Raw genomic sequence first — 288,358 nt, 5'->3', positions numbered from 1 at the left:
ATACCCGTTCTATTTTTAACAAATCAAACAAGACTAACAATAGTTATGCGTCAAAAATAATCTATGAAATTTTTGTTGCTCAGTGACATTTGACATATTTGACAGACCCCGTTAGGCAATCGGGCAAAGAAGCAAAGTGATTTCAGCTTGTAATCAATGACAGTTCGGCCAATTACACATACATTTTACTTAAATAAAATAAAACGGAATGAAATATTTCGAAATTTTGAATGAAATTTGCAAAATTTTGCAATATGCGTTCAACTGCTTGCGGCATGAACAGCGAAAACTGTGAGCTGTCAGAATCCCTTACCAAAGCGATGACACAAAGCGTTGATAGGAATTATTGAAAATTCCGCAGCTAATAAATTAATTGAAACTAATGACACACCATCGATATCTACCAAAACGATAATTGAGCATACGTACATAGAAGCTGGTAATGGTATGAGTTTACATAGGATAATCCTAAACCTTTGATAGTGAAAATTGACATGCACTAATGGGTATTAACACTTTTGTAGTGTCAATGGGAATGTTATAGAGTGTTGTAATAAAACTTGCACAATATTAAATTATATATGTAAAATTGATTAGGATCAAAATTAAAGTAACTTAATTTTAGAAAAATAAAAAATTAATTATGAAGATATCAAAATATGTCTCCCAGAAAGTTGACGCATCTTACTGAAAGAGCTTGTGAAAACAAACTTTAAATTTACATTAAAATGAACATCAAAATCATATTTTTTATCAGTTAACAGCTTCAGATATATTAGGGATATGCATTTCTGATTTTCAAAAATTTTATAGTAACCAGGTATTTTAGATTCGATTTTATTTAATATGTATTAATTCAAAAATTTTATTTTCAAATCAAAAAATTTATTATGTGACATATTTTTGCAGACCACTTAATATTTTCCAAATTTATTTGTTAGTAACATTTGCATCATTTAAATTAATCTATTAATATGAGTCAGCTTGATATAGCCAGTATGTCGCTGGAGGAACTGGAAGCAGAGTTCTTTAGTCACAATTTTGGAAAGATGTTGGAATCTATTCCTCATCATATTTTGGTTCAGGGCTTGATCATCATCATTAGTGCTGCAACCGAACCACAGTTGATTAAGGTTCATGCTTTCAACAATTCCGGCCAGTTTCCAAATCTCCTCGGCACTACATATTGCAGGGAGGTTGACGTTCAAATATTTTTTCGCCTACCACAGATGCAATACACCACTGTCTTCGAAAGCAATAAATGTCTTACTAATAATGGAATTACCGATATTTGGACCGCACTCAAACCACAGGAATAAAACTGTTGCCAATTCAAAATAAATTTTTACTGTTGTAAGATTTTATCCAGTTGTATTTTAATAAAGATTTATTAAACTTGTAAAATAACACAATAATGAGAAGGGCTTAATATTTTCAAATATATTTAAAAGAATATTGCAATAATTTTTTCTGAAAAAAAAGTTCTGTTGATTCAACATAAAAAGTATTGAATACGTATTTGATCTATGTTATCTATTCTGAAACTATAGTATTAAGTATAAATAAGTATTAAAAGTGCAATAGCCCAATTTTGATTTCTTATATACATTAAGACCGAAAAGTTTTCGGAAATTCTCATTTAAAATTCGCGCGCTGTATATTTTCCGATATTTTAAGTTTATGTAGTTTGGCAGCACTGTCCTTAATTACTATGCCAAAAATGAGCGCGATCTGTCAGACAGTTCGTTTACGGCAGCTGTTGAAACCAGTTCACCTCAGTAGGGCGTTGCGAAAAAAACAATGGAAAAAAATATTGAACAAAGAGTTTGCATCAAATTTTGTGTTTCGAACGAAATTTCGTGTGCAGAATCGTTGCGAATGCTACAAAAGGCTTATGGGGAATCAGTTTTATCGAAAACTCAAGTTTATGAGTGGTACAAAGCCTTCCAGGACGGTCGTACGACCGTCGAAGACATTTCGCAACGCACTACTGAGGTGAACTGGTTTCAACAGCTGCCGTAAACGAACTGTCTGACAGATCGAGCTCATTTTTGGCATAGTAATTAAGGACAGTGCTGCCAAACTACATAAACTTAAAATATCGAAAAATATACAGCGCGCGAATTTTAAATGAGAATTTCCGAAAACTTTTCAGTCTTAATGTATTATAGTATTAAAGCGAGAAAATAATATGCTTGCTAGTAATGATTTAAGTTTACGGATCTTTTAGTATGTTTTTTTTATTATATGTTCTATAACGAACAAAGTAAGTACTCTCACTGCCAAGAACAGACTCTAGGTTGGTAATAAGGCGTCTTTATGGTCTTGTCTGCTATTCTTAGATGCTCTACAAAGGCGATTGATCGACAGCAATATATGCAGTGAGTATAGAATACCGAACTCAAGGGAACCGTGAAGCATATTATATGCTAATGTGCAGTTCTGATAGGACTAGGTAAAAATATCTAGGCTCATAGATTTAAATGGCGCAATTCGTTACAATTCATTAAAACCGTGACAATCTTCTTTAAATTGATAAGCAAATGATTGCCTATCTACCTGGTATCACTAAGGATCAATGTTGGTCAATGCAAGACACTATCAAACCAGCCTGACAAGCGTTACCCAATCGAACAGTGTTTTATTAAACAATCCAATACTTTTTGCTGAACTCTGACGTAAAACAGGATGATTCTCTGTCGACAATTATATGGTATTTAATATTGATCATAAATTGTAGGTGTATTTACAGACTTTGTAAGTAAAATACATTTCTGAATTTTATTACTAAAATTAAAAAAAAACTAACACAAAAAGATGTATTAAACATATATTTTTAAATAAGAACGTTATTTCTATAATGGAAATAATAGCTTCAAGCACCTAATAATGCAGATATAATACTAATTAGAGACTTATTATTATTAAAAATGCCAATAGTACACTGCGAGCTATAAAATCAATTGTGCTCTCCCTAAAGAAAAGGGAGAAACCGCTTTTATTTTATGTTTCCTAACTCTGATTTAATCTGACAAGTTTTACAGTTAGTCTGACCACCTGTAATGTGTGTGAAATTGGCATCTAAATCCTCTGGCAGTACGTTATATTATATTGAGTAAATATTTGCATTTGTTAATAAAAAAAGAGGTTGAGTATAGCAAAGAAAGGATAGTGCTGTGAGTGGATGATGCAGAACAGTTTCAGTCACTTGTCGCATTCATGTATTGCTAAGTTGTCGATGCAAAGATCTCTTTGTTGTCGGAGATGTCTTTCGTTCCAATTCTCTGCCGAGCTCTTATGATATTTTAAAACATTTGGAGTCACTATTGATTAGTACTCACTATTTGTTAAGAAATGTTTATTTATCAGTTTATTTTTAATGTTAAGCTGTCTATTATTTATTGCCTAAACGGCTTGATAAGCCGTTATAACTCTAGATAAGCTCAACCCCCCATTTTGAAGGATAACTTCTTCAAAAATGTTTTGGTAGAATTATTTTTATTAAATAAGTTGAATGGTTTTCAACTTATTTTTATTATATTATAACACATAATGTTACCTTTATTACAAATTATTATTACAAGCTTTGCTTAAAGTTAAAGCGAAATATGTTTCGAGTATCAGAACCAATAGGCTTTTTGTAAAATTTTAAGAAAAAAATATTTTGCAATAGCTTTATAAAACTAAGTTGCTGATTTAAAACAATATAATATAAAATTATATGAAACTATTTTATTATATATTCATATATACTACGCACCAATATAATATTTATTTACTCTGTTTAAACAAAATTTTCTACGGAAATTGTCATTATAAAAAATATAGATCTTGTCTTTGGAAAAGTTTGTCTGTCAACTACTGCTATTAATGTAACTAGATGTATTCAGAATATATCTAAATTATATTACTGAAATTTCTGTCTATTATCAGTTGAGCAAATGAAACGTATAGAATCATTTAAATTGCGACTTTGCAGTAAATGTTTATTAACAGTAAATAAATGTGAGCATTATAAAAAATAGCTCTCCTTAAATACAATAATGTCAATTGAATTATATATTTTTTTTACTCAAATCTCCTGCAGAGTTTTCCTTTGTGACATGAACATTTTGTACCGGAAGGAGATTACTTGCAATCGACGTTGACATTTGAGTCGTTTTGCGTTTTGATAAATTCGTATTCATTACATTTAGGCCACAAATTTATTTGCTATTGTCATTTAAGCAATTTTTTTCTTTCCCTACTAACTTGGTTCCCGCTACATGTACGATCACATATCATTTAAGATAATGAGTCCTTAAGCCATACCGCCACCTGCCTTGCTCGCTCGGTTGGTGGTGTTCGCATGTTCTGTGCAACTAAATTAATTGCTGCCTTTTAAATATCCGAACTAATGTGATGTGCTGTGGCGTGTGCCGGCTTGGCAATATTAACAGTTGCAAAGTTCATGTATTTCATTACTTTTACTTGGGAGTATCTTGATTAATCAACCTGATTAACCACACGCAGTTTCTGTTATGCTTATTCATTATGCAATTATTTTGAATGACTCTTGTAAGTGATATATCCGTTGCTAGTTGAATGTGATGGAGTGCAATTTTGTTAGACATTAAGCATAGAGACAAAATTAATTTACAACTTATTAGCTGAATGTAATAATACACAATGCTCATTGCAATAAGTTATTGATATACATTATAATGCATCCATTAACATATTTAACATTCTGTTATAAACATTTGTGGAATATTTTTTGAATCTACGGCGTAGTATACTTAGGCTTTGCATAATGCTACGATTATAATATAACTCTAAAAATATTGATTACATAGTATGATGAGTTTATGAGTTTGTATTACACACTTGCCATTCGAGATAACACCTTTGGGAAGACACGACTGAATGTTATTTCTCATGTTCTTTTTACATGAACTATGGTAAGTTGTGAACAGAAACATCACATTCTTAACCAAGGAACTCCTTATGCAAACCAATGATGTATATTTAAGAATTTCAAAAATAAATGACTTGAAGAGTATGACTCACGACTAAGTTAGTCTCAAAATAGAGGAATATATGAAGATTAAGTTAAATAAAATCAAAACAAGCAGCAAATATGACAACCAAGTTAAACAAGAAATTTGTATCGAAAGTCAAAGTATTGATTAACCTGACATCATTTTGGCAAGAGACCAGATTGTTCCAAAGGGGGAATCCACCTAACCCCCACTTATCAAGAACAGCTTGGAAGAGAGAGATACTAGGATATTGAGGACATCGGGGTTAATGACTCTTTTATATGATCACTAAAGTAAATGCAAAAGAGAATTAAGTCGTGATAAAAGAAAGTAACTGGAGGAAGTAAAGCATAGAAATAAAGATTCAGAAGTTTATATTTGTAACCCCCAATATCTAATGAATTCCTAATGTTAAGCTGCGTTTCTGTCACAAAGATGATGTCAGTTTTTTTGCACCTGACTAAAATCCAAAATGAAATATAGTATGCTTGCAAGGGAGTGTATAAAGTTAACATTGATAAGAATAATATTTAAACCATTCATCTCAAGATAAACTCATGAAACTCCGCACGAGTGAGGGCTCCATATAAAGAAGCAAGATAAGGCTATACTAGCTGTTGTTTAATGCTAGCAGCGAAGGGAAATTTAGTTTATTACAGACGAAAGATATACCCAGTATAACAAAATTAGGGTGACATTTGAGGTCAACTGACATAAGTAGCGGAACTTTTTGTGATCGAGCTTTACTGACGCGAAATGAGAGCACAGCACCTTGAATTTGAAGCAGCAACAGTTAGCCGGATAATCCGTTTGGACACAGATACAATAATTGGAGAAAGTCGAAAAATGCTGTTTCAGAATGATAGCGTTAAATGTTGTGGGAAAAGTTTACATACGGCGTAAGGGTAATACTCTCCGTAATGAACATACAAATGGCACTATAGAAGTACAGTTCGCAATTGTGCCGAAATAATATTATCTTAATAATATTATTAAGAGTCGAAAGTCGCTTAACATCAAATAATGATTTTACGTCCATGAACGAGGTAGGGTGAAGTTCCCTATAACTCTACTAGCAGTGATAAACACTATTAGGCGTTTAATAAGAATCCATTCAGAGAGTTTGTTGAGATTGTTGTGTGCTTCTCTAAGAGTTAAGAATGGGAATAATTAAATAAGTAATATTTATATTGTTATTCGTTTAAATAATGAAGCACTATCTTGAAGGAATTGGCACTGAATAATTCGAATAATTCCAGCAAATTTATTATATATTTCTTGAATCCTTACAATCTATAATTACCACTTCTAAAAATTACCTAAAAATATTCGAATACATCTTTAATTTCTTTTCAATCATATATAGTTTAATTTGGTGAATGGTCTCCGATCACATTCACTAAAAGGAATATGTGGAAAGCATGTGAAAAACTCATTAATAAAATAGCCGAAAACTTTAATAGAAAATGCGCCCGCTGACAGTCACATTGAGATATGCAGCAATACCGTCGTCATATACTATATAAAAATAAACAACAACTACAACAACAACATTGAACACACAAGTGACCAAAATGAAAGCTAAACTTTTCCCTTCCAAATGTCAAACGTGCGGCATTGCCACTGTCAAACGAAATTTATGCACAACAACAAAGAAAAGTGTTTTGTGGTAGCCCTCGTAGATTCACTTACTCAGCCTTTGTTGCTGTTAATGTTTGTGTATGTGCTTGTGTTTTGTTGTTGTTCATGTGACTTCAACTAATTTCAATATCATCAAAAATTAATTTCACTAATTCGATTAGTGGCAAAATGTAAAATATTGAGTAGGCGGGGGAGTTCCACATATTGTGTTGGGCTTTTTTCTTCTGCAATGTGTGCTGTGCTGTGGTGTGTACGGTGTGTGTGCCACACAAAATTCATTAATTTTAGGAAATACCAAAATAATTTCTATTGGAACAAATGTAATTTTTGTTTATCGACGTTTTCTTTTGTAATTTGTTAGAATTCTGTTGTTCACCGGGACTTGACTACATGTAAACTGGGGGGCGTCTGGTATTCTCAACAACTGCTTAAGTCGTTTGCACTTGCACGCAGAAGATTAGGTGAAATATTGAGGTACCTGACTTAGGTCACTTAAGTATGCCGATGCCATAATTTATGACTTTCTTGGTTCGTATTGTTTCTTGGTCATTATAGATATATTCCGAAATAGTTTCAAGGCCACTTCATATGCGGTTAATAGCTAATCTCCGCCATATTTTACTGTTAAATTCTTAAGTACATACAAAATTAAAAATTTAATGCCAACCAATTTCAATTTAATTAGCCTTAAAATATTTAAATGCATGTGAATTGTTTGCTGTCATATTTAATATATATGCTTTTATTTGCATAATACATATAGGTTTTTCTTATCCTTGAAATAGTCGTTCAGTTGCTCCTTTCAAGTGTGTTTGAATTGGTGTGGCACTTTCACGCTTTCGTTCATGAAAAAGTACTTTAAAAATTCATTTATTCTTGCATTAAACGCTACATTTTAAAATAGCATTATTAGTTTAAAAATTTTTAAATATTATAAAAAGAAATTATTATCTTATTGGCTATAATAATAATAATACATTATTGCAATGTGAATTGTGAAGTTTCTGTGTGTGCATTCTTATACAACATTTGACTGATATAACGGCAAGAAGTCGAGCAAGATTGATTTCCACTAATTCCACTAACTTCCACTAATTTTTAACCAATTAAAAAAACTGACTGATCTTTTGCTTATTTTCAGGCGAACACAAACTAGCACATTAAAAAATAAGTCTATAAAAATACTAAGGCAAGTACTGACTGCTTTATATTGTTTCTATTCCTATTAACAGCAACCCAGATGAAAGCAATGCCAGAATGTTAATTATGGAACGAATATAAAATGAAAACCCATGGTGTTTGATTCTATACTATTTACTTGATTCTAGATATTTTCCCTAATTAAATGGAGAAAATTTGAAAAGAATTATCCTTCGTTTGCTCGTCATTGACAATGGCAACTATTCTTGATGTAGTTTTCAGTTAACCTATATGCTTTTATCATTGCTAAGACTTTAGCTTGAAATAGGATCTTTCAAAAATTGTTTAATTTTGAAATACAATCTGTTATTTTATAAAAATGGAGTTAAAAGTTGCTGATCTCTAAACATATTTTTAATAACTTTTGTAATAATTTTTAATAAAACGTCATTTATTCCAATTTTTCGCATACAGTTCGGATTTATTATATACGGTTTTCCTGAAATAGGTTTCTAAAAAGAACAAGTTTCAATTTAAATGTGCTTTAAAAAAATAAAATCTTTTAAAAACTACAAAAAAGTAGTGTGAACTTACCCACAGTAAAATAATAAACCATGAAATCACATGGCCGGCGAACGTTGTTTCCCCTTGCAATTAATTTTCCTGGCTCAGCTGAGTTATAATATTTGTTGTTATTCAACTTAACCTTTAGCATTTTAATGCGAAAATTATTTTGAATTGATTTTTTCTTTTGATCTACAAAAAGTCCACATGCATTACTTATGTTACAAATATTTTCATGTTACTTCAAATCCTTATAAGCACTACATTTGAAATGCAAAAAGGTTATTGTTTATCACTTCATCAGACTAAGCAATTATTGACCTCAGATCTGCATACCTCCCCGAGGAGCCTGGAACCATTCAGAGATTTGATAACGCGGTGTTGGTAAGTCTGTCAGATTTCGCAAATAATTTCACCGCTGCATGATTATAGGTGAGCCAATTTTTAATCTTAAGTTATATGGTAGCATTCCTGGTTTGTATAGTTGTCGTTTAGCAGTCTGTTTGAAACGGTATTGAACAACTGGACCAACTGGTTGTGATTTTTTAAAAACGGTTCTAAAATAACTACAATTTCTTGCTCCTCCATCTGCTCGATATGATTGTACTGGCAACGTGCGTTTATATGCTGCTTCTCATCACCCATGAAGTAGATTTGCAGAAATTTGGGGTTCGTTATTGGGCATCGGCATTAAAGAACCAATTTGGTAATACGATTTTTGTTGTTCCAAATGATGTCACTTGAAAGCACGAATTGAATTTGCGAATTTTACAAAAAAACAATTTAGATTGAGATGTAAGTCCAGCCAATAGTGCTTTCAATGGTTCTGGCGGCGAATTCAATGGTTGCAATACAACTTTTCCAGATGCGCCGCAGAAATCGGCCGATTCACCTTTGTATTTGAGTGCATGACAGTGTTGGCACTTTTTGTTCATAGCACCGATTACAATTCGTAAATTGTAATGGGTGCTGAATTTTTGAATTCGCTGGAGTTTCCAGAAATACCACCACATAACTTAAGATTAAAAATTGGCTCACCTATAATTATACTGCGGAATTTAAATGCATTTAAGCTATGCAACGGCAGTTTTACGATTCATTTTAGAGATTTTAAACTTTTAACAAATCAAAGTAAGCATGAAATTTCTAATATAAATGTACATGGATACCAAAAAATAAAAAATTAATTAAAAAGACATTATCCAGTGGGCCAAATTGTGAATCTAAACCTTCCTTCAATCCACTTGAACTCACACAAAAAATTTCATCAAAATCGGTTCAGCCGTTTAGGAGGAGTTCACTGTCAACACACGTACAGAAGAAATATATATATAAGATATATAACTGATCTTACAGAATCGGTATACCAGCTAATCATAATCACATACGACTATTGCTTTTCATGATTTTGACTTCAATTCTCTTTTTTAATATAGCGCAGTTTAAGGAATTCTAAAGTAAAATATCCATTTATCTGTCATTATAATTTTTTTAAAAATTTTAATAAAGAACTATGTGCTTAATCTACTTCCATACCGATTTGTAAAAGTCAGTGCAACCTTATATATATTTTTATCTCATTATGTTATTCTTACTCTTAAATTAAATGCATAAAAGTGTTATTCACTGTTAAGCGCCTGGGATTGTGTTTACCATTTTTATTTAATTTAATTTTACGAGCTGCCATGCTATATTCCACTAAGAAACGCGCTTGAGATGCCAAATGCTGGTGGGGTAGTTCTTTTTTACGGAATAAAAATAAAACTGAAGGCGTTGGAAGTCACACCACAAAGGTAAACTCTCTAATTGTCTTTTATGTATGTGCTTCGCAGTCTTTTGTCGGAACGAATATGTGAAAAATTACTCATCTTATACTTTTTGGGGAATAGGGAAAATCTTCCGCACAAATCCACAAATTTATTTAATGTGAGTTGAATTTTTATTAAGAATTTAAAATCTTAAAAATGAAATTAAATGAAGCTAAAAGTATTTGCTTTGAATGGGAATTTAAAATTAATGATTAAAGAAATTTAACTAAATCTTATTAAAGTAAATAAAGATTACTGATATAAATCTATTTTAATATAAATTTTAAAACTTATTTTTCATTATAGTGAGCTCAATCGGACTAATTTAAAAACTCTAAGTTAACATTCAACATACCCATTTACACAATATATGAGAACATACGTACATACATACGTGAGAACATACGTCACTGTACCTGAAGAAATTCTTAAAAAATTCACTGAGATTCACCTTCTGCTTAAAAATTATCCGGATTTTGTTCTTTGTTAACTACTCCTTAAGTAATACACCTTTTTCAAAAAATTTTTGTTATGTTGGTACACCCTTTCTTGACACAAATTTGAGCGCCATCTGTCAATTCGTTTGTTTATAGCAGCAGTTAATGTGAGACAACCTCAAGTGCATTTAGCGATTTTTACTATTCAAAATTCTTGTAGTACGCGATTTTTTGACCAAACACGGCACCACTGTCATCGCTCGGACACCATATTCACCAGATCTGGATCCGTGCGACTTTTTCCTGTTCCCGAAACTCAAATTATCTCTTCGTGGTAAGCGTTTTGAGTCGATTAAATCGGTAAAAGAGAATTCGCTGAAGGAACTAAAAGCCATACCTTCACGGGCCTACGAAAAGTGTATGGAAGATTGGGTTAAGCGTTGGCATGTGTGTATCGCTTTAGAAGGAGCATATTTTGAAGGAGATAAAATAAATTTGGAATAAAATTTAAATTTGTGTGTTTTATTTACAAAATCCGAGTACTTTTTGAGCAGTACTAAATTGTTATCTATGGTTAAAACAAAGTTAAAAGAGAATCAACCAGGCTGAAATTCAAAATCTTGTAGTCGTTAGATTAGTTTTTGTTCTTATTTATTAAAAGTTTATAAAACGATTCAAAGACTGTTTGCGAGTTAGGATAATTTTGTGCTGAACTATGGGAAATGCTAATTTGTTTCAAAGAAGCAGTGAAAACTTGCTTATTTAAACTAAATTAAATAAATTGCTCTTTCTATATTGGTATTCTCATAAGCTACTTAATAAATCATAATTTATAAACTACTTATTAATTACTATGGAATAAAATATGAATATATTCATTTAACTTTTCAACTTTGCCTGAGCGAATGGTGGACTAACATTAGCATGACTTTCTCCAAATACGTTCCTAGAGTAGGTTTTATACACAAGAAAGGCAAATAAAATCATGCAATAAATAATACCTCTACAAAAGGAATAGTATTGAAATTTAACAATTAAAATTAAAAATACTTATAATTACTTAATTCAATTCTACTTTACTTTGTGTAATGAAACCAACAGCTTTATGGTTTTATTCTAATATAACACAGCGAGTAAATTTGTTAATGAATATTCGTAGTAAATTAACAAAACTCATAGTTCGAACATACAAATCCAGTACGAAATTAAGTCAGTTGGCTAATAAACACTGACTCTGAGCTTTAAATTTGGCAGGGCAGGAGTTCAATAATTAAATATAAGAAATAATTCCAAGATTACTGATAATGGGTATTTGGCAATACACTTGAAGCAACTAAATGGTCAGTCAAAAACTCCATTAATAAAATAATATAATTTTATTGTTGTAATTCACTACTATTCAAAATACGTCTCTATTGAAAACAATAAGAATTTATTTAATAATTAAGAATTTAGATTCATTCTTTTTTTAGTTTATTTCACACTAATTTTTATTCAATTTAAACTAAAAGTTTCCAGAGGGTGACTTTCGATAAATTCGAAATATCGAAAATGAAATTAAAATTAGAGTAGAATAAAATGCATTATTGTCATAAAATTTGAAAAGGTTAAAAATGGTAAATTTAAATTTAAACTATGGATGATCAAAAAAAAAAATATCACAACTGGATAATATTAACTAAATATACTCGTATGTATAAATTTTTGTAAATTTGAACGCATCTAAATTATGGGTTCTGGTAAACATTACTATTCCAGTCAATTTCTTCCACCACACTATATACTAATATAGCTTGATTCACGATATATCGGACAACCATACACAATTACATTTTCAAAAACGAAAATTAATAGTGGCTAAATATTGGTAAGCAACTTTTAACTCCAATATCTTTTAAATCGACATATTGGACATATAGGGACAGTTAGTATGGTCGAAAAATTGCTCAAAATGGGCAATTTCACACAAAGCCCGTCTACAAATTGCGACGCTCCTTAAACTATAATCATGTCTGACTTTATTTTTGAGTCGTGTAAACTTTTTATATACTTTAGTTTATGTACTATATTCCAAATAAACTCCGTTTCAATGTGAGTCAACAAAAATAACGTATTCTTCGATTCTTATTAAACTTTTTAAAACCCATAAACGATCTTTCATATACCATTTTAACTAAGACTAAGAGGATATTCTTACTCTTCCACAATGCAGTCAAACTCATATTTTTGGCACTAAAATATTTACTTAAAAAATTCCAACTAAAGAATTTTACATAAAACCTAATTGCGTGTTTTCAACAAATTAAATACAATTTTTATTCTCATGCATAGACAAATTTTATACAAGAATTTAATGGGCAAAGATGCTACCAAAACATTAATTTGTTAATGTGAAACATAAAAGTCGAAAAGTTCAAAAATATCCTTGCTGTCAGAATCACAAGAACTGAAACCAGTGTTCAAAACAGTTAAACGGAATGATAGGAAATATAAAGCTAAACTACAAGGCAACACCCTACATTTTTTTGCCCTCTTTTATTCAATGAATGATAATCACTATCGCGTGCGAATGAAATTAAGGAGTGGATGTGATTTTATCATAGAGAGCATAAAAATGCACGGAAATGACCATTGCTGACCCTGCCACCCATCAAAGTAACGTTGTATGTTGTGTGTCCTGGAACACAAAAATGAAAACGGTATGATAAAATTAAAAAAAAAAATAAATCGAACGGTGAAAGTGCTAAATGAGAAGCGCAAACGAAACGAGAACCACTCCCAGAGGTGAGAGGCATGACATCAAGTTTAGGTAATACATAGAATTTTATTAAGTTCCGGAAATTACAATTTGTCCGGGCGCAAATTAAAAAGTAAATGCATTAAAAGGGATTTGTGTGTGTTACAGTGTGTGTATTTTACGAAATAAATAATCACAGGCTAAAGTGTGATATATATTTTTTTAAGTTTTCAGAGTTTAGCAAATTTTGTATAATGTCAGCATTTATGCAAATTCCTCTGGAAATAAAAGTAATTTAACTTCAAGCTGCAACTTCAACTAAATACATTGCAATGCAATGCAATGCATTTGTTGCTAAATGCCAACATTTGCATTATTTATGGCAATTTCAAGTAAAATTTTTTGAAGAAGTAACAATTTTTAATATTCTTGAAGAAAATTGAAACTTTTCTTGTCTCCGCTTAAACGTCGCCGTTAACGAGTTCAAAATTGCAAGAAAATTACCCGCTAATGTTCGCATTTACGACTTTGCGGATCTGGCCCGTGGAGGGTGAGAGAGGCGCATCATTTTGCATAATTTAATATTGCATTTTTGCTGAAAAGTGAATATATTTCAGTGAAATAAGCTAAGGCCTAATGTTGCAGCCATATACGGCGAGAGGTCCTTAAGTACCGCTCACTTCGCAATTCGCTTCCAAAATGCCAAAGCCATTAAAAGCTGCTCGGTTATTATTCGGTAACATGCAAACACGTCTGTTGTTGATTTTTATGTCTGCATTATTATTTTGGTATTTTGCTGTTTTACTTTTATGACACGGAGATAAAATTGTTGTGGTTGTTGCACCAAGGACAAGGACAATGAACGAATACTTCAAGGGTCCAAAAAAATTAGCGAAAACCTTAAATTTCAAATTATGTAAATATAAAGATTTTAAAATTTTTTGGAATATTTCAACTTAAATATTTCGGTGTGAACTGACTCGTAAATGTAATTGAATTCTTTAAATTTTATATTCATTGCTCTTAAAAAAAAATGTATGACCATGGTTGTGACTATGAAAGCCATTCCATAATTTGCTTAAAATAAGAAAGCGAAAAAGGCCTTTGATGTATAATTGGTTTTTAAACTTATCTTACTAATTTTTTATGATTAGATATTATAATAAATATTATTAGAAATTTTCTTTGAACTGCTATTCTCAGCTTCAGGAAAACAAAACAGTTAAACGTTAGTTCACCGCCAAGTTAGGTCATATGGTGATTGCTCGATCATATTTGTTAGAATTTTTTCCAAAAACTTTTGGTTTACTCTGCTAAGACTATTTCGATATCACCATCAAAACTCATAATCGAAAAAAGTGTTGAAGAGCGCTTTCATACATTTAAATGTACTGAAAGTGCTGTCAGATACAATGACATCAAATTTACAGCTTGGTCGTACTCTTCATATCTTGATCCAGGATTATCGCAACTGGGGTTATCACTTGATAACATATGATAAATCGTATCGTTAAAACTAGTGCATAAATGCAAATATAGGTTAAACCTTGTCGATGGATACAACGATTTAACCCTTCAATGGGTTCCTGGTCATTCCAACATATCATGAAACATAATTGTAGGTGAACTTAGAACATCCATATATAATATGGTATCTTGTGAGCTGCAATCACTTCTTAGTTTGCCTTAATCTGTTGTGAGACTAACTATTGATAATTTAATAAAATTTGAATCCAAAAATAAATGACAGCAATCACATGATACTTATGGATTCCACATGAATTACAAAAAGAAGTTTGATTAACCAATCTACCATCAATGAAACACTTCTGAAACGCCAGAAAATCGAACCATTTGTGAAGTGAATCATCAAACGCATGGAAGAATGGATTAAAAACCATAATGTTCAACGCATGCAATCACAGTCAAAACACAATGAACATCCACAAAAGACGTCAAAGCCTAGATTTTCGGATAACTCAAGAAGTAATCTTAAGGGTTTGGTGGGATTGAAAAAGATTTAAAAAAAAGTTGTTTATTACAAGTAAATTCATCCTCTACTTCTCACAATATTATCACTTATTCGATCTCAGCAAAACTTTCTTAATGGTAAAAAATTAAAGGAACAAAATTCCGCTGCAAATCACTTGTCCAAGCTATTCACCGATGAACCACAAAGTTCTGCACCAATGGAAACATTAAGCTAGGTAAAGAATGACAATAATAATTCAAACAAAAAATTATTTTTAAATAAAATTTAGTTTTACAATGTAACGAAAAACTGCTCAAACTTATTATATAATTTAATATTGTTAATATATTGTAATTAGCCATATTTTTACAAAATAAGAAAACTATTAGCAGCTTACAAACTATTTAATATGATACTACATAACATGTGACTATTTACAATGTGACTATTTAACATGTTACTTTTCAACACCAAACTATTGAACATGTGACTATTGAACATGATTTTATTCAGAACAACAATATTGAGCATGTTTTTAACTTAAATATTACCATTTAACATGGAAATAGTTAATATACTGCTATTTAACAAATCACTATTAAACATGTGACTAATTAACATGTTACTATTTAACATAATATTTATCACGTTACTATTTAATATGTTACTATATAATATATTACTATTTAATATGTTACTATTTAATATGATATTATTTAACACGGCATTATTTACCATGGTGATATAAAATATGTTGCCATTTAACATATCACTATTAAATATGTGACTAATTAACATATTACTTTTTAACATATCATTGTTAAACATATGACTAATTAACATTTTATTATTTAACATATCACTGTTAAACATGAGACTATTAAACAAGTGTTTATTTATATTTGTATGTTATATGTGACTATTTGTAACATGTTATGTCAGAGTATGCACCTTTAGGAATATTACAAGTTAAGACACATACAACTTAGTATATTTTTTGCTATTGCCTAAATGTTAATCTCTATAGAAAAACACCAAAAATTTTAATGTTATCAAAAATAGTTTATAAAAATTAAGACTAACTATATAAATAAAAGTATTTTTATAACAAATTCAATTTAACTTATCTACTCATACATTTCAAATATCTTATCTAATTTTCGAAATTTTCCTTTACACTTTTGCAAAATAAATTAAATTTCATTTACCGATGACATTCCTTTGCAATACCATCAACACTACACATTTATCACCTTCCAGCTGACAATCATAATCTTGACCCCTGATGAATAAATTATTAAACACACAAAATTCATATTTTAATAAAAATGAACACAGTATGCCATGCCCACACAATCACACACACACACACAACTCAAAACCCTGATCCTTATATTAGACGCATAAACAAAAATCAACGTTGACTTAAAATGCTTAACTGCCAGATTCTTTGCTAACACTCAGTGCAGCAAACCCTTTCTGGAATCTCGTTCCTGGCACACGTCACGTTCCTGTCTGGGAATTCACTTTGGAGATAGTTTAATTTACATTTATCCCTTTATTCTAACCCCAAATCGTAATAGCTCTGGCAGTAGTGTTAGTTTAAGTGTATATTTGTGTGAGTGCGGTCCCTCGGGTGTAGAAAATATAAAACTACATTTTAAAGGAGCAAAAGTCTTTTGCAAGCGGAAACGGAAGTTACTGACACTGAACAAAATGTTTAACATTTGCCATGTACTGTTGCTGGCGGTAAGTTTGTTGTCGTTGCCACTACCAATGCCAACAGCATTGCTACAACTGGTTGCCGGTGTTTGTGGTAGCAAACGCAATGCAACAAAAGTTAAAAAGGACAACAGAGCCAGCCGTGTGCCAGAGCATAAAAATTATACTGGCAAAAAAATGTTTAAATAAGAACGTAAGGCATTTGCCGCATACTTAGGGTCACCATGGTGAATCCGCAGGTGTTTTTAAGTTGGTTTAGTTTGGTTTTGTGTTACCAGTTCAAAGTGGATATATTCTAGTGTTGTATTGTCAGAATATTCTTGCTGCTTACTTACACTTATAATCATGTGCTGTTTGCTGTTTGGTTTTCGGTTGTATGTGTGTTGGCATAATTAAAAATTCACATAAATTTCCGTTAAGAATAACAACTCTTCTAATTGGGTTAATTACGTGTCGCATGGACCTTAAAGTTCTGTGCTACCATTTTTGTGGTCAACTACTGAATGTAATACAGCAAAGCCATAGGTAAAAATATGTGTGGAGTACATTAACAGTGATTTAAGTTGTTGAACTGTATCACTTTTCACTTTCCTATGAGCGCATATGTTACTTCTCAACCCGTGTGAAGTATATTTTTATGTTTCATGTCATGTACTACAATGACCGTAGGACTTCTTTGGAATTTTTTGAAATTTGCTTGCAGCGACCACAACACTTGCTGATTACACTTCATACGCCCTTTCTGCTTAAAACATTATGGATTAAAATAATTTAGAACTTTTTAATCTTACTTTCTTATTTTAATTAAAACTAAGATAGGTAAAATTAAAGTTATACCTCTTACTTGTAATACAAGTTATTTTTAATATTATAAATTATTACAAATATAATCAAAAAGTTTTTCATTAACACTATATCATAAATAGTTTTCTAGAAAACATAAAGGAAGTGAATAAAATTGATGTCAATACACACAAGTTTGCAAACAAACATAAAAGAAATCATAATTCCCATGATTAATTACTAAATATATCATTAATTAAAAGTATGATAGTAACCGCATAACCCATTTAAGTACCACATATTGTGGCAACCTTTTAATTCCAATAAAATTACCCAAAAAAACGATTCAACAAAAAGCGCATTAAGTACTGACCACCATAATCACAATGTTAAACATGCTCAAGTTACCACAAAACCTTCCTCAAATAACACTTCAGAAAGAAAGAATCCCCATGTAATGTCAATAGATACTCCTCCCACCACTTAGAACCACCAGGCAGCAACAAAAATAAAAACAACAATAATAATGAAAGTGGAAAAACTTTGGCATTTTTGTGCTCCTTCATCGTTTGACAAATAGTATTTTCGGGTAAATATTTTCGTAATTACATTTCCACGGAGAGTAATTAATTTTGTCTCGCTTACGGCTGGTGCTGACATTTGCCATTCCATGAATGAAAGGGAAGGAGAATGTCATAAAATGTCACAAAAATTGTGGAAGTAATTAAACAATAACGAAAAAATGAAAATTAAATAATATTAGTCAGTATCACAAATGGTTTGCAATGAAAGAGTAAATATTTGATCAGATTAAATTTCACTTCTATTTTAGGAATAAAAATGTAGTTATGTATTCTATATAATTAAACACTTATTTACTTAAAGTTGTTAGTTGCTTAACAAAATAATTTGTTAACACTCAATAACGATTTGTTTAGTTATTGTTCTGATTATTTTGACAATCGTTGACAAAACTTGTATACCCAAGGAAACAAAAACAATATCATTTTGGTACATAATATATTAACATTAACTGCTAACAATCAACAGCCACTTTACGACTCATCATCAAACTTGACCAACATGTCACTGACGCAAACTATTCGGACAACTCACAACTTATCAACAAGTTTTTTCCAGACCTTCTTGTTTATTTGTTATAGCCCTCGGGTGAAATACTTGAGTATTCGACATATAAATTCTTTAGTGCTCATGTTATTAATTATTAATTTTGATTAAATAGTATCAAAGCATCTAAGTTGGCTTCAGTATAGGTTACTTATTTTCAAAAACATTAAGATAGTGTACTCTGCATTATTAATTGCCTCTGACTTTAATGTAATGAACAACTTAAAGAATATTTTCTTTAATAACTTTTGTTCGTTTTTATATACTCAATCTGTATATAAGTATAATATGTATATATAAATATACCAAATACGTGAACTTATCTAAAAATATCTCTAACCTTACATTTGAAATCAAGTACTCAAATTGCATCCAAAATATATTTTGTGATATCAACAGTGTTGTGTAAAACAATTACAATGTATCAATTTTTTACTTTTAATGAGTTTAAAAAAAATAATAGTCCAGGTTTTGCAAAGCTGTAGATTGTGTCGGGCATAAATCAGTGTTAAAACTGCTTTTGCAGGCCCCCAACCCTTTTGTTGGTGTTTGTTGGGTCAGTCAAAACAATTTATCAATAAGAGGGAAAATCATATGTGGCAGGAGTACTGGAAAGACTTCCCTGGACTTAGACAAAGCAAAGCACTGATAAAACCGTACTCCTGAAAAAACATTCTTAAATGCTTAAAATAGAATTCAAGGTTGATAACGGGTTTCGTTACTGGTCATTATGGTCTGAAATATCACCTTCATAAGCTACAATTATCTGCTAATTCGGAATGCAAATTATGCCTCGAAGAAAAAGAAACTACTATTCATATTCAGAAGAAACTTGTTTTATATGGAATTTTTGTCACAGCTGTTATCTAGTTCTTCTCTTATATCTAGATTTTATATCTAGAATTCAAATTTTTTTGTTTGGCTTATTTTGTTTTAAACATTAGAGTGTTTTAAACAAAAATTAGCTCTGAATGTTTTCGCTTTTGAATGAAACAAAAACTTTCAAACAACCTATCGAAAAAATAAAAAAATAAAGTAATATCAAGAATAGTACAAGCACTATCCAAAATGAGTTTTAAACTTTATTTTAAATGAATCAAGAAAGACGAAATTCATTAGATTCAGCATTTTGTAAATTCAGTCTTATGACTCTATTAGGAAAATACTAATAGAATGAAAAAAAGTGTCTTTTAGGCTCGATAAAGTAATCATATACGAACAAAAACTGAGATTTATGAAAGAATTACTATAATAGTAAAGTCTTTATGTAGACTTTTGCTTGGTTCGAAAGATATTTAATTAAACAAGGATTAAGTTGGTACAAGGAATAAAAGTTGGCCAATAAATATTATTGAAATTAAAAAAAAATTTATATTATTAAAAAAAAGATTAAATAAAATATTAATCAACTGTTTTGACTTTTTAATATAATAAGATATTATACAAAAATTTAAAAGAAAACTTACCCATGAGTTAGTAAAGACTTTCAGGTATTATATACACATAGATTACATATACATTCGCTACTGATTGTATGAATATATAAATATTACTCTGAAAACATTTTGTTATTATTAACAAAACAAAAAAACACTTCATTTTTATTTATTAAAAATCAAACTCATGACAAAAACACATTCTTTTCATATACCCGTATGTCTTAACTAAAGCAACAACACAATATTAAATAAAAAATGCATAGAAAAATTGCTTATTAAAAACTGATAAGAAATATTAATCACTTTTTACACTTTTATTATACGAATCTATGTACTATATATTGAGTTAATGTATCAGCACTTAACAGATTTATATTATACAAATAAAAATATTTTTTAAAAATTTCAAAACACAACAAATTGCTTATTTTATTATTAATACACAAATGAATTAAATAAGACCACACTTAGAATTTTTATTAATTTTGTTTTGTTATCCGCGACTGGGTATAGTTTTTCTTTAGACCACCCCGCGCACTACTAAATTGTATTATTTTCACCACAAACTTCTTTGCCACTTGCGAAAACAATAAAATCGCTTACGGTTTCTCAAGATAAAAACTCATCAAAGCTGGTCTTGCAATGCAAAACAGTTACCTCTGCAGTTACTTGCATTTTTGCTCAAATAAAACTACTCAAAATTATGTAGAAAATTTTAATACAAAAACAACTGTTAATCAATTTAAAAAAAAAAGACTTTATGTTTTGTTTTTTTAAATGAAAATAAGTACGGAAAAATATGATTCTCTTTAAAAATGAGAAGTTTGAAATAATGTACATAGGTACATAAAATATTTAACAATACTATTTACATATTATTGATTTGGTTTTCATTTTCTTTTTTTATTCAACATAACATAACTACACAAACACAATATATTATATTTATATATACATATGCATACATATATACATTTACCTATGAAAGTATTAATACAATCAGCTAACTTACAAGCTAAGTACCAATTTTTTTTTTGTTATAAAACAAATCACATAGTAATATTTTGAATAAATCACTGCAATAGCAACTAAGACCCTCAGCTAAAACAAGCTTAAATAATTTATAAAAATAATTTTTATTTTTCAAACAATTTTTCTTTATTTTTAAAAGGCATCGGGATCAATACATTATAACATATCAGTTATGTTCACAAATCCTTGGGCCTAAATATTAATATACATTATAAGGGGTTCTGCATAAGTTGATAATACTACGCATTTACTACAAATCTTAGATTTTTATTTTGAAATTTTAAAAAAATTATTAATTTGCTAGAAGTATATTGATTACGTTGACTTGGCTCCTTTACTAAAATTTGGCTACAGACGATTCAAATCGATTGCTTAGAAGAGTTATTGATTGATATTCAGATGTCTGAGTTGGTGAATCAGCACCTTTACTCTATTTTATCTGTGGACAGTTTTAAGTCACACTAAATACGGGGCTTTACGGGGCTTTATAATATGATGGATCGGATGTCCTTGTATCTGCCTGTGTTTATCAAATTTCGCTGTATTTTTAGGATACTGAGAGTTGAATTATTGTGACTGTCAATTGTATTGAATAGTTTCAGAGCACGATCTTTAATGTATTTTTCAACTGAATCCACTCTCAGATCTCTGTGGATATCAGCTCCTCTTACATACCATGGGGCGTTGACCAGTTTTCTTAAGGCAATATTTTGCCCTCTTTGAAGAATTTTTAAAGTTGAGCTTGGCGCTTGGCAAAACGCTATACTGCCATATAGTAGTCCTGGTTTAATAATTTGCTTAAATATGCTAACTCTATTCTTTATGTTGAGCTTTTTGCTGCTGATGAGCGGGTGAAGGGAGTGTAATATTCGGGCAGCTTGAGCTCGTTTGGACTTGAAATGAGCTTTCCAGGAGTGCTTGTTATCAAAGGTTATGCCTAAGTATTTGAGAGTATCGGCCCATTCTATTTCTTGTTCTTCTACCTTTAATTTTCTGGGAGCTTGGCGGCGCTTCCTGGTAATAAAAATTGCCCGAGTCTTTTCTGCGTTCAGTTTTATTTCCCACTTTTTAAAATACTGAACAAGCACGTCAATGTGACCTTGTATGGTATTGGAGACATTGCAGGCTATTTTGTCTGAGTACACAATACAAGTGTCGTCAGCATAAAGTGATAGCATAGAAGGCTCGAGATTCGGTATGTCTGCAGTGAACAGGCTATAGAGCAGTGGAGATAACGGCGACCCCTGTGGTACTCCAGCCTGTATCGATTTTACTGAAGAGGTTGAATTGTTCACTTTGACTTGGAACGACCTTTTATTTAAGAAACTGCCTATGAGCTTGATAATAGATGGCGGAAAGTTCTGAGCAGCCATTTTCACAATTAGGCCCGAGTGCCAGACTTTGTCAAAGGCTTTAGCGACATCAAAAGAGATAAGACCAGTCGACATCCTTCTTCTAAGTGCATATTGTATATGTTGTGCTATTTTGGCCAATTGTAATTCCGTTGAGTGGTTGTCTCTGAAGCCAAATTGCTCATCAGGGATTATATTATTCGAGCTTAGGTAGTCTTTCAATTTTGCCAGAATGACTCTTTCTGCTACTTTCCCCAGAGTAGGAAGCAAGCTGATGGGACGCCAATTCTGTGGGAACTTCAGGTCTTTGTTTGGTTTAGGAAGCATAATGACCTTCGCTTTTTTCCAACAAATAGGGAAGTACCCAAATTTAAGAATTGCATTGGTTATTTCCGCTACTTTGGTGAGGACGTTTTCTGGAAGGTTTTGAAGACAGATGTTGCCGATACCATCATAACCCGGGGCAGATCGTTTGTTGAGATTACTTATTATTAATGCTATTTCACAGTGATTAGTGGAAGGGATAGTAGAAGAGTTGCTAGAGTTCAGGATCCTATTGGCCTGCTCAACAACATTTTCCTCGTAATTAATGTCATCATCTTCGTCACAGTTCACTTGGAATTGGAGTTCCAAGGAGTGGGCGAATTCTTCAGCTTTCTCATAGTCTGTAAATTTTAGCCCTCCAGCACCAAGTATTGGAGGAAACAAGCTGGACGGTGGTATATTCTCTAAGAAACTCAGTACAAAACTTTTCTTCCGATTAGTGCATTACTGTAGTGTTCTTCAGGCACAATTAATTGACTTTATCACAATGGAATATTTGATAAAAATATTTATATATTTTTTATGTACTGTAAACCTCTTTACAACCAAGAGGATATTATACCCCTTACTGGTAACTTCAGAGCATATAATCTTGTACCGGAATATCGGTTTTATATCTATGCGAAATGTCGGTGCATCCAGATCACAGAGATACTCTTAGTAACTATAAAACCAATGAATAAGCGAAATTGATATAATTGTAAACGGTTTCACATTATATTAATTATTATAAGATGTTGAAACCTTTGGTTGCTATAAAACTGGCTGTGCCTGTAAAATATTTTAAAATGGCGAACCAAAGAAAGCATATACAATGAGCAAACTAATCTAATTAACATGGTCCCCATATGACCACAAAAATTCAGAAGACACACTCTTTCTAAAATATCTGCTCCATATCACTAGTATGGGCACTAAAGATAATATTATAGCAACAATGTGAATTCCTGAATCAATAGAGAATATGGAATTTTCTTAAAACAATTAACAAGCCCATATATAAACTTTGTTATCACATTTTTGCCAATTTTTGAGATTTAAAAATTTGGACAAAAAAATTGGTCTTTTTGCAACATAGGTTGCCACTTGTAATCAATTCTACATTCTGCTGATACAGTTCAGAACTGAATTTCATTGGTCTTATATGTATGTCTGAGAATTTTCTATTAATATAATATTATGTTACATATTGGAGGACATGAGCTTCTACGAACAAGTCAATACATTTGTTTGCTTTTAAATTCAATATAACCAAGGTTCATACCTTTACTAAATTTGCATGTGGTATTCAAACATCATTTATATTGAATTCAATATCTTGAGTTTTTTGAATAAATAAAATCAATATATATTGTATTGATACTCTTAAATTTAATGCGCATAGATTTATAAAGATCTGGTGTTATTTATCGCTGTTTGAAAACACATAGCCGATTTTCTGCTGCATTATCACTTGCAGTTAATGCCGTATTATTATCGAATTATGGTGTAACTAGTACATCCTTTATATATAGTAGAAATAAGACTGTGTCCAGGTTGCTATATCGAAGTATTCCTGTCTTTATTCTTTTTATAGTAGCATAAGAAACCTCTTATTTTATACAAAAGTGTTTATCACATAATTAGTAATTAGTAATGTATTAAATAGAAGTACTGTAGTATTAACATATCTAATGTAAGTGTTTATCGTTTTGTGTGCAACATTATGAAGAAATCATTTGACATCATGTGGGTATAAAGAATACAGCAGTTAGGATGACAAATGTCTATTACTTTGACAATACGCGTTTATTTGTCTGTCTAACCATTTGTGTGCTTGTTATTAGAACAACTATACTACAGTTATTAAACTAACCGAATGAAGTTCATAGTAAGTGTTTTTGAAGTCCAGAAAGATTACGTCCACACTATAACACGTCTGTCCCTCCTAGAATTATTACCGATATAGTGTGACATCTTAACGTACAACCAACTATTTAAAAACAAATTAAATTAAAACCCCAGCAAAATTTCTGTTTTGTAGGAACTTTAAATATAAAGATTATATAGCAAAGGTCGATTAACAGATAAAAATCGCAAGTATTTACTCTATACCTTTCCAATATTTTATTTGTTTTTTTCTCTTTTAAAATAAATATCGAAGCAATGTTCAACTATAAGCAACTAGTACTTCAAATCTGAAACCATTATTTTTGTACGTTCGAAATTATCCTTTTCATTATTCGCTTTATAAAAGTCGGTCAAGTACCTGAAACAAAATTTTCTCGCATGTATATATGAATACAAATACATATAAAATTAAAAATGTTACATTCTGTTATATTATTTATATTAAAAAAAAATGCTATAAAGTAACGTGTCATAAGCAAATGTTGTTCCATTCTACTCCCATCCTTTACGGGCTTCTTTTATGCTTTAACATAACCATTATTTTCTACTTGTTTGAAGGCATTATGTATAAGTCCGTCATTAACTTGACTTTAAATAAATGTGAATCCATTAACTAGCAACAAAGAAAACTTATACAATATATGATTAAAAGATCCTTCAGATAACTACAAGCTCGTTTTTACTTGCTATTTCAAGGATACGGTTATCTTCTGCAGTTTGTTCTTCTTTATAGAAATCAGTTTTATTGCTTGTGACCACCAAACAAATGAAACATGATATAAATTTAATGCAATGTAGGGTTACAGTCCTTAGGGAACATCCTCGCACGCTCACATTTTGCATGTGCGAAAGCAATAAAAATAACTATTAAAGCATAAGTTAAGGAACTTTACAGTTACTCAGTGCAAGTAAATGATTACACCGAACTACTATATACTCGTCTGTGTGGAAGACATCCTTCATAAGATGTATGTTAATATATTTACATACTATATGTTATAAAATGAATTAAATGCTTATTAGATTCATTAAATTTCCAAATTAAATCATTTGAAAAGTATAAATAAAGCACACAGAAAAATGGTGGTAACTTTTTAGATATGAATTAAAATTCATAATATTTTTAGTTGAATAAAAAACTTGAAAATTAAAATAAAATTAAAAAATTAAATTCAAATTAATACATTATATTTGAGCTCTATTCTTCTTACATTGTATTTTCGTGCTTCTATATGTGCCAGAATGTGTATATAAACTGCATATTATTATATAAAAAAGTTAAGTTTAATTTTTACATAATCCCTTGAATTACCTTCACAAACGGTACAATAATTACAATTACCCATTTCCGTGGATGTATCAACACTTTACAACTTTACGCATAATTTTGCAATAAAGTACGGCAGGATAGCAAAACGCCTAAACATATGCAATGCATTTTGCAATTTAAATTAAGTGCGTGCTATAGGCACATAAATAAAATCAAATAGAAAACGTTTGAGGAGTAATTCACTTCGGTTAATTTTTTTTATTTTTTGCTACTTTTGCAATGAACGGCAACCTCAAGTTTTATTTTTAAGTCATAGGCACCAGCAAATGTAATTACCGCAAAGTGGCTTTTTAAGGCAAGTTACTGGGCAACAGAACAGACAATACCCGTACGAGCACTGGTATCAGTCGGAACAACACAGTTCCGTTGAGGTAAACGGATATAAGGATATGCAAATGTTAAAAGGGTTTTGCTTTAGTAAATACGCCAAAATAAGGCAAATGTTATTAAGAAAAAAAAAAAAGTCGAAAAAAACAGACAGAAATGAAATTTAAAAACTTTTTGCGGTAAATAAACAGCAATTAAAGTTTTTCGTTAACTATAAATTTCAAGAAATGAGGCCATAATACAAACTTTTCACTCACTGAGTAAGCGATTAAATAAAATTTTAATTACTTCTTGTTTTCTGTATGAAACTCATTTGATAAATTGATACAACTTCAAATTTATGTTACGAAATATACTGCACTTAACATTGAAGACCGAAAAATATACACCGAAAAATATAAATAATTACTTTTCATTAAGGTTGTGTTAAGTTAAAAGCTTTATCTGTGATAGACTCCACGTAAATCGCATATAGCTCCATTGCGTTACTCTAGAGTTTGTAGCTGTTGTTCAAAAATGTCACCCTTTCTAGTTATTTGGCTTTTCTAGAATATTTCTGTTAAGTGTAATTGATTGTGGATCGACCTATATCACTTCTACCAATTGATTTCTTTTAACAGTTTTGTATGACTAACGATAACCGATTATGTTTCAAAATCCTCTAAACAGATTTTTTGAGAAATTTTAGCATTTATTAACTTTAATGCAAAGCATTTGAAAAAAGTTGAGAACTTGATATATCTTTTTCCTCTTAACAGAAACTAAAATTAAATTATCCATGGATGCACTATATGTCTCTGTGCAGTCTTTTCTACTGAGCAATAACCGAATACTATTGCCAATTTCGGAATTACTAAAGTTAATTCGTTTCCTAGTTCCACACATTTAGTTGTGAGTGAACTGCCGAATATTAGACATTAATAATACTTTTTTTCGTGACAACTTTAAGTGTTATCACGACCACTTGTTCAATTTCTACGTAAGAAGAAAATACTATACAAATCAGCACTATTATCTACTATAGTTTAGTACCATCTGTGTGGTGTTAAATTTACCATAAACGTAAGGAGTTTTTTATCAGTTTTCTTTTTTCGCATAAATTGTTGGAAGAATTTTATTGGATTTAGTTAATATATGTAATAGTCGATTTCTAGTGCAAAATTTTTTGACTTTTCTTACGAATACGGAGTGCTTTGAGTGTGTTTCGCATTAATCTTGCTACGCTTTTGAAAGTAACTGAATTATTCTTCCTATTTTGCACTATCCGCTCAAGTTAATTTTTTTGATAGAAACAAAATTCTATAATATCTATAACAACAATAAATATTATAAAATTTGTTTCTATTAATTTGTTTCTTTAAACACATAATTTTTGCGTCTTCTTATTGTTTTCTGCGTCTAAAATCAGCCAACCCTCAACTCAACCTAAATGTATACATACATTATAGATAGAAATAATAACAATTGTACTGTAAAAACAACGCAATGGAGCTATATGCGATTGACTAGTGGTAGTACATCACTTAGTGGTTTTTTTTTTGGCTGTCTGATAAAATTATATTACATTTGTTATATAATGTCAAGAATTTATTATGTTATATTATATCAAAATCTACACACGTGTATTTTTAAAAAACTAATACAGACATAACATATATTTGCATTTTCATATTGTTCCCTAAACATTCTCCCTAAATATCTCCCTAACATCAAAAAACAAAACATCATATTTATTTAGACTAATTCTTTGGCTATAGAAAGAAACAAAAATCCTGGAAGAAGTATTAAAATCTTTAGTGATTCTAGTAACATAAATATTAATACCATAAATCGATTAACAAATTTAGTACACGTTTAATTAGAACTTATGGAATACTTTTCAAATACAAACAAATTAGTATTTCTTACTTGAAAAAAACTATACACACTACGATACATAATGTGCATATGGTTTTTTTTAAGAACACGTAAGTAAATATATTTGTAAAAGAATATGGCAATTATTCAATTTATAAAGCAACATTTTATTATCTATTAAAAATATAGATAGAAAAACCAACACACATTTATCTTTCAAACCATAAGTTTTTGTGGTGACAAGTTCTTGACTCATTAAGAAGCCTGGAAATTTTAAAACAAATGTAAAAACAAGTATCATCCAACTGTTTTGACTAGTATAATTTATATACTATAAATTAAATAATTAACAAAAACCAGCTGTTTATAAGATAATAGATCAAGAACATTTCAATATGCGGGTCATCTTGGATAACCCCTTGTATTCGCACAAAAAAATTATGATTTAATCAAAACATTAATTAGTTTATTGTGTATATTATTTATTATTTTAAATTAGTTACTATTAGTGGTTATTGTTATTAATTCTTTTAATTAGTATTTAACTAATTAGTATTAATTAATAATTAAACACAATAGACGCTAAATGTACCAATATACGAATGTGTATAAAGAATTTATACAAATCTATATGGTAAGGTAATTTCACATGAATATAATTATTTCTTTAAAACACATCAAAATACTAAATAAATTCCACATTATCTGTAATTTCTTTATATTGTATTCATTTATATCTCAATTAATTGGATTACTCACTTAATGGAACATAGCAACTGTAATGAACCGGACTAACTTTGTAAAAAGCGTTTAACGATGAGCATTCGTAAGTTGTGCTAAGTGTTTAATTAATTACTTAATTCACAAGTCAGTTGGAAAAATGTAAAGTTTACATTAAAATATTTATTAATAAATTTTATAATTTTATTACAGAAACGCTTAAATTATTAAGTCACTCAAATTGATAGGTAAGTACAATATTTAATTCTTCTAAGAATAATAAAGTATATTACTTACCAATGAGAACCTTTGAATGTCATTCATACATTTTAGCAGTAGATATAACTATATGTAATGATAATATTAAAATAAAATAGAATAATTCAATAAAAGGTAGAATAATAAATATACTGTATTTATAACTGAATTAAAGTTAACCCATAACACCATTATTTCAGTCTCAATCACAATTTTACTTACGATACTAGTTCGAGAACTCTAGTACTAAACTCTTAACAAATTTTATATACTTAGAAATCCATATTTTAAATTATATAGAAATCTGTTATACTGGGTTATTACTTTACAATAGTTAAAAAAATTTTAAATCTACGACAACCTAAATCGTAATCATACAGATCATAAACTGGTTCTCTAGATAGAAACATTTCTTGGAAAACTATACACAGAATATGTTACTGAAAATTGCTACACTCAGAGAAATATGTTCTAACTACGCACAGGTTACTACGACCTGATTATTTTTATAAAAAAATTTTAGTTCATCTGTTAAGGAAGATATATAAACCAAGATGTAATATGGTTGTACCAACCTGATGCGTCGAGTAAGAATATTTTGGTTAAACCAACCAAATTATTTTTCTGAGTTTCGGAAATAACACCAATCCTAAACCTAAAAAAAGTATATTTAACCTCTAAAATAGAACACATAAAATTTAAACAAAAACAATATGAAGTAATATTAAACAAAATAAAATAGAATAAGGCAATATAAAAAAATAAATAGCATATAATTACACAAAATGAAATAAAAAAACAAAAAGAAATACAAAGAAGCAAATAAAAATAAAAAAAAAATTAAAATATTGTGTAAAATAATAAATAATACGTAATACAAAAAAAAATTAGAGTTTGCAAATAACTGTAATATCGGCAATTTGATGTCTTTAAGAGCTTTATAATGAACTTAGTTAAACAGTCTATTTTCTCTCATTGAGCTACCATTTGACACATGTGCAACTATTATTAGATTCCTAAAACAGTGAAGCAATAAAATAAAAATCGTATCAAGTTAGACTGAAAGACCATATCCAAATTATCCATACTATTATGTATGATATTACTGTTAGTAATATACATACTAACAAAAATAGAGTCAAACGTGAATGGATCTATTCATGTCCTCACGATAAGCAACTTTATCGCAATATTAATATACTGAGACTACAAGATTTTTATAAAGAACTATCATAAAAATGTTGATATATCTTGAAATACCACAGACTATTTTACTTTAAGTATCTGGTGTTTTGATAATATACAGCCGTAATTAAAAGATATATTATAAGTTTTAAAAAACATATTCAAGAAAAGATGGTAAACTAAAAATATAATATTAAAAAATAAAGATATAAAAACATTTAAAAGTTATGTATCGCATATATAAGATATTGATAGCTATAAAACTGTAGGTAAAACATTAAGGTAATCTATTACAAACATCATCAAACAATGCATTTGTAGGGGTATACCGATATCTCTTCAATCATCTTTGAGTGTTCTTTAGTCCAAATGTAAACATTTGGAAGCAAATTGACTCTTAAAAATATCAGTGTCACAGACAAATACTTTAAAGTTCCATAAACCATTTTAATGTGACATTTATGTACTAACCATGTTAATGTATATATATACCAAAATGTACATAAAATATATATAACATATATAAAAAATATGTAAATGATATATACATAAGCATTTGTACTTGTTTCTCTATCATTATTTTTTTCACCTAATGATTTAGGTGAATAAAGAGAGGGTATCAGTTGATATATTAGTTATCAGCTCTATATTAGTTATATCAGTTATCAGCTGTTGGATTCATATAAAAATCAATGGTAATAGAAAATAGAAAAAATATATACTGAAACAGTCAAAGATCTACTTTTTTAAAAATTATTAATTTAAATTATTAAAAAATATCTTAAACTCAGAAATTTTGCTTCACGTCAAGCACACAATTCTATATTTTCTTAAAAACCTTTTAAGTCTCTAAAATTCGGTGTAAACTGAATAATTTCCACATAACAACAATAGGTGGAAAGTTTTTAGGAAAAAATTGTTATTAAAATATTTCCCTTCAATTAACTGCCTTGTTTTACTCAGGAACCAGTTGTGAATTTATCTTCTTCCATCTTAATGTATAAAGCAATTTAAATTATAAATGTGAATTTATTGTATATATTAATTAAATTATAAAAAAAAATTTTAACTGAACACTAATTTATTTTTTTATAAGTCTTATTACGACTTATACAGCTTTCTTTAAATGTAAAATTTAATTAAGTCAAGTTTCATCCGCGTCTTCCGTATTTCTTGATGCAATTATATTGAAATTAAAACAATAAACGTATAATAAAATAATAAACAGCATGAAAAGAAACTCCCAGTAACCAGCACAAGTCGTATTAAATTTAATTGGATTTGAGTGTTTACCTGGGAGATGACTGAGTAGCTAAAAGAGAATATTGCGAAATGAAATCCAAACCGCACCTTCCAAATCCACCAAATCTACCACCCACACAATAGTTCACGCACATAAACAGATCCGTAATACCCATACGAGCAAAACATATCAGCACCACAGACCGAACAATGTTTCAGCAGTTATCATGCCTGAAACCTTAATCCGGATTTTATAGTACATGTAACGAGAAAGAAAAAAACTTTAAAAACAAATAAACCTTAACAACGAAATGAACAAATTGCGGACAACAGAACATTTCCGCTTTTAAACTGAAAATGGGAAAAAGTAAGTAACGTGTATCTGTCGCCAATGATGAACTTACAAATTCTAATGGATTTAAAAGAATTCATGACGTCCAACAGCAACTAACGTTAGTGGGATTCTTCAGGCTGAAACGATTTCTGGAAATAAAAAACAATTAAATTAAGTGATATAAATTCGCATTTTTATTAATTTATTTCTCAGTAAACGATTCTCTATAAAATGATTAATTAATATAAATATTGTTGTTTAAAATTGTTGATTTTTAACTTATAACTATCATATGATAATTTAAGAAATTAATTATCTTCATTTAGAATGTGTTTACATATACCGAAGATTTCTTAAGTAATTTTCAATCAATACGGTAAATTTATTTCTTTTATCTCGTCCGCTTTTGAACTTATAACAACCACTAGTAAGTGTCAGTTGTAATTGTGTTTATTGAAATATTTTTCTATATGTCTTTATTTTTCCTTTTATTAATTTTCAGTATTATTAACTAACACTTATATTTTTACTTATTTTACTATAAAATAAGCATTTTTCCTAACTTGAACATAGAATAATGGTGATATAAACTTAGTCTTACTATGCATAGGCATAGAAGATAGTCTCAGTACGGACTTACTTCGCAATTGATATAAATTTATAGTAATATTCTCAATGTTTGACCTAATTTATGTACCACCTATCATTTTTAATAAATGTATTAACAGAATAATGAAAACCTAAATAGCAGTCAGCAATCTACATTATATTTGGAAAACCCATTTATAAAAATCCTAGTACCCGCTTATGGATCAGGAAATCTAGTTTTCACATAATAATATCAAATGGAACGGTATTGGCTTGACAAATAGCGGATTGTAGTTAGATAGCCAAAGAAATATTAACATTAGTCCGTCTCATAGAAAAAGCGACCGAAAAAGTAGATCAGTTCTGACATAAGAGATAAGTTGTGAGGCCAATCTGAAATTGTCTCAAAGGCAATCTTGGATAAAACATCCCTATTGTGAATCTGGAGACTATTGTATTAGAACCTATAGTCTATATAAGCTCTCTGACCTGTGTCTAAAAAATAGTCCCAAATCTGATAAGTTGATGGCAGATTATGCAACATTTTAAAAATATTGTGAAGAATAATGATTTCAAATGAAAGACTATTTCAAATAATAAAACAGTAAAGTGTTAAAGTGGATTTATGAAGGCGCAAATATATATATTGCACCAGATACACCATACTTTATTAAAATGCAATATTTCATATTCCTTATAAGGTAAAAAAACAGACAACAATTAAATATCTTAGAGACCTCAAAAAATTAAATAGAAATTCTACAGAGCTATCTAGTTTGTGGCGCTGAAAGTAAAAGTAAATAAAACCCACTATAGATTGAGGTTTTGACCAAATTGTATTTTAATATTATACTTCTTAAGATTACCTGTGGACTATAATATAAATCAAATATATCATTTGAGTTTTCTTCAGTATTGGGTCAGTTTGATATTCGTTTTCAAACATGTTTCTCGAAAGTAACAGGGTTTCAGGGTTTCGAGATTAAGCAATCTGAGAGTATTGGCATTTTTGGAGCTTACGAAAGGAATTGTGCTATTTACGTAAGCTCGAAAAAATTCCAATACTCTCAGATTGCTTAACCTTGGTAGTCAGTTCACAATATCATAAATTTCTCTTGCAATAAAACCAATGCTGGATGTGTCGTGTAACTTGAAATTTGTCACACCGTGTCTTGTGAATATCTCCAATCTTATGCAAAAAAAAAAATTTAGTGCTATACTTTGCTGTCAGAATTGACGATTTGTGTTAAGCTTTCTTAATTTTCACAAAGAACAGACCGAGACTAAGTTCTTCTATTTAAATGGCACATTATATAGTGAAACGTTGTGAACGCATTCAGGTGTAGATATGTTAGTTACTTGTAGATTTTCACTCTCCCAAATAAGACAGACTCACTATCAAAAAGTATCCGGATTTTGTTGTTTGTTAACTACTCCTTAAGTGATAGACCCTTTTCAAAAAAATTTTTTTTTGGTGTGTTGGTACACCCTTTCTTGACATATGGTACAAATTTGAGCGCCATCTGTCAATTAGTTTGTTTACAGCAGCTGTTAATGTGAGACTACCTTAAGTTCATTTAGCGATTTTTACCACTGTCATCGCTCAGGCACCATATTTGCCAGATCTGGATCCGTACGACTTTTTTCTGTTCCCGAATCTCAAATTGCTCCTTCGTGGTAAGCGTTTTGAGTCGATTGAATCGGTAAAAGAGAGTTCGCTAAAGGAACTAAAAGCCATACCTTCACAGGACTACGAAAAGTGTATGGAAGATTGGGTTAAGCGTTGACATATGTGTATCGCTTCAGAAAAAGCATATTTTGAAGGAGATAAAATAAATTTGAAATATAATTTAAATTTGTGTTTTATTTACAAAATCCGAGTACTTTTTGAGCAGAAGGTATTTATAGTGCATTTTCACAATCGCAACACATTTAATGTAGACAAATGCTGAATAAAATATTAAATAGTGCAAAATGGCAAACTTTAAACTGAACATATGATGCATTAAGTACGATGCATTAAGTACTATGTGACAATACTATTTGTCATATGTTACGAATACAGTGCTGCCAAATCAAGATAACGAAATGGATGAGCTTATACTTACAGTACATGTTCTTTATGAAATACGGTCACAAGCAACTTTACCAGAGACGTTCCTTTCACCCATCAAGTCTTCAAATAATACATTGTCTGTGATATAAGTTTCGAATATCATTTAAAATATTAAAATAGACCAAAATATTCGTTGCTGTAAGCAAAAAGCATTAAATCTTAAATTTAAAAACTTCATGCTTGTTTCTCAGTACCCACAAACAGAAAATACAGATTATATGCAAATATGATAAATCACCACAATTAAGAAGCCATCAATCAAAATTATGTCATTGTAGGCAAAAGATCTAATTGAATAACGGAGCTGGTCCTCAAACCAAAACAACAAAAACAACAATAACAACAATGTCTGTGACAATGACAGTGACAATGAGTAGCTGCTGCTATTTTCACTGTTATCGCTGCTACTACTACAACAGATGAACCTTGAAAATGTGGATTCATAATACACAAAAATAGCAGAAAGGGTTAAAGGATTTTGCATTCGTTATATACATAACAGGATTTGGGACATGGAGTCGTATGAGTGATATGCGTCGCGTCGCGATGCTTGCCTGCGGTTAACGACTATTTTGTGGTACGTCAATTTTAATCTGCGTGAAATCTGAATCGATACAAATATCTTACTTTTTTTGTTGTGCTTGTTATCACACAAAAAAAGAGAAAAATAACATAATAAATTTATAAGAGTTGTCAAAAACTATAACATTTTCCTAATTATTTTCCAAAGATATTTTAAAACAAAATTAAATTAAATTAAGTTAAACTCCGTTTTGATTGGCTGCACGTTTATGCGTTCTTTGGTTCTTTGTGCACCGGCCATAATACCGATTTACATTACTACTCGTATTTGCAAGCTATAATCCTATTTCTGTTGTTATCCTTGATAACATGCGAGTATCCTTTGCATTCATTTCAAAATACTTCTGCAAATAAGATGCAAAAAAAGGTAGCAAAGAAAACCGAAAAAAAAGTATGAAATGCAAACCTAAACCGCAACAACACTCGTGGTTTTTAATCCTTTGCATTTGATTGTATTTTTACAACATTTATAATTTACTACTTTTTGGTACTTACTTTGTACGTACAAGGATATGCGAATATTTATGTACTAATATGCATATCTATGCAGATGTGAAGCGAGTTGAGAAGGAAGGAAACGTTCGCAATTGTTTTGAAATACTTTCAACGAACTTTTTGTCTTAATGCATAGATTCTAATTATTTTGCTTGAATTTTCCGCTTTTCTACCAATAGTAGAATTTTCTTTTAATATGGCACTTTTCACAGCTTTATACATTCCGTAAGCATTTTTTAATGATTTCAACTAAAATATTTTATGTGTGCAGTGTGTTTGTCTAAATTATTTGCACGTTCTTCCTGCTATTCTTTTGCATATTTATTTATATATTTTTACATTATTCAACTTTTTACAATTTCACATCTCTGTACATATTCCTATATAGTACATATAGAGAAATACTAGATAGTATATGTTGAGTAAATTTTTTCAAGCGATAGCTTCTAGTTCTAATGGTATTACACAAACCCCATGGAACGCCGCTTTTCACATAATGAATGCAATTTTCAAGTTTTCTGCACTCATTATCGCCACATCAGAAAATGTAATCCTGTGTATTTTACATTTACTTTGGAATGTTGAAATAAGTAAATTTTGAAAATTTCGCACACATCACACCATTGACAACAGTAGTAGAAATAATGAATATATTGTAAATTATTTAAATTCTAGCATTTTATTGTATAGATTCCCATTCTGATCCACTGTGCCTTTAACTCATGTATGTAAATTAGACACAGTGGCATAATATTCAAAACGGAAAACTACTGCTGACTTCTACAGTTGAAGGGTTTCGCTTACAAATTTCACTATTTTTTCACATGGTTTTTGTGCTAAAGGCGCTAAATTTATATTGTAGATTGCGATTGTTGTTTTTATTGTGGTTTTTACAAATACAAAAGTTTCCTGAGCTATTCCACACAAAAGTTGAACTAAAAAAAAACAACATCAATAAGTACAATGGCAACACTTTAATTTAACTGTCGGAAATATAAGAAACAATGCTCGGAAAACTAAAAAACTGCAAAACACAATATTCAAAAGACCAGTACAAAGGCAACATCACTTACTAAAATCCTTTGAGTACTACAACCGGTCTTAATTGCTGATAGAGTATATATGCGAGTATAAGTATTATAACCTCACTTTATAAGTATATTATGAATAGATTCTAAATATATAGATAGATTCATTATACATATCATGTTTCAACGATATAATTGTTACGGTAAAACTAGCATAGAACTTCTAATTCAGGTACTACCACTAAAGCGCGATGCAGACTTGAAGTTTTGAATGTCAGTCAGGAGAGAAAATACCATGACTGTGATATAATGATTTCTTAAAAGCAACGTTAAAACTAGCATAGAACTTTCAATTCAGGTACTACCACTAAAACGCGGTGCAGACATGCATTTTTACTGTCAGTCAAGAGAGAACAGAATGACAAGAATGACATTTAACCACAATTTTGGCATGCTCATTCAAATTTTGGCGGGCACAACAATCAGCTTCTCGCCAACATGTTGTGACTGATGGTCTGTCACTAAAACTTTGCATTCCATCAGTTAAGAGCATATTTTTGCATGGTTACTGTCGTAGTGTCAGTGTTCACAAACACCCTTATTCTTCAAAAATTTTATTTGACTGAAATATCTTAAATATGAGCACGTTCAAGTTCGGTCGCTAGAATAAATTAAACCAAGAGAGAGCGCAACTTGACTGACAGTCGAAACTGCAAGTCCGCAAAGCGCTTAAGACCCAAGCTATATATGAAAACAGTTGAGATGAAAATAAAAATATATTATTATATCACAAAGCGCAAAACAATATTCGATTAAGAGAATGTTGATGTTATGGAGTTTCGCTAGTATTCACCAGACCTTATTTTACGCTTTGATATATTTAATAACCTATAAAATGTTTTGAAGGAATGTTTTAAAGGAAGTTAAACTGAAGCTTAACTAGTCTTAATAAATTAACGTTTTTCAAGAACTTTTAAATATTTTTCTAAAATATACAATGAAATAAATAAATTTTCATTCTCAACTCTTTATTAAGATATGTCTAATCGCTCAACTGGTATAAATCAGAATTGTTAAAAAAAATAATTTAATTAGTTTCATACGTATACGTATAATATTCTATACGTAAGATGTAACAAAATGTCTATGATCTTCGAAATACTTTTTAATAGGATAAGTATTTGTCCTTGAAAAAAAATAAATTAAGATCCTATAAGTTGAATATACATATTACCGGTTCTTAAGGCCTTAGGATGCTGTCAGTGATCATTGTAATTCTATTAAATTTTAAGCCAGGAGTGAATTAACCAATCCTGATTCCTATACCTTCATGACATGATATTATTTATTCTCTGGCATATATTAGAATTGCAAATAAAATTTGTTTTATTTGATTTGAAATTTCTTTTAATTACTATTCACAACATCTGAACTGGTAGTAAAACACACGCATTAGACATTCATACCACACAATATATCAATAATACAAATCTATAAAAAATAGTTTTAAACCAAGATCTATATAAATGTTGACATTTTTATACCAAATTCTGTCAATAAGTCATAGTGCTAATAAAATGCATTGAATTTCTACTTGAAAATACTATCAAACCTTTCTCAGGTTATTTTCTTTCAAGATCGATATTTTCGTAAAAATCCTTTTATATAGGTAATAATTAAGAACTTTACAAAAAGTAAAGTACATAAAAAGTACGTAAAAAATTATATTAAGTGTATTTGTACTGAAGTCATTATTTTTAATAATTGTTGATTCCTATATGTCCAACACGTTATCTTATTAAAATATGTATAAAAAATCAAACTAATTTTCACCAACAAGAAATATCATTCTTGTGATTTTTCAGGTGATATCATTTCTTTTGAAAAAGATTACCCATCCAAATTTCAACATTACTTGTACTTAACGTATACAAAATCTAACTTTACGGTCTACGCCCAATAGTTCTATAAGTTGTTAATAGTTCTTTAGATATATTAATAATTCCAAACTCCAAAGAAAAAACTACAATATAAATTATATTTATTTAATTATTTACTTGCGAGTTAACATTAAAATTAATTTTAAAGTTAACTAAGAATATGGAACTGGACTGCTAGGTCCAGTTCTTGCTTGCAGGCTTTTATCAACTGAAAACTTTCCACTTCCTAAAATTAACTATTATTCAAACCTTTAGTACCACACACATTTAAAGCAATCTCTACAGATACGCACAAGGCCGTCACTTCAATCAAACCTAATCTAACCCGTATAAATAAATCTAGATCTGTCAAATTGAGTTACAGTAATTAAACTGATCTTTTGTCATTCTTTTTGAGTAATTTGAGAAATAGTTAAAAAGTACTTTTCTAAAAATGCGTTGCTTTTGTTAGTCAAAGTTGAGCAACTATATTGACACTGTGTAATTATTATTTTTTAATCCAATCTTCAACTTTTGCAATAATTACTGGGAAGATAGCGCAGTCATCCTCTTATTTCAATCACCTGAAGTAATAAAAATTAATCTGGTAAAATTGAAAAAATATGAATATTACTAACATGAAAGTCAGTAGATAGAAGATATATCATATTTAAGATATGCTCAAAGCTTCTACGATAACAATATTAATCTGCTTTTATAAATTCTGCTTAGTTTTTGAATCTAATAGGTTTTACCCAAAAGTTTTTGGTTCTACCTAATAACTAAACATTAGTAAATTGTATTGTTTTTTAACTTTTTTCATCCAGAAGTATTTATTTATTGCTAATTCTCTATTATCGTTTTTAGATATTTTGTTTTATTTCAAACGATACGTCTATGCTATACTCAGATATATGTGCTCTCAACATAACCAACACACTTCAAGAGCATATAAACCTGATTCTGGAGTATTTCCAAAAATGGAAAATAAAATTTAATGATGAAAAAACTAATGCTCTATTTATAACGCGTAAGTGATGATAGAATCCGTCGAGAGTGAGAGTGGGTGATACGGTTATAAACTGGGAGGATAGCGTTAAATATCTGGGTATCACGCTGGACAAACGATTCACATGGCTTAAACATGTTCAACTAAAAAGAATTAGATGTGCCAAAATTTTTCATCACCTCCAACCGCTATTCAGAAATGAAAATCTCAATGCTAAGAACAGGAAGCAGGAAGTTGTGTAGCGTTTAGTACAGCTTCAAACACTACTATTCGCCAGCTAGAAATTGCACAAAGCCAGGTTCTGAGAAGACTTTTCAAAGTTCCATGGTACATTAGGACGAATGACATCCTCATGGACATCAAGATTGATCACATCAAAAAATACATAAAAGATAGAGACCTGAAATTATTTACGAAATCTGACATACTTATCAACACCGCGTTATCAAATCTCTGAATGGTTACAGGCTCCTCGGGGACGTATGCAGATCTGAGCTCAATTATTGCTTAGTCTGATGAAGTGATAAACAATAATCCTTCAAGGCGTAAAGAGGGGTTTTAAAAATACTTCGAGTTAAGAAAGAGTAAAAGTGCTTAAGAGCACTGGCTTAAATATCTTCAACATAATATAGGTTTATTGTAGTTCTAAATAAAAAGTCTGTAGCTTAAGGATATAATTATATTTATTGAATAATAAATAAATAAGTCTTTATCAAAGTAAATTTAAAAAAATGAACGATTAATAGGAGCATTTTGTTTCCAAGAAATTTTATTTTATACATCATACACAATATTAATTAACTATTAATTAATTAATTATATTTATATTATTAATGATATTAATTATATTATATTATCATATTCAATGTTCTATATTTCATGTTTGTTGAAGTTCATAAAAAGGCTAAGATCTGTTAGATCTGTTGATGGTGTACACAAAATTTAATGAAATTTAAATTACATAGCAGCTAAAGATTTCATATGTTAAATTTTTTTGCCTTTATAATTCCAAATATTGACTTAATTTGAATATTTATATATTTGGATAAATAAATACTACTAACACTACGTATACAATTATTAGAAATATTTACGTTATATTATTAAATTAAAAAATATATATTCACTTAAATTTCATGTACGAACATGTTATTGCATTTTTTAGGTATATTTATTAAATACTAGTATATAAACAACTAAAACAGATAAATATTATTTTTAGGTTAAAGCTCAAGTTAATAATTCAATCTCCCAATACTGATTTCTTTAAACCAATTACAATAAAAATGTGTCAAACTGGTTCAGTGGCACGATCAATTTTCAGCAGATAACAGCTAATGATTCATCAAGTGGAATTCTAGAATCTAAACTCACTTAGTGCGTGTAGCATTCAGTAAAGATAGAAAATTGAACTTACAAGTAAAAACCGCAAGTTTATGTTCCAGAAAATTATGGTTTTTTACGTGTTACTCAATCAAATCTTAATTAACAACTTAATTTAATCTTCAAAATTTATATATAAAATAATGAGTATATTTTATTTCAGTATTATAAAGAATATTTCATAATTTTGGTAATCATTTTAATTTTGGGAAATTTTTATGCTAAGTTAAAAGATAAGAAAAATGTTAAGTATGATTTGAAGAATAATTAATTTAATATATTATGAAATAATTTGATAACATATGCCACTCATTTATTTAAAATAAAGCACTACAATAGAAAAAAATCTTTTTACTTAATTATAATTATTCATAAAATGTCAGAATTAAAATTAAAACCAGAATCTATTTTAAACGAAGTATTTTATTAATTTCTTCAATAAACATTAAATAAAAATAAGCATTTATTATTTTGAATATAACATACAATTTAATTGCACTTCACGTCTTACCGAAAAATATCTTATTTTAGTTAGTCATAAAAATTTTATGAATATACCTATAATATATGAAGTCAAGTACATTCATGGGATTTAATCATATAACATAAATGTACTTAATGGTAAGGTTAATAACGTTCATTCAAGGCTATATTTTTCGAGTAACTCGATGAAAGCTTAGATCTTAATTATTCTATTATATTATTACTTAACAAAATAACTTTTAATATTAGTTATTACTCAAATTTTATTTTATTAGTTAAATACTAGGAATTATAATTAACATAATAAGTAAAATATAACATTTCTAATTTTTCCCCGAGCACTTAATAATAGCAGAGAAGCAAATATCTCTAGAAGTACAACTAAAGCTGTGCTCCTATAACTACAGTTATTTGTGCGCAGGTTGATAATATTATATAGAAGTTTTCGAAAATCCTTAGTATTCTTATCAATGCTTTTGAAAATTAAGCAGAATCTTGATCTGTAGATTTATGACATAATTAATCGTTAGTTTATAGTAATTGTTTAACACTTATCTGTTTAGGGTTTATCGTTAGTTAATACTAACTAATTTTTAATATTCTATCCGTTGACAAAATTTTTGTAAAAAGCAGGTGACTGTTCAGTAAAAATACTCCTAATTAATTAGTTACCCACCATATTTAAATTTACTATGAAAATATCGATCAGAATAATAAAAATGTATACATTACTATATATATAAAAAAAGTTTGCTACTAAAAATTTTAATTAAAAATTTAATATATTACAATTAAACAAGAACTAAAATATACTTAATAAGATTTTGTTAAATGAAAGAACCCGATCAAATCCATGATGTAACACTTAATAACTCTTAACCTATTATTGCCATGTTCAATATTATGTACTTATGGATAATATTGTTTATTGAATTAAACAGTGCGTTTACATCCAGTTTTATTTTTGACATTAGGTATTCAAAAATCTACATTAACTACAAGAAGAAATTCATCGCGCTTTAATTTGAGATCATGATGTTCAGCATTGAAATCTGAGTTTTAATGAAGGTTCTAAAAGGTTATAAAAGCGTTGAAATTTTCTATTCAATGCTTTTTATTTTCTGTTATAAGTGGACTCAGACAATAAATGAATCAGATTTTTGTTCCCTTAATCCTACTTAATGCTAGATAAAAACGTTTTACAATCGCAACTAAAGATATATTAACAAGGCTTTTCTTTAATATACTTACAAAAGAACTTACGAAAGAAAATTACATATGCTAAATATATATATATATATATATATATATATATATATATAGATAGATTTTTGCGCAGCTTTCTATATAAGAATATATTATATGTATAATATAAAATACATGATACAATAATATTAAATACAAAAAAATTGAAATTAAATATATAATAGTTATACGTGTTGGAGATCTTTATTGTGCAGTCCTTTGCAGAAGAGAAGATGCTTCAGTGTTGACAAAATGTGGAAGTCACTCTTCGCAAACCTTAGTATATTCTTACTTTGATAATAGATGCTAAGATCACTATGAAAAGTGCATTAACTTTACACAGTAAATTTTTTTTTGAATGGATACAATGAATAAGATAATTAATGCAACTAAAAATTAATGAAATTAAGTAACTGCATAATATGTCCTATTCTGTGTATTAAAATTGTTATAATCTTCTGAAGCACTTTATCATGTGATAAAAGCACTAAATTACTCATCCAATGAATCTGATTCTTTCCTTCGTAATTCGTTAATTGCGTGAAGCCAGTTTTCTCATCACATGACATCACAATCGACAATGTTCTATTTGATTCTCCATTTATATTAGCAACAACCTTCTGTAAAAGTTGAAAAACTTAATTAAAATTTTTTGTACTATTATAATATAACTCAAAATATTAAAACCATTAAAATATTTTTCAATAAATTAAAAAATTTTAAACTTGCCGATCAGACTTACTTGTGAAGAAGTTTACTCCATATATTGGAAGTGATTTTCAAGTATTATTTTTCAAGGACAACTTGACATTTAACTATCAATTAAATTACAAAAATTTTAAATTAACTTAAATAAGATAAAGTCAAACTAGTTATAAATTATTGCCTTGTATATTGCAAGGAGTGTTTCTTAGCAAACAGAGCTTCTTAGAAATAGGCATTGTAGATGAAGCCATATATTGACAATTACATACGTTTCACACGTAAGGTACATCCTTCATTGATGTGACGTTAGTATAAATAGAAGCAAGACTATTGTCTTGTTTTAATTTTAATTTTAAATTAAAATGAAAAAAAGAAAATAAAAATAAAATAAAATAAAAACCAAACGAAAAATTAAACTAAAATAAAATAAAATAATAAATTTTGGTATCAAACTTTTAAATCTTAATAATGTTTAAAATCCCTGAACTGTTTAGTACTTTCTTCCTTTTCTTATTTGGCACTACAGTTCAGTGTGAAGCTTGCCCTCCTTTACGATCTGCCTCCATCTCTCCCTACCTTCTGCTACTCTTTTCCAGTACAGTACTCAATCGTTCTTGCATCACCACACATGTTCTCATCCCATCTTGTTATTGACCTATTTCTGTGCCTAGTTGTCATCGGCTTTGCGTTGTATATGCTGGTCGGCTTTCTCACTGGTCCCATTCTTATTATATGAGCATCCCATTGTAGTCTTTAGACTTAATGTATCTCACTTGAAATTCAGATTCAGTTTCATCTATTTAATTTAACTTTTAATTTTAAATTTTTATTATAGTTATTATAGACGTCCATACTTTTCTTTATAGTATTCGACAATTAGGAAGAATGTTTCGTGCGGATTGTAGTGTATGGCATAAAAATTCAACAACTAAAAGAAAAACATTGATGCAATTTGTTGTTGATGAAAATAAATTCACGCCACCAACATTTCCTTTTCCAAAGGAACAAAGGCCAAGCTGGCACTTGCTTACGCACACAATCCTTTCTTTAAAGTCTGGTATGTTCATTATTTTTATCTTTTGCCATAAATGAAAAACAAAATCTACTAACAAAGCAACAAATAAGAAATAAAAAAAAAACTCTTACAAATCTAGGAAAATCTAGGCGCATATCAGCCATAAGAAGGATAGCAGAGAAATACGAGCGAAGTGTGAATTATGCCGGCGCAAAGGAATGCAATCAGCGGAATTGTAATTTAGCGGAAAAGGATATACGAGTACTAGACATGGTTTTTTTTTATTGCTGAGCTTACAATGCTGAATCCTTTATATATGTGGCAAAATCCAATTAGTTTTTGTTGTTTTATTTTTTCACTTGAGCTCTTTGAAAACAAAATTAACAAAGTCCAAATGATAGTAACGTCCATCAAACATAATCAAAAACCAAATAAACAATTTTTTTTTAATATTTAATTTTTTGCTCAACAATTTGTTTATTTGAGCTTAAAACTGGCTTATTTTAATAACAAAATTTTTTTAATCAAAAAAGTTATTGTTTATATGCCAAAGTTAAAAAACAATACGTTTTATGGCATTATTAAGCTGTAGACTTGCTGTCATTCGTACACTTGAAAAAATTTATTATTGCTTTAAGGCACACGTTTGAGTATTTAACCGATTCGCTCTTTAAATGTTTATTAAATGCAATAAATGATAATTTATGAGATTTGTCACCTTTTGTATTGGGTTTGGAAAAACGAGTAAATTTCCGGTTTTAGTGTAAAAATAAAATAAAGTAAATCCATCAATATTAACACGTCGAAGCTGAGTGACACGAATTTTTCACCAACAAAGTTTTCAAATGCAAATACCCAACCAACCAACCAACACATCAAAAATCGTATAATAAAAGCCATTTCATTATTATTTTTTTACACTATTTATTTTTATATATAAAATTAGGAAAACATATATTTCATTCAACACTTAAAAGTAAAAAAATTAAATATTTTAACTGCACAGCATCATAAAAAAAATTTTTCTCTTAAATAGATCTCTTAACCTAATCCTCTAAGGTTTCTAGGATTATGTTTTATCTCATTGTCGGCGACATTAAGTGGTTGCACATTTGCCTGTTCTACTGACTGCGAATCTGTTTGTTGTTGTGAGGAATCTGCAATATCTTGACCTTCCGCGCTTGGCTGTGAGGCGTCATCATCAGCCGGAATTCCAAATGTGATTTGCAGAATTAAAAATAACAAAAATAATGCAAAAGTTAAACGCATTTTTACTGAATCCACGCGTTCTAAATTCGTTAAACCTTCTCACTTTGTTGCCGATTAAAGTTTAAATATTTGTTTGCCGGAACCAGTGTCTTTTATATTGTATATGGTGAGTCAACCGGTATTTGACTTATTCCACACAGAGTTAAATATATTTTTTTATTGTCTCGCCTCTGCGTTGCGGTCTGTCGCTTTTTGTTGCTTAAAAAAAAAAAATATTTTAGTTTTACTTAAGCAAAATTTTCATAGAATTTTAAATATTAATCATATTTTAAGTGTTCTTACAGTTTTATTGCTTGATTTTATATAGATTACGTCAAGTTAATACTACTAATTATGCAAAATACACTGAAATCTCCACTAAGGTATAGTACCACTGAGTGAGAGCAAATCATTTCAGATTCTGATTATTTTGCTCACTTATTGATTATATAAAATACTAGAATTTTTATTGATAATCTCTTAGCACTGTAGGATTGATTATGACAAGCATTTCAAGCTCTAGAAATCAGTTAGAGAACGAACTGAACGACAACTGAGCGTGAAGTGGCAATAATTAGATAGAGACAAATGCAAATTATAAACAAAATTTTAATAAAAAAAATAACAAATATAAATAAACAAATGAGTTCGAACAGAATTGTTTACAATAATTTATTGTAGATTTAAAATTGAGTACCACAATAATCTGGTTTAGTAACCAATAGTAAAAAAAGCTTTTCTGCTCTTTCAAAATTGTATACTAATTCATTCATATAAATTAAAATTGAAAGCTTTAATAATCGAAAGATACACTTTTTATACTAATGTTTTTTAGACAGACGACTAAGAAAAATACTAGAAAGAAACTATATAATACACAATTAATGATTGGTGTATAATCAGTCGAGCATTATTTCAAATACTGATATACATTACAGTAATATTCTTGAGTAACGTCCTTGACAAAAAACCACTAAAATTATAACCAACGAATTAGTGATTGAGTTTGGTTTAATATTCTTTATAATTTTTATATGTAATAAACTATAACTCTTAATAATTCACAAACAAGAATATTTTTTAGTTTAAATATGAATTTTAAAAATAAGAAATGTGGTATGATATTGAAAACATTATTATAATCAAATAAGAAAATCAACATAATGTGTAATAAAAAAGGCTTAAAGGAAAAAAAAAGCCTTTTCGTTTTATATTTTTTCAATCTAGGCCATAAGGTTCTAGCAACCTCACAGTCTTCACGTTTAGCCCATAAATTGTTAGTCACCATATTGGTAAATTCCTCTATCATTCCTCTAAACAGTTCGCATATCGGTGTTTATACTGAGAGGTTGGTTTCTCTTGTATACAGTTTAGAACTTCTTCTGGCAAGCTCATCTAATTCATTCCCGTCAATATTGCTATATCCAGGAACCCAGCAAAGAGAGACCTTATGATGTTTGATGCTCGTCAGTGAGACGCGAAATCTTAATACAATCTTTGATTTAACTGTTTTGGATTCAAGTCGTGTAGATGTAGCCACAAAATTTACTAGATCTAATCGACTAAATCTAATGTACTAGATTTAAAAAGGATTGTGAACTATGTCACCACGTCACGGATAATCGTGACAAGCCAGGTACTAGGTCTAAGCTAAACATATTAAACATATTTTCAAAAAAAAATGTTAATAATTTCATATTATCGCCTTCAAAAAACAATGTAAATTCGACAATCACGGTATTCTAAAATGAGTTCACCATATCATGTAAGCAATATAGCTGCGTAATTAAACTCATTAAATTTTTAATATATTCATGTAATGAATTTCAAATCAAGAAACAATTTTTTTACATTTAGTATAGATAAGAATTTATTAATAAACAGTAAATAATAGAATTACAACGTATCCAATTATATGAACAATATTCAAACAGATATGTATATACAATTTTTTGAAAGCTGTATGTATACTTTTAGATTGCAAATTTGTTAAAATGTTATCAGTAAAAATAATATACATAATTATATATAAATTTTTTTTAAAGTATATAATCATAGTAGAGTGGAAAATGTATTCTAAACAATTTAATTTATATTTAATTCATTTAACACCGAATATTATTAATATTCTTCCAATATACATAACGTTTTAATGATATATATGCATCGTGAGAAAATAACACAATTATTAATAAAATATTAAATAACCAAAACAATTATATAAAACGTATAAATAAATATTTTTATTGAGTTAAAAACTATTTTTTCTCATACAATAAAGATTAGACAATTTCTCTGTTCTTGAACCAAGGTACACCTCATTACCTAAAAATTCAAATATCTATAATTATAAATATCTATAAAAAGGTAGCTATTGTTTTTAACAAATAATTGTGTATTTATAATTTCAGCGGAATTTATTTAAATTATATCTCACATTAAAACTAAGAACTTTTATTACTGCCCTAAGTTTCAATAGTGCCTCGCCTCAGGTATATGATTTTAGCAAATGAATAAAATCTATAAAATCGGTAAGTATTGAGTATAAAATAAGAGTTAATATCATTTATTTTGTTTGTTTTGTTTTTTGTATCTATTAAAAAAAAATAATTTGCTTAAGTATTTTGACTGCACACATCAATTATTTAATTAGTTGTGTAAATTATCTGGTCATTTAAAAAAGTTTAGATTGCTAAACTCAGTTTTTTTATAAATATTAACAAATTCTACATTTGGTTACTTGCTTTAACAAATATACAGTCACAAATAATGCAGAATTTTTAATTATTAGTATATATATATATATATCGTGCTATATATATATAGTATATATTATCGTGCTTCAATTTTTCATTTTAATATCAATGAAATATTTATGAAAGTTTATTTCAATAAAAGCTAATATAAATTAAATTTTAAATATAGTCATAAATATTTTTATTTTGAAATAACTTTAAAAATTGTTCACTAAATATAGATTTTTTTTAGAATTTTTTTAAGATAGTCTGATTTATTAGTCTTATTTATAAGACTAACTATATACAATAAAGTCCCTCATGACAGTGCATATGAAATGCTATGGTACAGATTCCAAAGAATCTGTTTAAAAATAAATTTTATTAACTTGTATCTTTTAATGTCTTTTGAATATTTTTTAATATCTGATGAAGAAGAAATGTAAACACTTATTTTATATATAATTACTTCTTTATAAAGCTAAGGTAGAAAGTAAAACAGCATTACTCTTTGCTATCTAAAAAATAACTGAAATAATCAAATTGCATGATAAAAAAAATATAAAATTTGCATGTTATTTACTAAAATTTAAGAAGAAAATCACATGATTCTGATAACCACCTGAACCTGATCCAGTGTATAATATTGAATATTTAATGATAAACGTAAGTCATTTCAAAGGAAAATAAGCAATTTCCAATCGATGTTCTTTTCAAAAAACAAGAAAATATACAACTTTCTACCGTCACTGCATATTTAAGGAAAATGTATATGCAAATTTGTTCTGAGATAAAATAAAAATAAATATTTCTTTCCATTATTATATAATTTCGATATAGCATTTTATCGGACGACGATGATTCAACAAAATTTTAATATTCATAAATACAAATAAAGCAAGATTTTACAAATTTTTGAAAATACTTATGAAATAAATAATGATATAAGGCGATCATTTAAGTTCGAATGCAATTTTGAATTTAACATTTGATTGATACTCGTATTTCGTCACTTTGCATATTAATCATCTTAAGTATAAACGAACGGTTATTCATCTCGAGTTTATACCCTACACACTACCATCGATAGCGGTTACATTAAGTTTAACAAAATGTTTGTAACGATATGTGCGTAGCCTAGGGGTATATGGGGCAATTGCCCTCCAAAAATGTAATCGAAGTATTATTATATTCTATAGGAAACAGAAAACCCGTGTAATATTTGAAACCCACCACGTCTTATAAATGTGATGTATGGATGACAAAGGTGTAATAATTATCATTATTTTTATTGCTATTATTTTGAATGTTATAATAATTAACTAATAGAAGAATGCTATTTATTATTTAATTTAAAAACATTTGTATAGTTTTTATAAAGAAAAAATCTTTTCGATCATAACCCATGTTACTTATTCTGACTCACATCCATACTTATACCAATATGTTACTCATAAATGAAGATTTAAAAAAGTTTATAAACACACTATATATTCTTGACGACCGTGATGAGACGAATTGTTGAAATGATGTTGATTTGATTCTTTAACTGTCTGTATGTCGACAAAGAACCTGCTAATTAACAGAAATAATGGAATGATGCTTTCCACGGTTACTTCTTTTAACTTTATTATTGGATTGTTGACTTAATATGCAAGATTTTTCTGCATATTTAGTCAACATTTTAAATTTTTTTATTTAATTATTTTTATTTTTATTGATTATTGATTATTGACAAATCTTTATTTGAGCTTAATGCACGAGCTAAGAGTTATTACAAAGCACAGTTATTTTAAATTTCGGATGATATTGAAGCATACAACGAAATGCAAAAAATTTAGACAAATATATTACCGTAGACAGGGTTGTACAAAACTGATATACAACAGAGGGAGAGTTTTACAAATAAGGGCAGTTGGGAGATTAATAAATAGAATGATTTTACTGAAACATTTTATTCCGTAGGCCTGATATTGCATCACCAGGTTATTAGTATATGTTGTATTGTTTGCAACACTATTGCAGTATGTATTTAATCTTAAAAGAAGGCTGGAAGAAAAGCATGTTTTAATTTTTTTATGATATAATTTACAAATTTTAAAGCATAGGAAACGATGAACATGCCAGAAGTCAGTCAACCCACAACATTATTTGAATTAATAATTTTTATTTAAATGAAAAGAATTATCTCCTGTAATTCTTCAAAAATTCAAATTGCTTTTAAACACATTTTTGAATAAATACCAAAATATAATAGTGAGTGGTAGTCCAGTATGACAGTTGTTTCCGATTTTGATAAATATCAATCTACATACAGTACATCGGTTTTCTTCAGAAAAACATAAATTTTGCTCTAATTTTATATTAACTATTAATCGTGCGATTTTAAAAACGCTAGAATCTAGAATCAAAATACAAAAAAATGTATTGAAAATGTATTGAAAATGTATTGAAATCCCTCGTCTCTCTAAGCAACAAATTAATGATACACAACCAAGTCTCAGCTCCGGTGTGAACGTATGGAATACAGTTATGAGGATGTGCACCAAAATCGTACATTCAAACATTCCAAATTTCAAAATCAAACTTTCAAGAAATTTAGTCAACGCTTTATGATTCATAACGAATGCTGACCTCCATCGGAGCTTAAAGATCGAATGTGTAGATGCAGTAAAACAAAAGCTTACGGTAAAGCACAAAAAACGATTACAACAGCACCCAAACGAGACTGCACACCATCTGACCTGCTGAGGAGACTTAAACTTAAAAGCTAGTAGCAAATATCAGTTTTCATACCGTTTGAATCATATCGTCTTGATCAACCCAAGGAATGCCATAAAATCGAATCTAGCTATAACTTAGTGATTTTGCCCGTGAACCTATTTTAACATTATTGCAAATATGTGTTCCAAATTTGGAAATATCAGTGGCAAGTTCAAGCAACCGATTTAGACTTTAAAATAGTTTTTATATAAATATAACATGTTAGTCACAATAGGCCCAGATAAATGACGTTAATGTGCGGCGCCTGCTTGTAAGTTGAGCTGCCACTGATATACATTTTCTATATACAGTATCAACCTAAATAATAATACGAAATGAGTATTAAAATTAATACTCATTACTACTGTATTAATATACAATCAAATTTTTTATCAAAATTAAAATTCTCTTTTTAAACTTTTTTATAAATTTATTTAATCACATTTTGTAAATCCTGTTGTATTAATTATCATATTAAATTATAATAAGTATATATTTAACTATCTTAACCTAAACCTCTCATATTATCATGGTTCTGATACTCCTTGTAAACTTCTGTTGGTTGATTCATTCGGTTTTTATGATTCGAACGTGGCTGCAATTTGGATATATAGTTGTTGACATCACCACTATTGTTGGATAATCCACAATTAAGACTTATTATAAAAATTAAAAGTGAAAAGATGAAAATAAAACGCATTTTGAAGATAACTGAATATTGATCCTTTATTAACTGCCGAATGATGTCTGAAATGTTTGCTACCAATAGGTCTTTTATATACAAAATTCGAAAGTGTTAAACAATTTGCATTTCTGAATAATTAATGTTCCTTTACGTTAATGCTAATGTAATTTTAATCGCAGACACATGCCTTTTACGTATTTCTTAAACAAAGAAATTAAGAATATATATGTAAATTTAAGGAATGTAAGGGTATGTAAGGAAAAAAATATTTAGGCATTTCATATAGTATTAGTAATTACGTCACAAATTGTTATTAAAATACTAAATACTATATATCATAAAATTTATTTAGAAATTATATAATATATTAATTAAATAATATTAAATGTCTATATAATTTTTTACGTATGATTATACCAAGAGCCTACTCAAATATTGCTACAGATCAAATATCTCAGCTCTTTAAATAGATCTAATATTCCATGATTCAATGTACATAGTTAGTACAATTTATAAAGAATGTAGAATTTTTTTTAATACACTGCTAATCCGCTAACTGTTAGTCTATAAGAATTGACTGAACCATCAATTGTTAAATAAAAATCATATGTATTGTGTGATTTAATTTTGAATGTTTAATATATTAATTTTAATTATTATTTAATTAATAAATTTTTTTCTGCTTATATAAAATATTTTTTTTTATTTTTGCATATTAGAAAACGCTTCTTTTTTGAAATTAAATTTTACATCTCATTTATTTTAATGATATAATTATCATGATCTTTAAAGAATATGTTTACATAATATTAAATATATATATATATATTTATAAATATATATATATAATGTTAAACAATGCAGCTAAATTCAAATGCAAATTAAAATATAAATTCTGAGTTAAGTAATATCAAATTAAAGGTAATTGTTCTTCATTCATAATATGAATTAATTTTATGGTCAGTAGCATACCCCAATGAAACATTTAAAACAAAATTAAATTAATATGCTAACGCATATATTATTCAATAATTTTGCATATATAATAATAATACTTATTATTTAATGTCAAGAATTACATACATCAAAACCAGGTGTGAAAATCTGATATAATACTTTACTTTATTACACGTTCTTTTTTTAAAAAAAGTGTGACATTTTATTATTTTGTTATATATATTTAATATTTCTAAAGAGGTTGTTCTAACTGTAGTGAATTACAACAACAAAAATTCATTTTATATTATTTTAATTAATTAAATTTTTGACCATAAGCTGACCATACAGCTGTTTCGAGTATTGCCAAATACCCATCATCTGTGGTCTTGGAAATAATTGTATTAATGTTTCTATTTAAAAAAATTGTTAATATTAATATATAAATATTATTATTATTATGAAATTTATAAATTATTTCTTAATAATTTATTTATATTTCTTAATATTTATTTTCTTCAGTTCTCACTATTTCTTAAAAACCTTTAAAACGTTAAACTTTAAACATTTAATCACAAAAAAAAATATTTTTTATGATATTTCTATATAAGTTGAATATTAAAATATTGATTTCAATTAAAACTTTTTACTTTTGCCTAAAAGCAGTCATTACCTTCTAACATCGCACCACTTAACCCAAATCAACACCTTTTGAGTAGCATGACATTGCGGTAATCCGCGATAATAAAAACAACAACAGCAATAGAATTTCCACTCAAAATGATAGAAACAAAATACACAATTCCACTATATCGTAAAGTACCAGTAAATAAACAGACCTGTGAGAATACGAAACACAACAATACAAACCACCAACAAAACGTTCAACTCAAAGAGGGCAACATGGGTTGGGACTGGGTAAGCTACATACTATCATTTACGAACATTTACTGCTGTTGTTATGCCGAATACTACCATAAATGCTGTGGCACTTTCAATTAATGCCGATTTGATTTTACACTTAACGATTTTTCGCACTTAATTAGAAGCGAAAGCCATGAAACCATGATTTGATTAAATGTATTCCACTCGTAAAGATGAATTTTAATTAAAATCCTTTCGATTCAATGCCACTACAGCAGCAAAGGGTTGGGTTAAAGTTGAATTTCTTAGACATACTTGAAATAATCCAGAAGGCCATGTTGTAAGGATTTGCAAGCACGACTACTATAACAGTGTGGAATGAAATGAGGTGGTGTAAGCTGATGATTGACGATATTTACCAGATACTTTTTCCTCTTGCTATTCTGTGTGCGCCTTGAGAGACACTCGAGTATTGCTGTAAGTGACTTAATAAAGTATCAAACGCTAACGCAAGTTTATTACAAAAATTCGCTGTTTCATTGTTTTAATTTATGCAAAATGGAAATTAAAAACATCACAAAAGAAAATTAAAGAAAAGTAAAATGAAGCCCCTTATGAAAAGGATCTTAATAAAACAATGATAATAAAAAAATTTTAATTGTTTTTTTAGGAGCTTTAGGAATATTAAATATTTTATTAATATTGTTAAAAATTTTAACTTATATAAGGTATTTAAATTGGCTGCTTTACATACATTAATTATCTCACACATCTATCTCTGTATAAGCTGTAAATCTATACACAGAATCGATATAAATAGATGTATATGTTTTTATATATATATAGTATATAATTTTTACATTATACAAATATTTTAATTTATAATAACTTATATACATTTTAATGTCAGGAATCTTGCGATATTACATACCTTTATTCAAATTTAAATTATCACACACCTTTCTCCATAAAAACCCAATCTCCAACGAAACTGACTTTTACCCATATATTTCTTCTTATTTACTGTCAAACCAAAATGTTGCTAGATTGCTTTTAAAATGACATTAGAAATTATATTACAACATATTATTATTATTATTATGAAAAAGATAGTACACTGCAACCTAAAATATATATTATGCCCCATAGTCTGATTAAAGTGTATCTCCAAATCTAATTTCCAAAATAAAAGTTTGTAATACTTATATCTTTCCTAGTCCTGTTCCATGAAATACCCACCTGGGTGTTTCTTCCGCTTGTGTATCAGTGCCGGGCACTCCCCTAGCACATTGTATGCGGTTATGCTCTCCTCCCTACAGTATCTGCAATCTGAGTTGGATTGGATTCCTAACTTTATTAAGTGATTTTTCAATCTACCGTGACTGGTTAGTAATCCCGTAATAATTCTTAGATTATCTTTTATTTGTTCTTTGCAATCTTTGAGGTTGTAATCCTTGAGGACGTAAGTCTCTAAACACATTATAAATTGTAATAGTCTGATTAGCCTTTCCCTGTATAGGTCTCTTTCTTTTTCCTATGCGCCGTTCAAAGGAATGGATAGAGTTCGTTTGCCTACCCCTCAGAACAATTATGGACCTACCATTAAAGAAACGCCTGTATTGCAAAATGCTTTTTACTTGGAAATATATTGCATTTTTTACTGGTAAGATTGGATATTATGGGAAATATAAATTAAATAATTTAAAATGGATTAGAGTAATGGCGTTTTTGATAACTTTTTTAATCGAGAAGCTTTTTTAATGCATTTTTACTGCAATTTTATTTTCGATTGGTGAATTTTTACCCCATATTCATGCATAACTTTCAAATTATTTTATAACACTCTAGTTATTTTGATAGAGTAGCAAGATTATACTGAAATTAACAACTATTTTAGAAGATATGAAGTCATCAATAAAGAATGATTTAATTCAATAAATGCATTTATGAACAATATAAATGTATACTAACACTATTACAAAAATGTTCGATTGGGCAACAACGATATTTACCAGGATGGATGGAATGGATGGAATTCAGATTAACCAATTGAAAACGGTATTAGTGACATGATCTTCCCTCCCAACGCAAGATAAAAAAAAGATATCTTAAGTTATAAATACGCCATTATTATACAGTAACCCAATAAGGGAGGGAGTACCGACTTCCCTAAATCGCATTTTTTCCAAACATTTAGTGCTTATTGCAGTATTTATAATATCATTAATAAAAATCTAAGAGCTGATGGTTGTAACTAAATAATATTTAAGTAGTTTTTTGTTTATTTGTTTTATATATCAATTTTCTTAAAGTTTTTTGTTTAATTTGATTAATTAAAAGATAATAAGTGATTTAAAATCTACTTCTACTTTTTTTTACCGAAAGTATGCTATGTTAGTATAGTATAAAATAGTATATTGGTGCTATAGGTGCTCATGAGGTCTAATACAGTAGTTCATATAAAGCATTATAATCTCAACGATCCCTTCAAGCTTATCATTTACATGCCAAATAATTCATTGTATATAAGCTGTAACAAATTGTTTTTTCTATGCGATTTGGTGATAGTTAAAATACCTAGGCAATATTTTAGGTCACTAATTTCAAGTGTTTTGCTATTAAATTCTCACACCTGTATTAATTATCTTGTCATAGATTTGTAGATTCGTATATATGTATGCCAAGAGTTTGTATTGTGTTTATAGAGTCGAGTGTTATAGCTTATATTAACATCAAGTTGTGTGTTTGTATACATAATATTAGCTTGTATTGTGTATGTAAGGTGGAGAGCTTACTGATAAGAAAATCTACTTTGTCTGACAGCGAATCAAGTTGTGATCGAGTTGAGCGAAATCCTATTTAATACCAGTACATATGATAATAAGGGTAACCATCGTGCTTTAAAATAATATTCGCCGTTTTAGTAATATCGTTTACAATTTCTGCATCAGTCCCTAGCTGAAACTCTAAAACTTATCCAAAAAATAGGTGATGACAATTTTTCTATTTTCACAGCTTTTACGAAAACTAAATTGAAAAGCAGGGATAAAATTTTATATCAGCTTGTAACTAACGGATTTCCAGCTGTTTTAGTTTAGGAAGCAAAGAAATTGGTCTGTGTGACTAATGTTCATGTAACTATTAACCAGCTTTCATAATCATTATAACCTCCTCATTTTTCGAATACAAATATCTAAACACCAAGAAGAGTTGAGTTTGAAAAGAAAGAAGACGCAGTATCGATTTACACAACTAAATGAGATAGTCATTGGAATAATACTATGTACTATCCCACACACAAACAAAGTATGTGGAATAACAATTCTTTAACATTAAGTATTAAGTTTGACATTGCAAAATTCGGAGATCGTAGCAAAATATAATTTTTTCCTCAGTTATACTGATCTAAATCCAAGGCAAGTTTTATTAAGAATTAACAGAAAAAAGGATATAAAAACTTAATACAAACTATTCACATATCAATTGTTGGAACAAACTAATTTTAATGGAACTTGAGTACTCTCTCTCCAAAACTTTTAACTTCTTCGAACTTATGAAAAAATTGTGTTCTTATTTAGCTGTTAGGAAAATGCATAACATATACATATAAAAGAAACTTTAATATAATAAATTATAAACAAATATAATAAAACTTGACATGTTTCTGAAATTTACATAAAAATCAGTAATTTATCTATATTGAAATACACAAATTCGCAAATTCGCGTCTTCATTTGTTTTGGTTATTGTCTTTAGTTAGAAAATTTTTGTCATAAATAAATGCACAATAAATATTATTTTTAATATAAATGAAGAACAATAAAAAAATTTTTTGCCTCTTAAAAAGTACCAACGCATACAATATTGAAAAATAGGGAAAACTATGAAAAACTTTTTCAAAAAAATAAAAAATAAAAAAACACCTCAAAAAAATCATTAAATGTTTGCAGTCACGTGCAGCCGAAAACCATTCATAAAAAAGTTTTGTTGCCTAGTGCCTCCGTCATCCTTTGAAGAGTGAAACCCACTTTTTTCAAGCCATTATATTTTGGACTAAAAACTCATATGCCATTGTCTCCGGGTTTTTTGGTTTGGTTTTCATAAAATAGTTTTGCATATAAAGCCGTAAAAGCCAACAATTGGTAAACACAGCCTCGGCTAGGCTGATGCGGTTGTTGTCCCATCCAATACTGTACAGGATCATTTAAGGCAAAAAGCTCTGACTACAACGGCAAATGCTATAAGTGAAGCAAATGAGTCAGGACGACAAAGTGTGGAAAATTGCTGGTCGGCACTGTTAGTATATTTTTCCATTCTTCCTTTTTTCGAAACAAAACAAAAACTTAAAACAATACAAACTTATTGTCAGGAAAGTTACCATAATTTTTTGTTTTATTTTTTATTTACTATACTATTTCAGTTTCTTCTTTATTTTGAATAGTTACTGAAAATAATTTCATGAGTTCCACATAAACACAGCACACGCTCCGAGACTGGGGACAAGTAAATAAAGTTTTTGTTTATTTATAAATGACGGACAGTATGTGGACACATTTCTCTATATATGATATGTAGAACGAATATTTTTTATTTCAAATTCATACAGACTTTATCTAAAATTTATTTGACATTCAACGATATCAAAAAGTTGCAATAGAGACATGAAAGATGTCTGTTATTTTATAAAAATTGGAATATCTAACTGACACTTACAGTGGCTCACAGCTTATTTCGTGCAAGCAATATTTTTGTATATTTAGTCGTGAAAATCCAAAATTTTGTTCCAAATAAAAAATTTTAAATATGCAACTTTAAAGATTGTTTAGTTTTTATTATAAAACAAAAAAAAATTTAGCAAAAATATCAATATTCAAGAAGTTAAGTGAACAAAAACAAACGTACACCAAATTCTGACCTCACAGCTTATTTCGTGCAATACATTTTTTTGTAGAAAATTAATAATTTTTGGCATAAAAAAGTGAATTTTAGTATTTAGTGGGATAGTCCTTTTGTTTAATTACTGCCTCCAACCTTGAACGCATTGAAATAACTAATTTTTGAGTATATTCCACTGACATTTTTTGCCATTCCAATTTTAAAGCAGCTTTCATACTTTCCTTGCTATAAATGTTATGTTTTCTTATGTTAGTTTCCAGAATATGCCATAAATTTGCTATGACACTAAAGTCAGGTGATTGTGGAGGTGTTTGGATGATGTGTGGATAATTCCCAACAAGCCAAGTCTGCACAAGACCCGACTTGTGCTTCAGATCGTTATCCTGGTAAAAACAGAAATTGTTAATTATGCCTAAATATTCGGCACTTTTATGCCTATTTTGCTTTAAAATATTAAGATACACTTCTTTATCCATTGTTGATTCTATAAATTGTAGATTACCTACTCCTGCCGCTGATTTACACCCCAATACTATCACATGCTTGCCACCGTGTTTAACTGTGCCATATAAATTTTCTTTTTGGAGCTTAGTATGTGATATATTTGGCGTATGTTTAATAGTATTTCACATATGATTTACCATCTGAAGCGTAGAGATTAAATTTACTCTAATTGACAAAAAATACTGCGTTTCAGAAAGAACTATTCTTGTACAGGTGGTGTTTGGTAAACTGCATGCGAAACCGTCGGCAGGCATGTGATAGTATTGGGGTGTAAATCAGCGGCAGGAGTAGGTAATCTACAATTTATAGAATCAACAATGGATAAAGAAGTGTATCTTAATATTTTAAAGCAAAATTTGCATAAAAGTGCCGAATATTTAGGCATAATTAACAATTTCTGTTTTTACCAGGATAACGATCTGAAGCACAAGACGGGTCTTGTGCAGACTTGGCTTGTTGGGAATTGTCCACAGATCATCCAAACACCTCCCCAATCACCTGACTTTAGTGTCATAGCAAATTTATGGCATATTCTGGAAACTAACATAAGAAAACATAACATTTATAGCAAGGAAAGTATGAAAGCTGCTTTAAAATTGGAATGGCAAAAAATGTCAGTGGAATATACTCAAAAATTAGTTATTTCAATGCGTTCAAGGTTGGAGGCAGTAATTAAACAAAAGGACTATCCCACTAAATACTAAAATTCACTTTTTTATGCCAAAAATTATTAATTTTCTACAAAAAAATGTATTGCACGAAATAAGCTGTGAGGTCAGAATTTGGTGTACGTTTGTTTTTGTTCACTTAACTTCTTGAATATTGATATTTTTGCTAAATTTTTTTTTGTTTTATAATAAAAACTAAACAATCTTTAAAGTTGCATATTTAAAATTTTTTATTTGGAACAAAATTTTGGATTTTCACGACTAAATATACAAAAATATTGCTTGCACGAAATAAGCTGTGAGCCACTGTATCTCCTTTCACTGAAATATCCATACAATATATATATACATATTTAAAATATATAGATTTTGATCTTAAAACTTTGTTTGTCTCATGTTATTACGACTACTAGTCTAATATTAATACCACTAAAACTGCTTTCTAAAATGTATACTATTTTTACCTAAAATTCTGTTATCTTCTATTATTATTAGTCGTCTCGATATAAAATTTAATCTATGACAAATTTACAACTTTACTGCAATCAAACCCTTGAACTCTTTTATTGTTTAGTCGTGATTTATTTTTACTGCAATGCGTCAATAATAATATGGAATTTCTTAAGAGGCTTCCAAAATGTAATAAATAACCTACAGTATCTCATAAATCGTAAGAATACAGTAAACGATTGAGAAACGAATATCAAGAAAATAATGGTAAAAATTGTATAGCTTTTATAACTCATATGGTATGGTATTACCCATTCACACTTCTATTACTATCTCTTTCTATTAAAGAATATTACTAATAATCAATTATTATATTTAAGAAAAAACATTTTGAAAATACTAAAATAAAAAATTAACAATTCCAAGGTTTTATTGAACTTTGTATTCAATCAAACCTTTGATTTTTTTAAAAACATACTCTTCATTTATCTAACTTGATATACTTCTTCGAAATACTGCAAAATACTATTTAATAGTATTGAAATGTTTACTCATAAGTTATACATTTATTTAGATATACCTTTATTCGCAAATTAAAATGAAATAACTTAATATCGCATTTTATAGCAAAAAAGACAATATAGAAGACAACTCATATTGTTGGTCTACTTCACGGATCACTTAAAAACGGATCGCAGGACAAGTTTTGAAATATTTTCGCCATTCACAGATATAAATTACTCTCTTCAGTTGCTTAATGAAGCTACAGTTGTTCAGGCTAAAGTCCTGTTGATTAAAGAGGCTTGTCACTTATTTGAAGGATAATAATTATTTGAGGATTATATTAGAAATATAAGAAATATTGCCATGTTTATGGACAGTCAAACGGGTATTAAAATACTTCTAGCTTTCATCATTATCACAAAACTAATAAGAGAACTAAGTTTCTAGCCATGGGAACATTGAAGAATATGAAAGACAAGAAAGTTTAGTCCGCATTAATGCTTTTGCAGACATTTTCCTAATGGTGCCAGTATATGTTTCCTTAGAACCAGTTAGACAAAGAAAAAATAAGTGTTTCATTCAACCTTTATATTAGAAGTTGCAGAAAGTTAGACGAACATAAGACACATATTTATCGTTTCTTTTTACATAGTTTCTCTGTATCTGTCCAGCTTTTGTTTATCGATAGAAGAGAAGTACTTAGCAGCTTTTTATACAGCTCATTAATAAACATGGAAGATTTGTAAACTACATAAACTCAACTGAATAGTTCAAATCGAGAATTTGATCAAGGATTGTATGTTTAAAACGACAATCAATGACTCCTTATATGAAATGAGATGGAATACTATCTGCCGATTAGCCACTGCAACCAACAAGCCAACTAAACACCATATTAAATGCACTATTCTACAACAAAATTCAAATAAGTAAAAGAAATAATTCCATTTAGTATATATTCGGTCAAAAGCTGAAGGAGCGAACCCACATACCAATGTACAAGGTGAGATGAAAAAACTGCAACCAACTTCAGACTGCTGTCATTTCTAAACCGCTCGTCCCACAGCTGTCAGATTTATTCTAGTGACAGCTCATTATATTGTTTACAAGCGCACAAAAGCATTTTGGTGGGAATTTTTCAAAAAAAAAGTTATTTGTGATGGAATTCAAGCGTGATAGTGTGATTGCTTTGCATTTGGCTGGAAAACCACAAGTGGCTATCGTTAGAGCCCTCCAGCATTTAGAAGTGAATAAATGTTTTGTGTCTCGTACCATCGCTCGTTACCATGATACTGGTAGCGTAGCCCGACGTCAAGGAAGTGGACGAAAAAAAACAGCAACATCGGCAGAAATGGTTCGAAAAGTGAAAAAGCGAATTGAACGAAATCCGCGTCGCAGTGGACGAAAAATGGCTCGTGAGCTGAACATATCGCAATATGCCATTCGGCAAATATTGAAAAATGAGCTTGGACTAAAGCCATTCAAGTTCCAAAAAGTGCAAGATCTTACTGATGCGCAAAAAAAAGTTAGACTCGAAAAAGCTAAAGAGTTGTTTCGCTTGGCCGAAAGTGGTGAACTGCCGAATTTGGTTTTCTCCGATGAGAAACCATTCGTTATCCAGCAGTTTGTAAACAAACAAAATGATCGTGTTTACTTGCCAGAGAGGTCAGCTGAAAATTTGCAACTTCGGTTGGCCATCACAACTCAAAAGCCGGCCATGGTGATGGTGTGGGCCGCCATAACAGCCGATGGTCGCTCGCCGCTCGTATTCATCGACCGTGGTGTCAAATTAAATGCGCAAATCTATCGCGAAAATATTTTGGAGGGAGTTCTGAAGCCCTGGGCACGCAAACATTTCGGCCGCAGACCTTGGACATTCCAACAGGACTCAGCACCATCGCACTCAGCACGCGCCATCCAAGAATGGTTAAGAAATGAGGTTCCTCGCTTCATTTCCACCGCACAATGGCCACCAAAATCTCCGGATGCCAATCCGTTGGACTATTGTGCCTGGGGTATTTTGGAAAGCAAGGTTGGCACTAAAAAATACCAAAGTGTCGATTATCTCAAGCAAGCGCTTCGCCGAGAATGGGACAAAATACCGCAGAGCCACTTTCGGGCAGCGTGTGATGGTTTCATTGGCCGTTTGAAGGCCATAGTTCGTGCCAATTCGAACAAATCTAAACCGATTCTCAAATTTGATGTTATTTCCGACATTTTTTGCTTTCATTCAATAAAATTTAAAAAAAATGAAAAAATTATGGCGTTTTACTTTATTGCAGTTTTTTCATCTCACCTTGTATATGGTCGAAACTGATAAACACGGAGAAAGGGCACGGTTGGGGGAGATAAAGCCCCACGTCTCTCAATATTGATGAAACAACTATATTTATCCATATAAATGTTTATTATTAAATCATAATAACTGTTTATTGAAATAAATTTTTTTTCTAAATTACTAAAATTATTAGAAATAAATAATATATAGTATTTGAATTTTGAAATACATTCAAAAACACATCCAAAAAAGGAATAAAATAAAATTGTAAAATCTGCATCTATTATACTTACAAGCAAAGTATAAAAATATGGTAAGATTGCAGTTTATATTGAACTTTAGACAAACGTCTAAAACGGTACTATGTATATTTTTAAAATGTTGTTTAATTAAGTATATATAATTAAAAAGGAGGCTATTACTTAATCAGTTAATAACATTGTCATGCTTTTACTTCTCATGAACAGGTAGGTGTTCATACTAACACCTAGCTTAATTCATTTCAATAAAAGGCACCAATGATAATTCCATATTAATGTTCTTTAGGGTATGACGCATCTATCTTCCTTCATTTATTTTAAGTCTTTGTATATAATAAATATATTTATAATCTTTCTTTTCTGTCAGATACATATTTGATATATGTATATATATGGCAATTGATAATATGTATATACATTTTAAAAAGGTTTTATAGTTTTGGAACAGTGTAGGAAACAAATATATGTATTTTCAATATCTACAGCCTTCATTTTATTTCTATTCTGATCTTCAAATTTAGAATTGCAAGAACCAATTTTTACAGAAAATAATAATCAACTGGTTTTCGGTGGTCTTCTTCTTCCTAGTGTAAATTTCCATAAGTGAGAAATAGAGCCACGTTTCCGGTGGTACTATTCATTTCTTTGAATTAATGAACTTCATAAATATCATTTAAAAAACTTTTATATAGACTTTTATGATGATTTATTTGGGTCATTAATAAATTATATTTCAATATATCACTACATCAAATAAAAGCCATTAAAAAACCTTTAACAATGTGTAGTAAAATTATTGTTTTTACAAGAGGTAGACAAGTCTAAAACATGTTTGAATAAAATAAAAATTAGTCATCAAAATATTTCCTAATTTTTATACCCTTCACACTATTGTAAATGAAGAGTCATTAAGTTTATTATTTTATTTCTAATACGCTGAATATAGGGACATGTTGGGGATTATAATAACCATAAATGCTCATAACTTGCACAACAGCTATTCGATTATGATATCCACCGGACTCTTAGTCCTCTCCTCCATATTATGAAAATACAAATCTAAGGTATTAAACAGTATTTCGCATTTATAATGTTCTTACATCTTACCTTCTGATCAAAAAAGAACGAGAAGCCTATTTTTGAATTCCCGCGCTTATCCTGGCAACACTATTATATACATTTTATCAAAGTTTAACGCATATCGTAGGATTAGTTTTTGTTTGGCGTCTATACAAAGAAGTCGAAAAGTTTTCAGGAATCACAGTTCCCGTGAATAAGTTCTTTTTTGATCACAAGGTATATACATTTCTATTTAATGAACGTAACATAGTATCATAACTTATCATAGTGTATGAGCTTAGAAATTTTTGAAAGGGACCAATAGCAACCCGTTTTATAACACCTCACATAGTAACTCATTTTTGTTCTAGACCTTTTTGTGAATATGGTAGTTTAAGTGGAAGAATGGATGAAATGGGTTAACTGCTGTATGTAATGCCTTTACAAAATTATTGTCGAGAATAAACTTATATTTTTATATATTTAAAATGCTTTAATTTGATGTCAGAACAAAACTAGTGGTTAGTATCTGCATGAAAAAAAAGTCATTTTGAAAATGGTAAATAACTGAAATGAGTGGTATGTAGGGTATAAAAGATCTAGCAAACCCAAAATTTTTTTACTTTTTTATTTAAGTGACTCTAGATTATTACTACGATATTTCTATATTATTTACTTTTTAAATCAGTGATATAGTTGTAGATTTACGACCACAACTCGCATTTGAAAGCAAATTGAAATCTGAGGATTTTCAATATTTTTGTATATTTTTGAATACTCATAAATTTCAGGGAATTTCAATAGTCGTTCATGTTGTACTTGCCGTGCTTACTCGTACCTGATAAGGATTTAGATTAATAAAACAAAATATATATGATAGTTTCTCTTTCAAAGAAGGAGGAGTTATTGCAATTTTCAAGATAACACATAAACAACCGTCGATTCTTGAAGGTATAAAAGTGTTAAGCATAGAACAAACAAGCGTAAAAGACTGTTTACTTTGGCACCGTCAAAGTCAACACAAACTCGTCACAATGAATTTCAAACTACTCATAGGCTTGCTGTTTTGCGGCATTGCGTTCGCCAGTGCAGAGAGCTACGAAGGGTGAGTATATCATGTGAAATACATTTCATTAAATTTAAAATATCTCATAATTTTTAGCTACAAGGTTTACGATATCAATGCCAAGAATGTGTTTGAAAAGGAATTCCTTTTCCAACTTTCCAAGGATGAAAAATATGATTTCTTCCATTTGCCCAAGCAAATTGGTACACCATCTCGTGTGCTGGTAGAACCAAATGATCAATATGAATTGGAAAACCTCTTAAATAAATTTGGCATACAATATATTGTCATTGATGAAAATTTCGGCGAATCCGTACAAGCGGAGCGCATGCAAAACGCACTTATGCGTTCACTGAGTTCTGGACAACGCATTTCATTCAATAGCTTCCAAAGATTCGATGATATCAATGCTTACTTGGATCAATTAGCTAAAAGCTATCCCTCTCGAGTAAGTGTGAAGACAGTTGGCAAATCGTACGAGGGTCGCAACATGAAAACAATTACCATAACAAATGGTGATGGTGTACAAAATAAGAAAGTCATCTTTGTTGATGCCGGCATACATGCACGCGAATGGATTGCTCCAGCAGGCGCATTATATATTATAAATCAATTGGTTGAAAATTATGCAGCCAATGCTAACTTATTGAAAACTTATGATTGGGTAGTATTACCCGTTGTCAATCCTGATGGGTATGAATATTCACATGTTGCTTCACGTAATTGGCGTAAAACCAGAAAACCAGTCACCTCTTCTTGCGCTGGTACTGATGGTAATCGTAACTTTGATTTCCACTGGGGTGAGGTTGGTGCTTCAACACTTTCTTGCGCAGATACATTTAGAGGACAAGCTGCTTTCTCTGAGCCAGAAACTCAAATTGTACGCGATATTATGCACTCATTGACTGGACGTGCTAAGATGTACTTGACATTGCACTCTTATGGTAACTACTTGCTATACCCATGGGGCTATACTAGGTGAGTAGAAATTCTTAATAATTCAATAATTGATAACTATATTTAATTTTATAATATAATTTTATTTTATAAATTTGCATTTATTTATAACGTTTATTTTATACAATGTAGTGCTTTGCCTGCTACTTGGCGCGATATGGATGAAGTTGCCCAAGCTGGTGCCAACGCTATTAAAGCCGCCACCGGTACTAAATACACTGTTGGAAGTTCAACAAATGTTCTCTATGCTGCAGCAGGTGGCAGTGATGATTATGCACATGCTAGTGCTGGTATTCCTATTTCTATTACAATGGAATTGCCTGCTGGTGGTTCTGGTTTCAATCCATCTACTTCACAAATCACACCATTCTGTTCTGAAACCTGGATTGGTATCAAAGCAATGGCTGAAAAGGTTATTGAGAAATACTAAATGAATTTATGTGATACGATTCTAATGTTTTTAATAAATATCGATTAATAATGTACTCAAAAATAATAATTTTTTAAAATTTCAAACATTTTCAAAATATGCATTTTTACCTGGATATGTTCTATATTTTAATCAGATGCAATTGTGATTAATAATTATTTTACTATGCTATACTTCTATAAGTTTTATCAATATTTTCATTAGTAGTGTTGGTTTCAATCCATCTCCTTTACAAATCTAATCATCTCCATCTCCTTCACAAATCTAATCATTTTGTTCTGAAACCTGGGTTAGCAGGACAGCTATGTCAGAAAAAGGTATTGAAAAGTAGGAAATAAATTAATGCAATACCAATGTTATATTTTTAATAAATATCTGTAAATAATATGTTCAAAAATAATATTTTTAGAAAACTTCAAAAATTTTGCGAATATTTTCTCAAGGTTAGCAATTTTTAACTATATTCACGTATTACATTTAAGTGAAATATACATACATATAGAACTTGTTACCTTCAAAGTAATAACTAATAAAATTATATATAATATGCTAATCCATCAGTTATGAGCTAAATTTTTTAAATTATTCACTAGTAGTATTTATTTCAATGTTAATATCAAAACAATAACAAAACTAACAATTTGTATAAAAAACCTTAACATATTACTATATGCCATGAATTGCTTATCAACTTTAGGACCACCCACAAGGGTTGTGAGCTAAAATAAATTAATTTAATTTCCATATAACATTGAAAATATTTAAGTTATTTTTGATAAAAAACAAACTCTTCAATTGATAGTTTAACCTTGTTTTACTTAAATATTAATAAACTTTATACATAAATAACATTAAATTTATTTAGTGGAAGAAAGCCTTATATATAATCAGAATTCAAGAAAAAGCCATCAATATCAAATTCGACAATATATTAATCAATATGTTTAAACACAACTCTTGTAATTTTTAAAGTTGTAGATAGAAAAACATCATCGGGAAAAACACCCATTAGGGAATGTGAGTGGTTTGATAAGTATTACTGGGTCTCCAACGCAGAAAAATAAATCATCATTTATTGATATGCAGACTTTAAACACTATGCCCAAGGTTTTTATAATCCAAATCATATATATAGCGTAAAATATATCTTCAATTTTTTTTATGGAGAAACTAAGTTGCATTGAAAAAAAAATATTCAACAATATAATTTTAAAATTAACATATAAAAAAATTTATATGATTTCTATAAAAATAATACAAATTACAACAAAATTATTATTATAAAAAATTCAGTATACAATTTTAAGACCTGATACTGTATAATGAATAATTATTTCAAAACTTTGCTTCCAATAGTTATCAAATACTTCATTCATATTAATCTATAATCGACACAGAAATATAATTTTTTAATACTAAATCTTATCTATATTTTTTGAATTACATTATTAAGATATAAGTTGTATTAAATCACGATTTTTTGTTTTTTGATAAAAAGATTTTAATCTAGTTTTTATTTTAAATGTGTTTAATATATTAATACTACAGATAATATTTTTTGATATACAATAATGAATTCAACTAAAGGAAACCAGTTTTCTCCAATGGATACTTTTCAACTACTTTCTTAGCCATAGCATTAATACCAATCCAAGTTTCTTTAACATATTCGTCAATTTTCGAAGCAGGTGGATCAAAACCAGTAAGACCACCGCCTGATAGTTCCATAGTAATCGAAATTGGGAAACCAGCATAGAAACCATAGTCGTCACTAGCACCAGCAGCAATGTAGAGCACATTAGTTGACGAGCCTACTGAATATTCAGTACCAGTTGCTTCTTTGATAGCATCACCACCAGCACGTGCAACTTCATCCAAGTCCTCCCAAGTATCTGGCAGATCACTAAAAATAGAAACATTAATTTTGGAAGAAATTAAATTAATTAAAATTACCTAGTCCAGCCCCATGGATATAACAAATAATTGCCATAAGAATGTATGGTTAAATACATAATACCACGTCCTTTCAATGTGTGCATTATATCGCGTACAATTATTGTTTCTGGTTCGGAGAAGGGTTTTGGTCCAGCATAGGTATCAACGCATGGATTCGAAGATGCACCTTCTTCATTCCAATGAAAATCAAAATTACGATTAGGATCAGCTCCATAACAAGTTACTCCCAAAAGAGAATATGGCTGGCGTGTTTTGCGCCACATACGAGACAATGTTGATTTCTGTGTGTGTTCATAACCATCAGGATTAACAACTGGCAAAATAACCCAATCATAATCCAATAATAAATTAGCATTTTCAGCAAAATTTTCAACTAATTGATCGATCACATACAATACAGCAGCAGGGGATATCCATTCACGTGCATGGAAACCACCGTCCATGAAGACAACATTTTTATTTTCACGTCCATCGCCATTAGTAATAGTTATTGTTTTTACATGCCGTCTCTCGTACGAGTAACCAACAGTTTTAATAAAAACTCGTGTTGGATAACGTTTAGCAAGATCTTCAATATAGGTGTTAATTTCCTCATGATTATAGTAACGTTCAGTGCTGAGACGTCCTTTTCCAGTAATGGGAGAAATACTTCTGAATAGTTGATTTATATTGAACTCACGTTCAATAGTTCTACCAATATTTTTATTTAACACTTTAAATTGCAATTTATTGTTTTGTAGAAATTTCTCGAATGTGTTAACGTCATTTGGACTAACCATCACACGTGCAGGATGCAAGGGTTGTCTACTTAGTGAGAAGAAATCATATGCATCTGTACGTTTTGATAAATCCTTTAACAGGTCACATTGCGCTTTTGTCAATGGTGTGACTTCATAGATTTTGTAACTATATGATTGATATTTAATGTTTGTATTTTTCAAATTTATTATATATTCTCAATGTGTGAAATTTTTTACATACCCATCATATCCTTCAGCACTGACTTGAGCCACAGCCACTATCAGCAGAAAGAGCGCACCTATAGACCGCAACATTTTAGTACTCTCTTCAAAACGACCTATTAAGAACTGAATTTTTTCGAAACCTTTAATACGCAACAAGTGATTTCGAAGAAGTTAAGCAGGTAAAATACATAATCAACAGTCCCATATCCGGCAATAATCTTATCGGAATCTTAACATACGCGCACTTATAATACACAATAAATTAATTTCTAATCGAAAATGATCCAGCGACGTAACTATTAGCTAAACCTACTTAAATAGTGTAGAATTATTTAATTGCTTTGTACACACAAGCCAATACTTCTCATATGAATTCCTATATTTATCACTTCAACCAAATGTAAATTAAAGCATTGGCATGCGTATAGGTAAATAATATAGAACTCGCACTACACATACAGTGGTGGCTAAAAATATTGCAGTATGAAATTCTAAAAGTTAGCTTTAATAAAAAGAAAACTTCATGTTAGTATAAACGTAGTATTTTTATATCACTTTATTTAATTAATTTAATTTTTAAATATACAAATTATAAAAAATATTTTAAATTTATTAATATTCATAATAATAATAAATAATATTAATGAAAAATATTATCTTACATGCAAATTTAATTTAATTTCTTGAACGATATTTTAAAGTTAAGTACAGTAAAGTTTCAATGACCACAAAAACAATAAATATCAATATATAGGCATAGAAACGGGCACCATATTAAAATCTTTAACTTATATATTATTTATATGTTACAATTCAAATAAAATTTCTTGTAGCTACCAATTTTAATGGGCTGCACTTTACTCTTGATTTTGAAGAAAACTATCTCTGAATATATACAAATGATACAAACCTTTTTAGTTCTCTGTATTATCATCAACTGTCTTTAAGGACTCTAATCTAGTATCGCTATAGAAGTATCAGATCTATGCGTGGTGGCCCAGCAAACTACTATCTAAATTCAATATTTTTAATTACACACATGGGTCACAGCTTTTTTGATCACATCTGCATAAAAACTAATTAATATAAAATTTTTCCCCCATCAATACCTTATTATCTTGTGTACTTTATCTTCAGTAGTACCATTGCTATCGATAAACCAATAAGACAATGAACCCTTAAACTTTCTTATAACCCTAAAGTTATAATTTTAATTGTTCAAAATTCAATTGATCCGAAACTCACACCAGATTGCTATTTATTATGTATAAATTTTGCAGATTGGGTTCTATAACTTAAAACGGATCCATTACTTTTTGTAAAAATCATGCTTAGCAATTGATTAACTTGGTTTATAAATAAGCAAAATAGTCGCAATTAAAGTAACCAACAGTCATAAACTGAATAGTATTCACATCCCCAAAAATTAACAATTTGATCAATGGTATGGTCTGGACATGTATAGGTTTATATTTTTTTAAAATGGATATATTATTGCTCTTTCCTTTAATAGAGAAACATGACTGTTGATTTCTTCGTCATTGATAAGATGTTTTAATTTGGGCGATATATGATTTTAACAAAATAGCGTTATATGTTACGTTGAACTTTTTTTTACAAATGATTAATTTATAAATTTTGAATCAAAATACTAACACTTATCAACACAGACCATTAATTCATGAAATAAAGATAATTTTTGTTTTTACTATCACAATTCCACTGCCAATATATAACCACCTGGTATATGTATAAATTCCCAGTTATATATATAACAACTTTCTATATATAACACTCTAATAATTTTCAGTGTTGTTAAATGACGTCAGATAACCTTGAATTTGATGGTGATCTGTAATCAATTTGTAAATGATTTTATCTTATCTCTTAAACTTTTTCCAATTTTATATACAACAATTTCGGTAACTCTTATTCGGTTTCTTTATAAAGGAAAAAAATAATCGCTCATTTCTAAAAGAACAAAAACAAATAAGCAAATCATTAAGAAAGGTTAATTAATAATTAATTGATTGAGTAATTTTTTTTATTATTGTCTATTTTGTTAACCTTTAACCAGTATTACTAAAGTGGTTAAGGTGTCAACATTGAAAATTGTCTTTCTATATAAAATTTTTGGGAAATTATATTTTCATTTCTCTAGTGCTGTTAGCTGACATATTTTTCTTATTTTATTTTGGTTTTTTTATTTGTTTAGATTAGATTATTAGTGCTAATAACGTAGCAGTATTGCGCTTCTTCCTTGATTTTATTGCTGTTAGTTAACATTTTAATTTTTTTTTATATTTACATTTGCGGTAAGTGGAACACTGATTGCAAGAACTTCATTTGTAATTGATTTAAGTTAAATTAAGATTTAATGTTTAAGGAAAGTTTTTTCAATTATAAATTGTCGAAACATAAAAATATTTATAGGTAAGAATACTTTGTAATGAAAGCATTTTTAATAACAGATATAATTGCTCAAACGTACTCGGTAACTAAAAAAAGTGATCACATTCAATGAGAATTTATTTTTTGTGAAGCTGCTTTAGTTATTTAGTTTTACAACTTTAATAAAAAAGTAATTAAAAAAGGCTTTCAAACTTTTGTCATTTAATTTTCTTTGCAGATCACCGAGTTAGTGAGCAACGTCTCAATACCCTCAACGTTTAATGTTTTGCAGTACCGAAGTGGGACTACACTTTTAAACTACCACTACTACAACTACTACTTTAATATTTTATTCATACAATTTTTATTTTCTTAATGCGTATTTAATTTTTTGATTTATGTACTTAATTTTTGATTAATTTATTTATTTAATTACAAATGTGTTCTAATATAAACACAACAAATGAATTGGTTAATTAAACGTTCACATGAAAGTATCAAAACTCCAAAAAAATGTGCGAACATAAAAAAGTCCAGTACGGCTTTGGGTCAGTTCGTTAAGGCACCTGCACTGACTCTGAGCTTCAAGTTTGACAGGGCACGAATTCAATCCTTGGCACTTTCAATCTCAAAAAATTATTTAGGAAATATTAAATACAATAATTATTTCCAAGACCACTGCTGATATGTATTTGACAATACTTGAACAGCTTTATGGACAGCCAAAAATTAAATTAATTAAAATAATATAAAATTAATTTTTGTTGTTATAATTTACTACTGTTCGAAAAACCTTTTTATGTATATAATTTTGTATAATTTATAATTATGATAAGAATTTATATAATTTATATATAATTATATTATATTTACTAATATTGAAATTTAAGTAAGCAATTATTAATTTATTATTATAAGAGCACTAACTGCTAGAACTATGCACTCATTTTTTTTATCTTTTCTTTTTACGTTTTAAATAAATATAATTTAATATTTTTTTCAAATAAAATGCTTAAAATTTTCATTTGTACTATTTAACATTTATTTTCATTTTAATCACAATTTTATTTTAAATTATTAAATTAAATAAAAAATATTTAGTACTACTTAAAATTAACAACGATGCATTTAAAACACACAACCAATAAACATAAAAAGGACCTATAAAAATTAGTACAAGCTGACGTGCCTGATAAATTCGATCAAACCCGCAAATGTCTCCTTGCAAATGTGTATTATATCTGATTGGGCCACTTGGAAATTTTCACCGGGCAACTCAAGCGTGAAGGACATCGGTATACCCAAATTGCCATAAGCATAATCATCTAAGCCACCAGAAGCCTATTTAATGAAAAAAAAATCCATTAAATGTCCTTTTCCATAATGCATTTTATCTTACCTCATAAAGGATACCCGCAGACGTGCCAACGGAATAACGCGTGCCACGATATTTGGCAATTTGTGTGGCGGCACGTTGAGCTACTGAATGCAGTAAATTACGTGTGGGCGCAAGGGCATTTCTTTAAAAATAAATTAAAATTTAATTTAAAATATCTATCTAAAAAGTTTTTGGTTTATAATTGATTTTGTTAATTGATTTTTCTAAACGAAAAATAAATTAGTTTTCTCACATGTTGCGACAACATCTGAATTCAGATATGAAAGTGAAATTCTTTCGTTTTTGAATGTCTCACCTCGAATAACCGTAAGGATAGAAGATGTACTTTCCAAATGAGTGCACATCCAAACTAAGTTTAACACGATGACGATTGGCGCTCAAATAGCGAGCCACAGCAGATGTTTCTGCCTCAGAACCAGGCGATGTACCAGAATAAACTTCAGAACATAACTGAAACGGAGATGAAAATAAATATTTTAATAGTAAAGGATGATTGATTTCAAATCCAAAAAAAATAGCTCAATTGACGAGAAAGTAATATTGGTTTATTAAGGAATAATTGAAAGTTTAATTTCTTAAATGAAATTGAAAACTTCATGATTTTTTAATTGATATTAATTCTATCTAACGAAGTTACAACTTGTGATCTAAATATGAACTTAATAATTTATTTAGTATTTCAGCTTCTGCATCCAGTATATCATTGTACAATCCTGTACTATGAAAAAATAATTCTATAAAACTATCTTGACTGGACTGAACGCTATCGAGTATTATCTCTCATATGTTTTCACCCTTATCTATAATCTGGCAACTCAATTAATTTATCGCAGAATCTCTAAATAAGTAATTTTCAGAATCTGTAATAGCTATGTTACTTGAGTATTCACTAAGCCAACAGCGGCCACGCAAAAGCTCAAGCAACACTCTTAATCTGATTTGCGACAAGCTAAAACAAAATTTTAATATATCACTATATGCTTTACCAATTAATATTGTGTTAAACAAATACAATTTCCAGAGAGTTGACCCTTCATCCGTATTTTGCAATTCCTTAATGCTATCTCCCATACTTCACTTCTCTACCCATATGACAATACGGTTCAGGACCTGTAATTGCTTTTATTATCCGGAATCTCTACAAACTTAATAGCAAAATCTAAACTCATTTCATTGTCCCTTCTTAACTAATTTAATGACTATAGATAGCCCTACACTAAAAAGCTCAAACGAACATAATTGGAATATAAACGAACATTATCCAATAGTATGCCTATGTCCCGTCTTCTAAATCCACTGTATAAAAAACTATTTATTCAATAACTAATATAACTAATAGCTTTCAAAAATTATAATATTTATTCAAAAATTATAATATGACTAATAGCTTTCAAAAATTATAATATTTATTGATTTTAATAAAATTTAAAATTAAATTTTTACACTAAATTTAATCTATCCTCAAAATATTATTCCATGAGAAACATATAGTACATCACATTTAATATTAATGCTTACATTTTGACTTGCTCCACGATAATTCCAATTGTTAGCAAAGTTCCGATTAATATCAACACCCACACATGATCTACCACCATAATGATGACGATTTTTACGCCAAAAACGATCCTTAAAACAAAAAATATTTAATACATATTAAATAATTTTTAAACATTTATAATAATACTAACAAATATAAAATTAAGTTCTACCCCATTATAGGGCCACAGAGTTTTAACTTACTCGTGTATGTGTATATTCATAACCATCTGGATTGACTAAAGGTACCACATATATCTCAGTATCTTGTAAAACGCTCTGAAAAGCACGCAAATTATTTAACAACTCATTGGCCAAGTAAAGTACAGCTAAAGGTGTAATCCATTCACGACCATGTGTACCACCTTGAACATAAGCAACACGTCTGGGACGAAGTTGACTGTTCAAAGATATAGACAATCCAGCTACGTGGCGTCCTTCATGTGTACGACCCAAAGACTCATAACGACAATATTGTGGATTTCTTGAAGCAAGAGCGCTCATATAATTTAAAATCTATTCAAATGTCAACATAGAATAAAAATAAAAACATTAATTAAAATAAGACTATAACATATTAACAAAAAAAAATTATCAAATCACTATTCCATATAATCACACCTCACTGTAACGTGGAAAATGTCCAAAAACACCACGAGCCTGTCTCTTAGAACGACTTAATGTGCATTCTGAATTATCACATTCGGTATCAGTCACATTTTGAGTGAAGGCAGACCTGAAATAAATTATATTTATATTTAACACATTTATAACTAATATACGTTTTGAAATAGACTTACATTTCTTCCATTAATGGTTTGGCTACATATGGTACACGTAATTTCTTCAATCTCGTTTCTAGGAATGGTTGCACTGTAGGGCTTACAGATATTATAGACATATTACGTGTCAGTAACCAAAAGTCCAAATTTTCATCCACTGTTTGCAATTGCACCATATGATTGAAAACATCTTCACCATTATGAAATACAGTATATTTGTAGTAACTAAAAATATTAAATAATATTATTTTATATAATACACATATCTGTAAAATGCTGAACTAGAATATATATTTAAGAGCTTCGCGTGAAAAGATTTAAGAACTTATATTTATGCAGCAAGTTGTTAGCATACAGTTTATTTAGCTCTAGTTGATGTTTCAGACATGAGATGTGTGCCTGGAAGACTTCTTTCAGAAGATCTAAATCTTTTGCAGAACTTAACTTGTGATAATACTTTATTATCTATTTTGATGACTATGGATTTGCTTGTATGTTGTATTGGTACACCAATGCCTCATCCGTAGTTCTAATATATTGCATGAATGTGTGACTAAAGAATTTTAGAATTTAGAAATTTAGAATAAAGAATTATTTAAATCTGGGAGGACCAGGTACGAAATACAAATAAATCAATAATCATCAAAATGGATAACAAAAATTTTTCTGAAACCTAACAAAACAGCTTTAAGTCAAGATTTTGATCACTTTCTTTCATTAATTCTCGTGGTGCAGCATATTTTGAATTATTACTGGAATGTCAAGCAGTCATAAGGCATTATGGGGTGTTCAAAATAAAATATTCATCGTAAAAACCCAGATTTGTGTGATGACTACAATTAGATATAGCACTTCCACACAAAGTTGTAATTGTCAACAAATTGTTATTCAAAAATTTGAGAAGTATTCATCGAAAATTCATTATATGAGCAAATATGACTCCCTATGTCCTTTTCCTCTTTCCCTTAGCTATACCTTTCACTACAAAAAATAGGCTAAAAATCGGTTAAAGTAACATAATCAAATTGACAAAAGAAATTAAAGACCATTCTGAAATCTGTTTTTTGTATTATGAATATATATTATATATTATGTATTCTGGATGTCTTACCACAAAAAACAAAATTTTAAATATATTTTTAAAAATAAAATCAGAGTAAACAATATACAGAATGATTTAAGGGAATTATGGATCAAATTTTCAATTTGAGATATAACCAAGCACACTTGCCAGTACTATTAAATATATAGAAATTATATATTAAAAATTTTATATGATATTTCTTTTCAAAATATATCGTTAATCATAATACTCGTAAGATAATAAATTCTCAATTATTTTTTATTTTAAAAAATTTAGTTGATTAGTTGCTTAATTAAGTAAGAAAACATCATTGCGTATGATGTGATTTATATTATTTAATAACACAAAAAATTATTAAGAAACTTAACCGTATTACCAATTCTCAAAACCACCTTAATCGGATTAGAAATTAGTAATCAGAACCAATATAAGAACTATTCATCTGTATCAGATTAACGGATGTAAAATAAAAGTTTGGTAAATTTTTTTTCCCTTAATTTTAACTTTCTCATAATTTAGAATCATATTGTTGAAAGTGATCATTTACCGTACTGATACTGACACCATTTAATGATATTCATTACTTAAGCGCTTTTTTGACAATATTAAGTTATTACTGATATATACTTAAGATAAAAGATATGAATCTTAAAGATTTATTAACTCCTATATATACTTGAATACTTAGTTATTAATATGAATTTAGTACTACTTAGTTCTCTTCATTAAAAAGTTTTATGAGTTGAAGTCAAAAATTCTGTTGTGCTTATTATATTAATTTATTTATATTTTATTAATACCTAATAAGAATTGTTATCTGAATACATTCAAACAGCTTAAAAATATCAAAATTTTAACAAGACAGCTCAAATTATATTACTCATCATCAAAAGTCTTACTCATTAGCCTAAATAAATCCTCTTGAAAGCCAATCTCAGCCAGGAGATAATGAAATTTTCAATATCGAAGAATTTAGTCTCTATTGTTATATTAATTATAATCGATCAAGAACTTCAAGATAATAATTATTTTTATTTTTGTAACAACAATAAATGATCTGAATAGAATTAATAATGATTAATTATTATTTAAAAAAAAATTAAAAACAAATATTTTAAGAAGATTAAACCAATCACACGCGAATACTACAAATTAATCATTTATAAGAGCATTTATTCAGCTCAGACGATATTATATCTAATGTACCGAACAATGGCAATAATGATATTGAAGCAATAATATCTTTTCTTTTTAATTATCTAAAATTATCTAAAATTTAAATATTAGCAAAACATAACTTAATTTGAAAACTTATTGCACTTCGCAGAGTGCAGAGTTTGCTCTACTTCGCAGAGTTTAATAATATTAAACGTATCTTTTTAATTATTTTACCAACTAAAAAAGTTTCATATATGTGTATCTTTATACGCTATACTTCTATAACGTTCTCAACTTAAAAAATTTACGTTTAAAGCTATATATTTAAATAAATCTCTTGAGAACTATGAAATACTGCAACTACTAATTTCCGTAATGAAACAAATTTTCTTATGAAACCGTTCAATAATTTCATTTTCTAAAACCTTATGGTAAAGAAATACAATATAATGCAAAAAGTATTTCCTGAAGATATTTTCGAACAGTAGTGAACTACAACAACAAAAATTTATTTTATATTATTTTAATTAATTGAGTTTTTGGCAAACTACACAACTGTTTCGAGTAATGCCAAATACACATCATCAGTGATCTTGAAAATAATTCTTGTATTCAATTATTCGCAAATAATTTTTTGAAACTACAAGTACCAGAAATCGAACACGTATTTCCAAAAAAAAAATTAAATTAAACTGTGCAATTCAAGCTCAGATTTAACGGAATAATTGTGAATATATAAAATTTTTCTTAATTGTTGCAATATGCACCAATCATGTATAATTACATATATACTATAAATATATATAGATCAATTTTTCATTTCTTGTAACCCTCTATAATAACAAGGTGTTAATATAAATTATTGTGATCCTATTAAAAACGGCCTCTCAAAAAACCTCTTCCAGAAAAGCTTCCTTTTATTAAAACAAATTTCTTATTAAACGCCAAAACAATGTTTATGATCACTATAGTGCAAAGAAACATTATTTTTTATAATATCTGCTCACAAACAGCACTAAAAATAATGGTTTTATGCACAAAAAAAAAACTTTTTTATACTTTTATTAAATAAAATGTGTGAGTACCTTTTAATAATTACTTATGGACGACCATTGCTTCACACATTGCATACGATAGTTTCATTGCCTTCACACATTTAGAAGAACACCTTATATGTATTAGCTTTCGCTTGTACGAAGTCGTTATAACAAAGGATATTACAAAAAAAGGGTATGAAAATTGCTACTAGCTAGGCATCTCTAGGTTAGATCCATGAAGAGCTAAATTTCTTTGAGCAATAAAAAATTCCAACAATTTTTGAAAACAGTAGTTTCTCTGCTCTATACTCCTATAGGCCATGGACTTTGAAAGTTGTTATTAACAAGTTTAAAGCATTTAAGTTATGGATTCTTCGGAGAATTCTATCTATCTAGAATCAAAATTCTATGGACGGATCATGTTAAAAATAATGAAGTCTTACGAAGAATGAACTGAGATCGTGAATTGTTAGCAACTATAAAAAACAAGGAAAACAGCTTACATAGGGCATGTAATAAGATATTCAAAATATTAGCTACTCCAAATGATTATTCAGAGAAAAATCGAAGTGAAACGACATATTATTGGGAAACAATTTGTATGGTTGTGAAATATACGTCAATGGATACGAGAAGTTGGCAACCTTATCAATATAGCTAGATACAGAAAACAATATGCAGAAATCATAAAAAATTTGTAATTATGTTAAAGTTTATTTAAACAATGTGATTTTATGTTATATGATTACCAATATTCGAATTTGAATCGCCAAATAAAGAAGAAGTTTCTCAGCGATATTGTAATCAATCCTATGGTTCTGTATGAACCATCTGTATGAACAATTGGATTTCAATTGGTTTAGAAGGTAAAAAAACTTCAATAAGTTTTTAAGACTTTACTAGAATGCCAATATTCGGGATTAAAATTTATTGTAGTTTATTTATTTTTATATTGTATATTTATAATCAAAAATTCTATTTTATATTTTAAAAAACCTATTTTGAATAGGATGGGATGGTAATAGTGCGAAAATTTCCAAACCGTAAAGAAACATCTTTAATGAAGTAAACTCTTGAGCTGATCATAGAGATATTTCAAATAACCATTATCAGTATTTTTTGGAAAAATCTGTTGGTTTAATAATACATAATACATAATAATAATAATACATAATTTTTGGACCAAAAGTATCAGGTAATTGAGCGCTATCAACTTTGAATCAGGACCTTTGTGTTAACACATTGAGTTAATGTACAATTAATTTATATTATTAAAGAGTTTTTTCAATTTTTATTGTTTATCCATTTTCTCACTATAACCACACCGATAACCTATCATACTCAGGTTCCTTGTATTTCAGTTATACTAAATATGCTTTGTTTTTATTAAACTTTTTTTTTTGAGTTTAATTGTTTAGCTCAAGTTTTAGGATAAATTGATTTTCAAGAATGCAATTATTTTAAAAAATTATTTCTTTATATTTTTAAGAATTGCCTCCATTTTGCGAAACCTCTTTGCAACGACTAAAACAATGTATTACAGATATTCTTACATGTCTCTAATTACAGTGATTAATTCAGAAACATTAAATATGGTTTATTTTATTCGAAAATAATTTTTCATAAATATTAACAAATAATAAAACGGTTACCACCTCACAAATTATTCACAATTAAATTTAAAACTTTTAACATCTGTGCTTTATAAACAAATGTTTTGTAAATAATTTATAAAAATTTATGAATATGTTAAACAGAATATAATTTGTTTAAAACGACGTTTATGCAAATTGCAACGAAACAAGACACAAACAAAAAAAACAACATAAATGTGCGATATGCAGTCAAAAATAGTATCTGTGGCCAATTTATTATTTAATACAGAAACCATTTAAATGATAAATATGCATAATGGCTTATTGAGAAAAATTTCCATTACAACGAAAAACTACAAAACGAAAATTATTTATGGCTTAATAAGTAGCAACCGCCGCGGTAGTAAAGTGTCAGGGCGCTCGATCAAACGCTCCAACTGGCGCTACTCATTCACGTGATTTTATGCATGCATTTTAAACTGGAATAAACCGCGCTGGACCAGCGCAGCATCGCAGCATCGCTACCGCAAGGTATGAGATACATATAATCAAGTAGCAGAATTTTACAACTGTTAACTTCATCGTCGTTCATTAACATAAACATTTTATGAATTCTAGATATTTATCTTATATTTAATTTTTGTGAATTTTTATTGCTTTTCATTATCAATAGCATCATCTGTTCAAAGATGAGGCTAGTTTTTTTTTCTTTATTTTGCTCAATGAAGCTGCTATTCTGTGACTTTATTTTTATTAAAGTGACCTCGATTGCAGAAAATGCTAAACAGAAAAAGACAGGAAGGAAGTGTGTTGCTTGGGGCTAATTTGTACCATAAACTATTTTTGATTATTTAAATAAAAACTAGAATATCGAAAATTATTCTAAAACATATAATCTATATACGTTGTATAATGTCTTTTTAGTTTTTTGAGTAAATATTGTATCTATGGATTAAACGCAGTTGAAATATACTGAATGTGAATGAATATAAACATAACATAAAAGTATTTTTTGTTATGCGATTAATTGTAAACAATCGTAAAAAATAGTAAAATAGTAAAAATTTTATATCTTAGCAACACCTTTGAAAATTTTTAATTTAAAAATCATTAACTACAATATTTTACTAAAAATTATACCTGCAAATCGTTAAAAATGTCAGCGCCCTTGACTGATTTAAAAATCCAAGACCAAAACGTTAATCGCAAATTTAAAAAAAAAACTTAAAATAAATATTATATTACTTAGTTTACTTAAAAGCAATATCATTAAATATTAGTAAATATCACCAACCGTTAAAAATTTGTAAAGATAGACATGGAGACTGACGGCTACCGATCTATAGTGAATACGAGATGTGTAAGAAATACTCCCACCAAATTTATGTTAGTAGCTCAAACTGCAATTATAAATTCATTAAGAATGTCACAAAATTGTGAAGTATTTTTAATTTGAATATATTTTGTCTCTTGAAATTTGGCATTTTATCTTCAAATAGACCTAAGTTCAAGTTTCAGCAAAATTACTCAGAGTGTCATTAAAATTGTTAAACGAATTAACTGAGTTTAACTGTTAAAAAGCTTTTGTTAGGATTTTTTGTTTTTTTTTTTTGTATTTAGATACTTAATTTGTATGTGGAATACATTTATTTTCAATGATTTTATTTTAATACATAATTAAGTTTGACATTTGCTTAAAGCATTTGAAAACGCGCTTAAGATTTTTTGCTAAAAGTCAATGTTGTGTGTTTAATGAAGCACACTAAGTAATTATTAAATAGACTAGAGCCAATAACCTTAGCCATTAGTGCATAAATTATATTATTATAATTTAAATTATAATGCAGTTAAAAAATAAAAGTCACAATAAGTTATTGTTATTATTTTTGAACAAATGATTCAGTTAATATCAGTCACTAACTTTTGTTTTATTTTAATATAAAATTTAATTATTATAATTAATTAAATTTATTAAAAATAAATTAATCTTAATTTAATTAATGTTGAATATTTGCCTAACCATTCCATTGAAACTGCAGTGTGTTACTTCTCCTGTAATCTCAAGAATACAAATAGCAACATACAAATGACTTTCAATGGTGATGTTATATCAAGAAAATATCTTGATATCTTGAGAATATCTTTTGTGTCCAAAATACAAAAAACAAGAAACAGCATCATTCAAATAAGACAGAAGTTTAGTGTTGTACTGCGTCAAATTGCGTCCGCACTCCCGTGTTCTATCTGACTTACTCAGCAACTAAATACAGTGCGCCTGTGTGGATCAATAGTTACAACGTTTAACAAAACTATGCTTACAGTGAGAACAATCTCATCGACTCTGAAAACACTCCACTGTAATGACTAGTTAAACTAAATTATATGGCTCGCCCAAAACTAAAAAGGAAATAAACCTTTCATATCGAGTATAACAATATCGCCATCAAAATAGATATTTCTTACCATGTTTAAAGCAAAATTATCGAAGACCCCTATTATCTCTAGCTTAAAATCTATGCAAGTCTATGCAAGCAGTGTCCGCAACAAACCCAAAGCAATCATGAAGAACAATAACCTATTAATTTATTCTGCTAAGACCTAATTATTAACCAAAATTACATACCTAGTCTTCGATCACAACAAAACAAAGTTGTAAACGAACTGAACGTTAAAGTGGAACACTGCAATTCTCTTAAAAAATAGACATATCTTATGAACTATGCAGCCTAATCAATACCTTCAATACTAATCAATCGTAAAACTGACCGAAATAGCGAAGCACTAGACAGAATTTAGATTGAATTGCAAAACTTGATCAAGCTCAATACCACTAATCCAGGCAGTATTTTTACTGAAATTTTCAAGATCGACGTATCTCTAGACGTATCCAGAATTCTTCATATTTTTCAACATTTCAAATCACAGAGAATTTTATCTGACTCTAAAATACCACGCTATAGTATATATGCTGAAAAATTGAAATCGTATGGGTTGTAAGAACTGGAAAAGTACAATTTTGTTCAGTATGATTAACAAAGTAATTGCACAGATTTTTCATATCCGACTACAGAAATCAGTTTTTCTTCATTACTACTGAAATCAGTTCTTCTACAGTACTACTGAAATCACTAGCATACGCAAAAGAAAGTAAGATTCAGAATCGATCAAATATGCATATATAACAATTAATTAACACTTTCTGAATTATCATCGAGCAATCTAACGAGTTACTCTTTCTTCTTTTATATCAACTTTCTGCAAGATTTCCACATACTCTCGCTTAGCGGTATATAATTCAACAGCTGTTGAATACAAAAGTATTCTATATAAATTGAACAGCGATCCACATGTCTTCTTTGCCTTATCTTACTATATAACACCAAAATTTTTTATATTTCGATCACAAACAAAATAATTTTGTTATAGAAATATATTGATTTAGATTAGAGATGATATACTTTAATCTATTATCATCATCGACACTCTCAACGGCCCCTCAACTTGCGTCAGATTTTAATAAATCACTAACAGATCTCTCCAGCGGTTGAGTCTCCCCACCACTGTGATGACAATGGCCATCAGTCCTATTAGGGACCCGTTTAAACTTTGAATATCCCTAAATTAAGTAAAGTTTCTAGATTAACATTCATATGCTTGAATCTAGTGGAACTCATTCAATGCTTAAACTTCCTTTTAAACCAAGAATTCACTGCTCGTTTTGTCTAATATGTAAAAGATGAGATGTAAACATATGTAATGTAAAAAATAATATTTAAAAAAAAAGATAATTCAATTTGTATAAAAATAGTAAAAATCAATAAAATATTTTATAATGTTTATAAACAATTTTGTTTACATTTTCTGAGAAATTGTTTTGCTTAAAGTTTTTGTCATGACTTGCGAATTAATGTTTTTCAACAGCTCTTCAGTAGTTAAGTACAGAGCATGTGGGAATTAATTTTTAATTCACTTTTTTATATGAAATATTTTTTTTTAATTATTTATTATATCACAGAAATAAATTATATGTTAAATAAAATTTTATGCATTTTATTGTGATAATATTATTAAATAATTGCATATTTTCCTATACTACTGATTCACTTAATTTGCATCAAAACAATTCAATTTTTTTCGATTTCTTCAAATTAATGTTGCTAATGAGGTTTTATATTAAGATTGTTGTCTTATTTTGTTAATAATATTTTGCAATACTTCACAAAATCACACGTTACCTAAACTCGTTTGAGTTAAAAGTCTTGTGATTAAATGAATGGCTTTAAAAAATTAGTAATTTCAAAGACGGATTTTTATTGCTACTGAATGTGAATTTTAATAAATAAAATATCATGCATATAATATTGTCATTAAAATGAACATAAATGAAATTAACAAAAAAAATATTAAATATGATGTGGATATAAAACCTTTTATATTAAACAAAATATTTGCATTACTTTAAAAAGTGCATTGAAATAAATAATTCCTTGTAATTATTTTATAAAGGTCATGGCATGATATTCCTTATTTCAGGTTTTAATTAATGAATTAATTAAGTTGAGAACAGATACTTAGTATGTAAGCACGAACCAATTTAATTTCTTGATGCAAAAAAAAAATTGTACTTAATAATCTAATATGCGACATAACGAAACATTATACTAAACAATAGTTTAAAGTTAATATTTAAACAGTGATTTCTCTCTTAATTACGAGTATCTTAATCGAAAATCTCTCTTAATTAATATTTTAATGCAATTGTTGGTGTTCTGAAAGACCAAAAATTACTCAAACCAAACCAAACTTAAAAGAATAAATTTTTCTGATGAAACTACCCAACATAAACGGGGATGACGACATTTAACTGGGATAACGCAAACGTCTAATGGAACGAAATTCGAATGAGTTGATAAATAAAATAGTTAAATCGGCGCAAGATCAATATGGTATAGATTTGATAAGAATAATTAACAATAGTTATAAATGTTGACAAGATAATTTCTAACATTAAATGAAATTTGTAGAAGCTGTCATGATGAGAAGTATAAATCCAGCATATACTATAACACTCCTTTCCTCTGTGTGCGATAAGATTTAGATCAGTGTTTCTCAAAGAAAATATCCAATATTTTTTGCAAGGATCGTTACCGATATTCTCCCAAAAAATTATATCACAAAACACGAAAATTAATTTATTACTTTAAATGCTCACGAAAAGATAATTTAAAATATGTTAAAAGATCTAAGATTTTTTGAAATTACTCTTGCAGACCAACATCAATCTGTGGAACAGTGGTTAAGTTACCTTAGTTTGGATTATTAGCCAACAAATGTTATATTCATAAATCATATTTAAACTCTTTAAGATTTTTATTAAGAGAGTTTAATGATTTTTATTAAAAAAAATTATGAGAGTACAGCGCAAACTGTCAATTCTGATAACCACTGCCATATTATCACCAATTTTATTGGCATGCAATTAAAGACATGGATATGGAAGATATAAGGCTTAAAATATAATTTTGAATGAGCAAATTATAGCTAAACTATTGCCAGCTAAACAACAACAGGTCAGCGAAAATCACGTTAAAAGCATCTAATACTGTAAAGTAATCTATGGGAACATTTAACTGATTATTCACACCTAATAGCAAAGCTGCCAACACTACTATCCAGAAGCCGCAAAAAGTTGCTCAAAGTCAAGCTTTGAGGGACAGAGCCCTGAACCTATTCACGAAAACCGACAGACTGCTCTATTTAGCACTATCTAATCTGAGAATTATCTCTAGCCGCAAGGGGCGATACGCAGATCTTAGATCAGTCATCGAATAATCACAAAGCTTTTAAAAAATGCATAAATTAGTCAATAAGTACGGTAGGACTCTGCAGAAACGCCCCAGCTATCAAAAGTGCCCAGATGCACTAACTCGGAAAAGGCTCAACATGAACCTAATAGCAATATCTAAACAATATATTGAAATAAATTCGAATAGAGAATTTCTACTCGAATTTCAATCACCAGAAAGTTTGATTTAGGTTTGTTTGCGGAATATATAGCCGCATATATATATATACTATATATAGTATAGTAATATCCTGAAGTGTTTGTTGTAACTTTAATAAATAATAATTGTAATAAAACTTATTTATATAATTGTATATATGATTTTGTTCTGGCAAACAGCTGTTGGTTTAAGATCGTAGCTAAAATATATGTAGAATGTGAATGAATTCTAGTACTTTTAATAAAAATAAAAAAAACTACTACTACTACAATTTGTTTTATTTATTATTAATAGAGGATGTGGCACTGCGAACATCGGTTCTTTTTCGCCCCACATTTTATTTTATTAAGTAATATATTTTATTTTAATTTAGTTTTTTATGTAATTTTAAATATTTTGTGCAATTATTTTACATTACTTTGTGCATTTTCATTTTAAGTGCTGTTAGCGAGCAGTTTTTTAATATATATATATATAATATACATATATTTTTAATATATATCAATGATTACATTCGAACAAAGTTGATTACAGGCTAAATGTGCGAGTGAAGTGAAATGGAAATTCAATAAATGCAGTTATTTCATTTTCAATATATAACTTAATTTTAATAAATAATATGAAAACTGATTATTGATGTTATTAATCATTGCATGTCAAATAAAAGAACATGATAAATATAAGTGACAGTAAATGAGTTGATATACATTAAATTTATTTACTACTATTAAATTTATTTATTACTTTATTTTATTTTAAATTTATTTTATTTTATTATATTTTATTTTATTGTAAGTTTATTTTATTTTCTATTTTATTTATTATTTATTTTCTATTATTGTCTATTTTATTTTATTTGATTTTATTTTATTTTAAGTTTATTTTATTTTATATTATTTTATTTGATTTCATTTTAAGTTTATTTTATTTTCTATTTTATTTATTATTTATTTTCTATTATTATATCTTTTATTTTATTTAATTTTATTTGATTTTATTTTATTTTAAGTTTATTTTATTTTATATTATATTATTTTATTTGATTTTATTTTAAGTTTATTTTATTTTTTTTATTTTGTTTTATTTTATTTTATTTTAATTTTATTTTATTTTGTTTTATTTTATTTTATTTTATTTTATTTTAATTTATTTTATTTTATTTTATTTTATTTTGTTTTGTTTCATTTTATTTTATTTTATTTTATTTTATTTTATTTTATTTTATATTATATTTTATTATATTATTTTATTTTATTTTATTTTATTTTCTTTTTATTTTATTTTATTTTATTTTAATTATTTTATTTTATTTTATTTTATTTTATTTTATTTTATTTTAATTTTATTTTATTTTATTTTATTTTATTTTATTTTATTTTATTTTATTTTTTTTATATTATTTTATTTTATTTTATTTTATTTATTTTATTTTATTTTATTTTATTTTATTTTATTTTATTTTATTTTATTTTATTTTACTTTTTTTTATTTTATTTTATTTTATTTTATTTTATATTATTTTATTTTATTTTATTTTATTTTATTCTATTTTATGTACACATCACTTTTGAAAAACAATTTGCATAATCGTGTTTGAAAATAATGTACTTTTCATTAACATTTTTAATCATTAATTAGCATTATACTAACTTAAACATATTTGCTAAATACTAAAAGGTATTTCGTTTCAGTTTTCATGCATTTATTCATACTCTATACTCTCATTAATTAAACGCCTACTGAGCATTTTCATTCCATAAAATTCTTAGTTGATTAAAGTAAATTACCCTTCATATTTATCCAAATTTGTGGCCATTGTTAGCCCACAAAAGACCAATATTAGCAGCATTGTACCGAGTTTAAACCACATTTCAAAATTTTTTTTTTTTTTTGTATTTAAATACAATATAGAAAATGAATGTATCTTATGCAATTATAAAAAAAAAGATAAAAAAAATTGTATATGCTTATGTGCAATATTCGTTCTAATAAACACTGTTGCTTTTAGCACATTTGTAATAAATATTTAACACTTTAAAATATTTAAATTCAACCAAAATGACAATGAAAAATATTTTACAATTGTATTTTTATTAGAAATAAAAAAATTTAAAACCACAAAGAACAATTTTTGCCACACTTTACTGTTGCAATCTTTCAAGATTCTTCAGACGCTTCTGGTGGCGAGAAAAACTTCATTGTTTCTCATCGATGATTGCATGAGGCGGAACACAATTCTTACAAAAAAAAAAAAATTGCACTGCACGACTTTACTAACTTTAATCAGATTTTTCTTTTATTTTTTATTATATTAGCAACAAACTCCCAAATAAAATTGTTTTACCAATTAAATTTATTCGAAAACACAAACGTATGGAGGAGCGATTTTTCGGAATGCTTGATTGATTCCGTCCGTAACGTTTTCGGTTTTGTTGCAGACTGACAAGCTGCTTGAATCTTGGCTTAGCAAGAAGACGATACCCGAAATGAAGAAATGAACAGTAGAATTGATCGAATCAACTTGATATTATTAATAATATTTTTTTATAGAAAAAAGTGAGTGTCAAGGTTAAAAGATATGTTGAGCGTTCTGTGGCACGAGTTTCTACGCATACTGCGGATGTTACGAGTATTTACTTTAAAGTTTAAACACAGCCGATCTACAGCAAACGCAAGCGCGGTCAATGAGCGATCTTCAAAGTTTTAAAAGCTCAACAGCTCAACAGCCCAACATATCAGCAGCTTAACTTTATTTAGTTATTTATTTTTATTTATTTATATTTTTTTTAATTTTTTTTTTAATATTTTTTTTTTTTTGTAATACATTTTTTATTGTTATTTGTTAAATAAACACGAGAACTTGGTAAAAGCACTAATAACTTTTTTAGAGATTTTTTGACTGTTGCCAGCAGCATTTGATAAAACGCACCGGTCCGGACCGGACAAGTGTCTGCATTTACCTCATTTAGTCACGTTTATTCTAAATCTAAATTTTTGACTTTTAATTTTGGGAATTGACAAATATTGCGGTTTTCTGATTACGATTTCATTATACAATTTCAAATGTTTAATATATTTTTTTTTAATTTTTTTTATATCATTTCTGTGCTGACCGATTTCATAGCAAATATGATTTTTTTTTTTTTGTTTATTCGATTAAATACTTTGTGGTTTTTTAAAACTAGTTTTCCTTTTTCATTAGTAACATTATCGATTTCAATAATGTTTTTATAATAATTTATAATTTTTTTTTAATTTTAAGAACTAGAATCTCATTAATATTTATAAATATTTGTGAAATCTGATTTTTATCAATTTAAATCTGCTTAAATAAATTCAATATTAGGCCGGATACTTTTATATCTGTTTATTTAATTATACAATATATGACAAAATTAAAAAATATTTAAATAAACAAATCAGTAAAAAGAATTAAACGATTGGCACAGTTTAGATTTCCCGTGTGCCGCAAAAATTTTATTAAATTTCAATAGTCTGAGAAATTTTTTTAATACTCTTATATCGATATAAGCGTAGTACTACGCTCAGAAAAATAATTTGGTTGATTTAAACAAATTTTAACTAAATCTCAGGTCATACTCCACGCATCATGTTGGTTAAGCCATACCACATCTTGGTTTTCATATCTTCTTTACCACATAAGGTAAAATTTTTCTAACAAAATGATTAAGTCAACTTAACTAGTATGTGATTAGAGCATATTTTTCTAAGTGTATATATTTTGGACTTTAAACTTGCAAATTTTTATATATACAAAATAACAACCCGATATATAAAAGACCAAACTATATCGGCTTATTATGTACAAGAAAAAGGTTGAATATTTTGATTATGTGAATTCATTTCAATAAAACCTAATATTTTATATAAAAAAATATATCATTATTCAGAATGTAATAAACGGGTAAATAACCCATTAGAAATTACAATTATTTCCCACCTTTCAGATAATCTTGAGGAGCAAATTGTCGATCAGTCGGTCAATGCTTTGCTATTTGACGTGGATAATTGTTTTTGTATTTGTTTTGGGATATCGTAGTATAAGCCTAAGTTCAGGGTATACCTCAAGGTATACAACACCTTTTAATAATAGGAATTTGTAGTGAGACCAATCTATTAATAATTAAATAAATCGGTACGGTAAAAAAGTCACTGATATTCTATCAAAATTTCATTAAAAATAGGGAAAAAAGAAATGGTATTATTACATATAGTGACATTTTGTCGGTGTGTGTACATGTTCATGATTCGCTTTCCGAAAACGCCAACAGATAGCCAATTTAAAAAAAAATCTCTTTATTTTGTATAATGCAACTAATACATCTATTTCTCAACACTTGACATTATGTGAAGCAAAAATCTTTTTCTTGCTTACCTTTCGAATAACAATACATAAGTCATTAAACTATGTTTAATATCTGTATCTTTCAATTGATATGGTATTCAAAATTGTTTACCTCGTATACTTTTCTTATCGCGTGTAAGAGTTTGAAAGTATTCGAGTCAACATCTATATGACTTAAAAGAAATAAAAAAGATACATATTATATATAATTATATTTACGTTATATATGTATTATTTATAATAAATAAATTATAATAATATTTGTTCCGCATATAATATTGGACACCTGTAGGCAAAAAAATCCATGAAACGATTTCTCTCTTAGAATGCCCGGTTTTGGCGTTCAAAAGAGATAGGCTTTCAGTGAGGTATTTCTTTCACAGCTTTTCAGAATCTTTACCGGTAAAGATGAAAGACCAATTAAATTACCTAAATTCGACGGAATAGAGTTAGTCTGTTTTCTTCTTTCTTAAAGGTTTAAAAGGTTTTGGCTTTCAAAAGAAACAGGTTTTTAGAGAAATATTTCTTTGACAGCTTTGAGAATCTTTACCGGTAAAGATGAAAGACCTATTAAATTATCTAAATTCGACGGAATAGAGTTAGCATATTTTCTTCTATCTTAGGGGTTCTTGTGACAACTGCTTTTTTGACGAAAAATCGCTTATTGAAGTACATAGAAAGTTATATAATGGCCTGTCACTCCAACCAACCAACCAACTATTCCGCTTATATTCGATAATAAATATTCTTTATTCAAGTGATAAAACCAGCGAATACAGAACTATTATATTTACACATAAACAAAATTTCAACTCTCTATATCCTACATCCAAAACTTTATAAGGTATTATTTAGAATATTGGTTCCCCAACCGGTGATCAGCGAGAAATGATGGTTAAAAATCATCCGTGAATCAAATTTAACAGGTATGTTTACATAGCATGTTGTTTGTCCACTAAAACCTCACTTATTAGAAAATAAGCACAAAAAGTTTCTGAGTAATTATACACCTATTTCATAAGCTAAATAATGTACCTATGTATTATTACAATTCATTATACAATTACACCAGAAATGCATAAAGTATATTAAAATAATCATACAGTTTATTATTCTTAAACTTTGTGGTCCCTACTAAAAATAAAAATATCATATTAGTCATTGGTCAAAAAAAGTTTGGAAACCATTGATTTGGAAATTAAAATTTTTTTGATTAAAATTTTTCTTCAAAGGTAGTTTTCTTGGACTTCGTTAATATAGGTTAATTTTAAAAATACGTTATCCTTGTCTATATAATGTTTTTCATTTCAATGACAAAAAATATTCTTTTGTATATGGGTAAAGTCTGCAGAAGCCCATGCATGTATTTCCTCCCTTTAATGTGTGACAAACATATGGTAATACAGAAAAACAGGGCCCATGATGCTAAAGCACCTGTTAAATATCTTAGAAAGCTCTTGTTTCGATGTGTCTAACAACCTCTTTAACGCAAGAATGGCAGAGCTATCTCACGCCAGACTTGTAAAACGAATTAAAATAACAATGAAAATTAAATCAAGCATATTTTAATATAATACCCTTACTCTCTTATACTCTTTTTTATATAAAAAATTTGATCCTACTTCTAGCTACGCCTATGGTTTTGTATATGACATAATGCAATTTTACGCTTACAAAAAAAAGTATCTTTTCCCGAAATAAATTTTTTAGACTATTGAACTCTGTGTTATCATAATCAAGATAATAATATTAATGCCAATTCTCTACTCTTTTTTTAAAGTTCAAGTTTAGACTTCTAGACTCCGTATTCATCATAATATACAGAAATATCTGTGTGGCACTTTGATATGCATCTTCTTTAAAAGCTAATTAGTAATTAGTAATTAAACTTACTATTTTTTAATGTTTTTTTTTATTGTTTTTTATTTTCAACCCAAAAGTTAAAAAAATACTCAATCTAAGTTAAAATATTAAGAAGAAATAAAAACTAATTCAGTTTAACAAATAATACTAAACCATTTGCATATAATTTGTTACCAAAAATCTAAAGTCACATTTCCTAGAATAGAAAAAAAAAACTATTTCTTTAACTAAAAATTATCTTTAAATTTTTACAACAAAAATTGAATCAATAAATAATCATAAAATATTTAATGATTGGAGTTCATTGATTGCTGAAATATGATAAATGATACTCTAAATGCCAAAAAATATATGTAATTAAGTAATTATATGGAAATTAATAACAGATATTATATTTTAGTTTAAATTTATCTCCTTGAATTAAGACAATTGTGAACATTTTCATTTCTATATATGTAGGTATATACCTAAGCCCTTGAGGCCCAATCACAAATCACCATCGAAAATCAATTAAATATTTTCATCTGCAAACAGCGCGTGGCTGAGCCAAACTAGTTTTTTAGAATAAAAATTTTAAAAATCTGTTCATTTGAATAAATTATTTTTTAATACATTTTTAATAATATTCTTTCTTAATTTACCATATTTAAAATTAATTAACCTTTTATACACATGGTGAGCAATGCAATATACGTATGTATAACATTTATTAAGAAGATGTGACCATATTTGTATATAGCAACCAACTAGCATCGAAAAATATTTCCGGAAGTTCCATTTATAAATAATTTGACTTACTCGCATCTGAAACTTATTAACAAAACTTTCAATTTCGTTGTTAAAAACACATTTTCGAATATTCAAGTAAATTGGTGCAACGACTTGAACTAGAGATACTCTGAAGTGTTTTTGAACGAAACACTTGTTACCATTATCCACCCAAGCACTTGTGAAGTGCTAGTCTCAAAAGCCTCCGCTGAATGTATCTGCCAACATGATGCGTATAATTTGGGTTCAATAAGAGCTTAAGTGGTGCTCTGTGTGTAATTTATTGACAGTGGGGCTATGGCTATGACTATAAGACAACAAATTATCGTCTACAACGAGTTTATCAAAAGTAATTGTTTTACTTAAATTATTGCAATTTGTTAAATGAGGCTTCCGCAAAGTTAAGGCTTTGGGCAATTTCTGGTCTGTGCCAAAAATAAATTAATTGCTTCAATATTTGATCTTCAAGTGTAAGTAAAAGTAACAATTTTATCGATAACAGTTTTAACGGAAATTACTGCGCATCGCTTTGTTTAGATCGATTCTTGCTAAGCACCACAAAGACTTCCGGTTCATTTGTATTTGCATATAAAGTATACAAAACAATACAAATCATGTATTTAAATATATAATTGTATTTCGAACAAAACCAAATAAAACACAAAGAAACCAATAATAATGCCCGTAACAAATATTCAAATGAGGATATTCACCTTACAGTGAACCTTCGTCTATAATCAAATATTTAAACAATTTAATTTCGGATATCAACGCCTCAAATAAATTTGAAAAATTGTTACTTTAATTAATTGAAATACTCATAAATTCATTTGATCGAGACTGGAACTATGGCTTCACCGACTGAAAAATCGATTAATTATTTATTAAAGCGTATAATAGATAAATGTTTTAATTAGAGTCGATAGAATAGTATAATATTTATAACTAAATATGTATAATTAATTAACTAAATATAAGTAATTAAATATTGATTGTAAGCTATACAAAGATCGTGAACTACAATAACATCAACCACGTCGTTGTCATGTTAATCATTACTTTATTAATGATTAACACTAATTTTAAGGTAAAAACAGCTGAGGTTTATGGATAAATAATTACTAATAATTACTAATGGAAAATTAAGGTCAACGCCTAAAACTCGTGATCATATTTAGTCTGAGAAGAAAAAGCTGTCAAGAAGTTAATCCTCCATATTGTAATCCGACAATCTAAATTTGTGTTATATATGAGGATACACATACGAAGTGTTCTTTAAGAATGAGCACCTGTTCAAGAAGTTAATTCACAATATTACTATTCTACAATGTTTATTTATAAAATATCTAGGAATATATTTGAACCAAGGCTTACCTGGAAAAATCATACATATCTGAAATGAACTTTGAGAATAAATACCTGTCCAAGAAATTAAACCACAATGTTGCAACTCCACAATATATATTTATACAATATCTGAGGCTAAATTTGAACCGCAGTTCTACTAGAAAAATCATGTAATAACCCCCTTAATATAAGTCTGGAAAATATCTTTGAATACATATCTAAATCCACTTCGACAATGAAAACCTGTCCAAGTAGTCAATCCATTAAATTGCGATTCCACAATGTGTATTTATGAAATATCTGCGGCTAAATTTGAACCGCAGGCCTACCTGGAAAAATCATATAACAATCACCTTAATGTAAGTCAGGGAAATATCTAAGGATACCTATCTGAAGTGCAGTCTAAAAGAAAAAACCTGTCCAAGAAGTTGAACTATAATATTGCAATTCCACAATATGAACTTGTGAAATATCTGGGATTATATTTAAACCGCAAGCCTACCTGGAGAAATCATATAGTAACCAAGGAGTTGCAACTCGCCCAGAAAACGCAAAAAATGTATTAACTATTTATGACAAATACTCAATTAAGTTTAAATGATAAATTTATATTCTACAAAACTAACTTTAACAAGTAAATATCTTTAATGTAGAAATACTACAGAAGTAGTATTAGTATAGTATAGAAGTATTACGGAAGTAATTAACAAACTTTGAAAAAAAGTAAAAATGTCATACTATATATTAACTATGCCATTCATCAAGAAATTTCCTTTGTAAAAGAGGAAATACGAAAATCCAGAAAAAGATACATACATAACAATTCTGTGACGTAAGAAGAGGTACCTTGTTGTCACTCATTTAGAAAGACTAGGTGAAACAGAGAAGTTATACTGGGGTAATTTTCTTGGACTATTACATTCAAAATATATTATAGTGACTTTTCAACTAATACCTTTTACGAATCTTATACAATTAAATAAAAACAACATCAGAAACATTGATGTATACCAAATCTATAGAGATAGCACAATAGCTTTGCAAGTTCCTCAACTTAAACAATATATATATGGAAAGAATTCAGGTTTTGGACCTATCAAATACTTTCAAAACATAATTTTAAAAAAACTTGTAAAAGTACTATAGTTTTATATGTTTATCATTTAGCATTGATAACTCAAAAACTTACGTTTTATCTTTTATGGTAAATAACCGCAGCTCAGTTTCTTCCCTTCACACTCTCAGTTATAAGATTTAAGCCAATAAACTTCCTACTTACATCACTTGAAATATCTCCAATCGAATATTACTATGGAATAGGCCTCTGTATTACCTCATATTTATTTTCCTTTCTATTTGTTTTAAGTTTACTAATAGTTTTTACTGTAGTCATATATTGACATTATATGTATAATATTATATATAATTAAGCAAGAAATGTACATAAATACTTCTCATTACGGTGTTTATGTTTTGCTAGATTATATATCATTTGTCACTTATTAGTTTACCATTTATATATGGTATATTAGATGACGTCTGATTAATTTTTGCAATATTTTATTAAATTTTTATTTTCCGTATATGTTGATAATATTTTTTTATAGATGGAATGTCTTTTATTTGTAAATGCTAATATTGTTTTTTTATAAATATTTCGTGCTTAAGTTATGAAGACCGATTCAAAAATATGTAAAATTCATGGTCAAGGTTTCTACAATATGTCAATAGATAGTTAATCCAAAATTAACAGTTTAATGTTTAAATTTATTTATTGATATCAATCTGTCACTTTTATGTTTTTTAAAAGACAATTGAAACAGTTTTAAAAAACTGGTATTAAAAATAGTTCGACATGTGTATTTCAGGTTATATATTATTTACTATTAAAAGGAAATAATTTAAAGATCCAACTCTAATCGATTGATTTCATGATTTTTAAATAGTTTTGCAAAAAATTTTTATTTTTTAATGTTTTAAATTTGCATTTAAAATAAATTTTCTAAAAGCAGATCATAAATATTGAAGAGATTGTAATATTCTTAAGATTGATAAGTCTAATATTTGTAGTGTTGGAATGGGTTTACTACTATTCAATATTATTGGGTCTAATTGAATCATTTAACCACTAACCATTGTGTTAAATCCTTTAAATATTAATACATAATATACTACATAATATATATAATATATTATATAATATATATTATATAATATATATAATATAATATTTATAAGTTGTTTATATATAGCAATAATCTAATAATCTTAAGAAAATTGCAATCAGAAACATGACTCATAGATTTTATATGATAACCCAACCCAAAAGTTAAATTTAAGCTTTTAAAACAAAATATATACTATTATATATATTATTATGTTATATATATACTATTTTAACTAAATTCTAAAGATCTTGTGACAGTGTTGAATAAAAAGAATACTTTTAAAGTTAATTATATTTTGTCGAAAGATTATTATTCTAATGAACTATTTTTATTCTATAAGAAGCTATTTTTAAAAATTAGAAGGATTCGAATAGCAAAAAAAAAAACAAGAACAAAAATTTAATTGATTTATTGAAAATAATTAAGTCCTTTGTCTTCATAAGAAGCGTAGCTTTTGGCAAAAAATAATTACCTTCAGAAATATTAGAATTGAAAATATGAACAATAATATATATTGTTTTAAATATAGCTCAAATACAATATTATTTTATTATATGGTAAAAATATTTCAATAAAATTTTATTTAGAAATTAAAACGGTGCACCTGAGGATGTTGTTGGTTTGCCAAAAAGTATTTTCCAAGTTATGTTAAGTTACGGATTCATAATGAATAAAAATTTTATATATCATTTACATATAATTCTTCAGATCGATATCTTATACAATAGTTCATAAAATAAAGTTTTTCAAATCTAGTTAACAAACGAAATCTTTTTACAATAGATACTTTTTGAAATATAACGACAATCAAACAGCTGATAACTAATTCAATTCTAATTGGTATCTTGCTATTAATGCCCACATCTGAGAAGCATTTATAAATTATATGAATAATTTTATATATAATGTATCCAAAATAAATATTTTCATAAATAAATATTTTCAGAGTGAATAGTAGGCCCTCTTTCGTCTCAATAGATGTATTATTATAAAAAATATCGCATTTGGTACTAAGAAGATGATTGGCGAGTCTGCAACCACCGATACGCCTTAAAGAACTCGTTGCTTGGTGTTGTAACATATATGAGTATTTGGTGCCATTATAGTCCATATTAACCTCTTAATATAACATTTTTGGACTTTCTCAGACTTTGTTAAATAGAATACAATTGCCTGAAATGAAAATATAGTCAACAGGTCTGCCTATTCGTTGCAAAGTATGATCTGAATTTGTATAAATAATTAAAGCAAACTTAATCCTGTTAGTTTGTACCTGGTGGAGATCCAATTTAAAAGTTTATTAATCATTGAGTTAGCAAATAATATGACAATTGTTACAAATCGTAAAAAAATATTAAATATTCAAACAACAAAGCAAAAATTTAACCTAGTAATTGCTCTCATGTTGCCAGCGAAAAGTTCTTCCTTTATCCTTGTACCTACATAACTTTATGCATAAAAATTAAAAGACACACAAGGCGATATACAAACCAACGAACTCTTCTTCCGGAATCGTCGTACCACAAGCAAACAACAAACTCCAGTAGCAGACAACAGCTGTTTAAGTCGTCTTTTGGTTTTGGGTTCGAGTACTTTGAAAAATATATAGTTTGTGACATCTTACTTACATATCTACTAGTTTAGCAGTTTACGTAAAATAATTCTCCATTTTATTTAACCTTTTTTGTTAATGACATAATACACTCAATATTTAACATATGTACGAGTACAAGAAATCGTTTTGTAAAGCTCCGGAAAACGCCTTTGCGTGTCATTTGTAAATATGGAAATGAGAAAATATATTAAAAAAACTTATTTTGAAAATATATGGCAACGACATTTTAGGATGTAATACTAAAGACCGTTAAATTAAGCCGGCACGAAATAGTAAATCAACCAGTTGCATACATCCATACACCCCTGCTTTTGAGCCATTTAAGTTATGAGCTGACTGGCATGACGTCTGAGAAAGTTAATAGCTGCTATAGTAAAAACGGAAAATACCATTAAACTCGGTTATCGGCATGAGCTACAGAAAATACATTTTTTTGAATTATATCTAGAAAAAATATTTTGGTTTTATTTAGATTCATTCAGAAACAACAGATATATGCTATAATGTAAATAAATCAGACAAGTTAAATTTGTAAAATATTTATAAATGGTTATCCTTTTCGTAGTCCTGATTTGATAGCATTGTTTTAATAGCATTTGACAATCAAATCTATCACAAATCTATCATATGTTAATTTAGGATTTGGCATTTATAATCATTATAATCAGTCAATTATATAAAGTCTGGAAATTGAGTAATCATATATTTTAACACTTAAGATTTAATTAATTTCTATAATAATATAAATTATTTGTATTAGCTTAATGATACAGAACTTACAAATAATTGCAAATGGATTACGGACATATTAAAAAATTCAACGCCTTTGGACAACAGATAAGATGTTATAAATCTTACTCTACATTAAAGTGTGTTCCAACTCTTCTTATTACGACAAGAATTGATAATAAATGCAGATCTGAAATATCTATAAATCACAGATATCAAATTGTTCATGGTACTATGGCTGTATATTCGAAGAATGTAGAAACCACAACAAATAAAAAACTGGGTATACTTTATGTAACTAATTAAACAACGACATAGTAGTCTTCACTCCTGACTTCAACCCTAACACGAAATTGTATATTACTATTTTATTAATTTGTAGTACTTTGAAATGCTTATTGACTTATAACATCAGACAGGAATAAGAGCCTTCACTATAGTATTCCTCTCCTGGCTCGGAACAAAGCTATGAATAATATGACTTCCCAGAAAGACATCAAATGAAAATATTAACACAATCAATGGTACTCCTTTAGATAAGCTGTCTAATCCAGTTTCCCGAAGTATTCAGTAGTGGCTTTTTACAATTACAATCCATAACAGATCTACCAGAAACAGATCAGATTATGTTTAAAAGATGCGTGTTGATGCATATATCAGTATATCACATACTTTGTAATAATCCAACAAATTCTACAATAAAAAGCGGAACTACAGACTTGAATGACTTTTTAGTCTTTAGAAAATGAATAAGTGTCATTACCATAACAATAACAACATAGTCTCAATCCATTGTCAATCCATAATAAACCACGCAGAGAAACTGCTCATACCTTCTCACACTTCTTGTCGAAGTTGTAGAAACTTAGATGAAAAATAAAAAAAAAACACCACACATTTCATGAGTTCAGGTTTTGCTACCAGGGGCGTACAAGCCTTTGCTCACTTACTTACTTAGTTGGCCATTACAGACGTGAGTCAGTTGCTTGGTGTCGTCAGTTGGTAGTACCGAGCGCACTTAAATCGTTGGTCACCTGGTCCTTCTATCGAAGATGCGGATGTTCGTTTTTATATTAAAACGAAGAATACTCTTACATTATGAGAAGCGGGAGGATATCTACTCATCAGTTACTGCCTTAAACAACCATACATATTAACATAACAAATTCTTAAGAATTCATTCTCTACTATTTTATTCCCTGGGTTCATAAAATGTCTATATACTGTATTTTATTATGTTGAAGCTGTTTTGAGCTAGTGCACTTAAGCACTAATACTCTTTTTTAACTCGAGGTTTCTTCTTTATCACTTCATTAGACTAAACAATAATTGACCTCAGATCTGCATACCTCCCCGAGGAGCCTGTAACCAATCTGAGATTTGATAACGCGGTGTTGGTAAGTCTGTTAGATTTCGCAAATAATTTCAAGGCTCTATCCTTTATGTATTTTTTGATGGGATCAATCTTGATGTCCCTGAGGATGTCATTCGTCCTAATGTACCATGGAACTTAAAATTAATAAACAAATTTGTAAACAAACAGATAACCAAAACTAAATATATTAGCTGCATCATTCTTCTTCCTCGGGATAACAGTCCTTGAAATATTGAAGTCTGTCGTTTCATATCCTCTTGCCGATAAAGCATATTGTACGTGAATATGGCTTAAGTGCTCTTCAACGACTCTTAAGTCACGTTACAAACATTCTAACAAACTTAATGTTTTTAGCTTTTATGGAAAAATGTCTGCAGGGTATAAAAATTAGTGTAATCCACCATTTCTTTTCTAACTATCTACAATACATTTGATTAATAAAATCGTTGATAAGCGTGATATTGAATAAAAAACAAACTGATGACATTTTTCTGGTTCAGTAGACATACCCGTGTACTCGTGTACATATATATGTAGGTACATATTTACATTACACATTTATAAGAACGAATGAAGTCATTTATTGTTTCATAGATGTATGCTTAGATATGAACATAAACTATATAGATAAGAAATAACTGAAAGGAGAAAAAGTGAAGTACGAAAGCATAAACTTTTACATGAGAATTTTGATTCCAAACCAATGTGCAAAAAATATATTTCGTGCTTAACGACCATACCCAACTTATTAAAGGTTGCTCCATTTATTTCTCGAAAAAAAAAACAAAAAATTAATAAAGTAAAAGGCAGAAAATATACGCACATATTGGCAGGATTTTTATGTTTTTTTTTTGTGATGAGTTCTAGCCAATTCAGAATCTAGAATTTAGTCTGTTGCTTCCAGTGATAATAAGAAGAAGCATTTCGTTCAAATTAAAATATAGATTGCTTTGACTTCACTGTCATGATTTATAAGATAAAAATAAAAAAATATCTTTTAAATAAGATATGTGAAAATTATTAATATCTCTACATCAAAAATTTTACGCGTGTATTTTAAATTGTGAACAGTGACAAAATTCTAGTGATATTTCAATGCAAAATGTGTAATTCGGACATAACTGATAAGACTTGTTCAATAACACAATTAAAATATAAGAATAAATTCAAGCGGTTTTTGAAAAAACAGCGACATATCGTAGGGTTGTATAGACCTAATGTACTTCATTCCTACTTATCACATAGTCAGATCTTGCACTATTTGGAATATACAGAAAATAAGTTTTTATTTACTAAAATTCATATGCTCGGTTATTCCTATGAACATCGCCCAATAACAGCCATTGAAATAAATTGGTATGATCCCAGAAACTGTAAAATGTCTTTAAATCAGCCTAAACCAATAACCACTGAAGATTCAGGTAATATGAAGAATCGTGATATTATCTTTATTGAAGGAGGGACACATGCACGTGAATGGATAACGATATCGGTTGCTTTAAATTGCATTTATCAATTAACCGAACGGAATACAACACAACGTGATGTACTACGGAAATTACGGTTCTTCATAATTCCAGTGGTCAATCCTGATGGTTATGAATATTCCAGAACTAAGGTTTGTAGTAAATAAAGTTAACTTAAGAAATATACACATATTTAAAATGTACATACAATTTTCGTAAGTTTTTAATATTTAGACTCGACTATAACTATAAGAGATCATTCTGGTACTTATCATTAATCTGCAGGCAACTTAATGCAGAAAACTTAAATGTATATTGATATCCAATGCCACACAAAATAGGTGTCCGCTATAATGTGAAAAACAGACACTTACTATAAATCAGAGAACACATGTATTTAAGTAAAAAGGGACTAAAAGAGTAGAGCTTTTTCATATACAAAATATGTCATATGAAATAAACAAATCTATATGTACTCAGCGTACATTAATTTCGAATAAATCAATGTTCGATATGTTATAACTAAGCAAAAGCAACTTCTTGAACTTTCAGAATTTTTACTGATGACATAGAACCTAATGTAACACAAGAAATATTTCTTCGATATCACAGTTATGATAAGTTATTTTTATTATCACAAGTTCACATATACCAAAATCACATAAATGTAAAGTGGTTTTTTCCACATTATTTCCAATGGGGAAATGATAAAGGAATCATCACTTCGTGGGCTATCCCACTTCGTTGCATACGTCGATGACTTTTCCGTATCATAAAAAATTGAAAACTGTTGCAACGACGATAACATCAATGAATTCATTGATCACAAAAGGTTTTTCCCCTCTATACCGTGTCAGTATCTTCTTTGAGGCCTTTGTTTCACAACAAAGTTCTCTGTAAGCCTCCGTGTGACATATTTGGGAATACAGATAATCCACAAATGCAGTAATAACAGCCCTAACTTAACTTAAGTGTAGATATAACTTCTTAATTACTTGTCACACATAAATGAGTCTATCCTCAAAGTTTACTACACCTACAGATTTATCCACCATTTGTTTATAAGTCAAAATGTCCACACTAGTTTTGATTTTATTTAATAATTGATTCCTTGAAATGGCTTAATTTTCTTCTAGAACTTAGTTGATTGTAGCATTTCTAGCTAACGCTCTATTTATAACTACCTAATACCTCATAACTTTGCTTATTGCATCCCCACCTGCAAGTCTGATCGCCCTTTTCTGTGTTTGCTTTTCAGATCAGTTGTTTTTGATTAAAAACAGCAACCTCTCACTGTATAAACTTCACCTAGTTCTACATGAAACTACACCTAGTAATAATCAGTTATCACATACAACTACTTATCAAGCTTATGCGCACAATAGGCCTTCCAGAACGCTGTGCGACTAGGTCGATTATCATAATCTCATTATCTCTATATCAACTTAATATTTATTTTTATTTATTTTATTGTATGTCCACATATAGAACGTTCGCTGGCGAAAGAATCGCCGACCTCAGGAGAATCATAGAGTGATTGGTATAGATTGTAATCGAAACTATGATGTTGATTGGGAAAATGGTAATGCACATAAAAGTAGGTGTACATTTAAAGGCGATAAACCATTCTCTGAACCTGAAACCCGTGCAGTTCGGAATATTATGACAAAACTAGCAAACGAAATTGTATTGGTTCTTTCGCTGCACTCCTATGCTCAATCTATTATGTATCCATGGGGATACACGAAGTAAGTTTAATATTTTTAATGATATCGTTATCGTTGTTCGTTAATATCATCTTTATTTATAATATTTAGAAAGCTACCACCTAACAACTCGAAATTAATGGAGGTCGCACAAGCTGGACATATAGCTATCAGAAGGCATAATGGTCGTCGCTATAAGATTGGTAATATATCGCATTGCATAAAACATACCATCCCAGGATCTATAATTGATTATGCTTTCGGCTTACTCAAGGTAAAACATTCGTTGTTAAAATAAATATATTCTATAATTAGAAACAATATTCATATTCAAGATACCTTTGGCCATAGTGGTTGAATTACCATCAAAAGAACTTGGATTTCAGCCACCAATTGACACAATTTACCCAATTGGACAAGAAAGTTGGCTTGGTATTCGTGCAATGTCGCTCTGTGCTTATAAAATTATATCTGCAGACAAATCAATTATACTTGTCGATCAACCGTATACGAAAAATACAGCTCATGTTGAATACAGCTCATGTGAGCTGCAAAAAAATAAATCAAATATGAATAGTGTTGGTACACAGTGTGATTTAACTTTAAAACCGAGCACCGTCAAACAAAAACAATTACACTTAATCGAAAGTTTACTTAATTAACAATTGAGTGTAGTTGATAACAGAACTTACCTCATACTTCAAACCAACATTGTGGCAACGTCTTTACTTCAGCTCAGTTAAATTTGACTAAGTTGAAATTGATTTCATTTCAACTTAATGAAGAGTACAAAAATCCAAATTTGTAAAAATTAATATTAGTATATCTAATACATTTATTATAAGAAATCTTTTAGAATTATTGTTAAACAGTTTTAAATGTTATCAAAAACCAAATTTATTACCTACATGATTTCGAAAAGTATACAAATTATAATTCGTGTATGTAGCTAAACACAAAATTTTAATTATTCTTAGCGTGTATACAATAAAGTATTGTATTTTTGAAAAGTAAAATTTGGATGCATAAGTATTTAATATAAATCATTTGTACTCAATATGTAAATTTAATTTATAATGTATGTATTATTTTGCATTATGTGTAATTAAAAACTTAATAATGTTAATAATGCAATATTCTTATATATATCATTTCGTGTGATTGTTATATATATATATATATATTTATTGGATATTTACATATATAGTACATAAACACATATAGTATATAAACACATATAATATATCTATACATATATAACATAATATATATCGTAAATATACATATATACCAAATATATATATAATATATACACACCTACTAATAATAAAAATTACTTAAATTTAATTATGTTTCAATATGAGATGTAGTAACGTATATTAACAAAAGTTCGGTTATCTCAAAGGCAATATTTAATAAACTAATCAATTATTTATTAAATCTGGAACACGAGGCGCAGCATATTTGAAACGCAAATTTTCGTAAATTTTTCGATCCTATCATTAAAAATATAAGAATTAAAACATTATTTAAAGTAATAAGCATACAGTATATACCTTCTCTGTTATCGATGGTCGTAACATTTTTAGTGCTGCTTCAATATGCTTATTTCCAACACACATATTTTCTTCCTTAAAATCAGAATTTAGTCCATCTTTAAGCACTAACATAGCGGCCTGCCGCATCAAACCTGCCAAATCAGCTCCTGTGAATCCATCAGTCTTCTTGGCTAATTCAACAAAATCGACCTCTTCTGACAACAAAGGTCGCGTACGATTCTACAATTAAAACCATAAACCATAATTAATTGCGTAAACATATACATATTTTTATGTTATGATTTTACCTTTGTGGTTGCTTTAAGAATTTCTGCACGATCGTTTTCTTTTGGTAAACCTACATACAATATTGTATCTAAACGGCCAGGACGTAATATAGCAGGATCAATAATATCTGGGCGATTAGTTGCAGCTAAAATATAAACACCCTGACGATCTTCAACACCATCCATTTCGGTTAATAATTGATTCACTATTCGTGTACCTGACCCACTTTCGTTACTATCTGAACGTTTTGGACAGAGTGAATCAAATTCGTCGAAGAAAATTACACAAGGTGCTGAATTCCTGGCACGTTGGAAACAAGCGCGTACTGCACGTTCACTTTCACCAACATACTATAATATTGAAATAAAAGATATAAGAAAAAAAATTTTTTTTTTAAATATAATTTTGTTTAAGTCAATTGGAATGAGAGGAAACTATTTTATTAATAGACGGGCTTGTAAATAGTGTGAGCTTGAACAGCAAAATTTTATTTTTAATTAATTGAATTTTTAAGCTACCATACAACTGATTTGAGTATTGCCAAATACTCCAGTCAAGAACCAGTCAAGAAACTTTTGTTGTTCAAATTTCAATTTTTTTTATTTTTTTCCTTTCTCAGAAGACAGCCAAAGCATTTATACTGCTTTATAATTAGAGCTCTTTATAATTAAAGCTCTTTTTTATATATATTATATTATATATATCATATATATATCGTATTATATATATTATATTATATATATTATATTATGTGCATCATATTATATATATATTAATATTATTATGAATATATTTGAATTTATATTCTTTTTATCTGTTACTATTTAAAATTTTTATATTTTTAATGTCAATACTAACCATATTCATTAGTTCTGGTCCCTTTACGGATATGAAATTAATACCAGCCTCATTAGCAATAGCTTTAGCGAGGAGAGTTTTACCACAACCAGGTGGTCCGCATAACAAAACACCTGAAGGTGCAGATAAACCAAGTATTTCTAATTTTTCTGGGAATTTGACAGGTGCTAAAATGGCTAATTTTAACTCATCACGTATTTCCTGTAAAGACCCAATATCTTCCCATGTCACGTCAGGAACAGTAATGAAACCTTCACGTTTAGCACTAGGTTTTGTTAATTTTATAGCATCCAAAAAGTCATCAAGTGTTATATAAAATTTATCTACCACCATTATTTCTTCAGGTGGATTTTCAAGCCAATTTATCATTTCGAATAAAGATGGTTCTGGAATGTTTTCTTTTTTGACACATTGTTTTTTTGCGTCATCGTCATTTTCTTTCTGTAATTTTAATTCATTACTTTCGGCATCAATTGTTTCTTCTTCTTTCGCCTGTTCCTCATCAATTTCCATTTTATCTACAGCAGATTCCTCTACAGCATCAGTTTTCTTATTCTCAGAATCTTTTGATTCCGACCCGTTCTTTTCTTTTTCCAATGTTTCTTCTTCTGTTGTTGTTTTTTCATCAGAGTTTTTAGCTTCGTTATTATTTGTTACCAAATCATTTGTTTTGTCTTCTTTCCCAGATTTATTTGCTTTGTCAGTTTCTTCATTTTCTTCGTCGTCCAAATCTACAAACGTTATATTTTCTTGTTCTCGTTCTCGAAACTTACGCATTTGTTCTGAACATTTCTTTTTTACTGCAATAGTAGCTGCACGCGATACTAATGCCAATAAATCACCTCCAACATAACCGGGTGTTAACTCAGCTATTTTATCAAAATCGCATTTTGCTTCCAAACTTATACCTTCACATATAATACTTAATATCTCTTTGCGATCACGTCGGTTTGGAATCTCTATAGCTACTTCGTGATCAAAGCGTCCGACTCGACGCAATGCAGGATCCAATTCGTTTGGTCGAGAAGTAGCTGCAATAACTAAAACCGATTGACCATTTATAGTTTGTTTTAACTCATCCAAACAAGATATCAGTTGTAATACTACACGATGCTCCATGGCTTTTTGTGCATTTGAACGATTCCCACATATAGCATCAATTTCATCAATAAAAAGAACACATGGAGAACAAATTCGAGCTTGTTCAAAAACATTACGAATCATTTCTTCAGATTCACCTGAAATACCCGAAATCAATTCCGTTGCAGGTACTGTAATCATGTATAGATTTAATTGCTACAATATTAAACAAATTAATTATGTTATTAAATTATATTGTGATACTATTAAAGAAATACTTACACCAGCTATAGCATGCGCAAGTAGCGTTTTGCCACAACCAGTAGGGCCATGTAGTAAAATTCCACGTGGTGGTACCAAACCAAGTGCATAATAGACGTCTGGTGTTTTCAGATGTAACAAGACCTCACATAATTCCTTCAAATTTTTCTCCATGCCACCAATATCGTTAAAATCTTCTCTTGACTTATGCAATTGAACGTCTTTTTTATATTTACGCGCCTTTTGTTGCATTGCTAATATCTGATATAATTGACATTCGTTTTGTGAGCTCTGTTTATTCGCTAAAAAGTCAGCATCCATTTTTTCTAATTTTTTGGAATCCAGAAATTTAATATACGTCGAACTATTACTAGGTATTCATAACTTACGTTTTTTGGCAGGCTGTGTTGAATTTTCTGCTTTTCCATGCTTTTGAGCCAATGGACGTTCTGAATTCAATTCGTTATTCACTGTACTATCAGAACTCTTCAAACATTTGGCCAATTTCATTTGGGCTACATTAATATTTAAAAATAATTATAACTATAATACAAATACATTCCAAAACTAATTGTCGAAACCATAAATCTTTACATACATTTGCCATTTTTGCCATTTGTAGGTGCCTCATCAGAGCTTTCATCACTACTTATGTCAATTGCTTCACCTTCTGCGGAATCTTTAGCATTAGTTGGATTTTTATTCTTTGCATAAAGTTGATTTAACATATCGCCCATTAAATTTTTCTTTGTGGATGCTGATTCCTAAAATAATTGAATATTTTGTTAACACTTACGAGTATATAGAAGAGCATTTTAGTATTTTCTTAAAAAGATTTGAAAGGAATGAACCAGACTAATAAAATTATTTTTTTATACTATATGTATTGTCGTCTATATAGACAATAGAATAAAAAGGATGACGTAGTTATAGTTTTAGTAATATTAATTTATGTTAGATTGTGATCCTGATGATGACTCTCAAGGAGAGTCGAAATATAGAGTATAATTAAAAATTATAAACGTTGAATTTTTCAACAAAAAAGGACCTATAGCTGGATTAAAAAATATATAGAAACCATTATTATTTTTTATCAAATCTATAAATTAAATTTCAAAGCGTATAGTTTGATAATGGAAATACTGCATATCACAGGTTCGACTAATAAATATTTCCGATGAACGTTAATAATTAAATTTTGATTGTACATTTAAAAATTAAACATATATTAAAAACACTAGATTTAATTTGTTTATGTTAGTTTAAAAAAAATATTAAATATTTATTATTATTGAAAAAATTTTTGTGTTCAACAAGCTAGACGCAAATTTACTATAGCATGTGTTATTTTTATTTTTATACCACAATGAACCTAAAGCGCAGCATGATTCAATTGCAGCACAAATACATGGGTTAGGATAAAGTATGGGGGTGAGACTATATAAATCTAAAATTAAGAACTAAAATTGGACAAGTAAAGAGATAGATAACGACATCTTAACGAATATAACTACATTTTGTAAAACATTATGAATTGACGTGACAATCTACCGTCAATTTCAGGCTTTTTGAAAGTTAGACTGTGGCTATTTCCTGTCTTTAAATAAGCTAGAACAGTTTTTATTTCACAAGGACGGCAACTTTTATCTCTAGAAATTTAAAAACACGCGAGTTGTGTCGCGAAGAATGTCGAATTATAGAACATCAACGCCAAATTCTATTCAAATATTAAATCAAAGTTAGATGTCATTTATATTGTATTATTAAATAATAAACTCTTGAATCAATAAATAAGTAATAATATTATCAGCATAGACTGAATCTCTGCGTTTGGACAAGTTTTTAATATTTAAACTTGACTTTTGTGGTGATATATATCAAGTACATGGCATATTTAATATAACAAAATCTGACATATGAAGGTGTATCCACACCAAAGCGAACGCTTGCGAACAAACGAATATTCGCAGTTAATGATACCTGCAAAAGTTCGATCGCTTTGGTGTGGATGCATCTTAAGGTTACAAACAAATCGTATTTCAATAATTAACTTCGAAGCCAGATTTTAAAAATTCTTTTCATTTAATTTGTTTAATTTAGTCTTGAATGTTGAGAAATACCAATATACCCAAGGCATAGAAACTATAATGACTTCTGCTTTTCATTAAATTAGCGACACTAAAAGATATTTAATGCAATACATATAGATATTAAAAGTTAAAGCGTAAAACTACATCAATTTCGCACAAAAAATTTACATAAATCTCCAAATAAAAAAAAATGTTCTACATTGTAAAAAATTTTTATATGTAGTTTTATATCAACATTTCGTGCGAAATAAATATTAATACTAAGCTAAAAATAGTAAATGCTTGAAATTGCGAACAAAAAAAATTAAATTTATTGTTGCCTTCAAAACAAATTAAAAAATTTAAAATTAAATAGTAAGATGTATCGATAAAAATTTGGTCACGGTGACGAGGTCTTTTGCTCTTTAAAAAATGTCGAAATTTACACCTTTAGGTGAAATTATCTGTACTTAGGTGTGAATATGATTATATATGCAATTAAATTATATTTAATTAATTTAATTTTAATTAAATTTAATTTCAACTTTTACATTAATACAACAAATACAACAAAGTATCAAAATTGTACTTAAGGAACAAGCATTTACGATTATGATATGACTCTCTATATAACATGATCAAAATATAATTTTTGCAATTAATATCAACACAGCAAAGCAACAAATGTTATATACACATATATATGCATATTTATATTACAGACTAAAACTTACTTCCATCATTTCTAAATCTGAACCACTATCGCCGCTCTCAAATCCGCGTTCATCTAAACCGTAACTTTCAGAAACGATGCGATATGCTAAAAATAAGTCGTTATTATTTCAAACACTTTATGTAATGTTAATATTTGCTGCACTCACCTTGTTCAACCAATGTACGAAAAGGTCCCACTTTACGTCTTGAATATTCAATATATTGATCTTGAAGGTCTTTTGTCATTACACCAACATCTAAGTAAGTCTTATCGACGTTATCCTCCAAATACTAAAAAAAAATGCATACACATTAGATAAAAAAATATTTAAAGCGTTTTTTGTAAAATTCAACCAACATAACCCCACTTTATTTAGTTCCTTCTTCGAACTCCTTTAACCGGGCAAACAATACAAAACATAACGCCATAACGCACACACATGCGCTCACATAATATACTGATAAAATATTTGTTTTTATTACCTTTCGTACTCTGTTAATTATTAGTGGATCATATAAAATCGGTTTATTTTTCTTCATTTTACAACAAACTTAATTTGTATAATAATTTGTTAGCATAAAAAAACTAACAAAAAATTGCAAATACTTAACACCCAAATTTAAAACAGCTGCTATCCCACAAGCTATGCGCGTATTCACTCTCAAGAACGCGGGTGTCTGTCAGTATATCACAACTTATCTACTGAAGCTGTCAAAATGACAGTTTGATTAACTGTTGCCAGACTAGAACGCTCTTACTTTTTAAGATGTTTTAAATGTATTCAGACCAAGTATGCGTGCTACCATATCACACTGTTTATATTCAAGTATACATACAAAATCTCGGTAGGCAGATATGTATGCGGTAATATAAAAACTTTTTAATTATATGTTAGATTTCCAACATCTCTGCTTGTGTATATCGAAGTCTGCAAACTTCTCATAATTTAAGAATTTTGGTGAGCGTCGGACGAGCGAAAATCGTAATAAAGAGAAAAAGGATTGAAAAAAAGTACTAAATATTTATTTACTTTTAAAACAGCAAATTTGAAAAGAAATGTTACAAGTAATTATTAAAAACTTTATATATTTAAAAAATTATTTTGTGCGAAAAACAATTTTTAAAGAAGTTTATATTCTTAAAACATTATTTTGTGAATAAAAATATTAAAATTATAACTTTAATAAATTTAATAAAAAGAATTATAATTTTAAGAATTAAAATAAGAAATTATGTTAACTTTTGATAAATATGAAATATTTATATAATAAATTATATAACATATTGTTATTAACATCACCTCAATTTTTTCAGTTTCGATTATTGTTTTCCACTCTGTACTTGCCCCACTGTTGCTATGAACGCTGTAGAAAATTAATCAAAAAAAGTATGCATGCCTTGTTTCGAAGTATATAGTAAAACATAGTAAAACTTGGTCTGCAGACATGTAGCCGTGTCTGTATCATACTTTACATATCATATCATACTTTACGTATCATACATTCTTAAGAAAACATGCAGTAATTTTTTAAAGTGGAAAGCAACTGCATGTCGAAGTCCTTTTGTTTATATGATTTGAAGAAAAATCACAAATTGTACAATATATTTTTAGAACACATATATAATTTTTTTACAAATTTTGTAAAATTTGTTAAAATGTAATTAACATAATTAAACATATCTATATATCAATAACAACATACAATTAATAATATTTTTTATACATATATATATATACAAAAATTTTTTTAATAATTATTGTTATATTATGGAAAAAAATTTAAAAACAATATTCTAATCACTTTATTGTGCTACTTTCAAAGCACTAAATTATAATTAATACAAATGCACAAATTAATTAGTAGTTTATTATTTCACCAATTTGGCACACATCTAAATTTCTAATATGTTATAATATATATATATATATATATATATATATAATGTATATATGTTTCACTTTTTTCTACAATAATAAATTAAAAATAATACTTTTAATTAATAATTCACCTTCGATAATTATTTTACCATTTTTCAATGCAAACAAACTCCGCTTTATTTTTCATTCACTAATGTGGTATTTGTGCACTTAATTGCAACTTTGGCGCCTTTTCTCTTCAGATTTTTGATGTCGAAAAAACGAAAACCAACAACGAAATTTCTCTTATTTTAACAAATATCATGGTGAGTAGGGACCGAATGGGCAAAATAGACCGGGTTAGACCGGGTGGAAAAATTATCACGTGCCGTTGTGTTGCATTAGGCTTTTTGTTTTTGTACTGCATGATTATTTCACCTCATTGCACAAATTTTGTAATAACTCTCAATTTCTTTTTTTTATCTTTTTTGATTTTTATGTTCGAATGAGATATATGTATTTTATTCGAATTATGTGTGCAAACATACTTTTGTATGCGTAAGTGACTATATGAAAATACATGCAAATATCTTGCCAAAATCTAACCAGTGTAGAGGCAAAATTGAAATCATATATATTTTACACATCACTAAGTAAGTAATTGGGTAATCGTACATTTTTTGCAGCACTAATTTGTTTGGATTTTTTTAAAAAGTGACACAAAGCGGTATTACAAACAATTTGTTTATATATCAATTAGATTCGTAGTAATAAATTTATTGAAGCTGTTAGTTAAATATAATGGGTGGATGTCACTGCTGTTTTCGAAATTGTAGTGTGTCTACTAAACGAGTTCCCGCAATGCATTTCTTTCGCTTTCCCATAAAGGACAGGCTACGGCTTAATAAATGGCAGGTGATGACAACTCAAGATATTTCAGCGCTAACTGAAGCACAATTGAAGAATAAAGTTGTTTGTGCACGACATTTTCGAGATGAGTGTTTTATGAATTATAAGAGAGAAAGTTTAACTAAACTTGCTATACCCACGTTGTTTAGATTGCCAGGCAATCAAGCACTAGATTTTGAGTGTGAAGATGAGAATGGCAAACCAGCATTAGTCACGTTAGAGCCCACAAAATTACAACATTTAATACCTCCGAAGGAATATGTATTACCATTTGCTCTTGAAGATGACCAAATTTCTCTTGAAATGTATAACAAACCCGAACAAAATGACATAGAGCCAGATAATACCATAATACTGGAGGAAAACATAGATTTCATCGCACAGGATACAAACGCAGTATCAGTGGTGGATAATACTACGGAATTTAAAAAAACTAACAACGAAATTAAAAGTCCAACAACATCGAATAAGAGAAAAGTTACAATATTGAATAAAGATGTGATTATAGCAGAATGTAATAAAAAATTTAAACCAATGGATACGTCTATGCCCCCAGAAAATGAAACTGAGTTCGAAATTCGAATATTGGACGATTCGATTTTACATGATGAATCTGAAAAGTCTGTTACAAACTCTCCAGAAAGTCAAGAGTATAATATTACTGTGGTTGATTATGAAAATCCTAACGATGAATTACTGACTAAACTAAAAGAATTGGAGCAAGATCTGCAAAAAATTACTGAGGATAATATAAAGTTAAGCGAAGAAAACAAAACCCTAAATGAAGAGAAAACAAATTTAATTAAAGAAAAAAATTTTTTAGTTCAAAACAAGAAACTTTTGTCAGATATTAATAAGAATTTTGAAAATTTAAATAATGACTTAACCACTAAGTGCAGTGATATGGAAAAAAAATATGAAAAGTTAAATATGAGCTACATACTTCTTCAGGAAGAGCACGCAAACGTACAGAGAAATCAGCAGCAAACTTCTAAGGTAAGTTCAACAAAAGAAACTACAAATGATAAGTTGCAAGCGTCCATTCCCACATCATTATCGAAAGCACAACTTTTCAATGGTATCAAAAAGTATTTGTCAACTTCTATGCTAGCCTTACTACGTATGGAAATGTTCGGCAGCTCTGAACGTGAATGGAAACCTGACGAACAACGTACATCAGTGGATTTGTTACGTTTAGGCGAAAAAGTTTTTACTTATTTCAGAGACGAGTGGCGTTTCCGCTTGCCACCACTACGTCAAGTACGTGAATGGTTAGATAACCACGTAGGAACCGATGAAGATGAAGAAGACTTATAGGAATTAGCTTCAAAAACTATAAAACTAAAAGATTGTTTGGTAATTAATAAATTGTTAATTTTGTAAATAACTTTTAATAAATTATATACATAAACATGTATAAAATGAAACTATTTTCAGATATTTTTTAATTTAAAAGAAACACTACAAATTTACTACTTTTATGGACAATTTCACGACGAGAATTTATTAAATGATACTTTATTGTTCAATATTGAACACTTAAGGATCTTAGTAATGAGAACAAAATATTATTAGTAATACATCATTTAACTTTCGTGGTATAATAACTACCTCCAATTATTGGATTGGTTGCCGCTTCTCCAACTTAACCTCAACTAACATCATTTAACTAGTGTTTAAATATATTTTGTGATGTTAGATATTATTTACGCACTAAATTTAGATTTACAAACTTAAGCAAATAATAAATTAAAAGGATAATATAATTTTTAAAGGGTATTCGAAGCCTAGTAAAGTGATAAAGTTTTATATATATTTATTTTTGTGAAATTAGAAATTTACAAAGGCATCAAGTCTGTTAAGGCTTTTGGTATTTGAAAAAATATTACGAGCTTCTTATTATATTATAAAAATATATCTTATACATACACTCCGTTTCACTTGAATAGCACACTTCACATATTTAATTTCTTTTCTTTATATCTTTTAAACTAATGAAATAAAACAATTTTTTTTTAGATTTTATAGGTAGTGTGATTAATAATCTTTATTATAAAAATAAAAAAACTTGCATTTTTTCAATAATTTTTATATTAAAAGATGACAAACTAAATAAGTATATAAATATCATAAAAATTTCGTTTCACTTGAATAGCACATTTTTGTTTTTTAAATAAAATTAATTATTTTATGCACTAGGGACAGTTTATTTATTTATTATTAAGGATTAATTTGTTAAAATCAACATTTTAGTAATGAGTTGAACCTCCCTTGTTTAATATAACCTCATAGATCCTATCGGGAAGGGAATCATACAAAATTTTAATATAATCAAGGGAAATTGTAGCCCATGCTCGTTGAATTGCTTCAATTAGTTCAGTTTTTGTTGAATATTGTTTTCCAGATTCATACACTTTTCTAGCCAGCCATCCCCAAACATTTTCTATTATGTTAAGGTCCGGCGAGTATGGTGGCCAGTTCAGAACAGCAACATTTCTGGATTCAATGAACGATTTTACAACACGAGCAGTATGTATTAGGGCGTTGTCTTGTTGGAAAGTCCACGGCAATTGTCCAAAAAGATTCTCTAATGAAGGAAAAGCTTTTTCTAAAACTCCTTGGTACGATTTTGCGTTCATAGTTGTGTTTAAGAATTGGAGTTCACAAGTGCCATAGTAAGATATGGCTCCCCAAACCATAACTCCGCCCATTCTACTGTGTAAACGCTCCAACTGATGAGTTTCTTTTCTCAAATCATGAAAATAATAATTGTAACCGTCGGGCCCTTCCAAATTAAACTTTTTCTCATCAGAGAAAACAACGCGATTCCACTCCCTGCTCCATGACATGTTGGCACGGCAAAAAGTCAATCGAGCTTCTTTACGTATAGGGTTAAGTGGTGGTTTTTTTTTTAATTTAAGCCATTTTAGATGTTGGGCATTCGAAATAACCCGCCATACGGTAGTTTTGCTTGCATTGACACCAGCTTTTAACCTTATTTTGTTAACCGAATCATGCGAATTCGAAGCTTGCCTCAAAATAGCCCGCTTATCTGCATAGCTGAGGACGCTTTTTACACGGCCTTTCATATTTTTTCCATAGTTAAGATCATTTTGAATGAAATTGTATATCACTTTTCTGCTTCTTCCGATTTTTTTTGATATTTGAGTTACAGACAGGTCAGAATCAATGAAGCTTTTTATTTTGACCTGTTCTTCGTTGGTTAAAGTATTACCACGACCCATTATTAATTTAAATCGTCACACTGTATTTAAAACTCACAAATAAATAAAAAAAACTTAATATTGTGGTGAGCTGCTACTCATAAATTAAATTGGAAACCAAATGTGCTATTCAAGTGAAACGAAATACATACTAGTTATTGATGCAAATTCAAAAGAAAATAACGGGAAAATTTAACGGTACATTTCTGCAGTACTAATTTTTTTTGGAGGAAACTACATAAGGAAACAAACAAAAAAACCCAACAATTATTACAACAAAGTCATGAGATCATTGATAGATAAGCAAATAATAATGCAAAAACGAAGTGTGCTATTCAAGTGAAACGGAGTGTATATTTTATTTAATAGTTTTACAACTTGACCGAGAATTAATTGAAAAGGTGGGCCCATGTGTTCATCATTTTACCAATTTCCAAGTTAACGTGCTAAGTCTAAAGACGTCCATAACTTGATAAAGTCTAATAAAATATCTCATAAAAAAAATTAATAATATGCTTATAATATTTCCACATTCTATTATTGAAAATGCATTGCATAATTTTTTCCATTCCTATTCTGGACATGTTGATGGCTTCTCTCCCGTTACACATTTTTGCTGTGCATCTGAGAAATAACCTTCTGGGCAGGCCATACCAATAGCTGTCCATACATTTTTTCGATACTCACAATAGATGTAACTTAAATAAAGTATAAAAAAAAATAATAATATTAGAATACTTTACAAATTTTAAGGTATATATAATTTAAAACTTACGCCCTGCAAGTCAGATCATTAGTATTCGTGGTGTAGAAATATGTTTTGGTGGTTTGTACCGCTGCACACACCACTTTTAACTGATCAGGTGACGATGTTGTTGTCGGTGGTGGTTCTGTTGGAATAAGTGAAGTACCGCATGTCTTTTCAAATCCATACTTATAATGTTAGAAAAAGAGAATAAAAAGTAATTATAAAAGTAACTGAAAATAAATGTATCTATAAAAAATGTACATGATCTAGTACGCATTGTTCTGCACATATAGTTTGCTCCTTTAAATATAAATCATTACTGCACACTTCAGTTGGCTCACATGTAAAGATATGATCATAAACTGGTGTTTCATTGGCACAACGCACAAATTTTGTATCAGTAACGCAAGTAAATCCGTTGTGTTCAGCGCTATTATCTGGACATTTGGCACAACTGCCTTCACACGGAATCACAATTGTTGTTGTATGAACAATACTTGACTCGTACTCACATATTGCATTGGAACTAGTGCATGCCTGTAATCCACATGATTTAGAAGTACCAATCGGAACTCCTAATATATTTTTTAAATATTGAAGAATAATTTAATATTAATATTTATTCAATAAAATATATTATCTCTATATTACCATCATCACATAATTTATAGCTATTGTAGGAATCACACATAACTCCATTGCTCATGCATTCTTTACACTGAAAAGGAAATTAAGGATTCAGGTCGATATATTATAGAAATATTATCATCAGTTTAAAATGGTCATTCCCAATGTATTTAAAATAGTTATTAGTAGTTTGTTTATTTTAGTACAGAAGTCAAAGACTTACAGTATTGGGTTATATTTATCTTTAAAAAAAACATAAACTTTGATAGAAATTATTATTGAAAAATAAAAGCTTTTCTTTTACAAAACAAATATAATTCGGAGAAAATTAAATATATTCAGTAAAAATACTTCTTTCTTAGGCTACTTTCTTAATCTTAGACAAACCTATTATCACCAAGTTATTTCTACAAGTTTGTAAACCGAAATAGATTAAATGTTGTTTAATTCAGGGACTACATTGATTACTAGACCGAAAAATGTTTAAAATGCTTTTGTATGTTATATTTAAACAAATTGTGATGTGGGCATTCCAACCCTTAATGAATCTTTAACGAGCATCTCTCAATGAGTACTGAAGATAAAGTTGATAAGTAAAGACTTTTGAAAATCTTAAGATAGTCTTTTTGCAAGACTATTATTTTGGAAAATTTTTATGTTCAAAAAATGACAACCTTAAACCTTAAAGTTTAATATAAATATATAGATAATATAAATGGAATAAGACAAGCGTTTCAGCTTTTGGAAACTTGTGATAAATAATCTTTTCATAGAGTGTGATATGAGGGACTTATTAATAAAATCGTATATTTATTATCTTCAAATATCTAGGACTCTATTCTCTCAAAAAATATAAACAAATAAAACACAAATCATATATTTCTTCAACTTTACCTATAGATATTGACGTCCACTAAGCTATTATGTTTAGTCTTTTTCTATGCGATATGTTCGTTTTAGGTATTTCTACAAGTATTCGCATTGTTTCTCTTTACATTTCTCAAGGAAACACCAATTTCTATCGTTACAAAAAGACCTATTTCTGTTGAAAGTATGACTAACCAGATGGCATATTAAAATAAACATAAAAACTGACGCCTTGTCAACTTCAACATTAATAGAGGTACCGCAGTAATAATTTATATAAATAACATGCTGATACCTCAAGCGAATAATGCTACCTACTTTAGGAATTTAAGCAGATATGTTAGAAAACTAACCTGGCCTAAGCACATAGCAATAATAAAAGTCCGTATAAGACTTTTGTTAGTTTTCATACACTTGCTACTCAACAGCTAATCTCCTGTAATTCTAAAATATAGGGTTTTCTTATACAACAGTACTATTGGAACAGTTTGAACATATGGTCATTTGTACATTTGATAACATCAATACATCAAACATAGATATCTTACAAAGAGTTCACTCGATATTACTAAGAGCAATCACAGAAGCAGCGTGCTATGTCAGAGAGAAAAGCATTTATACAGATCTAGAGATACTAATGACAAAATCAGGAAAATATTAAAACAAAATACATAAGAGGCTGTGCCCTCATTGTTCACTCATCTCAGACTTATGGATATGTAAAGTTTATATACTAAAAGATAAAGCTTAAAAACGGCAAGCCTTGGAAAAAAAAGTTTAGAGAAAAATATTTGGATCAGTTAAAGAAGTTTTAATCAATCTCTTAAAAATTTTGAAGATTACTCGATCATTAGCTTGAGTAGATTATGGACGAAAAAAAATGGTCGGATTCATAAAGATCCAGTGGTGGAACATATATTACACCGACCGGATAATAAAAAACCGCTTTCCATGGAAGCGTAAAAGATGGTCCACAAAAAATATATATTAATGCGATCGAAAATGGTCTAAAAAGATGAATGTATGGAGCTACAAACAAATAAAAGATGATTGATATATCCGTTATGCTAAGAATATAACATATGTTATATATCTACTTAATACTTATTTGGATCTCAGAATTCGTAATTAAATTTATATGTTTTAAATGACAAAAAGCAAATTGTTAAAAGATCTATTATTATATTTTACAAAATTGTTTAAAATTTCTTAGCACGCAGCTTGATTTCTATTTTTAAGCCAAGATATTTCTATAGTACTTGTTCATGACTTTAAAGAGTATTCTAACGAAGTTTCTTATTACTTTTAAACTAAATTTTTTAACATATTAATTTTTCTTTGGAATTTAAATAGTTTTCTGTTTAAATATCGGAACTTCATACTCACTTTTTGTCCATTAGATAGTTTTGTCATACATAGTTAATAATACAACAGCGAGCAACAACAGCTTCAGCTATAAATTATTTTTTTTTAAATATATTTATTGTATTAATTTTATTATTAGACAATTTTAACTTACTTTTTTATGCATTTTTATTTTATATAAATTTTATATTTAATACTATTTAAATCTGACTATATCATTTATTTTTAATTTTAATAAGTTTAGCTCGTGCAATTGATTCTTTTAAAAATGCGCTTGCGAATTATTATTTGCCAGTTGCTTCAAACGACTTTTATATCAAAATATCAATGTCACAACTTTTATTAATTGACTTTTTTAAGAACACAACAAATTCTCAATATATTATCATAATTTATCGCATTTATTGCTGTATTTATGTTTACAACATTTTGACCATTTCTTTGAACAAAATTTTCATATCGGTACCTTAAATATCGCCAAAGACTTTCACATAATCGGAGAGGTACACCTCTCCTCTAAACATGAGCTACTTCCTATTTTGTTTAGTCTGAACAGTTAGTTACCCAAAGCTATTGAATTTTATTTGACTGCATATAGTTTATCGCATTATCAGTAAAAAGTTAATAAAAAACGAATGACCCATTTTATTGGTACTATAAAAGCGATCTATACAAACTACCAAGTGAATGTTTTTAATTAGACTTTTTTTCAATTGCTATAGCATCATAATTCATTATGAATTTCAAAAAGATATAGTAGTATTCGGGCCTATTATAATTAAAGCATAACTCACAGAAGTATGTCAAATAGTTTTAAAGACGTGTATATTCTATATCCTCGACTTACAATAAAAAGGTGTAAATCCGCTTTTTCAAATTTCACAATAGAGTTGAAAAATAATTTTTTTAGTTATTTGAATATATTTTGCAATCTCAAATTAGATGTTGTGCATTTATTTTTTCAAATAAAAAAAACCCATAACACTCTGGTTATATATATATGTGGATTAAGCCCTTTTGCAAAAGCACATTTTCGTTCACTTGATTTGCTTTTGTGAATGGAACTTAGCACCTTTTTCACTCTATACCAACGATTTATTATATAAATAATATATAATAAATGGATTTTATTATTCAACAAAAATTTTGCCTCAGAAGATTGTAGGAAACTTTGAAAACAATAAACACATTTACAAAAACAAGCACTTCAAATGATTAATTAGTTAATGAACACTAAATCGCATAGTGTGATATAAATATTACGTGAAAGACTCAAATTTTAAATATTTGCTCATAAAATTGCTCTTTAACTGATTTATCATTAATTTTTTTATTTTATTTTTATTAACTTATAATTATCCTTTCTATCGTTAGTAACATTCAGTTTCACTGTCTTTTACATCAATCCATTATGATAAATTTTTAGTAGTAACTTAAGCATCCTTAATGTATCCCTGTCTATTGTACTGCAACACTACATTACTTAAATTGCTTATATTATAGTTATATTATAGGATATAATCAAGATTTTTGGATACACTCTTACGTCTTCACTAATACATGCAAAGTTTTGTTCGCAGACAAAATTTGAAAATAATACCAATACCAAGAATAATAATATACATATATCTTGTTCAAATCTAGCCAGTGTAGAGACCAAGTTAAGACAAGGTTCTTTAAGCATTCAGCTGTTATACTTCGTATTATGGTTGTTCTTAACAATATTATAATAAATTTAAATATATTTATATCATGTAATATATACCATACAAAATAATTGTAAAAAATAAATTCTTTCACTAAAATATATTAGATATTCTTATATATTCTCAGAATAACCATTATAATTACATACAATGAGGGGGAAACTTATTTACCTATATAATTTTCCAAAGTTCGTTAGTTTTCCATTTTTGAGTATTATTGATGCCTAATTTAAATTCCCACCTGCATATCAATTAATTTATTATCAATCTCTTTAATAGGGTAATGGAAGTATATGATTAGAACACATTCTTATCAGGCACACATGTGGTATGAAAACAAAAGATTAAGAATTGAGGCAACTCTATTTATGAAAGCTATCGCTATATATTAATATTAGGTTTATTTGAACGAATACAATCAGACTTTTTATTAAAGAAGTAAACTAATATAATTAATTATTCTCAAGTATTGTAAACATTCATTTATTTCAATATTATAAAATTCACATATACATTCGTAATAATAGATTAATAGAGTTTACGAAAAAATAATATTATAATTTATTCCATCATCAGGACGGAGAGTTGTGACTTGTGCCACAGGGCATGTTGATGGCTTCTCTCCCGTTACACATTTTTGTTGTACTTCTGAGAAATAACCTTCTGGGCAGGCCATACCAATAGCTGTCCATGCATTATTTCGTAACTCACAATAAACGTATCTTAATATGGTATGAAAGAAAATGATAGATAAATATTTTTTTTTTAAATTTAAACGTATATATTAGTTTAAACTTACGCTCTACAAGTTAAATCATTAGTATTCGTGGTGTAGAAATATGTTTTGGTGGTTTGTACCGCTGCACAAACCGCTTGTAACTGTGCAGGTGACGATGTTGTTGTTGGTGGTGGTTCTGTTGGAGCAACGTATGCTGGATTTGTGCAACTCTCAGTCATACCATACTAAGAAGTCATAATAAATTACACAGTATTATTAATTTAAATAAATATTGATGAATGTTTAATAAATTTACGTGATCTAATACACATTCTGGTGCACATATATTTTGGTCCTTCTGATATATGTCATTACTACATTCCTCGTCAGTGTCACATTCGAAAATGGCACTATAAACTGGTACTTGATCAACACAACGCACATATTCCTTTTGAGAAACACAAGTAAATCCTGTGTGTGCAGCGCTACTATCTGGACATATGGCACAACTGCCTTCACATGGAATTACAAGTTTTTTGCTGTCAATATCTGCTTCACTCTCACATATTGCATCTGAATTGGTGCATTTTTTGTCTCCGGAACATGATTTCGATTTACCCATTGGAATCCCTAAGAGATGCATTATAATTTAAAAACGATTTGTTTTGAAGTTAAATATTTAAAGTTATATTACCACCATCGCATAGAACATAACTAGTGGGACTATCACACAAAACTCCGTTGCTCATACATTCATTACACTGAAAAGATAATTAAATATTTTATTTGTTTTATTATAATATATATTGCTAATAATTAAATAAAGTTTAATAAACAATTTATTATAATAAAGTTAATTTATGTAGCTGTGGTTTATGCGTTAATACTAAAAATAACACAGTAAGTTTATTTGTTGTTTACGAATAAATAATAAAATTTAACAAAACTAATAATTTGCATTAATTAACTCAAGTGTATGTTGGACCTAGTTATTAAAACTCGGTTCTAATTTGTTAACGTTCAACTTCTGACACTTAAAGTCCAAAATTTTATGTCAGGAATAGATGTTTCCAAAACAAACCATTGATAGATATTTGGCACTTCATAAAGAGCTATTTATACTGGGCCTTAAATCAAATGCCTTCTACCCTCTCTATTAATTATTTGATCATAATAGTGTGATAAAAAATGGATCGCTAAGTATTTAATATAATTTGATATTATTAGTATTTTTAATAACTGAGGAATTGAATAAAAATCTCACAAATTTATTTTACTTATTAACTGGGAAAAAAAATATTCAAAATTCTAATAGGTCTATTAGGTCTATTAGGACTATTATGTCTATTAGGTCTATTAGGACCTATATGTGTTTTATAAAGTATGTATGCTCTAAGTTTTTTGATTTAACGATTTAAGGACAAATCTATTAAATTAAGACCATAATAAGAAAATGTGTCTGAAAAAAATTCTTTAATAAAAAATAATGCCAACCATGATATTAAGGGTTGTAATTAATGGTATTAATAACAACTAATAACACAAATCAATTCAATAATTTTTAAAAATTTGAAGTTTTAGTTTTTAAGTTTTTAGTTTTTCTTAGTTTTTTAGATCTAAAGTTACAGATTACATTTATACAAGGACTAAAATAATTCAAAAATAACACTTTGTTACAATAGATTATCTAATTAAACTCTATATGAGAATCCATTAAAATAAGGACTTTTATAATCATTTTAAGGACTTGTAAATAGTTATAGGTAAGTTTGGAAAGATTAATATGAAAGGGCGCAGCATTTAAATTTTTGTTACATACTTTGAGTGCAAAAAAATATTTATATTGCAATTACTGTTCAACAGAATCTATATATGCTATAATAAGGATGTTACCAATTAAAATATTTAAGGATACATTAAAAGTTACAACACTATTAATTTTTTCAAAACTAAATAATTTCCTAATATCTACTTAATTAAATTTCTATTTATAAGGTAAAATTGAATTATAATTTATATATTAAAATTAATTAAACTGTATAGAAGGATTTCTTAATCTTATTCTAATTATTTAAAACCCATTTGTTTAAAGTCAAACAAATCGTTAATTATTATTTTTTGTTTTTTAAATATTTAAAACATATATAATTATTTATAATAAAAGGATTATAATTATTTACTTACTTTTTGTCCAAAAGAAATATCTGCCAAGGATAATAGAGATACTGCGAACAGCAACACAATCTATAAAATTTCATTATTAAGTTTTTAAAATTTTTTTTAAACAATTTTAACTCACTTTTTTCTGCATTTTTAATTTTTTTAAAATAATATAGAACCCAATATTCTTTATTTTTAACTTTAATAAGTTTTCTTTGCACAATTTCTATCGATATTGGTATTCTCTAACTCTTCACTTCAAAATGATTTTTTGCCAGTTGCTTCAAATGACTTTTATATCAAAATTTCAATGTCACAACTTTTATTAATTGACTTTCTTAAGAACACAACAAATTCTCAATATATTATCATAATTTATCGCATTTATTGCTGTATTTATGTTTACAACATTTTGACCATTTCTTTGAACAAAATTTTCATATCGGTACCTTGAATGTCGCCAAAGACTTTCACATAATCAGAGAGGTACACCTCTCCTCTAAACATGAGCTACTTCCTATTTTGTTTAGTCTGAACAGTTAGTTACACAAAGCTATTGAATTTTATTTGACTGCATATAGTTTATCGCATTATCAGTAAAAAGTTAATAAAAAATGAATAACCCATTTTATTGGTGCTATAAAAGCGATCTATACGAACTACCAAGTGAATGTTTTTAATTAGACTTTTTTTCAATTGCTATATCGTAGTTTTTAATGAATCAAAAAAAAATATATTAATATTATGAGAAGCGGGTCTATTGTAATTTGAGCATAACTGGCAGATGTATGCCAAATAGTATTCAAGACGTGTATATGGGAATTTTTTTACAAATTGGATTTTAGCCAAAAATGACCTTATCACCTCCCATTTGACTGAAATTGTTTTTCATTTCATTTTTTTTCTCGCAAAAAATTTTTGAACATGGGACGGGGACGGCCTCGTGCCCTAGGGGACTCGCAAAAAGTTACCGACTGTGGATTCTAAGCACTTAATAATATTTTGAACAATTTGGTTTGATAATGGCATTAACCATATTCGAAATATTTTCGAATGTTTATATAGTAATCAGATTCATGTTCACAGTTCCAGTCAGTATAGCTTCGATGGACAGAAGCTTCTCAAATTTAAAATTGATTAAGAAGTACTAGAAAAGTATGATGATCCAAAAGAGACTATCTCCATTCGAAATTCTATAAACTGAAGGGAATATAGCAGCTGGCGCAAATTATGAAATAATTTTAAAAAAAATTGAGTAAAGCTAAAAGTAGGAAAATTCATTTATTTTAATTTGATTAGCAAAAAACTTTCAATCATGCTTTGTCATATTCATTCACTTTTACAAATGGGTTATAAAGAGGGCCTCGCAATTCTAATGTCGCCGACGTCCAGAGTTGGTCTAGCTCCGCCACTGTCTCAGGCTCTATAAATGATAGAAACTTTATTGCGTTTTATATATCATTGATTGAACTTTTAAGAAATATTGTAAACAATTAAAATTATTTATATTTAAGTACTAATATTAACCATAAAACTTTCAGAAAAAAATTTTTTCCAAATGTGTCCCAAGAATTTTCATTAAATTTTATTGGAATATAAAAATTGTCAGGATGGCATTGGTTTTTAAAATTGTTTGAAACTTCTTTTTCTCCCGCAAAACATATAAAGCTTATGCGTACTACACTTCCGAAGAATTATCGAAGAAAAATTTTTCTATATTATTGTTGATTTCAATTTTTAATAAAATTAAAACCCAAAAATTTGAGGGGTATGACCTCAAAAGTATTTCTAAAAAATTAACACATACACACAATTTTTCAGTAAAAAAATAAAAAGAACGTTCGGATTAACCAATTTTCTACATAAAAAATAAATATTTCCAGTGTAATATTGCTTTTAGAAGTATTTAAAAAAATTAATTTATCAGACGTCTTTACGTCACTCATACGACCCATAATACCATTAAATCAATTCTACACTGAAAAAATTATACAAAAATGTTTACTTTTTATTTCTGAATTGAATTGATTATTAAATTTTATATAAAAATGCAACTTTTTATGACGTTATTATTTTTTAGCATTTTTATTAAATAAATTAGTAAAATATATATAAATTAATAAATTATAATTATTTTATAAATATTAATATTAAATAAATTAATAATAAATTAAGAATATTTTTCACGTCATGCGAATGCCAATTTTAGAATTTGCTTCTGATTGACGCAGCTAATTCTTCTAGGACAGCGAAAGCGTTTCCCAGGTTTATGAATGAAATCTATGTCTTTTCCAAAGTCGGGGAAGCGTTGCAAAAACTTGAAAAAATTAATTTTAAAATGATCCAAAAATCTCTCTCTACAACAAAATGAGAGAACAGAATTGAAGAAATACAAGCAATATTTTTGCAATTTGATGTTGTTATTGAATGCGTAAATGACCTGAGAAATAAAATTGATGATTTCTGAACCTCTAAGCGATTGTGATGCAATCCTAAATGAGATATTGATGCTCACATATATATGTGGTTTCATATATGACATTAATCAATTGAAAAGTATACCAAACGAAGACCTTTTCAAGTATTATAATGCTTTAGGTATGATATTTCGGGACAATGAAAACACCTACATTCATCATCCTAAATCGCACAGTAAACTCACTCCACGATATAAACAACTCATTCGGTATAGAAAAGAATATAATTTTAAGAAAGTATATCCGAATGTTTATATAGTAACCAAAATCATGCTTATAATTCCAGTCTGCACAGCTTCTTCTGAAAGAAGTCGTTAAAATTGATTAAGGCTTACTTGAGAAGTACAATGAGTTAACCGAGACTATCTGCAATATCAATTCTATCAATTGCTGTGAAAATAGCAGCTGGTGCAAACTATGATATAATTTTAAAAATATTCAGTGAAGGTAAAGGTAGGAAAATTCATGTCAATTCTCAAAACCCCATGGATTCAAACCCCCTCAGAATCTCAGATTAGTTTTTGCGCATTTCTTTTTTCGAATAAAAGCAACCCACAACTTTTCGGTTATTTACGTATGTGGATTAAGACCTTTTGTATAAGCACATTTTCGTTCACTTAGTTTACTTTTGTAAATGGCACTTGACACCTTTTTTAGTCTTAACCAACGATTTATTATATAAATATATGTTGTACCTGGCTGTAGTTTTGCTGGCGACTAAAACGTAGAGAGCCGGTGCAGAATATTTAAAAAAATAAGTATTACAGAAATAAATTGGACTGAGACAATGCGCAGAAATGGATTACTCATAAATATATACAATACATACTAAATATACAGAGCACTACATATCATGAAATAAATGTAAATGGTAAACTTCTGTACCAACATAATTTTTTCATTTTTGAGTATTATTGATGCTTGCTTTAAATTCCCACTTGCATATCAATTAATCCGACATCAATTTCCATATGATTAGAACACATTCTAATCAGACACGCATGTGGTATGAAAACAAAAGATTAAGTGCCTCAATTCTATTTAGGAGAGCTATCGCTATATATTTCTATTTAGTTTATTTGAACGAATACAATCAGACTTTTTATTAAAGAAGTAAACTAAAATTTTAATAAATCTCAAGTATTTTAAACATTCATATATTTCAATATTTTTAAATACATATATATATTCTTAAATATAGATTAATAAGATTTGAGAAAAAGTAATATTGTAAATTATTCAATTTTTAATTATCAACTTAAAATTGCACAACCTCTTAAGGTGCGAGGGTTGTGACTTGTGCCACAGGGCATGTTGATGGCTTCTCCCCCGTTACACATTTTTGTTGTACTTCTGAGAAATAACCTTCTGGGCAGGCCATACCAATAGCTGTCCAACCGACCGGATTACTTCGTTTCTCACAATAAACGTATCTTTATATGGTATGAAAAAGAATAATATATAAATAATTTTTTAAATTTTAAAGTATATTAGATAAGATATATATAAGTTAAATAAGATAAAACATACGCTCTACAAGTTAAATCATTAGTATTCGTGGTGTAGAAATATGTTTTGGTGGTTTGTACCGCTGAACACACCGCTTCTAACTGACCAGGTGACGATGTTGTTGTTGTTGGTGGTTGTGTTGGACTAACTAGACTTGCGCAAGTCTTGGTCATACCATACTAAGAAGTCATAATAAATTATACAATATTATTAATTTAAATAAATATTGAGGAATGTTTAATAGATTTACATGGTCTAATACGCATTCTTTTGCACATATATTTTTGTCCTTCTGATATAGGTCATTACTGCACACCTCATCGGTGTCACATTCGAAAAGGGCACTATAAATTGGTACTTGATCAACACAACGCACATATTCCTTTTGAGAAACACAAGTAAATCCTTTGTGTGTAGCGCTACTATCTGGACATATGGCACAACTGCCTTTACATGGAATTACAAGTTTTTTGCTGTCAATATCTGCTTCACTCTCACATATTGCATCTGAATTAGTGCATTTTTTGTCTCCACATGTTTTAGGTTTACCCATTGGAATCCCTAAGAGATGCATAATAATTTAAAAATGATTTGTTATAAAGTTAAATATAATTTCTATATTACCACCATCGCATAGAACATAACTATTAGGACTATCACACAAAACTCCGTTGCTCATACATTCATTACACTGAAAAGATAATAAAATATTTTATTTGTTTTATTATAATATATATTGCTAATAATTAAATAAAGTTTAATAAACAAGTTATTATAATAAAGTTAATTTATATAACTGTGGTTTATGCGTTAGTACTAAAAATAACACAGTAAGTTTATTTGTTGTTTACGAATAAACAATAAAATTTAACAAAACTGATCATTTGAATTAATTAACTCAAGTATATGTTGGAACTATGTATTAAGACATGAATCTATGATTCAAATTTGATAGTGTTCAATTTTAGACAAAATTTAAAAAATTATATACGAACAATTAAACCAATAGATGTTTTCAAAACAGATGAATGATAAATATTTGACACTCAATAATTGATGTTTATACTGGACACTGGATGTTTATTCGATGTACTTAAATCGACTGTCTTCTGCTCTCTCTAATTAATTTCTTGTTATAATAGAATTTTTAATTATGTGATGAAATAAGGAATGATAAGTATTTTGTATAATTTGATATAAATTGCATAGAAAAGCTTCTATACCTTATTCTAATTACTTTAAGCCCAATTGTTAAATGTCAAACAATTCGTTAATAGTTATTTTTTGTTTTTTAAATATTTAAAACATATATAATCATTTCTAATAAAAGGATTCTTTTATTAACTTACTTTTTGTCCATAAGAAAAATCCGCCAAGGATAATAGAGACACTACGAACAGCAACACAATCTATAAAATTTCATTGTTAAATTTTTAAAATTTTTTTTTAAAAATTTCAACTCACTTTGGTCGGCATTTTTATTTTATTTTAATTTTATATAAAACACAATTTAAATATGATATTATCCTTTATTCTCAACTTTAATAAGTTTGATTTGCACAATTTTTTCGATATTGGTATTCTCTAACTCTTCACTTGAGAATGATTATTTGCAAGTTGCTTCAAACGGCTTTTATATTAAAATTTCAATGTTACAACTTTTATTAATTGGCTTTCTCAAAGATACAAGACATTCTCAAAATGTTATAAAAATTTATCACATTTATTACTTTATTTATGTTTATGATCCTTTGATCATTTCTCTAGGCAGAACTGTAATGTCGACACCTTGAAAATTGTCAAAGACTTTGCCCGATTATGGTGAACATACCTTACCTCTAGAAATGAGTTGCTTTTAATTTTGTTTACTTTGATAAATCATGAATGCCTTCATAAAAATTAATTGAATTTTATTTGATTTTATATAGCTTATCGCATATATGCTATTCTAAAAGTCTATAAAAAATGATAAATGATCCATTTTATTGGCCCTATGAAACACAGCCATAAGTTTACGACTAACACCGACTACCAAGTGAGTTACTCGTGTTTTTAATAAGAAATGTTTTGATAAAAAATACTATAGAATAATGAGTTCTTTTTTCATAAAATAAAAATACAAAATAAAAAGAGCATCTACACATGTTTACTAATTTTCTAATAAACCTTGAAAATCATAATATTTCCACTATTTGCAGTTTATAGATAATGTTTATTGAAGTGCTTATAAATATAGTATTTCGCATATTTTTAATTTCATTAAAGAAAGTTTGAAAGCAATTAAATATTGTTTCCTATAATAAAAAATTATGAAAGCAATCTTGAATAAAAAAATAAAACGTATTATGGAATTCCATTTGAAAATTCTTAGTTAACTGAAAATGTTGTCACAGTTGGTAACGCACTTGTTAAGAAAGGTTGTTTCATTATCTTTTTTCTACTTTTGGTACATTGAAGAAGTCGAGACAAAATTAATATGGTTGACCACAGAATATACATAGAACCTTTAATTTCCAGCAATACCATATGGATCTTCCTGTAATTATTATGAATCATGTTCAGATTTCTCTGCAAATCTAAATACTACTTCAAGTTGCAATTCTTAAACCGAGGCAACAGTTATTTTACAACAATTAAAAAATAATTATATCTTGATCCGAGGTAATTATAGCACATATATGCCATGCTATCTGGGCGGTCAATGCAGAAATTAAGTTCTCAAAAATATTTCAATAATAACATTATTCATTGCGTTTATTTAAAACAGCAAACATCGTAGTACACAATTATTTAATTTTTATCAATAGTTAGTGTGGCCTTCTGAAGCAAATTTAGAACAATTTTTACTATTTTCTGAAAAGTTTTGAAAATTTACTTAAAATAAAAAACGCTCACCATTATTTCCTAAAAATATTAAGCATAGATTGAAAATGTTATACTACATATAAATTGCCCTACTAATTGGAGTTCATGCCAATAGCGCAACAGTGTCAATCCATTTAAGCTAACAATCAGTATTCAATATACATATCTAACATAAATAAAATCAAAGCTCTAAAGAACAATTTCGCAAAAACAGGATAACAAACGAATATAAGTGCTAGTTGAAAGCACAAGGCCAACATAAGTGGAAGTTAAAAGCACCAAAAAACGCGGAAAATGCCACAAAAATTGTATTAAAAATTTCTAAATACACCTAGAAAGATAATGCGGAGTCAGAAGTAGTTAGAATTAATAAACTTAAAGTCGATTAAATGAACTTAGTTTACAAACATATTTTTAAAAAAGTTTTTGTTCAAATGTGAAATAATATCAGAAAAAATTTAGAAAATTTAGGAAATATTTCAAATGATATAAAATACTAATAACACCTAATAGGTTATATATTATAAATCAGGCCAATGTCTCAAGAAAGCTGTTTAAGTTTAAGTTGTTTTTTAGCAATTGTATATAATTTCCTCTTTTTTTGTTAGTATCTAATTGACAATGAGAATAAATTCATTCATTCCATATTTCTCTAGAGGACGGTAAACATAAATTTCTCTTTAAAATGCATAGGCTATTATAAATAATTTAAGATCCCAATGGGCGTATAAATATAAGTCATACATTTACTCTAACTTGACTATGTAGTTATATTTACTTCTTGGTACATTATTGATTATAGCAAAAACAGAACAACGTACTTTGAAGTACCAAGTTTGGTCATATGAGCACAAAATATCCTCAGCATCACAAATGAAATAAAAACTGGTCAATGATCTTCATTATTTTGAAATTAATGAAGATCATTGAATAAACTTGTTGATATAAAAAAATTATCAAGTGAACCCGTCTGTAACACTTTTCATATAAGAAAGTTACCAATAGAATAGTTATCACATGTACTCAGAAAGATCCAAATCTGTACCCATTTAATCACTTTCAACCAGTGTTTGCCTATATATATATTAAATTCTTTTACTCCTACGAGGACTATAGGGCCGTAACAAATGTCTTCCACTCTGTACAATTGGTAGCCAGTAGGTTAAACTCTCTCCAGTTTGTGTAACATTTCCATGTCAATTTGCCTTCTCCAGGTGTTAGCAGGTCTGCCCCTTCTTCTGGAACCCATTGGGTTCCACTCAATCGTCATATATATATCGTTTTGCCTAATCTATATGAGAAATAACTACACCGCAGTCATTGATTGATTTGAATGATGAAAATGAGGTTGTTAGTATCATTTTTGAAAATAACACACTATTATAATCCGGATATTAAAAAGGAGACGAAAATGAAAATTTCTTCAGATTAATGTACTCCGATAAAAACGAAGACAGTTTCTTCAGCAATATAAGTTACGGCATTTGGTTTTTAAAATGCACATTCCATATAATATATATATACGTCGAAAAATATAAAACATGATAATATTATACGACCGCTGAAATGTTGAAATTAGAAAAAAATGTCAACAACGCATTCGGTCATTCGTCAGCAATTTTAACAGAAAAGTTAATCGAATAACATTATGTGTTTTTATTACGTCCACCAGATCTGGGTCCTATTAATTTTTATTTATTTCTAAACATCAAAAAATTGTTCATTGAAAAGAAAAATTAATCAATTTCGAACGTAATTACTACTCGAGTAATTACTACTCGAGATCCTTACATCAAAGAAACATATGCTTCGGAAGGTTTAAAGCAATAATACTGCCCTTGCATAGGCAAGTGTATAGACGTCAGGGAGGATTATGTTGAAAAACAAATTTAAAAATAAGTAAAAATTCTCTCTTATTTATTATTGATTTATCAAAAATTCCTTGTAAATCTAATATAATAAAATAAAATAAAATAAAATAATGAAAAATATTAATTTTTTGACAAAAGGAAAATTAATTATTTTGTTTTAAGTCATATAAAGTCCATTTATTTTTAATGTTTTTAAAGTACATATTTAATTTTTGAATTTAAATTAATTAAAATTAATTTAAAATTTAAAACAATGTTTTTGAATAATTAGTCACGTATTTGATGTTTTTGCTTTTTTAATTAAAAATTTTATTCCTGTTCCTCTCGATCACAAATAATTGAGTTATCCTGAAAGAAAAATAAATAATTAGGCTATAAATGCTTATAAACAAAATATTAATCTATTTTTTGTATTTTAGTTTCCGGTTAGTTTAATTATATTAGATTCTCTTCATTATAAAGTATAATAATAATATAAGTATATAAGTTTAATAAATGGAAATTGTCTTAATATATTTTTTATATCTTAATTATTTTCTTTTACCATAAAAAATTATTCAAATAGTGTAGAATAATAAATAAATTATAATATTTATAATAATATACAATATAATAGCATATAAATTAAATATATTTATATAAAATAATTATAATAGCATTACTTACATCAACTTCCTCAACACAAATCTCTTGTCTGGAAGCGTCACAAACTTTATTATCTGGACAAATGCCACCCACATCTGAAGGTACTGAAGAGCCGAAGCAGAATAAAAATGTGTTCCGACTTGTGCAAGTAAAAACTTTGTTGTTATTGCATCGACCACATGAGGCGGTATCACCACAGCTTGCCGATTGTGCACCTATCTGACCGCAAATAATCGGTAGTTTTGTGCAGACCATCGTTGCAAGAAAATGTTTGATCTGGATGGGGTTCAGTAGCTATTATAATGAATATTATAAATATTAATTATTATTCATGAGAAATATCAAATACTGATTTTACCGCCAAAACAAAATCTAAAAGAAGTTGCATTGATGCAGGCTACTCCATTATCCTGACATTGATTGCATGCGGAGTTCACTGAATGAAAAGTTGTATAAATCAATAGTGCATATATTGGAAATTGTTGCTATTTTTGCAAGAAAAAATTTTTAAAATTAAATTTTATAACAAAAACGATATTATAATATATATCTTACAATAAATTTCGAAATATACATTTTATGTATTTATTTTTAAAAAAGGCAAACTGTAATTAAAGAAAAGTTCGCAATGACTAATTTAAAGTTTGTTAAAAAATGGAACTAAACCCCAAAATTTATTTATCTTTGAAGATAATAATTTCAAAATTTTATCATTATTTAATTATAATTATATTACAATATAATTTTATTTCCGTAACAAAACTAATAATATCCAAACATGAACAATTAAAAAAGTACATACATATATCATTTAAAAATAAATTTGTTTGTGAAATATATTTCAATTTACAAAATAAATAGTGCGTTATAAAAATGTATTTAGAATGGCGAAAATAATATTATTAAATTTATTAAAAAATTCTAAGAAAAAATTAAATATGTATATTCTTCTTTTAATGATTTTATTGTTAATTTTTTTTTTAATATACTAATAACATAATTATTTATGGCAATTTATCTAGTGCAAATTTGTACTGAAATGGTAAATAAGTAGATCTAGATTTTGCTTTTAACAAAAAAAAAAGGTTTTAAACTGGACTGGTAGTCGCACAAGCATTAAAACTTACAAAAATTAGTAGGATAGAACACTTGATGGTCGCTGAGATGGCAGCATGAAGATCATCAGGTTAGTAGGAGACTAATGTTGGGTATTGTTGATCTAGGATAATGGTGGACCCCATTGATTCCTGGTACCAATGGTGTAGTCTGAGGATGCACATATGAATATGCATAGGAGGGGGTGGGGGCTATGGGCCATACTACACCAAGTATTAACGATGTGCAAACATTTATTTGCTATACACTATTTTTATCAAAATAGTACTAGGTATTCGTAATAACATTTCTTGCGTATTCAACGGCTGCATCATGTAGTCATGTATGTTCGTGCCTGGATAATTTAAATTATAAATATAGTAGGCCATTGGCAATGGCAAAGTATGTGTTCGGTGTGAAATCGATGAGATCGACACCACTGACAGTTAAGTGACATCTTCTACATCTATTGTATTTTTAGTTTTCATTTTTATTTTATTTTACTGTATTTATTTTAATCTTATTTTATTATTATAATCTTATTTTTATTTATTTTAATCTTATTTTTATTTTTATTCTATTTCATGGTTTAATTTTATTGACAAATTCAACTGACTAAACCGATCAGCTAACTGGAAAAGCTATGCAACTCCTATTTTTCCTCCATTCTGATGAGCTCAGGTAGTCCTAAACACGTCAGTGGAAACTTTTAAAGTACAAAAATGCTTTTCTTATTGTCGTTTATTTTTATTCTATTTCATGGTTTATTTTACTGACAAATTCAACTGACTAAACCGACCAGCTAACTGACGAAGTCATGTCTATAAGATATGCAACTTATATTTTTCTTTCACTCGAATAAGCTCAGGTAGTTCTCGAACATAATGCGTTAATGGAAATTTTTAGTGTAGAGAGATACTTTTCTTCGAATCCCTATTGTTACTCAAATAAACAATAACGGGACTAAAATTTGTTTATCTCATCAATTATTTATGCTAATTATACTGATACCTATATTTAAATAGATTAGAGTAACTATTATATGTGGGTAAGTGAGACCATCAACACAAGTATTGGGAGAAGTAAGTATATATATTTTTGTAGTTAGAGTTTCTCTGTTGCTGTTTTCCAATGACTAGTCATCACTGTGGGTCTCGCTATTAGGCGATATACTGTGGGCATGGCCTTACAACTATTATTTGCTTATATGAGTATGACAATGAAAAAACTCCAGTCTGGCTAAGAAAACTGAAGCTTTAAACACAAAACAAATATCACAGAATGACGTCGAAAGTTACACCAACACAAGAAATCATTTCTAAAACCATAATATGTAGTTTTAAAGGTTCGTCTATTAAAAAGGAGATAGAAAATATTTCGGCAGAAACCGAAATAAATAGTAGTCAAACGGTGCGAGCTGCAGGCTATATGGTAGATGTAGCAAAGCTTTCCAACCAAGTTCTGTAAATTTGTTTTGAGTCATTAGAGATTTATGTTGCTTGGTCATGATGAAACAAAATCTGCTCACTCACTTATGTGTTGGTCAATATTAGTCGCTTTTGTTTGATTGTTTTGTTCAATTTGTGATTACTCCACGACAGAATGAATCATTATACTAGACTGGAACAGCTTATAATAGACAATACCCTTCAAATCCCAATAAACATATACTGTAACTTACTATACTATACACATCATTTTATTCTATTTTATATCCATAAATAATACTGAAAGTACTTCCACAGGTTGTATTTATAAATAAATAATAAAACAAAAAAAAATATTTTCGGTATTGATCCGTTTCGGACGTAAAACGTTTCGTACAACTAATATAAAATATTTTCAAAACTTTTTACAGTGTATGATCGATAAAACAACAAAATTTTATTCTCATAAAATGGTTTATGATAAACTAATAAAAGCATACCGTATCATTCTAGTAGTATGTTTAATATTTACTAAGTATTAAGGAAATAATATATTAGTAAACAACCAAAATATATGAGTTCCCCTCTCATACTTTACGAAAGGTATATAAATTAGTAATATTTACAATACTATTTCTAAAGTTTACACCTGTCAGCTGCCCTACAATTCTTACAATTACTTAAGTCTCCTTTCATAAGATACCTAAAGTTTGTAGTGTGAATTGAATGTAGGGTTTCTTACTAAAGACATCTAAATTGTGGATTTACATTCCATATTTGCTCTCAGAGAAGTGGTAATCACGGTTGCCAGTTATGGTACTTTAGTACCAATATTGGTACTTTTTTTTTCGTTTGGTACTTATGTTCAAAAAATGGTATATTTTTGACGACCCAACTTTATTGTGGATATTTCCAATTAATTTTTTTTATAAATGCAACATTGCACTATTTTATATTTTGTTCATTTATAACGCTATAAAAAACAGAACGAAAAAACAAAAAGGTCCAAAAAAATTTTGGATCTTTTTTCACAGAAATTGGCACCTTTTTAAACCAATTTTGGTACAGAAAAAAATTTTCAAGTGGCAACCGTGGTGGTAATCATAAAATTGTGGGAGACACGAGTACAATGAGAGAAGTGATTCAATGCGATAATTAATAATTTTCTTATAATGTGACTCACATTATGCGAGTAAACACGAAAGAGATAAATAAAAAATTAATGAATAAGAACAAAAGAACTTTTCTTGCCTCTTATATATTAAATGGGTATTAATCCTGTTAACTTCAACTTTAAACCTTAATTATTAAAATGGGATTATTAACGCTCTTAACTTAATAGGTTGGCTTAACAAAAAGAATTACAGCTCTTTAAGTGCAAGCACATTTTGGTAAAAATATCATAATATTTTGTTATAATAAAATAGTTTATAAGCTTTTATGGTATGTTGTTAAACTTTTTGGCAAAATCTTAGTTAAAATTCTTGGAAATGTTTATGAATATTTAAAAATAAATTTCCCAGAATTCATAATTTTTATAATAAGAATATCTTTATGGATATGCATACTCGTATATATAAACCCATATAACTCTATGCATCTACAAAGATTTATGTATTTACACAGGCCCACCCAGTTTTGTGATAATGAAGCAATCTCTAAGTAAGTATTTTGTATTTATCAATAATTTGGGCCAATTTTAATTTAATACTAAATGAAAAGAATTTTGATATTTGAAGATTTGGAATTGTATAAAATGGTTGGTGATTGTTAGTAACATATTAAAGCTATAGAAGGAGTAAAAGTTAAAGAGCTTTTTTTAAAATGCGTCTTTCGAAATTTTTAACTGTAAGACAATTTTGCATTCATAAGTGATTTAAATAACTAATTAAATTTATAAATTAACAGTTGTTATTTTGTGTGTACTGTGGAGTTAACCGCAAGGTCTTTGCTAATTCTGATTTAATTGAAATATGTAACAAGAATGGAGCGGGAAGTTGGGGGATTGAGAGTGATCCAACTTGTTCTACGTAATTTTGAAGAATGTACTTATTGCAAGTAAAAATAATAATTCAATGTTTTCTTCTAGATATGTATATTGTTATAATATCGGAAATGAATTCAATTTAGTTGTTATGACATGTCGTGGAAATAATTATTTTGATCCACAAAATCGCTTGTGTGTATCAGATAAAAGTGTTTGCAACAACAATAATGTTCAAACTACAATTACAAATCAAGAAACCTCAACCCCAGTTCCAAATAAAAATATTTGTGAAGTTGATGGTTCTCAAACTAATGTGAATGATAACACCTGTAGAACGTAAGTGTAATGAACTAAACTGAATATATATATTAACATATATTATGCATCATATCCATAGTCAAAAGCTTAATAAAAATATTATCTATATACTATACTTTTAGGTATATATATTGTTTTAAAGCCGCAAACGGAGTACTAACCGAAGTATTGCTTTCATGTAACAATGGTTTTTATTTCGATAATTTATCCAGACTTTGTACTTCAAGGAAACCTGAAGAATGTACTGATTCAGTTATTGAAATGAGCACAACACAAGATTTAGAGACAACAACAAATACACCAATACCGATCTCTTGTGCAGAGTTAGGAGTTGGTGCACATGCAAATAAAAATGATTCAACATGCAAGACGTAAGATAATTATCTGCACATATAATTTAAAAATTAAGTATGTAATTTTATATTTTAATTATTTGTAGTTTCTTATACTGTTTCAAGAACCAAAATGTTTGGATGAATATAATTCAAAGCTGCGCCGAAAAGCAATATTTTGATTCTCAGACTCAAACATGTAGTCCACGTAAGCCCAATGGTTGTTTATCTGATGAAAATGGTGTTTCAAACAATGACTATAACAACATTAAAGGATTTCTGGGAGAAGCATTTAATAAATTAAACATTGTTTTTTTCTTAAACCAATCAAACTAATGTTCTAAAAATATATTTTCACTCTATGTTAATATAATCAAATGGTTATAACAATGGTTTTAATAGATGCAGAAATATTAAATAATTCTTTGAATATTAATATGAAAAACCACAATATTTGTAATATTATATGTAAGTTTATTTGTATATCTGAGCCAACATAATAATTATTATACTATATTTCAAAATAAAAAAAAATTGTATATTAAATCCTATTATTTTTTTCCTGTTACATATTTAGCCCCTAAACAAAAAAAATCACATGGGTAGATTTTATATAAATAGATTTTCGAGGAATGAGGTTTTAAATTATTTTTTTCCCAGTTTTTGGAAACTGCTTCACATGTTCCAATTGAAACTAATAATGAGAAGATATTAACTCTGAACATAATACCGACTTAAAGAAGTAATAAACGGTAATCGAAAAAATTATTATATTATATAAATTATATATGTTATATATATTATTACATATCAACTTTTAATTTTATCCATTATATAGTTAAATGAAGTCTTAGGGTGTTTTAATTTACATATAGAAATTATTTCAAAATGCTAAATATTGATATTCTTTTCTTATATAAGAAATGATATTCTTTTCTTATATAGGAAATAATGGTGAATAAATTTTATTATTCTTAAATCATTTATTAAAAAAAAATAAAATGTATAAATAATAACTAGTTGTTACATTAACCATAAGCTCAAACTTAATAGCAAGCACTTTTCAAAATTCATACTTTAATATCAATTTTAGATTACTACTGGCGCTCACTCGAAGGTACTTCACCCGGTTTTTTGAACTGTATTCTAACATTATCTAACTTATCCTACAACTTAATTAGTATCAGCTATGTGATATAAGACTCTACAATACCTTACTTCGATGAGGTACATTGAACTGCATATGGTAGATGAAAGTCAATTGTTCCAACTAAACTCCATGATTTGATAGCAATCCATCATATAACTTATAATCAACATAGTATTTAATATATTAATATAAGAAGTTTAAAATAAATGAAACTTTTGGGTACTATAATCCACGCTATATATATATACATATACATATATATATATGCAGTTATTGATATTAGTTGGAAGAACTATTAGAATAGATAGTAGTACTCATAATATAGATTAGGATGAGTTCTTAATAACAGTTTGTATGGCAACCATATACACATCTATATCGTCTGTAACAGTTAACGAAACTCTAAAAAAGAGGAGAGTTTACATTAAGAAAAAGAATTTTTTCAAAGAAAAACATGTTCCCAATATGCCGTTTATGTGAGCGATATCTACATTTAAACTAATAAGCCCATTTTTATTGACAACTGTGTATAGTGAAATACACATGGAGTGAGATATTCTCTGTAAACATGAAAATGTTGTTATAGTCAAAGGATTAACACGATATATATATATATATTATATGTAGTTTTTGATGAGATCTTTTCAATAGAAAGTCAGTAAGAGAATAGATTTCTATTTTAGTTTCTTGGAAAGGGTTCAGTTATATACATTTTCCGTTAGAAGAAATTGACAGTATTATTAGAAATTTTAATATAGGCTATTAAGTCATTTAAAGGTACTTCATATTTATTATAAACTTTTAACTCCATTTAATTAATTAATCCTTATAGAAATGTTATTTCGTTTTTTTGATTACCAATTTTTCTTTACATTTGTAAATTCTTTATATTTTCAAACTAAATGCTAATTTTTCTATTATAATAATTATTGTTGCATTACAATAATTAGCTATATTATTACAAATTAATATTATTACTAAATATTATATAATATAAATTAATGATTCATATTCTGACCCATATTTGCTTCATTAACTTGGTTTTTACCAAAAGTTTAGGATTGGATTGTAATAAGTTTGGACTATATTGGGAGTTTAAAAATTTTTTCTTATAATAATTTTAATTTATTTGATTTTATCTTGTTTTATTCTATAATATTATCACTTCTACAATGAATATTTAATTTTTCCAGTGAATTGATTTCAGTGCTTATCGTATAGTTATCACTTTGTAATAATAATTTTTTTAATAATATTGCTTTGATTTTAACAAAAAAAAATATAACTATGTTCTCAATAAAAATTGATTTATGTATCCTAAAATATTGAAAATTAGAAAAAAATTGGGCCAATAAGTCATAAAGATATATTTTAAGTATTTTTTACCGAGTTTTGATTATACTTTACCTGTTTTGATAAGAACTTCAGACAATACCACATTTTTGACTATTTAAATTTTTAGTATTTAAAAGCATTTTCTACGCATATGTTTCAAACAAAATCTTTTAAAAAAATGTTGGCACTATTTGTGGTGAATATAGAATATAAAATAATTACAAATGTAAATGTTAATTACATTAACTTAATTATTTTCAGTTCTTAAGTCTCAGCATTTTAATTGGTGCGCAAAATAAATGTGACATCTGCCAAACGGTCAACTTCGTCGCTTGTCACAGTGAAACTGTATTTTCATTGTGTATCAACGGTGTTGCCACTTATGACTACAATGAATGTCCTGCAGATAATGTTTGTACAGATGGGCCATATATTTGCTATCCGAAACAACGTGGATATCAAACAAGCTGCCCCCGAACAGATGTTATTGCTGATAAACCTGATGATAAGTGTGCAGTTTGCGATTCGCCCGGACAAGTATATGCATGCCTTAATAGAAATACTATTGCTTTCTGTTTCGGAAGCGATGTTGCTTATTATGAATCAATTGCCAAATGTCCACATGGGACAGTATGCGATTTAAATGGTATAAACGATTTTTGTAGTGAGGACACTGCAGTTTTGGTAGTATAGAAATATTTTTTATTAAAGTATTATGTCATATAGTTGATTTTTCTGACTATAGCCTAGTTGTAGCCGTCCACCAAGTGAAGACGACGACACTACTACAACAACCGAAACGACTTTAGCGACAACAGGAATTGTTTCAACGATTTCAACCGAAACAACTAATATGTTGACAACTGAAACTGTTTCAACCGATGTCACCACCACACAAGCACCTTTATCAACATATTCTTCAACGATTTCGACCGAAACAACTAATATTGTAACAACTGAAACTATTCCAACCGATATTACTTCAACGCTATTACCAACAACTACTACTACAACAATACAATCAACTACAACAATTCAGTCTACAACAACTCCAACTGAGACACCCACCACAGTTACCACTGAAGTTGATACTACTGAAACAACTCCATCTGTTGAGACAACTACACCATTTGATCCAACAGCTTTATGTAATCTTAATAATGGTGGAGAAGTGGAGAATAAGAATGATCCAACGTGTAAATCGTGAGTTACTAATCTAATGAGTTAATGAATCAACAATATTTTTTTTATTTAGATATTATCATTGTTACAAACTTTCCACTGATTGGGAGGCAGCACTCCAAAATTGCCATGGAGATCTATACTTTAATAAAGAAAGTGGATTTTGTGAAGCCGATAAACCAGAAAACTGTGTACCTCTAACTACAGATTCGTCAACGATTTCGACCGAAACAACTAATATTGTGACAACTGAAACTGTTTCAACCGATGTCACCACCACACAAGCACCTCTATCAACAGATTCTTCAACGTTTTCGACCGAAACAACTAATATTATAACTACTGAAACTGTTTCAACCGATGTCACCACCACACAAGCACCTCTATCAACAGATTCTTCAACAATTTCGACCGAAACAACTAATATTATAACTACTGAAACTGTTTCAACCGATATTACTTCAACGCCATTACCAACAACTACTACTACAACAATACAATCAACTACAACAATTCAGTCTACAACAATTCCAACTGAGACACCCACCACAGTTACCACTGAAGTTGATACTACTGAAACAACTCCATATGTTGAAACAACTACACCATTTGATCCAACAGCTTTATGTGATCTTAATAATGGTGGGGAAGTGGAGAATAAGAATGATCCAACGTGTAAATCGTGAGTTACTAATCTAATGAGTTAATGGATCAACAATATTTTTTTTATTTAGATATTATCATTGTTACAAATTTTCCACCGATTGGGAGGCAGCACTCCAAAATTGCCATGGAGATCTATACTTTAATAAAGAAAGTGGATTTTGTGAAGCCGATAAACCAGAAAACTGTGTACTTCTAACTACAGATTCGTCAACGATTTCGACCGAAACAACTAATATGTTGACAACTGAAACTGTTTCAACCGATGTCACCACCACACAACCACCTCTATCAACAGATTCTTCAACGTTTTCGACCGAAACAACTAATATTATAACTACTGAAACTGTTTCAACCGATGTCACCACCACACAAGCACCTCTATCAACAGATTCTTCAACAATTTCGACCGAAACAACTAATATTATAACTACTGAAACTGTTTCAACCGATATTACTTCAACGCCATTACCAACAACTACTACTACAACAATACAATCAACTACAACAATTCAGTCTACAACAATTCCAACTGAGACACCCACCACAGTTACCACTGAAGTTGATACTACTGAAACAACTCCATATGTTGAAACAACTACACCATTTGATCCAACAGCTTTATGTGATCTTAATAATGGTGGGGAAGTGGAGAATAAGAATGATCCAACGTGTAAATCGTGAGTTACTAATCTAATGAGTTAATGGATCAACAATATTTTTTTTATTTAGATATTATCATTGTTACAAATTTTCCACCGATTGGGAGGCAGCACTCCAAAATTGCCATGGAGATCTATACTTTAATAAAGAAAGTGGATTTTGTGAAGCCGATAAACCAGAAAACTGTGTACTTCTAACTACAGATTCGTCAACTATTGCAACCGATATTACTTCAACGCCATTACCAACAACTAGTGTTACAACAATACAGTCAACTACAACCACTGAAATTGATACTATTGAAACAACTCCATCTGTTGAGACAACTACACCATTTGATCCAATAGCTTTATGTGATCTTTATGGTACTGGATCAGTGGAGAATAAAAATGATCCAACATGTAAATCGTGAGTTAGTAAACTAATTAATTGATAAATTATTAATTAATGATTTTTTTTTAATTTAGATATTATTATTGTTACATAATGTACGGCAATAATTGGTCGATACTTTTCAAACCTTGCCCTGCAGATAAATATTTTAATAAAGAAAGTGGAATTTGTGAACTCGATAAACCAGAATATTGTGTGTAATATACAAATATTTTATCTGCGCACAATGATGGCAGTCATTATCCTTGTGAAAAATTCATTATTACAAATACATAAAATTTAATGTTTCTTAAATGATCAAATAAAATCATTTGATTAAAAACGTAAATTTAAATTAATCAAGCTTTTCCTTTGAAGTTTCCAATGTTCGTATTGAGCACTCTTTGGTGTATTCAGGAATAAAAAAATAATTCTGATTTTGGATATTCTGGTGATTACGTAAATTATTAATAAATAATGACTAAAATTGTAGTGATACATTTTAATGGAATAAAATTATAAATAATATACTTTTATGTACAAAATATTTTTATATAAATTGCTTATGCTTCATGCACATAGAAATAATTATTCTTATTATCGGATGCCATAGGAGATTATAGACTATATTTGGATTAATTCGGTAGGTTCGGAGTAGCAAGAATACATATTTACGTTCTGTAAGAAAAATATTTTAGTAAGAATCTTTTTGAAATGAATTTTATGAACTCAAAGAACTTGCAAAAAAAAAGATTAAATTATATAGGTATAATTGTTCTGGAATAATATTCATTTTATAATGAACATATTACCAACAATATTTGGTTATTTTTTTTATAACATCAATAAGTCATTTACAATATTTTTAGATAGTTTTAATATCAAAGGCATATAAACTATAGGTATATATATATAGCTATAGGTATAACATCACTTATAGATAAACAAGCCGACCAAATTTAATTGATTCATTTTGTGAAAAAAATAAAAATTAGTATAATCATCAACGTCTTCTTATTTCCATCATTGTCTCACATTATTCTTCAATAGTACTAGGAATTACGAAATAAAACACATAGTTGCTTAGTTCTGAATGTTTAATTTGATTTACCTTTAATTAGTTTTTGCACTTTGATTTATACATATACCAGATGCTATTCCATTTTTTAAAACGTTTTCATAAGCCCTTGTAAAAGTTGTACATATGTTCACAAGTGAATTCTTCTTCACTGCTAATAGCAAAGGCAGGGTCAATTTCTTCAAAAAAACAGAAAATCCTTTTATTTTTTATACGAATCTTGACTTCTATTAGAGAATGTCTTCATCTATCTATAACTTTTTAAAGTTGCTTTCAGTTTGTTAAAGCTAGTTGGGTTACAGTACTTACATACAATATATTTCAAGTCTGGGCTTGTCTTTACACGTGGACAACCCCATTAAAGTTTTTATATATAATCGCTTTATTCTCTTTTATAATATAAATTTTGTAGTTCCATTGATATATTGTACATATAAAGAAAGATTCATAAGGTGCCAATCAGTTTTATATAAAAATGTTTAAATTTTTTTTGTCAATGCACGATTATTTGAACCTAGTTTACCTATACTGCTTTGTGTTATCTTTCAAAAGATTTCCTATATTATTTTAATTCTTTTATCGATGTTTGAAGCTCACAACTATGTAATTGATATTTTATAAGATCTATTCAGTAATAGATCTGATTCAATAATCAAAATATATAAAAGATGTAACTTATTCGAATCTGAAGTCATAGACTACAATTGATCAATTCAAAGATTTGCCTCTATTTGCCGTTACTTTAAATTTTGTTATGGTTTAATTATATTTTGAAACATCTATATAGCTTAATTAACCACACAAACTGACAAAGAAGAAAACTTTGGGTAAAGTTCTAACGCTTCCTTAAGATCTTAGTCTAAAAAAACTTTCAGAAAAGTCGTATCACTTCCTTAAGATCTTGGTCATTAAAGATAATTATTCCAAAAAATATTATCGAAAGAAACTCTGAGAAAAGTCGTATCATTCCCTTAAGATCTTACCCATTAAAGATTATTACTCCAAAAAATAGTGTTGATTATAATTATTAGTGATTTTTCATAATCATTTTCTTCAACGCGCATTATTCATGATTATTTATGATTATATCATAATTTCTACTCCCACTAAGTTAAGCAATTAGTTATTAATATGCAATTACCTAGTCACGTTTATCGATTTGATAAGTTTTTGATAAAAATTTTAACTTTGAATTGATTATTATCTACATTCTTAAATGAATGCAATAAACACTTAAAAATAAATGCTCAGCTAATAACAAATCGATTGAAGTCATTATTATTTTATAGCCTACTTAATACACTCTCCAATGTACAACAAATATGTTCCAAATCGAGATTATGAGAGTATTAATCATACTGCACACTCGTTAGGAAGAGTCCAATTACAAAAGTGATATGTCGTCCATTAAAATGCAAGCGTATACAATACATATTAACGTCACAGAAAACAAAAACAAAAAAAATGTCATAAAAAATTTAATTGATCACTTTTAAATCCTTTGTATTATATTTTAAAGATAATTTTTTGATTATTTCGATATATTCCCAAGGCAAATCTTTATATAAATTCAGTAGTTGTACTACTTGCAGAGTCGTATGTCTTTGCCAGCGAAAATGTTTTGTTATTCACATTTGTTATGTTTTCTGGTAAAAGTATAAAACGTCCGACATCGGAAAAGTTCTTAAATTTTGTATTTTTCAGGCTATTTCTTCATTAATAAGCCTGTCCTCCGCCGCATGTAATCAATGCCAAAGCAGCAATTCGGTCGCTTGTCTAAGTTTTCAGGCTTATGCCAATTGTATCAATGGTAAGAAACTGTTTTGAATAAATTGTATTTATTTCAAATTATCTTTATATATGTACAGGAGAACCAAGTAATGATGTGTTATTTTGCCCGATTGGTACTATTTGCACTAACAATGAATTTATATGTCAACCGATATTAACTAATGTGGAAGCAAGTTGTCAGAGTTCACAAATTGTGACAATTAGTCGGAAAAATCAATGCGATGTATGTAGTTCTGCATATAAAACATTTGCTTGCATAAATGAAAATACTGTAGCTTTTTGTTTTGGAAATAATATACCTAACTATGAATCAACCTTAATATGCCCACCAGGCACTGTATGTGATCTAGAGAATTATGCCTTCTGTTCATTGTCTGCAATTGTAAAGGTAATCCAAAATTCCTAGATTCAAATAACAATTAGAAACAATTTTATTGTCTTTTAGCCGAGCTGTCAATCTTTTAGTACTACTACCACTGAAATATTTCACAACAGCACAACAACTTTGAGTTCTGTACATACTGATTCTACAACATCTATTACAGCTTCAACTACACCTAAAATGACAACTACAACAATGAAAACAAAACCAATAACACTTTCAACTACTTCTACTACAAGCACACCAACAATTACAACATCAACAGAGCGGACCACAATTTCTACCACAGCTATGAACACAACACCGAAAATACTTTCAACTACTCGTTTTTCAAATGCGCCAACGACAATAACAACAACAGAGAGAACAACTATCCCCTATACAACCAAGAAGACAATTCTAACAACACTTTCAACTACTTCTACTACAAATACTCCAACAATTACAACAACAAGGGAGAGCACCATAATTCCAACAACTCTAAAAACAACCCCGACAACTACTTCTACCACAAATACTCCAATAGTTACTTCTACTTCTACCACAAATACTCCAATAGTTACAACAACAACAGAGAGTACCACTATTCCAACGACAACTATGAAAACAATACCGACAACAGTTTCAACTACTTCAACCACAAATACTCCAATAGTTACGACAACAACGAAGAGAGCAACTATTCCAACTACAACTATAAAGACAACTCCGACCACACTTTCAACTACTTCTACCACAAATACTCCAATAGCTACAACAACAACGGAGAGAACCACTATTCCAACGACAACTATAAAGACAACACAGACAGCTGTTTCTACTACAAATACTCCAATAGTTACAACAAAAACAGAAAGAACCACTGTTCCAACTACAACTATAAAGACAACTCCGACCACATTTTCAACGGCTTCTACCACAAATACTCCAATAGTTACAACAACAACGGAGAGTACCACTACTCCAACGACCACTATTAAGACAACACCGACAACAATTTCAACTACTTCTACCACAAATACTCCAATAGTTACAACAACAACGGAAAGAACCACTATTCCAACTACAACTATAGAGACAACTTCGACCATACTTTCAACTACTTCTACTACAAATACTCCAATAGCTACAACAACAACGGAGAGAACCACTATTCCAACGACAACTATAAAGACAACACAGACAGCTGTTTCTACTACAAATACTCCAATAGTTACAACAACAACAGAAAGAACCACTATTCCAACTACAACTATAAAGACAACTCCGACTACATTTTCAACGACTTCTACCACAAATACTCCAATAGTTACAACAACAACGGAGAGTACCACTACTCCAACGACCACTATTAAGACAACACCGACAACAATTTCAACTACTTCTACCACAAATACTCCAATAGTTACAACAACAACGGAAAGAACCACTATTCCAACTACAACTATAGAGACAACTTCGACCACACTTTCAACTACTTCTACTACAAACACTCCAATAGCTACAACAACAACGGAGAGAACCGCTATTCCAACGACAACTATAAAGACAACACCGACAGCTATTTCTACTACAAATACTCCAATAGTTACAACAACAACGGAGAGATCTACTATTCCAACGACAACTACGAAATCAACAACAACAACAACTACTTCCAGTACTAACACTCAAATAACTACAATAACAACGGAGAGAACCACTATTCCAACGACAACTATAGAGACAACACCGACTACTACAAACACTCCAATAGTTATAACAACAACCACTATTCCAACGACAACTATAGAGACAACACCGACAACTACTTCCACTACAAACACTCCAATAGTTACAACAACAACGGAGAGTACCAGTATTCCAACGACAACTATAAAAACAACACCAACAACTACTCCCACTACAAACACTCCAATAGTTACAAGAACAACGCAAAGGACCTCTATTCCCACTACAACTATGAAGGCAACCCCGACAACACACTCAACTACTCCTACAACAAATACACCAACGGTAACAACAACACCCACTTCTACTTCGAAGACGACTAAAACTAACCCAGCAAATCCTAGCACTACACAACCCACTACTCTAGCAACCACAACACAAAGAGAAACAACAGTCCCTACAACATCAACTATGTATATCAGCACTACAACGACTATTAGTCCATGTACAGCTCAGACAGCTGCACAATTTTGTGAAATGCTTAATGAGAGTGGATCATATCCTGATTTAACTGATACCACATGCACACAGTAAGTAGAATCGTAAAAAATTATACATCAATACAAGTATATATAAGTATACGAGTACAAGTATAAATATAAACAAGTATATAATAGATACAAATAATTAATTTCTATTATCGAAAAATGTTGGATTCTAGAAGTAATATTAATATCTACTTTTAGGTTCTATTATTGCTATACGGATAATGGAACTGAATATGAAGGTTTCACATACAGTTGCTCTGAAGGATTATATTTTGACCCAACACTTAGAAGTTGTACTGGAACAAAGCCAACCAATTGTGGTCAATGTGATGTTTAAAAAAAATTTCTTTTTCCTTTTTATTATAAAACATTTAAGTTTCTATATAACCTATTCCAATTAATAAATTTCACAAAGCATAATTAAATAATGGTTTTAATATTAATATGTTATTGTTATTTTCTCAATTACTATTTTGCGTAATAGTAATATTTAATTATAGACTTCTCAAGTAATATATTTTGTGTTAAGTACCAGACTATTATTGGGAACCCCAATATAATCAATTTCGTTTTTGACAAAGAGAGCTGCAGAAAAATACTTTTTTGCTTAAAATAATTAGGCTAATGTGAGATTGCTAACTTCAAATCTGAAATCCGTGAAACTTGTAGATATTAAAGTTTCTGGCAATAATGGGTTAAAACTTTAAAATGAAGGTTTTAAAGAAGTAACTTCCTAATTAAAGAAGTATGAATTTTATATATCTAACAAATACCATATTAAATGAATGGATAAACATTTGTAATTTTAACGTCATTTCTCAAATTCCCCTCTTTCCCTCTCCAAATTTTTTTCTTATTTGTTAAACTAAACGTGTAGAAAAAAAGTTTTTCTTGTCTTGAGAAAATAGAGGAAGGGGAAATAAGTTAGATTATCAACGCGTAAAAATTTTAATTAACGCTTTAAAATCTTGTGAATTGGAACCCATTATTTCCAGAGACCTAAATATTTAGAAGAAAAAAGGTTGATGATTTGAAAAATGAAAAAATAAATTTGATATCAAGACTCATTATTTATACTTTCTCATTATTAAATACAAATAACTATCTGATTTAGAATGAGATATTATCTTCACATTCTAAGCTGCAATTAACTAAATATAAAATAAAAATAAGAATTGAAAATTTATTGATAAAATTATTTATTTTAAAATATGTGTCTTTAAATAAGTAAATTTTAAAATATTTAGGAATTTTTATTCCTTTTTAAACTTTTCAAAGAAATCCGCAAATTTAGCAGTTCGTCGGTTTTTCGTCTTGACATTTCTGTGTGACTGAATTAAAGTATCCAGCACAAATGTACTTTGTGCCAATATAATCTCCCGACAAATTGTAGCAATGAATATACCTTATATTAACAAATAAGTTAGATATTTGTTAATCTATAAAAATAGACGTAACTTACGTTTTACAGGTCGTATCGCCTTCCAGCGAAAAATATCCTTCAGCTTGTATATAATTACAGAAATCGTCTGGATTTGTAATAGGTGCTCTTGTTGTAGTAGTAGATGGGGTACTATATATTTCTGTCGTCATTTGCGTAGTAGTAATTTGTGAAACCATAGATGTAAGCGTACTCAGCAGAGTTCCTGTGCTACCTGTAGTAGAAATATAAGATGTATTAGATGTAGATTGTAAAGTAGTTATTGTAGTATCTACATTATCCACAGTTATTGTAGATACTACATTATATTGTAGTATCAATATTGGTGTAGTATCTACATACATCACCAATATTTTTCGTACTTGCTATTGTTGTTATGATAGAAGTTGTACTATCTGCATCTGTGGTGAGCGTACTTATGTCTGAAACTGTAGTGCTGGAACTATCAGCAGTTACGCTACTTGTAACTGTTGAACTTTCATCGGTTGATTGTCCATTGCCTGTAGTGACGGTAAATACAGTTGTCGAATCTGTTGTTGCAGTTGTTGTGGGATCGGTTGTTACAGTTGTTGTGGAATCTGTTGTTACAGTTGTTGTGGAATCTGTTGTTACAGTTGTTGTGGGATCGGTTGTTACAGTTGTTGTGGAATCTGTTGTTACAGTTGTTGTGGGATCTGTTGTTACAGTTGTTGTGGAATCTGTTGTTACAGTTGTTGTGGGATCTGTTGTTACAGTTATTGTCGCTGTTGAAGTATCTGTATCTATTGTTGTGGGTACAGAATTGGTTGTTACTGTGGGCACTACTGTACTTAAAGTTATTGTAGTTAGTGGTGTTGATGGAGTAACGCCTGTTACTGTGCTTGTCATGCTAGTTGTGCTTTCAGTACCTTCACTAGATTTATAGCAAGAAGGCTTTGGTAATGTAATTTAAAATTGAAAAAAAAATAAATTAAATAAATCGATATCAATTATTTATTGACAATGCCACTATTTACCGTATAAGTTTCTTTCGGCATGCAGTTTCCCATTTCAATATTACAAACATAACCATTGGGGCACTTAGTAAAAGTCTCCAATTTCGGTGTAAGATCACCAAAACAAAAACCATATGTTGTTTCATCTATGCAAGCAAATCGACCATCTGTTAGTATACAAGTTCCACAATAATTTTCATAGCAGGCTGGTGTATCTTCTGTTGGACTTCGACAAATAGTTTGATGACTTGTGCATATCTTATCGCCGGGACATGGCACTTCAATATTAGTTGGAGCTCCGTTATTGCAAAGCACAAAGCTTTGCTGACTAATGCATGCTACATTGTTAGCAAAACATAAATCACATTCCCCAACCAATGCTCCCGATAATGTATTCAAGACAACTAGTAAAGTCTTTCGTATTCAAATTTAATAAATTTTATTTAATATATATCTTATCTAGAATTATACTTAACTTACAGTAATCCATAATGAAAGTTGTAGTATTCGTTTCATTGCAAAACTCGATTTTTTTTACCTCAAGAATGATCGTGCGTTAGTGTGATTTACCTGCAAATATCGCTGTTCCTTTTTGTAGTTCTCATGATTTGGTTTTTCATTAAATACTCATATTGACAAACTAAAAATTTCTTATCTTTGCATACCAATATTTGTCTAGATCTTTATATCGATAGATACATATACTTAGGCTTTATTATCCAAAACATAATTTATTTAAAAAAGATAATTGTTTATTTATCATTTATACTAATATCATAAAGATAAATATTAGGGTATGACTTTATTATATTAATAGGTAAGGTAATAGGTGATTCTTATCTGATTTAAAAATAATAATTATAATTTAATGTGAATTCTGACCTACAATCAAGTGACTAATTTTTGTTTATAACAATTTGAATTATATCACACGACCTCATTATATAATTTTAGTCATTTATACTGTTTTTGTTCTAAATAAACATGAATAGATTACTTGTATTCATTTCATATTGATATGTATATACCAAAATATAATTACATATATACATATGTATATAATATGTAGACTTTTAAATAATTTATTGAATGAAAAAATAAAAAAAAAACACCATCAAAATTTTTAATACTTCAATGTGTACAATTTAGTGACCCTATATATAAATTAAGTATGATATAGCGAATATAATATATTCAATATATCAAAATGCGACTAGCAACCGAATAATCAAAAGGAAGAGAGCAAGGAAGAACAAGCAATACTACTATTTCATCTTTTTAAATACCTCCCTTACTGTCAAGATATAGAAGCTTTAAACGAAAATAAACATTTATGAATTTGTTAATCATCAACAGGTCCATAACCAGAAATTTACTAGGGATAGTTTTAGTTATACATATGATAAAAAAAATCCTGTTGAACACTCATGCTGTGTTAATAATGAATACACTTTAGGTTGAGTCGATTTTCTTCTTTAGAATGGATAGCAAAACATTGTTCTATAAATTATTATAAGTAAAGGTCACAAGAATCTATATTTCTAGGGATATATTTAAGTTTATAGACTTGTCCACTTGGTTTCCTTGAATTTAAAGAGACGCTGTTGATAAACTAAATGTTTCGGACTGTTACCTTTAAGATGGTTCTTCAAGTCTGTCCTACGGTTAGTGTCTCATCTTTGGTATCACAACAGACCATTATTTGTCTTCAAATGAGATATGGTGTAGAAGGAAGGCTTTTAAAACTTTAGCATTTTCTAACATAATAATAAATATTAGACTATACTAATTTTTTATTAAACTTGTAGCATAAAAATCGATGACCAAATACCGTTCCCTATTTCAAATGCAGCTGTACCGTCACAATTTCATCAGCCTAATAATATATGCTTTCTAATGATGTTTCGATCTGAATTATTTTGGTTCTATTGTCTATAGTTATATTGTTACCTATCGTTCCAATGTAGAATGTTAATATGCCAAATATTCAAATAATATGTAATTTCTTATTTATTATTGCTGTTATTCGAGTAAGAAGGATGAAATGTGTGAGTATTATAAATATATTCACTGTTAAGCACTTCAATATTTAGGAGTTCCATTGCAAATTCATTGCTTGTTAATTACAAAATAGTATTTAGATCGGTATTCGCAACTGGCGACAAATACCATCCTCATCCAATGAAAACTATTTTGTTCCAATTATTAATGTTGCTCATCTATACTCATCCATTTAGCTATATATTTTGTATAACCAAATTACTAAAATGGTTTTATCAAAAACGTATAAAAACTTTTCCAAGCATTGGTTGACTCAATGCTGTCTTCTTTCCTTTAACCCATATTAGAGCATAAGGCCTCGACGTAAACTTATCCGAAATTTCACAAAAAAAAGTTAATGTCATTATAAAATTCCTTATAAATGGCTGTTTATAAAATTTCACTTTCAATTATATATTTTTATATAAGCTGAAAAAATAATATATCTATTAGTCTTGAAATTTTGCTTATATAAAAAAACAAAAAGTGCAAGTTAGCTACTTAAGAATAAACTATTTTCTTGTAACTTATGAAATTAGCAGGAACAGAGTAGTTTCTTTTATAAAGAAATAAGCTAAATTATGTATGTATGTAGATCAAACCTATTCTCTATATTTAAATAAAATTATAACACCACGTTTTGATCACATATAATAAGTTTCGTACTTTATTTTTCACAAGTGTTTTTTAAATGATTTAATAAATAACAAAATACATTAAAATTTATATTCATGATTTTAATTAAAAGTACAAACTAAAACATATTAAATACTAAAGGATATAACCGATATATATATATTATATATATTACTTAAATTATAGCAAATTTAATACATAATTTAATTTAATGTGTTTAGATTTATATGAATATGAATTTATGAAGACAGCAATGAACATTATAAGAAATTTTATTTCTATTTAAGAAAACAGAATAATGATATATAACGTTTTTAAATATTTTATTCTTGTTTTATTAAAAGTGAATTTTAAAAATTAAATCGTTTAAAAAATAAATAAACTATTATTGATTGATAATTAATACCAAAATATCGGACACAAGCAACAATCTTACTTTTCGTGGCATATTTACGAACAAAGAAATTTTTTTTTTAAATTTATTTTGTTTATTGATATAAGCTATTGTATCCGACAACATTATTTAATTAAGATATTGCCTCAAATGTATTGAAATGCAAAAAAAGTCAAGTCTATAATAGACCTTACAACTTGCAGATAAGTATGATACTGCGTGCGGTGGCAGAAATTAGAATAAATATTTTCCTCATATTAAACACTGTTTAAAATTCTAGTTTAAAAAATATATATAAAAATCGAGCAAAGAAATGCATTAATCATATATTAAAAATATATAATTTTTATTAAAATGACTTTAAAAAAAAATAAATCCGGATGTCTTTAGGGATATTATTTATATAATTATTCATTTATGCCATGTGAAACGATAGAATTTTACCAACCGCAATTTAAAATTTTACTGCAGATCAGGATATAGTAGAATGTTCTGATTTTTAAATAAATTTGCATATATAAAAAAATAAACAGATCAATAATTATTTTAGTTTTAGAATTAAAAATTTCAATTTAATTTTATTCAAGCAAATAAATTTAGGATTTATTTGCAATTTGATATTTAATTTAATTTAAAAAAATGCTAACAAATTTTGAAATCTAAAATAATAAACTTTACAAAAAGTAATTACATAATTATAATCAGTATTATATATTAATTTAATTTATTATTATCAAATATTCAAATTATTAATATTTTCTCAACAATTTTTGTCGTAATTTATTAAAAAATTTAATTTTTTCTCTAATAAAATTTACAGAAATAACATTTTTTTTTGTTAACAATTTCTAAATAAATAATTAACTTTAATATTTTGATAATGTTTTTTTTGTTTAATAATAGCATATTATAAAAAATAATTGTACGAATTTTATTATTTATATATACTAAAAATAATATAAATAATTTATAAATAATTATTCTAAATACATATATATATAAAAATTTAAACGCACAAATTTCTCAAAATAAACTTCTTTAATTTTATTTCTAATCCGTTTTGTTATTAGTATTTGAATAGAATTCAATTTAATTTGTTGAAAATTTAGTTTAACTACACTTAATATTGTTAAATCTATAATATTTTTATATAGCAGAAAAACTATAGCTAATAGCAAACAAGTAGCATTAAATATGTATGCAAATGGATATTTTTATATACTTATTTGTATTTATATGTTTATATGCATGTGGGTCGTTTTTAATTTGTAAAATATTTCATTTCAAATTTGATATATTATATATATATATATATAAACTACATTTTAAATAACTAACTTTAACGCAAGAACTTATACAATATTTCTGAATTTTGTTCTTAATAAAAATTACTTAAATATATGAAAATATATATAAATATGTATGAGTTGTAAATATATTTAAGCATATTTTTATAAAAATGTTATTAGTTTTTTTTCTTCGTTACTTTGCATGTATATGTAAATATTTTATGCTTAAAGTTAGTGAATATGTATCAATCAATTTATTAAAATATATTAAAATCTGAGTGACGATGCATATGTATGTATGTATGTTGATTTGTGTTTAATTGTTAAATATATATATATTATAAAAACAAATAAATTAAAATTTTAAGATACTTATTCAAAAAAAAAAAATTTAAGATTTTTTTAATTTAAAACAAAACATCAAACAAAATTAAAATTGTTTTAATATAAAAACAATATAAGTATATTTATTTTAATTATAAAATGGTTTAGTGTTTAAAAATGATTTCTTTTTTACACAAAATGGATTTCAAATTAAAACTTCAAATTTCAACATATTAAAATATATAAAAAATTATTTTCATTTGCTTAATTTACTTATAACTCTAATTAACGCGCCATTTTCTTCCTTAAGACGTTGATTCTCCGTTTTGTATACTTCCAATTGCTGTGAATAAATAGAAAGAAATAAAATAATTATTATTTTGTATATATTTATTATAGGTTTTATTATTTGATTCAACATAAATATTTATATTTTGAATTGGAAAAATAAATTCAATTGAAACATTTCATTAACAAGTTTAATTAACAACAACAACAATTTTAAAAAAATTGAAAAGGTGTTAAAAAGCGTTTTTTGCAGTTTATTTACATTATTTAAATAAAAACATATATTAAGTATGGTCAGAAAAGTAAATTTCTTTAGGTGATTGACAGATAAAAAATAGATTTAATTGCATAAAAAATTTTTGAAAGCTTTAATTATGTGGAAGTAAATATATGTGCATTTAAATGCCTAATGGATTAAAATTAAAAACCTATTATTGTGGCCTTTGTGTAGAAGTTGGTCAGTACATGTACTTCTAACTCTAGTAATTATATGAGAAGAACAACCACCCACAACTAATATAACCAAATTTACTTAATTATATCATATACCTTTTAAAAAAAAATATTGTAAGTCAATTTTATAATTCAGAATTTAAAAATTCTGAAAATATTTATTGCTATAACAAGATTGGGTCTCAAAACGTTAAATACTAGACTTTTAAATATTATTGAATAACATTAAATATCAATATTAAAACCCAGGTATACAGTTATCAAATACTGTATATTAATTATAATTATTATGTATATTAATATTAATTATTAATTTATTTAATATCAAATTAAAAAATATTGGATTTGTTGAGCAATCATGGTTAGAAAGAGCACAAGAAATTATAGAAATATAAACTACTACTTTACACATTGTTTAGTCATTCTAGAAAGGAATAATTTAAACACCATAATTTGAGTATGTAGTGTTGATATGGTTTTATATTGAGTTGAATAAATATAATTTGAGTAATTTAAATGAATATGGATTTATTATTTTTTTACTATCAATTGGGTTTCATATAGGGGCGAAGGTATTTAGAGATATTGAAAATTGTCTTAAATTAACAAAACTACAGATAATCTAAACATATGATAATACTAACACATTTGTTAAAAGTTATATTATTTCAAACCTTTACACCTTTACAAAATATATCTAATAACACTGAATATGATCTACAAAGATCAAAATATTTGTAATTAAAAAATGTTATTAACATTAAATAATTTGGTCTTTTTATTATTTATTTAATAAAATTCTTTAAATTCAAATCTAGATTTAAATTAGTCTGTAATAATAACTAGAGTTCGATAATAATAATCAATATAATCTACTTTGATGTCTTATTCATAAAAGACTGGAAAAACCCCACGAAAAGTCGTGTCAAAATTAAATAAAATAAAAAAAAAATTTTATATAAAGAAAAGTACAATTTCTTTTTAAAATTAAGATCAGAATATATTATTATATATTATAAAAATTATGTTTTTTAAACATTTATTTGCAGTTACTTACAAAAATTCAAGTCAAGTAGAGTCAGAACATTTATAAATTTATGCAGAAGATTGTTATATAAATATTTTTATTCTTATAGAGAAAACTACAAAAATTGTTAATATACGACACCCATATGTCATTTGACTTTTATAAATAATTATTTATAATAATTTATTAATATTTTATTAATATAAGAGTCGGTATAACAAGTTTTTGAACATCACTTGTGTTTCACCACAAACGTATTATAATACCCAACTGCAATCGTTGTACGAATACATATAATAAGCCTACCGATATACTACCGATATATTGGATCTAATCGAAGTACCAACAAAAGGTACAGTACCCTTGTTGATATTGTATTCAAAAGTGTATGTGTTTGTAGAATTGCTTCATCTTTTCTATTTTCTCTTTATATTATTACATATTATCTATGAGAAAGTGAACTATAAATAATCCAAAAAAATCTTTTCTGGAATTATAAATATTTGTAACAAATTTGAAAAGATATTTAGTGATATTTAAAAACAATGTGATTTATTAGATCCCATATATGTAATGTCATTTGGTGTATGCAAATAATTATTATTTATTGACGCAAATAAAAAATTTATTATTCTATATATTGTTAAATTTAAAACAATCATGCAATAAACCAGAACACATGCAAATAGAATAAATAAATAAATAAAAATATAGATTAATATTTTTAACTCCTTATATGAATATGAATCAATGTAATTAAATGTTTCTGAAATGTGCAAATGACGATTGAGCACATAGGATAATGAATATTGAAGATATGAAAATCAAATGGATTAAATTAAATTCATGATTCAGTATTCAATATTTTGTTTATTACAAACAAAATGCATTTAAAGTATATATAGGAAGAATTTAACATTTTATGTACTTTTTCTATAAACATACATTTTGGTATATGAGTATACATCTGAATTTCTAGAACAAAACCATCTATGTAATGTAGAAATTAATTTTCTAAGGAAAGAAACACAAAACACATTGAGGAAAATTGGTACTAATCACTGAGATAATATTTTTAGTGGGTAGATTTAAATGATCAATAGATTTTTTAGTATCTTCTTAAACCCACCTAATCAAATCAGTCCTATCCCATCAAAAACCTATTAAACTACATCACTATAATTTAAATTCAATTATAATATATATGGCGTAAGGCCTAAGTGAAGGCAATATGCTTCACTTAGAAGAGAAGGACAGCATTAAGTACTAATATATATAATTAAAATAAAAAAGGCATACGCAAATTTCTATTATACTTTGGCAGCACAGTTTTTAAATCCATTGTATATATTTTAACAAGTAAAAAGCTACAAGGAGACTATTGATCACAAGTTATTATAGTTTCTATGAATTTATTGCCATCTTAAATATTAAGATTAAAAATAAGGAATAGAAAGATAATTCATATCTAAGTAAGATAATTAAATTTGCAAGCTTTTTATAGTTTTATATTTTTTCTAATGAAATAAGATAAATAAACTTTATCTAAATAAAATTTATAAAATCTATAAAATTTTGTATGAAATAAAAATTTGTTTAAATAAAAAAGACAATTCTTTGTGGCAGGAACGCATAAAGTCTTTTGAGGAATGGGTTTTAAAAGCTAATTTAAAACTTATATGACATTTTTAATTGTTAATTCTATATTTAAATTTAAAGGTACAATTCAACGCGTTTAGTAATCAATAAAGGCGAGTAACTTTTAACTGAAACCGACAATAAGTATTCGAAATCGAAGGTATAATTGCTTAATATGAAAGATAAGGACAACATAACATCAGAAAAATGAACGTTGAAATGTACTAAAAAAGTAGTAAATAAAATTCAAAAATTAAAACAAAAAAATTTATTATGTCTAGTGCAAAATTGTTTGAACTATTTAAGGGGATTTTAACCCAAAACTGTTCGGAGATGACTTTTAATTATACACATACCAATTGTTTTTTTTTTTGTGCGAAAAGGAGGTTAATAAATGCCTAACTATGACGTCGCAATAGTGGTATGCTTCGAGGTAGGATCCCTGTGTTGGTTATCCATTAAAAACTTTTTCTTTTTTTAATCTGCGTCCAGGTTTCGTTAGATGCAGGGCTCGCATAAATATTATTAAAATTTAAGAAGCAATTGAAACCAAAATAATATTTTTGAAATTTAAAAGTATCACCACACTAATTATCGAAAGTATATATTGAAAAATTCCAAAAAGGTGCTATTTTAATATACTTTTTTAGAATATGTTAAATATTTCCATATTATAGGAAATATATATAACCCAGTAGAGAAGTGATTTTGACTTAAATTAAAAGATGACACTGTCAAAGATCAGTTTTTTAATAAAAATGTTCAACCATTCTTATATACCGACAATCAATATGTAATTCATCATGTCGCTCCTATCTTTATATATTTATTATATTTCCATATCTATCAGTAAATTTTCAGTTATTAACAAATTTTGTCTACAAAATCTTATGATAAAAATTTTTAAAGAAAAATCTATTCAATATTAAAAAGTCATGTAATAACAAACTACTAATAAATGTATTAAAGCTCCAACACAATTAATTTAAGAACGATTTTCACCTCAGAAAAAAAATGTAGATTTTTATTCCGAAAACGAACATTTCAATGCAGAATATATCATATTTTATTTATTTGATTAATTAAAAATTAAATATTAAAAACAATCCAAATTAAATATAGAAAATAATAATAAAATAAATATTTATTATAAAAAATAAAGCTAAAATAAAAATAAAATAAAAAATAATAAAAATTAAAATAAATAAAAAAAAAATTAAAAAAATAATAAATAAATAAAAATAAAATATAAAAATAAAAATAAAAAAAATAAAAAAAATAAAAAAAAATAAATAAAATAGAGAGAGGAGAAATTGTAAACTATAAAAAAAATAAATTGTAAAATAAAATAAAAAAATAAATTGTAAAAATAAATAAAAAAATAAAATGTAATAATAATAATTAAATAAAAAAATTAAAAAATTAAATAAAAATAAAAATAATAACAAGTTACAAATAAATAAACAAAATAAAAACAACTAAAAATAAAATAGTACAAAATAATAGTAATGTAAAATAAATAAATATAATAAAAATGAAATAATATTCAAAAAATTAAAACAATCAAATTTATAATAAGTAGACAAAAAAAAAAAAAAAAAATAAAAATAAATTTATTTTTAAAATAAGGTATGTTTAAAAAGAAAATAATACAAAAGAAATTATTTGATTTAATTGAAAAGATTAAGATATTTAATTTTGGTACTGTATAAAAATTTAAATATTTTTAATAATAAAAAATTAATCACAATAAATTATTGACAATTTTGATTTTAATTCAAAGATTTTTTAATCTTTATCTAACATTCTTGAATATTAATTAGATTACTATTGAATAAACACATGAGAAAGCCATTTTAAATTTATTTTTATAACTATAAACGAAGGCAACAGTAGAATTATATATCGAGGTAATAGACCACGTAAATACTAACTTATAAGATTTATCATCACTATATTAAAAATAAAAAAATGCAGAAAAATGTCATCCAATTATCAAAGTTAAAAGAAAAAGAATTTGAAAAAAGGGATATATACCTGTAAATGAAACAAAAAGTCATACAAAGTAATAATTTTCAGTAGAGGCATTTTCTTTAATAGAAAAAGTAAAAACAATCGACACAATAGTAAAAGAGAAGGAAAAAAAAGAGTTCCATATTCAATCGAACATTAAAACAGAAATAAATATAATGGAAAGGAAAAAAAATAATATAATTGTATTAAACAACATATATTTTTATTAAATTTTTTTCTTTAAACTAAATTAATTAACAAATTATTAACATAGGAATCATCAACAATTATCACTATTTCATTAATATTATTTAATGGTGACGTGCCAACATCATTAACATTAACATTAACATCATCATAAAGACCATCAAATAGCATCATACCAGATTAAACGGAGATCAGCCGAGAAAAGTTGTATGAGCGTTCATCATCACGAGATTTAGACCAATTCTTTATCCACAATGCAATCTGTCTCTGCACTTTTTGATTCAATATTTTAGGATTTAATATATACCATTTTTTTTACCATTTTTAATTTTTAACATTTTTTATTATATGAAATATTTAAGTGAGAGAAAAGAGAAATTGTGTACAAAACTTTTTTATAAAATTTTGTTATTTTACTCTATATAATAATTTATTATTTGTTATAAGTTTTTATCTAAATTTTTTAAGTTTTTTTATAGTTTTGATTTTGAAATTCATTATTTATTTTTTTTTTAGATAATTTTTAATAATTATTTTGTGCGTTTCTTTTTTAATTTAAATTCAATTTGTTTTGTATAATTTAACTACGAATTTTTAAAGTCCTAAAAAAGCATATCTTATTAGTTTAAATAAATAAATGTTTAAATTTTTTTTTATTTTCCTAATTAATTTAATTTTGGCACCTTTTAAATTTAAAATTATATATTAATCGAGCAATCTATTTGTATTTGTTCAATTCCTGCTTGAGGAAAACATTGAATATACTAATGTTTAAATAAACTGAGCTCAACTGAATGATGAGGTGTGTACTGCTGAAGAACTTCTGTACTCCATCCTAAGCATTTAAACGTTTGATTATAAATTAATTGTTAATTACTGCAATTATAAATAATGTAAAAACGTTGGTAATAATTGTTTACATCTCAGGAAACTTTTTCAGATTTATTTTCTTATCTTTCATATATCTATTCGAACTTATTTTACATGATTTGACTTTTAAATAAAAATCATATACTAGGTAGTTGCAATAATTACTGTAGTAGTTTTAAATTTAAGTATTGTATGTCACCGATTTATTTGCATTTTGGTTATTACATATTCGCTATCACTATATAACCATATCAACATATACTTACAATTTAAAAGTATCTGCAATTTGTAATTAAATCTAGTCTAATGCTATCTAGACAACCAGACACTCATTTGTAGGTTCAAGATTAAAATTTTTCGACAAAATTGGGCTTGTAGAACCAGGAAGGCTGTATACATCTTTAACTTGCAGTACAAATTCCACCAATTTTATAACAATTATCTATAACTATATCAGCATACAATATTTAGATATATGTAACGTATCTTTGTCAGTTAAATTGAAACTATTGGATTTCACATAGTCAAAATATAGTAAAATTAAGAAAGACACGACTTTTCAATCTTCTATTAATTGAACGTTCATGTAATTTAATATTACAAATGCATATATAAAAAACCATGGATAATGAATTAAGGCAATTTTTAGTAATTTCTTCGTTTATTGCAGTGTTATTTACACAAAACTTCATTTGCAAGCTGACACAGTCTATTAAAAATGGTATTTAAGTATTTCAATTAATTAAAGAAAAAGATTCATCGAATTTGGGAAAGTCTAATAATAAACTTTCGCCCACAATATTCAAGAATATTTAAATATTTGGATCTATTTATAAATTTCTAATTAATTATTTTTAAAATTTACTAGGAGTCAATAAAAAATAAAATATTATTTATTTTACAACAAATGGTAATCGGTTTATCTGATCAGTGATCAGTCTTGTCTAATTAATACTGAGATCTATTTTGCAATTATTAATCAGCATTTAAATTTGAATTTATTATATGTATAATCGTATATAAAATATATACATAAAACAATTTATAACAATCAGTAATCTATACATTGAATTGTCTTAATTTAAAACGAATCCAAATAAATTCTGAATAATAATAATAATACATTTGGGTTCCATTAACAAATTTCAGATACTTTTTTTTGGGTAGATGTATATGTATGTATGGTAAACTACTTTTCTGATCTCACCATTTACTCAAGCCTAATTTACTTTGACTTTCATTCTGTGCTATATAACTAAAATTAAAAATATTTTCTAGTATATCAATTTGTTATATGTATATCTATCTATATAGATATATAAAATCCCTTACAACAAACAGTAAATTGCTTTCCCGATCTATGTTTCGTCATGCATGTTTTTTATTATCTCTACAGCTATCTAAACTGCGATATATGACGACAATTAAAAATTCCTTTTATTTATACCAAACTATGTAATATATATATATATATAAACTATTACAAAAACTATACTCATATACTTCAGAAAAATGTTTGATTATTAAAGAAATTTGTTTTTATAAAAATTTAGAGTATGTATTTTTGATTGGAACTATTTTTATATGAATCCCAGCAAACGTGTAGATCCGTTTTAGCTATATTTTATATATCTAATTACTGTGTAACTTTTTTAAAACTTAGTTTTGATTTATTTAAACTTCAAAATGCTAAGGGTACGTTTTTAAAATTATTTTAACATTACGTTCAGTTTCCCTCACTTTTGAGTTCATCGCGTAATAAGTAACCTTACCAACTGTTAACATTTTGCCATATCGATTGAAATTCAAAACTTACTATATGCATAAATTTGATATGATGTTAGTTATAGTATGAATTTTAATTATGTTATAGTTATAGTAATATATAAATTATATATTATTTTTTATTTATATATTTATTATTTACTAATAATTTTTTTAAATTAAAGTAAAGAAACAAAATGCACTTAACAATTGTAAAGTGAAATTTTCTTCATTTTTGGGACCATCCGATCGACCTATATTTTATTTAAAAATATTATAGATCTATATATATGTGTGTATTATACGTAAATATATTGTTTTAATAGTAGATCAATTTATTTTTTTGTGTACTTATATATAAATAATTTTTGATTATTTTTTGAGAATTATCTATTTTGATTTAGAAAGCTGATTTTGTGCCGAAGTGGTCAGCTTCGAGACGACTCGGGTTAGAGCGCGATTTTCAGCACGTAAACGCTCATTCTCAGTCTTTAGCTTCTGCAATAGCTAAAATGACAAAATAACAAAATAATGGAAAAATAGGAAGAATAAAATTATTTATGAAAATGTATATGACAAAATTTTGAAAAATAACTTTATACGAAACAGTGAGTTTAATGAAGTTGTTTACAATATTATTTATTGTGTAGTAGTAGTAGTAGAAGTTGTTTACAATATTATTTATTGTGTAGTAGTAGTAGTAGTAATAATAGTAGTATTTTTGGATGTCGGAAAATATGGTACAAAAGAGAGATGTATTCCAAAAAAAAAGAGTTAAAATTATATTGCGAACTTTACAGAGGTTAGTAGTCTTAAAAGATATTGGGAATACTTTGATTTGTTTTTTGTTAGTATGATCCTGTAAAAGCATTGTGGATGTTAAAGAAAGATACATGATTTAAAGTAACTTGATATTCTTAAAGAAAAATGAATTTAAATTGAAGTCACAATGAGACTAAAATAATCGGTTGTTGATTGTTTATGAGTAAAGTAGATAAGTTGACATATTTTCACTCAAAAATAAAAAATTTTATTTGTGTTTATGTGTTTATAAGATATGAATCAATATAGAGTTTAATGCATGAATGATAAATACAAAACCATTTAATGTACAAAGTATACGGAATTTATAATTTAAAAAATACGCATAAAATATATCGCATATTGCAAGAATTTTTAGCAGAAAAAAAAAAATTTATGTAACGTGAACGAACAAGCCCCATACTCACCTGACAAGACCCCTGTTATATTCTATATCGACACTGGATTGTACTGAACTCGATGGGGCTGGGTCTATTTTAAGGGGCAATCAAATTAATTTTGATTGTTATATAATATATTTTTTTTAATATTATTTAATAATTCCGAACACTTTGTACGCTGATAGTAAAATAATAAAAGGATTGATTTCCATGAAATATGATTTTATAATATAAATAATTTGTATATAGTTCTTATGAAAGGTCAGTTCACATTAGACGTCAACTTATAGGTAAATCAATTCATACCAGAATTTATATCGATGGGATTGAACTAAAAATTATGTTTTAAAGATATTGCTTAAATGAGTGAGTAATGAATTGATGTGCAAATTTGAGATATATATGCATGATTTTGTATTTTTATAAGAGTGATAAATTAATAAATTATATATCTAGACAAAGAGGTTTAACGCGAGTGGTGAGTTGTATTTATATTTTAAAAGTTCTAGTTTGATATAAAAATATAAAATGCAATTAATAAACTCAAAATTCATTTTATATTTCAGTTTTTATAATAAGTGAGTTCCTTACGAGATAAATCAATTATGTGCGAAGGATGATGATGGACGATGAGTTTATTTTTTGTTTTGATGAGCTTATATGAAAGATAATGTTATACGAAGTACAAGTTTATAAAAAGAAATACAAATTGATTTCATATAAAAAGTAAATTTGTATTCCAATTAAAATGAATGATATGATAAAATGATATGAAACATGATTATAACTTAAACTAAATTGATGAATATGGGTTATGAATATAATATAAGAAACAATGAAATGAAATTTTTTTTATTTGTATAAAATAAAAAATTAACATTTTTATAAAACTCAAATTTAAAAATAAAATGGCGTGCAATATTTATTACTAATAAAAAAAGTAAAACTAAAAAATTATTGTATTTTAAAACATAAAAATTTAAATGTATATTTTAAAAATCGTTAAATGATCATTCAAATGATATTGAACTTTAATGATAATGAAACATGAATTTGCTAATATGTTTGATATGAATCAAGTTTAAATATATGATTTCCTTGATCAGCAATGAATGTCCATAATGTTTATGTTCAAATTTGTTTATTTTATTCTAAAAAAAACAAAAAAAAAAACATGTGCGCTAAAACATTGCGTTTCTTTCAAAAACAGCAAAAACAAATTTTAAATAAAAATTTAAATATTTGAAATCAATTAGAGAATTTCATTAATTTCATTATTTGTTTATAACAACAGTATTTAACAGTGTAAAATACTAAGTCTTTTTTTATAAATAAATATACTTCAAGCAAAATTGTTTATTTTGCATTAGTTAAAAGCAAAACAGACAGTGAAATATATGTAAATAATTGAAGTGATATAGTGTAATTTATTTAACAAAAAAAAAAATTGTAAAAGCACACAATTTTAAAAATATTATTTGCAGTTAGTAGCAATTAACTTTTAATTAGGTAATAATGAAATGATTGAAAACAATAATCAGATAATAAAAATGATACCAGTTATTGATTTTTTTTCAATCATAATATATATATTATAACATATATTTTAAACTTTTAATATAGTATTTAATATACAAAATTATTTACATTTACTTATTTTTAAAAATCAAATTATATATTTAAAAAAAATCTCTTCGCAATTTTTGATGTTTTATTAACACAATCAACAGATTAAAACTTAACAAGATTTAGAAAACCAAAAATATAAAGTTACATGTCACATTAATAGAAATAATAAACAGAAATAAATATATAAACAAAATATTTGTCAAAAAACGTTTTGTTTTTTCATATGTTCAACTAGAATTAACTTAAAAAAAAAATTAGTCTTATGGGAAGAAACTCAATCGAGTCTTATAAAACAAAAACTCAAGATTAAATATGTTTCCCAAAAGTTTCCCTGCAGATGACTATCGAAGATAGTCGAAATATTGGAAAAATATTTTAATAAAATATAAATTGTTTTTAAATAAAAATAATAAATAATAGTTTTTTTATTTATATTTAAATGACCAATTAGGTCGCTAATAAATTATTATAAGTTTCCCAACAATATATATTTTAATAATTAAAAATTCATATGGCAGAGCTCATTGCCATTTATGTTCAAACATGAGAAATTATGTAAGATCATTTTTTTTGTAATAATAATAATTAAAATATTAAAAAAAATTAAAAAATAATATAAGGGGAGAATAAATCCCTTACATTAGAGAATTTAAAAAAAATTAAAAAATAAGTTAAGGGGAGAATCAACCGCATATAAAAAGGATAAAAATAATAGCTATATTTCATATATAAAGCATCGTTTTCCAAAAAATCAAAAATTTGTTATTAAAATTCAAAAACAGTGTTTTTTTTTGCAAAAACACAATCAACACAATTCTATTATTTTTAGTTTCTCTTCAAAAGCAAAAAAAAAAAGAAACGTAAAAATTTCAAAATTACACATATGCTTTACTTTTCTCTTTAGTAAGCGTTTTTTTGGTTTAAGAGCAGCGCATGGCACATTGCGGCGTAAGAGTAACATAAACAATAACATAAAAAGAAAAACAAAATAATTTAATAAAAGAAAATAATAAATTTTTTGTGTTTCTTTTACAATTTTATTTTGTTTTTTCTATGTATTTCTTTTAGTTTATTATTATTTTTTTTTGTTGGATTTTAATAAGATTCCAAACGTATATATCAATTAGTGTAATCACAATGCAACAACAACAACAACAAAACGTTTTATTTACCTTGAGCTCTTCTTCCATTTCAGAAAGTTTGCGTTCCATTGCTCTCCTTTCACGCTTTTCAATCTCTGAGAGTGAGTTTTTAGTTGTCTGCAAAAATTAAATTTGCAAAGAAAAAAACATAGTTTTGCACTTGGATTTTCTTTATCTGATTTGTTTTTATTTTACATTTTTTTTTATTTGATTTTAAATTATTTTGAATTAATTAATAGAGGGAGCATGGAGACAGGGGGGTTTGACTGCCATGTTAAGTATTATAGCAAGAGAGTAGGAAGTAGAAAGAAAAGCGTCTGAGCGTTGTGTTCAGTTTTATGAGCAATTTTTAGTGTTTTTGTATGCTTTTTTTTATGAGTAGAGCATTTGTTTTGCTTGTGTTTTATTTTTATTTTTTTTTGTAATAAGAAACGAAATAATAAAAACAAAAACAATTGTGTCAGTGTAAAAGAGAGAGCATTTTTCATTGTTTGCAAGTATATAAAAATATATATGAAATTTCTGTGTTGATGAGAAATTTCCTTTAATTACAATTTATAAGTTAAGAAGATCATTTATATATATATTATTGTAAATAAAATTAATAGTAGTAAGGAGGGCATGAACGAGAAGCTCATTAAGAAAATTTTACTTACTGCGTTTGTAAACCTTTCCAGTGTTGCTCTGGTTTGTACAACCTCTTCGTCCTTTTTCTTTAGTTGCTGTTTGAGTTTATCATTCTCCGACCTAAAAAAAGGAGAAAATAGATTAATTATTGAAATATTGTTCACTAGAATAAATAGAATAACTTAAATCAAATTGAAAATTATTTCCTAATACTACTTACAAAAATTATTCATATTATTCAGATTATAAGTTTCTGGCAGCAAATGTGAATTCAAAAATTTAAACTAATACTATTTATCTATTATATTAAAACAATTCAATTAATACAAAATATACATTTACTGTGATTGTAGAAATTACAATCATATCTCCATAATTAGGTCTTTATTCTTACAGTTAAGTAGCTGTGGCATCACAACGTGCCCACTTTTTAGGATTTAAATAAGCCCATTATAAAAACCCTCGACGTGATTCAAGCTGGACACCTTAGTTACAACCTGCTTAAAACTACGATATTAGTGCTGAACGATTAATGCGTACTAGGAAAATAAACCATGACATTGAGTTCACTCTAATAAATTTTGTCGGCTGTAGAGTCCATCATTGGTTAAAAGGAGATTTAAGATCTTTGTAGCTCCCTTTTTTTACCGACCTAACAGAGCTGTCATCTGTCAGGTAATGGAAGTAATGATATTTTACGTATCAGTATACTTCTGTTTATACTCTGTTTATACTCAAAAATGATAACAAAATTAAATGTGAAACGTGAACGTATTAATTTTATAATAAAACATTAAATATTTTTTCTTTGCTTTTCGAATCCGTTTAACTTTTAAATAGTTTCTTTTAGTCATAAAGACGCGACACTCTCGGCAAAAAAAAATTAACATTATTAAATATGTTGAAATTATAAATTCTACTCTACTCTTCTATTCTATATTTTTTCACGTACGCCTCATTTATTTTCTACCACGGTTAGTTTAATTTAAACAATATTTAGAATTATTACTGAATTATTACTCGATTGCCAAGCAAGGAAAAGCCCTTGATCTAACACGGGGCTTTAAAACAGGACATGAATGAAACAAGTAATTACGTCGGATTAAAAGATCTGTCCATTAAAATGACGTATACAATGATTAAAACTAGTATGAAACTATTTAGGATTTATAAATTAAGTGAAGGAAAGTCCACGTTAATTAGTGTATTCGTGATCATATTACTTACTTTGCAGCTTCCCATAATGCTTTATAATCTATAGGTCCATCACCATTTTCAGATTTATCACGCGACTTCTTATCATCTGTTGCGGATGCATTTGACAATGAATTAGAACTGCCAACACGTGAACGTGAAGTACGTTCGCTACCACTCTAAAATATAGAATATATAGATTAAATACTTAATTTATCTAAAGTAACTAAAAATAAATAATTTTATACAAAAACAACAACGTTTTAATAAACATACTTCATATCCTTCGCTTTTTTCTGATGAAGCACTAACAGAACGTTGTGCTGCACTGCGTGAACGTGTACGATTACGAGACTTACGCTCTTGTTCACGTAGTGAACTGCTACGTGACACAATTGCAGCCATTGCTGCAGCACTAGGAGCAGCATTTGAGCTAGACCCTTGTAAATTAGTCGATGTACCATAACCAGTGTTAACGTTGCCATTTGATGAGGATATTGATTTTGATTTAAGCATGGAAGCAGTAGAACGTGCATTTGATCCAGCTCCTTGATGAGACTTATTCAGATAAGAATTTGAACCTTTAAAGGAATTCGAAGAGGAAAGTGAAGATTTTGGTTTGGTTGTGCCATTTCCAACATTAAAACTCAGAGATGCAGTGGTAATACCATTATCATAGCTAGTATAGGGACTGACATAACGCTCGCTATTATAGGGATTTGATGCATAACGTGATTCATAACCGCCGCTGTTAGCTAAAGAATTCGAGTTGGACTTATAATTATTGCTACCACTATATATATTGTTATACACGCTAGCAGACGATGAGGAAGCGTGCTTATGATAATAGGATTTAGCATGACTATTATTAGCAACACTAGATGATGAGTTCATGTATGTAGATGAGGAACTTGGTGTGGATGAATGGTGTGCAGAAGCAGTAGCATATTCATAGCGACTACACATAGCGACACTATTACCGTTTGAGAAGTAACCACTGCGACCGGAAGAAGCGCCGCCAGTACTGTATAGATTTTCACGTGAACTATATATGCTGGCATAAGGACTTTGATAATATGATGAATTAGAACCTGCAGAATTACTATTTTGATAGAAACCTGTACTTAATGGCCGCGAAGCTGAAGATGAACCGTAACCATTTGAAGTGCCAGTATTATAACTAGTACCATTATAATTATAAGCTCCAGTGCTGCTTGTAGGGACACGTGAACTAGAAGCCGAGCGCCTCCTCGTAGAAATAGGCTGCGTGGCACGTGAACGTGAACGAAATGACATGCTGAGACAAGACTCAACGTTTGACGAGTGTTTAAAAAACGTTTGTCTATATTTTTATCTTATTTTCTCGATTTACTATATAAAGTAATAAATATATATTTCTTATATACAATATGCAGTTATTGTTCCACACAAATCAAGTTCAAACTATAAATCGCGTAAGGTAAATATTTTCAAAATTAAAATTTATTATTTTTCGTTTCGTTTCATTAGGTAAACGATAAATATTTAAAACAGCTGATCGATCGAGCAGGACTGACAGCAGATAAATTTATATTTGCAAAATTAGCAATAATTCAAGAAATTAATTTTTACAAACGTGCAACACATTTGAAATGCTTGACCATTAATAGAAACAATTTCGGTAAACCATTGAAAAATATTACGTAGATTCTTAAAAATAATTGTGAAAAATCAACAACACCTACGCCTTGGCAATATGCAGCAGGGACGGCGTGTGGCTTTTCAAAGTGAATTTTGAGTTTTTTTAAATGTTCATTATTATTTTTTTTTTTTAATTTATATAAGTACATTGATTGCTTAAATTTATTTATAAGAAAAATTGCGTATTTCCCAGTATCTCAAAACAAACAAATTTTAATTAAATAAAACATATGTTTATGGCCAAAAATAATTATTTTTCTTTTCTAGAATTATATATAACAGCCAGTGACGTCAAAGAAAGTCAATCAAAATTTATATAATGTCATTAAGTTAGTGAAAATTCACTTCCAAAAATTTATCGTCAACACTTATGGTTATATATATATATATATATACTGTATTCTATAACACAAAAAATTTTTTGATAACATTTCCATTTTATAAAATTACCGGTAAAATGCGACGTTCGCTTCTATATATACCCAAAGAAAAAGAAATAAAAATATATAAAGAAGTATCTATTTAGTTTTTACTTAGCAGTCTCAGCCAGCTGAGTCACCCACGCAAAGTATAAAAGCAAATTAACACCGAGGAAATCGTTTTTCATACGTCAGCAGAAGTGTTGCAAAAGATAAATTAAAAAAAATAAAAAAAAGAAAACCAAGAAATGCATAAAATTTATGAGTTCTTGGATTTTTTAAATCAAATATTGTACGACAAAATTACCGAGTCGCATTACTTCCGTGTAGTTTTATCTACTAATAATTTGTATTGTTTGTCAATTTAGTATTAAATATTGACAAAAATACAAATATTTTATCAAAGTTATTTTAAAAGAATTGTATTATATAAGTAATATATTATATACACATATTATATGTATTATTATAAGTTAAATAATTTGCAAAGCAAGTAAAGAAGAGTGCAAATTACAGAATACAAACAATAAATATTGAATAATTAAGTTTGAGAACATCACATTAGCATCTTTAATACTACATATTTTTTTAACAGCCTCAAACAAAGACTCTAATGCTTTAGAGGCTACTTTAATAAATTTAGAAGTTTCTTGCTATTCTATTTTTAGTCCACCACTGTACCACCAGTGTACCACTGAAAAATAAATTTTCTTCTTCCAACGCAGTTATTTCTTTACTTTTGACCAGTTGAATTAATATATATCATCTTTCGATTTAAGTTAATAATAATATTATTATTATCATTATCAACATTCGCATACCTTTTATTATTTTATATTTTATTTAAACTTTAATATTTAATTTAATTTGTTTGTATTTTTTTATTTTTATTTTACATTTTGTTATTATTATTATTTTTTTTTTTACTATTATTTTATTTTTATTTTGTATTTAATATTTTTATTGTTATTTTATTTTGAATTTTTTTATTTGAATATTTTATTTCTAATTTTTTAATTTTATTATATTTTTTATTATTTTTATATACAGTTTTTTATACAGTTAAAAAATTTAATAAATTTATTTTAAAATAATGAAATGAAATAATTAATATTAATGATGATATTAATATTCTAGCATTTATTATTAATGCAAACAATTATTTTAATTTATTAATTTTTAACATGAAATTTTTATTTTCATTTTTTATATATATTTTTCATATTTATTTGTTATAAACTTTGTTTAATTAATAGATTTTTGACATGTACCATTACATTTATTTTTTAGGCATTTTATATTTGTTTATAAAACTTATATAATTTATTAATTAACTTTATATACATGAAATTTTTATTTTTATTTATTATATATTTTTTTTTATGTATTTGTTATAAACCTTGTTTAATTAATGAATTTTTGACAAGTACCATTATTTTCATTTTTTAGGCATTTTATATTTGTTTATAAAACTTATTTATTATATTTTTAATTTGTTCTTAATTATATCTAATTATAATATATATTTATTTATTTTAATATAATTATTTATTTAAATATATATATTTATTTAAATATATTTATTTATTTAAATATATTTATTTATTTAAATATATTTATTTATTTAAATATATTTATTTATTTAAATATATTTATTTATTTAAATATATTTAATTATTTAAATATATTTATTTATATCTATTTACGTAATTTTTATTTCACATTTTAATTTAGTACTATTATTTATTTAGTTATTAATTTGTTAATACGTGTATGTAGCTTTTCTTCTTCATGTTTTTTTTATCCTCATCCTATACAGAATTTTCGGTATCTATGTGGCATGATTCTGGCTTGTTCCTTCGATTACTTTTCAAAACAACTTGTCGTTATATCTTTATTTCCTATCATATAAACTTATTTCTTTTAATTTTTAGTTTTTGTATTTCATATATTATTGTTTATACAGTTTTTTATTTATGTTTATATATTACCACACTTATATTTCTTTGTATTTATATTTTGTACTTGTATTTTTATATTTATCCATTCATTGATTCATTATTTATATTTGTTGTAGTTATATTTTATAATATAATATATTTTTTGAACTTTTTTATTAGCTTAAAATAATTACTTTATAAATATATTGCAATTTTTTTATGATAATAGCTTCTTTATAACCCGAAAAAAAACCTAAAGTACTTTCAACGCAGGAAAGGACTAATTTATAGGTGTTTCAGAAATGTTAATACTTTTTATATATACTTTTTATTGTTTAGTCTGAACATTTTCATTAATTAAAGACTCATCGCGTTGTTTATAATAAAGCTGATAGTGTAAAAAAAATTTTTTTTTTAAAAAAATATATTATAAAACTTATTTTCACTTTCTTAAGATATATAACTTAATTTTGGTTTAATTCCAAAAGACAAAAACGATTTTACTTTTTTCGTTAAGAAAATTTTCGATTTCTTCTGGCTTATTTTCTAATTTATCTTTTTAAATATATCACTACAACTAATTTTGTGTAAATCTTTATTATTTTAAATTTATTTATTTTTAATCTGATTTATTTATGTACGAGTACCCGCATTAAAACGGAAAACACAACGATATCGAGAACAAGAACAGGTATTAAAAATAAACTTCTTTCAACATAAATTTATGCCATACTGAAATAGCGTATTTCGAATATATTTTAAATGCCATTTAATATATACAACTTTAAATTTAATAAATTGAAGTCAAACCAAAAAAAAAAAAAATTTTAATAAGTTTAAATATCCAGCAAAAACTTCAATGCAGCCGCGTTTCGCTTAAGTTTCGAATGAACTAAAAATGCTGAATTACATCAGCAGCTGCATTGCGCCGCAGTCAAGAATAAAACAACAAAATTGACTATGAAAAATGACCACAAAAATCTAGGCAAAATCGATTTATTAACAATTTAAAAATTATTACTGACGACTAAAAAGGCCAGAAAGTCAAACTTGCAACTTCCAAATTTGGTAACAAATAAAAACACCAAATGAACATTTAAATTGCTTTGAGCTCTGAGACAGTTGCGTTAATCGCAAACCGCAGCAACAACAAAACTTAATTTAACAATTAATAATTAATATTTTTTTACATCAAAATTTGCGGTTTTTAATGAAAAAATATTTTTTTTTAATAAAAATTAATTTTTCTAAATATTATTTTTGAAAATATTTACAATATATGCGATTTATAAAACGATTTATAAGCGTTTTAATTCGAAAACCCTATATTTTTTTATTACTTTTAAATTTTAATTTTTAGTTTATTTTTATTATTTTTAATTTTTTTTTTTTTTGTAATTTAATTTGAAGATCTAAAATTTTATTTAAATACTGTCTGACTCAACGCCTTTAAAACAACTAAATTCATAAAATTTTGAAGATGCTTTCACTGAAAATAAAAGATTCGAAAAATTTGAAAAATTATTTTAGTAGTCAGAAAAAAAGCAGAGAATGTTATATATCTCTCAAATACATGAGTAAAAGAGCGTGCCCCTTACTTAAGACGGTCCTCTTCGGATTTATAAAACATTCGTACACAACAATCTCCATGTATTACGCGGTTGAGAAAATTATTTGATCTATGCGGAAAAGTGTGAAAAATCTTTCTTTCAATTTGCAGATGTTTTTAATTGTAAAAAAGATACAAAAGAGATGAAGATAAGATCAACAAGCAGATCATGATATATAAAAGAAAAATATCAAAGTGCAATGAAAACATTAAAACAGCAATGTGCGTTTTCTGTGTTTTTGATATGAAAATAAATATAAAAACAAAAAAGATTGAAAATGATTATTTCAATTTCAATTTTTTTTATGTTAAATGAATAATATCGCTCTTCTTAGACATTTGAGGGGCTTCATTAAAATGTCAAGTCTTAATAAGAAATTGTATATTATTTAAATTTAAAATAATTATTCATCAAGTTAATATATATTACATTGAAGTTGAGGCTATTCTTTAAAATAACATGTTCACTTTCTAAAATTTTTATATATGAGTATATGCATATATATATACACGAGATCAGTAATATGTATAAGTATATTAAAATCTTATTATATTTATGTAGCTTAATTACTTAAATAATTTCTTTCACTTTATAATGCCAGAACTATTATTTTTTATTTAATAATTAATTACAGTAAACAAAACTAACATGTATAATTATTTTAAATCTCTTTAATGTGCTTGTAAAATTTTTTATTTAGTTTTATTTTTGAAACAATTATTTTTTTAATCTTTTGCAGATGACGACTATTTACATTTTACTGATTTTAAAATAGTGTAAAATGGAAATTAATTACATGCCTGTCAAAAGAAACGAACACAAGGCAGTGGCAATAAAAATAAAATTATTTCCGTATTTAAGAAAAATTTCTTATTTTCCGCAACATTTCTAACATTTATTTTCATAAAATAAAGCATTTACATTCAAATATAAATTTTATTTTATAACAAAGTTAAGACTATAAGATTATTTAAAGCCATTTAGAGAATGAAATATAAAACATTATACATGTGTATTAAAAGAATACCAAATACGTTACTTTTAAAATGATGGTAAATTGAAGGAAATAGTAAATTATGTCGGTATGGCAGTAAATGTTAATATTTACCAGAATTTCGAGTAGGGTAAATTAGATAAAAATTAGGTAAATTAGATGTTACCATTGTGAAAATTTTATAAGATGTTTAATAAATAAATTTGAAACCTTTTAACCAAAAATAATAAATAAGTGCAATAAATAAATAAATAAATATTTGCATAAATGCAGTGCAAAAAATCCCTAGGATGGTTCAAGAGGATCAATATTTCAATAGAGTATTATCTATATACATATATATTGAAAATAAATTAAAACTGCACAATCCACAATCAAATTTGATTGGAAAATTATTGGACAGGGAAGAAAGGTTATAAATAAACAATGTTTGAAAACGTAGTGCTGGTTTGGTAAAAAAAAATATATTATATTTTTTTTTGTTGTTTTGTTTAAAAAAACAAAATTATAACTTGAGGAAATGAAAACTAAATTCATTAAAACTAATTAATTATTTTAATTATTAAATATATATAAAAATTGTACACAACACTAACGCAATAAATGGGTTGGATTAGAAAAAGATAATTTATAAACAAGTCACATAAATAACCAAATACCAGAACAATATGCAGGTCATTTTAAAAATGTGGAAGCTTAACGATATTGAAACAAGTCCTCTCTAATATAAAAAGGACTTTTTTTATATTCTAGATATATATTTCTACATATTTTTTATATCATTTTCTTCATCCCTTCTTTACTTCATTATGAATTAAAAATAGGTTTAAATAGAAAAAAGGTTTAATAGAACGAAAATAGATGGGAAAAGGTAAAGATTGTTTATCAATATTGCCTGACATTTCTTTTTGGCTTACAATTCAATTAAGATTGAGTTTTACAATAAAAAATGAAAGTAGAAACCTCAAAAAAAAAAAAAAAGGAAAAGAAAAAAAAATAAGAAAGTATTTAGTACTTTAAAAAGTAGAAAGCAGTAAAAAATAATTCTCTTATTTAACGATTTTCTGTAATCGTGCTTTCAAGCATTCAATCTGCTCCATTTTTTAACAATACTGCCACCATTTTCGTTATTCCTTATTCCTTACATGTCCTAGGGAGTTTGTGAATTTTTGTTAAAGAAAAGTTTGGTTATATTCCTTCTAAAAACGATTGTTAAAAGGCATGCAAAATAGAGAAAGTAATCTTAACAAAAAATGTTTGCAACATAAGTTATTTATGTACAAAAATTGAAACAGAAATAGATATAAAATAATCAACTTAAAAATATAATTTCTGAATATATTTAAATACAAAAATATGTTGATCATCAAATTAATATATTTAAATAAACTATTTTTACAACCTATATCTTAGTAAATATTGAAAATGGTTCCCTCCCAGTTAAATGATTTTTTTTTCTGAAACCAAGATATCACTTATCTAACACAAAGCACTTTTAACCAATTTGATTTATTTATAAAAGCATATATAATCATATATATATTATTTAATTACTTAAGCATTTTCTAAGAACACTACAAAGTGAAATAAATTGTTGCAGTAAAGCTCTTATTTTATGACTAAATAATAAAGCCCGAAATTATTTAACGTGAATTTCTAAAATTGAAAGTAATAAAAATGTATAAGACTGAATAAACATACATCCATTCTAATGAATACTTAAAATTTAGATTACAAAATATTTTAACTAAAATTTAGAATTAAATTAATAAAAATTTCATCATATAAAATTATTGGAAATACCTATATGTTATAGTATACAGTATTACCACAAAGAGTACAACTAATAAAATCTAAGAGTATTGTATAATTGAGTTTAACTTTAAACTTGTTTTTAGTACCATCAAGATTAATCGTTCTTATTATCATTACCATATTTTTTTAGATATATAAGAGTCAAGATTTTAACAACATATTTGGAATTATTATACTGGCAGCATTTTTGGGTTTAAATATAATTTCACTTAATCACTTAACGTCACTAAATCAGTGATATATATAATTTTTATAACAATTTTGTTGAACCATGCATTCGTTTCTTGTTGGGAAATAACATTATCGGTCACAATTTCAAGAAATTTCTTGAATTTTCATTATGTTGTCCTTTTGTAAGAATGTTAGGGGGAATAGGAAAAAATTTACAAAAGTTTCATTTTACGCAGTAAGGAAAATTGAAGTGATTGGAATAAATAAAGAACTGCAATATTCGAAGGTTGCAATATTTGACGTGGTTCTATATAACTTATGACATATTTAAACAAGATAAAATTGTAAAATACTATATAACATAATACATACAAATTCAAATAAAAAAAAAATTTCCTTTATAATATAAATAAAAAATATAAAAATTACAGTTTAAACAAATTTGAATAAAATATTATTTTTGTTTTTACTGATTTATTTGAAACACAAAAATTTTATTTAAATTAAATGCAGAGCAAAAGGTGAATAGGTTAACGTCATCAAAACATAAATTTAAAATTTGGAACCAGAATACATCGTAAAAAGACACAACAAATACTATTTTTACGATCATCCCAGAGTTTCGAGACAATGATCTATATTTACTTTGCGTAAGGGGAACGACAATTGGCACACATATACGTCCATAAAATATCAAAAATAGATACAAGGAAACTGCATTTGCAACTTTAAGGAAATGGAGAAATTGTGACGTTTTCAAAATTTTATAGAATTTTCTAAGAAAAAATATAAAAATATTACAACCTATAGCAAATTTTATTTGTACAAAAAGTTGTTAGATGCTGGCATAGAACACTTTAAAGCAGAAATGTATATCTTATTAATTGGAAAATTATTTATGAGATACTTCCTTGTATCTCAAGATTTTAAGAATTCTTTTTTAAGACACATTATAAAGTTATTTGACTATTTATAATTTTTGTTATTAAAATTTATAAGTTCATTGAACTACAAGCAGTAAATAGATGTTTTTACAAATATTTAGACTTAATGAAATCAAGACTACTACCCAAGAAAAGTAAGCTACGAATGTACAAGACAATAATAAGACCGGTAGTTACATATGGCTCAGAAACATGGACAAAGACAAAGGCAGACGAAGAAGCTTTAAAAATTTTTGAAAGAAAAATAGTTCGCCAAATCTACGGGCTAATCCAAATTGATCCAGAAACTTTTCAAAGACGAACAAATAATGAAATTGAAGAAAATATAGTGAGATACATTAAGTCGCAAAGGTTACAATGGGTTGCTCATGTAATAAGAATGGGATCGGAGAGAAAGTCGAACAGCATATTCAACGCAAAGCCGAAGACAACCAGGCACAGACGTAGGCCACGAACAAGATGGGATGAGAAGGTGTATAGTGATGCAAGAACGATTGCAGTACTGAACTGGAAGAGAGTAGCAGAAGATAGGGACAGATGGAGGCAGATCGTGAGGGAGGCCAAGATTCATACTGGACTGTAGTGCCAAATAAGAAGAAAGAAGTTCATTGAACTTAATATAAGAAAATAAGATTTTTTTAAGTTCAACTAATAGTATAATTTTATTGTAATAAAGTAATTAAAAATTATTTTACAAATATGTAAATATATTTTTTAAAAATAAACTTTTTAAAAATTTCACAAAATAACAACGTTTTTAATGGAAACATTTAATAGTTTAATTAATGAATAATTAAATAAAAATTAAAATACGATAATTGTAAATAGTTTTATTAGTTTGGCATAGTTTAAATGCACATAAATCTATTATTCAATGCTGCGAAAACGAAAGCGATTGCAGTTGAGTGCATCAATCTAGCTCTGCTAGTGAAAAACGAATTTTCGCAGTATTTTTAAATATAAAAAAAATTATTTAAAAATGTCTAGAAAGTAAGTGTACATATTTGTGAAAGGCAATTATTAGCATAAAATAAACAAAATGAACCGCCACATGTGACACCTGAATTAAAAATAAATGGTTAACAGGTTTGCACTGTACATGCCAAAAATATATATTCTAAATGAATAAAATTGCCGAAATAAACATTTTTATTGCAATAATTTTTAAACTTGATTCTTGCTCTGATAGCTGTGACCTTAGTCTTGAAAGGATTAATAATATTTATCTAGAAGAACAGAAATCAGAAATTCAATGTTAAATGATTAATTTAAAAATAATATTTTTTTATTATTTTGCGCTTTATTCGAATTTATAATGGATTTATAATAGCTATTAAGTTTAGAAGGTTCAAAAAGTATGTTTGTCATTAAATTAAAATTAATTAACAAAAAAAAAATATATTGGTTTGCATAGGTTTTTGGGTCATACGATTCTCACAACTTGTGTAAATTATCATTTAAATAATAAACAAAAAAAAATTATTAAAATGAAAACAGTAACACAGAGTTAAAATAAAATTCAAGAAAAAAGACACGATATTTAGAAAACAGTACAGTACTTTAAAAGCACAGGTGGTATCACATCCGCCAACTATAACGTTCGAAGTTGTGCTTCTTCTTGTCCATTCTCTTATCTCACACTCAATATAACATAACCTCATCTTCACTCATTATATAGTATATTGTCAACCTTTTACGTGTTCAGTTTCAAGTCGTTAGTTGGTTACAACTACAATAAAATTGTGCAATCGCTGAAATTACATATATATAAAACCTTAGTCTGTTCATTTTTAATTTATGGATGCGAAGTTTGGCCACTAAACATATTTAGTTAAAAAAGTGGTTGCTTTTGGGTGTAAGATTAAAAAAAAAAAACTTTGAAGTAGTCAGAGGAAACAATGCTACACAACACCCTTTATTTTTGTTTTCTTTACACCCCATCTTAACCTCCTCATTGTTTTATAATCAATTCGTATTTCTTTCTCTTTAGGTTCCCTCTAGTTACAAGAGTATGCCACATTCTCTACAAGCCCTTTGGGTTACTACAACGATAACATACCACTTTTGCATTTAATACAATTATATATATATGGATATATAATATGCTAACATCATTGTGTTTCAGTTTAACTACTCGGAGTATAGATCAAAGGAGAGCCTATGGGTAGGATTCATGACATTTTTTTTTTGCTAAAGATCATACATGCATGGGAAGAGATTCATGATCAAAGATTTAAAACCTAAATAAAGGGAATGAAAAAAAACAATGAGTGAGTCCTCTTTTTCTCTACAATATCCTTAAGTTGCTTCCTACTTTTTGCTATAATTGTATAATTTCTTAATAGGTCTTACTAAATCTTGAATATAGTTCATTATCTGTTTACGCGAGCGTTCTCAATTTATTATATATTAATAACAAATATTCTAAAATCATTTTCTGCGTTCGTTCACCTTCGATTCAGAAAAAAACCAAATTTATATCGGAATAATTAACGGAATATATCGGAATATTATCCGAATAATTTTCATAACAACATTATCTTTAATAGAATTAATGTACGTAGCAATCATTATGTACATTAATTTGTATGTTCACTAATTTAGATAAAAGTATTGTTGTTACAGAATATAGAACTATTAAAAGTATATACAGAAATAAATTTTTTTACAATAAATAATTAAAACCAAATAAATATATAAAAACGAATTAAAGACATTAAGATTGCAACTATTTCAATACGTAAATAGGTTAATGGTTTTTATGTCATAAATAAACTTTTGAAATGAAAAATATAGTTGTGTAAAATTTGTATAAAAAATAATTATTAAACATATTAAAGTAGAAAGAAAATATAGGTAAAATTAGGTCATTAAGCAGATATTTGCACAACACCTTGAAGAAAAGTAACACTAATAGAAAACGTAATTAGTGAAAAATCAAACTGACACGTTTTTCTAGTTATAATTGAGAACTAAAAATGCTGAAAATGTTTATAAACTGAAAAATTTATTATTTTGAAACAACGCCAATTGCTCATTGAAAAATATTTATATTGTTGTTGTTTTTGTAAAAAAAATGTGTCATAAATTACTTAAAAGATTCAGTATACAAGGTTTATACATACCTCTTTCTCTTCAGTATCATTTGCAGAATCTTGTCGTTCTGGATCGAGATCCTGTAACAATATAATTTATTTATTAATTTTTATTAAAACATATTATATTAAACTAATTAAAATACTTAAAATACTTAAAATATTTTAAAATATTATATATTTTGAGATACTTACATCCATATCTAGATGTACAACTCCTGTTGATCTACGTTTTGGTTTTCTTCTTCTTTGTATAGCAGCTTGTGTTGTTCTATTATCATTTTCCTTATCATTATCTGTAAATTCAATTCATTTATATATAATAGTAATTTATATATAGGAAATAAATTTCTTTTAAAAACCATACCTTTATCATCACTGCTTTTACTAATTGCGTTCGATGTTGTTGACGAGGCTGTTGATGCTGTTGATACTGTTGAAGTAGCACTTCCAGAAGATACTAAGGTTGTATTTGAAATTGATACAGGTCTTCTGATGGAACTAATGGTAGTGCTATTATCGGTGGTTTTATCATTGCTATTATTTTCGTTTGCATTTAAACTTATACTATTCACGGGCGCCGACACTGGTCTGCCAATTGAATTAAGTGATTGATTTGAAGAAGTTACTGTAAAAATAAATTTAAATTACATATAAGATGTTTATTATTTTATATATATATTAAATATTATCAAAGTACTTACATGAGCCACCCGTACCACCAATTCGACGTTGCGATGCTGATGATAGATTCGCTGCTGCAATAACTGCTGGCGCACTTGGTATTATTGTGCTATTATTAGGCGGAAATGTGGTACCAGTGCTGGCATCTTCCAATTTGAACTATATTTTTAAATATTACATAAATATTTATTAATTTAGAAAATATTGCTTGCAGTTGTTGTACAATTTATAATTTTTACATTTTATAGGGTAATGTTTTTTTTTGCATGTTGTACTAGTTCACTGTTAAGGGGCATATATCAAGTAAGTATTCATACAATGGTTAGATGACTACAAAGTGCATATCTTCAAGCAATTTGAAGACACGATTTTATTAGAATATTAAATTATTATAATCAATAATGGAGTTTTTTAAATGCATAAATAGGATCATTGAAATATATCTTATTAAAAAAAAGAAAACAATTCTTAAATGATTTTGAATTTTTTTCCACAACCAAATATTTTTATACATATGTTTCTTATATTAGAGCATAATTTATATATGTAATATACATTCACCCTTTACGTCAATAAATCAATTTTTTATTTATGAATATATACAATACTTTATTTAAGGATTTTATAATCAGAATGTTTTTATATACTTATGCAGCAAAATAAACAAAATAACTAACAATACACATAGCACGAGATTTATAATTTCAAAGCAAGAATAACTGCCAGAGTTTCATTACCCTTTTCTACTTAATCTACTATATTTTAAAATGCTAATTTTGATATAAAATCAAATCCATATACATATTTCTATATTGTATGATGGATCTCCAAATTCATTTTGCGCATATGTAAATTTAATCTGATGTTATATCAGTTACATTACTATATAAGAGCACCTTTACACACTTCTTACTTTGCCAAAGGTAGGTGGATTTATTCTCCAATAGCATTACTTTATGAACAACAGACATATAGTTATTGACTTTTTTTTTTCAAAGATGAACAAATTATACAAGAAGAGCGTTTAGCTGTTAATTAAATTAATAATTTAAATATACTATATTATATCAACTTATTTTTAATTGCATCTGGTGGACCTGATATATGAGCATAAATGAAAAAAAGGAATAAACAAATTTGGAATTGATACCAATGAATTAAGCAGGATACAGGATATATATTATTTTGTATATGTGCTAATATCCATATAGAAACTGATTATTAAATCTATATGTGCTTGTACGAAAATAGCGCATATGATTGTACATATACGATATATATACATATACGATATATATACATATGAGATTAAAATAAAATAATTTTATTATTATTTTCTTGCCAATTTATATACAATTCTAGTATAATACAAATAATAATCACAATAATAATATTTACATTTGTGCTCCTAGTCAGAGTGTAGGTACATAAGCTTCACAATTAAATATTTATTTGTATTATTGTTGTATAATGCATACAATTTATATCGGTTAGCGAAGAATTGTTAAATATATATTCTATAATAGATCATTACTTATGTTTTCTTTCATATTTACAACATAAAATGTATAATGAAGACTATAAAAATAGCAATTGGTTACAAATTGCTCTTTTAAGTAGTCACTTCTTGAAAAATCATTTTAAGACTATATGCTTTTATAGCAATTTGTAAACTATGTATTATTTTAAAAATGTATTTAATCAAACTTATACATATTAACATACGCATAAAAAAATCGAAAAAAGAAATAAAATCGTCTTTTATATATGGCAGAATTTTTGATATTTTTATCAAAATTTCTTAATTCACGTCACTTGAAAACCTTTCCCGATGATATAATATTATGATATTATTTTAATTTGTGTAACTATCCTTTACTTGCTTTGAAATCTGTATGACATAATGCTTCGACAAATTCTCTCGTCTTTATTTTATAAAGTATCAATAAATAAGAAGATTTACTGTTTTGTGACTCTTATCTATAGCATCGCCTATATTTGTACTATCAAAAAATCTTTTCCTTGGCCTAGAATTTTATTACTTTTCTAATAATGGCTAAAAATGCGATGCAAATATGTTATTTATATTTGTTTATATATATTTAAATAGACTAAATCTATTTCCGTACTAGATTTATGCTATATTCACACACACACCTCAATTTCGCAAAAATCTTAATGTCATCTACGTTTTAGCGAAATTAAATTGTTTTTTCCATACGAAATTCAGCTTTAAGCTTAGAACGAAATTAAGGAAAATGGCCTCAAATTCGTTTAAACGAAGTCTGATATTAAGGGACATTTAAATGCAACTATGCGTAAGATAAATTTTAAGCAAAAGATAAAGTTGAGATAACGAAGTTTTTTTTTAAATAAATTATAGTGACAGTTGAGTTTAATAAAACCAGGAAAGTAGTGGAAATTTTTAAATTTGAATTTAGAGTAAAAACTGTAACTGTTATTAATTTAAAATAGAGTGAAAAATAATAATTCACATACGTGAAATCCACTAAAGCTAATAAAACTACTGAATGCCATCCTTTATAGTTATAATAATCAACTTTTAATATTTTCCAGATACAAATGATGTTTTGAGCATATAATTTTCAACATTCGATTTGTAAACAAAAAACTTATTCCTTTTCTTAATTTGGAGCAGTATAAACGCTTTCGAAATTAACTTAATTTTATTTTTACGAAATTAAGGAAATTTGGCTGTTTGAACATAGTATAATGTGCCTATAACTACACATTGGCTATGGAGATATTAGTTATATAAAGAATTGAAAGAAATATATTAGATGCCTTAAAATGAACTTCATTACAGAGAAGTTTTCACTATAGATAGGTTTATTCTAGAGAACTCCGACTATATATATTTTAGTTTATGATAAAGATGCTATGTATCTGCATTACATAATATTTATGTACTATACGTAGTATAGTATTTACTCCTAAGACAAGGGGATTAAAAAATAATAAACTTATCAACTTAATAATAAATACATAATATTGTATAATATGAAGAAACAACCTATTTATCACTGAAGTTATATCCTATTTACACAATGTTTCAATGAAGTCAAATAAATAAAAGGAAACATTACAAAATATGTTTATGTATAAAAAAAACCAACAAATACTACAACATTTACGATATGAGTGCAAACATGAAACAAGTGAAATATGAGATAATGCAGTTACAAAATTAATAAAAAGCGATCTATGCATAAAATCAAATACAACATATAAATTTAAATATTAATGAAAAGCATATTGAGCACATTAAAAATAAATTAATAATAATAAAAAGCTTACATATTGTATACATATATTATTTAATTAATTATTTTAAACCATAAATTGAAAGTCTAATAAATCACAAAACACCAATTATAAAAATAAAAATTTTAAAACAAAAAAGTTTTTTTTCAAAAATTTGTGGATGCCCTTAAATCCATTTTTTGTATATAAAAACTCAAAAATGAAATCATCAAAAATATACACAATTACAAAATAAAACTACATATTAACAATAAAAGAACACAATTTTAATAAATATAAGAAAATAATATGATTGGCGTTTGGTAATGATGATAGTGGATATGTTGGTAGTGGCGGTAATACTAACGCTATTATTATATTAAAATTTATATTATTTTATATATATATATAATATATATATACATATAATATATACGAATACATTTATATTATACAAAAATTGACGTTTACGCATGAGCACCGAAATGCATTAATTTACGGGAGCGAGCGCAAAAGTTCTAAAAATATTCATACATTTTCTGAATGATTTTCAAGACGATTATTCATACCTTACAACCTGCATCGAATTTCAAACGCCACGATGGTCTTCGTTCCGTCGTTGTTCCAACAGCGCCACTACTATTGCTGCTTACACTGCTAGGTGCGCTTTCTTTGCTATGCAGTGGAGATGATGGCAAAGAGGCAGAATCAAGACTTCGTCGACTACTAAAATTACTGAATACTGTATCTCGATCAATATCGCTAGTGATAACACCAGCACTAATGGGACTTTTTTGTTCTTCGTTTGAGTATTTATTAGCTTCATTGCGTAGCTTCTCTGCCAAAGACAGTGAACTTGCATTATCGAGTTCGAAGAGCGAACGCTTGTCCCGCATGCGCACTGGGCTATCAAGTATAGGAGTTGTTGTAGTGCTACTAGCAGACGTTATCGATACATTACTATTAACAGTTTCATGTGATTGCAATGGTAGCGGACTAAAAGCACCAATATTACGTAATCGTTCTAACGATGGAGATTCTGGTTGTTTAGGTAATTCATCGGATTTTTCTGATGACGATACTGCAGTAATGATAGTAGGTGTGGCGGTTTTAATTTGATTTTCAGAATTATCAGTCTTTTTATTTTCGTTGTTTTCGTTTTCTTTATTATGCGATGCAAATGTATTGCTGTTCTCTTCTATAAATTTCATATCCTTTTCTACATCTTGCGATTCGTTAATCGTTATTATTGGCGGTGTAACGACAATTGTTGTTTCAACCGATTCAGTTGGTGATGGATGTGCTTGTGAATGGCGCGATGTCATAGTAAATGTAGTACTAACGTCATTATCCTCGTTACCATCGCTATCGTCATTGATTGAACTAATTGAAAGTGTACGAGGTCTTATAATGGGTGCAACTATTGTAAAACTAGCAGATATATCATCATCGATTTTTGAGTCTTCTTCAATTTTTACAGATTGAACATCGAAAACAGTTGCAATTTCCGTAGATTGAGGAGTCGATATCGTTGTAGATGTAACTGTAGTTGTGTCTATTGTTGGTGGTGGTGTTGTAGGCGCTGGTGGTTGTTGGTCTTCTTGTGATAGCTGTTGTTGTAATGTTGTTGTAGTAGTTTGCATATCATTCTGTGTTAATAATTTTGAATTTAACAAAAATAAATTTGGCTACTATTGCTTAACGACATCATAATAATTAAATAAAATACTATATTTATTTAATATCGTTTAAAAGATGGCTTAAAAGAAAATTTTTTAAAACTTAATTTGTAGGTAAACTTCTTTTTAAGCCAAATGATAGAAAGATAGTTGTGACACATGAATATATAAACAATCATGCAACATTTTTTATTTCACATGCTATAAAAAATGTAGACAATTTCATTTCTGTACAAATTGGGACGTTTCTTGCTAAATATTTATAAATTTACCATATATCAATTTTAAAACAAATAATCTAAGTTTTCACTTAGAAGAAACAAAACAACTCAGTGCTATTTTATTACTTATTACTCATACATATATATCAAACCTACACAACATACTAATAATTCAATATATGAAAACAATAAACAAATAAGAAGTAACATTTAAATATACAATATATAACATAAAAAAACTAACCCATTACTTATATCATTTAAAATATGTTGGGCAAAATAAGAAATTTTTTTAATTAAATAATCATACTCTTAAGAGATTTGGGAAAAACTGTAACCTTCAGTTTTAGGAACAGTTTAACATTATATATATTCATATATATCATAAATATATATCATATATATATATATCATAAATATATATCATATATATATATCATAAATATATATCATATATATATATCATATATATATATCATATATATATATCATATATATATATTCATACATGTAAAGTCTAATTTTGTATACTTTACTAATATGTGGCTGATGTGCAGAATGATGTTGGATGTACAGAAGCACATTCCTCTAAATATATTATTCTATGAATTTTAGATATTTTACATAACTTTTCAATATATTTTTAAATAGTACGACTAGTAACTATCATTAATATTACTACAGTTCTAAGATAATCAATAAATTAAAATTGTTTAACAGTCAATAAAATTTATATATAAAGTAATGTGGTTTTAAAAATACTTTTCTTAGTAAGTAGCATAATAACAGCGCAAATATCTTTTCAGTCTTTTAATTTATAATTTTTCGTAGCTGGCAGCAAAAACGCTTTTAAGGTTAATTTAACAAAAAAAAAATAATTATCGAACTTGATTTGAAAGCATGAAGATGTTTGTTGGTAGATAAAATGGTTATAGAAATGTCCTGTTTTAAAAATGAATAGTTTGTTTTCCAGGTTTATCAAAAATATAACAAAATACAAAAATTTTCATATATAGTATTTAAGAGCATAAAATAATAAATGAAATATATAAAATTCCAAAACCTGGTAAAAAGTGATACCACAAATTCCAAAAGTGTTGTGTGGTGTTGTTTTTTGGGTTCGGATACTACAATACGACGGGTGATTATTAATATAAAAAAAAACATACTTAATAAAAGTCTAAAGTTAACATAAATACATAAAAACCATATAACATTAAACAGCAACAACACCTCTTCCAAAGCAGCTTTGGTGTAACATGAGGTGGATAAGGACAGATACTTTTGCGGGACGATGGTGTGGTGGTGGTGGTGTGTATAGGATGTTTGACAATGAAATCACTTCTTTATAAAACAAGAACTTTCTTTCAATATAATAATTAAAATCTACAGCCAATTTGGTATGGTATAATTTCAGTTGATTTTTTTTTAATTTAATAAAAATAAACGTTAATTTAAAAATAATAATAGAACTTACATTGCTGCTATTATTATTATTATTCATAGTTGAATTTTTCTTTTTGACCAATTCTTCAGCACTTTTTATTTCATCAAGAGTAACACCTTGAGTGGAACGACGGGTTTCCCTTACACGCTTAGCATGTGCCTTTCGTTGAGTTTCACTCTCTTCGTCACGTACCGGAGGTACAAATGATCTGGAAAATGCAAATGATTATTTTATTAATTGATAAAATAATGGATTCATTAAATTAGAATTATTTCAATAAACATAAATTTAAAATGGAAAAAAGGTTAGAAAATATATAATAAATTAAATTTAAAGAAAAATATTTAAATAATTATTTAAAAATAGTTTAATTACATTAAAGCAAAAAACTTTAATTATAATATTAGGATAATAAAAATTTATGATTACATTATGATATATATTTATAATAAAAAAATTTAAAATATAATAACCAGATTATTACATAAAAATTAGTAATTAACAAATAATATTTCAATAAGGGTTGTGGAAAAAATTAAAAAATTGTATAAAATATTGAACATGTAATATATCTTTTTCAAATTTAGTTCACATATACTTAAAAAATATATATAATACTGTTTGTAACTTATAACTGTTTATAATACTGTTTATAATACTGTTTGTTTTAACTTATAAAGATATATAATACTTTTTGTAAATTTTTTACTAAAAGAAAGTTTTGTGTTTTTTTATTACTAATATAATCCGCACTGATGAAAGGCTCAGAAAAAATTAAAAGAAAACAAGATATATTTAACAGAAATAAAAATAATAAATAATTATAAAAATAAATTTAAATATTTGATGTGTTTCCAAAATTGTTGCTCATTTATTGAACAAATTGTTGAACTTTCAAAATCCACAAAAAAATTTTAAAATATTAGAATAATATATAAATATTTTAATAACTATAAAAATTTTATATAGTGAAATAACAAAAATTTAATATATAAAATAAATTACTTTATGTAATTTAATAATATATGTACATACATATTAATAGATATACTTAAGTGTTATAATGAAAACAGAATATCTTAACCAACAATAATTTAAAATAATAATAATAAATAAAAAATCAAAAGAGTAAACAACATAAAATAATAACAATGAAAATTAATTAATTTATACAGTAATAAGTTTTAAAGAATAATTTATAATAAAAAATAAATAATACAACATAATATATTATACATATATGGACTATGGGCATAGTCCAAAATTAAAATATTATTACAAAGTTAAACTATTATTTCAAAATTAAATTAGTATCTAAGAAAAACACATGCAATAAGTCAGTAGGTGACATATTGGCACATTTAAAATATATAAACAGCAGGTAATTATTTATAGTGGCTTATATATATTTTATACCAACTCTTAACTAAATCTCATTTTTGGCCAAGATATTAAATACCAGTAGTAGCCTTTTTCAAGAATATTAATCCTACATAGGTCTTAACAAAGATGAAACCAAGAAATAATATGGAAAAAATAAACTAATTATCTGACTAAATAATGATAGTTTATCATATATAATAATATGACAAGCAATTGCCATAACTTGACCTCAGTAGATTAGAATAGTTTTGGTCAAAAACCTTGGTTATTTTACCCAGAAAATTATATATATGTAGTTTTACCACAAATATGGACTATTCATAAGGAAGTTTTTTGTTGCTAACTTTTCCCTATAAAGTTTATAGACCTTGAATAGCTCGTTTATTATAATAACGGAGATGATGAACGACTATTTTTAAACCCACTGACTCAAGATTTCATGACAAGATATAAAGGAGATAATAATATTCAGATGTGAGTCGATTGTGTTGAAAAATTGTATTGTCTTGCTGCGTGTGAAAATTTCTGGGATTACGCTACGTTGATCTCTATGTAAGTCTGTATTGTTGTTATTGTTGTAAACCGCTAGGACATGATTGTGAAGTCCCTTTGGGATGTGTCGAACGGCTCTAAGTTTGTAAGAAACAATTTTATATTAAGTTTAAATATTAACGATGGAAGTATACTTTTCCTTATCTTATGAGTCTTCGGCATAACTTTTGTCAATATTTTTCCTTCACATTACTGACAATATTACTTTATTGTTTTGTAAGTTTTTGACATTTGAATGCACTTTACGCTAGATAGTTGTCAAAATTCAACTCGAATGTTTTTATGAACTAAGTGAATGCACAGCCAAAAAAAAATAAAGTTTAGTCAATTTCATTCAACTCGCACATAGGCTATATACCTTCTGCTCAAAAAGTATCCGGATTTTTTGTGCGCCATCTGTCAATTAGTTTGTTTACAGTAGCTGTTAATGTGAGACTACCTCAAGTGCATTTAGCGATTTTTACTATGGAAAATTCTTGTTGTACGCGTTTTATTGACCAAACACGGCACCACTGTCATCGCTCAGGCACCATATTCGCCAGATGTGGCGCCGTGCGACTTTTTCCTGTTCCCGAAACTCAAAGTGCCCCTTCGTGGTAAGCCTTTTAAGTCGATTGAATCGGTAAAAAAGAATTCGCCGAAGGAACTAAAAGCCATACCTGCACGGGCCTGCGAAAAGTGTATGGAAGATTGGGTAAAGCGTTGGCGTATGTGTATCGCTTCAGAAGGAGTATATTTTGAAGGAGATAAAATAAATTTGGAATAAAATTTAAATTTATGTTTTATTTATAAAATCCAGGTACTTTTTGAGCTGGAGGTATTGTTTTAAATTAAATCAAATTGTTTAACCTAAAAAGTTCTTTACCTGACTTAAGTTTTTCTAAGTACTTGTAATTTTTAATCAAATTTGTGGAACACGACCAATAGAACAATAATGTTAGTCATTTTAGAGCTTTAACAATAATCGAATGCAACTTTTTAGTCAATTTAATGCAAAGTGTTACAAATGCAAGCTTATCAGCATAGTAATTTGCATTATTGTAAGAATATTTACTTAAAGAAATTTTTGAAAATTGTTCCTGCAGACATTTTCTGCTTGGTGGCTTCGGGTGTAGATGGACTTGATGGTGCTTGTTTGTTGTCATTATTATTGACAGTTTTTGTAGCATTATTTGTAACAAGATTATTTGTAGTTGAACTAGGAGTGCTAAAGAACGTTGAAGTGTTTAAAAAAAGCATAGGAAAAAGAGTTTAACACAACCTTTTCACTGCATATTTATATGTATATCAATAAAAATACTTTATTTACCTTCTGATTGGAGCTGCAATCACTGAAGTTGTGTTTGCAGTTGTTGTTGTTGTTGCAATGGATACAGAAGCTGGAGCAGCTGAACTTATAGGTGGTGTAATGGGTTTCCTATTGGATAAAGAATACCGTATTTTAATTATATAAATGTTATACATCAATATAGATGAAAAGTTAGTTACAATATTTACACTCAAAAAAAAAATTTTTTTTGTTAAAAACAATGCATTCAATAAGCAATTTAGCAGTAAATAAGCAGGAAAATGAAAAAATTAATAAAATTATAAAACAAATTATTATTAATTTAAGACGAAAGAAACAAACAATAATAAAAACAAACCTGAAGTTTCTGTGTTCTTTAAGCGAAGCCGATCTTTGTACGGAATAATTTTGATTTGTGATGGTATTGGTATTGGTATTAGGATTGGTGCTATTAACGTTGCTTAGTACGCTTGTGATATTATTTGTAATATTACTGTTGTTATTGTTATTATTATTGTTATTATTGTTCATGTTGCTTATTTGTGTAGCCGGCAGTATAGGACATGAGTTAGCTTTGATACGTGCACGCAGCTCATGATATTTTTGATAGAATCTTTATCGCATTTCAAACAAATTGTTTATTAATATATATATATTAAAATATTTTTTAATTTGAAAGCATTTTTATATTGTTTAGTAATCCAATCAATTCGTTAAATTTTAAGGTTAAAACCATGTTGATGAAATTGATGATTTTGCACGGGAATATTTGATGTTTATAAAATTATTAATGAAACGCAAATAAAAATAATATTAATAAATTAGTATTGTTTTAAATAATTCAAATAAATAACAAAATAATTTTACTTAAAATATAAATTAAATTGCACAACGTCTGCGAATTTTTACCGTGTTTGTGTCAGCAATTGCGTACCAAAGAAAACTATTTCAAAACAAATGCATAACAGTTAAAAAGGGGCAGAGTTAATATTTATTTCTGTTTCATTATGCGATTTTCACCGAGAAACAGTGAAAGGTGATTCAGTACAAAACTGATAAGCAATATTAGATAAATATTAAGTACATATAATTGATTTCTATAGTATTACTAATTTTATATAAAACTTTATCATCATAGAAAATTTCCTACAATTGTGAGTTAGTAATATTTTGCACATTATTTCTATATTTATGGAGCAGAAAAAAGATTTCTTTAATATACGTATATATATAATATTTAAAATTAGCAATGATCGCGTCAACATAACCAATTTCTTACAATTACTAGCTTCATTTTTTTTTTTAGAATAGATATGAAAGTTTAATTATTATTTATTATTAAAGGCAAAAGTGCAAGATAACTCGATGGATAATAGATTCTAACACTAAAAATAATTACTGGCATTCATAAAACTTTCGTTTTATAAATAAACGCGTTCAACAGGAATATTTGTTTATATGAATAACTAAACAAATAAAATAATAGTACAATACAGTACAAATAAAAAAAAAAATATTTTAAAAATTTAAGAATATATTAGTACGTAAGTTTATTTACAATTTTTTTTAGTTCTCAGTATAACTACTACTTTTCTTCTACTATAAAATGTAAAAAAGATAACTACTAATTACTTCTACTGAAGTAAGAAGTATTAGTTAAATAAAGATAATTATTTTTATATTGAATATTTCAACCACACGAAAAATATATATACAGTAATATTTATAAGAAATTATTAGTAAGAAATTAATATTTAAACAAGTAGAATATAATATTATATACACATAAAATAAGAATAATTTAAATAAATGGACTGGGTTGTCATTAAACTCGTTAATTGTACTTTAATGTTAAGATGGCTTCAAGCCGATTTAGTGAATTTAAGAATCATACATTTTTTGTATTATATTAGAAACATATAATGAAGGCATAAATTCAATAACTAGACTGCTTTATCTAAAACTATATTAACACATTAAAAGAGTAAAATGTGTTCTAACGAAAAATCGATTTTTAAACTTGTTTAATTTAAAAATCAGCTGCTCTGTTTCAATTTTGTTGGTGCATATATTATCTATTCAATGTAGATATGTAGTTATAAATTTCTTTTAAATTTTATTACATGTGATTCTATTCAATTCTCTTTTATTTTATTCTATTCGTTATACAGAATAGCCAATGATAGAATATTTCTACATTCGTTACTACTACATTTTCTTCCATATAAAATATAATAAAAACAAAATGAAAAGGTGCAACAACTTTATATTTATTTATAAACAATATTTCAATAATATGTCTATCTAACTAAAAGCTGTAAGAAATATCTTAAGAATTCTTTATGATGTATAAAAAAAAACGGTGAAGACCTTTTTTAAAAGATTTTAATCAGATATACTTCTCAAATAACAAAACTGTTATTTAAAGACCATTTTAAACTTTATTAAGATATGAAATAGCTTTAAAACCTCCCCACTTTTATATGACTACATAATAGTCCAATAAACCTTAAAGTCTTAAGATCATGGCTCTAACCTAACCTATATGAAAAAAAAAATTGTATAAAATAATATTTATAACTTCACTTAGTACAAATATTTTTGCATCATTTTATTATATAAGTAATCCGTTTTTGATATAAAAATATATCAATTTAATTTTATAAAATATACCATAAAATACCCTTCATTCATAATATTTTTAAATGAATAAAAGCAATAATAAAAAGAATAAATAATGTAAAAGCAACAAAAAAAAACAACAATGCAGTCCCATTATTTGCCTTCCAATCGCAAAAGCATGACACAAACACAGTATTGAAAATGATAATAATAATATAAATAAATATTTTCACAAATATTTAAAAATGATAAATGCGTTAAATAATATACCTAACAAGTCATAAAACAATAACATTTTTACTCACTTGTCATTCTCGAAGCTTTGAGTGCGTCGCAATATGACGTCAGATGACGATGACTCTGTTGTGTTATTTACTTTACTAATTTCTTTATCAGGAACTTCTGTGAGATAAATAAGATAAAATTATGTTAGAGGAATCAATTAAGAAAGAAATTTTTATAAAACAATGCAATTCTTACGATTTTTAACTGGTGTTTCATTTTGCAAACGTAAACGCACGAAACTATTACGTCTCCATGGTGCTTCCTCTTCAGAACTTTGATCAGCTGGTTTAAATGAATCTGCTACTAACTTCGGTTTTTCATCTATTAAAAGAATTTTTTCATATTAAATGAAATAATTATAAAAAATTTATAATTTATAACTAAAAAAATAATTAAGTAAACAGGGTTTAATAGCACATTAAGCAAAGAAGTAGTCCTGGAGTTTTTTTTAGCACATACAAAGAAAAATGTTCATAAAGAAATACGATAATAAAAATGAGGATTTGTACCATCTTATCAATACTTAAAAATATTAGTTTAACTAAATAGCATGATTATCGGTCTCTAGTAGCATATAACCAAAATCTGTTCAAGAGTTAAATAAAACTGCGTACGGATTTGATATATTCGTATTTTAAAAATTACTGTTCAGAAAACTTGGAAGATTTTTTTATAAAATATATACTTCAAATTAGTTCTATAAATCAGTTAAATACTTCTTAATTCATTAAAACTATTATAATTAATTTTATATTTTAATTATTCGCAAAACAATATTCGAATTCTCTTTAGCAATAAAAAAGTCAAATTATTTATTGTTGTTTATTTAAAAACAAAAAAAAAATACATAAACATTATAAACGGAACTTAACATTTACTAACAAAACAATAACTAAAATTTTAACAAATTTTTTTTGTTTCAAGTTAAAAATACCTTCAGGTTCGGAAAGACTTGTTGAATGTGAGCTTTCTGTTGAGTCGGTGAGATCGGAGTCAGTTTCTTCACATTCGGATATACGCGATAAATTATGCTGATCTTGTTCATCATTTATTGTTTGCAATGTTTCGGAAACGCCTGTTACTGCAGTGTATAAGACAATGAGTGTTAAGGATATGTAACAATAACCCAAGGCATGACATCACCATAACAATATGTAAGGTTTTGAGAGAGCACAAAATTTACAAGAAAACAAACGTTGAAGGAATTGTTTTAGATTATATATATCATTTGATGAAGTGTACAAAAGAGTGTCTATTATATATACATAATTAAGATAAAAATGCACAAAATGGCAGTAGAAATTAAACATTTCAATGAATCTAACTAAGGGACCAACAACAATTAAAATTAAACTAAAAATATTTTAATAATGTAATAAAAAAAGACTACATTTTGTTATAGAAATTAACGCGCATGAGAACCTAATTTTATTTTAATTTAGAAAACAAAATGAAACGAAATGTATGTCACGCATATGTGAAACGTTTATAAACATTCAGAAGAAGAGAATAAATATTTAATTAAAAAGAATTTTGCGCATATAGTATGTAAAAAAAATTTAATTAAATAAAATATATTTAAAAATCAACTTACCATTAGGCTGTTCCTTCATCGCAAGCTCATTTTTGACTTCAACGCGTATTATCTTTGTTGGCGCATTGTCAATGTGATTTTCTATTGTATCTGAGATTCTATATAATATTTTCAAAAACAAAAAATATTAAATTATATGTAATTCACAGATTATTTGCAAACAGTTTAACCTGATTTGACTAGATGGACGACGTTTTATTCGTTTACTTGCACGCAGTTCCTCAAGGAATTTAACCATTTTACGTTCTGCCACATCAATGCATGTCTGACCTGCATAGTTTCGCATATCTATATCCGCCATAGCATCGACAAGCATTTCAGCAGCCTCCTTTTGACCCCAGTGCGATGCCGCATGTAACGGTGTCCAACCATCATTATCTTGTTTATCGACATTAGCCCTACCAGCTAAGAGTAGTCCTAGAACCTATTTAAAATAAAATTTAAGCAATTTTACAAAACTGAAACAAATCATTAAAGTACTCTACTACTCTACAAAGCATGACCCGCGGGCCATATCAATGATTGGTATTAGCCCGCGATTGCATCTCATCGGACAGCCCTGCTCTATTATATTATAATAAAGAACAAACATAACTATTGAAATATCCTTTTACATATTATGTATAAATGGTTACATAAACAATTAAATATATAAAAATAAAACAAACATTTTATTTATTTTATTTGTTTTATATAAGCATCACCGTAATGTATAAAGGATTAAAAACACCGAAGCTTGAAAAACTAACAAAAATAGATTTATACTTTTGTAAGTTTAAAGCTTAAGGATTAGGTTTAACCTCGTAAGTATATGTGGTGCGAGTAAGAAAAAATGGTATGCGTTGGAGAGGGTTTATTTTCAATATTTAAAAAACGTCGAATATCTTAAGCATTTCATTTGAATAACTTAAATCACATACGACTTTTTAATATATTAAATATCTTTTGATTTGATCATTTTAATAGGACAGATCAATCGTCGCATTTTATATATATGTAGTGATAAGTAAGTAAGCATGTATATGTTTTAAACAGTTTTTGCTGTCCTTAGTAGTTGTATTTTTACCTAAGAGCCAGAAGTCAGGATTTCTGTAAAGCTACATAATAGTGTCGCACTGTATGCCTACATTAGTAAGGAAGGCTGGCTTGCAATGATGGATCGATAAATGTAATGTGTTGAGGAAAATTTACTAATCCATTAACTATGTGACATTTAAGAAGAAATTGCTGACATTTAATATCAATAACAATCGGTCTAAATTTGAAGTCTTGAATTTGGACTTACATAGATATTATTCCAACGTGTTTTACAGAATTCCATACTGGGAATAATATTGCCACCTATAGGATTACGATTATAGTCTCAATATAAATCTATATAAAATTATTACAGTTTTGTAAATTATTGAGGTTTAATGTTAAATGTTATTCATAGAAATATGTATATGACCGTCCATACGCAAAGTAACCTTATCTACCCCTCACTTCTCAATCAACACTTCCTCCCTTTTTTGACTTTTATTTAGGCTTATATTCATCAATAATATGAAGTAATATTTTATTACATCAATGTGTTTGAAGATTGCCATATTCGAAAATGATCGAGCTGCTGGTTGTATTATGTAAATGCGTTTAACCCCCATCGCCCTACCCTTTAAGAGTTCTGGATATTCGCATATTTATCAATAATTATAAGTAAAAATTATTGTTTTAATGTGTTCGAACATCACAATACTTGAATTCAAAAATCTGCCTAAGTATTTTGGACATAAATACGCCTTCTTCAAGTTCTGGGTACGCCCTTATTTTATTAGTAATGAATAAAATAATTAGTGCAATATAATCGAAACCTACAATTTTAATAGCTCAAATATACTTGTGCATTTTCATACATAAATACATCTTACTGCAAATACTGTTTGGAAATATGGTGTTTAAGCATATTCAAGAGACTGGCTGTGTTTAAACACAAGTTTACTTTAACATTAATCAAAATGCTCGAAGTTTTGATTAGCTCCAATATTATTTGAAGATTTTGTAATAATAAAAACAAAACGGCGGTTACCTTTGTATAACCTTTTGCTGCAGCTACATGCAGCGCTGTTGCACCAGTTTTTGGATGTGGTCGATCTACTTCGGAGGCATCACTTCTCAACCACTTTTTGGCATCATTGAGCATTAATTGTTCTTCGGCTTTTCGCGCTTTCTCACAATCGATATTGAGTTCAGTAACCATTTTCTGCATGAAATCCATCATTGGCAAGTGTTGTATGTCAACAGCCAAGTCAACGGCTAAATCGCCGTCACTATTGACAGCAGCAACTTCGGCACCATGTTCCACCAAATAACGTGCTATGCTTACAAAGCTTTTTAAAGTTAAATATAAGAAATAAAAACGAGTAAATTTATTAATGGGAAATTTAGAAAATAAAAAATTAAATTCAAGTTAATTACATTTAACATTTAAAAAGCATAAAGAAATTCAATGCTTGAATTAATTTACACAACTTACCCGCATGAGGCTGTTGCATGTAACGGAGTCCAACCTTCATTGTCTTGTCGATTGATGTCTGCGCCATGTTCAACAAGAAACTCAACCATTTCTAAATTATCATCGATGCAGGCCTAAAAAGAGAATTACAAATTTATTTATAATTTATTTTTTTTTATTTATCTAAGGCTTTTAAATTTTTGGTTTTTATTTAAAATAGTACATCGTACATTTCTATAACTTAAAATAGTTAATGCAGTTTGGCAAAATTTTGCTTTTATAGCTTGTGAACTACAAATAGACGAACCCTTATAAACGCCTATCAGAATGCTTTGGAATTTCACTTGATTGCACAATTAATACAATAAAGAAATTTATAAATTTTGTATCTCTAAGGCAAGTTTTTCAAAAAAAATTTGTTTACATGAACTACTGTGAATTGCAAAATGAAGAAAATACAAAAAAAAAAAAAGAAAAAAATAGCAGATTGTGCATGTAAACATTAGTTTTGTAGTTTAAAAATTTTTTATGCGTATGGATTTCCGTTGAAGACGATGATATCATGCTTTATAATATTTTTGCTGATATCTACGAAAAAAAATTGTATACAAATTGTCGAAACGCTTCAATGCCTTCCTCTTTCTTTTAAACAATTTCAAAAAAAAAAAATAATAATAATAAAATAATAAATAAATTTTTGAAAAATACTCAGCGCTATTGTATCTAGTCAGAGAGATAAAATTTTCTGTTAACATTTTTAGCGTTGTTCTTTTTTTGCTTAGTTTGTGGTTTGCATTGATAACGGTTTTAAGTTTTAATGAAATGAATAAGAATTCTTTTGATAACGAAACAAAACGAACGAAAAAAAAAACAAATAAATAAATAAATACTGAAACTCAGAAATAGAATTTAGAGCAAATTTTTCATAATTTATTATTTGAATATTTTATCGATTTGTATGTAAAACGTGTATTATTGATTCATAATTTATTCCAAGAGATTCATTTATAATTGGAACTGATAAATGTTTGACATGCAAAAAAAACTTTTTAAATTAAATGAAAAAAAAACACACAAAATGATAAGAATAAAACATACGACAATAACTCGAACATTTCAATTATTTTTAAAAAACTTAAAAATTAAAATTCAAAAATATTTATTTAAATAAATAGTTAATAGCGAAATATATATGAAAATGTGATCTTAAAATATACGGTAGTCAAGTATGCTAAGCTGGCGCTAAGCCATTAATAATGGGATCTGTATAATATATTAAATAAATTTAGTTAAAAATGACCTCTTTTAAAAGGAATAATAATTGGAGCTTTCCATATTTATATATGAATATTGATTGCACGTGGTTTTAACGTTTTATTAGTTCTACTTTTTATTAGACGTGTTTCGTGTTTCTAAGAGTTTATTGATTCTTCATAAATTTCATTTCATTTATATATTTTTTAATAATTTTCTATTATTACATATTGTATATCCTTACTTTTCTTATATCCTTAAGTTTCTTATGTCATTATTTGTTCTATATCTTTACATTTATTATATATTATCTTATATTCCTGTCTTAAGTTTACATTTACATATTTAAAGCCAACTTTCCCATATCGTTTACATTTTGATGTACATTTTCTTATTTGTACTTCTCGAAGTTTCGTAGGCGGCTCTTGGACTTCAGGTAAATTGAATTGCATGCTGGAGGTCTTTTAGTTTGCTTAAGTTGATTTTTCGCGGTCTTTTGTTTGCGATCTTCTTGACGGCTGCCAATTTTATTCTAAAGTTTGCTCGTACGAGGTAATGGTCGCTTCCAATATCTGCTCCCCTTTTGGTTCTTACATCTGGGAGCTACGACCTCCACTTTCTGTTAATTATAATGTGATGTATTTGGTTTTTCACAGATCCGTTTGGAAATACCCAAGTTATCTTATGAACTGGTTTTTGAATATATAATGTTTCGCCTACAAGAGGCGAAGAGCATAGCTCAAGAAAACTCTACCCAGTATCATTTTGTGTACCACTTTCATACTTTCCCATTACTTTTTCAGAACCGGCGTTATTTTCTTCGATTTTGGCGTTCACATCTCCAAGTAGATGACAATATCTCTTTCTTTGGTGTGTTATAAACGTCATCTGTTTACGTTTAAGTTGGTGCATAACAATTAATAATGACCATTCGTCAAGCTCGAGTTTTTGGTTTTAGTATTATCAATCTGTCGCTGATAGGATGCAATTCCAGTTTGCAAGCAATATTTGAGGACATAAGAAAACCAACTCCGCTTTGGTGGATATCTCCTTTTTCTTTGCCGGAGTATAAAAAGAGACTTTCATTGTCTGATAGTTGACCATATCCGTTCCAACGACTTTCTTGTATTGCCAATATTTCAACATTAAACTGTTTACGAATTCTTCGTAGTTGTTCCAGCTTTCCACATTAATTTAATGTTCGCACATTCCATGTTCAGATATATAACTCTTCTTTTCTTCCTAAACCTCTCCAATTTTGGTTTCTTCGTATCGTTTCGGTTTCATTCATCAATGTTTTGTGACTTGAACTTTGCACCTCCAAAACCGTTGTGCTTGTTGCCGTGGTAAAAGGATTTTACATAAAATTATGGCTACCCCTGGATATTCCGTTAACGTTTAAATTCAGTGAAAACAGTGATTCTATGATTGATGAGCTCAAGGATTGCTTTCCCCGGACAGTAACTTGCTTTTAAACTGTGAGGGCCGTCGTTGTTCGATTCCTCCGCCGCCTTCTCTTCTGCAACCTCCTGTCCACTAAGTATGCAGCGCCGAGCATAACCTGGAACAAAGAGGTATACTTTAATCAGCTTATGTCAGGGATTTGATATCGAAGTTTTCCATCGCCAGCCTGTTTGGTTCTCGGGAGGTATTTCATTTCCCTCTTACCACCCATATCTGGAAAACAATCGCTATCCGCCACCTGCGACGCGTCCTCTAAGGATTTAAGGCTCCCCTCGAGTTTTGAATAATTATGCCGAAATATTATAAAAAACAAAATGTAGCTCAAATTTTTTGAACCCGGTTTTTATTTACCGCCATATCGTTGAAAGCTGGTATAGTAGTATTGCACTCGATACAAGTTCAAATAATGATAACATTGCACCCTCTTTAAAGGTGGTGACATAAATTTTAAATTATGAATGATTTTTTTTGTGCTTTATTTAATAATTTTATACAAATTTACATGTCTGAAATGTGCACACTAAAGGATAAATCTAAAAATACATGTGATATCGATTAAGCGCACTAAAATGAAAAAAATATCTTTGTAATGACACTTTAAATAAATTGTCATTATCACATGGTACACAATATTGTAAAACTACTCTAATATATCGAAAGTACAATTCGCTTTTTGTGGAGTCTACAAATACATGGAATACCGATATTGATCTTATCACTTAACGTTTGCATCTAATGTTTAAACATGAGTTTTCAACGGTATTTCGCACCACTTTTTTTATTTTTTTTTATTTTGCAACTAATATATATTTATCATCACATTCCAATTAAATTTGAAATTTCCATAATTTTAAATTCAATATCAATTCAATATATATTTCTATTTGCAAAGCTATTACTAATGAAATACAAATTTAAAAAGAAAAAATGCTTTTAGGAAAAGGAAATCTGTATTATTTGAAATACATTGCGAAACTCGAATTCGAGTGAAGAAATTATGTTTCATAATTAAAATTTCATTTTATAAAATTTGTTTATGCATTTGGCATACATGAATCAATAATACAGGCAGGCAGACACACAGATAAATAAAAATTAATAAAACATATTTGGTTTGACATAAAAATTCAGTTTACAAGGAAATACAAAACTAAACACGATTGTGCAAAAAATTGGGTAAATTCAAAATGTAAACAAACAAATTTTTATAAAACAGTGTCGACAAAAATCTGAGTATTAGCCCCAACGCTCCACATTCGTGAAATCGTAAAATTATTTATGATCTGCATATATAAAAATAAAACAAATAAAAAAATAAAAATAAAGAATTGTTTAGAAATCAGATTAAATACACAATCAACATGCAGTAATAAAAGCATATGAAATGCACATAATCCGTTGGTAGTGCCTTGACTCAAGTTGCACGGATTTATTACGAGAGTACGTCGTAGCACCACAGGAGTATTTTTTGCATTTTTTGTATTATTTGCAGAAAATCGTAATACTTTGGCAAACCCGCAAATAAATAATAAAAATCAACTTAAACAGTGAACAACTCAGACGGCCTACGTCAGCATTTCGCATAAATAAGAACAATATTCGATTAAATATCTTCAAAAACATTAGGAAACCAATTAAATTTAAATGCAAAAAAATTAAATATTTTTTCATGAAATTTCAGAAAAGGATAAAGAGTAAGAACTGCAAGACCATAAAATCAAATTTGCATGTAAATCGAAGTGGGTCATCAAAACTTATCAAAACAGAATTTTGAAATTGAATACAAATCGATCGAGCCGTCGAATGCCTTGCATCTGCAATAATTATTGTTTAGTCTTGTTTCGAATGCACATGGAATTAAGTTATTTTGCAAAACGAAAAGCAATAAAAACTCTAAAAATGTTATGCAAAATAATACAATAATAAAAAAAATATATATAAGAAAATAATAACCTGAAAAGCACTCAAGTGAAATGATGTAAAACAATAAAGCAAAAAGTTTATTTTCTGCACCAGAAATAAAATTGCACCAAGAGTATTCAACAAACAGAATTGAGATGTAATTTCTATTTTTAAAATGTTTTCATAGGCGAGATAATAAAATCAGTCAATATTTCAATACTTCTGAAACTATATTTCTAGTTTTTGTTTAAATGTAAATTAAGTAGCGCAATCGAAATCAATGAATCAAATCCTCCAGCAATAAAATTCAAAAAAAAAAATAATATTTAAGAAAAGTATTTATTTACAAATACTCGCGGAAAAGGGCAAGCAAATGTATCTTATAAACTTACTAGCAAATATTAAAAGCATTGAATTGTGCTTATGGGAAAACTTATATTTAACTTATTTTTCCAAGTGTAAAATTGCATTAAAACAAGTTTTTCAATTGCAGTTTAGTTTAATATTTCAATCTAGAAATCATTTTAAGCAGTAAAATATAAATGAGAAAATAAAAAAGTGGTTGCAAACTTTGAAGTTTAATTAGAAAATCTGTGTAGCAAAAGTATCTGCTTAACAGTATCTGCTTAACAGTATCTGCTACTTGTATTCTCTGTTAGAGAAATTTTATATTATTAAACCAAAAAAATATTTTTTGCTATCTGCGATAAAGCCGTACTACCACATATTATCAGAAATATCAGAAGTCTTATAGTATTAAATCAAAAGGAAATATTCTGCAATCTATAACAAAGCCTCACTAGCAAACAATTCGAAGTATAAAAAATCTTTGCTTTCTGAAGCTAATTTTTTATACTAGTAATACGTAGCTTACAAAATAAATATAATGCACTTCATTTCATAAGATGTTTTGTATGTTCTTTTGATCACATATAATAATCTGTAGAATCAAACACAGTCAGTATTCTATATTTCAGAAACTATATTTCTATAATAATAATAATATTTCTATATTAATAATATTTTTATAATAATAATAATATTTTTATAATAATAATAATATTTTTATAATAATAATAATATTACTATATTATAATCAGAACACAGGGTCAGTCATTATTTTTTATTTTGAATATTGACAAACCTATATGCCTACAACACAAGATCGTCATGTGATCTACAGAGTTTTTTGTCGAAAGAAAAGCTTCACACAATTATCAAATAATCAGTAGAATCAAACACAATCAATATTCTATATTTCAAAATCTATATTTTTATATAAATAATAATATTTCTATATTAATAATATTTTTATAATAATAATATTTCTATAATAATAATAATATTTCTATAATAATAATAATATTTCTATAATAATAAAAATATTTCTACATTAATAATAATATTTCTATAATAATAATAATATTTCTATAATAATAATATTTCTATAATAATAATATTTCTATAATAATAATAATAATATTTCTAAAATAATAATAATATCTCTATGTTATAATCAGAACACAGGGTCAGTTACTATTTACATTTTGAACATTGCCAAACCTACATAAAGTCAGGTGCCTACAATACCTACAAGATCGTCATGTGATCTACAGAGTTTTTTCTCGATAGAAAAGCTCCACAGAATTGTCAAAAGCTTACAAATATATCGGACGAAGGATGAAGATCGTGACGGTCGACTAAAACTAGTTGTTGTGTCAAAAAACAATGATGCTGTACAGAAATATATAGTACAAGAATTTCATTTGATAGATAAAACATTTTTTTTCAGTCTAGATTCAACACAATTATGAAAAACTAAAAAAGATGTCGGACGAAAGACGTAATTCCTAAAGGGTATTTAAAATGAGTTGTTCTATCAGAAACCAATGATGTTGTACACAAACCCAAAACCCAAGTAAATTTTAAAACCTGCATTATACACAATATATATAATGTTTATATTAATAACACTTATATTTAATTTGTTGTTATTAAAATGAGTTTTTGTGAATTTTTATTATTGAATATATATTCTTAATTAGCAAAGTTCTAGATTTTGTTTACAATTTTCTGAAGCGCCTATTCAAAATAATACAACATACATATTTGACACGTCACTTATATACATATATACATTTTTAATCTGAAAATTTATTTAAGTAAATAGTAAACAATCATGAAATTAAATATCTTTGCTTTAAAATAGAGTATTGATTTAGAAAAAAATTAGTAACTAAATCATCTAAATAAATATTTTATAAATTTTAATTTTTTTTAATAAAATAGTTAGCCTTTTAGCCTTTTTCCAATTTAGAAAAACAAGCAAAGAAAATGGGTCTTGTGGTAAATGCGGACAAAACAAAGTACTATCTGTCAACAAACAAATTTCTGTCAAACGTCTTGGGACCTACGTCACTGTTGACCATTATAAATTCGAAGTTGTGAAAGACTCTGTTTATTTAGGAAACAGCTTAAACACCAAAAATGACGAATCATTTTTGCCAACAAATGTTACTTCGGGCTAAGTAAGCAATTGAAAAATAAAGCCCTCCTTCGACAAACAAAAATCACGCTCTACAAATCTCCAATCATGCCTGTTCTGCTGTATGGTACAGAAGGCGTATCGAATTAGACGAGTATCGAATTAGATGAAACGAAATGCTGTATGAGCTATACCGCGACATTGACATAGTTAAGCGCATAAAAATTCAGCGGCTACACTGGCTTGGTCATGTCGTGCGAATGGAAGAAAATGCTGCGGCTAGAAAGGTATTTGATTCGGTACCCGCAGGTGGAAAACGCGATAGAGGACGTCCGCATCTTCTGTGGAAAGACCAGATGACCAACGATTTGGAGGCGTTCGGTACTACCAACTGGCGTCAGAAAGCAACTAATCGGGCTGGCGGAGGCTACTCGACGCGACCAAAGACGACTCACGTCTGCAATGGCCAACTAAGTAAGTAAGTAAGTAAGGAGTATTAGCCTTTGAAACTAAATTTATTTTAGTTTCAATTTTAAAATTGAAAATTTTGTAAAATAAAATAAGTTTTAATAATTTTTGTTGGCAGTGGAGAAAATTAATTTGAATTATTATTTTTTCTTTTTTGTTAAAAGTTACGCGTCTTATGACGAAAAGAAACTAATTAAAAGTTAGAAGGGTTCGAATAGAAATGAAAAGACAATAAAAATTTTAGTTAATTTTTTGTATGATCAACCAAATTGCAATAAATGAACTAACATTTTTGTTGCTGTCTTTTCATTTCTATTCGAACTCTCCTAACTTTTAATTTGACATAGTTTAATTCTAAATAAATGACAAAATTACTATTAATTAATAGATTTAAAGTGAATACCAATCACGTCCATACAATTTGATTAAGATTGTTAATAGCTAATATTTTAAAAGTGCCTAGTTGCTTCTTTTGCAATGAACATTAAGTTAAAAATACAAATAAATAATAATACAGGAATAAAAATAAAAATCTCAGACTTTTCCCTCTTTAAGATCAAAGATTATAGGGTAAAAAGCAAACAATTTATTTGAAATAATTTGTTAAAGTACGAAAATAGCAAAAGAAATATATTTAAAATTTTTTTTAATAATTGCTACTTTAACTAATAAATTCTTAAATGAGTGACACATAACCTTTGAAGGTTAAGTTAGTTCAGTAGATAAACATTATGAAAAGTATATAAAATTACACAAAAAATACTTTGAACTTATTTACATTTTTATTATTATTATTTTTCTTGGTTTTTAGATAACCTATAAAAGCCAACCAAGTTATTCACACAACTGATTTTTTTTTTGGCATTAACATTTTACTACAATTTTTTTCTGGCTTTAAATAAATGTTATTTTTGCGCCACAGAGCACAAAATTATTATATATTGAAATTAAAAATATTATTGTTTTAACAGTTAGTAAAAAAAAAATAAAAAAATATGTGTTGCGGATTATTTTTAAAGGTTAGCAACCCAACGGAATCATAAACCGTAAAGCACCTGCAATACCTGCCTGCCTGCCTGCGCTGCCTTACTTCGCAATACAAGAAAATTACTCAGTTTATGAATTAAATTAAAAAAGCAATTTTTATGTTTTTTATGGTAACTGTTTTCTGGTTGAGCTTGCGCGATTTCTTGTGAAAATTATAAAAATAAATCAAAATTCAAAAGAATTGATTACATATTTCAAAGCTAATAGGCAAGTCGTCAGGGCGTATGCGCGATATTTTTTATTAAAATAAATTTAATTTTTCCTATTAAAAAATTAAAATATCTTTTATGGCATTTCATTCTAAATTAATGCAATATTTTTTTTTATATAAAAAAAAATATTTTTATTTAAGTTCATTATTTGTTTACATTTGTGCAGCAACTATTTTCAGTGTTACTTTCCGTCCGCTTGGCTTGAGTGACGGGGTGAATAACACTTTATTTGATTAAACTTGCGCTAATAGTTTCTATTCTTACATAGACGAGAATAAATAGCAACAGATAAACACTTTCAGATTCGACACTTGCTTTACACTTTACAGCGATATTATTGTTACTTGCCAGTGTATATAGCAAATTGCTGTCGCAAGTAAATAAAGGAATTTCACTTTCAAACTAAAATTAAAAACAAATATATATATATATATTTCATTAAATAGACCACATATCTCTACCGACAGCAATAGAATCACTTATAACTTAAGTCATTGCAGTTGTTTTAAAAAATATAATATTCAATATATTTACAATGAAATTAATTTATATATAAAATATTTAATGTAAAAAAAAAGTTTTATATTTAAATTTCAAATTTTTATCTTTGGCATTAAAATTTTAAGAATTGAAATATTTTTGGTATTTTGTTTAAGGTTCTTTAAATTTCTCCTTTTTAAAGATTAATTTTGCGTATCTAAAAGCTATGCCCCTACAAATACGTGGGAGGTCAGTCGTTTAATTCTTTTAAAATTAATTAATTGGCAGACGTCCAGATTTTTTCCGCAATTTCAAGGCATAACTGATTTTATAGAAATTTAATTTTTATTTTTATTTTTAAATACGAAATTTTGAAATTGCCAAATTGATTTTGATTTAAATATAAATTCAAAATCAACATTGCAATATTCTCTTCTAATACAACTTCTAATAGGCAACATAAAATAATAAATTTTTTACAAAATTAGACAATAATAATTTAAAAAAACTAAATATTAAAAAAAATAATTATAAAAGCTTATACATTAGTGGTGCCAAACTTCGTTACTTTTGGGTATTCGTACCTACCCGTTACTTTTCGAGTATGTATTCGTTACTCAGTATTCGTTACTCAGTATTAGTTACTCAGTATTCGTTACTGCGCTTTCGTTACTGCGCTTTCGTTACTGCGGTTTCGTTACTTCACGATTCCGATTAACGGCGCTTAGGACCGTGGGATGCTTAATGTTTAAATGCTTTCTCAAATTTGAAGTAGAACCACCTTTTATTGAATAGTTTGTTCCACATAATCTGCATTTAGCTTTTTCACTTCCTACTGGTTCAAAATGAATCCAAATTTCACTTTTTTTATTATTAATATTTTCACACATTTTTAATAAATTTGAAAACGAACAAAATTTTTGAATAAAGTAGTTGTTATTAAACCGCGAAAACAGCTGTTGAAAGTAATCGTTACCAAGTACTCAAAAGAGTAGGTAAAACGAATACTACTCATTGGTAAAATGAGTAAAAGTAACGAATACAATAAAAAGTTTGTATTCGTTACTCCGGTATTTCTTGAGTAACGAATACAAAGTAACGGATAATTACTTTTTTGGCACTACTATTATACATAGCTTTTTGATTTAGATTCAAATTAAATTAATATATTATTTTTTTCTAATAAACTATAAATAATTTTTATGTAAAAAACTGAAAAGAAAAAACTGGCAGTGCAGAATGAAAGATTTCCATACAAAAGTTTTTAATATTTTTCAGTTCAATAAAATAAAATTAATACTTCCCGACAAAAGCATTATTTAAATTATATAAACAATGCTCTAATTTATAGCCTTTAAAATTTAAAGCTTATTACATGTTTTCAATTTCAAAATCATATTTAATAATTTATTTCATCGTCCAACTTTTAGTAATAGGAAATATTTTAGGAAATATTTGAAGACCTAACATATTTAATCAAAATACCAGTATATTATGCTATGCTAAGGTTGAAAAGGGTGGAACAACTCCGAAAAGACGAGGATTGTACTTTCGGTTGGAATAGTCATGGCTAGAGTGTTTTTTTTTTAATTATTAGTAAGGACTTATTATTAATTAACTACCTCGAAAAGAACCACATAATAACTACAGCATACTATGCAACATGCAACTGGAAACAAGTGAACTGAATAACTTAATTACGGAAAAACTTTCCATTCGCAAAGGTAGGAAGATCTGTTTCATTAAAATAAAATATCAACTTAACCCGACAGTTATGAATTGAATTTCGAATTTATTTAACATTCTTCTTATTAATCAGATCTAGACACGTATCTTAACAGAAACTAACAATTAGTTAATTTTTGTTTTTGAAGTTAAAAGTAGGAAAAAAAATTATATTCAAATGAAGAGATGATATACTGCAATGGTTAATGCATATTTTAAACATCTTGCCTCAATGTAGTGTTTAAAATGTTATAGTAACATTAAGAAAAGTGTATCGAGTTTAGAGCGGATGATATAAAAACATCTACTGTGAACTCTAAAAAATAGAGTTTAATAATAATTTGCTCTAAGTTTGTAATAGTGTCTATGTTGGATAAAATTTTTTAAACACCACACATATGTGCAGAGGTGATGTTTCTAAATGCCATAAATTTGAGAAGTGATTTAACACTGCAAGAAAAAAACGTGTAGTATTGGAAGCGGTTTTATCTTCCATAGCAACCAATTATCAAGGAGTCAAAAAAACTCTGTACACGTAAAAAGCTGTACTCATAATAACCTTAACATGTCGTATAGAATATGCAAATTAAATTTTAAAACTTATTATAATAAATAGTATATATTGTGATATAGTTTGTGATGTTGTTTTCGTAAACGAATTATTAGATAAGATTAGAATTTTACATTGAACGTATTGAACAGACCTAATTAGTTTGTATACAGACAATGGGCGCATATGTCATTTCAGCTTCTTAATACAATATATTATTTTATTAAAAGAATATATCATAAAAACAATATTAAAAAATGAATACTCAAATTAATAATTATATTAATTAATTATCGCTTTAGTTATTTATGTGTATTGCAAAGGTAATATGCTGTCTGCACAGCTGTATATAAATATTCTAGGTACCTCCATGTGTACAGCATGAAGGTTATAAAAGTAAATCTGAAATTTCGCTTCATTATATATCGAAATCACTACTTAAACACTTCTAAAATATGCCCATGCTTTCTGGCTTAAATGAACATAGCCTGCTAGGTATTAAACCTATCTACTCTCTTCTTCTCTTCTTCTCTCTTTCCGTCTACTGGAATGAAATTTCCACATTGCTGTGGAAATCTTCTCCATTCATTCCTAACTGATTTTAGTGGGTTCAAGTCTCACAATATGGCTTTGGATGGTTTTTACCTACTGCAAAAAAAAAAGGCAGTACCAGATTGTAAGTACTATTATACGAAATGCTTATAGCATTATATATTTCCAAACCAGTAATATTTTATTGTCAAATGCTCAATTCTTCAATCAGCTATAAATGATTGAAAATTTGTCATTTTGCCTGCTTGAGTAAGCAATGAATGGTTATCCAACCAGACCTGCGAACGTATGCTAAATAGCAATCATTCGGAATGCTCGTTGCAATGAGGTTATAACTTAAGGACCGTTATCTGTTGATGAACAGAACCCCTTAAACAAATAGAATTCCAAAGATAATGTTCACTAAAACCGATGTAAACCCTCAAAGTATTTATATCGATGAGTAGATACTTATTAGTGTTATGTAAATATTAAGTCTTTAATAATTCGATGATGATGTAATGTAATATAAAAATCATTAGACATTGGAAAGGTCAAACATTTTTCAAAGAATATGTATATTTACTAATTCACGATTACTTGTATTTCCCATCATCTACTCGTAGTGAATGACACAACTAGCACACTCTGAAAATAATCGATATAACCTGGAATATACGTAAATCAACCAACAAATAAGTCATGGCTTTAATGGAGTGTGGAATAAATATTCGTAAATCCATTCAAATGAATGGCAAAAGAGCAAAGTTCATGAAATGTGACATTAGATTGCTTGAAATGTAAATTGATATAATCGTGTATATAAAAATAAAAGTTAAACAAACAAAAGTATTTATTAACAAAAAAAAAAAATAAACTGAAAGATATTTGTCAACATAAATAAAATGCTTGGCACGCATTTTCTACGCAAGTTTTCCTTAAATAATTTGTGTTTTAAATTGACTTTTTGCACTTGTGGACATAAAAATTGACTTGGCTTAGTCGCCAGTTGAAGAGAAGAGCAGAGTGCGTGGAACTATTCAATTCCTTATAAGAACAAAACTCAACAGTGAGTTACACAATTACTTAAACTATAGTTGTTTGATTTGCTAATTCTTAATATATTCAGTTGAGAGTAAATATGGTAAACAATTACAGAGAGGGGGTCAGACGAGCCGCATGGATGCGTTCATTAGCAATGCAAGTGATGTAGCTACTGAGTTTTTTTTTTTGTTTTTTTGTATTTATATTTAAAATTAAATATAAACACAAAAATATTTAAAGTTATTGGTTGTTGGTATTTTGTATCTTAAATTCCTTTTAAGTCATCATTAATTTATGCAATTAGTAGAAGTAACAGTGCTGCCGTTTGATATACACAAGTATTAGAGAATTTAAACGGTTTTATATTGTATTGTAATATATTTAATTGTTTTATCAATTATTATTTAATTAAAATTTTTAAATGTTTTTCAATTAATAATGTTATAAAAATAATCGAGACTTACTTAAAGTAAGAAATATTAAAATTGTAATCAAGCTCTTCAGAAAGCTATTTTTAATTAGATTAATAATAACGATTCAATGAAAACTGATTGAAAATGTTCTAAAACTTTTTACATTATCTATATTATTTATATATTATCTATATTATTATTATTTAGGTTGTCATATAAAAATTTTTAATTTTTTTAAGATGAAAAATACAGTATTTACACTACAGTTAACGTCGTAATGCAGATCTATATACAGCTATCAATCAGCATTGCAAAAACTCTTATTTTATCTCAAAATAGAGGTAAAAATCGCGCTTATGCTGTCAATGACATAACAGCGACTTGGTTAAATTTTACTATCTATTCTTTTTCGCTTTCAAATTTGGCTTTTGAGTCTTCAGCAATATTTTTATATAGTTTGCTGGAAGCCTCTAAATTCTTATATTTTTCAATAATTTTTTAATAATTTTTCAATCATTTTTCAATCATTTTTCAATCATTTTTTCACTGCGTGATCAACTTGCTTCCTAAATCGGAATTATCCTTCGCACTCAAAGAAAATATGATTCTGCTTTGGTAAAGGTGCAATTATCCGTCGAGTCTTTTCTTATTCATTATTCTCTTAAAAATCCGTTTTCTAAACGTATTTTTTCATCGTTATATCTCTTACAACAACAAAAAAAAATCATAACCTCAATAATCCAGATTAATAAATTTTTTATCACCCCATTTTTTTTTAATTTTAAATAGTTATATAGTATTTGGAAATGCATTTATTTAAAGTTCGTTTGCAAGAATAATAGAGAGTAGCGTATCTACGTAGAAAGTAAGTATCTACGTAAAAAGTAAGTATCTACGTAAGGCAGTAATTTACTATCTCGTTCTACATTATCAAAGGCAGATATATTTGACTATCCAGGTTCCATTTCTTCCGACCTTCCTACTTGTAATATAGTTAGCTAATATTATTAGAACATAATATTCTTATTAGAACGATTCGAATAGAAATGAAAAAAACAACAAGAATTTCAATATATTAACTTCAATTTTTGTTGTTGTCTTTTCATATCTATTCAAACCATTCTAACTTTTAAATAGTTTCTTTTCGTCATAAAACACGCCAACAAAAAAATTAACATTTATTTAATATTCTTATTTCTGTTACGAGAAGATCAATTAGAATTATTCGCGCTATCATTATCCTGCTGGTATGCAAACGTTATTATAACAGCTATAGTTCTTTGTATAGCTATAAGTGTATTTCTTGGTCAGTTAAGTTACGGAACATCAATACATAATTTTAAAACATGTATCTATTTAAATTAAACTTGTTGACTTCACAAAAAAGTTTCTATGCAAAATTTGATCTAATTAATTTAGCTAATTGTAGAATTGAATTGAAATGGGATATATACAGGAGAATAACTTTAGGTAATCAAAATGACCTATATACATACGAGTATATATATGGCTAATTTGTATGGTTTCCATCGTTCCTTTTACCTCAGTACAAATATTTGAACGAACTTATTCTCAAAAGTGTGCAGGGTATTTAAGTTATTAACAATGACAACTATTATTTAATAATTCTATATAATCCATTAATGGTGTATATATATATTGTATCATAGCGTATCAATAATGGTATTCGAATTATGTTTGGGTATGAATAGCATTATTAAGAATATGAAAATGTTCCAAAAAAGTTTGAAAAATTAGTCATAAAAGAATTTTAAAATTATACAAAATAACAAAAAGAAACCATATCAATGGAATTTTTTTATGTCTATGAAATTGAAAAGAATTTTATATAATAAATATAAAAAAATATATTTAAATTTACAATAAAATAGCGTAGGCGCTGAGAACAAAGTAAATTTAAATTTGCAATAAATTTCGCAATCTTCAAAAGTGTTTTTTCAATAACAGATCATATTTTTAACTTAAACAAGAGCACTTTTGTTTAAATGAAAATATATAAGCTTTTCCATAAGAGACATTCGCGGAAGTGCATTAAGCGGGCCCTTGACTCAAAATAATTTTAAAAATATAAAACTTTAGGCAAAATGGTTTGGAGAAATCAAATTTTTAATAATTTTCAACGAAAATGTGTATTATATTATTATAGAATGAATACTGACCACACTGATATCGTAAATCAACCACTATACCTGCACTAACCATGACTTCGAAAAAGCAAAATATAAATAATTCCCATATCTTTAAAACGCCTTATCCGTTATAACAGGAAAGAAACTATCAAACATTTATTATGTCATTGACTGGTTTTCTCTAGTTGAGGATTTCTTCCTAGCAGATTTTTACTTTGAATAATTAAATTGAGTAATAAATAATTCTTATTTTATGGACCAAAAAGGTATATGAGCTATTAATAGTTTATTTAAGGATTATATGGCTTAAACATGTTCAACTGAAAAGAATTAGCTGTGCCAAAATTCTTCATTACCTCCAACCGCTATTAAGAAATGAAAATCTCAATGCTAAGAACAGTAAACTGATATATAACCAAATAATTCGTCCGTCACTTCTATATGGTTGTGTAGCGTTTAGCAAAGCTTCAAATACTACTACTATTCACCAGATAGAAATTGCACAAAGCCAGGCTCTGAGAAGACTTTTCAAAGTTTCATGGTATATTAGGACGGATGACATCCTCAGGGACCTCAAGATTGATTCCATCAAAAAATACATAAAGGATAGAGCCCTGAAATTGTTTGCGAAATCTGACAGACTTACCAACACCGCGTTATCAAATCTCAGAATGGTTACAGGCTTCTCGGGGAGGTATGCAGATGTGAGGTCAATTATTGCTTAATCTGATAAAGTGATAAACAATAATCTAGTCAAGGCGCAAAGAGGGGTTTTCAAGAAACCTCGCAGTTAAAGTAAAAGTGCTCAGGTGCACTGACTCAACTAGCCTCAACATAATGCAGACAAAAGAGGTTAAAGTAGAGGACAACAAAAAGAGTACTAACGGCAATAAGAATAACTAATAAGGTAAGTTTAGTTTTGACTTATGTGGCAAGGCGGTCTAGCTACTCGTAGAAGCAAGATTTCTGGATAAAGAGTGGATGTTTATATACGCATTTTTGCGAATTCTGATTTAACTATAGAAGTTTTTTGTGGATGTGTTCTTTTTTTTATACGATGGCACTTCTGTGATCACTATTAATATAGTTGACTGAATTCTTTGGAGAATATTAATATTTGAAACACTTGCGTTGTCATATAGTTAAAAGACTATATATCAAAATTGATTTACGAGAACTTTATACTCTAAGTATAAAAGAAATTGGTGTTAAAAGACCAATGCAGCTTAACACCTTGAAATTTTTTCTTGGACTTTTGTCCAAGCTATTTTAATATTGTAATTGAATTTTTAAATAGCTGACATTAACTGTCTGCGATATTGCAACGCTATTTAGTGTAATTGCCGATGAAACACTACTTTAATTGCGAAAAGGTTTATAACACTTGCTGCATATTGGAAGACAATAAATTCCTTATTTTATGAATAAACCAGTAATATTATATTTTAACAAAGAAGTGATCAACGCTAAGAACATGATTTTTCGTTTTCAAAGACAAATCTTATTTTGTGTAACAATCGATTTACTGTATCAATAGATTTACGATTTCCCCTAAAGTTAAACTGGTGAGTATGGATTAAATAGTTTTCACTGTGAAGGAGCTCTTATATTATTAGAAATATTTTTTTAAATAACTTAGAGTAAAAACATTTAAACTGTATGAACCTTGGATAAAATACACACAGAGATACAAACATGTCATATATTAACATTTACACTTGCTTCTTTTAGTTTATTATACACAATGATAACTACCAATTTCATACTCTGTAATAATTTTTAATAATCCTTTAAGTGAAAATTATTAACACAATAAAATTTAATTAATTATTTATTAATATAATAAAATTAAATTTTTTTATAGTAAAAACTATCTACACGTGCATACTAATTTAAATATTTCATATTCACAAATTGAAAATAAAAATGATGTCGCAGAACTAATACTTTTCTATTAGTTGATCGAAATTAAAATACCCATGCTTATAAGTTACATCTGTCATATTAATTAAAATTTTAAATTTTATGTTTAATACTTAAAATATCGAAACAGATATTAATGGCTGATACTAAAACAAAAAAAAATTAAAAAAAAACATGCGCTGAACTAAAGACGATAGTTTGTGTTGGCAACATAAAAATGTTGAACGAAAGATGCCAAGCAACTGTTGCCAACTTATGATATATATCATTTGCCTATTTCTGCGCCCGCCTACTGATCTATATATTTTAAAGCTCTGTCGTCATTAATTTGATGAAATATAACAAATGTATTTCAATTATTTATCCTTAGATTGAAAGCAGACAAATTTTCGCTTATTAAAAAATTTCATTGAAGCTAATTTTACGTTACAGTTTAGGAAGACCTTTTGCAAAAACGAAATATTAAAATAAAATTAAATATTAAGTAATAAATAAAATATTTTAAACTAAATTCAATATTTTGTCAGTCATTTGAGTGTATTATCGTCTGGGAGAAAAACGAAAGTAACAGATGGAGTCTCTCAATAATTTTTAAATTTTTAATGAATTAAGATAGGTAATATGAGACTTGAGCACTAGCTATACCGACACATATAACATAGTAAATGCGATTTAATATGTTTAGTAAGACTAGACATCAAAAAGGCGCAAAAAGCAGTTATATATTCGTCGACAGAATAAATTTCGATTGATTGTTGATTTTTTGTGTGTTATGTTACAATTCCGGTTACTTTAAACACAAAACGCACGTGTATGTAACTAACTTCGTTGTTTAAAATTAAAATATGTCATATAGTTGAATCAAATGTCATATAGATCAACCAATAAAATGCATTTTATTCAGATTATAATGGTTTTATGAAACAAAATTGGTTACAAGTTAATATAAGCAACTGCAGCTCCAAATAAAGTTTTCATATTATAAGTACAAACCTTCGAATAAAATAGAACATTATCAAAAATTGAATGACTGAAAATATAGCACAAAAAACCAGAGCCTTGGAACTTAACAACAATCGATATATTATTTATAAATTACTTTCAATTTACTACGTGGAAAAACCTTTAGTGATATTCCATGGTAGTGTCATGGAGATATTATAATCTTTAAAAAAGGGTTTCAACTGTAAAGTCGGTACTAATTCAACGTATTTAAAAGTGGAGTATCCATATAGATATTAAGAAAAAAATAATTTCATAAAGCTAACACAAAAATGTGAAGGCAAAAGAAAATTGTCAATGAAAGTTTCATTATTTTTAATAATTTCGTAACAAAACCTCACTATATACACATTTTCATTTTTTAAAATATGTATACATATATTAGTTTTTAATAAATTTATAAAGCACCATCTCTTTCATAGGAATTTATCTAAAATTTTAACTACATATATCAATTTATTCTTTGCTTACAATCCATTTGAATTTGCCGCATTAGAGTACTTCTTAGGAATGAAAAGAATTAAATATCTTGAAGTAATTAAATTCTTTGTAGGAAAATATATAAAGACAATGGAAATTAACACCAAAATAATAAATACATTAGGCTTATAATTGGACTGATTTGTTAAGTATTCGTACAAGCCTTAAACACAATATACTTGAAGAATATTAAAAACTACGTCAACACCAGAAATTTTTGCTAAAATAGATATAATTCAGAAAAGTTCGTAAACAATCCAAAGAACTTTCATAGAAGATCCTAGACATTTGATGAAGCACAATTAGCTTTATGAGTTATATTTTACGTCAAGTTTTAGGTCGGTTTTAAGAAGAGATTTGTATAATTTTTATTGCAATCATTTCCACCAATTCGATGCAAAAGTTCATGGAAAAAAAGACTGGTTTCCTAAACATTTTTCATCAAGTCAATCCACTAACCAGCGTTTGAAAAACCAAGACTAACCACTAAAATTAGTGAATTAAAATACGAGTTGTGTTAAAAAAACTCCTATTTATTTTATCACATCCTAAAAAATTCTTTAGTAGAAAACGATTGTCACCAACCGAACGATGAAAGCAGTTTTCTATTATGATTATTGAGAGGTATTTTGCAAACTTTCGGGAAATCCACTACATAGATGAGATTGATAAATTAGATGATAGTTGGAATAAGTGTATTGAAGTTAAAACGTTGGAAAACGATTGTCACCAACCGAACGATGAAAGCAGTTTCCTATAATGATTATTGAGAGGTATCTTGCAAACTTTCGGGAAATCCACTACATAGATGAGATAGATAAATTACAGAATCATGCGAATAAGTGTATCGAAATTATGGAAGATTAAAATAGAGTAAAGTAATTTTTGCAACTAAAATTCCATTTTTTTCATATTAATTTTGCGAATCCTTGCTAATAGGACTATAATTCTCGAATTTTTCTACATACTCGTATCAATTTTTTCCTTTATAAAAATATACAAACTTGGATTAGGTTAGGTTGCAGTGACAGGCTTGTGCACCAAAGCTCACTTATGTACAAAGTGAGCTCTGATATCATGTGATGCAGAGTATATTAGTGCAAAATATAAAAAAAAAATTTTATTTTTCAGGGCGTTTCTAAGACGACACGTTGAAAGATTAGTTTAAGGTCAAAAATATCCGTGAAATATTTTTCTACAGATTGAATAAAGTATTCATCTATATTGTTATTTTATTTAATTTACTTTTTTATATACAATATACTAACAATATATTCTTAGCAATCACTATTTAATTCTTTTTATTAAATTATCATTTCACCTACAGTAAATATCATAAAAATTATTTTACATCATCTCATCAAGTATACTTTTACTGAAATTCATTTTGAATGCAAACAAATTAAATAATTTCTGTATAGGAAATTAAAGGTAAATTAAATATAAGTGCCTAAAATAATAAAGGCGTTTCACTTAAAAGCTTTCCACTTAAAATTGCAATCTAAAGCAAATTACTTTGCCTGAAATTAACAAGTAATTTTTGCACATTAAAACAACGATTATCATTTTATTAATATGCAAATAAATTAGTGTCTTAATCAAATTAAATAAATCAGCATAATAATTTTATGACAGAAATCAACTTCAAACGACAAAATGCACAAATTTAAAAAACAAAAAAATTAAACAAAAATTAAATCGATGAAATCTGAATCTCATGAGCGAAAAATCTCATGTACGATTAACAACGTTTGAGTTGAATTTTCCTTAGCACATTTCTGATGATTTAGTGCTCAAGTAAAAAAATTAAAAAATTCTTAAACCGGGCCAAGGTTAGAAAACACGTCAATAAACGTTGAAAATAATTATGGTTGCATCTAGTATAATTTTTTACGCATGCAAGACAACAGGACAGGGCAGAATTTTAGATAGACACAATTGAATCGGTGAGCACCGTTGCCTATCTTTTTGGACATAGTAACGACATCTAACAGCAACTACAATAGCAACAACAACAAATTTTAATTTTAAAGCTAACAATTTTGCCATTAGGCAAAAATGATGCAAATTATATTTAGTTCATTTAGCATAAATGAAAAACGTACTTAAATTCAATCTTTTATTAACAATTTTAAATTATTATCAAAGTGTTGCAAACAAAAGGTATTATAAATAAATCTCAAAATTATTTTATATATAAAAAATAATTTATATATAAATTTTTATCATAAATGATGGACAAATCCTTATGTTTATTTATTTAGATTTTCTTAAATTAATAATAAATTTGATTTAAGCTCCATCTGACCATGTCCATGGTTTGGAGGTTAATGTTGGCGTTGATCTCCACATATGACAGTTCCGAACCAAACCGAACAGAAAAGAACAGAACAGAGCAAGAGCAACCTCAGCGACACAACAGAGTCAAAGAAATTATTTTGTTCAAATTTTACATGGAAAACGACAAACTGAACTGAGCGATGACTTTGAATTTCAGTTTCAGGTGTGACTAATGAAAAAATATCTTTATCTTTATGAATGAAATTTAGTTTAAAATAAATTTTATTTGTATTTTAGTTTATTTATATTTTTTTAAATAAATATTATTGTATATGAATATCTTCTGCATTTAAACTGTTTTTGTTTTTACAATATAAACAATTTTTCTACTTAGAAAATTTTAATAAAATAACTTTATGACTGTATGGTCTGCCAAAAATTCAATTAATTAAAATAATATAAAAAAAAAACTTTTTTTGTTGTTGTTGTAGTTCACCACTTTTTGAATCCACTCTATAAAATAACATTTTAAAAATTAATTAGATAAATATATACTATTTCACTAACAATTAAATTTAGTAATCTTTTCATTATTATATAAATAAATTATAATCTACATAACAACTAACAAGCATTACAGCAATTTTGGTTAGTACTTTTACACCTATTAAGTCACTACTAATAGGTATTTAGTCACTACTAATAGGTTTTAAGTCACTACTTGTAGAACTAACCTACTCGGTTAGTCAATTTCGACAAACCTTAACGTTAATTTCAAGCAATAATAAATTATTGGAGGACGAGAAAATAACATATTATGGAGAGAAGTACTTTCCACGTGAATGATGAATCTTAGTAACAAAAAAAATCTTACTAACAATTTGAAAATCACTGTAATTAAGTAAAATTTCTAAATTAATCTTCTAAACCAGGGCTGTCCAAAGTACGGTCCGCAGCTAATTTTTGTGTGAACCGCGACATGTTATTAATCTACCACAATTATGCAAATTTTCTTTTGATGTACTGGTAAAACCACATTATTTTATTTTTATGGTATACTAAATAAATGAATTTAAATTAATAAATTTATAAAAATAAATATAACAATATAACCGTATTTTTATTTTTGTCGAAAACAACTATGAATGTATGTATTTGGTTTTGCGGCCCTCCAATATGTGTAGTGATTTGTATTGGCCCGCGATTGCATCTCATCTGGACAGCCCTGTTCTAAACTTATAAACAGTAATTAATATTGAAATAAGTAGGGAAGAGCCCGATATGATAAGATATTACCAGAACAAGTTAAGTTAAATGTTACATTGCCTATTTTGCTGAATCTAACTGATATCATCAAGAGTCATTTTATGGTTAATAAAATTTGTCAAAGATAACATATTAATTTTAGAATTTTATGTCGCTTTTTAACGTTGAAATAAATTATTGTTTTGATTAGATTTAAAATTCTATTACTCTACAAAATATTGGGTTTTTCCGTAAAACGCTTTTCTTAAAGTGTAAGTATTTTTTTAAAAAATATATTCTTTATTTTGGTACCTTTCTGGTAGTAATATGTCCAGAATATCATGCTCTGAAAACGCAGCTTCAATATATTCGTTATTTTTCGTTTCAGCGAAAGTAAGTAAGAAAAATGTCCTTAATTTCGTTAAAACGAAGGCTGAAATTAAGGGACATTTCAAATGCAACTATGCGTAAGATAAATATTTAGCAAAAGATAAAGTTGAGATAAAGAAAAAAGGACATTTTTTTTAAATAAATGTCAGTGACAGTTGACTTAAATAAAACCGAGAAAATATTTTGAGAGTAGTGCAAATTTTTAAATTTGAATATAGAGAAAAAACTGTAACTGTTATTAATTTAAAATAGAGTGAAAAATAATAATTCACAATAATTCCATTAAAGCTAAAAAACTACTGAATTAGATTGTTTAAAGTTATAATAATCAATTTTTAAAATTTCTTGGATACAAATGGTGTTTGGAGCATGTAATTTTTAACACTAGAATTGTAAACAAAAAACATATGATTTCCTTAATTTGGGACAGTATGAACACTTTCGAAAAATGTCAAATTAAAGCTCAAAAGAAAAAACGTTTATCTTTAAATTCTACCAGACAGCATCCGTTTTCATTAATATATGTTGGCCTACCATGTACTTTGAACCCGTTTGTATTTTTTTATTTTATATCTTTTGCACTTAGCATTATTGTAGATAACCCATTTTTAATTTTTAGTAATCGTTTGCCTTATAAAGTTCATTGAATAAGTCAGAATGATAGATCAAATTTTTCATGTAAGAACAAGTAGAACCAACATATGTATTAAGTCCCAAAATTAAAGCGTTTTTATTGTTGTTATCATTGTTGATGTCGATTATTCTTCAATGGTTTCGATTATAGTCGTTATTTTATTTTTATCAATTTTAACTAGTCTTCGCGAATTTGAATTTGGATCCTATACAATATAAAAAATAATACGAAAAAATTTGTTTCTCTTGAAAAAAAATTGTTTGTTTTTAAATCCAATTCAACAATATGTTGCTATTAAATTAACGAAAGTTTAATGCACTTTAATATGTGACTTAAGTTATTTCAGTAGATGAAATCTTCAAGATATTGCGGGTTTTCAACTAAAGGTTTTTTGAGGTAAACTGTTTCTGAAACCTCATGGGTCTATTTGCGATAAATGAACCCTTACCATCAAACCCAAACGAATTTACTTGTTTTTTGAAGAAAATTTTCGCCTCCAGAAATTCTGTCACTTAGTGAATAAACGCCCTACATATATATGATAAAAAAATCGATAATTTATTATTAAATTATTTTGTACGAACTTTTATCTATTAAAACCTAATTTTCGAAAAATTTTGGTTTTAGACATTTAATTATAAAAAAATTATATTTAATATAAAATATATAACAAAGTTTTAAAATTCTAAATATAGAAACTTTGAAAACAATTAAATTTGAAATTATCTTGTTCCCATAACAGTTTTTCCGTTTTTTTAATTAGGGCAAAATGATCGATCTTCATTTATCTGAACAACTAAAGCAGCTGTTGTAATAACACTTAAGGGTCGATAATTAACCCTTTTTCTATTTCAATGACAAAAATTCAAAAATTTGTCTGAAATAAAAAAAAACAAAAAGAGAAGATTATAAGTATTCTTAATTCTTAGTTTTTCTGTATTGGAAAATGTTAATAGTTACGTATATGGCAGCATAAAACATGAGGCTGAAGATGTACTGCACTATCACTACTTTCTTGATGAGATCAATAAGAATATTATCGTATGTGCGTTCTTCTATTGTCAAGACACAGTAACATTTTTTTTAAGTAGTAGTACAGATCATACACTAACGTTATTAGATACGCACTCTTTAAAGAAAACAAGATGTATGATTTTAACGTCCCTAAATTACTAATTTATGCTAGGCACTCACCTGAGAAACTAAAGCAAGACGCAACAAAAGATTGTCAAATTGATCAGATTCTTTGGAATAAATGATGCATAAACCAACTAAAGCGGATAAACCGTAAAAGTAGAGCGTAAGTAAAAGAGGCCACTATCATATGGTTATTGTAACCAGAGGATGATGAGGTAGAAGGGAACATATATCAATTTTTAACTTTAACAATTTCAATACTATGAAATCTATAATTTAGTACATATAATCAACATAGTGTCGGTGGATAGTCTATCGAAATTTATCAACACCTCAATAGAAAATTTGGCAATATTCTTTAAATTTCTTAAATTAGGCAAGAAATCTATTGTAAATGGTTGCTTTAGGATGTTAACCTAACCAAACCTAACCGGTTAAGCAAGACATTTTATTACAAAAAATAATATATCACAATTAAAACAAACTGTACTACCAAACTGAGAAGAAGAGAAATTGTAACAACTTTAATACTATATAATTTATAATTAAGTATGTACAATTAAGTATGTATGACAGTAGTCAGTAGATAGTCTAACGATATATGTCAACATCTCAATGGATAATTTGTCAATATTTCTTAAAAAATCAGAGTGGTTCATAAAAGAACTAAGGAAGTCCTTGTAAACGGTACAACAATAGTTCCAGTAATTGATCTATTACAACTGATAGTTTAATTACCATTAAACTGAATTGCACTACCAAACTAAGACAAAAGAGGGAAGTGTGCATCATCTGCTAAGTTACTATCCTTCTACAACAACTTCAATACTATATAAACAAGAAATTCTGCCTATAGATAACATATTCATATTTGTGAATAGCATAATGCAAATTTTAGCAAAGTTTCTCAAAACATCACGATGGTTCTCAAAATATTTAATGATATCTATTGCAAACTGTACTACAATGACTCAGTAATAAAACTAAACCTATTTACCAACATACCTTATAAAGCTATATCACAAATAATAATAACAAATTTCATTTTTAAAGTCAATTAAGACGAAAAGTATTTCTTAACAAGTATTTTCTTAAGTATTTTCTTAACAGAATATTTTTTTTTAATTTTTTTTATTATTTAATTTTTTATTTTTTTATTTTTTTAATTTTTTATTTTTTTATTTTTTATATTTTTTTATAATAAAATTTTTGAATGGTAATGAACAACAAAATTTTTTTTAATTATTTAAATATTGACTGATCATACAACTGTTTCGAGTATTTCCAAATACACTTCATCAGAGCTATTTTTCGAAATAATTTTTTAAACATTTAAGTACCAAGGTTTAAACCCATAACCTGTCCAATTTAAAGCTCAGAGTCAGTGTTAATTAGGCAACTGACCTAAAGTCATACTTGACCATACTATTGTGTCAAGTATTATAACAATATGTTAGGTTAGGTTAGGTTATAGGTCGGCGATCTCAAGAAATCCACTTAGGCCTATAGGTCCATAGTATAATAATATATTACAATTTAAATAAATTGTTTAAAAATTATAATATATATAAAATATAACGTATACTTCAATGCTTGAACTAAATTTTAAATTATGTTTGTTGATAGAGATATTTATTTGAATAAATTAATTTAATTAATTAATTAAATTAAATAAAAACATGAACTGTAAAATTATGTATTTTAATAATCAATTTTATAAACATTTTTAAAAACTAAATAGAATAACTAACAGAATATAAAATCGTTTTAGAAAGCCTTACAGATAATGCAAATAAATTTTTAATTTGTTTTTAAAATTGCTGCATGAACACATAATAAATAAAATACATTTTATTTTCAAGGAAATTTTGGTTCGAAATTTATTATTATAATAGTTGTTGTTGTAGTTTAGTTGTTGCTGTGCTACACTGTGTTGTTCTTGCATTCATTTTTCAAATTATTTTAAGTTTTGAAACAGAAGAAAATGATTTGCGAAAATCAGTCTTAAAAATAGATCTTTCGGCTTGTAAATCGTCAGTTTGCATTAGAAACGAATTTGTTAATTTTGCTCAGCCGCGACAGCAACAGCATGTGCCGACGCCGACCGTACAACAATAAAATAAAATACAACAACAAAAATAAAAAAAAAATAAAAAAAAAAATTTTTTTTTAAAAAAATAAAATAAAATTCAAATGGGATTATATTGTTCAGAATTTCGAAATATTAACGTGTGGAAATGTTAGCGTATATTTATTTATACAATATATATATTTTTTGTATTTGTGGATATATAATTTTTTCCCGTTTTTGTTCATTTTTAATGTTTATTTTGGCTAGGCGCTTGACGCTTTGGTCAGTCAGTGTATAGTTAGTTTTCTTGCATAGATAAGATTCTGACGTAATGCACTGTAATTGCACCATACACAAATTTACACTTGAGATACAATAATACAACGCTTACATACATATATATTCATACATTTGTAATGTACAATATAATATAAATGCATGTTCAGTTGACAGAAATACCATGTGACAATTTTTATAGCATAAAATTTATAGCATTTTCTAGAGATTTATGTTAGTTGCTAGACTTGTAATTTCCAAGAAACTAATCAATATTTTTTACATAAAAAAAATTCTTTCTTCAAAACTCATCTCGAGTTAAAGTTAAAATTATTCATAACTAATGAACATTAAAGAATCAGATTTCAAGCAGGCACGTAGCCAGGGTGAACTTAAACGGATGAGGCTGAAGCCCCCCGAACTGAATGAATATTTCTTTATATTAATACATCATGACTAATACATAATCATCAATTTAAGCTATAATTATTTTTTTTAGTTAATTTTTAATTAGGTTTTGGTTAGTTGGTTAGTTGCAGTGGTAGGCCATTAGATAACTTCAACATACATTAATTAGCAATTTTTCGCTATTTTGCTACCACTTTCCTCACAAGAACCCCTAATATAGGCGAGTAGAGACTCCCATCGAATTTAGATAATTACCTTATGATCAAAAAGTATCCGGATTTTGTTGTTTGTTAGTGTCTCCTTAATTAATAGACCTTTTTAAAAAAATTTTTTTTTGTTATGTTGGTACACCTTTTCTTGACATATGGTACAAATCTGAGTGTCATCTGTCAATTAGTTTGTTTACAGCAGCTGTTAATGTGAGACTACCTCAAGTGCATTTAGCGATTTTTACAATGGAAAATTCTTGTTGTACGCGATTTTTTAACCAAACACGGCACCACTATCATCGCTCAGGCACCATATTCGCCAGATCTGGATCCGTGCGACTTTTTCCTGTTCTCGAAACTCAAATTGCACCTTCGTGGTAAGCGTTTTGAGTCGATTAAATCGGTAAAAGAGAATTCGCTGAAGGAGCTAAAAACCATACCTTTACGGGGCTACGAAAAGTGTATGGAAGATTGTGTTAAGCGTTGGCATATGTGTATCGCTTCAGAAGGAGCATATTTTGATGGAGATAAAATAAAATTGGAATAAAATTTAAATTTGTTTGTTGTATTTACAAAATCCGAGTATTTTTTGAGCAGAAGGTAAATAAGTCTTTCGTTTTCACCGATGACAGTCTGATAAACTATCAAAAAAGTATCTTTCTAAAAACCTATTTCTTCTAGGCGCTAAAGCCGGACATTCACAGAGAAAATGTATAATGGTTTATTTTTACTGTGGGTTTCCACAACTGCTGCAATGAGAATTATGAGAAATGCGTAATTTCTCTGCGTAGATTCCTATACACTAATGACCAGAAAGAACTGCAGCAACCCTTGCAGTGTTCACGCGTTCTCTTTTGATAAGTTTTGATAGTTTTTAGTCAGTTTTTTATAATTCTGAAGTAAACTTAATAGCCCCCCTCCAAAGAAAATTTTTGGTTACAGCCCTATTTTCAAAATCATTCAGCTCAACGTAAAAGTATCGCTTAGAAAACCAGTCAGTGTTCCATTTTTCGTAAGGAAAGATTATTATTGAGATATGATCATTTTTATGATTAAATATTTTTTTTAATTCCGGATTTGCTTGACAATCTATATCTTAGTTAGTCTTGAAAACGAACAATATATAAAGTTTTTAATATCAAAAAAAATACTTTTGTACCTTTTTACAAAATATGACTATTTAGAACTGAAATTTGTTTGATGAAATTTACTAAATATATCTTTTACTACAAGAATCTAGTTTGTTTTAAGCAAACAATATATCAATGAGTTATTAAATTTAGCTTTGCTATCCAAATATTTACACTTGATCCGTATTTTATCAATAAAACGGTATAAAAATTGAATATAGTCTATACCAAGAAACGACATTCTTCATATGAGTGGAACTTACTTAGCAACTCACGGAGTTTTAAGTTGTTCTCAAAAATGTATCTAGTATTTCTAGGAAACTAAATATTTATGCATTGCTTACGGCCTACCAGATTAACCAAAATCGGTTGTATTTAACAATCATCTTTAAAATTATACTCAAAATAACAAACACAGTGTACTATCAATAATCTAAAAGTTATCTATAATTATTTATAATCTATAATTTATATAGTTTGTTATTTGACTCACAGCTAAAAGTAAGAAGTCGAATTTTGCATTTGCATATGAAGACTTTATGCAAATTAAACCTAACGATATACGCACCGATCTGTTATTACTTCAAACCAACTTCCAAAAAATGCATATATAATAAAATCGTTCGTATATGTTTATAAATTTTGTGACAAGATCATTGAAGAAATGCTTTTTTCGACTTTTAACGATTAAAAATAATGCAATGAAGATAATTGTGGTGTTCACATTACTGCGATGTTCGAATTATGGAGAGTCAAGTATAAATAGAGCATAATGTTTATCAAATAATATTAAAGACATATAACAAGAACACGTTGTACCAACGACAGATATTAAAATAACTTGTCTATATCTTATAGGAACTCGCATAACAATAGAACGTAGAAGAGTGTAATGTAAAAAAAATTTCTCTGCTCAATTGCCACACATGTAATATATTATCAACTCGTAACATATTCTAGAAAGACCTATTAATTCGATCAAATATAACTAAAGTGCTAAATAAACTTAGAACCATGTTATTTAGGCAGTCATATTCCGGTGAAATGTGAGGTTATAATGGTTTTTAATATAAAACAAAAAGCGAGATATTTCTATTTAAATTTGATCACGGTGACGAGGTTTTCTGTGGGTCATCACGTATATCAAAACAGTGTTGCTCAGTGATAAATCCTATAATTTACGTTTATTAGAAGTAAATACGTATATTCTTGCTTAATATATTGTAAATATATTAAATAACTTTTAAATTTGTGCACAAAAATAGTAGTAAAGGTAGATGATTGACAATTCTTATATGGCTCTCTGTCTAAAAGAAACGTAAAATATCCGTCACTATTCGTCATATGACTATCTGTATAACAAGGTTATTAGGGTATACCGCGTTCATATAAATTCAAGTGATGTTTAGCATATTTTAAATATCAAATAGAAATTATATTAAACTTAGTTTGTCATATATTTTTTTAATATCTGATGTAAAATTTTTTTAATTGTGAATTTAATGTCAAATCAACAATATTTTAAAAATAAAAAATAATAATACTTCTAAGGGAACTTTTTCGGTATCAGAAATCAGTATCATATCCGGAAATGAAGTAATCAAATTTAAATTGTTTTTTTTAGCTATGAAAATTATTAATTTACGAAACAAAGTAGAATGGACGATATGTATAAAGATAAGAATTTATTATTAAACAGGTGTTATAATTAATAACAATTATTTCAATTATAAATGAATAAATTTGCCAATCATTAACTATTAATATATCCTATATAATAATGTTTATAACCTAGTACAATAGTTTCAAAACTCGCACTTACTTGATGCAATGCTGTTAGTCCATCAACATTGGCAGTGTTTATATCCGCGCCATGTTCTAGAAGCTTAAGAACTTCCTCTTTATCTCCAGAAAGGCAAGCTGCTAAAAAGACGCAACCTGAAGAAAATTTTATTTTGCGCCCCTTCTCTGGTTTTGGGGTTGGAGGTTCACGATTTGTTTCTGATTCTTCCCAGCGTTTAAGCTGTTCAGCACGTTTCATAACGGCAGAGTTGCTACGCACGTCTAGAGATGTCATCTTGTTTATTTATGCTTCTTCTTCGTGGTTGTATATCGGATATTTAAAAACGTGATCTTAACGATCTTAAATCTTGCCTGGGACTTGGCTTGGGACTTATATTTTCGTAATGTTTCAGATATTATTTACAGAGATTGTAAAACGAATTAATCATATATATATATATCGCTGCCATAAGTCGTCTCGATTCTTCTTGTTGATTTGATTGTTATCGTAGGTTTGTTTGCATCAAGTTACCTGCAGCATATAATTTTTGTTTTTTTTTTTTTATTTATTAGTTTACTTATTTTTTCACTTCAAATTATAAAAAAATAAAAGCGTATTTCTTTTCCACCTCACTGCACTTTCTTTAATCTTCTTTCTCTATAACATTCTGGTCGATTTTTCTTAACATGGAGTGTATCACTACTTCACTTTGCGAAAATAAATAAACTATTCACAAAAATTTTGTACTAACTTTTTAAGTTTTTTAAAAAAATCTGCGTCAAAAATCATTTTGTTTTTCTTGTATTTATTATTTATGTAATTTTTTTTTTTTTTGTTATTTTTTCTTAATAAATTTGCTCTGTAAAGAAAATTTATATATGAAACTAGCGATTGATATAAAGCAGATCATCAAAACAAATTCATTATTTTAGCTTCCAAATTACAAAGGCGAATGTGGTACGCTCCACAGGAATTAAAATCCACTTTAATATGACAGCCGCCGCAAACGTTGGGAAACAAAAACAACAAAACAACGAAACGCACAAAAATAAAGAGAATAGACGAGATCCAAATTTATCAATTTGAGCAAAAGAATAGAAGCGCAAAAGGGAACACCAAAATAGAAATAAAAGAAAAAAAATTCCTTAACATTATAGGCCGGTTTAAATAGAATTGGTGCAATATAGCATTTCTAAATTATTTTAATATTTAATATTTGTTTGAAATTAATTAAAGTTTAAGTTTTAATTAAATTATACGCCTTCATTATGAAAACCGATTAGTTATTTAATACAATAAAGTTAAAATTAAATTCTTATTGGATGAAAATTCATATTAACTACAGTATAAGAACTTATTGCAGTCCTAATTAATATTTTTTATTTAATTTTTTATAATAGCATTTATTTTGAATAGTTTTTTTTTTGATATTTTGTACTATTCAATAATTGCAATTATTTAAAATCTTTATTTTATAATTTTACATGTGGAATTCATTTGCATTATGATTTGATGTTTGTTGTTGTTTCTGTCTCATTGCTCTTGTGCTCTCGTTTCAGAAAATCAACAGCCGCGTAAAACGATAAAAAGCAACACGACAAAACTAAAGTAAATATATGGAGAAAAAAATTACAATAAAGTAGCACAGAAATTATAACAATTTAATAGTGCAGGCAGCTGTACTAATGTTATATATCCGTAATACAATATTAAATTTCATTTTTAATTACGAGTTGATTAGTTTTTGCGTTAAGAGAAAATTTTAATAACACAATTGGCTTTGCATTTTTCCCCACCAAATGCAAACCGATGCAATTATTTTAAAACACATTTTGGTTGTTTATTATTATTAAAATTAAACTATAGACATTATTTTAATTTTTGGTTGTATATTTATAAATGCAATTTTCACAAACTCTTCTTCACAATTTTATCTTTTTTAAGAATTTCTTTTTTTTTTTTGCTTTTGGGGACTTGGGAGCGGTCGTTAATTTTCGTACGCATTCGCTGATATTTTAATATATTTTTAATTACTTTTGTATACTACTTTCTTACATATTTTCACTTTCATTAGCTTTTTCACAATTTCATAATTATTTTTCACATAACTTATAAACTTAAAAAATTATATTTTCTATAAAATTAGAAATACGCGTTTTGACTATAATTTGATATTTCTTTTTTTTGTATAATTTTTTCTTATTCTGCTCGCTCGTTTAAGACTTTTAGCATTTTGCTATCTACTGCGTCTTCCAATTCACTTCACCTCACGATTTCGACTGAATACTCCGTTGGCAGTGTTATTTTGCACAGTGACAGCAATTGTGTGGAACTTATTCGCTTGAAAATGGCAGCACTATTAAAAAGTTGGCAGCACTTCACAGTTAATCAAAAATATTTTTCAATAAAGAAAATTATGTTTACATGTATTAAAATATTGTATTTAAAAGAAAAACAATACATTGGTAATAAAAACAGATTTTTTAATTTTATATTGTTAAATATACTTATAAAAAATGCTTGTTAAAACATTGTAAAATTGCTACAATTTTCCGTTAGATGGCACTGCGAAATATGCGATGTTAAAACCAAAGAACTGTTTCTTTGGTTAAAGCGTTAAAAATTTTGGTCTTGATAATAAAAAAATAAAAACCAAATTAATTTATTTTATATATTTATATAAAATACAATTTTTTAAGATACATACATTAATTTAGTAATTAAAGTATAAAGTATATTGAATAAAGCTAAATAAAGCTAAAGTATATTGAATTAAGTATTATAAATATAGTGTACAAATTTTTATATATTTCCACTTATCTCCTTCTCCAGACATTATTTATTATGTTGGCGACATATACTTCTGTTTATATACAAGAACTTGGCAAAATTTAACTCTGGCATATCATTTTTCGTTATAAAATTAATAGAATCACAAAAATAGCGTACGTGAAAAACGTATTCATTATGTATGTACATTGTAGTTTTAAATATTAAATGCAATAAATTTCATATAAATACTAAAGCACAGTAATCTTTAATTTCATTGTTGAAAATCATACAAAGCCATATCAATTGACATTAATAGCAAAACAAGAAAATATAGCAACACATGGCAAGTCTCTAGCAACAAGGGCTTAGATTGACAAATAACAATGCTTAATTTATAGTTACTAAATATATCAATGTATCAACAATACATTCTTGGATTAAATTTTTTATATTAATTATAAACTAAATATTTAAATAAATGATTTCAGTAATATAGCACATATTATCTTTATTGATCTTTAATATATATTATCTATCTATCTATGTTTTTATTATTTATAATTTCTGTTACATTGTCCATACCAGTAATCAGTTTAAAATAAAATTATTTTATGTACATAATACAACAATAACTATTAAAGATCAATTTTATAATGCTCACAAGAGAAACACTTCAGTTAAATATAGTATGGCATGTTTTAAAACTGAATAAAATTTTATTTTATGAATAAAATAATTCACGCAGTTTCTATTAAATGGAAAGTATTTGTATCACACTATTAACATTATAATGCTTTATAATTTCATTTTCTTTACAATGAAAAATGAAGCATATACATTAATCATATAATGAAATTACATAGAAGTGAAAATAACATATAAATTCAAGTGGAAATAAAAGTATTTTAGCATATTGTTAACTTTTAAGGCTTCTTTTAACTTCCTATTCTTGTATTCTATGGCTTTAAGAAGTATTACGGTTTCAGGGTTGTATTTTTATTGCAAGCAAAATTTAAATTTTAATTTTAAAACATTTACTTAATAAATTTGTTTACTGAATATTTTCAATTTAATAATACAAAAATTTATTATCTTTGTTACAAATCAATAAAAAAATATTTATATAAGTAGTAATAACTCCATTAGTAATACCTTTAAAGCTTTATTTAACTTGTTAATCTATTAAAGTCTTAACAAGAATATTATTGGTTTTTATATTTTAGTAATATTTTTAAGATTTGTAATGAATTAATCCAAATGGTGGATGGATTATATAAACCCACGTAGCTTAAAATTAAAGAAAAATAATTCGTTGAAAGTGCTGCTAAGCTGTGATTATGGGTTTTTTCTATTTATTTATATCTGTTTTATGCTTTAAAGCTTGTAATGTATTAATGACTTGCTGGTTTACTTATACTATGTCTTAATTCTTATTATTTTCACGTTTCAATAGGCTTTTTCTTATGTACACAACAACACTGCTGGCTTATTTACTCCAAATTTTTTGAAAGCACTTAACTTGAGCAGCTCAAATCACATGGTTACCAACACTAAAAATTCGTCTATTGTGAACGATTTTTAAAAGTGTTGTTTTGAATTTTTGATCTGTCAACGAATGATTTCGATAATTATTCGTATTTCGTGTCGTCATTGTTCGTAACAAATATGTTATTTTTTCTATGTATTATTTTACTGTAAAAAGACACGAAAAATTATATTTTATTCAGAAATATGTAAAACAAAATATTCTTATCAGTACTAATATTTGCAAAGAATTATGTTATTATTAATTTTCAAAATTTCAACTTTAAATTTTATAACGTGTTTTGCACATATAAGCCTAACAAAATCTGCATTTTATACAGAGTTGGCATCAGAAGTAGTGCTTATTTTATTTGTTCTTTTGTGACATGCTTACAAAAGAAAATGACTATTATTATCATTTTAAGTTTATTTTTGTATTAGAGAAATCCTTTTATGTAGCGCTAATTAATGTTAAATTAAAATTTTCGACATAATTTCTTTAAAATAATAGGCCTTTTCGGTGGCTCGCAAGTATGGCAAAAAACAGAAAGTTGCTAGTCTATACTGGCTGAAATGTACTCAAAACAACAACACTATTTTCTCTATTTAGGCAAGTTGTTTTGAAGTGGCCAAATATTTCGGTCAGTGAAATAAAAAGTGTTACCAACGCAGTAAGCGAGCTATTGTGAACCCTAATTGGAAATTCCAATGAATATTGCAATCGTATGTCAAAAATCATATGTAAACAAAAGCTCAAAAAAAAAATTCAAAAATTTCATAAATTTGAAAATTGGGAAAAAAGAAAATTTTACTGTTTTATTTTGAAATTTTCAACATTTTTATTTTCCCTCTTTAATTCTGTATTCATTTTATTTTTCAATTTATATGAATTATTTATTTTTGTACAAAATGTAATTTGCTTGCATTATGTGCACATATGCAAGATTTACTATTTGCCAAAACATAAGACTTGACAGATTGCAACAGTTATTGGCATAACTATTTGCCAAAACATAAGACGTGACAGATTGCAACAGTCATGCCAATAACTCGCTTAGCGAATATAGGCTAGCATGCATTTTTTGACATACTTGCGAGCCACTAATAAATAATAAATAAGTGCGAGGCCTAAAAATAAATAATTCATAAAATTATTTTAATCATTTATATTCGAATAAATAATAATAATAATTTAATTTTTCATATTTATCTGGCAATACTCCATAAAAGAAATATTCAAAAACGTAGAAGTACTTAAATGGTGGTAGAATGTGATAAGTAATATAAACTTAAGCCCATTATAAATAAATATAGAAAACATAGAATTCTATGTTCTTGAATTTTGAGCAACAAGGCAATAAGCGATAAGTGAGTGAGAAGAATATACGAGAACATAATAAGTTACTATTGGAGTGAAATTGCCGCTTACCGCGCACATTTGCCATTCACATATTCTTTCAAATTTGTTAGGCCAAAAAGCACGAACTGCAAGCCATGAGAGGTACGGCATCGCTGCGTTTGTTTACATATTGCATATTGCCTTGCGTAACGAATTCACGTATGGAAACCAGAAAGTAGTGAACATTTTCTATTTATTTGAGTTGGTATTTTTGTTTGAAATTTTCGTTGCAGTCGTCGCTGGCGCGCAGTCCAAATACAACTTTCGACATAAAATATACGTTCGTGCACTGTTAACATATATATGGTAAATAGTTGGTTGGTTTTTAATTTAAAACCAAAATAAAGTATTATGAAGAACTATAAATAAATTATAAGTGCAAAACGTTAAACTAAATATTAGATACATAATATGTAATAAATTTTTTTTTTTTAATTTAATTTTATTTCAATTGCCACGTAAATTATTTTATGCAATAAGACTATAATGTAATTATAAAAAATTTTTAATTAAGATTATTTCGGTTAAGACCCACAAACATATGTGTTGGCATTTAAAATGATAAGATAAAATTAAATAATATTAAAAATAAACTGAAAGTTATTCAATATACTTATCATCTACGAGGCTGAAATGCGCTGCATGTTTATGATAAAAGTTACCAATAATAAAAGCTGGCGACAAGCGTCTGACAAACAAAATTGTTAAAAACATTTTGAAAAGTATTGATAAAACTACATAACCAAAGAATTAAAAGTATTAAATTAAAAATTATTTGAAATAAATAAATATTAAATAATAAATAATTGCATTGTGACTGTGAAGCAGAAAAGTTTAGTTTGATGCGGAAATTCAAAGTTGGCACAAGATGACTTCGGTAAGTCTCCCATTGTTTTGTTTTCATTTGAAAAAGTAAATAAAAAAGTCTACAAATGAATGTTATTAGTAGCGGAGAGTCACTATTGTCATCTCTCTTCCACGCACGTTCGATTTATGTAGGACTATTTTGTAGGATTTTTATGTGAATCTGTAGTAAACAGATTCTGTGTGCGGTAGTAATTGTACTATAGGCAAAGAAAAAAACATTTTTTTTTTCATCAAACAAAGCAGATATTATCCCTGCTCGCTTCCTGAACATCCTTGCTTTGCATTGATGCTGGCGCACTTAATTCACATAAGAATTTAAGAAGAAATGAAAAAATGAAAAACAAAAAGGAAAATCGTTGAACTATTCGATTTGGAGTTCATTCACATGTTTTCCAAATTTATTTTTTTTTTTTTTGTGATTTTCTCATGGTAACATTAATATAGCCATGTCCTGTGGGAATTTTATTTTTTTATGTCTACTAAATGTTTTGCGTGTGAATTTGCGGGAAAAAAATTGTTTTTTCGTGGGAAAATTAATTTAATAAATTTTAAATATTAATCACATATAAATTTTTTTATTTTAAATGCTTAAAATATCTAATATTTTTTTTATTATTATAAATATATCACTAAGCAGCTGTTTTCATAAAATTTTGTTATTGATCATTATTATATATAGATTTCTATTGTTTTAATTAAGAGCATATGGTATATAACATAATCAAATTTTTAGTTTAATATTAAGAGTTTGAAATAAATAAATTACTTCTATCTAAATTCAGATATAAGATTTAAATTGATTGTAGATCTCATTGCTCTCTTCAGAGAGCAGATTTAGAGCAAGTAGGCGAAAACCTACACCTTTGGATTTTTTTTTAAAGTACCTCAACATACCACTAATTTTAAATAACCTCTTATGGCAATATATATTATTTTATATATTTAAAGCCTTTTCTACTATTCATTGTTTTTTTAACTCCTTTAGAAGCTAAAGGACTTCGGTAAAACAAATCGTACCCAGTTTGTGCTAAAAACTTGTTCGAATAGCATCACATTCTTCCACCTTTCTCACTATATTTTTTTGGTCTTTCTCCACTTTTCCACTAATACTACTTTCCACTTTTCTACTATTAACTCCAAATGAGCTCTCATGCAAACGTTTTTTTATTTTATTTAACCTAAAAGTCCTCTGTTTATTGTTCATCGTTTTGTATAAGTTAATACCCGCATCTTTTCGAATCCGGCTCTGTGCTTAACTTCATTAACGGAGTTATTATTCGATATTATTCCATCGCATGATTACTGCCAAACGGAATATCAACTTGTTTGTCTGAAAAAGTCCCGTTTAGATTCGGTAGCTCTCAACACCATAAAAGTGACCTCCTCCACTTCTGCTTGGGCTACTAAGCGAACCACACATTTGTAATCAAAATTATTGGTAAATTTTTTAAATAAATAAAATGTGGTAAAAATAGAGAATTAAAAGTTGTTAACTAATGTCTTAGAGCAGTGGTTTTTGACCAGTGGTCTGCGACATGGCTAGAAGGCCATGTGAATCAAATTTAACAGGTATAAATACATAGCATGTAGTTTATTCACTGAGACCTCACTTATTAAAAAATAAATACAAGAAATTTCCAAGATAATATATACCTATTTTTATAGCCTATATAATGTACCTATGCACTTATACAATTTATTATATATTATACCAGAGATAAATAAAACATATTTAAATAATTATACAGTTTATTATTCTTAAACTTTATGGTCCTTACTAAAAACAAAAATATCATGGTGGTCCTTGGTCAAAAAAAGGATGAGAACCACTGTCTTCGGATTTCGGTAAAGTATCTCAAACACATACAATTTTGTGCTATTTGGTCTTTCTCTTCTTCTATTTCTTTAAAGATTACAGGCTAGAACATACCGAGAAATTCCTTAAACTCGCTTTCTTGGAGTATATACAATCTGCGGATGATGATTATGTAGGGTCCGGTTTTATATTGCATTGCTCGAACAAATCAAAAGTACTTATTGTGATTTAAGGATGCGAGGAAAATATCTAGTAACAAACGTTTGTGGCTTTCGAAGAATTACCTCTGTGAGCAACGAATTGTCACAACCGTAGAGAAACACCAATAGTATAAACAATACTAACTTATATGAATATGGGAGGTGTTTCGATTTACCAATAGATAATCTAACCAACAGTATCTATTCGTGTTTACTTTTAAACACAGCTTATATTCATATTGTTAACATAAGTAGTTTTTAAATTATATTGAATTGTATCACTTGAAATAATCTCAATATCAGGTCAAATAATGTTCCTAATTGTTCCACATCGAAGTATATATAGTTTAGATGTTTTGAGTAATCATATAATCTTTTTAGTGGTGGCCTTATTAGATGAGTTTAGAAGACAAAATTGTATCTTGTTGGAAGAGATTTAGATCCTAAGCTGATGAACTTAGAAATCGGCTAACTAACAAACTAGAAGGTTAACAATAGATATAATTTTATCGTCATTAGCCATCATCGCTTAATTTATATATTGAAGCAAATAAAGAAAGCTGCCTTCCCTTAATGGAAAGGATTATTTGTTCCCACATGTTATAATATTCAATTTCAATTGTTTCCTTTGAAATGCGTGAGTCGAGTGTTGCCAGATATTTTGCAAAATAAAATGCGTCTCACTGTTATGTTAAGATCGTTAAGTATCTATCAATGAATTCTCACTTTTTATAAAATAAATTGGAATTTGTTGTTAAATATTAGTTTAAAACTTATATTTTATTTTTCGAAAGATAACGAAAACGTTTACAAATGAATGTTACTTTACTTATCATTTAAAAAACATGTTCTCTTAATTAAAGCATTTATTTTTCACTTTTATCTATTACCGAACATTTTTATTACTCAACACTTAGAATAACATTCCTCCTAAATTATATTGAACTAATTATTAAACAAGCTCTATCTAAATAATATTTTAAAAGGCATTTTGCAAGCAATAACACTAAGACCTATCAAAACGAACCAACTACTTAATATTAATATAAAGTAGGCAGCTTGAAGTCTTCTCTGTCATTATAATTTTGTTAAAAATATCAAGATAATATAGTAATTTCAGAATAAAGACCACACTAAGTAGTAATTTTGATCTATATCCAGACTTGAGCGTGAACGCCGTTGTGAACGTGATACAAAAGACGGCTACTGTCCTTAATAAAAGACTCCACGGGCATATTAATACAGAAGCCTCAAAATTGGTAAACATTCAAAATAAAAACAGGGCAACTAAAGTTGTGGTCACCTGCACCCCGTGGTGTTAGATTTCAACTTTTTGATGTGTCGCAAGTGAAAACTCTCTTCCTACCAGATATATTCCAAAATAATAGAGCGCAGTGTTTAATGAATTGTAGTCACCTTTTATGACAGGCACCGCTTACCTCGGAAATGTTCTAACACGATAACTCTTTCCTGAAAGCGGGAAGGTTACTAGGTACAGGGTCTATAGTTTTTCAACGAGATTACTTGCTGTGAGGGCTTACACCACAATACTCTTAATACACTTATCAGTCTATTGCGGCAATAAACTTAAATTCCTAGAAAATACACCGATAACAATGGAAGCTAGATGTTTGAATATAAATTCCACCTTAGAAAGGAGTAAGGCCTATCTAACATCTGTGCTTTTTTTAAATCACATCCTGTTGGAAATTGCAACTTCAAGTCGAATTAAAGTATATAAATACAGTTATTCAACCTGCGTAACTTTTTGGTTTGAACCACAATACCTGGTGGTAAGAGTGAACTTACTTTTTTTAGGGGCTAAACTTTGTTAGGCAGAACATTCGATGTTGTGGATCCTGATCCAGTGGTACAATATTCACACATCTGGTCAGATGCCATGACATACTCATTCACTTACACTATTTATACAGTCTAAAATTGTGGTTAATGGATTTTATTCTCCTTATACAATAGGCATGCGTTACCTCTGGAATATGGTAAGACCTTTTTCACTATGTACAAATTTTTTTTATAATAAATATAAACAAAAAAATATGCTAAAAACGTTTAGCCAGTCGTAGAACTTTCATTCAGATTTTTTAATCTCTGACTTTAGTTTTCTAGACACGCACTTATATTATTAAATGCTTAATGGAAGCCAATAAATAAGCACTACATAAGTAAATGCATACATAGTCTGTTCACATGACGTAAGTTAATCTTCATTAAATACAAACATTAATCGTTTGCCGTTTGAAAACAAATCTGGATTAAGTTTGTCTAATTATTTGTTGTTTTAAAATCAATTTACAGAAAATTGCAAATATAAACAGATGGAAATGCCATTGTCATTTATTTTTGTCATTTATTGATAACAATAACCAAGGCTCTATTCCAAGAATTGGATAGACCACATCCATCGACACATATATTTTTTTCCGGTGACTTAAAATAAAAATATTTAATTAATATTTGAATTAATAAATTTAATATTTATTAAACATTTAACTACCTTATTTTTTAAGATGACTTACCATACCTACGTATCTATTAATGTATGTATGTAGGTCTTCAATAAAATCTCGAATTACCTATTTGCGATTTCAGTACTGATTGTAATCTATGCAATATTATGTGCTCTATTTTCAATTGATTTTAATTGACGTGTGTTCGTTTACGTATTTCATAACGGAACGAAAGTTTTTCACGTCATTCTCTAGTATATTCGGTACCAAGGTCATCGTATAATCACTTCCGTGTCTAACCTCTTCGCTTCGTATATTCACCCCATCCCTTTAGAAATGTGTTTCGGCATTTATTTATTTTTCAAGTCATTTACTTACATAAAATTGTTTTTTTTTCTTTTTTGTAATATTTTTTGCTATTTTACTAATTAATTTTTTTTTGTTGTCTATTAAATCAACCGTTTCTATACATATACACGTACATACCATATATGTAAATAGTTTCTGTTGGTTTTTCTATGGAAATGTGATCATTTTAATGAAAATAGCGTAACGAGTTGCGATTTTGTGAAATCAAAACGCCCCCTTTTTACCCTAAAATGCATTCAAATTTTTGTGATTTTTCCTACTTACAGATAAATGCAATAAACAAAACTGACTTCATCGATCTGTTATGTCAATCGATTAATAATTTTGTCTAAATTCTAATACTCAAGGGAATGTTAATTACCTTCATTTATTAAATAAATTAAATTTATTCTTTAGTATTTTCTCAATAAATTCCAACAGATAAAATCTTAACAGCAGTTATTGAATCTTAGTATAAATTATCAAATCAGAAGGAATTTCCAAGATGAACGTAGATTACATATACATAAATATACATTATTTTTCTTTTTGAAGTAAATATAAAAATAAATATATACCTATTCCATAAATAAACTATTTCTCATTAAGAAAAGTTCCTATAATGAATAAAGAAGTCTCTCAATGTACGAGTATTTTTTGAATTTGGCAACCGTTAAAGGAATACTCCAATTTGTTTTCTCCAGTAAGTGAAATTCGTCGAAAGCCAACATGTGATACTTCAAGGAATGAAATACCAATTAGTTCCACAAGTATCACTTAGGAATGAATAGTTAAATATTTTAGCCATCTGACTATATCGATAACATTATTCAAATTGTTATTGAGTTCTTTCTGTGCTGAATTTTTTTTAACAAAAGATGGGAAGGCTCAACGATATGTAGGCGTTTGTATACAATTTCATCACATTCCATTAAAAGGAAATCCTATTTTCTCATTGCGAAGCCATGTATAGATATTGGTCTTATAGTAAGTTTGTTTACAGGTCATTGCAGATTAGCTAACCATACTATAAGATTGAATCTATCCTTTAATCATACCTGTTGCAGCTGTGGGGAAGACAATGATAGCGTCACTCATCTACTTTGTCTTTGCCTAGTTCATGCACAGGAGCGATTCAACACTTCAGGCATTTCCTTCCTTGAGGATCTTGTTAAATTACAAGACCTCTTATTAAATAGCATTCTAAGCTTCGCCAAAGGTTTTTCTAGGTGGTTTTAAACTCTTGAGTTCTTTCATTATACGGTAACAAAATGGGCTTAATGGGCTTAAGTGGATCCCCTAAGGATCGCCGGCATAACTAAACCTAACCTAACTTAGCTATTGGTCAATTGACTTCAAGCACTTAGAATATCATTCCAGTAATCAAAAAAAAATGTGGAATTTATTTTAATTGGTATTTACAATGGTTGTCGATGTAGAAGAAAGAGGGTTACAAGCAAATCCTACCAACTCCCAGATTGAGAGGTTATTTAGTATAGACACTATGATCAGTGTTTAGATATATTTGTTGTAAAGAGAAATGTTAGGGACCGTAAATTTCATTTTATCCAACCATGCTTTATAGCTAAAATTAAATCTGACTAACGTTTACAATTTTAAATTGGTTTACAGTTTAAATAATCGAATTTTTTGATGAGTTTCAACTCAGTTTTTGATATCTTGAGCTACAGCAAAAAAAAAAGCAGTGTAGACTACGAGAGTACCTAACATATATGAACATACAAATAAATATTTAAGTTATAAATAAATAATATAATAATGTTAATTTTTTTTGTCGAAAGTGACGCGTCTTACTCCAGGAGAAGTAGGCATCTGAAAGGTCTGAATTACGTATATGATTCTTTTTTTATTTATAATAGTCAGTGAGAAAACCATATAGAACTCTTAATTAGTTGTCGGTAAGTTTTATAAGCTGTGTTTATAATTGATCTACTAGATATACTATATTTTCTTATTTTTGATATAAACAGTTAAAATAAATTTTCATATATTATAGTAGATTTTGATGTCCAATAATAGACTTCTTATGTTGACCTATCATAGTCGTGACTAAATTTTTACAAAAGCAAAATAATGTGTGAAATGTTCGATTAAGTGCAGTTATGGCACAATCTACTAATCAAAGACATGTTTTATTCGATTGATTAATTTTTTTGCATTTTATTGTTCTTGTATAAATATTTAAAGTTAAAAAAATAAAATACTTGTTTATAATAAAAGAAATACACATTATACGTTACGTTCTTGCATAGTCTACAATGCTTTTGTCTTTAGCGTAGACAAAAACTGAAATGAAACTCTCCAAGAATTTACGATCATTTAAGACATAAACCAATTTGCAATTATTTGTAAACGCCATCTAGTTCTCGTTCTTATATAAAATAAATTCACTTTGTGTTAATATTAAAGCTTTCTTCGTTTAAAGCTCTTCTATTTCCATAAATCAACTTATATCAAGGGAAACAACCAAATCTTAATTTGATTAACATAAGTCAATTTAGCTGTAGTGGGAACATGATATAAATCAAATAAACTGCTTTAATGAAGGCAATGGGAACATACTATAATTATACCTCACCACCTTCGCACGGCTCCATAAAAAATGCTATGATCTAGGAATTCTGTAATGTTCTAATAATTGATTTTGCCTACACAACCAAATAATTACCGAATTAAATAATTTACTGTTAATTCTATGTAACTTTAATCTGCAGTCACAAACCTATTCCATTTTCTGACCACCAAAAAATAGGCGGAATTGGAAGTAAGAATGTTGAAGCGGTTAATAATTATTTTTTGAAATTTCATAATCATATACTAGTTCCCCTCATATACATCGCTTTGAATTTCTTAAAAAAATTAAAAGAAGGAAGGGAATTCCCTTAAAATAACTATGATGGCTTTTCAAATTTCAGTTTCTAGTTGATTTCTAGACTAGTAATGTTATGGAATGAATTGAAAAATTGCTTACTCATGCCAAGTATCTGTATTTAGGTAAGTTCTGGCAGCAATAGCAAGTGTTTATGTCTGTTTTCTCGGACAGCAAGAAGCATTGTCTACATAAAGTGTATTGGGATAAGTCCAGCCTAGCTCTAAATGACGTCATATAATCCAGAAACTTGTCAAAACTGGTAGTAGTTTAGGGTTCAATGTCACAATATCCAACATCGATAATATTTTAGAAATAATCATTTTGTTGCTGTGAATTAAGTTCAATATTTAGACACAGGGCGAACCATACTGGTTTTGACCTAACAGCTATAGGTACAGAGGCATATAATTGTACTGTAGCATCTTTTGGACTAAATATCATTTTTATTTATTATATTTAAATAAAAAAGGCTTTTTACTGATTAACAAAATATTCACTTTACTCTTTATACCAAAAGTAATGAAATATTACTAATAATTTTTATTACAGTATTATGATTGTAAAAATTACTAATAATTTTAATGACCTTTAATGATTAAACTTAGATAAGAATATTATTATTAGTATTTGAAAAATACGCACATAAAATTAGCCATAAATATAAATTTATAGAGTTCAATGTTTAAAATAATTATATGTGGGATTGTACCATACAAAATTAATTGCTCAATAAGAGTTGCTCAAAATGAATCTGAAAGAAATGATAAAATAATATCTGATTAGTCTGATATTACTTAGTTTGTATAGAAAATTTCGTCAGATCAAGTCGAAGAAAACGCAGATGAAAGCAACTTATCAATTTAATAGGACATTGGTACACTACGATATATTTGATCTATTGGAGTTATTGTTATGTTATGTTGAGCCTTTTCCGATTTAGTGCATCTAGACACTTTTACTCTATGATGGCTGGGGGGTTTCTGCGAGTCCCACCCATCTCACTGACTAATTTGAGTATTCCTCATAATATTCGTGATTATTCAATGATTGATCTAAGATCTGCGTACCGCCCCGTGCGGTTAGAGATTACTCTGAGATTAGATAGTGCTAAGTAGGGCATCCTGTCAGTTTTCGCATATAGCTTCAGAGCTCTGTCCCTTATGTATTTTTTGACCGGATTTATTGTAAGGTCTCTTAGCATGTCATTCATGGCACTTTCGGAAAGCTTGACTTTGAGCAACTTGTAGCTTTTGGATAGTAGAGTCGGCAGCTTTGCTATACGCGACACACCCATAAAGTAGTGCAGTTCTAATTATCTGGCTATAGATCAGCTTTCTGTTCTTCCCGCTAAGGTTGTCGTTTTTGAAACGTGGTTGTGCAATCCTTGAAGTATCTCTGTTATTTGACTTGGAGAGTTGTTAATATTATTGATAAATCTTAGAATATCCTTAACATCAATTTATTAGACTAATTTGGATGCGAAGAAAACCATATGAGGTATTGAACTTATATTTTGACAATCGTAGGAAGTGAAATACTTATGTGAACTAAGTTTCAAGTGATCATAAACAAATGTTTAAGAAGAAAACTGAAAATAGTCTGATCTATGGGAACGGACGAAACAAATACAGGCTGCCACTAAAATCAAAAGAAGAAAATGGAGATGGATTGATCACACGCTTAGGAACGCAGCATCCTATACAATAAGACAAGCCCTACCTTAGAATCTACAAGAGAGCCACCGGTCTCACAAAATAAGATTTAGAGGAATTGTTGAAATCCTATACTACACTAGGGAAAAGGACTGCAGTAAGTAAGTTATATATTTTTGATGTTTTGTTGACCGATTATTTTTAAAAACAAGTGACCAAGTGAACTCCTTAATATGCAAAAATAGGTCACTTTGGACTGACGACTTTGTTTACCAACGGTCTTTCAGTTGGCTGAGAACTCTTAAGAATATTTTTTGTTGAGTTAAAGAACAAATCCCAGCTTTTATAAGTATTATAAGTTTTAAATAGGGATTGTCATGCAGTGCTTCAATTAACTTACTGGACTTAGGCTGTTATTCGATACTTATTTCAAAAAAAAAAACGAGGCTTATATTAAATATCAATACAATAACTTTCAAACAGCGAACTAAGATTGTTTCATAATTATTGCTATTTAAATATCGCATTATACCCTGTTTTGAAACACAGAAACACATAGATATACAAGAAGTAAACAGCAAGGCATAACGACAAGCACTAAGAAGTTGCAAAAATGATGTACTATTTATCTAATTTTAGTTTTGCTGATGTAGAATTTAAGTAACAGTTTGCAAAATGTTGTTTTTATATTTAAATTATTGTTTTGATATTTCGATAGATTTTCTTGACACCGATCGCTGGTTTAGCATAAGCATTTACATGAACCTTCTTCTTATTTGGTACTACAGTCCAGTATGTACCTTGGCCTCCCTAAGGGTTGCGTAGCGGTAAAATTTTTCCGATGCAGAGTTGCTGGCCTTGCGATCAACCCCCAACTTGGAGGGCAAGATCTCCTTATTTGCTAACCCGGAAATAGGATTGGTGTTAAGTAGTTAGAGAATTACCGCATCTATATCTACATGAACCAATTGAGAAAAACATGAGGTTTTGCTTGATAGAGTTCAGGACGTCTATTAAGACCCCAATAAATTAGTTATAATTAAATTCTTTAAACTAGAAATTTTCATTTTTAAAAATCTAGGAATATCCAGTTTATGAATTATTTAAAATTTATTATATTTTACGTATCTATTAAAGATCAGTCGACCTCACTTCAACTATTGTTTTGAGGTACAATTTGGGTTTACTTTATATTTGAAAATAGATATAATTTTCGGGTGTATCTTTACTACACACGAAGCCATATAACAATGCATTCCTCTTCTCTTCCTGCATCTTCAATCATTTTGTTTCAAATAAATGAAATGATCTACAATGATTGGCTTGCAGCTGTTGGCACGCTTTGAATTCGTGTTTAAATTTGATCTACGCTGTTATATTTGAAACTCAATTCATACATTGAGCTCAAAACATACTAAATAAAAAAAAAAAAAAACAAAAAAGAAAAGATAAAAACCTGAAAGAGGAGAGGATCGGAACAGCTGCTGTGCACTGCCACATACAAAGAACACTAATTATCAACTGAATTTTAATCTTTTTTAATAAATCGCCTATATGTCGATGCATATGCCGCCGGAATGATCGTAGTGATCGCAGTTGATCGCAGTGAACAAAACAGAACGCAAATTTGACTCATGCGCCGAGGAATTTCAGAAATACAAAACCAAGAAAAAACTTGTTGAAAATTCAAAAGTTAAACAGGCGAACGATCGCTTTATGGCAGTATCTCAATTTATTATATATGTATGTACCTATATATCTAACCATTTGTATATGTTTACGGGTATGCATTTAGGAGTCCGCCTTTGTATGGCGCACACCTGTTGATTTACAAGTGGTGTCTTTAGTAGTAGTGGCTACTGCCTACTTGTCTACTGTAATTGCGCTCAAATAAAGCAACAATAACAAATCAATAAAAATGACCTTGCAAGGCCGTTCTCTATCTTTTTCTTAAATATCAGAACTTATCTTAAACTAATCGTTTCTTTTTATGTATAAAGTATACTTACAATTGTTTTTATTATTAGTTTTTATTAATTTAAACAGAAAAAAATTTCTTTGTAATTGTACGAAATCATATAACATTTTCACAGAAACAATATGGATTATATTATTTATTATAATATCGTATACTATATTTATTATTGCACTAAATTGGTTTTTTTTATTACGAGATTTAAAAGTGAATTATATGAGTCTGAAGTACCTTTCTAACACTTAATAATATTTATGAACGTAATAAATATAGCAATAAAATTTTAATCACATTTTCTGCAGTAATTTCCATCACTTGAAATAGGATTAAGAATCATTTAAGAGTGACTAAGATTCAAGTAGTGATTTCTACTCCATTTAATTTCCATTCTCCATCCGCCTTTGCACTCTGTTCTAGTTCTTTCAATAAGTCTTTTCCAAGACTATTATGATTCTACAATTCTTAGTCCTCATGTATTAACTTGAGGACCTCTTTAAGTTTGTTTCTTACTATTTATAGAATACGCAATATATTCACTCTTAGGATCTCACAAAACTCTTAGGATCTTTTATGTAATAAAATTACAATGCATACTTGTCCGGAATGACTATATTCTTCGAAAAAAGAAATCTTCATCTTTACTCATTAAAACTTTCAGCAATTCTCTTTTCTTTTTAAACTAAGAAAAAAAGTTAAACTCAGTATACTGAATGGTTTATAATGTAAAAATACTGCGACAAGTTTTCTCTAGATACAAGGCCACAGAAAATTTCTCAAATAATGGATAATTAAACATAAAAAGTTTGGTCATTGAGTTTTGTACCAGAAACTCCTCCCTTATTTGCAATATTCTCGCTGTGATTTACATTGTGAACCAGACATTTGCTATCGATAAATATAAAATCTTCATGATCCTAAGAAATAAAATATTGAGTATTCTTGTTAGTAATCTTATAATCTATATTATAACACTGTTATATGCGGCTAATTAAAATGTCGTACTAAAATACTGAAACCACTCTCTAATTACTTTAAGTGCAGGAGTAAAGATAGATAGAGAACATATCAATCAACATATAAAAATTTTGGAATGTATACTAACTATTTTATTATAGACTCTTCAGCTTTTCTAGATTTGTATACTATTTAAAACTCTGCAAACGGTAAAATTGCGATAGTTGAGAGCTCCATATATTATATATGGAGTTATACTGATTTAGAAATTTGTTTTTAATATACCAGATACCGGTACTTGTAGTACTTGTATTATAAGTTTATAATTTTTAAACTGGTGATCATTTTAGGGGGTCTGCAGAGAAATTTTCTTAACATATAAGAGAAAGAAAGGTGACTGCCTTTGGCAGCAATAAATTAGATCAGGATATATCCACATATTAAATATTTACTTAATGCATAAAGCTTTCTGTATCTTCTACATAAACAAAATATACTACTTTTTTATTTTACTATATCTCATCCAGCATTTTAATTGGTCTTTCGCGCACTCAATTTGTATCACGTGATTAATTTGCATAAGATCTTTTATCTAGAACTATGTTAGATTGAATTCTTTCAGTCCTCTCTTTACATTCGATATTCTATCCACAATATTATTACTTTACATCAATTTCTATTCCTATTCTTACTTTTGGTCTTATTGTTTTTGTTTAAATACAATTTCAACAAAATAGTTCAATTACGACTATTAATACAACGATTATATAGATTTAGAAACAATACTGGAGCTTACTTGCTGTTGCCTTGCTGACTTTCAGGCCAGAACTAGAACTAATCTCAGGTCTACTATTAACGAATAATAAACTATTAAACGACATCGATAGCGTCGTTATCGAGAATATAGCAAAAACAATTCAACGAATGAAAATCAATCGCATTTGATAGAAAGTATTTTGCGATTGGCGAAATCGCCATATCTGATAAGCTAAGTTGTATTAATTGAGTTTCCTTTTGGACCCATGTAGTTGAAAAAAATTTACGAATACTTCACGAACGAATAACGGAAGAAAACCGGTCGTTTAGTTGATAGCAAACTCATCGCTCAACTTTCATCTTCCATTCGGATCAATTAGTTTGTGTCAAGAGTTCGTGTCAACCTGATAGCTTAAGACTAGAAAACGTATTAATTGAGTTTCCTTTAGAACCGGTGTAATTAATAAATTTTTATGAATAAATCACAAATGAAAAACAAATGAAAATCGATCGTTTAGGTGACATCAAACTCGTCGTTTGTCAATATAACTTCGTCTTCCATTCTTATCAATCAGTTTGTGTTAACTGTCAATACGATTCCTTTCAAAATTATAACTAAAGTATATACATTTATGGATTTCCGATTGTTATCAAGTAGTTTTGTTGGAACCTGAAAAACACTTATTCCATAAATATAAGTCTATATTTTTATATGAAGGACACAACTTTTCATGAATGGTTAATTCATTTTTATATCATGATAAGTTCTAATATGATTGTTTAGAAATAGAATGAATAAAATTCATTGTGTTTCCACTTTAAATACTATAGATTATTATCGAAATGTCGATTAAAGTAAAGATAGTATTTTTACTACATAGATAACAAAATATACAAAAAATAAAGTTAATATAAGATTATGGTCTGGAACCATTTTCAATTGAGATAATTATTTTGCTCTGTAAACAAAGCAAAAACTATAAACAATATACTTGCTTAGTTCTCAAAGCCCCATTGTGGCGACATCACTATCGTAGTAAATTAGTTATCAAGACAATTAAATTTACTTTATGGGTTAATAACCTTATTGTAAATATAAGTCGATCAAAAACGAAAACAAAAACAGTTTTCTTAATTATAGTTTGTTTTTGTTTCTTCGGTTATGAGTTTCTTCTGTCACTGCCTTGGATTGTGGGCCAATCCAATATTTACATATACTACTTTTCTGTTATCAATATTTACTATTAGTGAATATTGTACTTTTTTACAATTTATGATTCATAGGTTTTTATTTAATTTTTATTATTATTAGTTTTATATTGTGAATTTTTGCGCTCTTTCTTTTTATTTTATTATGATTTTAATTTTATTGGATTTTTATTTTCATATAGGCCTAAAAGTTTTTGAGTTTAATGTCAAAAATAATGTAAGAGTATTTTTATTCGCATAAGACTATGTCTTGTCATTTTTTCCGTCTGCAGTGACTGCATCGTCTGGAGTCTAGAGTCTAGACACATTAATTTCGTTAAGAAGTTGTACATATTTTTGGCAAACTATCTATGTTCGTCTTCTTAAGTCTCTCAAGTTGAGAACTAAAACTTTATTAAATGCTTTCACTTTCTGCAAATAGATATGATTTATGTATGTATGTATTCTGTAGTTAAAATACTAGATATTGTTATCTAGATACTATATAATAGAGTGATATAAATATATGTTAATATATAATTACAAATTTAAAAAATTATATATATATTTATTTTTTAATATGTATAATTATTCAATTTTGAATTTATTCCTCGACCTGGTTATTTTAATAATATTATGTTATTTTATAAATATATGTATATTTTATAATATGTATATTAAAAAACATTAAAATAATAATAACTATAAAGTTAATTAGTTATTTATAAAAATATTTGTTTTATTTGAGGTTATCAATATGCAATCTGCAGTCTAAGGGGTTTCTTAAATTCGCAGTAAGATTGTTGGATGAATCTGTAATTCGTTCAATACATATATTAACAGGCTATCTTCTTTACTTTTTTTTTCATCAGAATTACAATCACGATAGATTTGGATGTTAGTTGCGTACCATGAAGCGTTTACCATTTCTCGTAGAGCTTTAGACTAGAATCTTTAAAGAATTTTGATGTTGCATGTTGTAGCTGTGCTCTATAGTTAAATGCCATAGGTTCATTCTGGTTTAAGCACACTTTTGTATGAAACAAGCTTATTTTTTTAGGATACTACATGTATATATAAAATTATACTCTTTCGAATATGTATCCAATGCACCGTTGTATATCTATGTATTCCAGTGGCGTTGGCTAAGTAGATTATTCTTTTAAGATCAATTTATATGTAAAATGTTCCCGAGTTCCGACAGTGGTACGCTCTCTGTAGCCAGATTTGCATATTTACTAATGATATATTTAATTATCTTTTTTCTTTCACAAGTAACATACTTGTGTAATGTTGGTTGAAAAAAGCACCCAATTTTTTTTGTCATAGGTAACTATCGGCCAGTAACCTTTAAAAACGTTTCAGTGCCTTCTTTTACGTTTCAATGTTTTTAAAAAAATGATTTCTAAAATATAATTTTTTTTAACCTATAGTTTTAATTTACTAATATTGCTTTAATTTAATTACTAAATACTACTATTTAATATTTTTTAATCGTTAATAATCTCGGGATTTATTTTCTAAAGCTTTACTTTTTTATATGAACGTGATGGAATTTATTAATAAATTTAAAATTCACTACCAGTTGTATATTTTATATATTAAAATGATCATTCAGTCATCAGTTTAATAAGTCAGTGACTTGCGAACAATAAATCCATGCACATATGGAATTATACGCTTTCGAATATGTATTCAATTGCACCTACACTACATGTCGTCAGTTGATGAACATGTTTTTTTTTGTCTTAATACTATTGTTTATAGTTATAAAAATATGATAATTATGATATTCTATATAAAACATAGTTTGAAATCCTATGTATCTATATACATGTATTCTTTACTTTGGAAAAAATGTTATATTTTCATACGGACTGTGATCTGTTCCTAAACAGCTAATGTGCAGTGTAGATTCGTGTGCTCATCGTAAAAAAATGCATTATTAATATTAGCTCAAATAATTAAATAAAATTTAAGTATGAAAAACATACACATACTTACTTAAAATATTTATTTATATAAATATATATATATTTGGATGTTTATTTTAAAAGTTATGAATTGTTCATTTTAGTCATCACAATGGAAAGATGTCACCACTTAGTCATTGCAATTGTCATAGAAATTGTAGACTCCGAAGTATTTTCTTTAAATTTTCAAATTAAACTTAACACGTTTTAAGGCGCCAACCCTTTTTTTTTAGATAAAAAAACATATATTTATTGGTTGATTATTAAAAATTAATATGAAAACCGTCCACTCATGCATTTCGTACAAATTATTTACTTCAAACTATCGCGAATTATAGGAAGTGTTCATGATTAAGAATTAAAAATAGTAAGCTTTTTCTAGTAATCTATCATTAAATGTTTACACCATATAATATGGTTTAACGTGTCATTTACACTAAACATCTCCAAATTACGAATGAGAGATGGACGAATCTTGCAACTTGTAAGATTAGTAGAGTACTACGACCGGGTTATAAACTGAAACAAACATTATCTCTAATCCACAAGAATAAAAGGGATCTCTCTAGACTGACGGCAGTGATCACTAATTTTTGACTTTGACAATTAGGTCGCTGGTAAAAAGTTGTTTAATATTTACTCTCAAATTTATTAATATTTACTGTCAGAACTGTAATTAGACAAAAGTAAAAGAAACTATTTCTTAATTGATGCACTGTTCTCTACAGAAGTCGTTAAATAATTCGTGAAGATAGTGGAAGTTAATATTAAAGAATTTCAAAAGTTAGATCAAATATTGCTGTTTTGACTGACAAACATCCGGACATCCATCAGTAACGAGGATGTTGCAATAAACCAGTGCAAATGCGCTAATTGGACTTATAGAGAGCTACTATTTAAATCAACCAACTAACCACCCAACCAACAAACTTACCAACCAACCAACTAACCAACCAACCAATCACCCAACCAACCTCACTTTAGAAAGAATATTTTCAAAACTAACAACTCTATAAAATACTTAATCAATCAGGCATTATAGCGATCTAATCTATAACACAAATATATTAAAGTACTTTGCTACTTCTCAAATAATATAATAAACATATAAAAATTAGGATTGGTAAAATTACAGAATATAGCTTCTACGACTGACTACTGAGATGGTTATAATATTTGAAGCTGTTCTTCATAAAAATCATTACTATCGAATCTATTAAAGAAGATTCCCGAGATTTGCATGTTAAATTCAGTAGATACTGTTAAAAATTCATTTTGTCTTGGTCATGTCTTTGACCAGATATGACTTTGAAGGGCCTAAATAAAGAAGTCAGTGCTTATTATTTGCATTAGTATAACCTGAAAAAATTTATAGGAACTATTTTCTAATTTAAAGAGTTTTAGGATTTGAACGAGTTGAAGATCCGTATAGGATCTTTTTTTTAGTCCATAGCATTGTAGGAGTGGAAGAAAGAAATCAGTTTATAATTTCTCTAATAGTTGTGTATTGTGTATTGCTTATAGTTTAATAACTATATCTAACATATATTCTTAACGAGTAACAATAGAACAACTAATAATTCTCAGGTTTTTATAACAAATAAAAACAAAAAAAAATTTTTTTTGATTATATTATATATTGTTTTATGATAGTAACTGTTTAAAAATAAAATATTAACACCTTTGTTCTAAAGTTTTTCAAAATAGCTCCGATTTTGATAATACTTTATCAAAAAGTTGAAAAAAAAATTATTAATAGTCATAATTTTATTTTTTAATTAATACTATTCCCTATCAGAAAAACATGAAAAAATCCTCCTAAAGTGGTTCCATGTGATACATAATTTTTATTGTTGGCAGGTGCCATGAAACGCGGTATTTTTAATTTTATTACGAAGACGGTGAAGCGTGGCATAGTAAACACCTATTGGATATTGTATTCCACAACAATGACTACTATATCCTTAATTTCAAATGAAATTTTATTAAAACATTCAATTTACAGTACCAAGAAAACATCTGTTGCAGATGTTGTTGCATTCATAATATTTTGGGCAGAAAACATTTTCGAAAATCAATAAACCTTCATTGAATCAGTGAAAGAGAAGCTACAACAAAGCTGTTCACTGCTGCATGAATGCAGGTAGACATCCTGTGCAGGATTATGTGCAGTAGGAACCGAAAATGTATCCTGCGTACTTCGTTACGTGCTTATGGGAAGAACTGCTGCAATTGGATGAACTCATATGAAAGTGTGTACGTAGACATATCTTATTCAGCTGGTGGTTAGGATATGTGCATTGACGTATCTTTAAAGTCATATCCATGAGTTTGTTGGACTCATTTTCAGATACAGTGCAATGACTTGCAACTCTCGTTTTGCGCATTTAGCATGCGCTACAATTTATATGGATACTTCTATTATATTTGTGATTATAGTACTCCAATATGACGCCATTTTAATTTTACAGAATTTTTTAATGCATGGCTGCAATCCTTATTTCCGTCTGTTTGCGTGAAAAGGGTTCTCGTATATTCGAGGCGCATGTAGAAGATTTACCTAAAATAGAATTTTTTATAAATATATAAGTATGTATAAAAGATATATGAACCTATGCATTTGACTCCCTTTTCCCTTCTGGGAGCCTACTATGAGTTTAAAAGTGCATTAGTGTTGGTAGTTGTAGAAAATGCATCGTAGTTGAGTACTATTACGAGTACTAGGATGTGTAATAGTACGCGATTTTTTAGAGTGAACTTTTGGATACCTAAAATCATTTGCGCTTATATAAAAGCTACAACTAATGTGCTACATATGTATATAATTTTAGACAATAGTAAAAAACAAAGGTATTTATATTATATAAAGATTTTTATTTAATTGATTTTTAACGTACATTTTGACGAAAGAAACTAAATTTTTAGTATAAACTATTGTTTTCAATAGAGTGGTTTTTACCGAATAGATGCAAAATTCCAACAACAAAAGTTTTTTTAATTATTTTTAAATAATTGAATTTTTGACTGAACATATAGCTGTTTCTAGTATTTATTATATTTAATTATTCATAAATAACTTTTTGAGACTGCAAGTAACAAGGATTGAAGAACCTCTCTATTGAAAATATTACTTTATATATTAAAAATTTGGTTTCTTTCATCTAAACAAATGTGAAAAAATCAATTTAATATAGAACTATTTTAGAATAAAATATGAATATAAATATTCATTTAATTTTCCAAATTCGTCTGAGCGAATGATGGAGTAACATTAGCATGACTATATCCGTATTACGTGCTTGGATGAGGTGTCACAAATAATGCCTCTACAAAAGAAAAATATTGAAATTTAACAAAAAAAATAAAAATATAATTAATTCAGTTATACCACAGCTAATTTATGAATCTATTCTAATATAACACAGCTAGTGAATTTGTTAATGAAGTATGGTTTTGGGTCAGTTGGCTGAAGGAACATTGACTCTGAGCTTCAAATTTGACAGAGCACGAGTTTGTTGTTGCAATTTCACTATTGTGTGATAAAGTTTTTTATTTATTTATAAGTATTTAAAATATATATTTAAAAATATGAAATGAAAATATAAGACCCTTTTTATTAAAGTACTTTACCTTTCTTAATAACACTCATATATTTTATTGTAAAACCATTGAAAATTTCTAATTTAAATAACATTCACTAATATGTATTTACAAATATACTTTATATATTAATATATGTATACTTTCTTTCAATTTTATAGTCATAACAAATAACAAGAAGGTTTTTCCATGTCAATATTTAATCTCGTCAAAAGGTTAGTTTACTTACACCAATTATTTAAATAAGTCAAGACATAATACTATCTATGAATTTACAATGTCGATGATTAATTAATCTTATATTTACAAAATATTCATATCTTCAAAAAAACAATTCCAATTTTAAATAAATTCATTAAATTCCAAGTTGTGAAATAAAAAAACCGTAAAAAAAATCCTCGACTTTAAGAACACATTCTTCTAGTTATCAAGAAGTGGTTTTGGTAGTATTAAAGTTAAGTAGTAGTATTAAAGGTAGACTACGGCATGAAACTTATCGTAATCTACCAAGAAATGGTCACAAAAGCAATATAACAACGATCGACTAGTATGAATGTAAACAATTATTTTCGATACGCGTAGACAAGTACGATCCATCTATATAATTGCTAACATTTTTTTCAGATCCACTTCCAGCCATTGTTGATTGTAGAGTATAAGCGATGTTTTGATGTTTATATTAAAAGTAATAAAGATACAAATAACACAATGGATTAGTAGATCTAAGAGGATCCTTAAGAATACGTCAGTTTCGGTTTAAAGCTTTTAGCAACCTATTGACTTTACTGCAAATATATAATATTTTTGCATTGCTTATAGTAATGGAGATTCAAGTTTAAGTGATGTTTTGATATTTGAGTTCAGATGTAGTTTCAGACACTTCTCTACGGCATAGTTATAAATTTCCTGTCAATTTAATCAGACTAAAACTAACAATGTGACGTATGGTTTTTAGTATAACTTATTCATAGAACACTTCCTACACTTATCTGTTGGTATGTTCTTTCGATCTTTTACAATATTACTTATAGAATCCTATACATATTTATCTGTGTTCAAGGTGTTTCTTGAACTTTCTTCGTTATTATTTTACTCTTAGATTTATTTCTTTGACTTTTGCTTGTGTTAATGCAAATATATGAGCCAACTAACTGCTTGCTTAAGTGGAGTGAAGAGATTTACTTCAGAATTGAAATAAATTTAATATTATATATATTATATATTATATTTATTGTATTTAATTAAAGCAATACAAAACGGAAAGAAATATGACAAATGTCATCAACACATTTTAGTATAATTAAGGTCTGTTTAATATTTTCATTGAGTATGTTCAATGCTTAATTATTACAAAATTCAAACACAACCTTGCGTCTTAACGGCAATAAATGCAGTATTGCAATACATATGCAACAGCAATTGCATAGCATTTATTGTCATTCGTATATCAATTAATGCCATTTACTGGGATAAATATGCAATCAATAATTGTAATTATCGGTGCAGCTTGAACGGTGTGTTATAGTTCTATTCCATTTCCTTCTAATAACTGTTTTAGAGAAAGTCCAGTTTGTATTTAAATGCAGGGTGTGCTTGAAAATGGTAACTAATTAAGTCAAAAATTTTTGTAAACATTAAGAACTTAGTTAACTTTTAGAATAGTAAATGTAAAGTAAAAACGTATTCATATAATCCAGCGTTCACTAAAATCAGTACTCATATTATCATTATCGAGCGATAACATATTGTATATTGAAATAAATAAGTTGTGGTTTAGTTACGATAGTCTTTTGCTTTCTTTAATAAATCATATGGCATTTAAATTTAAAAAATATGTAGTGATAATAAGTCGCTTTCCAGTGCAAAAATAAAAATTTATTAAAATCTTAATCAGTAGAATATATAAAAATATAGTGGTTTTTAAAACAACAAATGTGATTTTATTTTTAAGTAAAACATAACGATGAAGTAAACAAAAACGTTTTTTCCCTTACCACATCAAATTAGTTGTTTTATTATCAATTATTTGCATTTTAATTAAATAATCATGTTGAGTATTTTCGTTAGGCCTGCAACTTTGCAATGATTAGTGCAGTTGATATAGCACTACAGAAATCAGAGTAAATATGTTGAGTATTTTTGCTAGACCTGCAACTTTGCAATGATTATTGCAGCTGATATAGCACTACAGAAATCGGAATAATCGATTTCGCTAGCATTAAAGTTAAACTTGTAAACAGAGGTCTTTTTTGAACACACAAATACTTTAATATTATAAAATAGTAAAAAAATTAATGTGAACAATTATTAATTTTTGTTTATTATCTGTTATTGATCAAAATATAGAAGGTAGTTTTATTGTTTTTAAAGAAATCTGTTTCCAAATAAAATTAATCTTACTATTAAATTTTGCTTTGATTCGCGAATATTTTTTTCAGTGCATCTCGTTACCTCTAGGATTAAATCAATACAAAAATATAAAACACAATGTAAAAGAAAATTATTCCAGAAAATGCATTAAATATGAATAATTAAATATGAACATAAAACATAAATTACATAAATAATAAATATAAATATTATATTTTAACATTTTTAATATAAATTGTAGTTTCAACTAGAGTAAATTACATTTGTTTTCTTGCTCAAACATATTTGGTCCACAATGAACGAGAGAGAGAGAGACTAACTTTTTTCATATTTCATTGTAGTATCAACATAAAAACAAAAACAATGTTGTATGAACTTTGCAGTGAGAAAATATTCACCATGTTTTGCTCATTTCGCTTTTGAGTTATGTTCGTCTTTTTAGTTGTTTTCAAGCGCTCGACTCAGTTTGTACAAATAATATAAAAGAAGTTTCGAATTAAGCTAACAATAAAAACATTTAAATAAATTAAATAAAATGCATGAAATAATTGCAATTAAGTTATTATAATTAATATATAAAAGCTTTAATATAATAAGTTTTTAATAAGTAAGTTCAAGATTTCGTTGAGTTTTCATTAAAAACGTGTTAAAACCGTAATAAATCTAAAACAAAAATTTTAATATAAAGCAATATTTGGTGATATATTTTATATTTAAACTAACGAAGTTTTTCAACAAATATTAGTGGATAATTACTTGATTTTTTCATAAAAGAGAAACTTTCAAGGTATGAATTTATACTATGTGTATTAATTTAATATAAAGTGTATTATATTGTAAATATGTACTTGTTTTTTTCCATAAAATAAAGTACGTGACATCACAAAACATTTTATCTTTTTAACCTCAGTTATAAATATATTATACATTTATTTTTCTGAAATATATGTATATGTAGTGTAAATTTCCATATTATCTTTTTGTAGAAATTGTTGTTGTTTCCCCGTTGAGGTCGCGCTGTAATTTCAATATGGCTGTTGAGCTGGCAGGGTTGTATAGTAAAAGTTTATTTGGTGTAGCAGACTACTTTTAAAATATACAATGTGCTAAACATAAATGCATTTAAAAATAATATATAATAATAATTCAGATATTTTAAAATGTATCAATACGTTTTTTGAGATAAAAACCAATTTATAATATTTAACTCAAATGCTTTTCATATGCAATTGTTACATAAAGTGTTTAAACATACAAAGAATTTTCAAACATATGGAAAATTGCTTGATAATCAATTCTATTATATATTTTACGTTAATAGAATCAATATTTGCGATCATTTGGTATTGAAAAATCCTAAGAAATAATATTGTTTTAGTGGGTAAAACAATGCACTAAAATGCATGCATCTTAGATTCAATACCTACTGCGGTCTAAGTTTGATGACACTGCTTAATATAATAAACAAAGTCGAAAACAAAAAGAATATATATTATCGTATATAACAGGTATCCTTTTACTATATTACAATAATTTTCTTTATTTTATTTTATCATTGATTTTATGATTTATGGTTTTAATGAGCAAATATTTATATACTTTTGAACGGGCTGGGCAAATATTTCAATGTTTAAATAAAACACAAATTTATAAATTATTCTTAGATAATATATTTTATTTTCCCAACATTTTGACTATAATCTATGTTTAACTTCAAGTAGACTATGGACTACCTATAGTAGTAACTGTTCATGATATACAAAAAATATGCACGTATTATCTATTTATCAAAAAAGAAAAAAATATAGGATCAAGCTACTTCATTTGTTTCCTTGTAATACATGATGTTTTTAAAGAAATGTACATAATATATCAAAAATTAAACGTAAAATATATAAACGCATTTTAGTGCTGCATAAAAGTATATGAAATATATTCATTAAAAGATTACTTATTAAATATATATATCTATATAGATATATTTAAACAAAAAATTATTTTTTAAAATATATACACATGTATAAAAATATAAATATAGGAACTATGAAGCTTTACTAAAAAGTTATCTAAATTTTAAAAATACAACTCTGTTGAATATATAAATTTATTTTTATACGCTAATTAACATTTCGTTAAAGTATTTTACCATATCTTTTTAAAATGTACTCAGGCAATACTGAAATGAAACTGCCATTTATATGTTTTAAATTAACAGCTTCAAAAAATTAAGTATAATATTGCTCTCTTATTTATATTGAATAACTTATAATTAATTTTGTACCATATATATATGTTAAGTATCGAAATGTATGAGTAATGTTTTTTAGTATCAATTCGTAGATTATTTATGCGAAAATTTGATTATTTTCCCATATTGTAGAAAAAAAAACAATTGTTTACCAAAATTTTCCAATAACAGTTCCCATGATATCATAGCACGTATATATGTTTGTAAATGTATATTTGTTTTTGCGATATTCAGTTACTCTCTGCTTATATCTTTTGCATTTTTACACATTGGTAGCTACGATATTATCTTATATCGAAGTAATATTGTGTTGCTCTTCTGGCATATGAGTACTAATTTTTGTGCTTACTACGTTTTATAATGTGCAAAATAAAAAACAGGAAAACAAACTAATTCATTATATGTGGGAATGAAAGATTTCTAACGAAATTTTGATGACAACATCATTTGATGATAATTATTTTAAATCTGGAACTCGTAAATTTGTATAATTTCAGAAAACACTGTTAATATATAAAAAAAAATTAAGAATAAATATTCTAAACATTATTGGAGCAAATTTTCTAATAAAATTTTCTTAGTATTGAGAAATAATTTATAAGATTATTTCTATACTGAACCTCAAATTAGCTCGCAATTTTCTTAATTTCTTTGAATGCTGAGCATCTTTTCTTTTCTCCGTGTATAGATTGTTATGAGAAAAAATATTAAAAACAAAACGCAATTCATATTGTATATATCAAAACATTTCGGATATCCAAAAAAAATATTTTAGTATAATTAATGTGTAGTAAAGTATGTATCATCGTTCTTATTTTTGGTAACTTATTTCACATTTTGTTTACTGCTTTATATTATCAAAAAAAAATATTGTTTTGTTTTGAAAACAATTTCCGCTCCGCTACAATCAACTAAGCATGACGTATTTATTTTTATTTCTTTTTGAGTTCATTTTTCTATGTTTAAATACATATCTACACATACATATCTCTTACTCTTTAACTCTTCATATTCATTTTTGTGTCAAAATAAAAAGAGGAATATAAAAACCAAAAATAATTTCCACTTCCACTCTGGATTTACATTATTGGTGCGTATTTGTTGCTTTGTTTACTTTTTTTATGTTTCCTCTGCAAGCGGAAGTAGTGCATTCAACCATGCTAGCAACTAAACATCAGCGTAAATTCAGGTATGTCATACGCATGGCATGGGTATACCATCGAAAACATTAGAGTGTAGTATTTGTATATAAACTTTTTTATTTTTAAAATCTTTCAAATATTTTTTTTTTAATAAGTGAAGTCATAAATACTGAGAATATCTTATCAAAATTTTTAGGCGTTTTATATGAAATCAATTGATTATGTTTTAAAATATTTTCTTTATAAATTTTTTAATTAAAATTTGGTTATTTTTATTACCTCATTTTTAATAATATTCAGTTATTTTGTTCTTTTGGTCTATAATTTCTAGATTGCAATTTGAAAGTGTCGAAAAGAAAGTCGATTTCGATAAGAATTGGTTATCTATACTTAGTTCGTAAATACAATAAAAGTTTATATTTAAAATTTTTTTATCTCTTATAATATGAACAGAATTCGATATATTTCTGCAAAAAATTGTTTTTTATTTTTTTATAAAATATTCTGTTTACAAAAACAATCAACATTTGAGCCTTAACAAAATATTATTTATTGAGCATCTTCAGTTGTAATTGATTTTACTTCTATTATTTATTAAACGTACTTTTTTATTTATGAATGGAAAAAAATTATTATTTTATTTTCTTTTGAACTACATTCTAGTAAATATTGACAAATTATATATTTAAAAAAAAAAAAATTCCATAAGGTTATATGTTTGATTCTAAGTACTTTTAGTTATTGACTTAATAGTTATTAAGATTAATAATGCACCATGTTTTTAGTAGTATTTTTATCTCTTATGATTAGCATTTTTAACTAAAGAATATATAAATTTATAATAAATTATTATTTATATTTAATAATATTGATTATATGATCAACAAATCATATTGTTCTCGCTTTCATTGCTATCCTGTAACTTTGAATAATAATGTTAAAGATACTAATCGCTATTATAACAGTTACCAGAACTTATCTACTTCATTTATACTCTATATAATATGTATTCAAATACACCAAGTTATAAATTATTTTGAGTTCCCCTAATTTAAGTAGTTATATTTTTTAACATCATTCTTTTATACTACGCTTGTCTTATTATTCTGTAATAACATATAATATAATCGGATACGATTTTGCTATCAATGTAACCGTCTTTTAACACTATATCTCGAGAATAACTTTTGTTTGTTTTCCGTAGTTTCTAACTTATGCTGGATTTTCTCAGTTTCTTAAACGTATTTTGACAACAACATCATCTTGTACCTTATATATTTATGTAAATTGTTTTATCTTTGTATATAATATGTATTTATGTGAAAACAGTTATGTACTCTCGTAAATTATCCCGTTAAATAAATGTATTTACCATATTTTATTTTTCAAATTTAAATAAATATTTTCTTTTCGTCATAGGACGAGACACTCTCGGGATGAAAAAATTAACATTAAAAAAAATTTAGTATTAATAAATATAGAATAATAATTTACTAAACTAAACATTTTTAAATTTGTTTTATATATAAAAATTTTTATTAGGTATAAAAATATTATGAAATTTATTAATTAAACAAAATGTTAGGGTGTTCTATTATTTCGTCCAATAAGTATTTAATCTGTATTTTTAATACAATTATTGTTTATTCTATAATCTATGCTGGTGGTCGTACTGTTATTCTTTTATGAATATCCCTTATTGAATAAATGAAGCCGAGCCTATAATACGAAAAAATATTATGAGAAATATTTAACATACTTTTTGTTGTTGTTGTTTTTTTTTTTTCTTTACGATATCTGTTTTGAAAATCTCTTCACAAGAATTCCCAGCTTAGCGTTTGTATGAGAAAAGAATATACGAGAAGGAAGAGAAGAGACAACACACATTTTATCGCCTGTCGCGACTACAATCAAAATTAATCTTTTATATTTTTTTCCTCTCCATGCAAAGCATAAATAATTATCGTAGCATAAAGTGAGTTCACGGAATTCCCAGAATTTTCTTGTAACTAAATTATGCTTTCTTGTAGCACAAAAAAAAAAAACAACTAAACATACTACTTCTGTGAGAAGAATTCTTCGTATCTTCTTGATGATTTAAAAAATTATGGTATGGGGTCTTTTTGACACTCGAAACCGAGTAAAACGTAGTCTTGTTATTTTTTTTTATGAATGGATGACACATAGTAGTTGGAATAAATAAATAAACTTTTTATATGAAAACAAAAATTTTTAAAAAAAATGCAAGGCTTTTTTTGATATTAAACCATGATCAAGTCACAGTTTTGACTATTGTTTTAATTAAATTTTGTTATATTCTTAAATTTTATAATTATCTATATATTTTTATTTTTTTTATTTAAATAAATACTAACAAGCAATTTAACTGCTTTTCTTAATACTTTGTATTGATCTTTGCCGAAAACTTAAATACAAAAATGAAAAAAAAATTAAGGGCCAACATGAAAAATCAGCTTCACAACAACAACAATACAAACGGAAATTGATGATCGATGGATCTTAGTAGAAATTGTTACTTAACGAGCTCATATGCTTGCTTCTTTGGTTTTGGTATTGGATAGTTGGATGCTTGCTGGCTCGTATGCTTGTGTGGCTTTTCTGTGTAGGTATATATGTATGTATGTATAGATCTGTTTACAAAGGGTATTTTGTTTCTTTGGTTTTTTTTATGTGCAGCTCAAGTGCAAGAGTGCAGTGCACATACAAACAAACCTGTGCATATTTGTTCAATAAGGAAAGGCATTTTTTTCTGCTTTTGGTTTTTTTTTCTTTTGTTAATCTTAACGCGGCTGCATTTCTTGGAAGGACAGTTGAAAAAATGTTATTATTTTTATTTTAATTTTCTTTTCCATTCTTTTTCTTTATATGTATATTTTTTTTTATTTTATTGTTAAATCAGTACGTTTCTTGCACTGAAGAACGCAAACAACAATAACAACAACAAAATAATAATAATGAAGAAATGCATGTTCACTGCACAGTAATCACGATTCTTAAACGCTTGCGTTCGTTCTACTAGCCCCTCTTCTATTCTATACTGTGCTGTGTTATGTTGTCTGTCTGTCTGTCAGTCAGTCAGTCAGTTTTTTATGTGGTATTATTGTAAATTGAGCTCACTTCTTGTATCTGGTATCACCGCATTCCAATCTCAGAATAAAGTTAAAAAAGAGCGGAACATTAAATGAAAAAATATAATAATAATAGAAAAGAAATAAATTGTTCCCACAACGTTCGAGTACTTATCGTCGTGCGTACGCGACGAGTATCCCATCCCGCAAACGAGAACGTAAATACTTTGTACTAGAAGTTACTTTGTTATTGTTAATGTTGTTGTTGTTTTTACTGTTGTTGCTGTTGTTGTTGTTGTAAGGTTAGACTTTATTTACTTAATTTCATTTTGCTATAATTGTGTTTATTGTTGCTTTGTTGTTGCAAAGAGCATAATTCAAACTTTATAGTTATTAGTACTTAAACTTTTTTGAGAGCTTACTTTAGTCGCAGTTGTGTATGCTTGCAATATTGTATATCCAAAAAAAAAATAAAAAACAAAAACAAAATAACTCCAATAAGAAACTTAATAAGAATTTTTTTTTTCATGCTTATATATCTCTCACAACATAAGTGTATTGAGAAAACAAAAACAAAAACCAACAGAGCACCAAAGCAACAAACAAAAAAAGTTGTTTGACTGCATTCCAATGTTTTCATATGTTTGCTTGTTTGCTTGCTTGCTTGCTTGCTTGCCTGCTTGGTTTGGTTTGGCTGCTTTTATGCTTGCTGATGACGAGACTAACTTCATAATATAATTTCTGGGATTTGATCTTGTGTCGGTGTATACGTGTATGTATGTGTCTGCTACACATATACGCATTCGTTTCGTTAGTAAGTCCTCTTTGACTTGGTTTGTTTTTCCTTCACAGTTGTTGCTTCACTAGTGCATTTAGTCTGCTGGTGCTAGCACGCACGTAGTCATTTTTACAATCCAATCCAAGTCGTTGGAAATCCACAGTATTTCCTTTTTTTTTTGTGTTTTTGTGCATAATTTTAATTGTAGTCTTTAAAAACTAAATTGTGTCAAATTATATTCAATTTGTAATTACAATTAAACGATAATTTATTTTATTTTGGTAAGTTTGATAATTGTAATTCTTGTTTTTTACGTATTTTTATAAGTGACTGTTCTTGTGTTTTTTTATTTTTTTTGTTTGGTTTTTATGTGTGAAACATACTGAGTAATATTTTTCTTATGTGTAATCTGGCTGTTTTCATAAGAATGAGTCGGTCTATGTCTCCAGCTGGACTGTGCCCCACAATATGTTTTCTGAAGTGTTATTCTTACTAATATAATTTTCTGAGTTTTATAATTAAGTTTTATGAAGAATTGAAAGTTTAATAATAATTTATTATCTATAAAAAAACATATTGTTAAAATTATTCATTACTATTAATATTAAAACTGAGTTGGCACAAATGGAATATATTCTTTACCGATTGATAATATAGTAAATTCTACTTAAAATAATAGTTTATGTTAAAAAAATAAATAGTTCATTTAAAAATAAAAAAAAAAACAAAAAAGAGCAAATACTTAACTTTAGCGAAATAAAAACAAAAAAAATAGTTCATTTTAAAAAAAATAAAAAAAAAACACAACTAGTTCATACAATAATTGTTCTAAGTAACTTTAGAAAAAAATAAAATAAAAAGATCATAAATTGTAGCATAAGAAAACCTGTGATATAGCTCGTGCAATAATAAATTGTGCTGTTTGTTTTTGTAGCCCGAAAAAATCTATAAAGCAGATAGTATTAAAGGAATTATCAAGATTTATACATTGGTTAGGATGTAGATAGTTTAAGATGATGATAGGGAGAGAGTTGACGGGATTATTTAAGACAAGGATTGAGGTTAGGTGAGACTTAAATTGAAATCAAACTAGAATCAAAGCCGAAAAAAGTAACCTCATTTATCAGACTGGTCCAAAAACCAATTGGACTCTAATTTGTACGTACATTAAAGCAGAAAAACAGATAGACGTCATCACAGGGGTATTAAAAAGAGCTACACAATCAGTTTGTTCATAAATATCACAAATGTTTATATAATCATAAATATGATTGATATTTATATGATCATAAAAATTATTTCTTACAGTTTGTTGTGACATGAAGATAAGTGGTTTAGTGCTAAGTCTCCATCATATTGCCTCAATCCTGAACAGATTTCGAATGCTCGTCACACTATTACAGTATATATAGTGTGAATCAATGTCTTAAAATTCTGTAATAATTATAAATACTTTATTAAATCAGGGTAGCCACTCCCAGCCGGTGGGTATTTTTAATCAGTGAGTTTTGTAAAAAATGTTAGTATCAGCAAATTATAACATGCCATATACATAGTATAGATCATAGATAGTATAGATAAAATGATTAATATAAAGTTTCTCTAGCAAAAGATATTAAATGGATTGAGCAACATTTCTAAAACAACTGTTTGCACTTTTTTCATACATTGAGTTACACATAACATTTTATGTAGATAATATTGTATTACTATACAAATTACATATGCATTTCCGTATATAAAATGTGATTAATTTTAAGTGGAAATTTCTTTGTTTTACCGATACTGTTTATATTTGTGCTTTCAACTGATTACCAATAACTTTTTATAGTTGCTCAAGAAATATAGTTTTGCTTTACTCATAAACAAATTGCTTACATTAAGTGTTTTATTGCAAATATACGATCATGTACTATTACAAAATGCTGACCAATACAGTAAACACTAAAAAAATAATAGAAAATTATAATAAATAAATGATCATGGAATTCCTTTAGTTCATACAATTCACCGCAAGACAAAAGCAACTTTAACAAATGGTAATTGCGTTTTCTTTGTCTGGCTCCACTCTCTACCCAGCAATATTTGATTGTAAAATGTGATCATTGTATATACAATATGTTATATGAATCTCATATAAATTTAAAATGTTTTTTGTTAACTATAACTTCAGAAAGGACTGCTATTAACGTTGGAAATGTTTATAGAGATTTTCTTTGAAGAATTTCTAAAATTACTTTTAACTGTTAACTATGCTTATATATTGGTTTCCATACCCAATACGACTTTCTTCGCTAACTATAATTTTATTTTTTTTCAACGTTTTCCTTTTTATTTTTTTTTAAGCTTGCTTTAGCTTTTTCTTATTTTAATGTTTACTATATAAGTAAAATTCAGCATCAACTGTTTGCTATAGTGGAGCAAAGTCATATTATGACTAAATCATTTATTTTTTTAATTAAATTATATATCCATCACTGTTACACTATTATGTGTATTTTCATTGAAAACATATAAACTATAGATAAATCTGTTTTTTTAGTGATAAAAACATAAACATTACTCCTCCTATATTATTAGTCATTACAATTCTGATATTTTTTTGCACAAAGTTTATGTTTCAATTTAAACAAATGAATCACCATAACTTGTAAATGTCACACTACTTGTGAATTGCTCTACTAATGTAACTCTAGTAATTATGGAAGAGACCTCTTCACTTTACACTTGCAAGCACTCAATGCTAAAGTTAGCTTCCATAGCAAAATATGTAAGTCCCCAAAAATTAAAATTTTACAAAGCAATGCAGTAAAAAGTAATTGAAGAATAAAATTCTTTTTAAGATGCTTAAAAATCCGTGAAGAAAACATGTGTGTAAAGATTTTCAATACAATTGAATTATAATATAATTAATACTAATAAAAAACAAAAAGATATAAAAATTATAAGTAAATTATAATAATAAATGATTAATTGCAATAAATAATCAATAATATTAAATAATTAATAATAATAAATAATTTATAATAATATACGATTTAAAATAAATTTTTTATAATATTAATTAATAATAAAAATATATTTTTTATAATAATAAATAATTAAGATTAATAAATAATTTATAATAATAAATAAATATTAATAAAAAATAATTATTAATAATAAATATTTAATAATAATAAATAATTAATAATAATAAATAATTAATAAAAAAAAATATATTTAAAATAATAAATAATTAATAGCAAAAAATAATTTATAATAATAATAATTTATAATAATTGTTATTTTATAATAATAAATAATTTATAATAATTATTATTTTATAATAATAAATTATTTATAATAATAAATTATTTATAATAATTATTATTTTATAATAATAAATTATTTATAATAATTATTATTTTATAATAATAAATAATTTATAATAATTATTATTTTATAATAATAAATAATTTATAATAATTATATATTTATATAATAATAAATAATTTCTAATAATAAATAATTATAAAAATAAATAATTTATAATAAAAAATAAGTTATAATAAAAAATAATTTATAATAGTAGATATTTTATAATAATAAATAATTAATAATACAATATATAATTAATTATAAATAATAAATAAAAAATGGGTAAAAAATTGATTACAGTAAACATTGGTACCATGATATCTGTTTAGTCGTTTAAGACCGATCATAGTAATTTAACTTTACATTTACTTGGCACTTTTTGCAATTGTACTTTGAACTCAACGCTCACCAAGCAGCAGTATAAGCAGAAGCATCGTCCGCGGCTGCTACAGCATCTGCGACTTTTAAATTGCCGTTGCAACAGCACTAACAGCTTAATGCATCATTGGAAATTTTGTCTGGCAGTATCCTATGAAGAGTAGTCAACATAAGACTACAAATAAAAAAATATTTTCGTTGTTTTGTGGTTTTTTTGTTTGGTAAGGAAAACGTGAGCTTCCATTGCCGTATTGTAACCAAACTAGCATGCTCTACTTCGTGCATGCTACGTTGCCTATAATATGTAATGCTGCAGTTTGTAGCAGAAAGATATCATCTCTGTCTGTTTGTCTCTACGTTTACTTATTAGTAGATTGATGCAAACCATATCCGTCTTTTCTTGTATTGTAATGGTGCATTTTGTATGCAGTTTTTTACGTACATATTTATATCATTATTTTGTTTTTTTTTTTTTACAATTTTTTCACAGTCTTATTTTTATTTCTTGAAAAAAATTTTTTGTTTTTATTTTTCGTACTTATTGTACATTTGAGTATGGCGACAAAAACATTGTTGTTGTTTATGATGATGTTGGCTTGTGATTTTTTGGAGCTTTGCTGGTTTCTTATTCTTACATTTGCAGCAAGATGAATGTGCATTGAACCTCCAAACAATTCGTTGTCTTCTTACTGCTTGCTATTTCCATTGATGGTTTTTCCTTACAGTTCTTTGCTTGCTTGCTTGCGTTCATCCATCGTATTGCTCGCTCTTTTTTACCCATTCACATGTTTTATTGTTATTGTTATTGCTGCATTTGGTTTTGGCTTCGAGTTATGCTGTGCTGCACTTATGTTGAATTTGTTGTTGGTTTGCTGGTTTGTTAGTTTGTTGTTTGCCTTTAACCATAATGCAGTCGTGGCGTTGTTGTTATTGTTGTTTTTGCTGCTGTCGGTTTTGTAATTACAATGAGTTGTTTGACTGCATTCCATTGAAACTTTCTCACAGTATTCAAAATCCCCCAAGTTGTGTGGTGTGTTACTTACAATGATTTTGTACTTGCTTTGCTATGCTTGATGCAGTTGTTGTTGTTGTTATTGTTATTGTTGCTGTCGGTAGTTCATTGTTTTTGTAGTGCTGCTGTGTGCAGCTTTGTGAAAAAAAAAGTTAACTGGGAACGGTCGGCCGTTCGGTATGTATAGTTTGATTTTAAATCAAGCTTTGCTGGTGTGTTGTTGGTTGGTTCTATGTGGTTAAGTTGATTGTTAACCTAACCAAGTAAAGTCTGCTTGTGCCAAGTTAACGCTACGCAAATGTAAACGTAAAATAATATAATAAAGAAACATATCTTTAAAAATAAAATAAAAAGTATTTTTTCCTTCTTCGAAAGATCACCATATCGACCACCGCAGATCATGAGAGATGTAAAGTATAAATGTTGCTCTTAGGTGCTGTAAGCCATAATAAATGATAATGCCAAATGTTGTTTTATGCTTAACAATTTTACACTTTCAAAAATCAACTGTTAATAATAATTTAAAAATTTTATTCTACTTTTAATTTCTAGTATTTTTTTTTTTTTTTTTTCAATAAAAAGACATTGCTTTACGTACGCTTAATATGAAAAGTTTTTACTTATCTACAATAGATAAAGAGAAATATCCCCTTGATTTTATATTGTAAATATAATAACTTAACGTTTATTCACATAGTAAATTCAATCGTATTCTGGGGATTTAGATTAGAGTGCTGATTAAATCGATTATTAGCAGTTTAAGGGAAACACGCGAGAAACGGAACATACAACTTCATAAGAACAAAATAGTCTTAACCTATTTCGGACCACACGGCTAGTTTTGAATATTTTTTAAAATTTAAAGAATATTTTGTATTTTTTAGGTGATATTTTGTATTTTTCTCATTTACTTGAACTTGTTTTATTTCTGAATATTTCTGAATCTGAAATTGCCTGGTACTTAATGGATTTAAAGAACACTGCGCGCAGTGCATTTTCAGAGTGCTAATTGCGTAAAGAGTAAAGTAGTGTTATTTTTGTCTAGTTTGTTAATTGTTTAGTTAATATTAATTTAGGCTACTCTAGTGTTTTTCTTTAAGTTACAAGAAAAAAAAAAACAAACAAGAAATTCGCTTGTAGTAAATCGGTTTAGCCGTTACCCGGATGAGACACTAACAAAGATTAACTAGTGTCGTGTAAATAGACTCCGCAGTTTTAAATTTTTTTTGGTTTCACATATACTATATAGTAATCTGTAATAAGAACAATTGTTCTTTTGTAAAATAAAGTAATTAAAAGTACTATTAGGTTTTATTTTGAATTTACTTTACTCATAGGAAGCATTTTGCAATCATATTTTTCCACAAATTATTTTAGTAGACAACCCACTGTATCCATTTAACCATTTACTTGATCGAAAGCAATAAACCAATTTCGCATTAATACTTTTTATTACTTATGGAAAGACTTACGATCTTACTTTTGCATAAAATATATAAGTAGCCATCCAACTGTATCCATGATATGAGGGATTAACCGGTTACTTAATCGAATGCAGTAGTTTTATTCCGCATTAAACTTTCTTTAATTTTAAAAGTAATAATAATTTTGCAATCTGTATCCACGTATATGGTGACTTAACCGGTTACTTGATCGAATGCAGTAGTCCTACTCAACTTTTCTAAAATAAACTAATCATTATCTGTTTATAGTTTAAAGTGAATTAATATAAAAATATCAACAACAACCATGAAATCCAACGTTGCCATATTTTATGTTAATTTATTTGAATATTTTATTTTACGCCTACACTAATTACAATTTTTTTATATTGAAGTAATGCCTAAATGAGTTTGCGCTGCAATTCAGTCTTCATAAAACGTTCACTGTGCTCCCATAAAACCAAGTCGACGCCACATTCATTGATTATTTTTTTTAATGCATAAAAATAATTGTTTTTATTTTGCAGACATTCACAAAAGTTCTTCCTTTTTCTTTATGGCAGGATGACGCCATTTAAAAATGCATTCATTTTACAGATTCTGCGCATATCTCGCGTTAAACTTTAAAAATTGCAATGTTATACTTTTTATCCTAGTGTTAATGTAAATTTTCAAACTTTTGACAATAGAATATCAACCCTCTTCTTCTTAAATTAGAAGATGATGAATCAGCTCTCCAAGTGAGTTAATGCATGCAAAAATACGAGTAATAGTAGTGTAAAATGAGTACTATTACTCATGTTTATAGTACTCACTATCGATTGTCTGTTGCGTACTATACTCATTTTCTCAATACGCATGTCCAGTGTAACTAGTGACTAGTAACCACAGATAATTTTTTTTTTGTTTTTCTATTTCTGGAACACATATATTTTTTTAACTTGGGGCAGCTGTCAACGCCATATGCATCCCTAGCTGGTGTCTGATGAAATACACATACAATATTTCACCCCTTAGTAGTATACAATTGTGAGAGAGTTTTCGCAGAGCACACATAAAAGCGTCACAGATACCACCTTGTGCGTCTCAGATATATTTTAAGGGTGTAAATTGTATGCTGTTATGCTGTTCACCCCGAAATAAGTTGCATATATATTTCTGTATACTTTAGTGTATAGTCTGAGCCTATATGGAGAAGGTCATTTACTCGCGAATTAAACATCTTTGGTTTTTCAATAATCATTATACCTTAAAATTAAAATGGTGTTTATAAAATTTCATTAACTTGCAAATGGTAAAGTATTTATAATTAACTGATAATTGTAAAGATAAGATACAGAAATTATTTTTAACTATAAAAGAAATGTTAAAAGAAAATAACGCTTAGTTTATTTTATAAGTATTAAAGAAACATGTGTGTACAAAGTATATAATAGCATTTCTTTCAGCGTACAAAGTGTATTTGGCTTATTTATATATAAACATCACAACAAAACAATAATATACAATAATACATTAATATAATTTATATTATAATTTTAATTAAAGTATAATTAATATTGTATATTATATTATATAATAAAATATATAATATTTGTTATACTTTTTTATAATTATAATATAAATTATATACCAATAAATAAATATTGATATATATAATAAATACATAAATATAATAAAAAATTAAATTAACATTACGTTCTTCAATATATAAAAAGTATAAGGTAATAAAAAAAAACAAAACGTTTCTTATAAAACATAAATTTTTTTGTAATATGTTATTACAATAATAATAATAATAATAGTGGTAATAGTTAATAGTATGTTATAATGTTAATAATTATATAAAAATATAAATAAATCTTTCGTTATATGTTGAAACAAAAATTGTTTTTAAATAATAAAGAAAGTTTCTAAAAAATAGCTCAGAAATAATTGCAAAAGAATATTTCTTTAAAGTAACTATTTGAGCCATAACATATTTCAATACCATTTGATTTTTTATACCTAGGTGAATCTATTCTAGAATCTTCTCTTCCGTTTTCTATATCCTAGAAATTTCTTGAACAATTTATATTACTTTTTTTTGCGGACAACGATCACCAGCGTTAGATCGAGTATTTTCAGATTGGAGTATATATCCGTATATATTTTTGTAACTATAAAATATGTATATTTATATTGTACAATGAATTAAAAAATTAACAATTAAGTTCTGATTTGAAATTATTGACTTAGGAACTGTTAGATGGAGACTTCAATTACTTTTGTGCGAAAATGTCTTATTTGTGGATATTTTAACCCTTTATATGGTTGCACAATAATTAATTTAGCAATACATCACTATTAAATATTTTATCGATTGTTTAAGACATAACAAAACTGATATATGTATATATTCTTACTATTATAATCTGGATTGTGTATATTATTCTTATGAGAATTTTCAACGAAAAGATTGCATATAAAAAATTCTTTGAAATATAAATTTGTCAGCATGACAATATATCTATAAGGGTTGTAATGTTTGTATACTTATCTGAATTGTTCCTAGAAAAACGTGATTATTTTTAAGTAAAAGTTGTCGTTTTCACTTCCGGTTCAAATAATATACTTTGACGTAAGTTAGTAATTTGAAAAGTGTGCAATGCTTTATCTTTACTGAACAATATTCTAATCTCGTTATCTAGTAAAACAGCTGACGTACTTTCATATTATATTAGGTATTTATAGGAATATAGGGACTTGTTACTTTTTGTAGTTTTAAGTGATTACAATTTTTTTTTGTATATTTATCTAAGTTATTTCAATTGTATTTTAATTAATATTTTATGAAAAGCATTTCATGATGACTTTCAATACCTTGTTTTTACTTCTAAATAATAGCAAAAAATATTAATAACAGTATAGATAATTACAGTAATTAGCTTATAATTTGTGTATTTATTTGCAATGGAACTTTGAGGTGTGTTTTTTATTTCATAACAGTATTGTCTTTAAGTCAGAACGTTAAGCGCCAGTATCAGTTGTGGAATTTTATTATACTTAACACATTTCAACATTTAACTTATATCGAAATCGTAGATAATTTTTATTTACTTTTTATTGCAATAATTAAACAATTTCTTGCAATATTAAACGTTTCTTTGTTTTTCCTTACAGTTTTATCGTACATTGACTACAACATCTTTAAAGAAGTTCCGTAAGAACAGTTCACATAGAAATAATCAAAGTCTTATTAAATTGCAACAAGAAAATAAAGAACAAAATGTCTGGAGCAACAGTAACAATACCTTTGGGCACTGGTGTTAACCCATTGTACCAACGCCGTAATAATTTGAACGTAATTGATGAGTACAGGCGAATCAGTGTGGATGTAGTTGATAATAAAACTAACGAGCTATATATTATCCCTCACAAAATGCCAATCTATACAATATCTGATATTTTTAGCCGTGAGGAAGAACGCTTAAAAACTTTTGACAGTTGGCCATTAGAGTGGTTGAATAAAAATCAATTAGCACAGACTGGTATGTTCTTTACTGGTGATTGTGATAAAGTCAAATGTTATTTTTGTGAAGTTGAAATCGGTTGTTGGGAGCGTGACGATGAACCAGTATCAGAACATTTGCGCTGGTCTCCAAATTGTCCATTGCTGCGTCGTCGTACAACAAATAATGAACCAATAGATGCTGAAGCATTAAGTCGTTTGTTGCCACCAGTAAGCTATGATATTTGTGGAGCAAACGATACAACAGAAGTACGATCAGGTTTAAATTCAGATATAAGAAATAGTGAACCAGATGTGCTAACAGCTAATATAAATGTGAACGTTGGTTCCTGCCGTAGTGGTACAAATAATTCCTTTGTGTATCCTGAATATCCAGAATATGCAATCGAAACAGCACGTGTGCGTTCCTTTGCCGAGTGGCCACGCAACATGAAACAAAAGCCTGAAGAACTATCCAGAGCTGGATTTTTCTATACTGGTGTAGGAGATCGTGTGAAATGTTATAGCTGTGGTGGTGGTCTTAAAGATTGGGAAGATAATGACGATCCTTGGGAGCAACATGCTTTATGGTTAAGCAAGTGTAGATTTTTAAAATTAATTAAGGGTCAGTCTTATATCGATAATATAATTGCTAAGTATAAATCAAAAGAAACAGATGAAATTGTAAATGGTGAAGTTCAAAAACCTGAAAGCGTTCCAGAACCATACATGTCGCCCGTATTATTAGGTACGTTAACACCAGCAAGAGCAATGATGGTTGGTGGGGGAAGTAATAATATATATTGTGATTCTATTACGAGTGGTACTTCAGTACAAGCGGTTGCAAATACTACTCCTGAATTGACAGCGGCAACAGTAAGCTTAGATGTGGCTCCTACTTTCGCTACAGCGGATAAAAAAATAAATGCAACTATTCCAGAAGAAAAGCTGTGCAAAATTTGCTACGCTGAAGAGTACAATACAGCGTTTTTACCTTGTGGTCATGTGGTTGCATGCGCCAAGTGTGCATCATCGGTACAAAAATGTCCGATGTGTCGAAAGCCATTTATGGAAGTTACGCGTGTATATTTTTCGTAGGCAGCAGCTGCAACCGGATTGTGTATAAAATTTGGTCTTTAATTCAGCAAAAAATTATATGCAAAATTTTATTAATTTGTAAAATCAAACTATTTTTGTATACTACTAATTTGTTTCGCAAACGTGAATATTATTCTATATATTGCACTGTATTTAAAATATCAAGTATTAATTGTAATAATAATAAAATAAACGCAGAAATAAAACATAAATTCATATTTAACCCTTATAAGTACAATGTATATAACCTGGGAATATTTCTTAATATTAATGCTTATGTTTATAAACAATTAATAAGTTTAAAAAGTGTTTACGGCCAGTTATTGTTTAGATTATAAAAATGAAATGCAAAAGCAAAATTGTTTGAATTGTTTGACCAATAACTGGCCGTTAAGCACTACAAAAAATATAATAACAAATACACCATTTGTAATTTAAATAATTTTATTATATATGCAAATTTGTAAACAGCTATCTTCTTTAAGTTATGTAGTATTAAAAAAAATTATAATGCAAAAATCATAAAAAGAGCAAAAAATGTTAAGTAAAAAATTCTAAAATTTAAACTTCCTTTTAGACTATTAGTTTTATTTTATAAAATATACATTTATTAATTTACATAAGTTTTGAATAAAATATAAATACATAATATTATGTTAAATATAAATTAAAAACAGCAGTGAAATTTCACTTACATACCAAACAATTTTTTTTTTGTTTTTAACTTTAAAATGTTGAAATTGTTTACAAAAATCAAAATTTGCAAATTATCTGCACTTTTTACAGAAAACTCATAAAACGCTTATAATGTATTCGAAAAAGTTATAAAATAAAATGTACCTTCTAACAAATATATATTTACAAATATAATATTGTTTTTAATGATAACCACACGAACCAAAACAATTTTTTTTCTGTCAACTGTTATTATAATTTAATTAATTATATGATTATAATTACTTTCATTAATGTAAGAATTTGGTACCAGACGTATCAGTGCAAAAAACAAATTGAAAAGTGTTTTGGTTTTTAGCAACACAAAGCAAAATAATTAATCTTTTTGAGAGTAAAATATATTAAATTATTATCAAAAACAAAGATAACAAATAAAATTTTGTATATAACAATAAAAAAAAAATTATTTGTGTTTTTTTTGAACTTTGAATAGATTTTATAGGATTACACCTATCTCTAGTCTGGGTCTGTGTAGATTAGTGTAAGGATGTCAAAGACAAAGGTGTAGGTTCGATGCTACTTGAATTAGTATAGGTCAAAGTAAAGATCTAATATAGAACTATAAATAAGAAAGACTCAAAAATACTAGTAATAAGTATGTTCTAATATTAAGTATGTATATTGAAAAATAAAAACAAATGAACGACATAGTAAAAAGTAAAACTGCTACTAGAACACATATATACAAATATAATATTGTTTTTAATGGTAACCACGCGAATCAAAACACAAATAGACGTTTTTAAACATGACAATTAGCTGGCAGATACGTATCTGCATACTGACTTAAATTAATGGCGTTTTCGATTGGTAAATCTGGAGTAATTTTTTCAATCAAGATGCTCTTTTAATGCACTTTTGGTGCAAATTTATTTTCGAATGGTAAATCTTGAGTAAAATGTATAACACTCAAGATTAATTTATAACATTCTACATATTTTGTCAGAGTAGCAAGATTACCCTAAAATTAATAATTGATTTATATGATTTGACAGCTAAAATGTGATTTGATTCGATGAATGTATTTGGGAAAATTGTAAATGTTTATTAACATGACTAAAAAAAATGTTAGATTACTCAAAAATGTTCGATTGAACAATAAAATTTGACAGATCAAGAGTAAATCTGGATTAAATCCAGATTTACCAATCGAAAACGCCATAAGGAAAAATAGTTTTTACTGTATGTTATAAGAATGTCGTCTCTTATCCCTAGATGAGAGTGAATGATGCAAACGTGCTTTCGAAAGAGATGCTGTTTCTGCATGAAAGAAGTGTCTTCTCAACACTCAACCTCATTGCAATAAACCCAAGATCGACGTATTAATATAATTAATATATATATATATAGAATTAATATCAAAATAAAATAAAATTAAAACATTAATAAAAAATTAAAAAATAAAAAGCAAAAACTTTTGCTTTTTCATTGTAAATAAATTTTTTATCAAAAGTATTCCTTACAAAGTTAAAGTCCACTGATAAAGTAGAACCACCAACAAATACTCTACACATTTTTCCGCTCTTGATAATAATTTTTGTACTGAATAGAGGTAGTTCACATTATTGAAAACCAAAAATAACAGCAACACTATCTATTAGCAACACAATCTATTGTGCCATTTATGTTCGATCGCACCGTAACACCAGTAGATAGAAAAAAATCAACGGCTTTCTCTCTCTTGAAAGAAAGTATTTATAGTTACTTCAAATAGTGCTTACTGTAGTGGCCATTTGCGATATTGTTAGTCATAGTCTTGCGACAATAGAACCGTTATTTTCTCAGTTATTTTATTTTGTTGTTGTTCTAATATTGCTAGTATTCCTTCTTTATCGGTCCCTCATAGGATGGGTGAGCGGCACTTAATCATCTCTACTCTGGATGGGCTCTGGAACATAGACTCAGTTCTGGAACAATTCTGGAATATTAACTCTGGTATTGTTGTTGAGATTTTGTAATTTATTGTTATTAATAATTAGTTGTTAAATTTTTTTTATCGGGCTTTTGTAGTTAGCTTTCTTCAGTGATGTCCCTTGTTTTTGAAGAGTTGTTATTGATTGTTATTGTTAATATTTTGTCAAAATTTTTTTATTGTGATTTTATAGTTGCGATTTTGTCGCTAGACTATTTGTTTTTTTATTATAACTTTTGTGATGAAGAGTATTCAGGAATCGTTCTTGTTATTTTCTGGTTAATGATAGCTTCTATCTGAGTCCTTGTTATTCCAATATTATAGTTAGAAAATTGAAATGGTGTGTGGATAGTATTGTTTTTTTATTGTTAATTACATTTAACTACATTTCTGAATAGTTATTATTTAGAGTCACAATTTTATTATCGTAGTTGGGGGTTAAGACTTTTCCCCCCATAACAAGTTGATGTGTAGATTCACAGTAGAAGAATATCACCATCGATCTGATCGTATGCGGTGCATATTCTCTATTATATGTGAAAAGAACAGGCACTAAGTTATAAATCATTTTTTGACAATGCAAATATACTGGGTTATAAAAGAATTGATAAAACACTTTGACAATAAGTATTAATTGAAACTTTTAGAGTATTATTAGTGTATGAATAGTTCGAAAATTATAAAAAAATTGAATACTGCCATGTGACAACAATATATCTCGTATGAAAGTTACAAATTAATAATATTAAATTATACTTGTACTTGCATTATCAGATAATGCCGAAGCTTAAGCAATCTAAATTGGTTTTCGATTTGTGAGTATTGATTAGTAAGTTTATTGTTTTTTTTTTCAATTTTTACAATTTTTTTTCCTTATTTTGCTTAAATCTAAGTAATTACTTAGGCCGTGTGCAACTTCGAATAAACTGCACTTATCTAAATATTTATTTATTTATTTATTGCACTTATTTATTATTTTTGGTTAAAAGTTTTTAAATTTATTTGTTTATTTATTAAACATCTTATAAAATTTTCACAATAACAATTTACCTAACTTTTTTCTAATTTGCCCTACTCGAAATTAAGTACTAACATTTGCTGCCATGCCGACATAATTTACTATTTCCCATCAATTCATTCGAACTCGCACACGGTCTTAAGTATTGTTGATTATATTAAATTTATTTACACCTATTAATAAATTTACAATTATTTTGTTTACACAAATTTTCAAAGAGAAGTACTCTGCTATAAACAAAAAAAAAATTCCAATAAATTTGCTGATATTCAGTTGAAGTACAAATCCATAAAATGGAAAAATAACTAAGGCAGGGACCGTGACAGTTATCATTAAAAAAATAAGAATCAACTAATCAAAAATAAATAATCAAACAAAGAGATATAAAACTCAACTGTTCCTAAACTATTATGTAGCATTATACTATTACTGATATAAAATTCAATTTTTAAGTAAATATTAGAAGTTATATGACAAATCTGATATATAGTATAACCCGTTCTATATTTATTTTGAATCAAGTATTTGCTGATTTGCCCACTGTTCTGCTCCCACAACACCAAGATTACATATTCTAGACATGATATAAACTTATCTAACCTATCATAGAGTTCCAACAGGTACACTATCTTTTATTTTGTTTGTAATAAAGATTGACAAATAAAAAAAAGTGCTAAAATAAATAATATATAACTATAGAACAATTGGATCTATTTTGGTTTCGTACCTTGTTACTTTATAATTATTTATATTTATATTTCTATTTCTATTTTATTTACATAATTGTGTTGTATTTGTGATATATAATATAATATTTTAAAAAATTATTTAATTATTAATTTGAATTTATTTAGTTCAATTTTTAATTGTGTTGTGTTTGTGATATATAATATAATATTTTAAAAAATTATTTAATTATTAATTTGAATTTATTTAGTTTAATTCTTAATTGTGTTGTATTTGTGATATATAGTATAATATTTTAAAAAATTATTTAATTATTAATTTGAATTTATTGAGTTTAATTTTTAATTGTGTTGTATTTGTGATATATAGTATAATATTTTAAAAAATTATTTAATTATTAATTTGAATGTATTTAGTTTAATTTTTAATTGTGTTGTATTTGTGATATATAATATAATATTTTAAAAAATTATTTAATTATTAACTTCAGTTTATTTCGTTTAATTTTTAATTTATTGGTTTTCAATGTGTGAGTGTTGTTTTTATGTAATCAATATTAATAATAACTGTTAAGCTATGGTTCTTTTGAAGTATTTTCGATATAGAGGAGGCAGATTATTATTAAAAATTTATTGAAGTTTATTTTGAAAATTGGGATTTTATTTGAGATTCCATCAGAATTGTATGAAATCACATAATAGCATCACTGTTAGCAATAATTAATTATAAAAATCCGTATCATTCTATGACTCATGCACTTAGCTTTAGCGATAATTAAGTAATACTTCTAAATAAATTACTAAACAAGCAACTTTTATATTAAAAAACAAACAATTTAATCTAGCAAGAGGCAATTAATAATTATTTTTGTTGTGATGTGGGATAACTTGTTAGCTTATCAGAGAAAAACACTATCGGACGCCTACATTTTATATAAAGTATTATTTCATGGAAATTATTATATGGAATTGTTTTTAGGTACAAACTTATAAAACTTTAATAATTAATCTCGACAAGTCAGCATTGCAAAAAAAAATCAGCATTCAAAGAAATAATTTTCTTTGAAGTCTGCGAGATGTCGCAGTACTAAAATACATTAAGTATAAACAAAACATATCAGAGACGTTCCAGTATTTGAACTCAAGCTGATTAGGACTCTTAGATGATTTGATTTTGAAAATTGATTTCATATATTTTTAATTAAATAAATAGAAATAAATACAAAATAAATTGTTTATTGTAGTTCATTTATTTTTTATTAAAATAATCAATATTAATTTATTTCTTCAGGGATAATTGTTGGATCCCTTACGACACTTTTGCGGGATGCCTCTGTGAGTTATTAAAGATTTTGTTGAATAAAGCAATAGCATAAAAAACAAAGTTGATTTAGACGAATGCAGTATAATTGAGATTACATACTCATACAATGCACCAAATACGGAAACTGCCTAATGAAGTTTGGATATTGGAAGTCTTTTTCAGGAAATGGCTAGTTATAAGGCATGTAGGTTGTTTTGCTGTCGAAACATGTAAAACGATACGCCGTATTTAACTTGAGACTTAAATTATAAACAAAGTATAAAAAATAAAGTATTTTAGGTACGAGTATAACTATTTTTTTTTAAAAAAGACATCTAAACTATTTATGGAAATATTTCGTTGCCTTCTTCTATAGACAGTTAGATATAAATTAATAACAGAGGTATTCCGTTCCACGTTTTAATACAATTATATTTTATAATTTTTAGAAGATCTGATTGATGATATATATATTCTACATATTGTTAATTATAATTTTAAAACTTATTTTATATTTCAAGTTTTTATAATTAAATATAAAATTATTTAGTATTTAATATATACGAGTATGTCTATATTCTATACTAATCAGATTATAATATCTGTCAACAGTAATCAGATTATAATAAACGTTCGCGTGTTTGAGTAGTTTGCTCAATTTCGATATTTCAAAAATTTAGCCTGTGCAAACCCAGACGATAAAATTTTGCAACTATTGGAGCAAAACCGACACGCAAACTTCTAGAAGATAGTAGTGGTACTAAACATCAACCACGTGAAAGTTTTGAGCCATTTAAAAAGAGTAGGCAAAGAACAAAGCAAAGACGGTTGATATTTGGGTACCACATTAATTAAATTTCGATTGACAGAATTACCATCATTGCAACGCTATTAAAACTTAAGGAAATTGAACCATTTATAAAGTGTATCATAACAAACTGGTTTAAATATGAAAATATAAAACGCAAGTTATCATCATCAAAGGCCAATATCCAGACAGTAAAATCACAAATCGTCAAAGTGTGGATTGACGGTAAACAAGGTTATGTAGAGTATTTGGTTGTCCTCTATTATTTAAAGTTCGAACACTTGAACTAGTACTTGAATACTTGAACAATCAAAGTATTGAATTCCATCATGACAATACCAGGCCATCCACATTTTTGCGGACACTATGCAAATTAACCGATTTGGTTAAGAAGTTTGTATGCCACCACATTGTATAGCCCGGATTTTGTGCCATCTGATTACCATTTCTTTCGGTTTCTGCAAAAATCTTAATGGTAAAAGATTTGCACTGATGAAATTATGAAGCTTCCCGAAAAATGGTAAAAGGTCATAAATAATACTGGCCAATATATAGTCGATTAAAATAGACTTTCACTAAAATAAAGTAGTGTTTAAAAATGTATAGTTAAAAATATTTTTAAAATTTGCAGTCTTCACTATAATGTATATTAAGGAAAAATCAATTTGATTTTCAATTAATAAATTTTTCACCCTGTACTTGACATTCTTTTGTAATCACTCAAACTGGAGAGCTGATTACATTCCCTATATCACATTATATTTCTTGGAAAAATATATTAAAATTATCAATTAAATTATGCCCATATAACAAAACAAAACCCTTGGGATTAAATTTTAAAATTGAATAGAACTAACTACTGATTAATTATTTTTAAAAATTACACCTGATATTTCTTTCAAATTTTTCAATGAAAATTATTTTAATCTGATTTCCGGAGGAAATACCATATATTCTTTTACGTACATGGCGCTTAATAATAATTAAATTATATCTAATCAAAAAATTATTTAATAACTAAAAATGTATCTATGTATGTTTCATACATGATGCAATACTTTAGTGCACTTCAGTGGATTTGGTTTATTTAAGCATTTTTTAATTTAACCGATAGTATTGATTTATCAAATTATTACTATAATAAAATTAAATTTTATTTCTGGCCATATTTTTAGGAAAAAGCTATGTATCCATAAACTCATTTTTTGGGAATAGGTAGTTTAATAATATACTTGAATACTTGGTGAAAATGAGAGTATTCAAATAGATCTGTTGTGAACTAGTTTATTCAAGTCGTATTCTTGACTTGAAGAAAAGGGGGATTAAAGAGTTGTCACGTCCTATTCAGAGAATTATAAGATTAAAGTTTGATAAAGTTCAACTATCGTCAATTGATCTAAAATGAGATAGCTTTTTAATCTTAAAATTTAACACAATCCTTCTCGATTTTGTGCGATATTTTGGGCATGAAACTAATCAACAAACGACTTCTTTTAAATAAAATCAAACACTTTCAAAAATAATATCATAGACATGGTATAAATTATTGAACATATTTATCTGATACTCATAGTTCTCTTCGATATTCATGAAGAGAAGCTATTTTGTTATGGTCTATTGTCTAGTACAGGGTTTGATGATTGAAGTGTTACCTATTCAAGCGACTATATCTTTGTTGTGTGAAATTATTTTTTTATTGATTCAAATTACAAAAATTTGTGGAAATAATCAAAATTTTAGATCCATTCACTCTAGCTCGATGTGATCACCTTTTGTCTTGATTATGAGTTTCAAAAGGTTAAAAAATGAATTACTTCACGAATGTGATCTTCCGGTATTTTGCGTTATTTCTGAACAATTACTTTCTTCAGCGCATCCATACTGGCATATTTAATAGTTCTCACCTTGCTCTCTAAAATGGCCAAGATGGAATAGTCCATCAGATTTGTATCTGGCGAATTCACATTGTGTGGACGAAATGAAATATGGAAAATGATTTTTAAACCATGCTTGGTTCATACGAGCTTTATGAGACGAGCCTTGTTAAAACGTCCATGGTTACGACCGAAATGTTTGCGTGCCCACTGCTTTAAAGCAACTTTCAAAACATTTTCCCGGTTATAAATCGCATTGACTTTGATACCAGGCTCGATGACAGCAATTTCGAAGCGTCCATCGACGGTCACAGCTGTCCATATCATTACTTGAGATGAAAAATTACTTCGGGTGGCTATTCGTAGTCTCAAATTTTCGATAATGCGTTTAGTTAAATAAACACTTTAACCCCCTTAAACATCATGT

The 288,358-nt window shown here is 27.5% G+C and overlaps 15 protein-coding genes and 1 long non-coding RNA gene across 32 annotated transcripts; 7 read left to right on the top strand and 9 right to left on the bottom strand.

Annotated features, from left to right (window-relative positions):
- The first annotated feature begins 65,653 nt into the window (after positions 1–65,653).
- On the top strand, positions 65,654–67,169 carry LOC119668576 (carboxypeptidase B). Its single transcript, XM_038078128.1, has 3 exons — positions 65,654–65,766; positions 65,824–66,705; positions 66,817–67,169. Exons 1-3 carry the CDS (start codon positions 65,696–65,698, stop codon positions 67,112–67,114), a joined length of 1,251 nt encoding a protein of 416 aa, XP_037934056.1. The 5' UTR covers positions 65,654–65,695; the 3' UTR covers positions 67,115–67,169.
- Positions 67,170–68,647: 1,478 nt separating this feature from the next.
- On the bottom strand, positions 68,648–70,241 carry LOC119671226 (carboxypeptidase B-like). Its single transcript, XM_038081763.1, has 3 exons — positions 70,052–70,241; positions 69,068–69,976; positions 68,648–69,017 (listed from the first exon to the last, which is right to left on the bottom strand). The coding sequence occupies exons 1-3, from the start codon at positions 70,123–70,125 to the stop codon at positions 68,696–68,698; spliced, it is 1,305 nt and encodes a 434-aa protein (XP_037937691.1). The 5' UTR covers positions 70,126–70,241; the 3' UTR covers positions 68,648–68,695.
- Positions 70,242–73,533: 3,292 nt separating this feature from the next.
- Positions 73,534–88,914, bottom strand: LOC119670391 (carboxypeptidase B). The gene is made up of 8 exons (XM_038080637.1): positions 88,813–88,914; positions 76,165–76,371; positions 75,986–76,100; positions 75,569–75,880; positions 75,344–75,454; positions 74,121–74,275; positions 73,826–73,946; positions 73,534–73,767 (listed from the first exon to the last, which is right to left on the bottom strand). Exons 1-8 carry the CDS (start codon positions 88,893–88,895, stop codon positions 73,597–73,599), a joined length of 1,275 nt encoding a protein of 424 aa, XP_037936565.1. The 5' UTR covers positions 88,896–88,914; the 3' UTR covers positions 73,534–73,596.
- A 13,364-nt stretch (positions 88,915–102,278) lies between these two features.
- LOC119667825 (carboxypeptidase B) lies at positions 102,279–105,392 on the top strand. The gene is made up of 4 exons (XM_038077164.1): positions 102,279–102,874; positions 104,211–104,470; positions 104,540–104,702; positions 104,764–105,392. Exons 1-4 carry the CDS (start codon positions 102,359–102,361, stop codon positions 105,088–105,090), a joined length of 1,266 nt encoding a protein of 421 aa, XP_037933092.1. The 5' UTR covers positions 102,279–102,358; the 3' UTR covers positions 105,091–105,392.
- A 354-nt stretch (positions 105,393–105,746) lies between these two features.
- On the bottom strand, positions 105,747–111,943 carry LOC119667817 (nuclear valosin-containing protein-like). Its single transcript, XM_038077156.1, has 10 exons — positions 111,720–111,943; positions 111,404–111,527; positions 111,257–111,342; positions 109,052–109,217; positions 108,843–108,968; positions 108,475–108,779; positions 107,113–108,408; positions 106,275–106,604; positions 105,985–106,206; positions 105,747–105,924 (listed from the first exon to the last, which is right to left on the bottom strand). Exons 1-10 carry the CDS (start codon positions 111,774–111,776, stop codon positions 105,853–105,855), a joined length of 2,784 nt encoding a protein of 927 aa, XP_037933084.1. The 5' UTR covers positions 111,777–111,943; the 3' UTR covers positions 105,747–105,852.
- A 1,878-nt stretch (positions 111,944–113,821) lies between these two features.
- Positions 113,822–115,355, top strand: LOC119672756 (kinesin-related protein 4). The gene has a single exon (XM_038083876.1). The coding sequence runs from the start codon at positions 113,897–113,899 to the stop codon at positions 115,319–115,321; it is 1,425 nt and encodes a 474-aa protein (XP_037939804.1). The 5' UTR covers positions 113,822–113,896; the 3' UTR covers positions 115,322–115,355.
- Positions 115,356–117,799: 2,444 nt separating this feature from the next.
- Positions 117,800–118,688, bottom strand: LOC119680431. Its single transcript, XM_038093242.1, has 4 exons — positions 118,628–118,688; positions 118,238–118,551; positions 118,004–118,161; positions 117,800–117,926 (listed from the first exon to the last, which is right to left on the bottom strand). The coding sequence occupies exons 1-4, from the start codon at positions 118,680–118,682 to the stop codon at positions 117,800–117,802; spliced, it is 654 nt and encodes a 217-aa protein (XP_037949170.1). The 5' UTR covers positions 118,683–118,688.
- Positions 118,689–123,051: 4,363 nt separating this feature from the next.
- Positions 123,052–125,663, bottom strand: LOC119669413. The gene is made up of 6 exons (XM_038079296.1): positions 125,559–125,663; positions 125,444–125,503; positions 123,954–124,020; positions 123,576–123,889; positions 123,341–123,504; positions 123,052–123,263 (listed from the first exon to the last, which is right to left on the bottom strand). Exons 1-6 carry the CDS (start codon positions 125,568–125,570, stop codon positions 123,080–123,082), a joined length of 801 nt encoding a protein of 266 aa, XP_037935224.1. The 5' UTR covers positions 125,571–125,663; the 3' UTR covers positions 123,052–123,079.
- Positions 125,664–129,092: 3,429 nt separating this feature from the next.
- On the bottom strand, positions 129,093–131,017 carry LOC119669414. The gene is made up of 6 exons (XM_038079297.1): positions 130,870–131,017; positions 130,755–130,814; positions 130,030–130,096; positions 129,656–129,966; positions 129,427–129,584; positions 129,093–129,329 (listed from the first exon to the last, which is right to left on the bottom strand). Exons 1-6 carry the CDS (start codon positions 130,879–130,881, stop codon positions 129,173–129,175), a joined length of 765 nt encoding a protein of 254 aa, XP_037935225.1. The 5' UTR covers positions 130,882–131,017; the 3' UTR covers positions 129,093–129,172.
- Positions 131,018–134,411: 3,394 nt separating this feature from the next.
- On the bottom strand, positions 134,412–137,063 carry LOC119680421. The gene is given in 5 exon segments (XM_038093231.1): positions 134,412–134,489; positions 134,808–135,036; positions 135,038–135,080; positions 135,145–135,271; positions 137,055–137,063. Coding segments are annotated over 5 exon segments (447 nt in total). The 3' UTR covers positions 134,412–134,450.
- Positions 137,064–139,067: 2,004 nt separating this feature from the next.
- On the top strand, positions 139,068–140,386 carry LOC119673031. Its single transcript, XM_038084241.1, has 5 exons — positions 139,068–139,156; positions 139,217–139,338; positions 139,398–139,631; positions 139,736–139,984; positions 140,053–140,386. The coding sequence occupies exons 1-5, from the start codon at positions 139,133–139,135 to the stop codon at positions 140,279–140,281; spliced, it is 858 nt and encodes a 285-aa protein (XP_037940169.1). The 5' UTR covers positions 139,068–139,132; the 3' UTR covers positions 140,282–140,386.
- A 2,205-nt stretch (positions 140,387–142,591) lies between these two features.
- Positions 142,592–151,144, top strand: LOC119680413 (mucin-2-like). Its single transcript, XM_038093218.1, has 11 exons — positions 142,592–142,626; positions 142,692–143,114; positions 143,176–143,633; positions 143,686–144,294; positions 144,347–144,955; positions 145,008–145,346; positions 145,406–145,526; positions 148,093–148,198; positions 148,257–148,567; positions 148,625–150,822; positions 150,979–151,144. Exons 1-11 carry the CDS (start codon positions 142,609–142,611, stop codon positions 151,115–151,117), a joined length of 5,331 nt encoding a protein of 1,776 aa, XP_037949146.1. The 5' UTR covers positions 142,592–142,608; the 3' UTR covers positions 151,118–151,144.
- A 924-nt stretch (positions 151,145–152,068) lies between these two features.
- On the bottom strand, positions 152,069–153,767 carry LOC119673066 (cell wall protein DAN4). Its single transcript, XM_038084283.1, has 5 exons — positions 153,676–153,767; positions 153,217–153,609; positions 152,584–153,133; positions 152,243–152,435; positions 152,069–152,185 (listed from the first exon to the last, which is right to left on the bottom strand). Exons 1-5 carry the CDS (start codon positions 153,709–153,711, stop codon positions 152,071–152,073), a joined length of 1,287 nt encoding a protein of 428 aa, XP_037940211.1. The 5' UTR covers positions 153,712–153,767; the 3' UTR covers positions 152,069–152,070.
- A 4,312-nt stretch (positions 153,768–158,079) lies between these two features.
- LOC119670526 (protein phosphatase 1 regulatory subunit 12A) lies at positions 158,080–235,030 on the bottom strand. 14 transcript variants are annotated; one of them, XM_038080806.1, is made up of 22 exons: positions 234,859–235,030; positions 232,843–233,334; positions 202,132–202,244; positions 201,685–201,985; positions 199,790–200,043; positions 199,620–199,717; positions 198,960–199,106; positions 198,221–198,346; positions 198,046–198,142; positions 195,477–195,731; positions 195,140–195,247; positions 194,885–195,037; positions 191,926–192,103; positions 189,118–190,197; positions 185,305–185,443; positions 184,968–185,228; positions 184,796–184,896; positions 184,631–184,681; positions 171,966–172,111; positions 170,768–170,858; positions 170,142–170,228; positions 166,479–166,645 (listed from the first exon to the last, which is right to left on the bottom strand). In XM_038080806.1, exons 2-22 carry the CDS (start codon positions 233,095–233,097, stop codon positions 166,529–166,531), a joined length of 4,158 nt encoding a protein of 1,385 aa, XP_037936734.1. In that variant the 5' UTR covers positions 233,098–233,334; positions 234,859–235,030; the 3' UTR covers positions 166,479–166,528. The 14 variants fall into 14 exon arrangements, with proteins under 14 accessions (XP_037936745.1, XP_037936746.1, XP_037936736.1 ...); XM_038080807.1 differs by lacking the exons at positions 166,479–166,645; positions 234,859–235,030 and adding an exon at positions 158,082–158,221 and having other exon boundaries at positions 232,843–233,590; XM_038080805.1 differs by lacking the exon at positions 234,859–235,030 and having other exon boundaries at positions 232,843–233,590.
- Positions 232,626–235,111, top strand: LOC119670527. The gene is made up of 3 exons (XR_005251719.1): positions 232,626–232,719; positions 233,736–233,979; positions 235,025–235,111. It is a non-coding gene; the product is annotated as an uncharacterized LOC119670527 (long non-coding RNA).
- A 4,169-nt stretch (positions 235,112–239,280) lies between these two features.
- LOC119665838 (death-associated inhibitor of apoptosis 1) lies at positions 239,281–280,715 on the top strand. Of its 4 annotated transcripts, none has more exons than XM_038075090.1 (2): positions 239,281–239,375; positions 278,170–280,715. In XM_038075090.1, the coding sequence occupies exon 2, from the start codon at positions 278,276–278,278 to the stop codon at positions 279,593–279,595; it is 1,320 nt and encodes a 439-aa protein (XP_037931018.1). In that variant the 5' UTR covers positions 239,281–239,375; positions 278,170–278,275; the 3' UTR covers positions 279,596–280,715. The 4 variants fall into 4 exon arrangements, with proteins under 4 accessions (XP_037931018.1, XP_037931022.1, XP_037931033.1 ...); XM_038075094.1 differs by lacking the exon at positions 239,281–239,375 and adding an exon at positions 262,304–262,345; XM_038075105.1 differs by lacking the exon at positions 239,281–239,375 and adding an exon at positions 268,887–269,096.
- The last annotated feature ends 7,643 nt before the right edge of the window (positions 280,716–288,358 follow it).

The sequence above is a fragment of the Teleopsis dalmanni genome, chromosome 1 (assembly GCF_002237135.1).
Source record: "Teleopsis dalmanni isolate 2A chromosome 1, ASM223713v2, whole genome shotgun sequence".
Taxonomy (NCBI): Eukaryota; Metazoa; Arthropoda; class Insecta; order Diptera; family Diopsidae; genus Teleopsis; species Teleopsis dalmanni.
Note: the sequence above shows the minus strand (reverse complement) of the source record. Positions and strands in the feature narration are given on the sequence as shown.

Bases quoted from the DNA above. Each gene is read 5' to 3' on its own strand.
- LOC119668576 (XM_038078128.1), top strand. From the start codon at position 65,696: ATGAATTTCAAACTACTCATAGGCTTGCTGTTTTGCGGCATTGCGTTC. The intron at 65,767-65,823 runs GTGAGTATATCA...CATAATTTTTAG, and splicing joins AGTGCAGAGAGCTACGAAGG to CTACAAGGTTTACGATATCA. The intron at 66,706-66,816 runs GTGAGTAGAAAT...TATACAATGTAG, and splicing joins TACCCATGGGGCTATACTAG to TGCTTTGCCTGCTACTTGGC.
- LOC119671226 (XM_038081763.1), bottom strand. From the start codon at position 70,125: ATGTTGCGGTCTATAGGTGCGCTCTTTCTGCTGATAGTGGCTGTGGCT. The intron at 69,977-70,051 runs GTATGTAAAAAA...TCAATCATATAG, and splicing joins AGTGCTGAAGGATATGATGG to TTACAAAATCTATGAAGTCA. The intron at 69,018-69,067 runs GTAATTTTAATT...TTCTATTTTTAG, and splicing joins TATCCATGGGGCTGGACTAG to TGATCTGCCAGATACTTGGG.
- LOC119670391 (XM_038080637.1), bottom strand. From the start codon at position 88,895: ATGTGGTTTAAACTCGGTACAATGCTGCTAATATTGGTCTTTTGTGGG. The intron at 76,101-76,164 runs GTAAGTCTATTT...AATTTATTTCAG, and splicing joins AAACCATTAATGGAAGAAAT to GTCTGCCTTCACTCAAAATG. The intron at 74,276-75,343 runs GTAAGCATTAAT...TCTCCGTTTCAG, and splicing joins ATCGTGGAGCAAGTCAAAAT to TTATGTTCTGAAGTTTATTC.
- LOC119667825 (XM_038077164.1), top strand. From the start codon at position 102,359: ATGTGTAATTCGGACATAACTGATAAGACTTGTTCAATAACACAATTA. The intron at 104,471-104,539 runs GTAAGTTTAATA...TATAATATTTAG, and splicing joins TATCCATGGGGATACACGAA to AAAGCTACCACCTAACAACT. The intron at 104,703-104,763 runs GTAAAACATTCG...TTCATATTCAAG, and splicing joins ATGCTTTCGGCTTACTCAAG to ATACCTTTGGCCATAGTGGT.
- LOC119667817 (XM_038077156.1), bottom strand. From the start codon at position 111,776: ATGAAGAAAAATAAACCGATTTTATATGATCCACTAATAATTAACAGA. The intron at 108,409-108,474 runs GTAAGTATTTCT...TTAATATTGTAG, and splicing joins TTGCGCATGCTATAGCTGGT to CAATTAAATCTATACATGAT. The intron at 106,605-107,112 runs GTTAGTATTGAC...TCAATATTATAG, and splicing joins GACCAGAACTAATGAATATG to TATGTTGGTGAAAGTGAACG.
- LOC119672756 (XM_038083876.1), top strand. From the start codon at position 113,897: ATGGGTGGATGTCACTGCTGTTTTCGAAATTGTAGTGTGTCTACTAAA.
- LOC119680431 (XM_038093242.1), bottom strand. From the start codon at position 118,682: ATGAGCAATGGAGTTATGTGTGATTCCTACAATAGCTATAAATTATGT. The intron at 118,162-118,237 runs GTACATTTTTTA...TAACATTATAAG, and splicing joins AACAATGCGTACTAGATCAT to TATGGATTTGAAAAGACATG. The intron at 117,927-118,003 runs GTAAGTTTTAAA...ACTTTATTTAAG, and splicing joins AATGATCTGACTTGCAGGGC to TTACATCTATTGTGAGTATC.
- LOC119669413 (XM_038079296.1), bottom strand. The intron at 124,021-125,443 runs GTAAGTAAATAA...TTATCTTTTCAG, and splicing joins ATATTTCTTTTGGACAAAAA to TGTAATGAATGTATGAGCAA. The intron at 123,264-123,340 runs GTAAGTTTAAAC...TACCATATTAAG, and splicing joins AATGATTTAACTTGTAGAGC to ATACGTTTATTGTGAGTTAC.
- LOC119669414 (XM_038079297.1), bottom strand. The intron at 129,585-129,655 runs GTAAATCTATTA...ATGACTTCTTAG, and splicing joins AAGAATGCGTATTAGACCAT to TATGGTATGACCAAGACTTG. The intron at 129,330-129,426 runs GTATGTTTTATC...TACCATATAAAG, and splicing joins AATGATTTAACTTGTAGAGC to ATACGTTTATTGTGAGAAAC.
- LOC119673031 (XM_038084241.1), top strand. From the start codon at position 139,133: ATGCGTCTTTCGAAATTTTTAACT. The intron at 139,157-139,216 runs GTAAGACAATTT...ATAAATTAACAG, and splicing joins GTCTTTCGAAATTTTTAACT to TTGTTATTTTGTGTGTACTG. The intron at 139,339-139,397 runs GTAATTTTGAAG...GTTTTCTTCTAG, and splicing joins AGTGATCCAACTTGTTCTAC to ATATGTATATTGTTATAATA.
- LOC119680413 (XM_038093218.1), top strand. The intron at 145,347-145,405 runs GTGAGTTAGTAA...TTTTTAATTTAG, and splicing joins AATGATCCAACATGTAAATC to ATATTATTATTGTTACATAA. The intron at 148,199-148,256 runs GTAAGAAACTGT...ATATATGTACAG, and splicing joins TTATGCCAATTGTATCAATG to GAGAACCAAGTAATGATGTG.
- LOC119673066 (XM_038084283.1), bottom strand. From the start codon at position 153,711: ATGAAACGAATACTACAACTTTCATTATGGATTACT. The intron at 153,610-153,675 runs GTAAGTTAAGTA...TGAATACGAAAG, and splicing joins AACTTTCATTATGGATTACT to ACTTTACTAGTTGTCTTGAA. The intron at 153,134-153,216 runs GTAAATAGTGGC...ACATTACCAAAG, and splicing joins TGCCGAAAGAAACTTATACG to CCTTCTTGCTATAAATCTAG.
- LOC119670526 (XM_038080806.1), bottom strand. From the start codon at position 233,097: ATGACATCTCTAGACGTGCGTAGCAACTCTGCCGTTATGAAACGTGCT. The intron at 195,248-195,476 runs GTTTGTTTTTAT...TTTATCCAATAG, and splicing joins AAAGAACACAGAAACTTCAG to GAAACCCATTACACCACCTA. The intron at 195,038-195,139 runs GTAAATAAAGTA...AACGTTCTTTAG, and splicing joins ATTGCAGCTCCAATCAGAAG to CACTCCTAGTTCAACTACAA.
- LOC119665838 (XM_038075090.1), top strand. From the start codon at position 278,276: ATGTCTGGAGCAACAGTAACAATACCTTTGGGCACTGGTGTTAACCCA.